Below are 288,358 nucleotides of genomic sequence, written 5' to 3'. Positions count from 1 at the left end.
AAGTGGAGGACTGCCTCCTCCACTTCTGCCATGTATATTGTAATATAACACAAATGTAATATAACTATAATGTAACCTGTATATATACTGCTAATGACCATGTAACTATATTGCAACCTGTATGTATATTGCTAATGACCATGTAACTAAGCTTTGTACTGTAACAAGTGCCACAATGTCCTTGGGCTGTTGTGCGCTATATAAATACGAATAAAACAAAACAAACTCTGGGGAGGACAGGGACAAGGGGCGCCCTACTCCAAATACGCAAGGGGAGTATTCGCATGGGTGAGCCCAGAGACACCATTCCAACTACTAGGGACTGAAGCAGACAAAGAGGGAAGATACTTGGTGATGTGGGGCGTGATTGAACAAACCAAAATATGCATAGTGAACTCCTAATTCCCCAACCATGGCATACCAGCCCACCTCAAAGAAATATCCACCAAAATCACGCACCACAGGGAAGGCTTCTTTATATGGGACGGGGACTTCAACTGTGTAAGAGATGGGGTTATGGATAGGTCAGAACCCCCACAACACATAATGAACACAACCTCTCGGGCCCTGAACACAATGGTTGACCACCTCCTAGACCTGGTCAACGCATGGCGGACCCTACACCCCACGGACAAATGCTACTCGCACTACTCATCCCCCCACAAACTACATTCCAGGATAGACTACCTGTTCATCGACAAAGACCAAATGCCACAAGTGGAACTCGCACAATATCTAGGCAGAACAATATCAGACCACTCCCCTCGATTCATGCAATGGGAAACCAAAGGACCCAGGCCTCCTATTCCGCTGTGGGGACTAGCGGAATTCGTGAAAATCAACACAGGCAGTGTGGACAGATGGGCCACAATGTGGGAAACACTGAACGTAATGACGCGAGGAGAGGTAATTGCCAGAGCCGGGGGGGGGGGTTCGAAAACTAAAAAAAGAACTGGAGGCCAAGGAAGAAGAAATAAAACAGCTAGAAACTAACACTAGGATCACCAGCGAAGAGGAGTCAAAACTAAAAAAACATGAGGGATGGCTGCCAAGAGACATGGGCCAGACTTTCCAAATTTGACTACACAACCCGCACTGTCAGGGCACACAAATAGGCAGATAAACCAAGCAGGCTTCTGGCATGGCTCTGCATGCAAGAACACGCGGAACACCCACCACAGGCAATAAAGGACATCACCGGAACGACACACAGGACACAAATGGCGATCAACAACACCTTTGCTACCTTCTACTCTAAACTCTATGCCCACGACAACAAGGTGCCGGAACAAGACATCAGCGATACGCTAGAGGAAATAGGACTCCCCAAACTAAGTACAGAGCAGAGAGAGACACTGGAAGAAGCAATCACAACTCAAGACGTAACGGAGGCTATCAGATCCCTAGCCACATGCATGACCCCTGGAAGCGACGGCCTACCGCCAGAATTCTACAAGACATACGAGTCAACTCAGGCTCCACTACTACATGAGGTATACAAGGAAGCGTACGAACTGGGAACCATGCCGGGAAACATTGATAGTTCCGATACTAAAGCCAAACAAGCCCGCAGATGACCAACTCGTACTGCCCACTAGCAATGCTGAACTATGACAGCAAAATACTGACAGCTATACTGGCCAAGCGACTGGCAAAAGTGGTCGCACCCTGATACAAGAAGATCAAAATGGCTTTGTGCCGGGCCGCAACACAACGACGAACCTGCGCCGATTACAACACATCATGGCACAAACATCAGACAGCAAGGAGCAAATGGCAATACTATCATTGGACGCAATCAAGGCATTTGATTCCATATACTGGGAGTGGCTGCTGGAGGTATTGAGAGAGTTCGGGTTCAGAGAGGGCTTTGTAAGATGGGTCAAAGTACTATATAAGTCCCAAATGGCAAGAGTGAAGACTGGGAGAATGGTGTCAAGGAAGTGGGAACTACAGAGAGGAACCAGACAGGGCTGCCCGCTATCGCCCATGCTATACATCCTGGGGCTCGAGCCAATCGCCATATACTTCAGAAAGCAACTCTTTGATGCGGGGATAAGGGTTGGAGACAAATACAACATCATATCCCTCTAGGCTGATGACGTCGTCCTGTACTTGAGCGACCCCCGCACGAATGCTCCGATAGTCCTGGAGATAATGGACAACTACTCACGCTACTCCGGTCTACAGTTCAGCAGGCAAACATCGTGCACATTCCCACTAGCAGGGCTGCGAGAGATGGACGCAACAGAATTGCCAGAGGTGGGAATCAAATGGCAGGCGGAGATGTTCAGGTACCTAGGGGTTAACATCAAACATACACCGCAGCTCACACACCAAGCCAACACGGTGGCCGCCAGAAATGGCCTACGAAAATCAATGAGGTTCTGGTCCAAGCTGCCACTATCTGTCATGGACAGAGCAGCGATCACTAAAATGATAATACTCCCAAGATTCCTATACCACTTCCAAAACGTATGCTACTACATCAGACCGCCCTTCCTCAGACAACTAGAGACACTAATTAGAGACTTCCTATGGGGCACGGCTCGACACAAATTGTCATTAGAAACACTAACATTACCCCCCACAAGGAAGGTGGGATACAGCTACCAGATTTCCAGAAATATTACCTGGCAGCACAACTCAGCCACGTAACGAGGTGGCTATCAGACGAAGTCACAGCCGAAACCAACTACCTAAAGCAACTAATAGCCCCGACACACCTCAAAGAAACACTATGGAACCCACCAACCGACTCAAAACGCACACCCATGATAGTATCCTTGGGCAGGCAGATATGGGATAGAACCAAGTCACTGCTTCACGTGCAGCACCCCTACTCACCGGACATTCCAATGCTAGCATACGTATGCAAAGTGACTGCTGATGTACCTGTAATGAGAAAGTGAGAATCGGTTGGCCTATACACCTGGGGAGACATGTTTGAGAATGGGGTTTTTGGAGACTTTGATACACTACACACACGAGGGCCTGGAAAAAGGACAATTCCTGTGGTACCAACTGATCAAACACACTGCCAAAAAGAAATGGGACACATGGCCAGAAGAGCCCACACCATGCCCCATATTAGAAGAGATGTACAACCTAAGTGATGGCTGGAGACCAGTGTCCAGAATATTCGCCCAGTTAGCAGATAAGCCTACCCCCTGCGGTGCCATACTAAAAGAAAAATGGGAGAAAGACCTAGAGACCGCAGTAACTGAGAAAAAATGGGAAAGAGCACTGATCCACCCAAAAGAGGTGTTCAGGAACGCAAGATTCAGACTCATCCAACTAAATGTCCTCTACAGGACCTACATGACACCTCACAGAATTGCTAGCTTCAGCAAACAGACGCCGCCAAAGTGTCCTTGGTGCAACAACGAGGAGGCTGGTATGATGCACATGCTCTGGTGCTGCCCTAAAATACAAAGCTTCTGGGCAAAAATAGAGCAAACCTGCAAGAAAGCGGGAGTGAACAGATACGACTGGTCCCCAAAAGAGTGCCTACTAGGCACGTACCCCAAGTAGAGCAAGCACAAAAACATAGTGAAACTAATGGACCTTGTTGTGTATACTAGCAAAAAGGGCAATAGCGATGGCATGGAAAACACCTGGAGGACCACGATATGAGTTATGGCACAAAGAACTAGAGAGATGGACTGTGACAGAGACCAAGGCCTGGGATGAAGGGATCAGAGGGTCTGAGGAGGACATAAGTGCAACGTTTGAAGCATGGAAAGCCCTAATAAGAGATATATTTGCCTCAGAAGATGACAAGCCCCCTTGAAAAGTCTACAGTAACACAACATAACTAAGCCACAACACGGACAAAAACGGAATAGCCACCAGGAACAAACACCCCCACAATATGTAAACAAATATCAGAGCCCCAACGCCTAACAAACTCTTACCGTCACAAATCCACTGCAGCAGCAAAAAGACAGTACCTGTTATATGTTGTTTATAGTTTAATAGTTGTTAGAAACAATGTCAAATGTTATAAAATAACCACAACATTGAGAAACCTAACGCTGTATGTTTGACAACAAATGCAAATAAAAATAGGTCATTCTGGGGTTCAATGATTGGCGATCCTAACTCAGTCCCCACACTCACCCAGTCTTCATTAGGATCTCTTGGGATCCATTTTTCTTTGGGAGGAGTTCCCACGTCCCTGAAGGAGAAGATCTTTTTCCCCAGAGTCCTCGGAGGACCCCTCTCCTTCAAATTGGAGGACACTAATCTCCTCCACAAAATGGGTCTTTTTACGTCCTTTATTTCTCCTACCTGCACTTTGTTCCTTAGGTTGCAGACGTTCAGGGGCAGGAGATTTTGGTTCCGGTTCCTGGGTTTCCAGGGGCTTTTCACAAGTGGGGAAGGAAACTTCCTCTAAGGCTTTACACCCCTCTTCCCCCCCATGCCTCCTTTGGAACTGGTGAGTTGTCGGGTTCTCTCCCCGTCATTGCTCTGGAGTACCAGACCCTTGGTTTGTGGAGTTCTGAGCCGCCATGTTCATCTGAGGGTTCTGCTGAGCCCTCAACATGCGACCCAGATCCTGGGACAAGTTCTGGACCTGGCACTCCAGTTGGGACACCCGCTCTAGCTTGTACAGGGGTCTCTGGTCCATCCTAGGTGGATCACGGGAAGGGTAGCTATCCCTTCTTCCATAATACCCTGGGTTGGGATAGTTTGGGTAACCCTCCACCCTTGGCCTCCCATCTCCCGGATTGGGCTGTCTGGGCTCAGGAAAGTGGGGAAAGAAAGGAGGGTTGTTTTGTGGGCTGAAGTTTTGAGGGTACCGGGGAAGAAGCTCAACCCGGCATTTGGGGGATTACTGCCCTCCTGGGGAAAGGTAGGAGGGAAGTTTCCTGGGTTGGTACCTACCTGGTTGGATCCTCCCCTTGGGCTGGGGGAGTCCACACATACCCCAGGATGGGCTTGTTGCCCTTGTATCGGGGGCTAATGTAGTCAGGTGATTTAGGGGTCCCATTTGTGGGATTACCTCCCTGACTGCCTGTCTGGGATTGGCCCGAGGGCCTTCTGGTTCTTTGGCCGGATGGATTCCGTGCAGATATATTTTTAGTCGTCCCCCCCATCTCCAGATCTAAAATGGGGGCAACCTTCACCTCCGCCACCTTAGCAGCAGCAGGCCTGTTGGCTGGTTTGGGTTTTTTATTGGTGTTTTTGTTCTCTACAGGTTTCTGCAACTCATAAATATGGGTCACCTGTTCTATGACCCAGTCCAGTGATCTCTTCTCGTGAAAGTCCCTCACCAGCTGAGTCATGATGTATTTGGAGAGTGCATGGAAGAAGGTGTTAATGAACTCCCTACTATCTGTGTGCACCCTCCTTGTGGTCTGCGCAAAGGCATGTTTGAGTTACTGTACACATTCTTGTGGGACCTGATCTTCCCCCCACTGCAAATTGTAGGCCGCCTTGCGGGCCTCTTGGGGATTTCTATGGACAGAGAAGTGTTTTAAGATGGCCACCCTGTAGGTGGACAATCTTGAGTGGTTCTGATCCTCCAGTCCCCCAAGGAAGCGGGAGTATTCAGGGGAAAATGTCCATTTCACATATTGGATGCAACTCTATCTTTCAGATGAAAAGTATCCATCATCTGTGTGCATAATTCAAGGTGTTCCCAGACTGAATACTTGGCACTTTGTGATAGGGAGTTATAACACTCCTAATGGCCTTGATCTGCTTCAGGGGATCTTTTTTCATAGCCCTCCTGATTTTGTTTGCCTTTTTGGTCTTAGTCACCCACGTCCACTCATCCTCTGACTCGGAGGCGCTACTACTGGAGGTGGGCATTTGATCCTCTAGGCACTCCCTGATTCTGCAAGGCTGAGAAGGGCTTGCAGAATGTGGGGGCCTAGTTTCCCTATTCCTGTGGGGCTCAGAAGAGTCTTCTGAATCTCCCGTGCTCCCAGGATTGGCAGAGTACCACCCCAACTGCCCTATCTGGGAAGAGGTCTTGAGGATACTCTTTTTGGGCTTTATGTCCTGGAGTTCCCCACCAAATTTAAGAAACTGATCTCTTGTAAGGCGGTAGTTTTGTGGGTCCAGTTCCCTGACCCTCCTCTCACAGGAGTCTTCCTGATCAGAGAGGTTAACCCTAACATATGGGGATCTGTATAGAGATGCCTGTCCATCAATTTCTGGGAGGCGCTGATCTGTCAGTCCCATCATACCCATTTTGTTGAAGTCTACCATCCCCATGGCCCCTGGTTCATATGAGTCAGTGGACATGAAGGTGGCAGAGTTAATTGCATTGAAGGGGTTAGAGTCCCTGAGTACAGGGGTCCTGATGTGGGGATCAGGGGTTTCTTTATCCCTCTCTACCTTTTCCCTTTCAGGCCCTATTCCATGGTGATATGCCAAAATCGGAATCTTTTGTTCCTCTATCAGGGCCTTACTGGTCTCAATTTGCTCTTGCATCTGTTTGTGGAGCACATCATTCTTTTCACAGAGAGCCTCATTGTCTCTCTGCGCTTCCTGCCTGGTATGGAAATACTGGGCCAATTTCTGCTGCAGGAGACTCACCTCCTGAGTTTTAGCATCATTGTTCTTGGTGTTCTTTTCCAGAGCATCCTCCACCCGCCTGGTGTGCTCTAGTAGCTTCTCATATTCTGTTTTTACTTCATTGAGCTACTGGAGGGCCAGCTTTCTTTCCTCTAGCTTGGTTTGTAATTGGGTTACTTCCTGGCCTAAGGCGTCCCTCTCCTGACTTAGGGTGCCCCTCTGTTCAGCCAGGTCGTCCCTTTGTTTTTTGAATGCACTGGATTTCTGGTGATTCTCATCAAACTCCTCTTGAGAACGGAGATCTTTAATAATTAATTTATTGTTTTTCTCTTTTAATTTGTCTATCTGGTCTTGTAAAATAACCACCTGTTCGGCGCAAACTATTAAAAGTTAATTGTTGTGCCAGATTCTGTTGTAAAGAGTCAACCCTTTCCCGACACTCCTCTTTCAGTGCTTGTAATGGGGTGTCTTTCTCTGCATTCTCTTGCTTTAGGAGAGCCAGATCTTCTTTTAATCTTGTCAGATACTGCCTAGATTCGGTCTCTAATACTTGGCTCTTAAGTAGCCTTTGCTCTGCAGAGTCTAGGTCAGTCTGGATATTCTCTAGTATTTCCACTTGATTCTTTGCCAGAACTATGTTTTCTGCGATGCTTTTCCTGCATTACTCCTATGATGAGGTATAGATAGGCTGCTATTTTGGCAATTTTACTCTGCTCCTCTTTCCCTTTTGGGGCCATGTACAGTTCACTAAGAGCTTGGGTAATGGGCCGTTGTCCTGCCATGTATCCAGGTCCATGGCAGTGACCTGTTCTTTGATTTCCTGCAGCCAGACATGTTCATTCTGTTCTGGCCATTCACCCCTGACAAACAGTTTGTGCATGAGGTTTTCCCTAGCCATATTGATTTCTACCGGGATCGCCATTTTGGAACTATCAATTTCTTTATAAATTTAGGGTTGATTTGTTTTTACTTTTACAAACAGGCCTGATTTTGGAGTATTTATTTTGAGAGGTGCTTGTACAGTGTAGCACAGTACACCAACCAAACCAGGTGTCTCTACCCTGCAGGTTAGTCTGCTGTGTTAGACTGTTACAGGTGGTGGTAACTCAAACTCAAAATCACAGCAATAGCTCCCAAATCTGTTAAGGATTTCAATCAGGCAATATACCCAGGTCTCAGCCTAGCATGCAATGCACAAATGAAATACTTATTGTGTCTATTAGTTCAATATTCTAAGTGATATACCACTCATATCACACCCATTCTCAAAATATCCCCAGGTCACAATGGACCAGGAATCAGGCTGGTGTTACGCTCACCTGGTAGCCACAGGGACGCCACCCAGCCCTGGTTGGATAATTTGCACTCTAACCCTCTCCCGGTCCCTTGGTAAGGCCTCTGGTTAAAGATGGGTCTGCAATATAGGAGAGCTGGATTCAATACCAGATTGTCTTTTATGTTTTCCCACCTCCTTTGGCCTCAACTCCTTCCTCCCCCTTGGTCCCTCTCCTCACCTTAATATTGTAAAAGGTGGATTCTCCATCCTGCTCCTCGTGGCAGGGGCGCGTAGATGTGGGGGGCGAGCAACGACCAAATTACTTCACTGGTACAAGCCCCCCTGTGGGAATCCAGGCCTGCTGCGACTCCATAGGTTTGCTGCTTTACAGCCTTTATATGAAGTTCTTATGTTCCTCTTAGTTTGAATAATAATGTCTTGCTTCTTTCCTTTTAGGTATGGAAAGGTAATTTGGTGTTGTCATGCAGTTTGAAGATGAGCATGGGCCGGTAGGCGAAAGCGCGGTGTGCGCGATGCTGTCCGGTGAGTAATGCACGGCGCGGTTTCGCCTTTTATATTGCTAACCTGTGTCTTTTCTCTCCTTGCAGGTTGAGATGTTCCTCGCCAAGCGCCGTAATGTTCCAGCAATGATACTGACCAGGAGATGACTACCCAGGTAAGAATTGTGTGGCTTTCTTCATTCGGGAGGAAACGTGAGTAAACACTTACTAATGCTGTCTTTCTTTCTCCTCTTTTCAGATTATGGTATTCCAGGATGCATGCGGTGCCGGATGGAGTTCTTACCTTCAGGTGAGTGGAACTGAAGTCGGCGATGGATTGAAGACAGGCTACTTTTCCAGGTAAGTTTCGTAGTGTTCTTTCTCTCTCTGCAGGTCCTTGGTTTCAGGTAAACTGGCATCAAAGAGCTAGGCACGGTAAGCGTTACGCTGCCCACAGCAGAATAACGCAAAGCATGTTCTGCTGTTTGGGTGCGGTTTAAATAGTCTTAGATAAAGTAGTCCAGGTAAAATAGTCCCAGGCCTGCCACACCCAAAGTAGTCCTGGTAAAGTAGTCCCAGGTCTGCCACACCCAAAAAACTAGACCGCATAGCTCAGTTCCTTGTAACTGAGCTATGTGTGTGCCTCCATGTTGGCTGAACCAATCCCCCGCCCCCCAAGTTAAATAGTCCCTCCCAAGTAAATAGTCCCATTCTAATGTTGGTCTTCATGATGGTTATGAGCCTGGCGCCAAAGGCGCCAGGACTGACTCCAAGAGAGTCTTGGATGAGGTTTTAAGGCCTTTGACCTGGCCCTAACTGGAAGGCTGACTTGCCAGTGAGGGCCAGGGGCCAGGGTCATGACAGCACTCCCCCCCCCCCCCCCCCCCCAAGGCCCCTCTCACGGTGGCACTTCTGCCTGGTCTGGCTGGGTAATTCTGATGGAACTTTTTAATTAAGCGAGCTGCATGGATGTATTCACTAGGTTCCCATGATCTGTCTTGAGGGCCGTATCCCTTCCAATCAACTAAGTAGTATAGTTTGGATCTGGTGTATTTTGAGTCTAGCATATCCTTTACTTCAAACTCTGGTTATCCGTCAACTAATACTGGTTTTGGTGGTGTTGTAACCTGAGTACCGGGATGTACCGGTTTCAGGAGTGATACGTGAAACACAGGATGAATCTGCATAGTGGGTGGCAGGGCTAATTTAACTGCCACCGGATTTATTATGGATTCAATAGAATAAGGTCCCAGATATCAGGGACGAAAGGTCCAAGTCCCTTTTATGGGCACATATTTTGATGCTAACCAGACCTTGTCTCCAATTTGATAGTCAGGGGCTTTACTTCGATGTTGGTCAGCAAATTTCTTTGGTCTGTTCTTGGCTTGGAGTAAATGTTCTGCTGCTTCTTTGAAGTCCTGCGAAATAGTCGTATGCAGGGTTTTAACCGCTGGCATTTCAAAAGGGGTTGGGAGATCCAATTCTGAAGTATGTGGATGTCTACCAAATATAGTGTAGAAAGGGGTTTGTCCAGTGCTGGTGTGTTATGAATTATTATAGGCACATTCAGCTATCCATAACAAGTCCTTCCAATTTCTTTCCACTTGATTTAACATGCAACGTAAGTATTGCTCGAGGGTTTGGTTTGTTCTTTCTGTTTGGCCATCTGGTTGAGGATGGTGACTTGTGGATAGTCGAATGTCAATTTGGGCCATTGAACAGCATTTCCTCCAGAAGTTGGATGCAAACTGACTACCTCGATCTGAGATCAAGACCGATGGAAAACCATGTAGCCATACTATTTCCTCCAGGAATACTTTTGCTAAATTGGATGCATTTGGAAGACCCTTAAAAGGAATAAAGTGTGCCATTTTAGAGAACAAATCTAAAACTACTAAGATGGTGTTGAATCCTTGACTGGGAGGTAGATCTGTAATGAAATCATGGGACAGAGTGTGCCATCGTGCGGTCGGAATTTCCAATGGTTGGAGAAGACCAGCTGGTTTCTGCTTTTTGGACTTTTTTTGTGCACACACACCGCAAGATTGGATAAATTGTATGATGTCTTTACGCCATGTGGGCCACCAATAGTTTTGTTTTACTTTAGCTAGAGTTTTGGCAATTCCAGGATGACCTTCAATCAGGGGAGTCATGATAATCCGAAATAACCTGCTCTTATAAATCTTTACTTGGCAAGTATATACGGTTCCTAAAACATGGTATCTGGTCTTTAATGGTGTAATGTTCTCCTTGAGTACACCACTCTTGTGAGAAAGTCGGATACATTAAGAGTTAGATCTTGTTTTGGAGTTCACCCTGTGTCAATGTTGTCGTAAAACCCACCAGGAGTTTGTCTTCTGGAATGATGGCTGCTGGATCTGGAGTTATGTATACCTTTTCATCAACACCCATGCGGGACAAGGCGTCAGCCTTTCTGTTTCGGACTCCTGGCAGGTAGGTGATCACATAGTCATATTCAGTGAAGAAAAGAGCCCACTGCAGTTGACGGGATGATTGAGCCTTTGCTGTTTTTAGGTATTGCAGGTTTCGATGATCAGTTATGACCGTGACAGTATGTCTAGCACCAAGGAGATAGTGTCGCCATGCCTTGAAAGCTGATTTTATAACCAAGAGTTCTTTGTCTGTGATAGCATAGTTGAGTTCGGGAGGGGAGAATTTTCGTGACCTGAAGGCCACAGGGTGTAGTGTAACTGGCCAGTTTCTGGGTCCCTTTGTGAGAGAACAGCTCCCATAGCCATGCTAGAGGCATCTGTTTCAACTATATAAGGGAGGTCTGGGCGAGGATGCCGTAGAACTGGAGCAGAAGTGACTTTTCTTAAGTTCTTGAAAGGCCTTCTCTGCTTCTTCGGTCCAATGGAGCTTTTTATTGTTTTCTTCTCAATAGTGATGTAATTGGATGCACTATTTGGGAAAAATCTGGGATGAATCGGCGGTAAAAGTTTGCAAAGCCCAACATACTCTGGATTCCTTTAAATGAAGTTGGTGACGGCCAGTTGGGAATGGCATCTACCTTGTGCCTATCCATTCTGATACCTTTTGGTGTGAGGATAAAACCGAGGAACCCCACTTCGGTGACATGAAAAGAGCATTTTTCAAGTTGAGCATACAGTTCATGTTGGCAGAGTTTAGTAAGGACGGAGCGGATATGCCTGACATGGTCTTTTGTAGCAGAATACACTAAGATGTCATCAATGTAAACCAGGGCGCAAACGTCGATTAACTCCCGCAAAACATCATTCATAAAGTACTGGAATGCAGCAGGAGCGTTGCAAAGTCCAAAAGGCATTACCTGGTATTCATACAAGCCGTATTTGGTACAAAAGGCGGTTTTCCATTCGTCTCCTTTCTTCACTCGAACAAGATGGTACGCCCCCCTAAGGTCCAGTTTGGTATAGATTTGGGCGTCTTTGACTTGATCCAATCATTCGGGAATAAGGGGCACTGGATAACGGTTTTTTACTGTGATCTGGTTTAATGCGCGATAGTCAATGCAAGTCCTCAAATCTCCTCCTTTCTTTGGTACGAAGAATAAGGGACTAGCTGCCAGTTATTTAGATGGGCGGATAAATCAATTTGCCAGGTACTGATCAAGATAAGATTTCAAATGGAGGTTTTCTGGTTCAGTAAGTGCATAGATTCGACCACAAGGAATTTGCACACCAGATATGAGGTCGATCTGGCAATCGTAGGGCCTGTGCGGTGGTAGAGTATTGGCTTGTTCTTTCTGGAACACGTCTTGAAAATCTTGGTATTCATTTGGTAGAGTACTAGTCACACCTATTACAATCGCCGCTGTACTGGGAGTAGCAGATGTACATAAGTCTGTTTTCCCCTTTTCTTGGTAATAACAGGTGCAGGCACAATCATAGGAAAAGGCCAACTTCTTGGCATGCCAATCTATTAGAGGGTTGTGAGCTACCAACCATGGTATCTCTAAGATTAGTCGAAACTGAGGAGCTTTGATGAGATCGAATGCAATAGATTCTCGGTGTCCATCCTGGCACAGTAGGGCTAGTGCTGCTGTGCATTGGGTTACTCGTCCAGAAGCTATTTCTGTTCCATCAACAGTAGTAACTTTTTCAGTAGTCGACTTAGAGCATAAGGGAACCCGCATCTCTGCTGCCAGATCTTGGTCTACATAATTCCCAACTGCTCCGCTGTCTATGTATGCTTCGACAGCATGCATCCAAGACGGTTGTTGGTGATTCATCAAAATTACTGGTAGTGTAAGATCTGTGGCTCATCCTTCTTGCTCGACAAGCGGACCTCTACGCTTGCCGGGCTTGGTAGTTTTCCGACTCCTTGTTATTATCTTCCTTCTCTGTGGCTCCAACAGTTCTCCTTGGTGGTTTCACTGGACATTCTTTGAGGAAGTGGCCTGATTTTCCGCAATATAAGCATAATTGCTATTGCCTTCTCTTGTCTCTTTCAGTTTTAAGTTAAACCGGGCCCGTACACCTCCGATTTGCATGGGTTCTACCGTGTTTTCCAATGTACGTAGAACATTATCCTTTGACCGGACATACACAGCTCGAGTTTCTAAACCTTTCCGGTCCGCTTTTCAGTCTTGTAATCTGTGATCTAATTGCACCACAAGGTTGATGAATTCTCCACAGTCTTTAGGTGGGTTAACCACTTGAGCAAGGACATCCTATAGTTCCCCTTGTAGACCCCGATGAAATAGTGTGGTCCTTTTTTCCTCAGGCCACCCAGCTTCAACGACTAGTCTGTTAAATGTTGCTATATATGTAAGCAAGTCTGGACTTCCTTGACGGAGTGACAAAAGTTTGTTGTCTAATGCTTGGCCTTGGGTATGACGAGCAAAGAGTTTTTCCATTTCCATCTGGAAACCCCCAAAGTCATGTAAGAACGGGTTATCCTGGCTGACCAATGGTACCGACCAATCCGCAGCACTGCCGCTCAGATATGACAAAACAAAAGCAACCCGCACTTGGTCGTTAGGAAAAGCCCCAGGTATGCAAAGGAACTGAAGACGACACTGGTTCATGAACGTTGCGTACTTCTTGGGGTCCCCTGTAAATCGTTCAGGTGGAGCTAAAGGAACTGCCCCAGGAAGGGTTATTTGTACTGGATTGGTAGAAGTTGGTACAGGTGCTGGCCGAATGTTACCAGGCAATGGGGTCTGTCCTGCCTGTGATTGGAGCAATTGTCTACTTATTTTGTCGGTACGATCCTTAGTAACAATCAAATCCCTCCTAAGAGCATTGGTTTCTTGCCTGGCTGAATGTACTTCAGCGCGTAACTGCCCCAACAACTGAGCTAACTGGTCAATCTCTGAAGTCTCCATGACGCCCAGGTGGATAATATTATTGAGGCTTTGCGTTCTGTTACGGTCACCTGGTATCCATGGGGACGCCACCCAGCCCTGGTTGGATGATTTGCACTCTCGAACCCTCTCCCGGTCCCTTGGTAAGGCCTCTGGTTAAAGATGGGTCTGCAATATAGGAGAGATGGATTCAATACCAGATTGTCTTTGTTTTCCCACCTCCCTTTGCCTCAACTCCTTCCTCCCCCTTGGGCCTTCTCCTCACCTTAATATTGTAAAAGGTGGATTCTCCGTCCTGCTCCTCGTGGCAGGGGCGCGTAGATGTGGGGGGCGAGCAGAGACCAAGTTACTTCACTGGTGCAAGCCCCCCTGTGGGAATCTAGGCCTGCTGTGACTCTGTAGGTTTGCTGCTTTACAGTCTTTATATGCAGTTCTTATGTTCTTCTTAGTTCGAATAATAATGTCTTGCTTCTTTCCTTTTAGGTATGGAAAGGTATTTTGGTGTTGTCATGGAGTTTGAAGATGAGCATGGGCCGCTAGGCGAAAGCGCAGTGTGCGCGATGCTGTCCGGTGAGTAATGCGCGATGCGCTGCGCTGTTTCACCTTTTGTATTGCTAACCTGTGTCTTTTCTCTCCTTGCAGGTCGCGATGTTCCTCGCCGAGTGCCGTAATGTTCCAGCGATGATACTGACCAGGAGATGACTAACCAGGTAAGAATTATGTGGCTTTCTTCGTTCGGGAGGAAATGTGAGTAAACGCTTACTAATGCTCTTTCTTTCTCCTCTTTCCAGGTTATGGTATTCCAGGATGCATGAGGTGCCGGATGGAGTTCTTACCTTCAGGTGAGTGGAACTGAAGTCGGCGATGGATTGAAGACAGGCTACTGTTGCAGGTAAGTTTCGTAGTGTTCTTTCTCTCTCTGCAGGTCCTCGGTTTCAGGTAAGCTGGCATCAAAGAACTGGGCACGGTGAGCGTTATGCTGCCCACAGCAGAATAACGCAAAGCATGTTCTGCTGTTTGGGTGTGGTTTAAATAGTCTCAGATAAAGTAGTCCAGGTAAAATAGTCCCAGGCCTGCCACACCCAAAGTAGTCAAGGTAAAGTAATCCCAGGTCTGCCACACCCAAAAGACTAGACCGCATAGCTCAGTTCCTTGTAACTGAGCTATGTGTGTGCCTCCATGTTGGCTGAACCCCCCCACCCACCCAAGTTAAATAGTCCCATTCTAATGTTGGTCTTCATGATGGTTATGAGCCTGGCGCCAAAGGGAGTCTTCGATGAGGTTTTAAGGCCTTTCACCTGGCCCTAACTGGAAGGCTGACTTGCCAGTGAGGGCCAGGGGTAAGGGTCATGACAGGAGAAAGACAACAAATACTGACTCATCCGTCCAGGAGGGGGCGGCAAGTGCCTTAGGTGTGGTTTGTATCCTGCCAAGCCAATATCACGACTTTCAGGACATGTTCCAAAAAGACCAAGCTAATACCTTGCCACTCCACAGACCCTATGATTGCCAGATCGACCTGGTACACAGATCCCTTGTGGTCGAATCTACGTGCTTACCGAACCGGAGAATCAACACTTGAAGTCATACTTGGAACAATATCTGGCCAACGGTTTCATCCGCCCCTCAAAGTCACCTGCATCGCCCCCCTTATTCTTTGTGCCGAAGAAGGAAGGAGATTTGAGGAGTTGCATCGACTACAGCGCATTGAACCAAGTCACCGTTAAAAATCGTTACCCCTTACCCCTGATCCCAGAATTATTAGACCAAGTCAAAGATGCCCAAATCTACACGAAGCTGGACCTTAGAGGAGCCTACCACCTCCTTCGCATTAAAAAGGGGGACGAATGGAAAACATCGTTTCGCACCAAGTACGGCTTATATGAATACCAGGTGATGCCGTTTGGCCTTTGCAACGCCCCTGCCGCATTTCAGTATTTTATGAATGATGTCTTGAGAGAACTGATCGATGTCTGTGCCCTAGTCTATATAGACGACATCCTTGTATATTCAGCCTCAAAACAGGATCACGTCAGGCATGTGCGTTCCGTCCTTACCAAGCTTCGTCAACATCATCTTTACGCCAAACTTGAAAAATGCTCGTTTCACGTTACTGAAGTGGAGTTCCTGGGGTTTATCATCACTCCAAAGGGAATCCGAATGGATGTGCACAAGGTCGATGCCATTCAAATTGGCCAGCCCCAAGTTCATTCAAAGGAGTCCAGAGCATGTTGGGCTTTGCAAACTATTACCGCCGATTCATCCCCGGATTCTCTCAAATAGTACATCCAATCACGTCGTTACTATGGAAGTGTAACAAGAAATTCCAGTGGACGGAGGAGGCTGAACAGGCCTTTCAAGAACTCAAGGTGAGATTCATTTATGCTCCGATCTTGTGACACCCCGCCCAGATCTTCCATATGTGGTAGAGACGGATGCCTCCAGTATGACCATGGGTGCCGTTCTATCGCAAAGGGACCCGAACACTGGCCAGCTACATCCAGTAGCCTTCTGGTCACATAAGTTCTCACCGCCTGAGCTCAATTATGCTATCACAGATAAGGAGCTCCTGGCCATCAAATCAGCATTCAAGGCCTGGCGACATTATCTGCTAGGGGCCAGGCACACTATCACCGTGATAACCGACCATCAAAATCTACAATACTTGAAGAGTGCGAAGGCTCAATCCTCTCGACAACTACGCTGGGCCCTTTTTTTTTGCAGAGTATGACTACGCAATCACGTTTCGACCTGGAGTCAAAAATGGCAAAGCTGATGCCCTCTTGCGCATAGGTACAGACAAACTGGTGTACACAAACCCTGATATAGTGGCCATTATCCAGAGTGATAAACTCCTAGGCATTACTACCACCATGACCCAAGACGAATTGCTGTAGAGAATCCGACAAACAATGACTCCTGAAGTATTACGAGAATGGATTTTGCGAGAACACTATACAATTAAAGACCAACTTCCATACTATAGGAATCGTTTGTTTTTACCCAAGAAAGAGCTTCAAGAACAGGTAATCTCGGGATATCATGACTCCCTCATGGAAGGCCACCCTGGAATTGCTAAAACTCTGGCCAAGGTGAAGCGGAGCTACTGGTGCCAACGTGGCACAAGGACGTCATTCAGTTCATCATCTCTTGTGGTATTTGTGCACAAAATAAGTCATCAAAACAGAGACCAGCTGGGCTTCTGAGACCATTGGACATTCCACCGGCTCCATGGCATACCTTATCTCTCGACTTTATCACCGACCTTCCCTCTTGTCAAGGATATAATACCATCCTAGTGGTCCTAGACCTGTTCTCTAAAAGGGCCCACTTCTTGCCGTTTAAAGGACTCCTAAATGCATCCAGCCTGGCTAAGACATTCCTAGAACACATTGTACGGCTCCATGGGTTCCCGTCAGTACTGATCTCGGATTGGGGTACCCAATTTGTATCCAACGTCTGGTGGAAATGTTGTTCAATTTTCACAAATCGACATCATGCTATCAACCAGCCACCATCTCCAAATGGATGGCCAAACGGAAAGGACGAACCAGACGCTCGAACAATACTTGCGCTGCATGCTCCACCAAGTGGAAGGGAATTGCAAAGACTTGTTGTGGATCACCGAGTATGCCTATAATAACTGTCTGCACAGCTGCACGGGACAGACTCCATTTCATATTGTGTACGGCAGACACCCACGCACATCCGAACTGGACATTCCTACGACTCTGTAGATGCCAGCCATCAAAACTCTACACGCCGCCATTTCTCAGGCCTTCACAAAAGCCATGGAACACTTGCATCAGGCCAAGGTTCGCCAAAAGAAATTTGCTGATCTGCATCTTGAAAAGGCCCCCAACTACCAAATAGGAGACAGAGTGTGGCTAGCATCTAAGCATGTACCTCTAAAAGGGACCCGGACATTCCGCCCACAATATCTTGGGCCTTTTACCATAGAATCCATCATAAACCCGGCTGCAGTTAAATTTACCCTGCCAACCAACATGCATATCCACCCTGTGTTCCATGTGTCCCTCTTGAAATCAGTTCAGCCGGAAACGCGAGTAACCACACCACCCAAACTTATAATCGTCCATGGAGAACCGGAATTCGAAGTCAAGGACATCTTAGATTCAAAATACGTCAGAGCAAAAATATACTACCTAGTAGACTGGAAGGGATATGGCCCACAGGACAGAACATGGGAGCCTAGCAATTACATCCATGCTCTACGTTTAATACGATGTTTCCATCGTGAGTACCCCACCAAACCAGGGCCAGACAGAAGAACCACTTTGAGAGGGGCCTTGGGGGGGGGGGAGGGGGGAGTGCTGTCATGACTATGGCCCCAGGCCCTAGTACTCGGAGCCAATGGGCCACCATGCAATGTCCTTGCATGGCATCAAGGGCCCAATCATCTCCTGCAAGACTCTCCTGGAGTAAGTCCTGGTGCCTTTGGCGCCATGCTCATAAGGCAGAAGAAGGAACTGAAGCTCCCAATACGAAATGGACAACATGGCTGCCTCCACATGGTTCAGTTCAGAACTGAACCATGCGGTCAAGCATCTAGGGTGTGGTCAGGCCTGAAGGCACCTGGGATACCTGGGGACTATTTAAACCACACCCGAGCTGCAGCACACGCTTCGCGTTGCTCTGCACTCGCAGCGTGACGTTCACCGCAACCTGTCTCTGGTACTCCTGGCCTGCACCTGCAAGGAAGAGAAGAACAACACCATTATTCATCCTTACCTGCTAGTCAATCCAGCTCCTGTCCGCCGCTCCAGTGTCCTCTCGGAAGTTCTTCCTTGTTTCAAAGCAGCACCCTATAGGAGGAAAAACAAAGACAATATTAGTAAGCGTTCGCATTCCTCATTCGAGCATCATTTGGAAGCACGCTTACCTGAACAGAACTCACTGCCGATTTATTCCGCGCCGGCCTTCATCAACCTGCAAGAAAAAGGCAAGGCGCGTGACTCTCATACTTACCCGACGGCTGTCCGGGCAACATCTACTCTTCGCTCGGCATCTGCCTGGCCGCGCATCATCCAAAAACACCTTGGCAGCCTGCAAGAGAAAAATAACAGGTTAGCAAATAGAGAAAATGCATATAGCGCTGTGCTTTGCGCATTCACTTACCATCTTGAGCGCCGCCCTACCATCCAGCTCGACGTCTTCATCATACTTTCTGCACCTAAGAGAGAAGGACGACATTAATAAGGGCAATTACCTATACGGACCAATAATTAAGAACAATAGACTTACCTGAAGAAACGGAGTCGCAGCAGGTCTGGACTCTTGGGCCTGCGCCAGTGAAGCAACTCGGCAGCGAAGTGCCCCATTCACGACGCACCCCTGCACAGAATCGCAGGACAGAGCGCATCTTACCAAAATTCAAGGTGAGGAAACCACAAAGGGGTTGTTGGGGGTCACAAGGGCGGTGGGCCCAAAGAGACAGAGATTGTGCGCTAAACCTGAACTCCTGTATTCCAGACTAGGTCCTTGGCAGAACGGGAACCCGGGGGAGGGGAGTCCAGGTCGGGAGCGGTCCAGCCAAGTCAGGTGGCGTCCCTGTGGATACCAAGTGAGCGTTACAGGGGGTCGTTGATCGTCATTTTCGATCCACAGTCCGTCCATACCAAGAAGAGAGCCCACATCCAAGCCTGAGTCTCTGCGGCATCTAACAACTCGGCCAAACTATTTACAATCTGCAAGGAGCTGGCCAATCCTGCTGCAGTCTCTACCTCTCCTGTCCCCTCCCAGGCCCTCTGCACGGCCCTGGCTTCTCATTTCATCTCTAAAACTCAGGACATCCTGTCCTCTCTCTCTTCCTCTCCCCCTCGTCCCTCTACTCCCTGCTCTTCCACTGGCCCTTCTTCGGCCACCTCTCCGCCCTCCTGCTCTGCCTTTCCCCTGTTCTCCTCAGACGAGGTTTCTAGACGAGTCTGATCTATGAAAGTCTCGTCAAAACAGGTTCACCCCTGTTCCTCCAAATCCATCAAGGACCGCATTGACACCCAGGATCCTGCTCTGTCTGATTTCTGCAACCACTCCTTCACCACTGGAGCGTTCCCTTGCCCCCTGAAGCACTCCCTTGTGCACCTTCCTCTTAAGAAACCCTCTGCAGACCCTTCCTGCCCAGCTAACTATCGTCCAATTTCTGACAAACTCCTGGAAAAGTTGGCCATCTCCCAGCTTAATCTACACTCTGAATCTGTTGGTTGTCTGCACGACCATCAGTCTAGCTCCAGAGCTGTCAGAAGCACAGAAACTGCTCTCCTGAACATCAGTGAAGACCTGCTCTCCAACCTCGATTCCAACACCCCCTGTGTCCTCATCTTACCTGATCTCTCTTCTGCCTTTGACACGGTCAACCATGCCATCCTGCTCAACTGTCTCCGTGATAACCTGGGTATCACTGATCAGGCCCTGGCTTGGCTGAACTCCTTCCTCTCTGATCGACCCTCCCAGGTCCACCTTGGGTCCTTCCCCTCCTCTATCTCTAACTGTGGTGTTCCCCAGGGGTCTAACCTCTCTCCCAGGCTGTGCCACCAATACCTGGAACTTCTTGCCCTACTGCATTGCCGCTCTCTGCCCCAACTTTCAGTGCTATGCGGATGACACTCAACAAATTTTCAGGCTCCCTTTCTGCCACCTCTTCTACTGCTTTCATCTCTGACTGACTGTCCGCCATCCAGGAGTGGTGTGCCACCAATGATTTCTACCTTATTGCCAGTAAGACCAAGATCCTCCTCATTGGCACACCTGCTCCCTCCTTTCCTGTCACTCTCTTGCCAGCCTCTCTTGGCCCTCTTCCTGCTCCCACCTGTGAGGGTAAAAACTTCAGGGTCATCTTCGACTCGACACGTTCCTTCTCTCCTCACATCTCCAACGTCTCTAAGAAGTCACAGTACCAGCTGTACCTCCTCAGAGGTATTCTTCCTTTCCTCTCCTTCCCCCAGAAGCTCACTGTCTCCAGAGCTCTGGTTCTCTCTAGGCTGGACTACTGCAACAGCCTCTTTCTAAATCTGCCTGCTTCTACTCTCCGCCCTCTGCAACTCATCCAAAACAGGACTGCAAGACTTGTCCTTGGCCTCAAGCCCAGGGATCGTATCTCTCCAGGACTGAAATCTCTGCACTGGTTCCCAGTTGCTGCTAGGATCAAGTTCAAGACCCTCTGCATCATCCACAAGGCTATCTGGGGCCTGTGGCCCCGCTATATCCAACTTCTCTCCCTAAATACCTTCCTGCTACAGCCCTTTTTGTTCTTCTAGCACCACCTCTGTAGATCAGATGCTTCTCTAAGCAGAGTGGGGGGAGTGGATCTCTCTTCCGCAGGAGCCCCCTCTAGAATGGTCTCCCCTGCCCCTCTCAGGCTTGAGCCGGATCGCCATAAGTTCCGGAAGCTCAAGACCCTCCTTTTCTCTTCTCTCCTTCGCCCCCTCCCCTGCCTGCCACAGTGACTGGCTGCCTGACTCCCTCCGAGTTCTATAGGGCACTGAGCTTGTGGACCCTCGCCCCCTGCACTCCTTGCAATACCTAGCACTTGCCCTCCTAGTCCCTGTTACCTTTTTACCCCCCTCCTGCACCCCACCCCCTTTGACTTGCACTCTCTCCTTTACCTTGCACTTCCCTTCCCACCCTAGCACTTTGCATTTGTGTAGACCGGCACTGCCCCCCTCCCACTTTTTGTTACTGCACTCGCACAATCCGACTATCACAAGGCCTAGTAGGACCATTATTATCTTTCTCCCTTGTCCCCTCCAACCCTTTTTTGTCTTGTGGTGCCTTGAAACACCTTTTGTTGTATAGGCGCCACAAAAATATCCACTTGTGTTTAAAACTAATCCAGCCACCACAGAGCTCAGTTCTGGAATACTTGGATTGAGGCTTGGAAGTGAAAGCCCTTTGTTCATCTCTGCAGAGTTCAGCTGCAGAAAAGCCTCTAGTAGCCTGAAGGCGCAGTTTTGAATCCCAGTTTTAAACCAGGCAAACTGGAAATTGCCTGGTTACTCTATCCAACCTGGTTTTTCGCTAGAACTCTTACGCGGTTCCGCCTAAATCTTTTGCCAACCAGGGTAAATAGATTCCGCTGGAATGATAAGGAAGTGGGCGACTTACCATGCCAGTATTGTAATGCACATGCAGAATCACTGACACACTTAGTGTGTGAATGTGCAGAACTACTACCATGCAGAAATACCACTGTAATTTTATTGAGGGTATAAAGACCCTTGGATCCCTTGGGATCTCTTGTGGGATCATTTTAACAAGATTACTGTTCGAAATGTTATTTGTGGAAGCTGGCTTTCTTTTAAATAAGGATATGATCCTTGTATTTATGAAATATAAGTACATTGAATGTAAATGTGTGGTGTTAAGGCCTATTCATTTAGACCAGTGACCCCAAAAAAAAAAATTAACAAATGAGTGCAGGTCGCAGAACCCATGGCTCTCAGCCGTGCATGTGATCGGGCCCGAGATAAATAGTTGACGATCTATACAGACTCCAGGTATGCCCAAGGGGTGTTCCACCACTTCGGTGTCATTCGGAAGCAGCTTAGATATTTAACATCCTTGGGTACCCCAATATTAAACGGAAAATATATAGCTGCTTTATAGAATGCATGGTTACTTCCTGCAGCTGTAGCCATCATAAAATGCAAGGGACATGATACCTCACAGTCATTCACAGCCCAAGGAAATATATTATCAGATGGTGCAGCTCGATCAGCAGCCTTAAAAACAGCCCCTGGCTCCCAATTAATTTCTTTTTTTGTGGCACAGTTCCACTGTTACCCACTGTTTCACTTTCCAGTCTGGAAATCCACCAAGATCAAACCCTAGCAGCCAAAAAGGTCCAAATCCGCCGCCTGGTGGCACCCACAGAACTTTTCCCCTAACTGGTCCATGAAGCTCACGGCTTAGCCCATATTCAGGTAAAATGCTACAATCGCTTTATTGCGTCGATATTGGATGGCTCCTGGTTTAGCCTTTATGGCTCAGTTATTGTGAAAATTGTGTCATATGCTTAGCATACAATGTTGGGAGAGCAGTGCGCACATGGATGTCTCCACATCCTGTCCCAGAAGGTTCATTTTTGCACATGCAGATAGATGTTATGGAGCTCCCAGCCTCTATAAACAAAGTTTACCGTTTGGTCCTTGTTGATGTATTTTTTTGGTGGGTGCAGACATATCCATGTAGAAAGGAAGATGCTGTTACAGTGGCTAAAAATAAGTTTATACGTTGTTTTGGATTGCCTATCAGTATAGACAGCGACAGGTTTTAGTGGTCAGGTTATATGGGAAGTGTGCAAATGTTTAGGAATAACTGTCCCATTGCCCTCATCACTTGCGCTCTAGCACAAATGCAGAACCCCGGAATGAGGACCTTACGTTAAGGCTGTCTAAAGTGTGCAAAGAGACTGGGTTGAAATTGTCCCAATCCTTGCCCCTGGTTGTTTGTCATGCAAAATAATCCTCAGCATAAACAAACTGCCCATGAAATCCTCAATGATCGCCCAAGAGAATGGGAACTGCACCCCCTCCAGTTCGCCACATTCAAAGCCTGCCGTTAGAGGACGACACACTGCTCCAATATTTTTTGCATGTTGATGCTATCCGATCGTTCCATGACCATGTCCGTAAAGCCCTGCCTGAACCTGCTACTGAACACTGCCACCCTATGCAGCCAGGGCACTGGGTCTTGGTGAAGGTCCGCCAGCAGAAATCTGCACTTCAGTCAAGGTGATGTGGCCTGTTCCAGATTCTCCTAACCATGAAAACAGCAGGGAAGTGTTGGGGAATCCCAGCATTGATACAGCGACTCATTGCTGCAAAGTCGCCATCCCAGTCAACATCACCTCTGCTACGACTGATATTCCTGGGGTTTGCTCCACCACCAGTGATGCCACAAACATTTTGCCAATAGCACTCTTGCAGTGTTGCTGCAATGGAACAGCCAGTACCAGAAGGCGAGGGCACAGCCCTCGATCAGCCAATATGCTCATGTGCTGACCCACGATCCGCAGCTCCTGAATGTCTTCCACACAGTGAGGTACCTGCGGGAGCTTATTGTGAAGACTCCTTTGTCAGGTGGTCAAAATTCCAGAAAAAACAACCTCCAGAAAAAACAACCCTGATTCAGACCTCACTGCTGGCATACCATCTTCAGCATCCGACGCCTCTGGAACTCACAAGGCAACCTCCAAAAAGTAATATTTGCGATCCTATGCAAGAGCTCTTTAGAGTCAATAGCTCTGAACTAAGTGGCAACTGGCAAAGTCACTGGCCCCTGGATTTATCCCTTCACCGAAAATGAATCCCCCTGAGGTGGTGATGCACTGGCAGACAGTAGAGGGCACTACTGAGTTATGGCACACTGCTGGTATCATCTGTGGGTCATTGTGTGTTATAATTACCCGTATACGAGTGTGGCTCTGGTACCTGGGATATTTGTAGTTTGGACTATTAGCTGGAACTTTCGATCATAAACTGTGGACCATTGCTTTATTTGCTCAGTGCCAGATTCCTGGTGGAACTTGAATGTTATGTACTTTCCTGCTTCTTAACAGAGCGTACAACCTTGAACTGGACGTTTTGGTCTGGCAAACGTATTTTGTTTGGGTCTTGCACCTTACATGCTTTGAACTAAAATCAAATTTTGTCTTCAAGGCACAAACCTCTTTTGGGGACGCCGTGATTCCCGAGGATTGTACCTACTGTACAAGATGGCTGGGCATATTTTCATTACTGTAGTGTTTGTCAGAATATTAATATATTATTGCTTTACCGTGACTGTTGCCTTTCACGCCACATGTCAAGAAAATGACTGTCCTTCTGCACATCCTGGGGTTCCATTGAAAACACTTATTGCATCTCTCCTGGTAGTATGCCTGCATTTTTAATCTCCCCGATTGCTGGGTCTGTGCCCATTTGCCACATTACTTACCTCCAGGTTCCCTATCACAACCGTTCGCCATCACACTCATCTTCTTTCAGTGGGGGGCGGGGCAATGTCCGTTTGGATTTCAAGTTGGTTACCCAGTCCCAAGACCCTATAGGGATGTTCACTCCCACTTGGGCTTCACTGGTCCTCCAAATTTTCCCAGACCAAGTACGCACTAAGCCTGCAGCACTCCACCTTTCCTCCCCAGCAATTGCTCTTATATGATCCATCAACCCATGCCCTCTGTTCATGGGAATTAGCAAATGTCATTATCCGTCCACCAATTCCAGTGCAGTGATCAATCATGTTACGTTTTCTTTTGAATGCAATCTTTCATTTTTTCAGTCTGAGTACGCTACATATTCTGGAACTTATCTGTGGGGATAAAGCTCATCACTAGCTACCCATTAATTGGGGAGGGAGCTGTTAGATTGGGTATATTATACCCGCAGAGCACAATACCGGCTACCTTTCAAGCCCAGTCCCGTCTCAGAAGTACCACTTCAGAAAACTGTTGCAGGGGTGGGATATCTTATATCAGCCCTTGGGATTAAGGTAAAGATCGACTGAACAAATTATCACTGTTAGTGGAAGATATCACAAATGCTACCTAGTCCTCCTTGAAAATTATCGGTAATGGAACACCTGTTATGAATTCTCTCAAACTGCCCAAGTGCTTTACTGTCATGCCACTGAAGAAAATTTGCTAGGCTATGCCGGTTGTGATGTTTGTTCCTCTAGAGATGTATGTAATGAGACTGGAGTGATGGTCTCATAGGAGGGGGCGGGTGGGGGTGGAGTTTGGAATTTAACATTGTATGTACTCCCTTGCACATTGCTGCATTATAATAGTGAGGAGATACTGCAAAATGTCATGTTTGAACAATGGTTTCTTGCTTGTGAGAGGGGAGGCTTTAGGCTTACTGTGCATGTCTTTGCACTGAAGGCTCTTCACATCTTCCGATTCTGGAGAATTTCCCTTTTGGCATATGTAAGCGTGGTTTAGGCTCTCGCTTTCTTAGGAAAAGAAGCATTAGCAGACGACATACTGTAAGCGTTCTCTATATGAGCTTCCCTAAATGTATCATGCTATGCTGGCTTTCCTGATAATACTAACATGTAAGAACCAGCTGGTATCAAAGACTTGTAAAGTGGGGCTTTGTTCCCTGATTGCAACATTGTTTCAATATGGTTCCTTTACCCGTCTGGATCATCCCTTCCATTGAAATGCATTTGTTCCTTTGGTTATAAGAACTGTGCTCAGAGGGAGGGGGGGTTCACACTTGCACCGAAGTCTCGCACAGTCATTGGTTTGTTTTTGTGCTGCTTGTCTTTACTAATAAATTGTTCACCAATCCACGGGAAAGGTCAGGGGTTATTTTTCCACTACACAAGTCTGTACCAGGCAGCATGTTACCCTGTCCAGTAAACGGGGGGCGGGGGGAATACAGTGCTCCACTAACAAATGACATGGACTAAAATATGGCCAGGAGGGTAGGGTGGTGACCAGAAATGTTAAGTCAGCAGCCGAGAAAACCTGATGCAACAGAGGGTGTGAAGTGTAATATATTACTTGACAGTGATTTCTCACATGGCCTGCAGCGTGAAGCATTCTGTTGGGGTAAGGCTACTTGTGTTGTTCATTGTGTGGCTTCCCTGTTATTTTTTTTCTTTCTCCACTGTGGTTTCTGTTCAGAGCAATAGACCCCTCTCCAACCCTACCCGCCGCTGCTGATGGCAATTGTTCCATGTCTGGGACATGTGACCAGAAGGGCAGACCCACTTCCCATTGCTTCCGGACCAGGCATCCATTTCGCACGTGTCCTGCAGCGTGAAGCCTTCTGTTGCGATAAGACTACCCATAGTGTGGCTTCCCTGATTTTTTCCCTTTCTCCACCGTGGTTCCTGTTAGGCGCGCTAGTCCCAGTGGGCGGGAGCAGTGCTCCTCTACTTCTTTTATTTAAGTTTTACCGTTCCCATACTTTTATTTAAAAAAGAAACCGTTCCGGAAAGGTTTCATTTTAAATTAAAAGTGTAGGAAGAAATTGAAACTTGCTCTTTCAGTGCACTGCACTGGGCGTGCCCTTAAACAGCAGAAGCATGTGTTTTGGGGTTTGTATTCTGCATGGGAGGGGGCGTGGTGATGGGGTTTGTGGGGGGTGGTGCAGGGTAGTAGGGAACATAGTTTCACTACTTCTTTTCATACACTTCGACCACTGGCTAGTCCTCTCTCCAACCCTGCCTGCCCATGCTGATGTCGATTGGTCCATGTCTGGGGCATGTGAGCAGAAGGGCTCAGTTTAATAGGCACTCCCAGGGCAGCCTACCCAGGCCTCTGGCTGATGGCTAGAGGCAAAGGGCAGCTTCTATTCCCGGTTTTCCCCTGTACACTCGATGGCTCACCCTACGGCAACAATCAGGTAAGGTGGTATGGCGGGGAGCACAGCCATCACTGTGCTCCGGCAAACCCTGCCACTCTTATATTATTACCTGGTCTTAACATTGTGCCGATTTAGTGACCAAACTGTTGCGCTGGATTAGTTTTAGGTAGTGTATTGCACCTGGCAAATTTATTGATCTGAGGTTCACTTACACTCATGTATTGTATCCCCTTATACAATACATGAGTGTAAGTGAACCTCATAGAATTTAGAAGAAATACAAATGTCCACAAACCCACTAACAACCTACAAAAATTCAGCTTGCTCACCTAAAACACAGAAAATACTACATAATCTCTACCGCAACAAAATTTAAGGGTTCCATGTGATAATGTCGCTGTACAAAAGTTGCCAGGTAGTGAACTTTTTTGTGAGCCAAAGAAATCCTTATCCAAATATTCTAGGAGTATGACATACATTACTTCCCTCAATAGCATTTCTGATGATTGCATCTGCTTAAATTCACATGCTGTGCAAATAGTCCGACATCTAGTGGTAATCGCAGAGTATTGCATCTTTTTTTCGAGGATCGAAAGGGGACATCGACATGGCTGTGACTGTAACACTATCCCTAACGTGATATATAGTGCACCCAAAATCCCTCACGCGTCTAGGTCCCTCCAATTGTGATTTGTCTGCTGTGAGGGAGCCTTCAGGCGAGCGTGAGTGAATACAGAGAGAAGGTGCAAGATGTCTATGTTCCTTCTACTCCATGAGGGGAGGAAGAGTGGGCGCATGTGAATCTAAGCAGATACAATCAGAAATGCTATTACAGTAAGTAATGCAGGCCTTCTGGTGCTTGTTAATCTGCTTAGAATAACATGCTGTGCATAAACTAGCAAGCAGTACCCAGAGATGGTGGTGGGGTGTGTGATGGAACAGTAGCAAAGAGATATCTTAGCACCTCTTGTCCCACCTGAGAATCAGACCTAGAATGTTTATCTAGGCAATAGTGTTGTGTAATGGTGTGTACAGAACTCCATGTTGCTGCTTTACAAATGGACTCAAGAGGAACATTTGCAATGAGCGCTATGGTATCCCTTGTGCCCAGAGTAGAGTGTGCTCTATGCGTGAGGAACAAGTTACTTACCTGTAACTGTTGTTCTCCAGCATGGGTCTGGCATGGATGCACATGTTCATGAATATTCCCCGTCGTCAGGCTGGGAATCCTCGGTAAAGAAAAAATCAGTATCAGTTTCGTTTCTGATCTGTCTTTCTTAGTAGTAACCAATCACTGATCTCTGGGTCATACTGCCCCCAGCCAATGACAGCCCTCTCCCTAAGCCCCGCCTCTGGCAGCCATCCTCAGATTTGGTAGCACGCAAAGTGGCAGTATGACCAACTGAAGAGCCGCAGAGGGGTAGGTTCGCATGTGCATCCATGCCAGACCCATGCTGGAGAACAACAGTTACAGGTAAATAACTTGTTCCTTCTCCAGCATGGGGTCTGGCATGGATTCACATGCTCATGAATAAAAGAATACATAGCAGTACACGCATGCACAACCACGAGAGGTGACAAAGGCTCAACATTAAGCATTACATCCAAAACTCAACATTAAGCAATTCTTACCTCCTCACCAGGCTCACCTTAGGCGAACAGGTTGCGCAGCACTGCTTGGCCGACCTTGGACTCCTCCCTGGAGTTCCGATCAACGCAGTAGAATCTTGTGAAGGTGTGCGTCGACCTCCACATAGCAGCCCTGCAGATGTCCAGCAGGGGCACACCAGACAGGAACGCCGTGGTAGCAGCGATCGCTCTGGTCGAATGGGCTCTCGGACGTCCGGGCAGTGGTCGGTTTGCCAACCGGTGACAGTGCATGATGCAGCCGGAGAGCCATCTGGAAATGGAAGTCTTCGAGAGAGCCTTCCCTTGATTCACAGACCCAAAGTTCACAAACAGCTGTGACGTCTTCCGAAAACTCTTTGTGCGGTCCACGTAGAACTTCAGCGCTCTAGCTACATCCAGCGAGTGCAAAGTCCTCTCGGCCAGCGTCAAATGCGACGGGAAGAAAACTGGTAACACCAAGGGCTCGTTGAGGTGGAAGTCCGATGGCACCTTGGGCATGAAGGAGGGGTGCGTCCTCAGCACCACCCTCGTGTCAAGAAAAGTCAAGTATGGAGGCTTGCAAGATAGGGCCTGGATCTCTCCCATTCATCGTGCTGAGGTGATGGCCACGAGGAACGCTGTCTTCCATGACAGGAACTTCAAAGGCGCCGAATGCATAGGCTCAAATGGGGCCCCCATGAGCCTGGTCAGCACCACATTAAGCTCCCACGCCGGGGCAGGAGCCTTCACAGGTGGGAATGAACGGAATAGTCCCTTCATAAATTCCTTCACCAGGCGATGAGACCACAAGGACGCCCATCCGTAGTCCTCGTATATCGGGAGATGGCAGCCAGATGTATTTTGATGTAGGCGTGAGCCAGTCTAGCTTTGGCCAGCGATAGTAGGTACGGCTGTACTTGAGGGGCCGTAATCCGCAGAGGGTTAATCTTCTATGCACGGCACCAGACAGAGAACCTCTTCCACTTATGACCGTAACACTTGAAAGTTGAGGACGCCCTGGCTTTTGCAAGATCCTCTCTGCAGTCAGCCGGGATATCGTACCCTCCAAACTCTAGTGTTGCAGGAGCCAGGCCTGCAAGTTCAGCGACTCCGGGTCGTGATGAAGAATGGCGCCTCCTTCTCTAGAGAGAAGATCCGCTTCCGCCAGCAGCTTGACTGGTGGGGACGTTGACAAATCCAGAAGGTCCGGTAACCAGATCTGCCTCGGCCACGCCGGTGCAACGAGGATCATTCTGCACCTGGACTTCTTGAGCTGGTTGATGAGACGGAGCAACAATGGCAACGGAGGGAACGCGTATAGAAACAGGCCGTCCCAAGGGAACGAGAAAGCATTGCCCATGCTCCTCGGCTGCGGGAACCTGCTGGCGAACCTCTGGCACTTGGAAAAGGTCGATCCGGGGCTTGCCCGATCGTCGACAGAGCCGATCCACCTGGTCCTGACATAGTTCCCACTCGTGGCACGAGCGCAGCTCCCCGAGTGAGTTGGCGATGGTGTTTTTTAATCCTGCCAAGTGGAAGGGAACCAGAAACATTCCCTGGGCGACGGCCCAGTGCCACAGATCCTGGGCCTCCTTGGATAGGGCTGGGGATCTGGTGCCTCCCTGCTTCCGTATGTAGAACATCGTGGTGGTGTTGTCGGTGAAGATCCTCACCACTTTGTCCTTGAGGGATGGGAGGAACGACTTGAGCGCCCAGAACACTGCTTGGAGCTCCAGAATGTTGATGTGGAGAGACCTCTCCTCCGGGAGCCAAAGGCCTCTTGCGTGGAGATCTCCGGTGTGGGCCCCCCCCCAACCCTCCAGAGAGGCGTCTGTCGTCAGCATCTCCTGAAACGCCGGGGTCTGAAAGCCCGTGCCTGTAGTGAGGTGGGCACGGGTACCCCACCATAGGATCGCCCGACGGAACTCCTCGTCGAGAGGGATCCTGTGTTCGAAGCAGCCCGTCGCCTGAAGCCAGCGGGCGTCGAGGAACTCCTGTAGCGGACGCATCCGAAGTCTGCAAAGGGGTACAAGATAGATGCATGAGGACATCATCCCGAGGAGGGACTTGATGGACCTCACCCTGGCCACGTCCGTGGCTAGCAGGTGCTGCACCTTGCCCAGAATGGCCTTCGTCCTCTCCTCCGACGGGGAGGACAATTGCCCCACTGTATCGAGCTTCACTCCCAGAAACAGTGCTACTTGCGACGGAACCAGGTGGGATTTGGGGTAGTTGATGGTGAATCCCAGTTCCGTGAGCAGCCGGACGGTCCTCGCTGTGTGTTCGACGGCGAGTTCTCTTGTCCTTGCCCGGATTAGCCAGTCGTCCAGGTAGGGGTAGAAGTAGATCCCCTGCAGGCACAGCCGCGCCGCCACTGGTGCCAGGCACTTGGTGAATACCCTGGGTGCCGACTTTAATCCAAACGGCAGGGCTCTGAATTGGAAGTGGCGTCCCTGAACCACGAACCTGAGAAACTTTGTGTCTTTTTAGAATGGGGATGTGGAAGTAAGCATCCTCCAGGTCCAACGACGATAGGAAGTCGCCCTCCTCCAGCTGTCCCAGCACGTGCTGGAGGGTGACCATCCTGAATTTCTGCACCTTGATGTACTTGTTTAACCGACGCAGGTCCAGGATGGGGCGCCAACCGCCTGTCTTCTTTCTGACGAGGAAGTACCTTGAGTACACTCCGGAGCCTCCTGGGGACGAGCTCGATGGCACCTTTCTTGAGCATTGCCCTTACCTCCAACAGCAGTTGAGGGACGTGATTCTCCTTCCTGGCCACGGGAGGAATGCGAGGACACTTTTGGAATTCCAGCAAGTGCCCGTTGGCCAGGGTGTCCAGTACCCAACGGTCGGTGGAGATGGACTCCCACGCGCTGAAGAACTTCGTCAGCTGGCCTCCCACTGGGGTGCTTCGGTGGGGGCCCGAAGCCACGGCCGGTTCAGTCTTGCTTGGAGGAGGCATTGCCCTCCTTGACGACGACGGCGGGATCCCCCTTGCTTGCAGCGACCTCTGTAGGCCTCCTGGGACGAGGAGCGGGCCGCCTGGCGGTATGTAGAAGAGCCGCCGCTGGATCCCTTGGAGGCACCCTGTCTGCCTCCGGAGATCCGAAAGGACCTTCGTTGTTTAAGTACCCCTAGGGCCCGGGCCGTCTCCAAGTTGGTCTTGATGGCCTGGAGCGACTCGTCCACCATCTTCCCAAAAAGGTTGTTGCCATCGAACGGCATATCCAACACTATGGTCTGGACGTCCTGGTGAAAGTCCGTCGCCTTGAGCCATCCTCGTCGTCAGAGGCAAACCCTGTTGCCCAGTTAGCGAAATCCAGTATCGGCAATGTCAGTGGCCACCGTTATGGCGTGATCCGACGCCACCTCTCCTTCCTGCAGAATTTGAAGGGCCTCCGCCCTCTTGTCGTCTGGTAGGAAGTCTAGCAGGGGAGCTATCTTGAACCAAAGCTCCCTGTCGTAGCGGGCCACGATCGCTAAGGCATTGGCCGCCTTAATCGTCGTTGCCGCTGAGATGACTCGTCCCATGGAGTCCAACTTCTTGCCCTCGCTGTCCGGCGGGCAAGTGGAGGTTGAAGCCGCCGCACCCGCTGCTTTCTTCTTGGCCACTGCCGAGACGACAGAGTCCAGCGTGGGCTGGGCCCTGAGGCACAAGGGGGTGGCATCGGGGACTCGGTACTTCTTCTCATACCTGTCCCTCTTGGCGGGTGTCGTGGAAGGGTTCTTGAGGATAGCCAGCCCCTCGTCCCAGATGTCGAGCAACGGCACCGCGAGGACCGTCTTCCTCTTGGCCTCTCGTTGTTGGTAAAGAAACCTTCCTTTTTCTGTTCTTCAGGGCAGAGCTGGAAGAGCTCGGATACCCTGATTATGGCATGAAAGGAGCCAATTTCGTCAGGTGGAGAAGCCCGAGGGGGGGGGTGATGACGGGATGTCCGTTGTGTCATCGCCGCCGTCGTCGTCCGTCCCCGTCGCTGTATCCATCGCCGTATCCTCTCTAGGGTCCGGCGAGGGGGATGAGGGGTCCCACAGGCCTCGCGGGCACGAAGGTAGGAGCGGGTGGACTCTCCTCCGCTTGTTCGGAGGGCTTCCTGACTAGCCTGGTTCTGGATCCTCTGTCGAGGTCCGTGGTAACCTCGTCCTTATCTCAGTACATAAGGATTGGATCGCCAACAAAATGGCAGCCAAGCTATCCTGGGGCTCGGGTAATGGTTGTGACAGACGGGATGGCCGCTCCACTGGGCCCTCTTCGTCGCCATCGTCGCTATCTTCGATCACATCAGTGGGAACCGTCCCCTGGGATCGAGCCTTCTCGAACTTCTCGTTGAGGCCTATGAACCTCTCATTGAGGCCCTTCCCGGTTTCCACCAGATCCTCCTCAGAGGCTGATTCCGAGTCTGTAATGGCCACCGCCCCACCCCCCTCTTTTTCCGCCGGGGACTTCACGGGGGTCTTAACGATGGGCTGGAAAGAGGATTCCCTCCGCGGTGGCAGGGATACTCTGGGCCCAGAGGCCGTTTCCACTGGCGTAGTCTCAACCGGCTTCACCAGGGTTGCAGCGACCACTTCGACAGAGGCCTTTGCCGGCTGGATCAAAGCCCTCACCACCTTAGGTGCGTCCTGGGCCTTCGCCTTGGGGGGAGGGTCAGCACCTCGCTCCCCTTCGGGTCCCTTCGAGATCGACCGGGCCGCTCCAGCAGCTTACCCGGGTTCTCAGACTTCCTCTTCCCCGAACCAGAGCGCTGGCTCGTGGTTGAACGTGCCGGGGAAGTCGCGCCCTGCCTGGCAGCCGAAGAGCCGACCTTTCGGCGCTCACGGTGCCCGCGGACTCGCAGTGCTTGGCCTTCTGTTGGGCCCCTGTCGCCGGGGCGCCCTCACAGGACTTAGAAGCCCGCTCAGACTTTTTCTTCGCCTTCTCACCTGCTGTGCCCTTCTCCAGCCAGGCGGGAACGACTATCTTGTTTGGTCCGTTCGGAAAAGTACTTTCAGAACGCACAGTCCTTCTCCACGTGCGTCTTGTCCTCATGAAGGCAGTAGAGACATCGCGAAAGCTTGTCCTCCTTGAAAACATTTTGTAATCTGCATCCAGGGCAGCACCTGAACAGCTTGGATCCGGGCGTCGAGCTTCCCTTGTCCTGGGCCATGTCCGTTGAGGTAGGCCGCAGATCTTCCGGAATCCTCCAAGAAGCGTAAACTCGACGAAAACTTCACCCTTTAGGGGCGTAGAAGAATTCTGAAACGGGTCCCAGTTATCGGAAGTAGAAACGGTGGAGCTTGAGGCTCGATTAAACCGAAAAAATGATAAAATCTCCTGAAAAAGCGCGAAAACGCAGCAAAAATTTGAGAGCTAAAGCACAAGGACTCACAACACTTGAACGTGCGGTAAAAATCTGAGGATGGCTGCCAGAGGCGGGGCTTAGGGAGAGGGCAGTCATTGGCTGGGGGCAGTATGACCCAGAGATCAGTGATTGGTTACTACTAAGAAAGACAGATCAGAAACGAAAGTGATACTGATTTTTTCTTTACCGAGGATTCCCAGCCTGACGGGGAATATTCATGAGCATGTGAATCCATGCCAGACCCCATGCTGGAGAAAGGGCAAATATCTCTTGGCAAGAGTGTAACAGTGGGATGCAGTTCACTATCCACTTTGAAATAGCTGATTTAGAGAAAGGGTCCCCTTCTCTACCAGATGCCACTGAAAACAAAAAACTGGTTTGAATTTCTTAGTGGTCTTATCTTTTCCAGGTAATAGGACACTGCTCTTCTCACATCTAGTGTGTAGAGGCTTCTTTCTGCCACGTTAGTGGGTTTCTGGAAAAAGGTGTGTAGTTCTATGGGCTTATTTACACGGAACTTTGAAATAAACGTAGGCGCAAATCGTGGGTGAGTGTGTAGAACCACCTTATCCTTGTGAATTGTGACAAATGGTTCTTGAACTCAAAGGGCTTGCAGTTCACTAACTCACCTTATTGATGTGATTGCCACCAAGAAGGTGGTCTTGTATGCGAGTGCTTTAAGGCTAGCCGTATGCATAGGCTCAAATGGAGGCCCCCTTAGTCTAGTAAGTACAACTTTCATGTCCCATCCGAGAGCTGAGTTGGAAATGGGGGCATGAAGTCTTTCTACCCCCATTCTCTCCATCAAAGCCTTTATTACTGGAATTTTTCACCACAAAACTTTCTGGGACGTGGTGTATGCTGAAAGTGATGCTAAGCGGACTTTTAGGGAATTGAAAACTAGACCTGAATCCAGCAGGTGAGGTAGGTACAGGAGAATATGCGTAGGTGTGCATTCAATCAGATTGATGCTCTTGACATTGCACCAGATGACAAAACACATCCATTAGTTGGAGCTGGTGTTGGGTTTTCATGCTTCCCTGAGTATGTCCATACATCTTTGAGGGAGCTGGAGGTGTCCGAACTCTATGACCTCAGGAGCCAGGCTGCTAAATTGAGAGTTTGAGGGCATGGATGAAGTGTTTCCGCCCTGTCCTGTGACAGCATGTTGTAGGGGCATGGAAGCTTCCTGGGATGGGAGAACCAAGGTTGGCTGGCCCACTTTGGGGCCACCAGAATCATCATGACTGGCTCTTGGTGCATCTTGTGCACTATCTTGTTGAGAAGGGGAGATGGGGTGGGTAGAGCATGGTGGAAGCATAGACAAATTTCCCAGACCATGTTATCCAGAGACAGTTCCCCTTGGAGCAGTCCTGTGGGTACCTGGAGGTGTAATCTGGGCATTGTGCATTCTCCAGAGTTGCGAACAGGTCGATCTCTGGGAAGCCCCAGTCAGTGAAGACCTTGAAAATAATGTCTGCATGTAATTGCCACTCGTACTCTACTGGTAATGGGAAGTCTCTGCTGAGAACGTCCGGCAAAAGATTGCATTCCCCTGGAATGTGTTGTGACAGGATTCCTCCTGTTGGAGCCCACATCTATATGTTCTGTGACAGTTTGGATAGCCCTGGAGAGTGAGTGCCCCCTTGTTTAGGTAATACATGGACGTAGTACTGTCCGTGAGGACTAGGAATGTCTTCCCGTGGAGGTCTGTTTGGAATGCCTTTGAGGGCTTTGAACACTACACTAGCAGTTCCAACTGGTGACCACACGCCATGTGCCGTCTAATGAAGTAGTGAGCCCCCCCATGCCCATCAGAGATGAGTCTGTGGTGACAGTGGTGTCTACTGTGGGGGTGGTGAAGTTCTTCCCCTGCACAAGGTTTTCCCTTAAACACCACTGCAGTGACTGAACGAGGGCTGCCGTGATAACCACTGGAACGTCCCCTTGTATGCTGGCCTGAAACCATTGGCTTGAGAACCACTCCTGCATGGGGCGCATATGCAGATGTGCGTGTGGAACTAGGTAGATACAGGAGGCCATCATCCCTAACAGTCCCATGGCATTGCGTATGGTCACCTCGCGATTGGCTACATAGTGAGGGATCTGGAACAGCATGTTTTGAACCCTCTAGTTGGAGGGACAGACGAGACCGTCTTTGGTCCCAATTAGAGCCCCCAGAAATTGTTTGACTTGGCTCGGGTCTAGGCTAGACTTCTTCTCGTTGATTGAAAAACCTAGACTGAAGAGGAGATCTACATCTTTTGGGTATTTCCTAGGCATGTTCCGTACAAATCCCGTTATTAGCCAGTCATTGAGGTAAGGGTAGACTGCCTGCGCAGGTGAGCAGCTACTACCGCCAGTATTGATATTGATATTTTATTTGTATCGCGCTCGTACACAAGTGTTTCAGAGCGCAACAAGGCAAGGGAGGAGAACAAGGGAGAACAAAAACATTGATCTTACTAGGCCCAGTGACATTGATAATGCGCAAGTGCATGGGAGGCTGAACACCCGTGGAGCTGAGGCAATGCAGAAGGGAAGGACCTTGAACTGGTAGTTCTTGTCCTCTATCATGAACCTTGGGTACTTTCTGTGCGCTGGCAAACATTGAAATATGAAAGTATGCATCTTCCATGTCCAATGTTGCCATGTAGTCCCCCTACACCAGCAGTGGGATTACCTCCTGCAATGTTGTTATTCTGAACTTTTGCAATTTTACATATTTGTTCGCTGGGCGCAAATCTAACAGGGCGCATGGTGAGATCCTTTTTGGGTACAAGAAAGTACACTGAATAAATACCCTTGTTTACCTGATGAATGGGGATGACTATGGCACCCTTTGCTTGAAGGATCTGCACCTCTTCCAGCAGGATTTGCAGGTGCGCTGGTGATAGGCGTCTGCTCTTTGGTGGATGGTATCCAGGTGGCTGGTGGAACTCAATGCAATAACCGTGGGCGACGGTCTTGACAGTCTTGAGCATCTGATGTGACCCCCTCCAATGCGTGAAGGAAAAAGGATAACCAGGCCCCGACCGGGGAGGCATGAGAGGGGACCTGCACTGGCGAAGTCATTTTGATGTGGAGGCCGGGGAGCCTCTTAGGGTGGAGTTTCTGACCTATCCTTGCCTCTGCGCAGCCCCCTTTGCTGGTATTGGCTGCTGCCAGCTGAACCTTGCCCGGAGGACAATGGGGTACCTCCTGCGCCATACTGTCCGTGAGAAGAACTGACCCCGAAAAGACCGGCACGTTTTTGCACCTCCCTGCTGTTGAAAAGGTTAGGCTGTGATTTGGTTGAGAGATTTGGGTCTCTAATGCTCTTGTTTCGCTGTTTCCAAGGCATCATCTACATCCTAACCAAACAAGTTTGGACTCTTCCACTGGCCTGTTTATCAAGTAGACCTAAATCTCTGGCTTAAAACCTGAGTTCTTTAGCTAGGCGTGCCTCTTGAGGAGAGTAACTTGTGCCAGAGTGCATCCTGCCATCTCTGCAGCGAGCAAATGCACTCTTAGATGGCGTGTTGCCACTCTGTGCTTTTTAGTGGAGACGCCCTTATGGGTGGAATGCCTGGACGCATGCCGAGAAGACAGATGCGGGGAGGGCGCTGGACCATGCGGTTCGGCAGGTACCGTTGAAGTCTTCGGCGGGCCTGTTGGCATCTGGTGCTTCGTCAACATATCCGTCGAGGAAGCTCAGGGTGTTGTATGGTTATCCTTGGGTGGTGCTTGTGTGCCCCTGTTGCTGGGGTGTGACCTACCCATAACAGTCAGTTTGTCGGGCCGGGGACCTGGGAACCGGACGGTTCAGCGGAAAGGTCTATGGCCTCCAAGTCGGAGACATGGCTGCGGCTACAGTCATCATCCGAGACGGCGCCCACGGTCGAACCACTTTCGGCCTGCATTGCGTGGGCCGCCCACCGCTTAGTCCACCTATCTTTTGATGTCTTTGGATGAAAGAGTTTGCAGGCCTTAGAGGATGGCTCATCATGGTCACGAGGTAAGCACCTATAGCATTTACGATGGGTGTCCTTCCAGGGGTATTTTCCAAGACAGACAAAACTTAAAAATGGAGTCATATCCATAGCATAGGCAAAAAGTGGCAGCCAGACCAGAACAGGAAAGAGCAGGGAAGAGGAAATGCATTCCCAGAAAAGAATCAACCCAAGGCCCCTAATGTAAGGGCCTAGCCAGAGGGCAGAGGCCACGCAGTCGACAGATGTCGATCAATGCACCAGTCACCGTAACAGCAGTTGGATGCCGTCCTCAAAGTAATCTCTAAGCTGACGACATCCAACTGCTGTAATCTTATGAGCCCAGTTGCCCCAGGGCCCGCATAAGGCAACAAACGAGTTGGGTGGAAAAAATTATCTGAGGGGCCTCGACGCTGGAGGGATTTTGGGTACACTACACGTCACGGATAGTGTTACAGCCACGCCCATGTCAGTGTCCCCTTTCGATCCTCGAAAGAAAGATGCTATACTCTGCGAGAACCACAAGATGTCGGACTATATGCACAGCATGTGATTCTAAGCAGATTAATAAGCATCCAAAAATTATATATTACCTCCAATCCTAGAATATCTGGCGGAAAGTGTTTCATTGTCTGGAGGGTGCATTTTTAGGGAAATGTCACCACCTGGCGGCCATTTCCACAGCAACATAATTACAGGATACCAACATAAGAACATCACAAACCGCAATGAACTACACACCACTGAACAAGAAACTATGCCAACCACACAAACTGCTCACACAACACATCCACACTGACCGTTTTTTCCAAATTGAAGCTACCAACAGCACAGAGCTCTTGCACTTTTCCCTCTCAGGTCCACTAACAAAGCGCCCTCATTCCTTTACAGATTTGCCAGAGCACCAAGAGACCACTTAAGTGGCAGCAGTAAACGGTACAAGACCAAATAACATAACATGAGCACAAGGGAGAGAGAAACAGAATGACAGGGGAAGGGATGCTGTTTTTCAAACAAATGAGTCATTATCCAAAAGGCACTGAATAAAGTGTGATTATTAAGAACAGACAACCTCTGCATATATAACTCTCAATGTTCCAGTATTAGGGGAGAAGACCATGTATACAGGGATGAATGGTAAAATGTTCATCAAATGAGGGTGGCGGAAAGCAGAAATAATGCCCTTCCTGCTCGGCTATTGTGGCATGCTTCCAACATTTGGCAGCTGCCTGTATTTGTGTAACAATGCTGAATACTGCAATTACCTCACTATGCCCATTCTGAAAGTATTGTATTTGGTTATTTATATAGCACTCTTTCACCATTTGTATGGCCTCAATGAGCTTTGTAGTTAACGTCCTCAGAGACCGAAGTCAATGTGCTGGAGGTTCTAAGATTTTTAGATTAGGAGATGCATGTGTGCATTTTCGCCGGTCTAGAACTTAGGTGGCTGGCTAGTTTCGACTGAGCAGCCCAGAAAGGTCAGGCACTTGGGTGGGCGCTGTTGGTGGTTTGCGATAGAGTACTATTGTTTAAAAAGAGTCGATGTGTCGCCAGCATCACCAAAAATGTTTTTGTTGCCAGTCTCTGTATGCTATTGGCAGAGGTGTTGAGGTACGTCATGTGTTTCAGTATGGACGGCTACATTCGCTGCTGGACCGAATGGGCATAGACATAGCTGCATTCTATGGTGTATGGATGTTTGGCTGTGCCTGCAGCCTGTGCCCACAGACGTGGTGTAAGGTATACGTACCGTAGGCTTCGATGTTGTTCGGCTGCAGCCATCTTTGTCCAGTGCGGACGGCATGGTCTCATCATTCATGGTCTCTCTGGTGCGAGAGTCTGAGCGGGGAGGGCGAGCAAGTTTATTGCAGTGTGCCACAGCGAAAGATGCTGGCTTCCCGGATGTATTTGTCAGATAGGAATGTTGTTGTTCATGGGGCAAAAAGTTGGTAGAGAGGCCTAGGTTTCAAATACAGCTTTCACAGTTTAATGGGCAGATATTGGGAGGGTGGAGGGGGGGGGGGCAATACCTAGATTTGAGTACTTAGATTTGAGATGGTGGGTACACCTACATTTGAGAGTCCTTTGTAGGGCGAAGAGAGGCCTAGGTTTCACAATACAGTGCGTTTCACCATACAGTATGCAGATATGTTGGGTAAACCTAGATTTGAGAGTCCTGCATAGTGAGAGAGACACCTACGTATCACAATAACAGTAGGTTTCACAATAGAATAGGAAGATATGGGGTGGATACACCTAGATTTGAAAGCCTAGATTTGAGATATGGTGGGTACACCTAGATTATTGATTCCTGTATAGTCAGAGAGAGGCCTAGGTTTCACAATACAGTAGGTTTCACAATATAATAGGCAGATATGGGCTAGGTTTCACAATACAGTAGGTTACACAATATAATAGGGAAATATGGGTGGGGGGTACACCTAGATTTCCTGTATAGTGGGAGAGAGGCCTATGATTAACAATATGGGAGGTTTTTAAAACATTGTGTTGGTCGATGGATTTCCTAGTGAGTGTGATGGATGAGATTGGTTGATGTATTTCTTTACTGGTGGTGCTGCTGTGTGGTGGGTTGAAACATTGGGTGGTTAATATCCATGAGAATTTGTACCTTATCCGTTGATGCTGGTTGACGGCAGTCTGTTCCTCGTTTGATGCGGCTGGGTACTGCAGCCAACTGCTACTGCTGGTTTGAGGGTGGGATTATGCCTTTGCAACCACCTCGCTGTTCGCTACTGAAGGGGGGTGGTTGGAGTAGGACACTGGGCCTGGGGACTCAGGTGGGGGCACTGCTGGTCCTTTCTCTAGAGCTCAGTGCGTTGCACAAAGCTAAGGTGCTGAGGCATAGTGTGAGTGTCTGGTTATATGCGTCACTGAGGGGTTGAGGGTTAGTAGGTAGTTTAGGCTTGGTTTATGTTAGTGGGTGGCCGCTTCCCCTGCTGACACCTGGAGACAGTCTGGAGCCGCTGCAGTTGGGAGTCGCACTTTGCCTTGGCGCTGCAACAGGCAGAGAGCTGCCCTAGCACCATGGTATTTATGTGCCCCGTTGGCCAATAGAGGTACGGGGGAGTGGTGGGAGGTGGGAGGGCAGGCACCCGGCTGCAACCTGGAGAGCCCGTGATTGCCGGGGGAGCAGATATATTTCGTAAAGGGAAAGGGAGTCAGATGGGGCATGGGGGGGTTGAAGTGTGAGGGACACGCACACCAAATTCAAATTTTACATCAAAATGGGGGCTCAGGGGAACACAGGGGCCTGCACGCTTACCTGCTGCCAGCGAAGTTGAAAAGGCAGAGGTAGATTGGGGTGCAGAGGGTTCGGCCCTCGTAATTGCGCTTGCTCTGACAGCCAATCAGCAACAAAATTATTCCCATTTATTTCTAGTGGTTTCGGAGGTTATCTGGGTCTTACCTAGACCCAGGATTGTATGCACTGCATAAAAAAAAATCTGATTGTGTTTATGTTAAAGGTACTTATATAGGGCACCGTCACCAACGGAATTGGTCCCCAGGCGCTCTGGTGGATCTGTAAACAAGGAGGAGGGTGGGTAGGGCAAGTCGGGTGAAGGGGGAGTAGGAGAGTGGGAGAAGTGGTGTGCTGTTGAGGGCTTCAGCTCGGTGTACACCATGTGCTGAGCTTTGGTGCAAGTATCGGATCGGGCTAGACCTGTGTGCTGTAGGTGCTGTTTATGTGTTATTTGTGTGCTGTTGATGCAGTGTGGTAAAGTGCATGCTGATTGCTGGATGAGAGATGGTTGTGTGAGTTTAGGTGGGTTGAGTATGCAGAGATTTGAAAGTTGCGTTAGTGGGGTCTGTATCCTGGTTCTGATGCTACTTGTTCCGTTTGGGCTGTATTGGGTGGGGTTGTTGTTGATTCCTTATGGGCCGTCTCACTGTAGTTTGCGATGGTGCGGCACGGACACAGCTGTATCCTAGTGGACATTGTATGTGTGATAAGGTATGTCCGAGTCTTTCCTTCGGATGTGGGAACTGAGGTTGGTGCTACCCATTCTCTTGCTATCTATTGTGACATTGGTCTGTTAGAGCTTGGAATGGTTCAGGGTCATGGTGCTGTTAATGAGACATCCTAGTACTTCCGTCTTGGTCAGCCTATGTATTCAGTCATTAGTTTCCTCCTATCATGACTATCGTTTTTTTTTGTGTGGAGCATCTTCCTTAAGAGCTGTTCGGTTGTTGCTTGTGCGTGATGGTGCAGCGTGGTTCCTAGTGATAGTTTTGAATGACAGTTTCGAATGTCAAAGTGTCGAATAAAAATGCGTTGAAAAAATGAATTTTTTTAAACGATTTTTATTGGGGGGGTCCCTCCCAACCCCCGTTTTTTTTAATCATTAACACCCAGTGGTTTTGCAATGAACTACCATGATTTACCCTGACCGCAAACTGTTTGCAGCTTCGGTAACATTAAATCACGGGAGCCATGTTTTTCAAAATGGCGCTAAGCCTCCTTTGTTAAAATGGTCCCCCGTCTTTTTTCGCCATTTCTTTGTGGAAAGGTCCTTCTCAAGTTTTTCTCTGCATGCAAAAACCAGGTTTGGTCTCTTTGGTCATTCGTCTTTGGCGGGCTTCAGGAGTGAAACCCGCCTCTGGCTCCAGAGTGTCTGGGGTAGGCAGGAAGTGAGGGAGGTGTCCAAAACCCCCTGTGCTTAGTCTCCTAGGAGACCCAAATGCACTCTGACAATTGGCTGGCTGACTGTCCGGCAAGGACAGCCACCCTGCTGGGTGAGTGGCAGCTATGCTGGAATGAATGGGAGAGAACGGAATAAAAGGCGAGGCTGGACGAAGGAACCGAAGAAGAGCTTGAAGCGGCCGGCTGCTGCAACTCCTGGACCACTTGTTTGCCCGGTGAAGCCCTGGTGCAAGTCCGAATCGCTAAGTTCGTATCGATTAAGCCCTGCAAGGACAACTTCTCCCTTTGAGTTGGTTGGACCAAACCACTCCCAAGTAAGCCACTTGGACACCCATCTCGGAGCTGGTTGCATTTCCTCAGTGCTGCTAGAACTTGCATTTAGAAATGTGCCCAATAGCCTCTCTGTGAAAGTTGCATTAGAAGTGTGCCCTATAGCCTGTCTATAAATTTGGAAGTGTGCCCAACTGCCTTGCTGTGGAAAGTTGAATTTAGAAGTACATTTAGAAGCTGCATTTAGAAGTGTACCCAATAGCCTCGCCAAATCTAGAAGTGTGCAAATAGCCTCTCTGTGAATTTAGAAGTCTGCCCAATTGCCTCTCTGTGGAAAGTTGAATTTAGAAGTGCATTTAGAAGTCTACCCAACAGCCTCTCTGTGATTTTTGAAGCTTGCCCAATTGCCTCTCTGTGAATTTAGAAGTGTGCCCAATTGCCTCGCTGTGAAAGTTGAATTTAGAAGTACATTTAGAAGCTGCAATTAGAAGTGTACCCAATAGCCTCGCTGAATCTATAACTGTGCCCAATAGCCTCTCTGTGGAAAGTTGAATTAAGAACTGCAGTTAGATGCTGCATTTAGAAATTTGCACAATAGCCTCTCTGTGAAAGTTGCATTAGAAGTGTGCCATATAGCCTGTCTATAAATTTATAAGTGTGCCCATAGTCTGTCTATAAATTTATAAGTAGGCCCAACTGCCTATCGGTGTTAGTTGAATTTAGAAGTGTGCTCAACAACCTCTCTGTGAAACTCAGATTTAGAAATAACAGTATAGCTGTGTAATGTAGAATCTAAAACGGTGACTAATAATCTAATTATAAAGTTGATTTAGACCCATGCCTAATACCCTCCCCGTATAAAGGTGAATTGAAAGAAGTCCACCACTACCTTGCCCTATCGAATACCATTGGTATAACTAACAGTATAACTGTGTAATATAGAATCTAAAGTGTGACTAATAAATCTAATCCCCCCTCTAAGCAAATTGAATCTAGAGGCCGACCAAATATCTTTTCTGTGTACAGGTCAGGTGAACTTAGAAGTGTACCCAATAAACTAAAATCATCTCTGTCTACAATTGTATCTAGAAACCACCAAATAGTCTAGTATCGCCTTGAGCAGTTGAACCTTGAAGTGTGCCTAAAAGCGTGTCACCACCGACCCTAGAACTATCAGAAAGCCCTCCTAAAATCAACCTAAAAGCTCGCACCAATCATGAGTGCACCCACTCCGCCAGAGTCTGTCAGAAACAACCCCCGTGGGCCTCCCCCACTCTCCGACCTGCCTTCCCTCCCGTCCCCCCTCTCAAATCTCCCCACCTTCCTCCGCACTCCCTGCCATTCCCCTCTCCAAACACCAAGCCAGGGGAGCGCGATGGCGAGCCACTCACCCTAAGACCACTCATCCACTGAACCCCACCCCGACCCACCAGCATTACCCATACCCACTCCCCTCACTATCACACCTGGCACACCCCACCCTGCAATCACCCACCCCCCGCCCTCCCCTCATACCCCTGCCACCTCCCCCCGACCACACCCTTTCCCCTCCCTAAAAACTGCACGCCTAGCCCTAGCAAGAACCAAAGCTGCCTCCCTCTCCCCCTCCGACCCCCCTACTCTCTCTCACACACCAATAGCAGCAAAGAAACTAAAGAGGAAACGTTCCTGGTCCCCCTCAATCCCTCAGCACTCCTCGCTTCCCCTCTCTCGACTCATCACCTCTATCCCGCAATCCCCTCCTTCCCCTGTGGCTTCTCCCTGCCTGAAACCCCTCTCCCTCGATTTCTCATCAACTGCAACTGAAACCCCTAACCGCCAACACCCCTCCTTCAAATCCCCCAACCCAAACCCTATCATCCTATCACACTCAGCCACCCAACCCCACCCGAAGCCTGCCAATCTCTCGGCTCGCCCACTATTCTCATCTAACATCACCCATCCTAACCCCCTCCCTCCACTCTCTCCGCCACCGCCCCATCCCGCTCCAGCACCGAGACCATCCTTGGCTGCCGATGTGAACTTTATCCTATTTAACGCCCGATCTGTAGCAAAAAACAGACATTGCATCTTTGACCTCCTCGCCTCTGTCAAACCAGACCTAGTTTTCATCACTGAAACCTGGTTCTCCGACGACTTCGGTCCAATCGCTAATGAAGCCTTCCCCCCTGACTACTCCCTCATCCCACTGAACCGTCCATCCAGGGGAAGGGGGGTAGCATTCGTCTTCAAATCCCTCTTCCGCGCCTCAATCATGGACAACCAACCCTCCATTCCATCCTGCGAATCTCTCCTCATTAAACTATCCCTCTCCCCGTCGCTGTCACACAGCTTCCTAATATACAGGCCCCCTGGCTACGATAGACACTTCGCAAACAACCTTTGCGATTCTATTGCCACCCTCCAACTAAACCATTCCAACCTCACCCTTCTTTGAGACTTTATGGCTCGACATCCCCACCAACCCTATGACACTCACTAGTTGACGGTTTTGATGCAATTAATCTCCAACCCCACATAAACGGCCTGACTCACTATAAAGGACACACTCTTGATGCCATCTTTAGCTCCAACACCCTGATTCATCTAAAGCCGCCCACCCCTATCATCCGGTCCGATCATTTCATTCTCTTGTTCACCATCCACACACCCAACCCCCTTCCCGTACTCTTATCTAGTCCTCCGAATATATGCAAATGCTGGAAGAAACTAATAATCACCCTGGACCTAGCCGAGTCACTCGCCAGTCTCCTCCACCTACCTGCCGTCCCAACAACCAACTAACCCCTGAGGCCTTTGATTCATGGCTCCGGGCATCTCTGACGCGGCTCACCCCCTCGTGCAGACCATCAACCCGCCGTGGCCTTTTCCCCAGATGGTTTACTCCCGAGTTGAAGACCACTAAACGAAAATACAAATACCTAGAACGCAAATGGCAGAAAGAGAAAACCCACAAGAGCAGGACCACCTTGGCCCATCACCTGTATCGGTACAAGGCCGAAATCCGGAAAGCAAAAAAAGCCCACTACAACTCCCGAATCCTAAACTGCAAAAACCCAAGCAAAGAACTTCACAAAATTATCTCCAAATTCACCAATCCGGCCTGTAACACAACCGTCCCGACCCCGTCACAATCGCTGTGACTCACTCTCCCTCCACTTTTACTCCACAGCTATCGAAAGGACAAAAACTCTAACCACCAAACTGGCTCTCTTACAGCCACCAGGCAATCCACCACCCGTACAGGCCAGCCAATCAGCGGCGACCTCTATGCATCCGACATTCGAATCCTTTAGCCCAATATCACCAGAACAATTTCTCAAACTTCTATCTGCCCGCAGACCATCTGGATCACCATTGGACCCTTGCCCAGCCACAACCCTTAAAGAAATTTTTGCTTCCACCTGCGCAGGAGAACACGCAAGATCTTTCCAGACGCATTCAAAATGGTGCAGTCAAACCTCTAATTAAAAAACCTTCGCTTGACCCTCTCGAGCCCAAAAACTACCGCCCCATCTCAAACACCAGGTTCCTTGACAAACTCAATGACCGAACCGCCTACTCCCAACTAAATGCCTTTGTTGAAGCCAACAATCTCCTACACCCCGCCCAATCAGGGTTCAGAACTCTTCACGGAACTGAAACCACCCTAACCTCGATCTGGTATGACCTTAAAATGACCGCTGACTCCGCGGGATGCGCCGCACTAATCCTTCTTGATCTATCGGCCGCCTTTGACACGATCAATCACTCAATCCTCCTTGACCGCCTCCACTCCCTAGGAATACGTGGAACCGCCCTTAAATGGATAGCTTCATTCCTCAAAGACAGGCACCAAATAACGACACTCTCCAACTTTACCTCCCAAGCCCGACCAGTCGACACAGGAGTCCCACAAGGAGCATGTCTATCCGCCCTCCTGTTCAATCTCTACCTGATCACCCTCCCACCAATAATTCGCTCACACAACATCCTGTGTTACAACTACGCCGACACTCAACTAATTCTAAAATTCTTGAACGCGAAACCTAACTCCCGACCTGACCTAACATCCTGCCTCGTCAACATAGAACGCTGGATGACCCAAAGCCACCTCTTGTTAAACCCCTCCAGAACAGAAATCATGGTTTGTGGCAACTCCGATCTTCTTCCGCACCCACTACCCTGGCCACCCGCCATGGGCAACTCACCGACACCCTCCAACAGTGAAAAATCTTGGTTGCACCCTGGACTCTGACCTAACACTCTCGCGCCAAGTCAACAATGTCTCAAAGTCCTGCCACTACCACCTCAAAAACCTTAGGCGCATCTTTCCATATCTCTCATTTCCCCACAGACTCTCCGCGGTCCAATCGTTATATCAAGACGGGACTACTCAAACCCTCTATACCTCGGAATACATGCCTACCAACTGAATAAACTCCAAAGGGCACAAAACGTGGCGGCCAAAATGCTACTTGTGCTCGGTCCAAAAGACCACATATCTCCAGCCCTTAAGACACTGCACTGGCTTCCAGTAGCCCGTAGGGTGGCTTTCAAAACCCTATGCCTCTCCCATCGAGCACTGCATAAAACTGGACCTCAATATCTTCAAGACAAACTAATACCTTATCATCCCACTCGCACCCTAAGATCAAGCTCAGCCGGCCTCCTAGTAATTCCTAAGACAAACTCAGTCAGGTTAGGCGGATCTTCTTTCACAGCCTTAGCCCCAACCCTATGGAACTCCGCTCACCCCACATCCGCCTTACTGAGGATTTAACGTCCTTCCGCAAACTACTGAAAACCTGGCTCTTCCCCTAAAACCAACCGGTTTCCAAACTAGCATCATCACAATCACCACCGACCCAACAAACTACCTGAAGCGAGAAATTGACAGCTAATAAACTCGAATGTAAACTAAGAAAGACAAACAGATCTAAAGAGTAATGTAGATCAAAACAATGAAGTGGATTATAGGAATAAATCAGTGGGAAAATAGGAGATCTAAACTGATGAAATGGACACAATAAATGAGGAGGGACATAGTAGGAAGATGAAATAGTTAGAATGGATGAAGTGGATAGAACAGATGAATGCGCGAAGTGTAAGAGCTTATGGATGGAAGAACAGACGACTAGAAAGACCAAATGAGTATGGAGATCGGATGGAATAGATGAACTTACTAAAGCCAATAAGTGTGTAGAGTGGTTGGTGTGTGTAGAGCAGACCAGCGTGTGGAGTTGAGTACGTGCAGAGTTGATGAATACGTAAACACAGAAGAAAATACAACGCAGAAGGGCGTAGAACTGATGACTACACTGAACGCACGAACGTATCAACCGTATGAACGTCTTGACCAGACGAACGTTGTAATAAAGGACGAGCGTGGAGAGTGGACGAGAGCGGACGAGGGTGGAGAGCGGACGAGAGGGTGGAGAGCGGACGAGAGGGTGGAGAGCGGACGAGTGGGGGGGAGCGGACGAGTGGGGGGGAGCGGACGAGTGGGGGGGAGCGGACGAGTGGGGGGGAGCGGACGAGTGGGGGGGAGCGGACGAGTGGGGGGGAGCGGACGAGTGGGGGGGAGCGGACGAGTGGGGGGGAGCGGACGAGTGGGGGGGAGCGGACGAGTGGGGGGGAGCGGACGAGTGGGGGGGAGCGGACGAGAGCGGACAAGGGTGTGGAACGGATGAGCGTATGTAGAGCTAATGAGTGTATGTGATACAGATGGATGTGTGAAGCAGATGAGTGTGTGGAGCGGAGGAGCGTATGGAGCAGATAAGTGTGTGGAGCGGACCTCCGCATGGTACGAACAAGTGTTTGGAGCAGATGGGTATGTAGAGCGGATGAGTACATTGAACGGATGAGTATGTTGAACGGATGAACAGCACATAGAGCGGACGAGTATGTTGGACGGATGAGTGTGTGGATAGGATGAATATGTATACCAGATGTGTGTAGACCGGATGAGGGTACAGAACAGAGGAGTATACAGATTGGACGAGTATACAGTGCGGATGAGTGCGTAAGCAGACGGGAGTACATGCGCGTGGTAGACTGAGTGCACGCGCGGGGAGGACAAGAATGCATAGCGCACGCATGTGGAATCCATGAGAGCACGCGCAGCGGCACATTGGAGAATGAGAGAGACCAGTACACGCAAGGCGCACTTGAGAGTGTAAGTATGTCAAGCAGACAGATGTGTGTAGGACAATCTTGAACGCCTGAAATTAATAAAATCCACAGAGCAAACCTGATCGCATAGAATTGCGTGATGTACATATGTTTTGGAATGCAGGGAACATCTGAACGAGCATATATCATACCACACCCCACGCTTACTCTCTTCTTTACACCACCACTCCAATAGAACACAGGGATACTAGGACACCATTCGGTATAACTGTTCTCATATCAACATCTCCCGCTCTCCCCCCATCACTCTAAGTAAACACTGCTGGCTCCACACCCCCAGCTAGGCGTTTCTCCTCAGGCCTAATGCAACCACTCTCGGTCGGGATAAATCCCGTCAGAGCGAACACATACTCCTGATCTCTCCACCACCACACCTACCGCTAAGAAGCAGCTACCTACCACACGAACTCCGCACCAGCTGCACACATACCTGGTGCGCACATGCACCATTGGACTCTCTCTGCTCTCCCTCTACTGACTCGAACTTCGTTCCCAAGGGCGTTCAACCTACCAGCGCCTTCAGACCATACCAATGGTATATAAGGCGCTATATAAATGCAAAATAATAATAAGAGTGCTGCAGGAAACCTTAGAGCCAGGGAGAGGGACACCAGATTGTGTGCGTTGCTTGTAAGCTGGCCGAAAGCTTTTGGAAGATCCTGCGAATTGACCAAACCTGACCCCCCCCCCCCCCCCCCCTCAGTTGAGTGTGGGACCTCAGATGTGAGGAAAGCCCACCCTGACAGCCAGGAACTGCGCTTATTGCCATTTGCTGTACTGCAAGGAGCTGAAACGCGAAACAGCCACTGAAAGTAAAGTTTGCCGGTTGCCAGCTTTGACAGTGCCAATACAGTGCAGGAGTTCCGACATCCTCCCTCTTGTCCCTACGACTGAGGCCCAGGAAGAGCGAGATCTGCAGAGCTGCACAGAAACCGAAGGATTCAGCTGCATCTTTTTCTTCTTTACTAAAGGTACTGTAAAACTAGCCTAAGAGAACTTACCCCTTACTGTGGAAGTGTGTGAAATTTCTGCAACTCACAAGTCTAATCAGCTTGGTTCTTTTTATCAAAGACTCCCAAGAACTTGTGCAAAGACTTTTCCACTTACTTACCTGAAGTGCTGCATCCTATACTAAGACTTTTGCCCATTGGCTTAGCCTATTGAATTGATTGACTCTTCTCTTGCTATCTGTAAGTATTTTCCCTGCTTAAGGAAATTTGTATTTCTTGTGTTCTAATAACCTTTGCCTTTTACAAACTATCGAGAGTATTCTGTATGCCAGCAGTAAGGTATTAAAGTCCCCAGCACCCTTGTTACTGAAGTCATCTGTGGGTGTAGGTTGTGTCTGTGGGCCATCCCAAAAGGGCCTCGTCTTATCCAGAAACTCAGTGTACAGTATTGAAGTAGATTTGTGTGTTACTATCCTATTGCTCCCTTCTGAAGAAGGCTTTATAACCGACTGATAAATTATTATTTATGCAAGAAACCTTGAGTGTAAGAGTTTATTTGAATACCTGTAACTGAATCTTTGTGTAACTCCACTACAGCTCACATTTCCCATATTGAGATAAGCCTGGCTGCTCAACACGCTACCAAAACTGTGTAGTACAAGCTTTTACCGAAGGTTGGGTTGACTATACCTGTAGTCATAGTTTGTAGTGTTCCCAGAGGGTACTGCATTCTTTCAAACTTTGCCTAACATGGAGTAACGTTGACCATCTCTAAGAACCCAGCTCCTGGTTCCAAGAGACTGCAAAGTGAAGCTGTATCCTCATCCTGAGTCTCGTGTGGAGGACGGCCAAGAGGACTGCTGCCATGAGACCCAGTAGGTGTTGGTACCACCAGGCCAAGGTCACTTCTCTGCTGAGGAAGTGTGTGGAGGCCCTCTTGAGGGTCGGGATCTTGTTCCCATAGAAAAACTGAGCATGTGTTGCAAATGAGACCAAGAAGGTCAGTCTCTGCAAGGGCTGCAGCTGCGACTTCTTGAGGTTGAGTGAAAAATCCAGCTCGTGCAGTGTGTCCAGAGCGTGGGAAGTATGGTGCACTGATTCCGGAGAGGTTGCCCTGACGAGCAAGTCATCGAAGTACGGACAGATGTGGTGGCCCTGCGACTTGAGGAGGGCTGCCACTTTGTTCATCAGCCTAGTAAAGTCCCTGGGAGCAGAGTTGAGGCCGAAAGGAAGCACCTTGTATTGTAAATAGTAGCCCATGATCCGGAATTGCAGAAAAGAATGAAGAGGCTGCCAAATCAGGATGTGTAGGTACGCGTCCTTCAGATCCAGGGAGCACATCCAGTCTCCCTTGCACAATATGTCTATCAAAGCTGGCATAACCATCTTGAATTTTCGCAGAGTTCGGGAGAGGTTGAGGGTGGAAAGGTCCAGCACAACTCTCAGGCCCGCCTGGTTCTTTTTCTGAATGGGGAAAATCCTGGAGTGTAAGCCCAAGCCTCTCTGGGAGGCTGGGACTTCCTCCACTGCCTGGCTCTGAGCGACGGTACCTCCGCCAAAAGAGTTACTGTCCCAACCTGTGTGAGGAGGGGAGGGGAGGCGGTACCCCAGGGATACTACATAGGGGATCAAGGGATCTGTGAAATTCTGGTGCCAAACATGTGCATAGAGAGCAAGTCTGCCCTCCACTGAAGACACGTGGACCCAGAGGGGCGGGTCATGCCTTCTATCCCTCTGAGGCTGTTGCAGAGGAGGAGGACTGGAAAAAGCCCTTACACTTCCCCCCCCCCCCAAACACCCCATTTTTGTTGTTTGCGCCAATGTCGGTGAACGGTCAGGCTGCCTGGACCTCCGCTCTTGGAAGCCACGGAACCTTCCGTATGTATGCCCCTTGTCTGGATAAAGACTTGGCCATTTGTGAGCTTTTTCTTTTTGTCCAGCTCTGCGTCTGTTGTGGAGTAGAAGAGGTCACCACCTTCGAACAGAAGATCTAAGAGGCGTTCCTGGACATCCGGATTGAATTTTGTAGCATGGAGCCAGGCTGTTCTTATGTCCATGGCAATACAGATGGCACAGGCAGAGGTGTCAATGTGGGACACGGTGGACTCCATGATGTCCTGCGCCACCATCTTTGCCTCTGCCAATCCCACCTTGAATCGTGATTGGCTCTGTGCCGGAAGCTCTGGGAGGACATCCGCAATCTCCCGCCAGAGCCTCTGGTTGATGGCATGGAGTCTGCGTTGGCTTGACGAAGGTGCAGGGACGCGTTGGAATACAGCTTCCAGCATATTTTCCTCCTTGCCTAGTAGCGCCGCAGAGGAAGAGGCTGAGGACAACAGAGGCTTGGCGAATAGCGATGCCACAACGATCACCGAAGAGTGCGGCTGAGGGTGGGCCAATAGCAAGAGTGTATCCCCTTCCATCTGCCTGTAATTGGCATCCAGGCATCAATGGACTGGCTGGACTGAGTGGGGCTTGAGCTGGCCCTTTTCTGGCCAAGGCGACTGTGGTCCTGCATTGGGATCCCCGTTCTCACCGTGGGACGTAGCGTGAGGACTTCGATGAGGACCCCCTCCGATGGTTGCTCGACCTCTGGTTGAGGAAGGCCCAAGTACTCTGCCAGCCCCACAAGATGCTCATGGAAGCCTTGGCTGATGACTGTCGGGGTCGTCGTCCTCATCTGTGTCCACCTGAGGGTCTGGTTGGCCAGGCACCGGTGGAGGGGTGCTGGGCACCGAAGGCTGGGGTCTGCAGACCAAAGCCGGAGGCTGGTATAGAACCAGCTGTGCCAACGGTTGGGGGACCAGAGCACGCTGCTTAGGCTGAACAGGGGCCAGGAGCGCCTGTATTGGGGTCTCCGGCACCAGAGCCATTGGCGTGAGCACGTCCCTGATGGCGTCCCTATGCATGACCCCCATCCGAGGAGTTTTCATGAGCCCGTGGAATCGTTTGAAGTACTGGTCCTCGCAGGCCAGCGTGGTGGTAGGCGATATTGACGGGGTAGCGAGAGGCTGCTGGAGCCCTTGCGCGCCTGTATGGAGGAAAGGGGGACAGGAAGTAATTAGTGCCTTATCGCTTTGCGAAGGGAGAGGAGCCTTGCGGGTGCTGAACGGCTGTGTTCCAATGCACCCCTGGAAAGACCAGATACTGGGAGGGGCAAAACAGACTTCCTTTGGTCAAGGGAGAACCCCAGCTGATGAAGAACATCCGCCAATCTTCGGGTGACACCACCCTCACCAGCCAGTCGTCCAGATAGGGGTATAGGTGATGGGCAAGACCCACTACTGCATTCAACTTCGTGAAGACACGAGGGGCAGAGTTCAAGCCGAAAGGCAGCACCTTGTGCTGGAAGTGGTACGACAATCGTGAAGGAACAAGTTACTTACCTGTAACTGTTCTCCAGCATGGGTCTGGCATGGATTCACATGCTCATGAATATTCCCCGTCAGGCTGGGAATCCTCGGTAAAGAAAAAATCAGTATCATTTTCGTTTCTGATCTGTCTTTCTCAGTAGTAACCAATCGCTGGTGTCTGGGTCATACTGCCCCCAGCCAATGACTGCCCTCTCCCTAAGCCCCCGCCTCTGGCAGCCATCTTCAGATTTGGTAGCATGCAAAGTGGCAGTATGACCAAGTGAAGAGCCGCAGCGGGGCAGGAGGGAGGGCTTGCATGCAAATCCATGCCAGACCCATGCTGGAGAACAACAGTTACAGGTAAGTAACGTGTTCCTTCTCCAGCATAGGGTCTGGCATGGATTCACATGCTCATGAATATAAGAATATATAGCAGTATACATGCACAACCACGGGAGGTGGCAAGGCTCAACATGAAGCATTACATAAAACTCAACATCAAGCATATCTTAACCTCCCCACCAGGCTCACCTTAAGCGAAAAGGTTGCTCAGCACTGCCTGGCCGACACTGGACTCCTCCCTGGAATCCCGGTCGACGCAGTAGAATCTCGTGAATGTGTGCGTCGACCTCCACGTAGCAGCCCTGCAGATGTCCAGCAGGGGCACACCAGACAAGAACGCCGTGGTAGCAGCGATCGCTCAGGTCGAATGGGCTCTCGGACGGCCGGGCAACCGTCGGTTTGCCAACCGATGACAATCCATGATGCAGTCGGAGAGCCATCTGGAAAAGGAAGCCTTCAAGACCTTCAAGAGCCTTCCCTTGGTTCACAGGTCCAAAGTTCACAAACAGCTGTGATGTCTTCCGAAAACTCTTTGTTCGGTCCACGTAGAACTTCAGCGCTCTAGCCACATCCAGCGAGTGCAAAGTCCTCTCGGCCGGAGATGAAGGCGACGGGAAGAAAACAGGTAGAACCTAGGGCTCATTGAGGTGGAAGTCCGACGGTGCCTTGGGCATAAACGAGGGGTGCGTCCTCAGCGCCACCCTCGTGTCGTGAAAAGTCAAGTATGGAGGCTTGCAGGATAGGGCCTGGATCTCTCCCACTCACCGTGCGGAGGTGATGGCCACAAGAAACGCAGTCTTCCACGATAGGAATTTCAGCGGTGCCGAATGCAGGGCTCGAATGGCACCCCCATGAGCCTGGTCAGCACCACGTTGAGTTCCCATGCCAGGGCAGGGGCCTTCACCGGCGGGAACGATCGGAACAGTCCCTTCATGAATTCCTTCACCAGGCGATGGGACCACAAGGACGCCCGTCCTGTGGTTCTGGTGTATCGGGAGATCGCAGCCAGATGTATGATGGAGGCGTGAGCCAGACCAGCCTTGGCCAGCGACAGTAGGTACGGCAGCACTTGAGGGGCCATAATCCGTTAATCTTCTGTGCACGGCACCAGACAGAGAACCTGTTCCACTTATGTCCGTAGTACTTGAGAGTTGAGGACGCCCTGGCTTTTGCAAGGACCACTCTGCAGTGAGCCGGGTTATCGTACCCTCCAAACTCTAGCGCTGCAGGAGCCAGGCCTGCAAGTTCAGCGACTCCGGGTCATGATGAAGGATGGTGCCTCCTTCTCTGGAGAGAAGATCCGAGTCTGCCGGCAGCTTGACTGGTGGGGACGCTGACAAGTCCAGAAGGTCCGGGAACCAGATCTGCCTTGGCCACCCTGGTGCGACCAGGATCATCCTGCACCGGGACCTCTTGAGCTGGTTGACGAGTCGGAGCAGCAATGGGAATGAAGGGAACGCATAAAGGAACAGGCCTTCCCAGGGGAACAATAAAGCATCGCCCATGCTCCTCGGCTGGGGGAACCTGCTGGCGAACCTCTGGCACTTGTTCGTCGCTGTCGCGAACAGGTCGATCTGGGGTTTTCCCCCATCGTCAGAAGAGTCGATCCACTTGATCCTGACGTAGTTCCCACTCGTGGCACGAGCACAGCTCCCTGCTGAGTGAGTCGGCGATGGTATTTTTTTATCCCTGCCAGATGAAAGGGCACAAGAAACATCCCTTGGGCGACGGCCCAATGCCGCAGATCCTGGGCTTCCTTGTAGGGCTGAGGATCTGGTTCCTTCCTGCTTCCGGATGTAGAACACTGTGGTGGTGTTGTCGGTGAAGATTCTCACCACCTTGCCCTTGAGGGACGGGAGAAAGGACCCGAGGGCCCAGAACACTGCACGGAGCTCCAGGATGTTGATGTGGCGAGTCTTCTCCTCCGCGAGCTAGAGGCCTTTCGCATAAAGTTCTCCGTTGTGCGCACCCCACCCTTCCAGGGAGGCATCCGTCGTCACCGTTATCTGGTGGGATGGGGTCTGAAAGTCTGTGCCCGCCGTCAGATGAGCACAGGTGCCCCACCACCGGATCGCTCGTCGGAAGGTCTCGTTGAGCGGGATCCTGTCCTCGAAGCTGCCCGTCGCTTGGATCCAGCGCGACTCGAGGAACTCTTGCAGAGGGCGCAGCCGAAGCATGCACAGGCGCATGAGATATATGCAGGAGGACATCATCCCGAGGAGGGACTTGATGGACCTCACCCTGGCCACTTCCGTGGCCAGCAGGCGCTGCACCTTGACCAGGATGGCCTTCGTCCTTTCTTCCGACGGCGAGGCCAGGCGCGCCACTGCATCGAGCTTTGCTCCCAGAAACAGTGCGACTTGCGACGGTACTAGGTGGGATTTGGGAAAGTTGGAGAATCCCAGGTCCTAGAGCAGCTGGACGGTCTTTGCTGTGTGATCCACGGCGAGCTTCCTTGTCCCTGCTCGAATGAGCCAGTCGTCCAGGTAGGGGGTAGACGTGGATCCCCTGCAGGCGCAGCCGCCACCGGTGCGAGGCACTTAGTGAACACCCTGGGTGCCGACTTAAATCCGAACGGGAGGGCCTTGAACTGGTAGTGCCCTCCTTGGACCACGAACCTGAGGAACTTTCGGTGACCTTTCAGAATGGGGATGTGGAAGTACGCATCCTCCAAATCCAACAACAGGAAATCGCCCTCCTCCAGCTGTCTCGGCACGTGCTGGAGGGTGACCATCCAGAATTTCTGTGCCTTGATGTTATTTGTTCAGCCGTCGCAGGTCCAGGATGGGGCGCCATCCTCCTGTCTTCTTTTTTACTAGGAAGTACCTTGAGTATACATACTCCGGAGCCCCGGAGCCTCTTCGGGACGAGCTCGTTGACACCTTTTCTGAGCAACGCCCTCACCTCCAAGAGTAGTTGAGGGACGCGATTTTCCTTCCTGACCACGGGTGTAATGCGGGGGCACTTTTTTAGAAATTCGAGGGCGTCCAGCACCCAACGGTCGGTGGAGATGGACTCCAACATGCTGACGAACTTCGCCAGCCGGCCTCCCACCGGGGTGCTTCGGTGGGGGCCCGACCCCGCTGTCTGTTCAATCTTGCTTGCCGGACGCCTTGCCGCCTTGGCCTCCCTGGCGACGACGGCGGGGTCCCCCCGACTTGCCTCGTCCTCTATAGGCTTCCTGCGACGAGGAGCGGGCCGCTTGGCAGTACGTAGAGGAGCAACCGCCGAATCCTTTGGAGGCACTCTGCTTGCCTCCGGCGCTCCGAAAGGACGGCCTCTGTTGCCAGGGGACACCTAGGGCCCTAGCAGTCTGTGTCCACCTTGATGGCTTGGAGGGACTCATCCACCGTTTTCCCAAACAGGTTGTTCCCGTCGAACGGCATGTCCAGCACCTTGGCTTGCACATCCTGGCGGAAATCTGTCGTCTTGAGCCAACCTCGTCGTCTAAGACAAATGCTGTTGCCTAGCTGGCAGAAACTGGTGTCGGCAATGTCCGTTGCCATCGTAACGGCGTGGTCGGACACCACTTCGCCTTCTTGCAAGATCTCCAGGGCCTCGGCCCTCTAGTCATCCGGTAGGAAGTCCAACAGGGGGACGATCTTGAACCATAAGTCCGTCGTAGCGGGCCACGATCGCGAGGGCTTTGGCCGCCTTAATCGTTGTTGCCGCCGACGAGATAACTCGTCGTCCCATTGCGTCCAGCTTCTTCCCTTCGCCGTCCGGCGGGGAAGTTGATGTTGAGACCGACGCCCCCCCCGCTTTCTTCTTGGCCGCCGCTGAGACGACCGAGTTCGGGGTAGGTTGTGCCCTAAGGCACAGAGGGGCCGCGTCGGGGACCCGGTACTTCTCGTACCGATCCTTCTTGGCAGGCATTCTAGAAGGGTTCTTGAGAAGGGTGAGACCCTCGTCCCAGATGTCATCCAGCAGAAGCACGGCGAGGACTGACTTCCTTCTGGCCTTGCCCCATTGGTAAAGGAAACCTTCCTTCTCCTTGGGGCAGAGCTGAAAAAGCTCGGATGCCCTGGCAATCGTTGCGTGGAAAGATCCGATCTCATCGGACGGGGAGGCCCGAGCTGGTGATGGGAGCTCCGTCCCGTCGTCACCGCCGTCATCCGTCGTGGCCTTGTCTGTTGCCGTGCCATCCCCAGGGACGGGGGTAAAGGCCGAGCAGGCCGCGAGGGCTGAGAAGGCGGGGCTGGGTGGATCCGTCTCCTCTTGTTCGGGGGGCTTCCTGCCGGGACCGGCTCTGGTTCCTCTGCCGGACCTGGTACCAGGTCCTCTGTTGGGGGTAAGGGCAATCTCGTCCTCATCTCTGAACATAAGGATTGTATCACCAACAAAATGACCGCCGAGTTATCCTGAGGCTCCGGAAGAGACGGCTGACTAGGACCCTCACCAGTGCCGCAGTAACTTTCATAGTCACCCTCGTCGGGATCCCTCCCGTGGAGACAGGCCTCCTCGACGCCCTCGTCGAGGCCCTCTAGGACTTCTGCCAACTCCTCCTCGGATGTTGTGTCCACAATGGCCACCCCTCCCCCCCCCCTCTTTCCGCCGGGGTCTTCACAGGGGTCTTTTCGATAGGTCTGAAAGAGGCTTCTCTCTGCGGAGGCAGGGAGACTCTGGGCCCCGAGGTCGCCTCCACTGGTGTAGCCTCCACAGGCTGCGCCCGGGCCGCCGCGACTCCCTTGATAGAGACCTTGGCCGGGTGAATCAATGCCTTCACCGCCTTAGGCGCGTTTGAGGCCTTCACCTTGGAGGGGGGGATGGGGCGGTCACCGCCTCGCTCCCCCTCGGCCGAATCCTTCGAGATCGACCAGGACCTCTCCAGAGGCTTACCTGGGTTCTCAGATTTCCTCTTCCCCGAACCAGAGTGTTGGCTCGCGGTTGATGGTGCAGGGGAAGGTGCGCCCTGCCTGGCAGCCGAAGAGCCCGACCGTTCGGCGCTCCTAGTGCCCGCGGAGCTTTGCCTTCTGTTGGGCCCCCGTCGCCGGGGCACCCTCACAGGACTTACAAGACTGCTCGGACTTCTTCTCCTTCTCACCTGACGGACTCCTTCCTTCCAGCCAGTTGGAGAGACGAAGGTGTCGGTCCCCGATGGTCCGTTCCGACATGTTCCTGCAAAACGCACAGTCCTTCTCCACATGCATTTTGTCCTCATGAAGGCAGTAGAGACATTTCAAATGCTCGTCCTCCTTGAACACATTCTGTAGCTGGCATCCAGGGTAGACCCTGAACAGCTTTCCGGGCGTCGAGCTTCCTTTCTCCTGGGCCATGTTCAGGTAGGCCACAGAAACTTCTGGAATCCTCCAAGAAGCGTAACTCGACAAAATCTTCACCCATGAGGGGCGTAGAAAAATCCGACACGGATCCCCGTTAATCAGATGTAGAGACGGTGAAGCTTGAGGCTCAATTTGACCGAAAAATGAGAAATTCTCTTTGAAAGCGCGAAAACGCAGCAAAAGCTCGAGAGCTAAGCATGAGGACTCCCAACACTTGAGCGTGCAGTAAAAATCTGAAGATGGCTGCCAGAGGCGGGACTTAGGGAGAGGGCAGTCATTGGCTGGGGGCAGTATGACCCAGAGACCAGTGATTGGTTACTACTGAGAAAGATCAGAAACTAAACTGATTTTTTCTTTACCGAGGATTCCCAGCCTGACAACGGGGAATATTCATGAGCATGTGAATCCATGCCAGACCCCATGCTGGAGAACCGCAGAAACTTCTGATGCGGCTGGTAGACGGGCACATGCAGGTACTCATCCTTCAGATCTAGGGAACACATCCAGTCACAGGCACACAGACTATGTGCGCAGGAGTAATCGACTTGAAACACTCTAGCGGTAAAGACCGATTTAGAAATGATGGGTCCAGGACTACCCTCAGGCCAGCCTGGTTGTTCTTGGGTATAGCAAAAATCCTGAAGTGGACATTGGGGCCCCCATCCGATTGAGGAACCAGTTCTACCGCCTGCATCTCCAAGAGCGAAAGGACCTCCTGCAAAAGAGCCAGGGACCCAATCTGACGAAAGAGGAGAGGATGGTAGAGGTAGTGGAAGACTGAAGCCTGTGAAGACTATGTATAAGATCCAAGGGTTCTTGAAAAGAAGCTTCCAGCTGTCCTGGAAAAGAGCCAGTCGGTCCACCCCACCGAAGAGCTGTGTTCCCAGACCTTGACGTCACTGTTGCTTGGCGTCTGAGGGGCAGAGGGGGGAGCGGAAAAACCAGCACAAAGTCCTCTGCTGCTTCCTCCCATCGCTGGGTGACCCGTCAGGCCTTGCCATACAGCGGTCCTGGAACCCCTTGAAGCCGGTGAAAGCACAGGGTTTGAAAGGAGTCCTCCGAGACGTAGGGCACGGTTTCTCAGACCTGGCTTTGTCAGGATGGCCAAGGAATTGGTGGTTTGGGTGGAGGCTTTGTCAACGTATCAGTTGACGAAAGTGGTCCACGCGCTCAGCGGGCAGATCTAGGATCTACTCCTGCACATCAGATGAAAACCTAGTGGCATGCATCCACGACATCCTCATCTATACCCAGACACAGTTGTCTGCTGGCTTTATATGTGGGAGACCGAAGACTGAACAAGCTCCTTCACAATGGCCCAGGCATCCGCCAGATTGGCCTTTAAGGAGGCTTGCCTCTTCAAAGGGAGGTCAGGCAGAAACTGAGCTCCCAGCACAGCTTCTGGTTAGCTGTGGCTAAAAGGGCGTTGGCTTGCTGCAGATGCAGTACTGAAATGGCATAACAGCATTTCCCCAAAGAAGGACCTGGTCCTCCTTGGAAAGGAAACTGGAGGTGACTCCCGTGGAGGAAGATGACAAAGACAATGGTTTAGAATATAGTGAGGCCGCAGCCACCACTGAAGAATGTGGCTGCGGGTGGGAGGTCGGGAGGATTGGCTCACTGTCCGTCAGCCTGAACTAGATGTCAAACTTCTTGTTCATCTTGGTGTTGGCCCTGGGCATATCCCAGACCTTTCTCGCCACCTGCAGGACATTGTTCTAAAGAGGGAGGCCAGACCGGATTGTGGTGGCCAGACCGGATTGTGGGGCTCTTGCCCAAAACCTCTGCTAGCACTCCCAACTCATGGAGTTCTTGCTTGGGCAGGGGGATGCCCAAGAACTCCACCAGGGGCAGAAAGCGGTCATGAGCGGCCACAGATGCTTAAGGTTCATTGTCCTGGGTGTCATCATAGTCATCGCGGTCACCCCCATCCTCCCTTTTTCTTTTTTTTACAGACTGAGGGTAGTCCGGGTCCCAAGACAGGTGCCGGCAGGGTCCCCTTGGGTCCGGAGCTCAAGACTGGTACAATGGCTGGAGGCTTGGTGGTACAGGGAGACAGATGAGGTCTCAGACCCGAGGATACAGCTTGGGTCTTGTACACAAAGCAGAAGCGTCGATCACCGATTACTCCGTTAAGCGCCAAGCCCTCAGCCGGAGTAGTCGTAACACCCTGACTCGCGAGCTCCTTTAGGCAGAGCGCCCTCGACACCTGTGCAGGTAGTCATGCTGGATTGTGTAGAGGACAGACTCTTGGAGGAGGCACCCGACGATCCTTTACCCTTTGGGGTCAAAGAGGACGAACTTGATGTCAATAGAGTAGGCTGAGATCTGGTCCATTGAGCACTCTTACAGATGCAGATCATGCAGCCATGGGACAGCGAATGTGCAAAGGACTGGCTTAAATCAGCCCATGTTTAACAAGTGAGGTCTCGCTAGTATAAATCCTCTTTCATCATTTCTACTACACATTTCCCAAAATATGACATGCATTACTCACCGTAATAGCATTTGACGATTGCATCTGCTTAGATTCACATGCTGTGCATATGGCCCAACATCCAGTGGTAACCGCAGAGTATAGCATCTTGTCTTTCGAGGATCGAAAGGGGGCATAGGCGTGTCTGTAACACCATCCCTAACGTGACGTGTAGTGTACCCAAAATCCCTCACCGCCGAGGTCCCTCCGATTGTATTTTTTCTGCCATGGGGGAGCCAGAGGCCAACTTGAGTACGTAAGAGAGAAAGTAGTAAGAAGTCTATGTTCTTCCACCCGAGTGGGGAGCAAGGGTGGGTGCATGTGAATCTAAGCAGATACAATCTTCAAAATGCCATTACGGTGAGTAATGCAGGTCTTCTGATGCTCGTTAATCTGCTTAGAATAATATGCTGTGCATAGACTAGCGAGCAGTACCCGGAGTTGGAGGTGGGTTGTGAGAAGGAACAGTAGTGAAAAGAGGTCTTAGTACTGCTTGTCCCACCTGAGAATCAGACCTAGAATGAGTGTCTAGGCAATAGTGTTTGGTAACGGTGTGCACAGAACTCCAGGTTGCCGCTTTGCAAATGGACTCTAGGGGAATTGCTATGGAAGCACCAGTGCCTCAAGTAGAATGTGATCACCAGCTCCTTCAGGAGGCGCTGGCCAACATTGTCGGTTGTTCCCCTACGGCTTTGGCTTGGTTATCATCCTTTCTCAAAGATCGGAGAGCTAGAATACATTGGGGTGATAATTTCTCCAAGGCCGCTCCCATCCATTACGGAGTCCGGCAGGGAGCTAGCCTGTCACCTCTCTTGTTTAATCTATATATGAGAAGCCTCTGCGAACTCCTGGAACACATCGCGTTTTCTTTACTAATTACGCTGATGATACGCAGCTCATCTTTGAACTCACTGGTGATTACATCACTGACAGTGCTAAAAGCTCAGAGGTTTATAACATCATAGACCACTGGATGCAACATCATTGGATGTGTTTAAATATTACCAAAACAGAGCTGCTGATTTTCGGCACGCGACAGGCCAGATGCAAACTAGGGAATGAATACAAGTCCTTTACCATCAAGGACGCTAACATCCCGGTGTTGCCACATGTTAAAACTCTCGGGATGATGGTAGAGGCCTCAGTGGGCGCAGAGGTACAGGTAAGATACCTGCAGAAAAACACCACCTACTATCTACGACTTATGAAAGCAATAAGACCATTCATTAATGAAGTCAACGCTGCGACAATCGCTAGGGCCATCATCCTGTCGCGACTTGACTATGGCAACGCTCTCCTGCTAGGAGCCACAAAAAGGGAGATTCAAAAGTGCCAAGTCATACAAAACGACGCAGTTCGCATAGTTAAAAACATAAATAGAGAACATGTGTCAACAGGGAGAAGAGCACTACACTGGCTAAGAGTGGAGGAGAGAGTCAGGTTCAAGGCTATGACTATAATTCACAGATGCCTATATGGAGAGGCCCCTAGCTACTTCAAAAAACATTTCTCTTTCTATGCTCCTGGAAGATGTCCAAGATCAGCCGACAGGGGCATGCTGAACAGACCTGGGCTAAGTCCGCACTTGGGCAAGGCAAATCTTTCCCGGCAAAAGCAGTAGACCTCTGGAACAAATTGCCGACGGCTTTACAGCTTGAAGCTAACTACCAGAGTTTTAGGAAATCGCTAAAAACCTCGTGGTTTCAATGAGCATTAGAGCTTCGTTTCCCTAGGTTTTCTACCTGTCTTAATGAGGTGTTTCGTGTTTCTGATCTTCCTGGTTTCCCGCGCCCCGATGCCCGTGGGCTACTGGCATGTAATAAACACGCACATAGCACGTAGGCTTGAAGGGCAGTTCTCTTAGCAAGAGTAACAAATTGTGATGCATTTGACTATCCGCCTTGAGATAGCTGATTTGGAGACAGGCTCCCCTTCTCGGCCAGCTGCCACTGAAACGAAAAATTGGTTCGTTTTCCTCAATGGTTTTGTTCTTTCCAGGTAAAACATGACTGCCCTGCGCACATCTAACGTGTGTAGGCTTCTTTTGGCCATGTTAGAGGGGTTCTGGAAGAAAGTGGGCAGTTCTATTGACTGGTTCACGTGGAACTTGGAAATAAATGTAGGCGCAAATTGAGGGCGAGTGCGCAGAACCACCTTATCTCTGAACAGTAACAAAAGGGTCTAGTACTGAAAAGGGCCAGTAGATCACTAACCCTTCTAATAGAAGTGATAGCCACTAGGAAGGCTTTCTTATAGGTAAGGTCTTCTAGACTTGCTTTGGAACCCCATGAGTCTAGACAGAACCACATTTAAGTCCGATCCAGGAGCTGGGTTAGACGTGGGGGGATGAATCCTTTAAACCCCCTTCATGAAATCCTTGATAACTGGCATCTTCCACCACAACACCTTTTGCTGTGAGGTAGTGCAGGCTAAGAGCAGCTAAGTGAACCTTTAGGGAATTAAAAAAACAGAATCCAGTAAGTGGGTCAGGTACAATACAATCTGAGTAGGAGAGCAGTCAATGGGATTGGCGCCCTTGGGATTACACCAGATAAAGTTTCAATTTACTGGAATAGCAAAATCTGGTTTTCTCGCTTCCCTGAGTATGTCCATACATCTGAGGGAGTTGAAGGTGTCCAAACTCTGACCGCAGGAGCCAGGCCGCTAGGTTCAGAGTTTGCGGGCATGGGTGCAGTGTTTGTGCCCTGTCCTGAAATAACGTTGTACGGGCAGGGCAGTTTCATAGGAGGGGAGAGAGACATCTCAATCAGATGAGAACCAGGGTTGGCGGGCCCACCAATATCATGGTGACTGGTTCCTGGTGCATCTTGTGCACAATCTTGAGTAAGGGAGTCGTGGGGGATGGGGAGGAGCGTAAACATTTCCCTGATCATGCTATCCAGAGCTAGTTCCCCTTGGAGCGTTTGTGGGTACCTGGAGGCATAATCTTGGCATTGAGCGTTCTCCAGAGTTGCGAACAAGTCGATCTCAGGGAAACCCCATTCTGCGACAACGTTGGACGATGTCTTCGTGTAGTCGCCATTCGTACTCTACGGGCAGTGGGAAATCTCTGCTGAGCAATTCTGCCAGAAAATCTAGTTCCCCTGGAACGTGTTGGGACAACAGGAACATCCTGTGTTTGAGAGCCCATATCCAAATGTTTTGGGACAGCTTGGATAGCCCGGAGTGTGTGTGCCCCCTTGTCTGTTGAGGTAGTACATGGCTGTGGTGCTGTCTGTCAAGATCAGGACTGTCTTCTCCTATAACTGTGCCTGAAAGGCTTTCAGTGCTTTGAATACCGCTAATAGCTCCAACAGATTTGTGGTTGGACGCTATTTGTGGGAACCACACGCTGTGTGCCATCTGCTGAAGCAGGTGAGCCACCCCACCCCGTGAGGTGCAGTCGTGAGAGTGGCTACTACTGCAGGGTGGTGAAGGTTTTCCCCTCGACCACCACTGCAGAGAGAATGAGGGCTGGCGAGACAACTACCAGATCTTCCCATGGTCCGCTGGATTGAAACCACTGGCCGTTGAGCCACTCTTACATGGGACGCATGCGCAAACGCACGTGAAGAGCTAAGTAAATACAGGACGCCATCATTCCTAACAGTCGCATGGCCTTGCATACAGTCACTTCCCGACTGGCTACATACTGAGGGATCTGAAACAGCATGTTTTCAACCCTCTCGCTGGAGAAGACAAAGCTGTCTTGTACGAATAAGAGCCCCTAGAAACTGACTTGACTGGGGTCTAGGCTGGATTTCTTCTCTTTGATGGAGAATCCCAGACTGAATAAGAGGTCTATTGTCTTCATAGTATTCAATAGGCATGTTTTGTAGGACTCCCCTGTTATGACCCAGTCGTCGAGATAAGGGTAAACCGGGACAGATAGTCTGCACAGGTGTGCTGCTGCTACTGCCAGTACCTTTGTAAACACCCTCTGTGCCGAGGCAATGCCAAAGGGGAGTACTTGAACTAATAGTGCTTGTCCTCTATCATGAACCTTCGGAATTTTATGTGTGCTGGCAACATTGAAATATGAAAGTATGCATCTTTCATGTCCGGTGTTGCCATGTATCCCCCGTTTCAACAGCAGGATTACTTCCTGTAAAGTGACCATGCAATGAGGTTTGACAAACTTGTTCCCTGGGTGCAAATCTAGCACAGGGCGCATGGCAAGGTCCTTTTTGGGTACAAGGAAGTGCACTGAATAAATACCCTTGTTTACCTGTAGAATAGGGACTTCTATGGAGTCCTTTCCTAGAAGGGTCTGCACCTCTTGCAGTAGGATTTGTAGGTGGACCGGCGTCATCTTGGTGGTCTGAATTGGGGTGGTCGGGCAAATTCTATACAGTACTCGTGGGCGACCGTCTTGAGTACCCACTGGTCTGTTTTATTCCCTCCCATGCATTAAGGAAAGACGTTATACACCCCTCCCCACCCCCCGACTGGGGTTGCATGTGAGGGGACCTGGATACGCAGGTCATTTTTGACCAGAGGCTGGAGCGCCTCTGGGGTTGGAACCTCGTCCTCCACCTTTCCCATGCCGCTGTCCTCCGAGTGGATAAGTGGTGGAGGTATTAGACCCTTGACCCGAATTCCAGTTTCCTGCATTATACTGGTTCTGGGACAAACGAGACTGCACACGAAAGGACTGGCGGAAGCAGCTTCCTCTCCGAGGAGAGGGTTTCTGGGTAATTCATTGAAGGGACTTGAGTGTTTCATGCTCTTCTGAAGGGAAAAATAGAAAGATAATTAAAATACATTCAAATTTCAAAAGCATCGTCCACTGCCTTGCCAAACAGGTTTGTCTCCTACGTGGGTTTGTAAATCAGTAATGCTTGGGTCTCTGGCTTGAAACCGGAGTTCCTCAGCCATGCAGGTCTATTGAGCAAGGTACCTTGTGCCAGGGTTCTCCCCGCTGTCTTGGCAGTGTGCAGAGTGGTTTTGAGCACACTCTGGTTCACCTGCTTGCCTTCGGAAACTACAGCGAGCAACTTAGTTCTTGTAGGTTCTGGCACTTCCTGAAGGCCTTCTTGCAGAAGGTTCCACTGGACGTATGCATAGCTGGCCAATAGCGAGGTGTTATTGGCTATACGGGTGGTAAATGGAGCAGCTGTTGTTACTTTTTCCCAGTGCATAAAGTCTCTTGGATGCCTCATCGGGTGGTGCCACTTCTGTAGACCAGGGAACACCAGTCCGTTTTCTAGTAGTGGTAACCACCAACGAATCTGGAGTGGCATGACCCTCTATTTAGGCAGGGTCGGTCAGAGAAGGCCGAAACAGCTTCTCCACCCTAGGGTTCACTGCCCTGGTCTGGTGTCAAAGAAGGATCCAATCTCCTCTTGATTGAGTTCAACAAGGGGTTGGCCTGGCTGGAGGTTTTTCTTTGAGTATATCCTCCACGAAATCAGAATCTGGTAAGGCCTCTTGAGTGGCGATCTGAAAATGGTCAGCCGCCTTATTCAAGATGGCGTTGAACGCCATCTGGTCGTCCACTGGGGAGGCTTGTCGAGCCGGAGTGGGGAGAGGGGGGGCTTTAAGCACAGGACATCAGGGTCCTCGCTGGGAGTAGGGGACATCCAGGGTTGAGCATCAACCCGCCGGATGCCCTCCCAATTGTCCCCAAAACCTGTCTGATCATCCACATTGTTGTTTTCCAGAGAGGCACCATCTTCATCCTGATCATAAGTGTCCAGAACATCATCATCTGTGAGGACACAAGTAAACCCTTCATGTGGATCTTCCAAGGTCCTTTGAAACCTGGCTACAGGAGTCGAAGGACATTTTTTGAGGCCTTATGGAGCAAGGGTCTCAGAACGAGACCAATGTTTCTAATCTGTCCATACATCCCTCACATTTCACCCTGGTCCATGAGGATGAACCAGAGGGGTCCAGGGGAGGAAAGTGTTCATCTTCCCTGTGACTGAGATTTTTCCCCTAATGTGCCTGACAAAGGACTCTTCATGTAGTCCTGGCGGGCTTCTGGGCACTATCGTGTCCAGACATGTCTTTCAGCCGTTCTTTGTGCTTCGCCGCCTCCTTCAACCGCTCCTTCAGTCTAACTGGCGAAGTAATCCTAGCGATGCTCTCGTATATTGTGGGAGCATCCGGGCAGTCTACCGGCTGAACCGGAGGCTGCTGAACCGGAGGCTGAGCGGTGGATTTGATACCACTGGAACAACCGGAGGCTCAGCGGTGGATTTCGACACCATCCGGGTCTTAAGCAGCATCTGCACGTCCTACCTGGAGCACCTCGACGTCCACGCGTCTTAGTGTTATCGCCCTTTACTTTGGATTGCCCAGTCGCAGGCCGCGACTGCAGTTGCATGGAAGGCTGCTGATCAGAGTATCCCCGTCGAAGATTGACGGTTCCGTTGGCGCTTTGACAGTGCTACTGAAGCAGAACCTTGGGCTGTGTTGGTGTTATGATCGTGTGCGCCCCCGTCGCTGGATTTTTTTCCCCATAGTGTATCAGGCCTGGTGGGGACAGGCGCCGTGGACCAAGAGCAGTCCGCCGTTAGGTCAATGGCTTCCGACATGGGAGGCCTGGTCATTGGCGGTTGCAATAGCGGGGCAAGAAACATTCGGCCTGCAACATGAGGTAGGCCGCCCAACGCTTCAAGCGGCGCTCCTTAAGCGTCTTAGGGTGCAGGAGTCACTTTGTTGTGGTCGAGGTGCAGACAATTGTTGCACCGAGCATGCTCTTCTTTCCAAGGATATTTGGCCCTGCACGAGGGACAAAATCTAAATGGTGTCTTTTCCATAGCGAAAGACAATTATAGCGATGAAAAAAAAAACAGGGCGCAGAGAGGATGAAAGGCATACTTGTGTAAAGAAAATGTCCACCCTGACCCCACTCTCCCTACTGTGTAGGCAGGCCAGAAGGCCCGGCCACATTGACAGCAGCGCCGCTGAGATCAACAGACGTCGAAGGTCTGCAGCAGTCTGCGGCGTTTCACAGGATTCAACAGTCGAAGTGACTTAACAGGAATAACGACAAAGTCGATCATGACAATAACGCCATCTCTATGCAAGAGCTCCGCATAGGGCGACCAGTAATCTGGGTGCAAAATAACAATCTGAGGGACCTCAGCGCGTGATAGATTTTGGGTTAGTGTTACAGATATACCTATGCCGACTTCCCTTTTCGATCCTACAGATGCAATACTCTGCGGTTACCACTGGATGTCGGGCCATATACACAGCATGTGATTCTAAGCAGATTAACAAGCATCAGAAATACATTTTACAGGCAGAGAGGCAACACTGAATACTTTAATCGCAGCAGCGACATCTAGAGCTCTCACTGGTGGGTACATATATTCTTTAGGTATGAAGAAATGACTGACAAGATCATAAATAGGGCTCCTTTCCATAGTTTACACAAATACAGACCAACCAAAAAAAAAAACCTTATGATTATAATCACTGCCCAACACCTACGATTGCTTTTGGAAATCGCAAGGCAGGACGACTGCAAAAACATCTGTCAAGGACAAGTTAATCATGTTATCCTCCATCTTAATTACTAATGCAGGATTTAAAATCAGGAGAATGAAATCTCAGGTACTTGGGTTTACAATTGAAAGTTTATTTCTTAAAGTACACCAAATAGGATGCAAGCACTTTCATAACAAATATACAGAAAAGAAGTACAACACAGAACAGTACTTTAGCTTAAATGGGGGAATCTTGTTCAGTGTTAGGGCATACAGTCCCAAAGGCTCCTTTACTTCATTTCTCCAGTTAATTTACAAGTAAATCAATTAAATATTGTTTTGTTAAAAAATGTGAAGGGTGGAAATGGAAGTTAGTGCATTTCATTAAAATAACTCCAAAATTGAAATGTCATGCCAGATACAGTAAAACAAAAATGTACAAATTTGCGCAAAAGGAGATAACAGCCACCTTTTCCGCCTGAACAGTCCAGAAGAAATAAAATTACTACAAATACAGCAGGCAACTGACTGTTGGACTGAAGAGTATTGGGGATATATAGCGTTGTACTGAACCTCAGTCTCAAATTGTGCTAAATGCTTATACGTATGGCACATTTTGGTCCATGATGGGGCGGTTTATGCCAACACAGATCCCATTGGTTAGAGAAATCTTAAATTGTCGCTCTTTAAATGCCAAGAGTATGTTGGAAGATTAAGGCAGGAGTTCCAAGTTATTTATAGGAAATAGTCAGGAGTACGGCGAGTAACGTGTGGCTCTCCACGACGAGGTGCCGGGTCAAACTGAAGGCTATGTACACAAAGGGAAAAATAGAAAGATAATTAAAATACATTCAAATTGACAAAAAACACACATTTGGCAAAAAGTTAGGTATAAACAAGGACATCATGTCACCACACTAAAGTATGCTTGTCACCCCCCCTCTCCCCACCATCGGAATGTTCATAAATAACCAGTGATCAAGAGTTGGGATATTAACCATTTTACAAGTCTATAACTATGGTTCTTCAGTTTGTCAAAAAAGCTAAGAATTGTAGGACAAGTCAAAGGATGTGAATATAAAAGAGTGACCAGTTCTACAGATCAGTGGTGCACCAACACCCTAACAGGCCAATATTCAAAACAAAATAATTGGTGTAAAAAAAAAAATTGATCAACAGGCGACACAAAGCTTGACAAATGGGTTTGGAGGACTTCAACCAGTTAGTGTGAAAAGGCTTGTAGCTTCACTTTGATTACACAGGGTTCGAAATGGAGGGGAGCTGTGAGCCAATTAGATCATGTTTCTAGCATAGTAGAGCCTGGTTAGCTTGAAACCAACAGCTACAAGGAGCTACTTTTGGTTCCTAGGTCCAACTAGTGCTTTCCAAACATGTAAATGCAAGATTATCTTTGAGTATTTGAGAATGTTAATAAAGAAGAACACTTATCTAATACACATTAAAACACAATGATTCATACAAAATGGTCTAAACTTGAGTATCTCTGGAAGCTCCTGGTTCCCCTACAAGTAGCTCCTGCCTACAGGGTGATGCCCACCATCCAGGAGCAGGTTTTAGCTTCTGCTCATCAAATCTCAATTTCAAACCCTGACACTGAAGCAATGCCCCTAGAAAGACTGCAACCCCTGAACATGCAAGGTAAAACTTCGGCATGAGCCTGACAGCTTGAACCTAAAGAGCAGAATTCCTGTAATTTAGTCTCTAGTAACAAGTTAAAAAACACTAGCCAACTCTTCTTACTACACCCAGCTCAGTGCTCTGGACTTGATAAGGTTTTAGCCCCAGGATGGGAACAGTGGACCACAATTCAGTGGCAGTCGTCAAAACTAAAGTAAGACATGCATTACTTACCGTAATAGCATTTGCTTGTATCTGCTTGGATTCCATAGTCTGACATCCAGTGGTAAGTAACCGCGGAGTAGTGCATCCTGTCTTTTGGGGACCGAAAGGGGACGTCGGCATAGGCGTGCCTGTAACACTATCCCTATCGTGACATGTAGTGTACCCAAAATCCCTCACGCGCTGAGGTCCCTCTGATTGTATTTTTTCTGCCATGAGGGAGCCCAAGGCTACTGTGAGTACATGAAGAGAGAAGTAGTAAGATGTCTATGTTCCTTCCACCCCGAGCGGGGAAGTAGGGAGGGCGCATGTGAATCTAAGCACATACAATCATCAGAAATGCTATTATGGTAATTAATGCATGTCTTCTGATGCTTTTTAATCTGCTTAGAATCACATGCTGTGCATAGAATAGCTAGCAGTACCCGGAGTTGGAGGTGGGTTGTGAGAAGGAACAGTAGAGAAAATATGTCTTATACTGCTTGTGCCACCTGAGAATCAGACCTAGAATGAGTGTCTAGGCAATAGTGTTTTGTAAAGGTGTGTACAGAACTCCAGGTTTCCGCTTTGCAAATCGACTCAAGGGGAACATTTGCAATGAAAGCTATGGCAGCCCCAGTGCCTCGAGTAGAGTGTGCTCTGGGCTTGAAGGGCAGTTGTCTCTTAGCAAGAGTGATGCATTTGACAATCCACCTTGAGATAAACGATTTAGAGACAGGATCCCCTTCTCTACCAGCTGCCACTGAAACGAAAAATTGGTTTGTTTTCCTCAGTGGTTTAGTTCTTTCCAATTAGAACATGACTGCCCTGCGCACATCCACTGTGTGTAGGCTTTTTTCGGTCATTCTAGTGGGATTCTGGAAGAAGGTAGGTAGTTCAATCGATTGGTTCAATTGGAACTAATTGGAACTTCGAGATGAATTTGGGCGCAAATCGGGTTTGTGCGCAGAACTAACTGATACCTGTGCACTGTAACAAAGGAGTCTAGAACAGAACAAGTTACTCTTACATGGTAACGCTCTTCCGATGGGATGGTCCGACGACGTATTCCATATCTGACAGTAATCACCACAGCTGTGCTGCTTCGGAAAATCTTTCGGCGTCTGCGTCCATGACGTCGATACGCCGCCCTCGAGGACCTCCTCCGATGGCCGACGTCACTGGATGTTGTAAGTAGGACGCACGACTCCCGTAGCCCCTGTTGTAGTTTCCCCAGAACGTGTGGTACCAGTCTTCTGCCAGTCTGACCACACAGCCTTGCGGAAATGTAAGCTGCAATTGCATAAGAAAGGAAGGGAGGGAGCGATATGGAATAAGTCGTCTGACCATCCCATCGAAAGAATGTTACCAGGTAAGAGTAACTTTCTTCGAGGGGATTTGGTCCTCCGACGTATTCCATATTTATGACAGACTCCCAAAGCAATGCAAGGAGGTGGGAAAAGAATTTAGAAACAGAAATTTAGAATACCCAATCAAATTGCGGAGTAAAGGACCACATTGCCAAAGGCCAGATCCTGTCCCCGGATGGAATTGAGGGAGTAGTGAAGTACAAAAGTATGTACCGAAGCCCAGGTGGTTGCATCCCAGATGTTACGAATAGGAACACCCCTCTGTAGGGCAGTAGAGGCAGCCATACCCCTGGTAGAATGGGCCCGTAAGCCGACCAGAGGGTCCTTACCCGCCAAGCGGTAACACTCAGATAGCCAAAATAATCCAGCGAGACAGTCCGTTTCATCACAGCTTGTCCCAAATGCTTTCCAGCGTAATCAATGAAGAGTTGATCGTCCACTCTGACCCGGGACATGCGTGAAATATAAAAGCTTAACGCTCTCCTAGGATCAAGCCTATGGAGCCTCTCCTCTTCCTTACCAGGATGTGGAGGAGGATAAAACACCGAAGATCAACCTTCTGGCCTAAATGAAATTCCGACACCAACTTCGGAAGAAGTTAAGGACAACCATGGCCTTATTAAACACAGTGGAGGGTGGCTTAACTGAAAGTGCCTGTAACTCACTCACTCTGCGAGCAGAAGTGACCGCAACCAAAAATACAGTTTTAAGAGTTAAGTCTCAAAGGCTCAAACAGAGCACCCATCAGAAACTTGATAACAAGGTTCAAATCCCAACCGGACACCTGGAAAGGTGACGGAGGGTACACATTAGTGAGCCCTTTCAGAAACAGAAATTAAAGGAATTTTAAAATAGAAACTCTTCAGACGAGCGCTTAAATATGGACAGCGCCGCCAGGTAACTTTTAATGATACCCACTTAAAGGACCCTGTGGGCCAAAGAAAGAAAAAAAGAGACAGAACCATGAAAATGTCACATGCAAAAGGATCCACATTCTTAACCCTGCACCAGTCGCAGAACTTACGCAAACGGTACAGGGACTTTGTTGCGCGCCGTCTGGCCGAGAGCAACACCTCCATCACGTCTTCAGGGAGGTCCCAATCCTTATACCTCAACCTTTCAGAAACCAAGCGTGACGGTTGAGGGATCTGGTCTCTGGATGGAGAACCTGACACCCCCCCCCCTCCCGTGAGAGCAGATCGTCTCGGTAGGGAAGACAACGTGGCGGACAGATGGACAAGTTGAGAAGGTCCGGGTACCACGTCCTCCGGGCCCACACCAGAGCAATGAGGATCATCCAGGAACCTAACCTCGTAGTACTTGTGGGATGACTGGGACTGGAGGAAACGCGTACAGCAGTGGGAATGACCACTCCACCACGAACGTGTCTCCTAAGGCTCCTTTTGGAGGAAATTCCCACGAGCAGAACCTCTCGCACTTCCGGTTGACACTGGAGGCTAAGAGATCCACTTGAGGGGTCCCCCAAAGGGCGAAGATCTCCAGAAGAATCTCCTGAGCCAACTCCCACTCGTGAGAGATCGCGCTCTGCCTGCTCAGAGCGTCTGCCGTCTCGTTTTCGATCTAAACTTCCTGCTGGATCGCCCAGAGCCAGATCGCCTCCCTGCACAGAGGAAGTGACCCTGCCCCTCCCCTTTTTGTTGAGGTAGTGCATGGCCACCGTGTTGTCCGTCAGGATCAGGACAGTCTTTCCTCGCACAGTTGGCAGAAAAGCCTTCAGGGCTAGCCTGACGGCCCTCCGCTCCAACATATTGATATGAAGTCTGGACTCCAGAGACCAATGACCGCTGACTCAACTCGTTGGCATGAGCTCCCCATCCCGTGAGGGATGCGTCCGTCACAATCGTCACCTCCGGCCAGGGCAGCCAAAATGGAGCCCCCCTCATCAGATTGCCTTCGTCGGCCCACCACAGAAGGTCCTGGGCGACCGGGGACGGCACCTGAACAGGGTCCGACATCCTGCCGGAGGACTGAGACCACTGGAGCTTGAGTGCCCATTGCAAAGATCTCATCCTCAACCTGGCCTCTGGCACCAGAAGAATGCAGGATGCCATGAGGCAGAGTAGTCTCAAGAACTCGAACGCTGGGAGACTCTGGGCAAGTTGAAACTTGTGCACCATCTGCTGAATGTGAGGAGCCCTCACCTGGGGAGGAAAACACTGCCCCAGGGACGTGTCGAGCACTGCTCCAATGTACTGGAGCCTCTGAGTTGGTGTCAAATGGGACTTATTTAAATTGAGGAAGAAGCCCAGCTTGTGGAGGGAGTGGCAAGTGACGGACCAGTGATCCAGGACTTGCTCGGGAGAGCGCGCCCTGATCAACCAATCGTCCAGGTAGGGGTAGACGTGAATCCCCCTTTCCTGAGGTGCGCTGCCACCACTACCATGAGCTTGGTCAAAGCCCTCGGGGCGGAGGTCAATACGAACGGCAGGACTCGAAACTGAAAGTGCGAGTCGCCAACCGCGATCCTCAGGTACTTCTTGTGCTTTGGATGCATCGGCACATGAAAATAAGCGCCCTTGAGGTCGAGAGACACCAACCAGTCCTGAAGTTGAAGGGCCTGGAGGACGAGATTAACCATCTTGAACTTGTCCTTCCTGAGGCATTTGTTCAAACCGCGCAAGTCCATGATGGGTCTCAATCCCCAGTCTTTCTTGGAAATCAAAAAATAAGGGGAATACCATCCCTTGTTCCTCTCCGCTACAGACACCAGTTCTATGGCGCCTTTCTCCAGCAGGGATTGAATTTCCTGTACAAGGAGCGGATCCGGACTCTTCAAAGAGAGGTTCCCCGCTGGATTGTCTTGAGGCCTCTGCCGGAAAGGAAGACAGTAGCCGTGGGTTATGATCTCCAGAACCCACACATCTGAAGTAATGGCGCGCCACTCTGCAAGATGCTGCGCCAGCCTTCCCCCCCAACCGGCGAACCATGGGACATGGCCTCATGACTGAGCTGAAGCGGCTACGGCGTTGTCTGAGGGCAAAGAGGCAACAGCCCGAGCGGCCTTGGCACCTCGAGTAACTTGTTTTCCACCTGTGGCACTCCTACAGTGGCACCTCTGACTGGCAGCTCCTCTCACTTTACCAAAGGATGAGTAATAACGAAAGGAACCTCCCCTCCATTGCTGTCCCCTAGGACAAAAAGGCGGAGGTTGTCGAACTGCAGCACCCAACGACTTTGCTGCAGCTTTTGAGGTCTGCAACCTCTCAAGGCTCTCGTCAGCCTTGCTGCCAAAAAGATGTTCCCCGTCAAAGGGCAGGTTGAGGAGCCAGGCCTGCACATCAGGAGCAAACCCTGACTTCCGCAACCACGCAAACCTGCGTATCACGGTGCTCGCCGCCATGGACCGGCTGACGCAATCTGCCATGTCCAAACCCGACTGAACGGCCTCACACGGCATCCTTGCCATCCTGAACCATGGCAAGGAAACCATTCCGTTCATCCCCTTTGGGAATATGTTCAGCCGCTAAGTAAACAGTTCCACAGAGTGCATGAAACGTGACAAGGCACATACGGAGTTGGCCGCCTGAAGCGCCATACCCCCTGAAGAAAACACTTTCTTGGCCCAACCGTCAAAACGCTGGTCGTCCCTATCAGGAGGGATAGTAGGATACAACGCCTGCTTTGCCGGGGCCGTAGCCCCCTGAACCACCAAACTCTCCGGAGTGGGGTGCTTGGACAAGTAGCAGGGGTCGCTACTGGCTGGGCGGTATTTTCGCAGCAAAGACTTGCCCACTGCCGGGAGACTCTCCGGAGCAGTCCAAGCCGCCGTCACCCTCCTCTGTAGAGCCATATGAAACGGCAGTACCGGGTCAGTTGGTGGACCAAGGTCGAGGATATCCGTAAGGTCATCCTGAAGAAACTCCCCTGGGGGAGCAGACCATCCCAAGTACTCGGTGACCCTAGACATATGGCGCGAGGAGTCGGCATGAGTGCCAGGCTCAGGCCTACAAAACTCCACCTCCGGAAAGGTGTCAAGCCCACTAGCATCGTGCAGGGACTGCCTCAGGTCCTCAAATTGGCTATGGCCTGAGAGAATCTTGTCAGGCACCGTATTAAGAACCATGCCATCATCAGAGCCTTCATCCACCTCTGAAATAAACTCAAGATGGCGGTAAGAAGGCACAGAATGTGAACCAAAGCAATGCTTGACCTTGGCCAGAGCCTTTCTAGGGGGTTCCACCGAGCCTCGGGGTACCCCCGTCGACAGCCTCGAAAGGCGGCGAGTGAATCGAAGGCGGGGCCTCGAAAGAGTCCGTCGACGACCTCGGCACCACCAGCACCGACGTCTTCGAAGACATCACAGGTTCACACGTTCTCGAGCGCGTCGAGGACCGGGAAGACTAGAACGATTTCCCCTTGTCCGAGCAGGACCTCTCCCACAAATCGTGCCGACCACCCAGTCCAAAGGTGTGCGAGCGTTGTCCCTCAACCGATCACGACTGACCCCACTCTGAGGCACGGACGGAGCGGTGCCCTGCGATTCGAGAATCACTAACATTTTCTTCCCAAAGGAAGCCCATTCCTCCGGCGTCGCCTGCTTGGTGGGGTAAGTGATCGGAAGAGGACGGGGAAGGCGACCGATGACGGCGCTTCCAGGAGTGCCTCGAAGAGGTAGAGGAGTGGCGGTACCGACTCTGGGACCGAGACCCACTGGACTTCCGACGACGTAGAGAATCGTCTCTCGAATCGTCTGTCGAAAGCCCCGCAGACCTAGACTTCCGTGGCTTAGACACCTTACTTACCGATAACTTCTTGCGCTCCCGCAAAGCTTTAGACGTGAGCGACTGGCAGTCGACAGTCATCCGTGTCATGGGCCTCCCTGAGGCACCAGAGGCAGGTGTCGTGCGAGTCTGTAACCGACATCTTGGACCCACAGTCCCTGCACTAAGCCCGGACGCGGTGTGGAAGGCGAGGTAGACATCTTCACGAAGAAAGACATTCACGAAGAAAGATGTCACAAAACGAAAACAGGTTCAAAGAACCGACAAAGAACGCTAAAGAGTTGAGGCACGCAGAGATCTCCGAAGCGAACACGTTCGCGGAAAAAAACAGAACTGAGGCTACAGGCGTCATGCGTCCTACTTATAACATCCAGTGACGTCGGCCGGAGGAGGTCCTCGAGGGTGGCATATCGACGCAGGCGCCGAAAGATTTTCCGAAGCAGTACAGCTGTGGCGATTACGGTCATAGATATGGAATACGTCAGAGAACCCAATCCCCTCGAAAGTGCCTGTAGTTCGCTAACCCTTCTGATAGAAGTGATAGCCACTAGGAAGGCCGTTTTACAAGTCAGGTCTTTTAGACTTGCTTTATGCATAGGCTCAAAGGCAGCTCCCATGAGCCTGGTCAAAACCACATTTAGGTCCCACCCATGATCTGGGTGAGAAAAGGGAGGATAAATCCTGTTAACCCCTTCCATAAAGGCCTTAATCACCGGTATCTTTCACCACAACACCTTTTGTTGTGATGTGTAGGATGACAGTGCAGCCAGATTAACCTTTAGGGAATTGAAGACCAACCCAGTGTCCAACAGATGGGTTAAGTACAGCACCATGTGTGTGGTGAACAATCAATGGGATTGACACCCTTGGAATCACACCAGATGACAAAACGTTTCCATTTGCTGGCATAGCAATAACACGTGTTCGGTTTCCTAGCTTCCCAGAGTATGTCCATGCACCTCTGAGGGAGCTGTATGTGTCCAAACTATGACCTCAGGAGCCAAGCTGCTAAATTCAGAGTTTGTGGGCATGGGTGTAGGCTCTCTCCTCTGTCCTGAGACATGTTGTACAGTCAAGCTAGTTTCACTGGTGGGGAGAGGGACATTTCCATCAGATGAGCGAACCAGGTTTGGCAGGCCCACATGGGGGCCACCAGTATCATGGTAACTGGTTCCTGGTGCATCTTGTGCACCATCTTGTTGAGGTGGTGAGCTGGGGGGCGGGGGGTCTGCGTAGACAAATTTCCCTGACCATCTTATCCAGAGACCGTTTCCCTTGGAGCGTTTCTGCGGGTATCTGGAGGCGTAATCTGGGCATTGTGCGTTCTCCAGAGTTGCAAACAGGTCAATCTCTGGGAAGTCCCAGTCTGCGAAGACAAACAATGTCTTTGTGCCGATGCCATTCGTATTCTTTGGGCAGAGGAACATCTCTGCTGAGCACATCTGCCAGAAGATTGTGTTACCCTGGAAGATGTTGGGACAACCGAAACATCTTGTGTCTGAGAGCCATTATGCAAATGTTTTGGGACAAATTGGATAGCCCTGGAGAGTGAGTGCCCCCTCCCTCTTCCCCCAGTTTGTTCAGATAATACATTGCTGTAGTGCTGTCTGTTAGAATCAGCACGGTCTTCCCTTGCAGTTGCATCTGAAAGGCCTTGAACACTGCAATAGCTCCAGTAAATTTATATGGTTGGACGTTACCTGAAGGGACCACACTTCATGTGCTGTCTGCTGAAGCAGGTGGGGGGGGGGGGGGGCTCCCCCACCACCCTGTGAGGAGTGGAGAGAGTGGCTTCCACTGCAGGGGTGGTGAAGTTCTTCTTAAAGAGGTTTTCTCGACCACCACTGTAGAGAATGAGGGCTGGCGAGACAACTACCAAATCTTCCCATTGTCTGCTGAGCCACATGTGCAGCCACGCATGGGGAACCAAGTATATGCACAACGCCATCATTCCTAGCAAGCGCATGGCTTTGCGCACCGTAACCTCGCGACTGGCTACATATTTAGAGATCTGGAGAAGCATGTTCTGAACTCTCTCGTTGGAGGGGAAGACGAGGCAGTCTGCCGCCGAATTAGAGCTCCCAGAAATTGGTTTGACTGGGGACTAGACTGGATTTCTTCTCATTGATCGAGAAACCCAGACTGAAGAGAAGATCTGTTTTTTGGGTGTTCGAAAAACACTTGCTGTACGAATCTCCTGTGATGAGCCAGTCTTCGAGGTAAGAGTAAACTGGGACAGAGTCTGTGCAGGTGCGCTGCAGCCACTGCCAAGACCTTGGTAAACACCCTTGGCGCCAAAGGGGAGTAGCTTGAATTGGTAATGCCTGTCCTCTATCATGAACCTTAGATATTTCCTGTGCGCTGGCAACAATGAAATACGAAATTATGCATCTTTCATGAAACAAGGGGACTACATGGCAACATTGGACAACACTGGGATTACCTCCTGTAGTGTTACCATGCAAAACTTGGTTTTATGAACTTGTTCATTGGGTGCAGGTCTAGAACAGGGCGCATGGTGAGGTCCTTTTTGGGCACAAGGAAGTACACTGAATAAATACCCTCGTTTACCTGCAGAATAGGGAAGGCTTCTATGGCATCCTTTCCCGGCAACGCTTCCACCTCGATTCAAGATTTCCAGAAGGTCCTGTTAAAGGCGCCGTGAGCGTGGTTGTCTGAATTGTGGAGGTCGGGTGAATTCCATTCAGTACCCGTGGGCGACCGTCTATGACCCACTGGTTTGAAGTTAACCCCTCCAATGCCATGAGGAAAGAGGTTAATCGCCCCCCGACTGGGGAAACATGGGAGGGTACCTGGATCGGATGGTCATTTCTGACCGGAGGCTGCGGCTCCTCTCGGACTGGGGTCTCTACCTCTGCCGCGTCGCTGCCCTCTTGAAGGGTAGTATGCGGGGCTTCCTGAAGTTTGTCCTGTATTGAAACTCCCCGTGCCATAGTTACCTTGATTTGCATGGGAATGCCCTGGAAAGGACCGCTGGGAGTCACTACCTCTCTGGGGAGAAGGTCTTTGTGTGATCTGTTGCAGAGACAAGACTCTCATGCTCTTTTTTTGGCTGTTTCCAATGCCTCATCAACCGCTTTCCCAAAGAGGTTACTTTCTTCAATAGGCTCATTGATGAGTGAGGCCTGAGTTTCAGGTTTAAACCCTGCGGTACGCAGTCAAGCGTGTCTTGAGTAGGGTCCCTTGGCTCAGAGACCTCCCTGCTGTTTCAGCCGTGTCCAGAGTGTTCATCATCACATTCTGGTTCACCTGCATTCCCTTGGTTACAATAGCGAGAAATTTGGACCTGGCGTGTTGTGGGACCTCCTGGGGGCCCACTTGGGAGTAGGTTCCATTGAGTATCAGCATAACTTGCCAACAGCGTGGTATTTTCTATACGCGTAGTGTATGCGGCAGCCGAGGGGACTAGTTTGCCTAAGGCATACAGCCTCTTGGATTCCTTGTCCAAGGGTGCCTTCCCAGTGGCAAGGGGTACCCCTGCTCTTTTTCGGGTGGTAGTCACTACCAGAATCGGGGATGGCGTGCCCTTTAATGTATTGTGGGTCGGAAGGAGACTGGCGAATTTTTTCCCACTCTTGGGTTCACTGCCCGGGTCTGAGCCGGTGATACCAGCAAGGGAGCCAACCCTCTCTTGATGGAGTTAAGGGAGTGGATTGGCTAGATGAGGCTTCTAAGAATATCCTTTAAAAAGTCCTGCTCAGGCACAGCCTCTTGAGTAGAGATCTGAAAATGTTCAGCTGCCTTCTTCAACAGTTGAAGGCCATCCGGTCATCTACAGGCGAGGCCCGACGAGCCAGAGTGGATGGAGGGGAATCCAAACAATACATCAGTGTCCTGATCATGATGGGGAAGTGTCCATGGGTGTCTTCCAAATCGTCTGTGGCATCCGCCTGTTCCTCTTCATTGTAAATGTCCCTATGGTTGTCCATGTGGCCAAAGTCTTCCTGCTGGACGGGGACAGAAGGCTGATCTTCCTGATAAGTAGATTGAAGGTTAGGCTCTCCATGAGACCTTTTCGGGTGAGAATGATCAGACAAACTGAATTCTCTCCAGACTGTCCATACACCCCTTAATTTCTCCCTTGTCCATTTGGAGGACCCAGGAGGGCCTATAGGCGGAAAAACGTCTTCCTCCCTACGGCACTGACCAGTGTCTCTTAGGGTGTTGGAAACAGGCTCCCGACTGTCCTCATAAGTATCTTGAGAATCGGGGACCCATGGCGTATCAAAATATTTGTCTGCGGCTTGCCCCATGATTTTGGCAGAACTGGGATAAGTCCCACTGCCGCAGTAATTATCTCGATGCTGTCCTCGATAACCGCCGAATCAGCACGAGATAAAGGTTCCAATGGTCTATCGGTAGGTGTATTGCCTTGCGTGGCGTTAGGGGGCCTAGCGGTCGGTTTTTCGCCTAGTCTTGATTTTTGGGCCTACCGCAGCCTTCGGATTTCCGCGCTTAGACGTGTGAAGCTTTTGGAATAGCGCCCGCCCTTAATTGCCCAGTCACAAGACGCGGATGCGGGGAAAGCTTTGGATCTGCACGATCCAGGGAAAACGCCGAAATTGTCGACGCTCCTGCTGGCGCTTTATTCTTTTTCGACAAGGATGTCGAACTAGGCGTAGGGGTTGTGTGCTTAGTGAGATGCGTTTGTACGCCCCTGTCGCCGGGTGTTCTCCCTGAAGCGTGACCAGAGTCAGGCCTTACAAGTGTCGGGGAAGGGCATGGCGGACCCAGAAGTGTCCACTTCAAGGCCCATTATTATATCCGCAACAGATGTTTGGTCATCTGAAGTGCCCCAGTCACTCTCAGCGGGTGTCGCGGTGGGGGATCCACCCGCGACATACCGTACGCGGCCCACCGCTTTACACAGCGCTCCTTAAGGGTTTAGGCCGAATGAGTTTGCAGGGCGCACACAGCTTTTCGTCATCTAAGGGGAGACTGGCGTTACACGTCCTGTGTTCATCCTTCCAAGGATATCTGACTGTACACTTGGGGCAGAACCTAAAAAGGAGTCCTTTACATAGCAAAAGGGGAAGACAACTAGACCAAAAGAGGAAAGGCATACCGAAAATACAGCCACCCCGACCCCACTCTCCCTACTGTAAAGGTCGGCCGGAAGGCCCGACCAGGTGGAAAATCCAGCCGCCGGATCTTAGGTGCCAAAATCCACTGCCGTAGACAAATCCCCCGCAGTCTTTGTCGAAGATGTTCTTGTGACTTAACGGGCACTAACCGACAGGTCAGCAGAAGATAAACAGCCTCTTGTGTAGAGCTCCGCTATAGGGCGACCAGTTATCTGGGTGGAAACCAATCTGAGGGACCTCGGCAGGTGAGGGATTTTGGGTACACGTCACGATAGGGATAGTGTTAGACGCCTATGCCGACATCCCCTTTTGGTTCCCGAAAGACCAGATGCAATACTCAGCGGTTACCACTGGATGTCAGACTATATGCACAGCATGCGATTCCAAGCAGGTTAACAAGCATCAGAAACCTCTAATTCCATCGAAGAGGTGGCAAAATATGGGAATGTACCCCTAGGCTAGACATGACATTTTTCTTCATGGAAGCTTCAAAAGTGACACATGGGGTTTGAAAATATTTTCTACCAGCAATGTAGATTGCAAAGGACGTGACATGAAAGCATGGGGTCAAGATGACGAACAGAATTAATATCGCCTGCAACTGGAAAACCTAACGAGGCAAAGACAAGAGGAAAAGAGTCTCCACCTTACACAGGTGGAGAGGAGAAAAAAATAATGCACATCAAATGGATTTAGTGGGAAAGAATTGGCTCCTGCGCTGTGACAGTCTCCAGACCCAGAGCACACGGAGAAAGAACTTCCGGGAAGATGTGGAGATCATGGCAAGAATGGGGTGGAAAACACATTTGCTGTTCCAAGCTTTAAAATCTGGGCTTTGCTGTGCAAGAAACTCCTTGGACCCATAAGCATGTAGAAAAGGGGAGGGCTTAAGGGTATGGGTGACCACTTTTTTCTTGCCCTCAATGGTCAACTTAATGGCACTCATCTAGGACTTGCACCTAGTATAATGCAGAGATGTTGGTACCTAACCGCAGTATAAATATGGTTAATTGCACACTTCATAATGTCGACCTGATTTGCTTCTGAGGGACTGAATATCTACCAATTGCCCCCTGGTAAGTGTGCTTCTAATTTCGTCACCTACTTCAAGTTTGATTTGCCAATGCCAGAAAGGTATGCGAGGTGCATAGCTAACTTTAGATTAATCTTCTTGCAAACAGAATCTGGCAACTGCCCACGTTGCTCCAAGAGGATAGGTTGAAGCTACAGAAGCAGTTGGATCAGATGAGACTGCTCAACAGCAAGGGTGGACAACCACACTATGCCTGAGGGAGAGGAAAGGTATTGGATGGCCTCTTTTTGCTGGGTTGGTAAAGTGGTGCTGTCCAAAGTAAACATGAATTCAGGTCTGATCCAATGACCACTGAGGCAAACGCACCCTCTTCAAAGACCGGATTCTTCGGACTAGGAAGGCCAAGAAATTCCATGAGCTCGATCATTAGAATGTGAAAAGCCATCTGAGGGAGAGTACGCATCAGTATCAGCCAGAATATCCAGACCATTTGAGATTGGTAGGGTCTGACGATGGAGCCATCTTTGTCCTAATTAGGGATGTGGGTTAAGGTTGCACTTCCAAACTTTGAATTGACATCAGGGCAGGTGCAGTCTGCTGCTACTGGGGCTTTACATGGTGCCAAAGGTGTTAGTAGAGTTTAATTAAGCCCAATCATGCCTAGGGAGGTCACGAGAGCAAGGAATCTGTTGAAAAACCGGTCCTCCAGAAAGGGCGAAACAGTGTTGCTAGCCCCTTGGTGAGCATGAATCAATTAAGCTGCCCAAGGCTTAGAGTGGCGCAAGCACAATGTGTAAGAGGTAGACAATGGAGTCTATTTCTGTCTGGGCAGAAAGGTGGTCTGGTTAGAAGGCACAAAAGTATGAGAGAAGAAATCCTGAATCTGACCATAAAGACACGTTCTTAGCTGTTGAGTAAAGCCAGCTGTGGAACATCTGAAGCCCCTTGTTGAATAGCCATAGAATTAAACACTGGGTTTGAGAGACTAGTGTGTTCTAAAAGCATCACAAGAGGCTTCCTAGGGAACCTCAGGTGTGAGCCCAGTATAAAGGGTGAAGGCCTTCGGTAGCAGAAGTCGTTTTAGTCCTTTCATTAGAGGTCGAACGCCACTGTTTGGGAGCTGGAATGTTGTCACTACTTCTGTAGGAGAGCCCCTTCCCATGAAGCCAGGGATGTGAGGCCGTTACCCGATAGTCCCCCTCGCTGTGGCAATCAACGGTATCTCATGGGAGGGGGAACCCTCTGTGGAACCAGCGACAGCCTTTCTAGTGCTGAGACCAGGAAGCCATCTAGTGAGTCGCATCATAACCCAATCAGTACTCCGACAAGGAGGAGGCACAGAGCTGTACAGAGCACCTACCAACCACGGCTGATCCAACTTAAAAGCAAAGGACTTGATAAAACGCCAAGCCCTCCATGGAGGAATCACAAGACTGAGTATGCTCAGGGAAGGAGAAAAGCAGACCAATGGTCACCGTCAGGCTGGTCGGGCTTGCAGGGACAGCGCAGCAAGGCAGATCTCCTGTTATCCCCAAAGGTCGGTACCAGTGGAGGAACGGTCCCACACCGACAAGGAAGAAGCAGGCACGGCAGAGTTGCTGGCGCACAGAAAACTAAGCAGGGAGTCCCACTGCAGCCAGCAGGCGCACGGGACGACCCAAGAACACCCCGGACCACGAAATAAGCTACACCGATGGACAGGAGGCTAAGACAACTCGAGGGAACAAGTAAGCCTAAGAAGTCACACAAATAGGTCTGGGACCCTGATTGACGTCAATAGACCTTCAGAAAGCATAAACAAGAGAATATAGCATAACACTGAACTAAGTTTAGCACAGTACTGGCGGAAACACGCAGTGTAACTCTGGGACATGAACCCTTATACATTCAAGCCTGTGTGTAACAAGAACCACAAAGAACAGAGATAAAATAAATGCAGCACTTGGCAGGCGAGTACAGCAAGTCTGTATATGACACCACAGCTTGGGAATGCATCCAAGCCATTAGTCGTCGCAGTACCTGGTAGGAGGAAACCCGCTATGCCAACCAGTGTCAGGGACATAGAAGAAACTTGAGAAGGGCCAACTAGGGAACCGTTCCTCCCAACCCCCTCCGCCAAACAACGGTTGAACTGTATTTCAAGCCAGAAGGAGGCTGGGGTATGGAGACATCCCCCAGCAGTTTATGAACTTTACAAGCTTGAATAAAGCTAGGGAAGGGATATATTTCGCCAACACTGTTTTGTCCAGGGGAAGGGAGTTTTTGTGATCTAGAAAGGCTTTTCATTGACTTTAAACTAAGAGTGTGAGGGACAGAATCAGGATTCTGAAATTTGAACTTCTATTTTGGACATTCTGACAAGTTATTTTGGTTGAGGCAGGGAAACTCAGTTAGGGCAGGTTAGCATTTTCTCCTAATTTCCACCAAGTTATAATAAGTTACTCACCATAGTGACTAAAGTACTCTTAATCCATAATCCCCTTTCCTCCATACTGCATGGGCGTCCCTTCCAAGGGATGGGAGACAACCTTTTTCACCAGAAAAAACCTTCCCCTTTGAATTTAGAGGTGCGGCCCAGGGAGCACACGCTGCCCTGACTCCGCCGCCACACTTCAGTCCCCATTGACGCGTCAATACATTTAACATGGCCTAATGACACTAGTATTATTAGGGGGAAGGTTGGTTGGACGTATGGAGGAAAGGTGACAGAGCACGTTAGTCATTACTCTTACGTCCCATCCCCTTTCCACCATACTGCATGGGCGATTACAACTGAATGTAGTCTCAGGGTGGAGAGGAGACACTTCTTAAGCAAATAGGTTCCTGAGAACCGACTGTCCGAAAGCCGCGTCCGATCTAGAGCTGGCATGCAAACAGTAATGCTTCCAGAAAGCCGAGGGAGTGGCCCAAGTGGCCGCCCGGTTTATGACTTGCCAAGGGACATGGCGCTGGAATGCGATGGCTGTTGCCTTGGCCCTGACAGCGTGAGTGCGCATGTTGGCCGGAAGCGGCTTGTGCTGGCAGTATGCCTTTTTGATGGCAGACACCATCCAGTTTTGATCCGTGACGAACAGGGCGTCTGATTTGCGGAAGCCCTTGGTCCGGTCCAAGTAAAATTTCAGGGCATGTCTGACATCCAGGCAGTGCAGCACTCTGCTTCATCACCATTTCCTCGTTCAAATGGAAAGCGGATGGCACCTTTGGCAGGAATGCTGGGTGTGTCCGCAGGACTACCCAGTCCTTGTGAAAGGTAGTATATGGTTCTGAGGCGACCAGTGGCTGGATTTCACTGACTCTACGAGCAGAGGTGTGTCCTACTAGCAAGGGCGTCTTGATGGTGACCAGCCTGATGTCCGCGGACGCCATTGGCTCGAACAGTTTGTGCACCCAAGACTATGTTGAGGTCCCACACTGGGTGCAGCCTCTTGACTGGTGGGTAGAGCCTTGAGAGCCCTGTCAAATGTTTGACGATGGGATTGAGGAGAAGATACCCTCCTGTAAGCTCCGATGGCTGCGAGATGTACGGCAAGTGTCCACCTGCACGCCAGAGAGGTCGAGGTGTGCTGAGAAGGAGAGCATGTCGTCCAAAGTAAATGCAGTGGATCCAGGTCTTTGGAGTCTGCCCAGGGGCGGAATCTGATCCATTTGCTTTTATACTGGGCCCTGGTAGCCTTGCTCCTTGCGCCCTGAATGATTTCCAGATTAGCCTGCGAGAGGCTGAGGTGCTGCAGTGTTACCTGCTCAGGAACCATGATGTGGAGGCTAGTTTGTGGCGTTGGGTGGATGACCTCGCCATCAGATGACGTTGAGTTGGCGAGACTCCTTGATCTTGCAAATTACTCTGAATTAGCTGCAAAATGCGTCGCCCAGGGAGCCAGGACCCTGTCCCTGCCAGAAGGTGACCAGAGGGCACTTCTTGTTGTGCCAGGTGGCAAAGAGATCCACCTGGGGTTGACCCCACCTGTTGAAGATCTCCTGAATAACGAGGTTGTTTGTCGTAATGGTCTGCTCCCAGCTGAGCCTGTCCTCCAGGTTGGATTCCCCGGGAGATAGACTGCTGTGAGGTAGATGACATTTTCCAGGGCCCACTCCCACATGCTGATGTCAGTCTGCACAGCCGAGGGGATCTGGTGCCTCCTTGCTTGTTGAAATAGTACATGCTGGTCAAGTTGTCTGTCTGGATGAGGACAACCTTGCTCCTGAGAAGTGGTAGGAATGCCCCGAGAGCTAGCCAGATGGCGTTCAGCTCTAGACAATTGTGGTATTCCTGTCGAGTCCAAGTGCCGTGGACCGAGAGATCGTCCAAGGTGGCTCCCCAGCCCTCGAGCAAGGAATTCGTGGCGGGTGGCCAGTGGGGTGGGAGGCCGGAAGGGCTTGCCCGTCTGTAGGTTGCAGTCTCTGGACTACCATGTTGGGTCCGGGTGACTAGATGGACGAACATTGATCATCTCGGATTGAGAGCTCCGCTCCTGGTTCCATGAGGTCGCGAAGTGCAGCTGAATCCTCAGTCTGGTGTGCGTAACGGCTAATGGGACCGCCGCCAACAGACCCAGGAGATGTTGGTACCACTTGATGGCCAAGATCTTGTCCTCTGACAGAAATACTTTCTCGGAGCAGGTGTCCGAGATGAGGCCCCAAGAAGGTCAGTCGGCGTGGGCTGCAGCTGTGACTTCTTGAGATTGAACTAGAAGCCCAGATCGTGCAGTGTGCTCATAAGGGCATGATAAGAGTGGTGAACCGCTTCCGGAGATTTAGCCCTGACGAGGTATGGGTAGATGTGGATGCCTTGCGCTCTGAGGAGGGCTTCCACTGTATTCATAAGCCTGGTAAAGACCCTGGGGCCTGAGTTGAGGCCAAAAGGAAGGACCTTGTATTGAAAATGGTAGCCCATGATCCTGAACCGTAGGAAAGAACGATGGGGCTGCCAAATCGGGACGTGTAGGTACAAGTCCTTCAGATCCAGGGGGCACATCCAGTCTCCCTTGCACAATAGCCCTGTAATAAAAGCTGGTATAACCATCTTGAATTTTTGCAGGGTTAAGGAGAGATTGAGGGTGGAAAGGTCCAGCACAACTCTCGTGCTCACCTGGTTCTTCTACTGAATGGCAAATAGACCGAAGTGTGCGTGGCGAGCTAGCCTGCCTCCAACTGGAGACACGTGGACCCGAAGGGGCGTGTCATGCCTTCTTTCCCTCGGAGGCTGTTGCGGAGGAGGACTGGAAAAAGCCTGTACTCTCACCCCCTCTCCCCCTTTTGTTGCTTGCACCGGTTCTGAGCTTGGCCTCGGTTAGCCCCACCTTAAGTGTAATGGCTGTGGGTAGGGCGTTCCGGGAGGAAGTCCGCCATAATATTTGGTTGACGAAGATGCAAGGACGCGTTGGAATAGTTTCTTCCCGTATGCCCCAAAGATCATCTCCTTGCCTAGTAGCGCAGCAGAGGAGGCGGCCGAGGACGACTGAGGTTTGGAGTATAGTGATGCCGCTGCGATCACAGAGAACTGTGGCTGAGGATGGGGCGAGAGCAAGAGTGTATCCACCTCCATCTACCTGTACTTGGAGTAAAGGCGTTGATTGACCGGCTGGGCCGAGTGGGGTTTGAGCCAGCCCTTCTTGGCCAGGGAGACTACATCGGTTTGCAGTGGAAGCCCCATTTTGGCAGAGGGGCATCGCGTCAAGACTTCCGCCAGAACCCCCTCTGCCAGCTGCTCGACCTCAGGCTGGGGTAGGCCCAGATACTCTGCCAGCCCAGCAAGATGTTCATGGAAGGCCCTGGCTGAGGATGGCGTGTCCAGATCCATATCCTGTGGATCAGGAGGATCTTGTGGCAGAGTAGTAGTTGGCGCCGGAGGCTGGGGTACAGGGATCATGGCTGGAGGCTGGTACACAGTCGCCTGAGGAGTCGGCTGGGGAGCTGGAGATGGCAGCTGCGCCGGGGCCTGGGGAGCCGGCGCTTGTGGTGCTGCTAGCATTGTGGGAAATACTTCCCTGATGGTGTCTGAGGATAACCCCCATCCGAGGTGACTTCATGAGGCCGAGGAACCTGTCGAAGAACCCTCTTCACTGGCCGAGAAGGCGGCAGGGAGTGCCGACAGGGTAGCTGGGAGCTGCTGCATACCCTGAACACAGTGGGAACCTGCCCTGTGCAAAAGTGGGATAAACTGTAGGCCACGTGCCTGGTTGAGGCCAGTACCTTGACACTCGTTCTTGGCCGAATTCCTGGAATGGCGGATGGGTGCCTCTGTCTGCCGTGGCAGCCATCTTGCTTAGTTGCCTGCCACGTGCCTGCGACGTATTGCTCGGCCCGCTGGGCCCAGCCTCCTCCAAGATTCTTGCGTGTGGATCACAAGGCCTACCCTGCTCCTCGGGCCTAGACCCGGTAGGTGGGACACATTCGACCAGAGGTCGGTTCAAGGGCAGAGCCCCTCGGCCACAGCGCCCGGTTCAAGGGCAGAGCCCCTCGGCCACAGCGCCCGGTTCAAGGGCAGAGCCCCTCGGCCACAGCGCCCGGTTCAAGGGCAGAGCCCCTCGGCCACAGCGCCCGGTTCAAGGGCAGAGCCCCTCGGCCACAGCGCCCGGTTCAAGGGCAGAGCCCCTCGGGTGAAGACCCGGTAAAAACCTTCCGGTCCCTCAACATCAACAGGAGGATCCGAGGATCTCTCGGCCCGGAGGCCGGTGGCTGCAGCAGCCCCAGTGCACGTGCTGGTAGAAGGACCAGACGGTCCCACACAGGAGAGTCCCTGGGAAGGAGTTTCCTTTGCGGGGTGCGATGGAAAATATCAGCCCTACCTTGGGCTTGGTTCAATGTTTCACAAAGTTCTTGAGGTCCTCTGGAGGCAACTTCTGGAGAGCTCCCTCCACCTGGCTAGTCTGTTCTTCAGCGCTTTCGAGGACAGTGAGCCACACGCTGTACAAGCTTGTCAATCGTTGTCTGGGCCAAGGCAACATAGGCAGAGGGGGTCTGAAGTTGGGAAGAGCCCGTTGCAGGATGGACAACTGCTGAACCCTGTGGAAGTCGACATGCGCCAGGGAGGGGCATGACGCCCGAGGACCAAGTACCTGAATGATAAAAAGGACAAAGAAGTATCCGCGCATGGAAATACATGGCCAATGCCAAACCCAGGAGCGTTTGTGAATTTGGCCCGTTCCTGTCGATGCGGAAAAGGGGACTGGGGTGTGGTGCCGGAGAGCAGAGTCAGGGCAGCGCAAGCTCCCTGGGACGCACCCCTGCGCGCCTCTAAATTTAAAGGGAAGAAGGTTTTTTTCTAGTGAAAAATGTTCGTCTCCAGTCCCTTGGAAGGGACGCCCATGCAGTATGGATGAAAGGGGATGCAAGAGTAATCACCATGAATCCTCCTTGTCAAGCATCTTACTTCAGGAACCTTATGGAACCTTGAGCAAACCTCTAGCACAATTACCAACTAGATCCTCCACATGAGTCAGTACTATCCTCTGTCAGGAATCTCGAATGCAAAAGCCTGGTCAGACAGCAGAGGATCCAGTCCTTTGTGTAGCAGCAGGTGCAGGAATCCCAAAGAAGTGTGCGGCTCACTTAAACAAAGTATTTAGTTACATCTGAACATTCCCTTTGATCGACAGAAGCACATTAAATGCTCTTGCACTGTGCTCTGGGAACAGTTGACTACATGGATCCTGTGGGATACTCCAAGCAAGGCCCAGAATGTCCCGCTATCCTCAAAGAAATCAATCCTCAGCTGTTTGGACAGTTTCAGAACATAAGACAGTGGCACAGGCTGTCAACTCCTATTAGGCCCCCCAAGGGCACCTCGGAGTATGTGCGATGTAAGACTTCAGACCAGTGTGCAGTCATGTCGAAAACAAAAAAAAGTCGAACTTTTTATTTATATGTTATTTTGGGTTCTCTTGGGGGTAAAACAAATTACAAAAAAGGGGGCTTGGGGAACCCCCCCCCCCATTTCGAACAAAAAGCAACTAAAAAACAATTACTAATTTTTTTAGACTTTCGACATTAGGACATTCGACTTTATGACTACAAACCCTTCAGACCTGCCCACAGTTCGCTGTGCCAGCACACAAGGACTTGGAGAGCACCTACATGTTGCACGATCTGTGGGAAGAGTGACAGATTACGGAGCCTATAAAAACTAGTTTCTTACCTAGATCTTGTTCAAACTTAGCAAACAGGCCAAAGCATACATAGTGCATCAGTGGATCCGACTAATCCAGTCTTGCAAAAAAGCTACCCCAACTACCATCTTTTGCAGGCTGGTGAGCTGCACTGGAAAAACTAACAAGAATAGAAGCAGTCTGCAGAGAGTTTAACCACTGTCAAGACAAAGAAAAGGACAAGGGGTCGGTGCAGGGAACGCATGGGAGAGGTGCTTACACGCGTCTCACATGCACTCTTGTTATACTGAGCAATAGTGTACCAAGTCCTCAGCTCTTCGCAGGGAAGACATTGCTTTGTAGGGAAGCAGGGGGTGGGTGGTAGGAGTAAGCAGCTGCTGCATCCAATTTAATGCAATCAGAAACCCATCTGAGAGCAATTGCTTTCAAATTACAGACTAAATGGATCTATGCATTTTAATTAGAAATGGTGATTATGTAGTTCAAGGTTTTCCAACATGACCCGCGGGCCACAATGTGGCCCTCAAAGCCATTTTATATGTGGCCTGTGAGGCTCAAGAGACGAAAGGAATCATTAGGCCGGGTTACATTTCTCGTTTTGATGCGATTTCCATTGGCTGAGAAACAGCCAATGGAAATACTGTTGCCATGCAAGGCACGTCATAGTAGAGGAAAAAGAACAAGTTACTGACCTGTAACTGTTCTCCAGCATGGGTCTGGCAAGGATTCACATGCTCATGAATATTCCGTCAGGCTGGAAATCCTTGGTAAAGAAAAAAAAAGGTTTTGTTTCTGAACTTTCTACTAGTAACCAATCACTGGTCTCTGGGTCATACTCTCCCCCTCACCCCCCACCGCCAATGACTGCCCTCTACTTAAGCCATCTTCATGCTTGGTAGCACGTGAAGTGGCAGTAGGACCAAGAGAAGAGCCACAGAGGGGTAGGAGGGAGGGTTTGCATGTGAATCTATGCCAGACCCATGCTGGAGAACAACAGTTACAGGTAACATATTCCTTCTCCAGCACGGGGTCTGCCCTGGATTCACATGCTCATGAATACAAGAATAAATAGCAGTACACATGCAAAACCACGGGAGGTGGCAAGGCTCAACATCAAGCATCTCTTACCTCCACACCAGGCCCACCTTCAGGCGAACAGGTTGCTCAGCACTGCCTGGCTGACACGGGACTCGTTTCTGGAATCCTGGTCGACGCAGTAGAATCTCGTGAAGGTGTGCGTCGACCTCCATGTAGCAGCCCTGCAGATGTCCAGCAGGGGCACGCCAGACAAGAACGCCGTGGTAGCAGCGATCGCTCTGGTCGAATGGGCTCTCAGACAGCCAGGCAAGGGTCGGTTTGACAACCGGTGACAGTGCATGATGCAGCCGGAGAGCCATCTGGAAATGGAAGCCTTCTTGAGGGCCTTCCCTTGGTTCACAGGTCCAAAGTTTACAAACAGCTGTGATGTCTTCCGAAGACTCTTCGTGCAGTCCACGTAGGACTTCAGCGCTCTAGCCACATCCAGCGAGTGCAAAGTCCTCTCGGCCGGAGATGAAGCGACGGGAAGAAAACAGGTAGCACAGAGAACCTCTTCCATTTGTGTCCATAGCACTTGAGAGTCGAGGACCCCTGGCCTTTGCAAGCACTTTGTTGCAGTCCGCCGGGATATCGTATCCTCCGAACTCTAGTGCTGCAGGAGCCAGGCCTGCAGGTTCAGCGTCCCCGGGTCGTGGTGGAGGATGGCGCCTCCTTCTCTGGCTAGAATATCCGCATCAGTCGGCAGTTTGACTGGTGGTGGGGGACACCGACATGTCCAGAAGGCCCGGGAACCAAATCTGCCTCGGCCATGCCGGTGCGACGAGGATCATCCTGCACCGGGACAGTCTTGAGTTGACTGGTGAGTCGCAAAGGAGGGAGCGCATACAGGAACAGGCCGTCCCAGGGAAATGAGAAGGCATCGCCCATGCTCCCCAGCTGGGGAAACCTGCTGGCGAACCCCAGGCACTTGGCGTTTGTCGCCGTCGCGAATACGTCAATTTGAGGAGTGCCCCATCACTGGAATATGAGATCCGCTTTATCCTGCCGCAGCTCCCACTCGTGGCACAAGCGCAGCTCCCTGCCGAGTGAGTCGGCGATGGTGTTATGTTATTATGCATTTATATAGCGCTCTATGTACCATTGGTATGGTCTCAAGGCGCTGGTAGGTTGAACGCCCTCGGGAACCCAAGTTCAAGTCAGTTGATAGAGGGAGTCAAAAGGCACGTGTGAGCATCAGATATGTGCACAGCTGGTATGGTATTCGTGTTCTCGATTCCTGCCAGATAGAAGGGTACCAGAAACATCCCTTGGGCTACGGCCCAGTGCCACAGGCCCTGTGCTTCCTTGGATAGGGCTGGGGGATCTGGTGCTCCCCCCCTGCTTCCGGATGTAGAACATTGTGGTGGTGTCGGTGAAGATCCTTATCACCATGTCCTTGAGTGAAGGAACAAACGACCTGAGGGCCCAGAACACGGCTTGGAGCTCCAGGACATTGATGTGTAGTGACCTCTCCTCCGGGAGCCAAAGGCCACTTGCGTGGAGATCTCCGGTGTGCACTCCCATCCCTCCAGGGAGGCGTCTGTTGTCAGTTTCCTGATGTGACGGGGTCTGGAAGTCCATGCCCGCCGCCAGGTGCACGCGGGTGCCCCACCACCAGATTGCTTGGTGGAAAGTCTCGTCGAGTGAGATCCTGTCATCGAAGCTGCCCGTCGCTTGCATCCAACGGGAGTCGAACTCCTGCAGAGGTCGCATCCGCAGCCTGCATAGGCGCCCAAGGACATGCAGAGTAGGGACTGGACCTCACCCTGGCCACCCATGGACAACAGCCGTTGCACCTTGCCCAGGATGGCCTTCATCCGTTGCTCTGACGGCGAAGCCAATCGTGCCACTGTGTCGAGTCTGGCTCCCAGGAACAGGGCGACGGTACCAAGTGGGATTTCATTAAGTTGATTGAGAATCCCAGATCCGTGAGCAGATGGACGGGGAGAGTTCTTGACTATGCTCGGGTGAGCCACGTAGGGGTAGACGTGGATACCCTGCAGGCGCAGCCGCCCTGCCACTGGTTCTAGGCACTTTGTGAACACCCTGGGTGCCGACTTCAATCCAAAGGGAAGGGCCTTGAACTGATAGTGTCGCCCTTGGACCACAAATCGCAGGAATGTTCGATGTCCTTTTAGAATGGGTATGTGGAAGTAGGCATCCGCCAAGTCCAGCGACGATGGGAAGTCGCCTTCCTCCAGCTGTCCCAGCATGTGCTGGAGGGTCACCCTCCAGAACTTCTGGGACTTGATATACTTGTTTAGACGACAAAGGTCCAGGATGGGTCGCCAACCACCGGTCTTCTGGACGAGGAAGTATCACGAGTACACTCCAGAGCACCAGAGCCTCTTTGGGCAGAGTTTGATACCTCCCTTTCTTAGCATCAACCATACCTCCAGCAGCAGTTGAGGGACGTGGTTGTCTTTCCTGGCCATGGGTGGAATACGGGGACACCTTTTTTGAAATTCTAGGGTGTGCCCCCAGGCCAGGGCATCCGGCACCCTAACGGTCTGTGAGATGGACTCCCACACACTGATAAATTTCGCCAGCCGGTCTCCCACGGGGTGCTCAGGTGGGGGCTCGACGCCACGGCCGGTTCAATCCAGTTTCATCACAGCCTTGCCGACAACGGGATCCTCCTGTCTTGCCGCGTCCTCTGTAGGCCTCCTGCGATGAGGAACTGCCGCCGAATCCTTTGGAGGCACCTTGCTTGCCTCTGGAGTTCCAAAAGGACGGCCATCGTCAAACACCACCCAGTGCTCGAGCCGTCAGTGTCCGCCTTTATGGCCTGTAGTGACCCGTCCACTGTCTTGCCAAACAGGTTGTTCCCGTCGAAGGGCATGTCCAGAACCCTGGTCTGCACGTCTTGACGGAAGTCGGTGGCCTTGATCCAACTGCGCCGGCGAAGGTAAATGCTGTTGCCCATCTGATGGAAACTGGTGTCCGTGGCCACCGCAATGGCATGGTCCGACGCCACTTCACCTTCCTGTAGGATTTCCAGGGCCTCAGCCCTCTTGTTGTCCGGGAGGAAGTCCAGCAAGGGAGCGATCTTGAACCACAGCTCCCTGTCGTACCTTGCCACAATCGTGAGGGCTGCTATAATTGTCGCCGGCGAAGAGATGACCCGTCGTCCCATGACGTCTAGCTTCTTCCCCTCGCCGTCCAGTGGGGATGTTGAAGTTGATGCCGTTGCCCACGCCGCTTTCTTCTTGGCCACTGCGGAGACCACCGAATCCAGGGACGGCTGTGCCCGAGGCACATAGGGGCAGAGTCCGGGACCCAGTACTTCTCGTACCGGTCTCTTAGCGGGAGCCGTGGCCGGGTTCTTCTGGAGTGCCAACCCCTCGTCCCAGATGTTGTCCAGTAACAGGACTGAGTGGACAGTCTTCATCTTGGCCTCCCGTCTTTGGTAGAGGAAGCCCTCCTTCTGTTCTTCGGGGCAGAACTGGAAGAGCTTAGCTGCCCTGGCGATCATGGCGTGGAAAGAGCCAATCGTCAAGGGGTGGAGGGGGGGGGTGTTGGGTTGGGAGCCCGGGGAAGTGGTGATGGGAGGTCCATCCCGTAGTCACCACCACCGTTGTCCGTACCAGTCGTCACCATCTCCGCTTAACGGTCCAGTTTCCGCTGGGTCATTTGTGGTAAGGGCATCCTTGTCCTCATCTCTGTATGAAGGGTCTGTATGGCCAAGATAGCTCCTGAATTGTCCTGTGGTACTGTCTTCCTCATCAGCCCCTCCGTTGCTCTCCTCGTTGGCCTCGTCATTATCCTTCCTGTCAGCCCTTGATTCCTTGAACTTCTTGTCCAGGATCCTGTGGACGCTCACCAACTCCTCCTCAGAGGTGGTATCCGTGTCCGTTATGGCTAACCCCCCCCCCCCTCTTTCTCCTGCTGGGGTTTCACAGGGGTCTTCGATCGACAGAAGAGATTCCCTCCTGGGCAGCAGGGAAACTCTAGCGCCTGAAGTCGCCTCCACTGGGGAAGCCTCCGTAGGTTTCGCCAGGGCCGCCACGACTCCAGGCCTTCACCTTGGGGGGGGTCACCGCCTCGCTCCCCCTCGGCTGTCTCAGTCGAGATCGACCTTGGCTTCTCCCGAAGCTTACCCGGGTTCTCCACTTCCTCTTCACCGAGCCAGAGCGTGGGCATGTGGTTGATGGTGTCGGTGACAGTGTGCCCTGCCTGGCAGAGGAGCCCGACCGATCGGGACTCCCGGTGGCCGCAGACACTGCTTTGCCTGCTGGCCCCCACGTCGCCGGAGCGCCCTCAAAGGTCTTAGAAGGCCGCTCTGATTTCTTCCTCTTCTCACGCGCTGCTGGGCTCTTCCCTTCCAGCCAGTTGACGAGTCGAATACGACGATCCTTCATCGTTCTGAAATGTTCTTACAAAAAAACACAGTCCTTCTCCACGTGCGATTTGTCGTGAAGGCAGTAGAGGCACCGAGAGTGCTCATCCTCCTTAAAAACGTTCTGAAGCCCACATGAAGGGCAGCTCCCGAAAAGCTTGGATCCAACAGGCATCATGCTTCCCTTGTCCTGGGCCATGTCCACGCCGGGTAGGCCTCAAAAGATCTTCCGGAATCCTCAAAGGCGGAAAACACGACAAAAAGGTGCCCTTGAGGGGTGTAGAAAGTTTCAAAAACTGGTCCCAATCTGAAGTAAAGTCGGTGGAGCTTGAGGCTCGATTGACCGAAAATATAAGCGTAAACTCTTCGAAAAAAAACGCAAACCGCAGTAAAAGCTTGAGAGCTACAGCACGAGGACTCAACACTTGAATGTGCGGTAAAAATCTGAAGATGGCTGCTCGAGGGGCTTAGGTAGAGGGCAGTCATTGGCTGGCAGCAGTATGACCCAAAGACCAGTAATTGGTTACTAGAAAGACATTTCAGAAACGAAACACTGATTTCTTTACTGAGGATTCCCAGCCTGACTGGGAATATTCATGAGCATGTGAATCCATGCCAGAGCCCATGCTGGAGAAAGAATGCATGTCACAGTATTTCCATTGGCTGTTTCTCAGCCAACGGAAATCACAACATTTAATGTTTGTCGGTGGCATGAAGGGCACAGTGCCACCTTCACACTTTTGCAGCAGCCTGCGTGCCCAGCATCACGGTGACCGAGGCCTAGTAGCAGCCTGCGTGTGAGCCAGCAGCCCAGCATCAGTGACCGGGGCCTGGTTCTGTGATGGCTGTTTGTTGGTTCCATGAACCCGGTTTATGTATTTCTGCAATGTTTGTCGGGTACCCGTTACCGACAAACATTGCAGAAATAAATTAACCGGGTCGTGGCAGAGGATCGGGACCATCTGCAAACCACTTAGTATGAAGATCAGGTATGATTTATTATACATAGTTGGTCAGTTGGTCATAATTACATAAGAACCCACACACCGGCCATCCGCTAGCACTCCAGTTCAGGCCCACAACTGACGCCTTCAGAACAATCACAGGCAAACTCAACTTTCTCCCAAGGTCAATCACTACATGCACCAACATTAAATCAGCATTCATATGTTGCCAGCAGGACAGGACATCTAAACTCGACAACAATTTGTAACCCCATTCTTTTCTGTGGTGCAGAAGCATTTTTCCAACTAATACAAACGGCAACTCACCACAAGCCACCTACACATTATGTGAAACTGCAGCAGTGGCTACATTTAGGCTTTATAATTCACTAAAGATCAAGCAGCAAAAAAATTAAAATACCAAATTAACTTACAAGGAATATTTTAAAGTGTCATCAAGTTCCATTATAGCAGCTTGGTTCCCACAGCGATAACAGTAATTGGGCGCACTAAAAATGGTAACCACATTTCGGTCATGGCACCAATTATAACCCTGAAAGGAAAAAACACATTAAAAGAAAAACTCACCTCAATGTTATTCATCAGTTTCAAAGCGGTAACATATATATAAGTGAAGGCATGCATTGCATACAGCAAGCCTAAAAAAGCATTCCCTAAAAACATTGACCACAAGCACATTTAGATTACACAATTCGTTTGCTCCTAAAGTCAACTGCCTAGATTTGAAAAACACGCAACAGTGTAGGCTTTTGTGTAGGTATGGGAAAGGCACTTGCCAGGCACTGCCAAAGTGATATTAAAGGACTACTAATGGTAGCAGGTGTTAAAGGGTGAGAGTAGCTGGGCATCAAATAGCAACTGGCAAATGCCCAATACTTAAACTTTTAACAGGACTTTGATGATGGACACACAGTGCCTATAAACAGAGTGGCTGATGGCAGACTTGGTTAAGACATTTTTATTACACCAATTTAAGCTCCAATTAAGCAATTAACTTTCAGAAGACTACTTTGAGAAAAAACTAGCAGGCTGTTGGGGAGTGTTTCTAACATCCTACTGGTAGTAAGACTTTAGTAAGATATCCCAGTGGTTTGTAGATCTCCAGCTCGTATCAGTCTGTACTAACTCAGGAGCTTGGTAGAGTGGCAGAGCAGTCAGGCTTATCTTTAAGATGTGAGCTGTAGGCAAGTACACTGAACCTTAGACACACATCATGCATTACTTACCGTAATAGCATTGTGTTGATTTTATCTGTTAGGGAGAATTCTCAAAGGTGCCAATTCCTCCCACCTTAGAGCCCTCCAGCTCTTTTGCTAGACTTTGAACTTTTTAATTATGTTTGTTTTCTGTGTTTATTTCTTTGATTGTGGAGTTTTAGACCACTCCATAGGCTTCATCTTTTCGTGTGTGTCACGTGACAAATTGAAGCCTTTCAGGCTATCCCAAGGTTTAAATACCTTCTCTGGGATAAACTACTGTTTCCCAGAGAAAGTAGAGTGAAATTGTCTTTACTAGTCTTTTCAAATTCCTAAGCCCAGCACACCCTATATTACTATAGTGCGCTAGGGGGTTACCTAGTATCCCCTGTCTAGATACTCAGGTAGCAGTCAAATGCTACCTTTTTCTATCGAAATGGCTGATGGCAGTCGTTTTACAATTAACTACCATCATTTTTCCTGACCGCGAACATTGGTAGAGTTAAATCGCAGGAGCCATGTTTTTCAAGATGGCGTCCGAGTCTCCTTTGTTTAAACGGGTCCTGTTTTTTTCCGCAAATTCTTCTTGGAAATATTGTCTCTGCGCACCAAATCAGATTTGATCCCTTTGTTCCTACGCCTTTGGCGGGCTTCAGGACTGAAGACCGCCTCTGGCACCCGAGTGTCTGGGGTGGGCAGGAAGGTGCCCGAAACTCTGCTTAGTCTCCTAGGAGACCCAAATGCACTCTGGCGTGATTGGCTGACTGTCCGGTAAGGACAGCCACCCTGCTTGGTGAGTGGCAGCTATGCTGGAATGAATGGGAGAAAACTGTTTAAAAAAGCAAGTCTCTTGGCTTGGAAGGCAGAGTCAACCACTGGAACAATAGAACCGAAGACGACCTGGAAGAGGACAGTTGCTGCAACTCCTGGACCGTTGGTTTGCCCAGTGAAGCCCTGCTGCAGGTCCGAATCACCAAGTTTATCTCAACAGAAGCCCTTCAAGAACAACTTCTCCCTTTGAGTTGGAGGGACCAACTCATAAGCCAACTGGATACCATTCTCTGAGCTGGTTGTATTTTCCTCAGAGTGCTGCAGGAAACTGAATAGCCAGGGAGAAGGACACCAGCTTGTGTGCTTGATTACAGCCATCAGAATTGAAGATTTGCCTTTGCCAGCTTTTTTGACCAGTCCCCGTGCAGTGCAGGAGTCCCCCGACGTCTCCCTATTGGTCCCCACGACTGAGGCTCAGGAACAGCGAAATCTGCAGGAACTGCCAGGAACAGACCAATTCAGCTGCATCTTTCTTCATTGTAAGGTACTGTGAAAACCAGACCAAGAGAACTTACCTCTCAGTGTGAAAGTGCTTGAAACTTTGGCAACTTGCAGTGCTAGTCAGCTTCTGACCCAACATGAATCTTTTACAAACTACTTCTGAGAACTTTGGCAAAGACTTTGCCGTTCAACTCCCAGAACCGCTTTCTCATATAAGACTTTAGCCCATTGACTTTGGCCTAACCTATTGCATTGAATCAACTCGTCTGGGGAACTCAAACTATTCGCACACTGTTTAAGAGTAACTGATATTTATTAACTTATGCCTTTTTGCTCCGACTTAAAATGCTCTGAATGCCATTTTGATCCTCCTTCAAAGTAGTTGAAATGCCTCAGAATGTGATATTGTGAAGGTTTAGTAACTGACTGAAATAAATTAAGTATTTTACCAAGAAAGAATATTTGAATACTTGTAATTATAGACCTGTGTGCAACATCCTTACAGCTCACATTCCCTCGAGATAAGTGTGGCTGCTCAGCAACGCCACCACAAAACTGTAGTACAGACTTATACCAAAGGTTGGTTTTGCTTACACCTTTAGTCTTAGTTGTGTGTAGTGGTCCTAAAGGGTACTGCATACAAACTTTGCCTAACCGTATCTGCTTAGATTCACATGCTGTGCATATAGTCCAACATTAGTGTTAATTGCAGAGTATTGCATCTTTCTTTCGAGGATCGAAAGGGGAAGTGGACACGGGCGTGCCCAACGTGACGTGTAGTGTACCCAAAATCCATCATGCGTCAGGGTCCCTCTTTTCTGCCGTGAGGGAGCCTTATGACCACTTTGAGCGAGTAAAGAGAGATGTAAGAAGTCTATGTTCCTTCTACTCCAAGAAGGGAGGCAGGGTGGGCGCATGTGATCTAAGCACATACAAATATCAGAAATTCTATTACGTTAATTCTTATGCTTGTTAATCTGCTTCGAATCACATGCTGTGCATAGACTAGCGAGCAGTACCCAGAGATGGTGGTGGGATGTGTGAAGGAACAGTAGCAAAGAGGACGTGGCACCGCTTGTCCCAGCTGACCTAGAGCGAGTAGCCAGGCAGTGTTGTGTAAAGGCGTGCACAGAACTCTAGGTTGCTGCTTTACAAATGGATTTAAGAGGAACATTTGCAATGAAGGCAATGGAAGCCCAGAGTAGAGTACACTCTAGGCTTGAAGGGCAGATCTCTTGGCAAGAGTGTAGCACAGTGTGATGCGGTTTATGATCCACTGACATAGATTTAGAGACAGGGTCGCCTTCTCTGCCAGCGAAACGAAAACCGGGTTTGTTTTCCTTAGTGGTCTTGTCTTTTTCCAGATAATAGATTACTGCTCTCCTCATAAGTGTGTGGAGGCTTCTTTCTGCCACGTTAAATGGGGTCTGAAAAAGGTGGGTAGTTCTATTGATTGGCTCGCATGGAACTTTGAAATAAATGTAGGCGCAAATCGTAGGCGAGTGTGCATGACCACTTATCTTTGTGAAGCGTGACAAATGGGTCTTGAACTGAAAGGGCCTGCAGTTCACCAACTCCCCTTACTGATGTGACTGCCACCAGGAAGGCGGTCTTGTAACGGAGTGCTTAAAGGCTAGCCTTATGCAGAGGTTCAAAGGGAGGCCCCATTAGTCTAGTCAGTACAAAGTTAATGTTCCGTCAGGGAGCTGGGTTGGAGATGGGGGCGGGGGGAGTATGTCTTAAGCCCCAAATGCCTGGATTACTGGAACTTTCCACCACTAAACCTCCTTTTGGGATGTGGTGCAAGCTGAAACTACAGCCAAGTGGACTTTTAAAGGAATTGAAAACCAGGCCTGAATCTAGTATGCGAGTTAGGTACAGCCCAATAGGTGTTGGCGAGCATTGAATAGGATTGATGCTCTTGGCATTGCACCAGCTGACAAAGCGTTTCCATTTGCTGGAGTAGCAATGTCTGGTGTTAGGTTTTCGTGCTTCCTGAGTATGTCCAAGCATCTTTGAGGTAGTTGGAGGTGTCCGAATGACCTTAGGAGCCAGGCTGCTAAATTGAGTGTTTGTGGGCATGAATGAAGCGTTAACACCCCCCCCCCCCCCCCCCCCGTCTTGTGCCAGCATGTTGTACGGGCATGGCAGCTTCCTGGCAGGGGGAGACTGACATTGCCAAGAGATGAGAGAACCAGGGTTGGCGGGCCCACATCAGGGCCACCAGAATCATCATGACTTGTTCCTGGTGCACCATTTTGTTTAGTATGGGAGTAAGGGGGGGGGGGGGGGGGGGGGAGGGGAGGGGCCAGCGAAGACAAATTTCCCCAAACCATGTTATCCAGAGTCCGTTCCCCTTGGAGCGCTTCTGCAGGCGTAATCTGGGCATTGTGTGTTATCCAGAGTTGCGAACAAGTCGATCTCTGGGAAGCCCCAGTCTGCAAAGACGTGGAGAACAATGTCTTTGTGTAATCACCATTCGTACACTACGGGTAGTGGGAAGTCTCTGCTGAGCATGTCCGCCAGAAGATGGAGTTCCCCTGGAACGTGTTGCGACAGGAACACGTTGTGTTTGAGAACCCATTTCCATATGTTCTGTGACCCTTTGGATAGCCCTGGAGAGGGCGTGCCTCCTTGCTTGTACAGGTAATACATGGCTGTGGAACTGTGTGAGGACTAGGACGGTCTTTCCCTGGAGGTGTTTGAAAGGCCTTCAGTGCCTTGAACACTGCTAGCAGTTCCAATAGGTTTATGTGGTTGGATGCCACTGCTATGGACCAACGGTGTGCGCTGTCTGATGGAGGTGAGCCCTCCCCTCCCACCCTGTCAGAGATGCGTCCATGGTGAGTGGCTTCTACTGAGGGGCTGCTGAAGGTCTTCCCCTGCAAGAGGTTTTCCCTTGACCACCACTGGAGAGTGAGAACGAGTGCTGCCGAGATCACCACTAGATTGTCACATTGTCCGCTGGCCTTAAACCACTGGCTCGAGAGCCACTCTTGCATAGGGATGGGGGCGTTTGCAAAAGTGCATGTAGGACTAGATAAATACAGGAGGCCATCATGCCCAACCGTCGCATGGCTTTGCGTATGGTCACCTCGCGTTTGACTACATAGTGAGGGATCTGGAACAGCATGTTTTGAACCCTCTCATTGGAGGGGGCAGACGATCCAGTCTTTGGTCTGAACTAGAGCCCCCAGAAATTGCTCGACTTGGCGGGGGTCTCGGCTGGACTTCCTCGTTGATTGAGAATCCCAGACTGAAGAGATCTAATGTCTTCTGGGTATCCGTTAGGCATGTTCTGTATGAATCCCCCGTTATTAGCCAGTCGTCGAGGTAGACTGGAATGGACTGCCTGTGCAGGTGAGCCGATACTACCTTCGTAAAGACCCTTGGGGTGAGGCAATGCCAAAGGGGAGAACCTTTAACTGATGGTGCTTGTTCTCAATCATGAACCTAGGTACTCTGTGCGCTGGCAACAGTGAAATATGAAAGTATGCACCTTTCATATCAAGTGTTTCCATGGAATCCCTCTGCGTCAACAGTGGATTACTTCCAGCAATGTTGGCATTCAGAATTTGTGGCTTGACAAATTTTTCGCTGGACGCAAATCTAAACACAGCAAATGGTGAGATCCTTTTTGGGTACAAGGCAGTACACTGAATAAATACCCTCGTTTACCTGATGAATGGGGACAACTTCTATGGCGCCTTTTTCCTGAAGGATCTGCACCTCTTCCAGCAGAATCTGCAGGTGTGCTGGCGATAGGCGTCGGCTGATTGGTGGATGGTATTTAGGTGGCCTGTGGAACTTGACAATATCCGTGGGCGACTGTCTTGAGCACCCACTGGTCTGAAGTGATCCCTCCCATGCGCGAAGATGAGATGTTAACCGTCCCGACAGGGAAGCACGGGAGGGGACCCAAACTGTCAAGTCATTTCGAAGTGGAGGCTGGGGAGCCTCTTGGGGTGGAGTTTCTGCCCCTACCCATACCTCTTCATTGTCCCCTCTGCTGGTATTTGCCGTTGCCAGCTCCTCCTTATCTGGAGGACCACTCGGTACCGCCTGTGCAATACTGGTTGTGTGGGGATCGGGAAAAAGACTTGCCCCATAGGTACTTCGAGAGCTATGCCCTCCCAGTTGATAAGGTCTAGCAGTGATCCGATTGAGACTTGAAAGTCTCATGCTCTTTTTTCGCCATCACCAAGGTATCATCCACAGCCTTGCCAAATAAATGTGCGTCTTCCACCGGTTTATTAAGGAGGCCAAACCCTGATTTATATAGTCAGGTGTGCCTTTTGAGAAGAGTACCCTGGGCTAGAGTGTGCCCCGCAGTCTCTGCTGCATCCAATGTATTCCCGTTTTCCTTCCGAGACAATCGCCAGTAGGTGTGATCGCACCGGTTCAGGGACTTCTTGCTGAAGCAGGTTCACTGCACATCACTATAACTCGCAAGGAGGCTAGTATTAGCAATTCTCGTCAACTACGCCGCTGCAGTGGTGATGTGTTTGCCAAGGAGTACAATTCTTTGCAGTCTTTGTCGGGGAGGCTTCTGCAGTAGACACTGGCAACCCAGCCCTCTTCCTCATGGTAGTGAAAACCAGGGAGTCTGGAGTGGCATGCCCTCAGATGTACAACAAGTCAGAAGAAGAGGGGCAAACCAGTTTCTCAACCTGACGGTTGACAGCCCTTGTAAGGGAAGAGGACAGCAAAGAAGGTGAGGCGCTTGACGGAATTTAGCAGGACTTGTTTTTTTTCCTTCAGAATGTCCTCAACAGCTTCCTGCACGGCAGTTTGGAAATGGTCTGCAGCCCGTTTCAGGATTGCATTAAAAGCCATCTGATCGTGAATAGGCGATGCCTGCCTCTGGAGGCTAGGAGGGAGGATCCAGATAAATGGTGTCTGGTCAGGAGTTGGAGTGGGGGAAACCCAAGGTGCTTCCTCTAGAGGCTGATCTCGACCCCATCTGGGCACTGATCAGGAATGTCCTGCCCAAACGGATTGTCTTCATGACCATAGGGATTCTCGTAGACCTCTTCTGATTGAGAACTCAAGCATCTTGTGGTTTGGCTTGAAAGCTTCTGCACCTTGGTAAACTAGGGCAGGAATCTTCCTCCCTAGGACTCGGGGGTAAAAAAAAAAAAAAAACGTGTCTGAAAAGTCTACCAACTGTGATAGTTTGTCCATGTAGTTCTCAAAACTCACTCTGGTCCACAGCAATGAACCGGAGGGGTCGTGAGGAGGGCATAGGAGGGAAGGCTCCAGGAGGAGAAGGGTCTTTAGGAGGAAGGTACTTCTCAGACAAAGCCTTAGAGAGGGGCTGGGACCCTTCAGAATACTCCGACGAGACAGCACGCTTCTTGGTCCATTCGCTGCCGAAACAATAGCTGCAAGACTTTGTATAGCTCCGGTGGATGAGGGAGATTGACGCACCTGTAGGCGTAGTCCGGGTTTTCGAAACCTTTGGGGCAGATGTTAAGGATTCCACTTGGGCATCACAAACACACAACGGACCAGAACACTTTGTCTTATCCTGTGATGTGGCGCTCAATAGGAATGCTTTTTTTTATTTCAATTAATTCAGATAGAGCCGATACCCGACCCGTCTCGCACCCCCTTTTTACAAATACCCCGGGTCACAATGGACCATGAACCAGGCCAGTTGGTGAAAATACAATATTTTTAGAATTCACAAAAATAACACATTTTAATATTGGGCAGCAATCACCAATGGGGTGAAAATTACAATAAAAACTACTGAACTACACTTGGTTAGCCTTCTACATGAGCATATCCCAAAGCACAATTGAATAGGAGCACTTTTTGAATTAGGATAGATCGCACCCAAGTTAAGGGTTTCCCCTGCAATGTTCCCTCAACCCACAAATAATCTAATTCTGAGTGGACAGAAAGGAGCAGCAGGTAGTCGGTGATAAGAGGCAGCAAACCCAACCTTCCCTCACAAAATAAGAGGGATTTTAAACCCTTTGCAAAAGCCTAAAATGTCACTTGGATGTTGACAATTATATTTGTGTTTAAATACGGCTATGCATATGTTTTATCACAGTATCAGTTAATCACCAGCAACCATCAGGCAAAGTAACACAAACACATACAGTTCACAAAGCAGATTGAAATGGAAGTGCAGACGAATTCACACATGGAAAAGTTGTTTTCTCTAGTTTGCAGTTTTAAATGTAAAAATGTTTTTTTGCAAAAAAAACGGGTGAAAAACTGAATTGGAATGCAGTTTTTGGGCAGGGTGAAGGATGCACAGCACCGGGACAATATGGAGGTGAAAGTAGGGCTATAGGTGAAGAATTTAGAGAGATTTGGAAGGTAGAATGAGTTTCAAATCGGTTTAAAATAGAAGGCAAATTTTACTTAAACTAGAACCCTTCACACAGTGTACCTCTTTTCTTTAGGGAAAATTAATTTAATCAAAATATTGCTAATGACTTATGATCTATGCAAGACAGAAATTAAGAGACAAGTGGCGCCAACGCTTGGCGATCAAGGACAAGATGCAGAGAATGTTGACAGTTGGGGACAAGTTATCAGGATATGGATAGGGTTAATTACAGAGGAATAAAGACGAAATCAAGAGGGGGTAGACTATGTGACGGGATGTGGATACTCACAGTCTGCTCTTAAATTTGGGATTAGGCACAGTCAACCGGGTCCTGGAGTCCAGGGTTCGGGCTACCAGACGGTGGACTCTCTTGGCAAAATACAGCTGGGCAAAGGTCTGGTCACAGCACAGCGACGCCTCAGCGGGATGGAGCGGGCATGCAGTTAGTGGGCAAAAAGCCAGTCTGGTTTCAGGATGCTTCCAAAAAGAACACTGCTTTCCCTTTGGTTAATGGGATTTTACTGGGATTCTCTTGATTGAGGCCTTTCTGTGGATAGGATCAGCAAGGCTTTAGCTTTGCAGTGGGATTCGAGTCTGGCAATATGAACGTAGCAGTTCAGAAACACAGGAGCAGGAAATTCAGGAAAGAGTGTCCAGAGTCCTGTCAGCCACCTTTTTTATAGAGGATGGTGAAATCAGAGGTATATGGTAGGGCAGGCTTGGCTAAGCACGCCTCTAAACCACTGGATTTGTCAGGGGTAATGGTTGACGCCTTGCTCTCAGCTGGTTGGGTTTCAAGGGCCTGATGTCAGAATTATAATGCGAGTTTTACAATGTTCAAAACCTCCCACAATTAATTTTGCCACAACCCAATTTTGACATAAATGGCACATTTGTACAGTGGTTACATTTTAACAAATTACATGAGCAGATTACAGATTTTGTGCGGATCATGCCAGTCCAACTCTGCAGTCTGTAAGACATTGTTTCGCCCTTCTACTAATCTTTGGCCATTTTAGTATGAAATAGTCAGCCTAAAATTCTATAACTTTATACACGGGTGTGGATCATTAGGTATGTAAGTATTAACATTTGCCATGGCAGCATGGATACTTTCCTTATGATCGCCAATGCAATTCTCTGCCATCTCCGTTCCCAACATGGCAGTGAAGTCCCCGACATCTTAAATTAAAGCCTATGAACTCACATTTAAACTTAACCTTTTACATTTTGTGAAGTCATGTTGCAAAGATTAAAGTCTTACAAGTTAACAGTCTTTGGAAACAACTGTTCAGTATTGTTCTCCATCTGGGCATAGCTTCCAAGGTTAACCCCCCCCCCACCCGCCTCAGTCCAGGGTTGTCATGGAGTTTTCTTGGAAGCTTCTTGTAGAAGTCACGGGGAGGTGCGATTTTTCACTTCGAAATCCGTGTCCCAGAAATCCTATTGTAAGAGACTGGAGCACAGACCAAAGTCTGATGAATATGTGAACTTTGTCTTGGTCAAAGTTTTCCAACCCAGTAATTATCAGCCACGTGTCCTGAAGTTTATGGTGGTTCCTTTTGGGGGGAAGCCTTAGCTTAGCCAGCGGAGAAAGACCTGTTCTGGAGCTGGCATAATTTCAGTCAAGGCAGTGGAATTCCTTTGTCCTGGATCAAAAACAAACCTGTTGGGTAAAACATCCCCGATATGTTTCCCAGCAACAAACCCCTTTACATTGCTAGGCACAGACAAGTTTTTGTTCAACATGGTACTTTCAAACGCAGGCATTTTTTTCTGGTTTGTAAATCCCATTTTGACACATGATAAATGTTGCTGGGATCTTTCAAATTCGGTTTTTCTATCCGACTTCCCCATATTGTTCTATAGCTGTAGACATCTTTTTACACAGTCTGTACAAGACAAAGGTCTCCTGAAATTGACATGTGCACAGAAAGCTAGAATTTCTTGTCAAGCAGTGATTGACATTTTGTAGCCAAAGTTTAAGCGTTGTTCCGTGCAGCTGAAGTAAAGCTTTTGTTGATTCTAAGATTTGGCTGGCACAGCCCGTCATTAAGGAATAATGCTCTTTTCTGATGGAGCACATTGTGAATATGGCTGGGCATGACAGGGCCTTTTAGATAAAGGTAGTGTGATACAGAACAAGGAACATAGCATCAGAGCAGCGACATTTTTAAAGGTGAAATATTCCCTTTTTCAATGGGAACTTTAGGCTTGCAGCAAAGCAGTGCTGCTTTTTCATTCCATTTCTGTAAGAAAAACGAACACACCCTAGTAGCCGTTCTCAGGGTGCTCCGTGTCCCATCTTGCCCAATGGTGCTCGACAAAACAGTGCAGCCATCCCTTTTTCGCTGCAAGTGATGGCAGTGATGCTCACAGGAGCCAGCGCAGCAATTTTGCTGGTTCTGCTAAAGTGCAGCTTTGTGATGTGGGGAAGTACTGCTGAGTGGGTAAATAAATCCCACAAAGACACGCTCTTAACAGCGCTTTTGTTTTTTTTATGCCGAGACGATGGATGCAGGGAGGGCGGATCGATCGCGAGGATCAGGCGCTGTCAAAACTCAGCGGGCCTGATGCTTTCTCAACATCTCTGTCAAGGGAGCTTGTGGGGTTGTATGTTTAGCCTTAGCTGGTGCGGGTGTGCCCCTGTCACCAGGGTATGATCTCCCCACAGCAGTGCCGGCAGCCTGCCCGTTGGGGACGGGCAACTGGGAAATGGATGTTTCCGCGGAAAGGTCTATGGCCTCCACATCGGAGCCATGGCTGGCGCTCGCTAGTCTCTGCGTCACTGATTGCGCCTACGGGGGAACCACTTCAGCCTGCATTGCATAGGCCATCCACCGTTTCATCTATTTTTCAGCATCTTCAGACAAAAGAAGTTTGCAAGACTTGCAGGATCCTCGTCGTGGTCGCCATGTAAGCACCTATTGCACTTGTGATGGGTGTCCTTCCAAGGGTATTTTCTCTACAAGACGGACAAAATATAAAACAAATTGTCTCCATAGCAGAGAAGGGCGGCAGTCAGACCAGAAAGGGAAAGCCAGGGGAAAAGGAAATGCATTCTCAGAATCAAACCCTAGGGCCCCACTCTCCCTACTGTATAGGCCTGGCTGGAGGGTCGAAGCACCATTCACCAAAATCAGTTGACTTCTTCGGTGTAGGGGTCCACGAAGTAGCCAAAGATGAAAGTAAAAAAAAAATCGGTCGTGGGACAAAAATGAATGAATTTGCAATACATCTCAAGTTCTGCATAGGGCGACCAACTAGTTGGGCGGAAAAAAACAATCTGAATCCGACGCGTGAAGGATTTTGGGTACACTACACGTTACGTTAGTGATAGTGTTACAGGCACACCCATGTTGACGTGCCCTTTAGATCCTCGAAAGACTACTTGTGATTTCCAATATACATATAAAATCATATGTCTCACAATCACAAAATACTTCAGACATTTACACTAGAACACTTCGGAATACTTGAGAATACACTTCAAAGGACACTTCACTTTTGTGTTTGTTCGAGGTTACATTTGTAGCAATATTGGAAAAGTAAAAAGGATGCATTATCAGTTATTGCATGTACCTGTGGTCAGTTCATACAGTAATACATTTAATCTGCAAACATATACAGCAGAGTCACTTTAAAGGGAGTAAAGTGGTTGGTCCAACTATCCTGGTTGAAGGTTCTAGAGAGGGTTCCTTTGCACAGCAAGTCTTAATTCCAAAAATGCAACCCTAGCTAAAAGGCAGTTCAGAGTGGGCTCAAAGTTTTGAAATGCATCAGAATATAAAGAGTTCAATGATTTCTTCCAGTGTCTAGTGTTATAGTAGCAGCAAGTTAACAAGTGAGACCTATAAACTGACTAACAAGGCACACTATGCCCTATGCCACCATGCCCATCCAGACACTGTGCCCCATAGCAACCACCCCCACACAATGCCCCATGGTAACCACCCCACAGCCAAATATTGTACCACATAGCCTACACTATGCCCCATGGGCACCACCCGCATCCAGACACTGAGCCCCATGGCCATTGCCCCCAACCAAACAATATGCCCTGCACACCCCTAAATAGAGTGACCAATGGACTGCATCAGCAAAAGAGCCTTTTCACAAAAATAGTGAGCTAAATGGCATCGGCATCAACAAATTAAATTGTCTGCATCCCAGTTTCACTACTAACTGAAGTGTGCGATGCTGGGTAAATCATTTAATTGCACTGTGCCATATCTGCAACTCTGCAAGTGATGTCACTTCATAGCTTATGTAAACATATCACGCTTTCATAAAAACAAATCCTAATGACTATATAGAGTTGCTACATATGTTCCAATACTGAAAGTCATTTGCCACTTGGCTTTCTTATGGTGACCTATTCTAAAGTTACTTCCATTGTACCTCCAAGTACCAAAAATGATGATCCTTCTTGCAATGTCCTTTTCTCTTCTGTTAGTGCAATCCATTGGCATGTGTATGAGTTAAAATGCCACCTCTCACTAATGTTACCAAAAGATGATGACAGTGGGGGAAAGGGGATATAGGGGGGGGGGGGGGAGAAATGGGTTGCAGTCACAGGTACTGAAGACGTGCTGGTGTATGCTCAACATGCTGCAGCTAGCGTTGAAATGCCTTTCTGGCAACAAGCCACGCCAGCCACAGTGCTGGCCCGGCACATAGTAAATGTAGTCACCAATAGAGGGTCAGTATTTTCCTGGCCAGGAAGACTTTCCTAATGGATAGTGGCCCAGGATGAGGAACATATATCCATCAAGTTATCCTGTTGGAAGAGGATATATGATATGATATATGGCATTTGTAAGACGCCTATACACAAGTGTATCAAGGCGCGACGAGGCAGGGAGGGGGGGGAACAAGGGGAAGACAGACAACGATCCTACTAGGCCAGGTGTCATTCAGACCGCGCAAGTGCAGGGGTAGGGGGAAGGGAAAAGGAGCAAGGGGGAGGGTGGGTGGGGAGTGCAGTACAAATAAGTAGAATAGAAATAAAATAATAAATAGGGCCAGCTGGTGGCAAGTGCAAGGTAAGTGCAGACAAGTGCTGGGGGGGGGGGCTGTAGTGATACAGAGACAGTCCCGCAGTGCAGGGTTTGCCAGGGAGGCAGTGCAAGTGAAGAGTGACTGGGCCCAGGACCGAGGTCGGTGAGAGTGGCCCAGTTGCAGAATCAGTGCAGTTTTGGTGAAGAATTCAGCAGGGGGAGAGAGAAAGCAGAAGTGAAGAGGAAGGTTTTGAGGTGCTTCCGGAACCGGAGATGGTTCTCCTCAAGTTTCAGGGAGGCAGGAAGGCTGTTCGAGGGAGGCCCCTGCCGCGGAGAGAGATCTACCCCCAGCTCGTTGCTTTGAGAAGGGCTGACCCTGAGGGAGTTGGAGACGGATGAGCATAGGGCTCGGGAAGGAAGATATTTAGGAAGAGAGAGTTGAAGGTATTTAGGCCCCAGAAGGCCTTGTGGACAATGCAGAGGAGGTCTACTTCATCCCAAATATTCTACTACCTTGCTCATCAATTGTCTATATGAGCTGTGAGCATGATCTGCAGGATCTGGCTTTCAAATTCCAGCTCAGGAGATTTATCTACTACACTGTTATGTTACTTGGCATTTATATAGCGCCTCGTTTATCATTTGTATGACCTCAAAGCACTGGTAAATTGAACGCCCTCAGGAACCATGGTTCAAGTCAGTAGAGAGAGTGTTGTGGGGGTGCACTGGATATGTGCGCAGCTGGTGTGGTTGTTGGATGATAGCTGCTTAATAGCGATAGGTGTGGTGCTGAGGAAATCAGTTGATTTGTTCAGTCTGGTGGGTGGACACCCAGACTGGGTTCTGGCTGCATTAGGCCTGAGGAATGCCTAAGCTAGCCGGAATGTGCTTCAGCTAGCTGTGTTTTATTAGGGCGATGAGGTGTTCGTGGGGTTGTGTTCGCGTGTGAACAGCTAGGCCCAATAATCAGGGGTATAGCAGTGTTCTAGTTGAATGGGTGTATAGAAGAGTAAGCGTAGTGGTGTGATATGGTGGTAAAAGCGCCTGAGACCAGGCACGTGATCAGGACAGTGGATACCTCCATGGCGACATACATATACATATACATAGCAACAGGATGGATAGAGGCACACCATTTTATCTAGATGTGATGCAGGCTAAAGTTCACAATTTCATCTAAGTGTGGTACATGCTATCTTTCATAATTCTGTCTAGATGCGACACTGGCTGTTTGTAGTTGGTCATAGAGCCCTTTAAGTCTAGATTCCTCAGAAATAAACATCTGGCACATTTAGAGTGCCATAATGAAGACCAAACTGATCAGATGGTTCATGTACTTCATTAAGAAAGATTTAAAGAAATTTGTGGTAGAGTCGTGTACCATTTCTCTTGTGTTGCTCTGAGAAAAAAATAAAAAAGTCTTCACAGTAGGCCTCAAGGCCAATGGTGTCAGTCTCCAATTTATGCGTCAATGGCTTTGATATAGGTGAAGGTTCCGGTGTCGATGGAACAGACCGTTTTCTTCAAAGAGGTCTTCCACAAAGCCCGTGAAGGAATCAGCGAGGTCGTCGACACTTCACTATTTCGAGGCTTCAAAGGCTCTTGATGTTAGTCAGGCTTTTGTCCCGGACTCGTGAGTGCACATCAGTGTTTAGCCTTAAAAACGTTGCCTTGTCGTCTCTATGCAGTGCGTCCGGAACATGGTCTTTCTTCTGATCTTTCGAGGGCGTGGGGGCCCTCGAAGATTTTCATTATCTCCCACCGAAACTTATCCCATTTTGCTGGGGAGTCTGATTTGGACATGTTATTCGCTTGGGCGAGGAGTCACTCGAGGAAGCAAGAGACCTATGACATTTTTCTTTGACTTACTGCAAGATGAATGATGCAAACAAATTCTCGATTGAGATTTCTTCGATCTTTTTCGACACGGAGAATCTAGACTCATCTGAAGTAGGTTTTTTCGTGACAGAAGGGGATTTTGGAATTCTACCCACCATCAATTTACCTTTGCACCCTCAGAGCTTTTTCAGTCATCGCCTGACAGGATTTGCACTCCTTTGTACGATGCTACGTACTGAGGCACCACAGGCAAACGTGATGGGGGTCAGTGATTGATATCTTCGACCCGCAATATTTTTCAAGACCCGCCTTGGGCTTGGATGGTGAAGACATTAAGTTCTATTTATTGAACCAGAGTGCGCCGTAATTTCGAAGCGAAAGCTGCATCGGAAAAACAAGCTCACAGGCGCTGTGCATGCTATATATACTGTAGAGGACGTCGACAATCGGACGGAGGTCTTCGAGGGACATTGAGTCAGATGCTACCACACAGCGCCCTGACTAGAATTTTTTTTTTTCCAAAGCAGCAAGACAATTATCAAAGATTGATTACGTGAGCAAACACAATCCATTCAAACATATTGCAACAATAGCAGCCACAACGATGGTATAGGGGTTGCAGTATAGATGTAAAACACAGATCTGTAGCCAGATAGAGGAAAACAAAAAAGTACATCCAATTCAGTTTAGATACTAAATAGTGGGGGATGGGTGGGAGAGAAGTAGATTAAGTTGCAAGCCACTAGCCAGGCATAAAAAGTCACTCATGCCCCCCAGATCTTTAGCTAGACACAGCATAAAATTACGTGCCAATGGCTAGTGGCATGTGCAAAGTTTGAGGACTGGACTTCCACAATCATCTTTTCAAAGCAGAATAGCACCATGCTATATGACTGCATTGTTTTTGGGGGAATGATTAGTTTAAAGCTCACCTCAGATGAAGCACAACTTACCTCCATGACAAGCTGATGAGCCCGAGAAACCAAGGTCAAACCATTAGCATGGTTAAAGGTCTCCGAAATATCTTGTCCAAAGGTGTAGCCTGCACCACGTGGAGAAATACCCCAACCACCACGGTCATCTGGATCAGACCATAAGAGGTCGCACATTGGACCCTAAAATAAACAAGACATGTTCAGACATACAATTGGCACCTAAACATATCAATCTGCATTAGATACAGGCCAGCTGTGCAGAATACAATTGGATGAGTCTAGGGCCAATATACCAGTGCTATTAGTACATTCTGGAGCAGTGTTTAAAATTGAACATCTCGGTTAACCGAACACTTATGGAAAATGTATTGCAGCTTCAAATTTTACCGAAGAGACATGCTAAAGACACTTTTTTGTTATCAGAATATAGTCAGCTTTGTCATTAAGTAGCTTTTAAAAATAGCCTAACTCAGGAAGCTCTTGGTATCTCAAATACACCATCTTACTCTGAAACTCCAATGGTGACACAATTAATTTGCATTTTAACGGCCTGGTGCAGACATTCCCAAATGAGGGTCCTGTTATTTTAGGTTTGCTACAAATGCAGGGAAAAAGCCACCGAGATGAATGTACACTTAGTCCTACCTCTCGTCTTGGGTTAGACTCCTGCCCCAATAGGCTGGGCTAGACTGCACACAAAATCAAGCTTCCACTTCTGCACCCATTTGTCCCTTACCACCCTCCATTTTATGAGCCTTCCATGTCGAGGTGTGAAATGAAGAGGGTTTTTCAGAACGTACAGAAAAGGCGTGTGGGGGAAGTCACCTTAAATGGGCAACCACCATTGACCACCAGGGGACACAGATGCACTAAACTCTGCTGTTCCTCACCCACAGGGCCTGTTTGGGGCTAGAGCCCGCCCCCACCACACCCAGAGAGCCCCCGTTCAGTCGAACTTGCACCCACCCTCCCCCAGGTGCGCTACACCATGGTGCCACAGAAAAGACTTCTCCCGCACTCGAGCCAAAGTTGAGCCGAAATACAGCCCACGACTATCAGCCCGGGGAGAGCCCTGCTCCCGGGCTGGCTGAGGGATCCACTTTAAAGAGACCTGAGCCCGGGGTCCGAAGAATACCCTAAGAAGAGAAGCCCTGCAGTGGGAGCTTGCTGGCAATGGAACCCCCCCCCCCCCTCCCCCCGAAATCCCCCCAGGGTGTGGCCCGAGGGGGCTTGCACCCCTCTCCCACTCATCCAACAGTGGATTCAAGTAACCCCAGAATCCATGTGTGGGGCAGGCGGGGAGCGATAAACCCCCCCCCCCCCCCCCAGCCATCCGCCGGCCATAGCACAACCGCAGTTGCCGCCACACTCTCCTTCCCCGGGGAAGGAGGAGACCCGGAGCAGATGTCCCCACTTGAACAGCGTGCCTCTTGGGAGAGGCAGCTGCAGCAGTCGTAGGAGTTCATTCAGTGTGGCCCCCAGGCTGTCCTTACCGGAAGAGGACCTGCACACCACCTGGCCCTGATGAGGGCCCACAGCTGAGGGGAAACATCAGGCCACCTGACTAAACAGAAGCAAAAATGGGTAGGAGGGACGTGCCCCCATCCCCCTGCTGGGGAGGTGTGCAGCGATCCCCTGCGGTGCCCACCTGCCCTCATCGGCTAAGCAGGAACTGCTACATCAGGGGTTCCCCTTGGAGGGACTCTACGGCTGTGGCCCTTTGTTGCCACTCCCCACTGTGGCATTTCCCTTCTTTGCATTCAAGGGAGGCTTGTACAACTCAGGATCCAGTGCAGTCCAGGCCCCAGCCTCCTCGCTTATATCTCCCATCCTTAACTGCAGCCACTGGATCAATTTACATCAATCTTTGTTAGACATCTGGTCTGATGAGACCAGATGCGCCTTTTGACGAGCCCCTCACGAGCATCTCAGCACCTCTCCCCATACACAAGGAAAATAGGCTTGAACTAGTCGCCTGGAAGGCCTGGCGCCCGTTGCCCCAAAGAAAGTGCAACATCTCTCCACAGTGACAGTGACCACGAACCAAAGGGGCTGACTTACCCTTCCAGAAGAGGAGCGCTCAGTAGGCGCAGGAGACTAGCCAAGTCACGCAGGAGACGCCGCCCTGAATAAGCCCTCTTCCCCAGGCAACCTATTGAAGACTCAAAGGGATATGAAAATCTAGGAATTGAAAAGGAGGGAAGAGCAGTGTGCCTTGAAAATGGATGACTGAAAACAGAGAATGTCGGAACAACCCACCCAAGGTTTTGTTTTACAGAGAGACGGAGAAACGCAGGGCAATACAATTGAATCCATTAACAATGTCATTAGAAAGGTCTTCAATGACAATACCACCACCAAGCCTACCATCGATGGAGCACACAGAGGGAGGGGGAGAAAGCGAAGATACTGACATGTTGAGAAAGAAGGGTCCTGTCAACGGGGAAGCGTTGCAACACCATATTCCAAGACCTATCAGAGTTTACTATATCCCGGAGAAGACTCTGCACCCCCTAACTAAATGGCACAGCTGAAAGGGAGTGTGATACAGATGGGGGTTCCCCTTAGAGTTTGAGGGATACAAATGCAACCAGTAACGCAGGAAATTCATTGAGCAGTTGCTCTGGTGGCCACCCCCACAGGTTCGGAGGGGACATAGTAATGACCCAAAAAGCAAAGGTGCCGTGGATAGACAAGTCAAGGGGCTTCACAAATTTAAGAAACTGAACCCGGCAACCCCCCCCCACCCCCAATCTTGAGGGGACGAGGCAATCGTCGGCTGCTCTATGATGGGAGCCGATGAACATTCCAAACATTAGATGAGCAAGTAAACCGCTTGTTAAGTGCTGTGAGGCCTCAAATACTGTTTCTCCTATGTGCATAGGGTTTGGATGTTGTGTTAATTCTAAAGGAATAGGGGTTTGCTGAAGGGGGCTCAGAGAGGTGACAGGTTGAGATCAGAAAGGCCATGGGTGCGGATGTCGTTAAGAATCCAGTCCGGGGGGTTAGTGGCGGATATTAACCAGGTTACTCACCGTAGTGACCACCTTACTCCTAGTCCATAGTCCCCTTTCCTCCACTTATGGGACATTCCTCCGTCCTGTGGGACGCGACCGGAGCATTTTGTAAAAGCATCAAAAATGTTGCTAAAATGTTTAGTCCTTCCCCTTTCTACACGGGGTTCTACACGCGGCCGTAACCCCGCCCATCAGTCCATTTCTATCACCAGGTCAGAGACCTTTAAGCAATAACAGAGGAACCTTATTAGAGGGGACGGTGGGCGTATGGAGAAAGAACTAGGGACTATGAGTAAGGCGGTCACTACGGTGACTAACCTAGTCCCGTCCCCTTTCCTCCATACTTGTGGGAGATTCCCAAGCACTCCTTACAGGAACTACGGGTGGATGGAAAACCCCTTCCTGAAACAGGTTCTTCAGCACAGCCTGGCCAAACTGAGCATCAGATCTGGAGCTCAGGTCAAGGCAATGTTTACAAAAAGCTGATGGGGAGGCCCATGTAGCCGCTTTCGCGATTGTCTCCCAGGGGACATACTTCTGAAAGGCAACTGCAGCTGCCTTACCCCGCACCAGGTGTGCATGAATACCTTTAGGAGGCTGCAACCCTTGGACAGTGTAAGACTCCGTAATGCAAGCAGTGATCCATCTGGAGATAGTCGCCTTAGAGGCCTGTCTACCTTGTGGATTACCAAAGGTCACCAATAGTTGAGAAGAGCTGCTAATTCCCGATGTTCTGTCTAGACAGAACTTAAGAGCCCTCCTAATGTCCAACCAATGCAGAACCCTTTCCACTTCTAAAGCAGGGTTCTGAAAGAAGATTTGGCAGGGAGATTGACCGATTTAGATGGAAGTCAGACCACCTTTGGCAGGAAAGAATAATTTGTCCGTAGGACCACCTTATCCTTGTGGAAAACCAAGAAGAAATGCATCACCGACAAAGCTTGAAGCTCACTCGCACGCCTTGCTGAAGTAACGGCAACCAAAAAGACACCTTCCACGAAAGGTGCTTAAGGTCCACCGTGGCCATTGGTTCGAACGGTTTATGGCACAATGCCGTAAGGACCATATTCAGATCCCACGTTGGGTGCGGTTTGCGAACCCGTGGAATAAAGGCGCGTCAAACCCGCGAAATGTCTCCTAAAACAGAAAAAGAGCATTGGTCCGTGGATAGGTAGGCGGCTACCACCAAAAGATAAGTTCTGCACGACAGAACTTGAATGCCCGACTCTGCTAGGTGGGATATGAAGGACAGCACAGTGTCAATCGTAGCCTCCCTTGGATCCAGCTGCTTGCCTAAGCACCAATGACAGAACCTAAGCCATTTGCTTCTATACTTAGACCTCGTCGAGGGCTTCCTGGCTGCCTGGATAATGCGCATGTTATCAGCAGACAGCTTGAGATGTTCTAAAGACCTGAACTCGGGAACCATGCCGCCAAGCTGAACGATTGTGGGGAGGCGTGCCACAGCTGTTGATCCCCTCTGGTGAAGCAGATCGGGACTCACAGGTAGCCTGATCGGTGCATACACCAACAGGTGTTGAAGTTCTGAGAACCAGAACCTGGCCGGCCACCACGGGGCTATGAGCAGAAGCGAACAGTTCACCGTTTTCTTCAGTTTGCAAATCGTCCGATGAATCAGAAGCGGAAAAGCATAGGCCCTCATGTTGTGCCAAGGAATCTTGCGAGCATCCCCCACAGACGAGGCTCCCAGACCATTTCTGGAGGCATACAGAGGAAGTTTGTTTGCAGACGTTGCGAAGAGGTCAACCTCCGCAGTGCCCCAACAGAGGAAATTCCACGAGTGCATCTCCGCCTTCAGTTACCATTCGTAGCTGACCATGGTCTGCCGATTGAGGGCATCTGTCGTAACGTTCAGCTGGCCCGGGATGTGTACTGCTACCAGCCAGACACCATGACGAACCGCCCACTGCCAAATCTGGATGGACAGGTCCACAAGAGGGGGAGACTTGGTGCCCCCTTGCTTGTTGATGTAATACATAGACACCACATTGTCCGTGCGGATACGGACCACTTTGTTGGCAATGACCTTTCTGAATGCAATGAGCGCTGGGACAATTGCCAGAAGCTCCAGATTTATGTGAAGGAACTTGTCCTGAGACCACCAAAGGTCCGAGACCTGAAGATCAAACGTTGCACCCCACCCCAGAAGGGAGGAGTCTGTCGTGACCGTTACCATTGGGGTTGGGTCCTGAAAACCCACACCCACCGACAGGTTGCTGAGAGACGACCACCACTCCAGGTCCACTCCCAGATCAATATCAACTTGAGAGTCCAGATCCACAGCCTGACGCCAAGAACTCCGAAGAGCCATCTGAGTCCGCCTCATCTTGAGACGAGCGAGAGGTAGAGCCAAAACACACGAGGCCATGAGGCCTAGAAGCCTCTGGAACCACCAGGCCGACATGCTCTCCGACTGCATAAACATCAGACACGTGGCCAACAGATCCCCCATTCTGTCCCCCGCCAGCTAAACTCTGCAGTCGATCGTGTTCCAGCGAAACCCAGGAAAATCAAGTCCTGAGAAACCGTCATGGAAGAATTCCGCCAGTTCACCGACAGCCCGAGATGGAACAGGAGCTGGAGTAGAGACTGAAGATTGCACGCGGCTTTCAGCGGGCAAGGGCTGCGTAAGAGCCAATTGTCTAAATATAGATACACCTGGATACCCTGCAGACGAAGATAAGCTGCAATCACCGACATCTTCGTAAAGACCCGTGGTGCCAAGCTGAGGCCAAAAGGAAGCACTATGAACGGGAAATACTCCTTTCCCACAGAGAAACGGAGGAATCTCCTGTGTGGATTCCAAATCAGTATATGCATGTACGTATCCTGAAGGTCCGCCACGCTGAGCCAATCGCCCATCTGCAAAGAGGACTTTATCTGGCCAGGCTTGATCATCTTGAATTTCTCGTGGGGTAGGAAAAGATTTAACTGGGAAAGGTCTAGGATGGTGCGCAGGCCAGTCTGGTTGGGGCACCGTAAACAGCCAGGAATAGAAGCCCTCCCCTCGCTCCCCTAGGGGGAACTGGTTCCACTGCTCTGAGGTCCAGCAATTTCTGAATCTCAGCTCTGAGGGAGGACAATCCTGACTGCTGGAAAGGAGGGTAGATGGGTGGGGTAGGGGGTAAGGGTAATCTGAAGCCCACCCGAGCAACTGACGAGACCCACCGGTTGTCGGTGATGGTCTGCCACGCCTCCCAATGAGACGCAATGCGTCCTCCCAGCGGGGTCTCGTGCGAGCGCAGAGAACCCTCATTTGGCAGGTTTTTCGGTGGCGTTACCGCCTGAACCCGAGGAGCGGGAGAAAAACCGAGTCTATTGCTGCCTCCGGTGGGAATTTCCCCAAAGGGGTGTCCACTCTGCGAGATTTTTGATCTAGAAACCCCTGAGGAGGGCCGGACTTGTGACAATGGTCTCTGCGTCCTGAAAGGCGGTTTCATCAGGACGGACAAGACTTGGCGTTCTGGGTGCTAGCCTTAGTTTTGGTCAGCTCCACATCTGTTGAAGAATGAAAAAGCTTCTTGCCATCAAACGGCAGGTCCAAAAGCTTGTCCTGCACCTCCTTGGAGAACTTGATGGCATGTAGCCAAGCCTGCCGAGGTATCAACTATAAGCATAAGGCCCCAGGCCGAAGTGTCGACGTGTCAACGTGATGAGCTGCGGCCTCCAGCAGATCCTGGGCCAGGACCCTGGCATCCAACAGTCCCGCCTTAAAATCCTTCAGTTTCTCGACAGCAACGAACTCCTCCAACTCAGACAGACCTTTCCACATCTTCATATTCGCCCCCGCTATCACCAGTTCTGCGTTAGCCTGCCGTAGCTGCAGGGCCGAGTTAGCAAAAATCTTTCTCCCAAGGGAGTTGAGGAGCTTGTCCTCTTGAGTAGCCGTCGTATAAGAGAATGCTGCAGGCCTGGACTGCGAAGTGGCTGCAGCCACCACCATGGAAAAGGGGGGCAGACAAGATGCTAAGACCACCTTTTCCGAAGAAAGCAGCCTATAACGCGTGTCTATTTTCTTATTGACAAACAGTCCAGAGTACGGCTTCTCCCAGACTATGGACCTCGGCCAAAACGTCCTTCTGCAAGAACAGACCGGTATGCTCCGAAGGAGACAAGGTGAACGCCCCCGAAAGCACACACACCTGCGGAACGGGTGCCTCGGGTACTGGGACATCCAACGGACACATGTCCAATACCGGGTTATGAAAAGCTCGAATAGAGCGGGGCTGGTCTTTGCTGTCCCGATTGCCCTGCACGTCATCCGACAGGTCAGTGTCTTGCTGAATCACATCGGGCCCAACAACCTTGTCCACTGGGGACAACGGCGGAAGGGTAGGGGGAGACCCCACAGGCAAAGGAGGCGCCGGTGGAACCACTGGAGGCGCAGCCGGCGCAGGCGGGCATATCTCCCTAAACAGACCCTTGAAATACTCTCTCATGGGGTCGGAACGCATAAGTACTTGAAACTTACCGAAGAAGGCATCCTCCGGCGACAGCTTTGGAGCAGCCGGAGGAGGCCTCTCATGAGGATAATTCCAGGGACGCAGGGGAGAGGGTTGCCAAGGAGGCCCATCCCCAGAAGTGTCCACAAAAATGAAGGGTGCCGAACCCACAGGCAGCGAGACATTGTGCAGAAGGGCATCCGGGCGTTCCAGTCAAACTGGACTAAACGGATGTGCACAAGGAAACCGATGTTCACCTATGGAACCAATCCCTACACCCGAGGCCAATGGCGTAGTTGTAAGGGATGCATCCAAAATGGCCGCCATTTTGTCAGCACCTGACGAGAACTGCAACACGTGTGGAAGTGAGGCAGGGGTCCCCACAGGTGGGTCAGGGGTCTTCATTTTAGCCTTAACACAAGGAACCTCGGCCGAGTCGGTACGGTGCGGCCTGGGATGTTTGTGACATGCCAATAGCCAAACTAGCAGGGACCGGTGAGGAACACCTTTCACCAACAAGGCTGTTGGTCGCCTTAGTCTCTAAACGAGGGACCTCGGACCCAAGCCCGGTAGAAGCCTCTTCACAGTGGGCCTCGAACTTCCGTCGGTATCAACTATCCCAGCCGAGGCCTCGGGGCACAGCCCAGTAGTTGAGGGGAGCTCTAATTAAGAAGGCCTCCGAGCGAGCACCGGTACCCCATGACTCGGTAGAACTCGGTCTACAAATAGCCCCCACAGGAGGGGCCTCGGATTGTGATCTGGTGTCCACAGGCTCCTTACGGAGACCCTTGGAGAAAACTCTGGTACACTTTTTAGGCCCAGAAGGCAGGTAACGGAGCTGTCGACGCTCCTCCCAGACCGGGACGACCCTGGAAGGAGTCCCCCGGCTGGAGTACCCTAAAAAGTAAGGGACTTACCGGGCGTTTCTTCTCTTCCTCGATGAAAGATTGAAAATGCGTAGGAGCGCACTGAAACACCTCCTCCCACCGCTCTAACTGATGTTGAAGTGCCCGGACCGAAAGGGAATCGCAATAAAAACACGAGTCCCAGCGGTGATCAGGACCCAGTCACTCTAAACAGAGGATGGGGATCCGCCTTAGCGAAGCGTCGCTGACAGGAAGAATCATTCGGGAAGTCTAGCTGAAAAGGCATAGACGGACTATCACATGAACGCTAGCGAGAGCCAGAGAGGAGGAAAAAAGGAACTTTGGCAGATGCAAAGAGCATCCAGTCTTGAACGAGTGGAGAAAAGGACTGATGGGCGATGCAGAGCTAAGATGGGTGGGGTTACGGCCGCGTGCAGTACCACGCGTAGAAATAGGAAGGACTAAAAAAAATTGCAACATTTTTGATGCTTTTACAAAGTGCTCCGGTCCCGTCCCACAGGACGGAGGAATGTCCCATAAGTATGGAGGAAAGGGGGGAGATATGGAATGGTTACAAGGGGTTCTAAATGTTATACATTTCAGTTAAGGCCATTCTACAGAGGGTTGGGATACTAAATGGCACCAGTTCACACACTGGGCGGCACTAATGCTACAATGGCACTGGGTTCACAATGTTAGAAGCTTAAACTCCCTGAATAAGAGATCCTTAACAATACGTGAATTTAACCAATTGATGAAGTTAATCATTTTTCTACGAGACACTGGCAGAGGGGGAAGGAACCAGCCCTGAGAGCTAGGTCGATCGATAAGTGTTTTTATGCTTCCAAAATTCAAAAAGAAACGGGTGGCAGTATTGGTGGGTAGCAAACTAAACTTTGTCCTGAAGGCAGAATCGAAAGATCCTTGTGGTCGATTTGTGACGGTTAAGGGGGACGTTAAAGGCAATGTGGTTACCTTGGTCTCAAGTGTACTGGCCGAATGACAGGCAAAACCAATTTTGGGACGCAATGAAGGGTAAGATTCAATCGTTTGTCAAAGGTGCTTTGATTATAGGAAGGGATGTTCAATACGGTCCTGGACCTTGACTAGACAGAAAAAGAGCAGATCTGCATGTAGTTCACCATACGCAGTACAAGGCACTCAGTTTACAGACGGATGCAGAGTTGGGGTGCACGACATTCCCAAGAATACACTACCTCCCGATTGAAAGTACATTTATCAACCGAGTGCTGGAATGAACCACGTTGCCCATACCATGGTCAGACCACGACATGGTGAAAAGTATAGGGGATTGGTCATCAGATAAACACAAAACTAGATATGGTCCTGTAACAACCCGTTAAGATAAGGAGCTTGCACAATCTATGTTGAAGTCAATTAGAGAATTCTTGAATTTCAATTACAATGGTGAAATGGGAATTCTGGTAATATGGGAGGCATTTAAGGCCACGCTCTAAAGTGTCTTGATAGGAATGGGAGCCAAATAAAAAGAAAGAGCAGCCCAAGAGTTGGCTCTTATGGGAAAAATTGAAAAACTGCAACCGGGCGGGGGAGGATGGAGGGGAAGGGGGAACTTGCAGTCCCAAATGTTGCCAGGTGATGGGAAAAACTCCAGCAACAGAGACGAATTGAAAGCCCTTTCCATTTACCAAACGGAACGTAAGTTGGCATTTCTCAAGCAGAAATACATGGAGGAGGAATAAGCTGATCTAATCCTAGCCTGGAGGTTAAGGGAGCCAAGAAATGCAAGAAGGGGAGCCTCAATCCAACAAGCAGGCGGATAAAGACTCCTTGATGATGCTCAGATAGCAGAACTTTCCAAATTTTACGAAACCTTTTATTGGACAGAATACAATGAGGAGGGATCCCTCATTGTATTGAACACTCTCCTATCATCCTGTGTCTGCTAACGGCTAAAGTTAGACACCCCCCATTAAGTACTTGATACCATTAGTAGTATGAAGGGGGCACGGTGCCAGGGGAAGATGCCTTCATGGTTCGATTTTTTTTTTAAGATGTTCTGCTCCACGTTATCCCCATTCACGACTAACCTGTCTAATAATGCACTGGAACCTGGCATTCTCCCGAGATCCATGCTCTCAGCACTAATAGTGATCCCAAAGGAAGGAAAAGACCCATCCCAATGGCAATCTTATCGCCCCATCTCCCTACTGAACACAGACAAAGATTATGGCAAAAGTGTTAGCCAATAGACTCATTACTCAATTACCTCTTTGATCCACGGGGACCAGGTAGAGTTCATTCCAGGCTGTCAAGTAACGGACAATATAAGAACAAACTTAATACATGAGGTGCAAAATAAAGGAATGAGGGCTTACTTAGCCTCAATAGACTGAGAAAGCCTTCGACTGGTTGGAGTGGTGAACATGGGAAAGGTCTTGCAAAAAAAATGGGGTTTGGTAACTTTAGGCAATTCATCTTAGCCCTCTACAATGACCAGGTGGCTAGGGTGGCAGTGAACAGCACTGTATCAGCCCCATTCCACTTGTCCAGAAGAACCAAGCAAGGCTGTCCCATTTGCCCCCTTGATAAATGCCCTTACGATGGAGCCCCTGGCAATTGCAATTAGAGAAAACTGAAGGATGGCAGGAATTCAGTGTGGGGTACTTGACTTTAAAGTTTCCCTATTCGCAGACGACCTCTTATGTGACTTAACAGAAGTAAAGAAATCCCTGCCGAACTTCACTCACAAATGTGTGGTCGTTTGTCAGGCCTGAAAATAAACAGCTCCAAGTCAAAAGTAATGTCCGTGGGAGCCGGTGAGCCCGCAATTGGAGACAAGAGAACTATCTGTGGGGTGAGAATCGAGAACACAGCTACTCTGTACTTGTGAATTAAAATTCCCCAGGAACCTCTCGTAGCTATTATTACTCCCATGTTGGAGAGAGTTAGAACAGACTGTAATAAGGTAAGTCCAAACGTGCAGGTAAGTTACAGATATGTCTTTAATGTCTCCAAGTACAGGTTTACTCGTAGGAGAACAGACACCGGCTTCCCACCCAGCTGGCTACACCAACTGACTTTCCTAGAACTCACACACGTCACCCAAGTAGCTCTGTAGGCGCGCTCATTCACACCGTACACATTCCATTTCAATGACTCACCACCAAGATAACACTTCTCCCCTCTTTGATTAATCAAGAATGAAGGAAGACAGTCAACGAACCAAATATACCCCGTGGCCACCACGATACACACTGTATTAACCGGAGAAATACCAAAACCCGCAAAACCGAACGCAGCCAAACACCGATGAGGAAGGTGGAAAGGAAAACCTTGTCAGAACACGAGAAGCTTAAGACAGATGAATTTTTCCCTCCATGTAATATGTAATACGCAACATTAAATGTGCAACGCATACCTTGCGCATCCGCAAGACAACCACCATCCAAAACACCAACACCCTCGAACCCAGCACCAACTCACTCAGATACTACACCTACACTCAAGGACACCCACAAGAAAACCAACCTCTACACAAACCCCACTCCGAGCTGCCCCTCGGAGGACAGGCCTGCCAGGCCTGCCACGCCTGACAACCTGGACACAAACTAACTCTCCAAACCACCAGTGCACCAATCACCTTCTGCCCTAGGCTGCCACCCCAGAGCCTCTAGCCTGCCACACCAGAGACAACCCCAGGCGCATGGACCCTCCCGGCCATCCATGATCCCACACAACAAGCACCGCAGACACGTCCCAATTTCACCAGAAAACAATCTAACCCAATAGATGAGACCACACATCACCAACCTTCTAGCTAAGAGGAGAAGAGAAAACAAAATGTTATGCAAGGAGCACTACAAAAGTGAGACATGCCCCCAGCCAAGTTGACGCCCACACGCTACTGCTGCAGACCACCCAGGCGAAATATCAATCCCAAATTAGAGACAGGATAGTCTCAGAGACATGAGGCCTCAGAGACATACAACCAAAACAATCGGAATTTCCTGCGGTCACACTAGCCGGGAGTGCGCATCCCCGAGGATGTTTGGCAATAGTTCCAGGAAGTTTTTCCAGTCAAGATATAGCTCCGAAGGGTGATCTTCAAGGGGAATGTTCAGGTGGCACTTATGATCAGAACATGTGTCCCTCAGGTGTCGCCGGCGAGCAGCCTCCGGATTTCGTGGCATTTCCCGGAAGAGGTGCGCACGTGAAGGTGACAGTTCATCCATACATCGTAAAAGATATTGTGAACATGGGTGCGTCTTATGCGGCTCTGAGGAGTGTGAAGATGGAGAATTCTGTGAGCGCTGTATTTTATTTGACATCCTGGAGGGTTTCAATCCGGAATTATGTGACTTTTACGTCAAGTTGAAGGATCTCTCTTTGGATGAAGATTGATTTGTTACTGTGTAGAGGCCAGTGTGATAGTGTGTGCATGTGATCGTGTTGTGGCCTCTGTCCTGTCGGTGTATGGGCCTTTCGGTGTGCATGTTGTATTAGGTGTATGTGTTATGTGCAGTGGCCCTGTGTTGTGTAATTGCTATTCCTTAAGTGAATTACGTATGCCAACTTGTAACGTTATTGTTCCCTTTGCTTTGAGGAGTGTTCAACATATAACTTTCTTATTCTTTTACAGGTGCAACGTTATTGCATTTTGTCCATATTGCGGGCTAGGGTCGGACTCTAGGGTTACTTGGGGTCCTTGTCATGGGTCGGACTAGGGTTGGTGTTTTTTTTTCTTTTATGATGCTACGTTAACAGGAACTATGCTTATGTTTTTCCAGGTCTGAGGGTCAGACGGTTATGAGAGCCAATTTTGTTTAGAAATGCTCCAACATTTTAACTGTTTTTCTCATGTATTTGGTGCGTGAGGATTGTCAGTATGGCATGCTGAGTGTATGCGTTTTTAGGATGCGGTACACTGATTTCATTTAGCACTGTGCGGGATGACTGTCCCTGGGTGAGGTCTTTCTTCCTCATCAGTGTTGTGCAGCTCCAGGGTCCTAGTGTGGAGTTGCATTATCATTTTATGTTAAGTATAGATGCCCGGTGGGTCTAGCGCGGGGCCAGAGTATTCCGGCCCGCCTCAGCTCACAAAGTTCCGCATCCACCAGTGCACTGGACTCCGGCTGCACTCGCCTCTCACCTTCCGGCTCCGGACCCAGGGGCACAAAGCACCCCTGCTTCGAATCACCGGGCTCACCAGTTGGACCGGACCATCCACACCGGACCCGGGGGCACTGGACCATGGACTCCGGCTGCACTCGCCTCTATCCTTCCGGCTCCGGACCCGGGGGCACCAAGCACCCCTGCTGCGAATCACCGGGCTCACCAGCAGGACCAGACCACCCACACCGGACCCGGGGCACTGGACAACGTCCCCCGCTGCGGATGACAGGAGTCCACCAACCAGCACCAAAACCAACGCTGATACTTCAGCAAACAAAGAGAGGGACCAAGACCCGAACAGTCCAGGAAGCGTCCGGACCAGCAACAGTCCTCTCTGGTCAGAGCCCCGCCGGGTGGGATCTTGAACTGGAGGGCAGTGTCTTCTCCAGCTGTGCTGCCCCCCTCCGCAGCAGCCCCGAACCTCGTCGCCAGTGTAATAAGGTAAGTCCAAACGTGCAGGTAAGTTACAGATATGTCTTTAATGTCTCCAAGTACAGGTTTACTCGTAGGAGAACAGACACCGGCATCCCACCCGGCGGGCTACACCAACTGACTTTCCTAGAACTCACACACGTCACCCAAGTAGCTCTGTAGGCGCGCGCATTCACACCGTACACATTCCATTTCAATGACTCACCACCAAGATAGATTATAACAGACCTAATACACTGGGCCCGCCCCCAACACTCATGGTTTGGCGAATGGCGACAGTAAGATTAATCTTCTCCCCTGGTTGCTGTACTTGTTTACAACTCCAGACTTCTCTCCTGGAATCCTTCTTTGCCAAACTAAAGCGGATGGTAAATGTATATGAAAGGGAAGAGGCCTAGAATCAAAATTGCTTCTTTAACCCTCCCTAGAGATGCTGGTGGCTTTGGTCTCCCAGACTTATAGTTGTATTATAAAGCGGCCCAACTACCAGTCATGTTACAGCACCTTAGGGATGAGCAAGGCACATACTGGATCAACTAGGACCTATATACCTACCCAAAGAAAGTCAGAGATTGTGTGGTTCCCAACAAAAGCTATCCCCAATATTAGGAAACACCTGCAGTCATGTGGAGCCTACAGAAAGGGAAATTTAATAACCGCCTCTCATCCTGACTAACGACACTAAGTTCGGTGTGGGGGCCCCGCTGGAGGCTGTTAGAATGGGCTTTCACCACTCTAGAAAATGGTCTGACAAGGGGCTAGAAAGAACCGGGCAACTGTTCAATGATGACCATTTCATTGCATATGCTTCACTGACAGATTCTGGGAGCTGAATCGTTGTGTATTCAAATACCTGCGTTTCAAAAAAGGTAGGTCTGATCAAAGATGGTACCCCCAAGACTTCATGACCCCTCACACCTATTGAGAAAGTCATCAACGAAGCCACCTCACGAAAGGGAATACTCTCTAAACTATACACGGCGGTGGTCACGACGGAGCTATAAGGGAGACAGAACTGCATTTTTGGGCTGAACAAATAGGGCTGGAAATTCTGGAAGCTACCTGGGGTAAGATATATAAACTAAAAGTTATCTGCTAATCTTCACACCTCCGCCATTTAATTTATTTCCATTTTTAAAAGTGCAAAATTGGCCCTTAGACATCGTGGCGCTGTTGCAGAAAACTTTAGTTACAGGGAGATGACAGTGCACGCATTTGAGTAGGGTACAAAACATAGGTACTTTTTTTAAGCCAACAGGGTATACAGTGTGTTCCTTGGTTACATTGGAACAGACTAGTGCAGGTTAAAAAGTTAAGATTTAAGAGCTTTCCGGAACATTGTGTAGGCCGCTACGTTTCTAAGCTCTGTGGGCAAGGCGTTCCAGTGTTTGGGCACTAGATGTTGGAAGCTGACCAACCCCCTCAGCTTTAGATCTTTTGAATGCGGGGAGAACCAGGTTTGTGTGGTGTAAGCAGATGGGTCTGGAGGAGAGCGGAGTGATCTTTTCCGTTAGGTAGGGCGGTGTAGTGCACAAGATGTATTTATGTGCGATAGCCATAGTGTTGAATGACATGCATTACTTACCGTAATAGCATTTCTGATGATTGTATCTGCTTAGATTCATATGCTGTGCATATGGTCCGACATCCAGTGGTAACTGCCGAGTATTGCATCTTGTCTTTCGGCGACCGAAAGGGGACGTCGGCATAGGCGTGTCTGTAACACTATCCCCATTGTGACGTGTGTAGTACCCAAAATCCCTCACATGATGAGGTATCTCCGATTGTATTTTATCTGCCATGAGGGAGCCCAAGGCTATAGTGAGTGAGCACAAAAAGAAAGTAGTAAGAAGTCCATGTTCCTTTCACCTCGAGCGGGGCTGCAGGGAGGACGCATGTGAATCTAAGCAGATACAATCATCAGAAATGCTATTATGGTAAGTAATGCATGTCTTCTGATGCTTGTTATCTGCTTAGAATCACATGCTGTGCATAGACTAGCGAGCAGTACCCAGAGTTGGAGGTGGGTTGTGAGAAGGAACAGTAGAGAAAAGATGTCTTCGTACTGCTTGTCCCACCTGAGAATCAAACCTAGAATGAGTGTCTAGGCAATAGTGTTTTGTAAATGTGTGTACAGAACTCCAGGTTGCCGCTTTGCAAATGGACTCTAGGGGAACATTTGCAATGAATGCCCTAGTGCCTCGAGTAGAATGTGCTCTAGGCTTGAAGGGCAGTTTTCTCTTGAGAAACAGTGATGCATTTGACAATCCACCTTGAGATAGTTGATTTAGAGACAGGATCCCCTTCTCTACCAGCTGCCACTGAAACAAAGAATTGCTTAGTCTTTCTTGGTGGTTTGGTTTTCTCCAGGTAAAAAATGACTGCCCTGCGCATGTCTAGAGTGTGAAGGCTTCTTTCGGTCATGTTAGCAGGGTTCTGGAAGAAAGTGAGTAGTTCGACTGACTGGTTCACATGGAACTTCCAAATAAATTTAGGCGCACACCTGGGTTGTGTGCGCAGAACCACCTTATCTTTGTGGATTGTAACAAAGGGGTCTAAAACAGAAAAAGCCTGTAATTCACTAACCCTTCTGATAAAAGTGATAGCCACTAGGAAGGCTGTTTTATAAGTCAGGTCCTTCAGACTTGCTTTATGCATGGGCACGAAGGGTGTCTCCCATGCGCCTGGTTAAAACCACATTCAGATCCCATCCAGGAGCTGGGTGAGATGGGAGGATAAATCCTTTTAACTCCTTCATTAAAGGCTTTAATCACCGGTATTTACACCACAATACTTTTTGCTGTGAAGTGGTATAGGCTGACAGAGCAGCCAAATGAACTTTTAGGGAATTGAAGACTAACCCAGAGTCCAACAGGTGGGTTAGATACAAAACAATGTGTGAGGGTGAGCAATCGATAAGATCGACGCCCTTGGAATTGCACCAGATGACGAACCGTTTCAATTTGCTGGCATAGCAATAACGTGTATTAGGCTTTCTCGCTTCCCTGAGTATGTCCATGCAGCTGAGGGAGTTGCAGGTGTCCAAACTCTATGATCTCAGGAGCCAGGCTGCTAAGTTCAGAGTTTGTGGGTATGGGTGGAGGGTTCCCCCCTGTCCTGAGACAACATGTTGTACGGGCAGGGCAATTTGACTGGTGGGGAGAGGGACATCTCCATCAGGTGAGTGAACCAGGGTTGGCGGGCCCACATGGGGGCTACCAGTATCATGGTAACTGGTTCCTGGTGCACTATTTTGTTGAGAAGGGGAGTCGGGTGCAAGCATAGACAAATTTCCCCGACCAAGTTATCCAGAGACTGTTCCCTTGGATCGGTTCTGGGGGTACCTGGAGGCGTAGTCTTGGCATTGGGCGTTCTCCCGAGTAGTGAAAAGGTCGATCTCTGGGAACCGCCATTCTGCTAAGACGCTGGATACAATGTCTTTGTGCAGTCGCCATTCGTATTCTTCTGGCAGAGGAAAATCTCTGCCGAGTACATCTGCTACAAGATTGAGTTCCCCTGGAACGTGTTGGGACAACAAAAACATCTTGTGTTTGAGAACCCATATCCAAATGTTTTGGGACAGCTTGGACCTGAAAGGCTTTCAATGCTTTGAATACTGCTAATAGCTCTAGTAAGTTTATATGATTGGATGCTACTTGAGGGGACCACACTCCGTGTGCTGTCTGCTGAAGCAGGTGAGCCCCCCCCAGCCCGTGAGAGATGCGCATGCCGTGAGAGTGGCTTCCACTGCAGGGGTGGCAAAGGTTTTCCCTTTCAGGAGGTTTTTCCTGGGCCACCACTGCAGAGAGAGAACGAGGGCTGGCGAGACAACTACCAGATCTTCCCATTGTCCGCTGGCCTGACACCACTGGCTGTTGAGCCACTCTTGCATGGGACGCAAGCGCAGCCGTGCGTGGGGGACCAAGTAAATACATGACGCCATCATCCCTAGCAACCGCATGGCTTTGCGTACCGTCACCTCTCGACTGGCTACATATTGAGGAATCTGAGAGCATGTTCTGAACCCTCTCGCTGGAGGGGAAGACGAGACCGTCTTCTGTCTGAATTAGTGCCCCCAGGAATGGTTTTACTTGGCTGGGGACTAGGCAGACTTCTTTTTGTGGATTGAAAAGCCCAGGCTGGAGGAGATCTACAGTTTCTTGGGTGTTCGAAAAACAACCGTTGAACGAGTCCCCCGTAATGAGCCAGTCGTCGAGGTAAGGGTAAACTGGGACGAAGAGTCTTGTGCTGCTGCCACTGCCAGGACTTTGGTAAACACCCTTGGCGCCGAGGCGATGCCGAAGGGGAGTACTTTGAAGTGGTAGCGTTTGTCCTGGATCATGAACCTTAGGTATTTTGTGCGCTGGCAACATTGAAATATGAAAGTATGCATCTTTCATATCCAATGTTGCCATGAAGTCCCCCCGCCCCCAGTTTCACTGCTTGTCGTGTTACCATGCAAAACTTCTGGGGTTTTATGAACTTGTTCGTTGGGCGCAGATCTAGAACAGGACACATGCGGAGATCCTTTTTGGGTACAAGGAAGTACACTGAATAATTACTCTTGTTTACCTGAATAATCGGGACAGCTTCTATGGTGTCCTTTCCCAGCAGGGCTTCCACCTCTTGAATCGGGACGTTTAGATGGTCCTGTGAAAGGTGCCATGAACGCGGCGGTCTGAACTGTGGAGGTCGGGAGAATTCCATGCAGTAACCGTGGGCGACCGTCTTTAAGACCCACTGGTCGGAAGTTATCCCCTCCCATGCATTGAGGATAAGATGTTAATCGCCCCCCGACCGGGGAGGCATGGGAGGGGACCTGGACTTTGTGGTCATTTCTGACCCAAGGCTGTGGCTCCTCTGGGATTGGGGCCTCTACCTTTGCAGCGTTTGACCCCTAGACGGATAGTAAGGGGGGCTTCCAGATGTTTGGTTATTGTTGAAGTTGCCCAAGGCGTAGTTTTGACCGGCACGAGCTTGTCCTCGAAAGGACCGCCGAGAGTTATTATCCCTCTGGGAAGAGGGATAGTGTGTAATTTGTTGCAGAGATTTCAAGGTCTCATGCTGCTTCTTGGCCTTCTCCAAAGCTTCATCAACTGCTTTCCCAAAGAGGTTTGACTCTTCGATGAGCATATTAAGAGGGAGGCCTGAGTTTCAGGTCTAAATCCCGATGTACGCAGCCAAGCGTGTCTCTTCAGAAGAGTCCCTTGTGCAAGGGATCTGCCCGATGTTTTTGCAGTATCTATAATGTTTTTAACCACATTCTGGTTAACCAGTTTTCCTTCCGCAACAATGGCGAGAAGCTTGGCCCTGGCCGGTTCTGGGACCTCTTGAATGCCTTCTTGGAGCAGGTTCCATTGGGCATCGGCATAGCTTGCTAATAACGTAGTGTTATTAGCAACCCGAACGGTATACGCCGCTGCTGACGTGACGTTTGCCTAGGGCATACAATCTTTTAGACTCCTTGTCCGGAGGTGATTCTCCAGTGGCAAGGTGTATCCCTGGCCTCTTACGAGTAGTGGTCACCACTAGTGAGTCCGGGATGACATGCCCCATGATATATAGATGGTAGGAAGGAGGCCGCAATAATTTTTCGACTTCGGGTTCACAGCCCTTGTCTGGGCAGGTGTGACTAAAAATGGAGCAATCCGCCTCTTAACAGAGTTAAAGGAGGGGAATGGATTGACTTGCCGGAGGTTTTTCCTTAATAAGGTCTTCCACAAAATCCTGCTCAGGCAAAGCCTCTTGAGTGGCAATTTTGAAGAATTCTGCATGGTGTTGAAAGCCATTTGGTCATCCACAGGGGAGGCCTGGAGAGCCGGGGTGGAATGGGGAGAATCTATGCACAAAATATCAGAGTCCTGATCTTGATGTGACCAAGGATCCGGTCCTTCCTGCTGGGTTTCCTCCCAGTTCTGTCGTCTGCTGATCTTCATAATTCCAGAAAAGGGAATTCCTCTTCTTCAGTATAGATGTCCCTGTATGCATCCATGTGGGCCACGTCTTCCTGTTGGAAAACCTGAGGCTGAACATCTTGCATTTGTAAGGTTAGTGTCTACCCGAGCCTTTTTCGGCAAAGGCTGGTCAGCAGAGCCGATCCATACATCCCTCGAACTTTTCGGTAGTCCATTTCGAGGACCTGAAAGGGCCTAGGTGGGGAGAAGCAACATTCTCCGACCATTGGCGTCAAGAGGAACTTCTCAGGGAGTCTGAGAGAGGCTCTTGACTATCCACGTAAGTCATCGGAATCGCGGCCCAAGTCAGTCGAAAAAGTTTCCGCGGCCTGTCCCATAACTTTGTGGGACCGGGATAAGGCCCACCACCGCTGCTATCCTAACGATGCTCTTCCAGATAGTAACCGAATCGTCATGAGACAAAGCCTCCGATGATGTAATGGTAGCCGAAACGCCATCCGTGGCACCAGAAGGCCCAGCGGTCGGAGTGCCGGGTAGAGGCCTAGTCATAACTTCGGGCCTATTGAGGCCTTGGAAATTGTCGAAGTTTCGGACTCCAAAACTTCGGCGCATGTAGATTGGAGTAGCCCCCTTAATTTTCGTTTGCCCAGTCGTCATGCGCTGATGCGAGGAAGGCCTTGGATCCACACGATCCGAGGGAACAGTCGACATTTTCGATGGACCCATTGGCACTTTCGACTTTTTCGACGAAGGCGTCAAAGATGGCGTAGGGGTTGTGTGTTTAGTGCAATGTTTATGTACGCCCTTGTCGCCGGGTGTAGTCCCTGTAGCAAGACCACAGTTGAGCCTGGAAGGGTTGGGGACGGGCGTGGTAGACCTAGAAGTGTCCACCTCAAGGTCTACAACATCTGCATTGGACGTTTGGTCATCCGAAGTACCCCCGTCACTTTCGGCTGGTGTTGCGGTAGGGGGAAGAAGGCTCCACGCGTGACATGCCGTACGCAGCCCACTGCTTTACACAGCGATCCTTAAGGGTTTTTGGCTTAAGGAGCTTGCACGGCGAACACCGCTTTACGTCGTGCTCTAGGGGGAGACATGCGTTGCACGTCCTGTGCTCGTGCTTCCAAGGATATCTGACCCTACACTTAGTGCAGAATCTAAAAAGGAGTCTTTTCCATAGCAAAAGGGTAGGGTGACCAGACCGAAAGGGAAACAAGTTGAAAGGATGAAAGACATAATATGGCCACCCCGAACCCACTCTCCCTACTGTATAGGTTGGCCAGAGGGCCCAACCACGTGGATATCCGGCCGCCGGATCTTAGGCGCCGAGACCACAGCTGTAGACGATTCCCCCGTAGTCTTCGAAGATGTTCTTATTAGGCGAAGTGACTTAACGGGGCATGAACTGAAAATTCGGTAAGATAAACAATGTCTCTAGTAAGAGCTCTTCTGTAGGGCGACCAGTTATCTGGGCGGAAAACAACAATCTGAGGGACCTCGGCGCGTGAGGGATTTTGGGTACTACACACGTCACGATAGGGATAGTGTTACAGACACACCTATGCCGACGTCCCCTTTCGGTCCCCGAAAGACAAGATGCAATACTCTGCGGTTACCACTGGATATCGGCCCATATGCACAGCATGTGATTCTAAGCAGATTAACAAGCATCAGAAAGAATATGTTCCTTAACTGGTAAACAATGTGCTTCCCTCCTTGCTTGAGAGGTTCCCTTTTTGGAATGCTGAGGGCAGCTCTAAGAGCGTTTTGCGTAGTCTGTGGAGGTGCCAAGGAGTAGGGCATTAATTCGCTCCAACTGAAGCTCTGGCTATTGCTTAACGGTTGGTGTTGGATAAGTAGGGTTTCACAGCATTAATGATTTTGGTGGAGGAAGATGCAATGGCACTCACATGGCTTGTCATGGATAAGGTTGAGTCAATGAAGACCCAAGGGTTTTGACTGCTGGGGACACCTTAATAGGTGTCCTGTCAATAATGAATGTCTGGTATTGCGGGTCCAGTTTAAGCAATTTGTTAGTCCCTACAATGAGGATCTCGGTTTTGTCCCCGTTGACAGACCATTTGCTGACATCCATGTCTGGATGGCTACGTAGATGTTGTCAAGGGCCGCAGTCTCTTGTTCATAGGAGGCGGTGAGGGGTAGTAGGACTTGGTGTCGTAAGCATAGTTGGTGTAAGCTATGGAGAACAAGCACAATTTCAAAGGATTGTACTGCTGGCAGCTACCTCCTGAAACTTTCCAAGATGTTCTCAGGATCCTCCCCTCTGTGGCCAGACTGGTTCATGGTACCACATGTGGCGGTCCTGCCCAAAGGTAAAGGTTTACTGGTCCGAAGTCCTCAGCTGGATCAAAGAGTCAGTGGGAATTTCCCCCCCCCCCCCGACCTGGAACCTTTACAAGTTCTCTTGGGCGCCCCAGATGATCCAAGTTTCCCAATAATTAGTGAAGTAATGCTGAGAGTGGGGAGGGTGGAATTCGTCCAGAAACGGAAGGGCAACTCCATACCATCAAAACATTACTGGCTGAATGAACTCTGGGACATATTCATGTATGAAAAATTGTCCGCTGTGGTTAATGATTGTGTGCAATCCTTGATTGAGGAATTTTTATTTTAAAATGGGGAGTGGGGCGCGGGGGTGACAAAACACGGACTTTTTTTGTTGCAGGGGGAGTAATGGGGTATGCAAATAACCGGTGTCGCCATTCTGTCTTAAGTAACTGATCCACTGTCCTTAATGGTAGAAAGGTCAGTGTGTGTAACTCACTGTGGGGGGCGTGTGATTTGCACAAGGAAGGTTGGACATTTGTATGCTTCAATTCATTATGAAGTTCCTAAAGAAAATGTCAATAAACACCCAAGTAAAAAAATGTGCAGCCACATTACACAAGTCTTTGATCAACCTCGGATTAGTCTTTGTTCAGGAAATAGGCTTGATGTAAAGTAGTGTTACAATTACAAAGGCTGTTAAGGAACAGAGGTCCACATAGGCAAGTACAAAACTACAATACTTATTAACATAATATTGCATCAAGCTGGGCACATTACTAGACAAATATCACAAATCAATTACCCATCACATCAGCATTTAACCCAGTTAGACAACTAGATACACAGCAGGATATCTAAAGTGGGGGAAAAGGTTAGAAGTAAGGTCTCGCACCTTAAAATGGCAAGTATACAGCAATAATGGCTTATATAGCACCCTTTCCTCATTTTGTGGTAGGAATGCCCTTGGTGACTGTAGTCCCTGCGTGGGAAGTTCCAGGAGTTAAATTAAAGATGCATGTGTGCATTTTGCCAGGTTAGGGCAACAGTTACAGGTAAGTGACTTGTTCCTTCTCCAGCATGGGATCTGGCATGGATTCACATGCTCATGAATAAGGAATGCATAGCAGTACACACATGCACAACCACGGGAGGTGGCAAGGCTCAACATTAAGCATCTCAACATTAAGCATCTCTTACCTCCTCACCAGCAAGCAAACAGGTTCAGCAGCACTGCTTGGCCAACTATGGACTCCTCTCTGGAATCCCAGTTGACGCAGTAGAATTTCGTGAAGGTGTGTGTCGACCTCCACGTAGCAGCCCTGCAGATGTCCAGCAGGGGCCCACCGGAACGCTGTAGTTGCAGCAATCACTCTGGTATAATGGGCTCTCGAACAGCCAGCCAATGGTCGGTTTGCAAATCGGTGGCAATGGGTGATGCAGCCAAGAGCCACCTGGAAATGGAAGCCCTGGAGAGGGCCTTCCCTTGGTTCACAGGGCCAAAGTTCACAAACAGCTGTGATGTCTTCCGAAAACACTTTGTGCAGTCACCGTAGAACTTCAGCACTCTAGCCACATCCAGTGAGTGCAAAGTCCTCTTAGCCGGCGACGGAAAGACAACAGGTAAAACCAAGGGCTCATTGAGATGGAAGTCAGACGACACCTTGGGCATGGAGGGGTGCGTCCGCAGCACCACCCTAGTCTTGTGGAATGTCAAATATGGTGGTTTATAAGAGGGTCTGAATCTCACTCGCCGTCCGAAGGTGATTGCCACAAGAAACAATTGTCTTCCACAATAAAAACTTCAGCGGCGCTGAATGCATAGGCTCGAACGGGGGACCCATGAGCCTAGTCAGCATCACATTGAGCTCCCATGCCGGGCCAGAAAGGAAAAGTCGATCCTTGACCAAGCGGTGTTACTTTAACGATGACCACCCCAGAGTTGTGGTGTAGCGGGAGATAGCTGCCAGCTGAACCTTGATGAAGCATGGGCCAAACCTGCCTTGGCCAGCGACAGTAAATCCGGCAGCACCTGCAGGACTTAATCCGCAGAGGGTTGAGTTTCTGTGCATGGCACCAGACGGCGAACCTCTTCCACTTATGTCTGTAGCATTTCAGTGTAGACTAAACCCTGGCCTTGGCAAGAACTTCCTTGCAGTCAGCCAGGAGATCGTATCCACCAAACTCTAGTGCTGCAGGAGCCAGGCCTGCAAGTTCAGCGACTGGGTCGTGGTGCAGAATTGCGCCTCCTTCTTTGGTGAGAAGATCTGCGCCCGCCGGAAGTTTGACTGGAGGGGGACGCCGACATGTCCAGAAGGTGCGGATACCATATCTGCCTCGGCCACGCTGGTGCGACAAGGATCATCCGGGACCGTCTGAGTTCACTGATCGAGTCGCAGAACGGCAACGGGTGAAAACGCATAGAGCCGTCCCAGGGGAAGGAGAATGCATCCCCATGCACCCCGGCTGGGCAAACCTGCTAGCGAACCCCCCGCACTTTGTGTTCGTCGCCGTCACAAACAGATCGATCTGGGGATTGCCCCATTGTCGGAATAGAGGATCCACTTGGTCCCGCCAAAGCTCCCACTCGTGGCACGAGTGCAGCTCCCTGCTGAGAGAACTGCCACAGTGTTCTTTACTGCCAGACTAAATGGGACGGGGAACATCTCCCGAGCAACGGCCCATCGCCATAAATCCTGCGCCCCTTTGGAGAGCGCTGGGATCTGGTGCCCTGCTGCTATCGGATGTAAAACACTGGTGGGGTCAGTAAAAATCCGCACCACCTTGCCCTTGAGGGACAGAAGGAAAGACTTGAGGGCCCAAAACACGGCCCATAGCTCCAGAACATTGATGTGCAACGACTTCTCCTCCGGTAAGCCACAGGCCTCTTCCGTGGAGAACCCCATCCCTCCAGGGATGCGTCTGTCGTGACCGTCTCCTGGTGCAGGGGTTGTCTGGAAATCCGCACCCGCCGACAGATGTGTGCAGACATCTCCCCCACCCCTCCAAACCACTGAATCGCTTGATGGAAACTCATCGAGGGTGATCTTGTCCTCGAAGCTTCCCGATACCTGGAGCCAACAGGTGTTGAGGAACTCCTGCAGCGGTCGCATCCGCAGCCTGCACAGGCACACAAGTTAAATGCACAGTGACATCATGCCAAGGAGGGACTTGATGGCCCTCACCCTTGTGATCTTCAGGGTCAAAAGCCGTACCTTGCCAAGGATGGCCACTATTCTCTCCTCCGATGGGGATCGGAGACACAACAGTGTTGAGCCGGGACTGCTGAACAACGCATCCTGCAATGACACCAAGAAGGACTTTGCCAAGTTTATCGAGAACCCCAGTACTGCGAGTAGCCGGACAGGCCCTGCCGTGTGTTCGACAGCGGTCTCCCTCTACCGCTACGATTGGCTCATCCGAACGAAGTAGACATTCATCCCCTGCAGGCGCAACCACGCTGCCACTGGAGCCAGACACTTGGTGAAAACCGTTGGTGCCGACTGCTAATTCGAAGGCAAGGGCCTTGAATTGGTAATACTGCCCTTGGAGCACGAAACGCAGAAACCTGCCATGTCCCTTGTGAATGGGGATGTGGAAATCGGCATCTTCCAGATCCAGCGACAATAGGAAATCCCCTTCTTCCAGTTGTCCCAGCACATGCTGAAGGGTGACAATCCGAAACTTCTGGGACCGGATGCTCTTGTTACGGCGGCGGCGGTCTAGTATGGGTCTCCAACCGCCAGTCTTCTTTCTGACGAGGAAGTACCTGGAGTACACTCCAGAGCCTTTTTGGGACGAGTTCCATCACGCCCCCCTTCAGCATGGCCCGTACCGCCAGCAGAAGTTGAGGGACGTGGATTTCCTTCCTGGCTACTGGTGGAATGTGCAGGCACTTACGTTGAAATTCAAGGGTGTACCCGTGGACAGGGCGTCCAGCACCCAACGGTCGGTGGAGATGGACTTCCACACGCTGATGAATTTCAGCAGCCGGCCGCCCACCGGGGTGGGCACCCAATGTCGCAGCCGGTTCAATCCTGCTTCGCTGTGGAGGTGCCACCTTGGGTGCCTTGGCGACAATAGGATGATGAGCCACCACCAAAACCTTTGGAATATCCCTGGGACTTTCCTCTGGAGGCCCGAAAGGACGGCCGTTGCTGCTGGAGCGTGCCCAACGCCCGGGCCGTCTCGGTATCTGCCTTGATGGCCTGAAGAGACTAGTCCACGGTCTTGCCAAATAGATTGTCCCCGAAGGGCCTGTCCAACACTGTCGACTGTACATCCTGGTGGAAGCTAGTGGGCTTCAACGCCGAAGGCAAACTGTTGCCCATCTGATGGCAGCCTGTTTGTGATAACCGTGGCCACCAGGATGGCAAGGTCCGATGCCACCTCGCCTTCTTGCAGAATCTCCAGCGCTTCTGCTCTCGTGTTGTCAGGAAGTCCAGGAGGGGAGCGATCTTGAACCACAGCTCCCTGCCGTACCGGGCCACGATGGCTAAGGCATTGGCCGCCTTGATCACTGTTGCAGCTGACGAGATGACCCAGTCGCCCTGTGGCGTCCAGTTTCTTCCCCTCGCCTGGTGGGGGGGGGGGGAGAGGAGGGGGCGGAGGGGGAAGAAGAAGATCCGGAGGACTTCTTCACCGCTGCCGAGACCGAGTCTGAAGACGGTTGGGATCTGAGACCTCCTCGCCAGGGCCAGAGGACGGGTTCTTCATGAGGGCCAGCCCATCGTCCCAAATGTCCAACCGAGGGATAGAAAGTAGGTCTTCCTCTGGTACAGGAAGCCTTCCTTCTCCTCGGGTGCTAGCTGAAACATCTCCGAGGCCCTAGAGATCATGGCGTGCAAAGAGCCAATCTCATCGGGTGGTGAGGCCCTGGGCACCGGGAAGGCCCCCTCCGTCTGTACCTGTCTTATCCGGTTCTGTATCATCCCTCGGAGGAGGTGATGGTGGCGAAGGATGGCAAGGAGGTGGAGGATTGACTCCTCTTGACGGGGGGGGGGGGGGTTCCTGCAGACGACAGGCATCCTTGTCCGGATCTCTGAACACAGGGTGTGCAGTGCCTGTAGGATGTTCGACACCCCGCTGGCAGTGGAGGTTGCCCTGCTGCTTCTCGTCTGTATCCTCGCCACTCTCCACATCCGTTTCGCCGGGGTCCTTCCCATAGGACCTGGCCTCGACAAACTTCTTGTCCAGTACAGCCTTCAGACCAGAAAGCTCCTCCTCTGAGATGTCCGAGCCCTGCAGGACTACAGCTACCCCCCCCACCCCCTTCTGCTCAACCATCAGGGACGTCCTAGGGGAGATGACCGGCATAGTCTTCACCGGTGTCTTCGATGGGTAGGAAAGTCAAGTCCCTCCATGCAGGCAGGGAATCCCTTGTTTTAGGGGCCGCCACCACGCCTTCAAGGGAAGATTGTACCTGGGACTTCATGATCTTGGACGTGCTTGAGGCATTCGCGGGTGAGGGGGGGCGGAGAATGGGGTTTGGGAGGGGGGGGGCTCAGAACCATGCTCTCCCTTGGCTCGGTCAGAGTTGACTTTGACTACTCCAGAAATTTACCCGGATGGTCCAACTTCGTCGCCGACCCAGAGCGTTGGCTCGTGGTCGAAGGTGCCGGGGATGCAGTTCCCAACTCGGCCACGAGGAGCACATCCCAACAGCGCTCCCGGTGTCTGCAGGCTCGCAGTGCTTTGCCTTATGTTGTGCCCCTGTCGCCAGAGAGCCCTCAAAGGCCTTAGAAGACCGCTCAGATTTCCTCTTGCTGGATGAGGCTCACCCGCAGCCAGGATCTTCGTCTGGAGCAACCTCGGAGAGCCACTTGCGACGGTCCTTCATGGTGCGGGGCACCATATCCTTGCAGAACGCACAGGTCTCCTCCGCGTGCGTTTGGTCAGAATGTATTGAGTAAAGGCACAGAGTGCCCATCGCCCGGGAAAAGGTTCCTTAGTCCACATCCAGGGCAGATCCTGAAAAGAGGAGAGTCTCCTTTATCTACAGCCATGTCCACGCGGGGTAGGCCTCAAAGACTCTTCTGGAATCCTCCAAGAAGGGAGAAAAAAAAAAAATTTCAAAAAAAAAAAAAAAAAAAAAAAAAATTGCAAAACGCAGTAAAAGCTCGAGAGCTATAGCATGAGGACTCCGAACACTTGAACATGCGGTAACATTCAGAAGATGGCTGCCAGGGGAGGGGTTAGGTAGAGGGCAGTCATTGGCTGGGGGCAGTATGACCCAGTGACCAGTGATTGGTTGTTAGAAGAAAGGCAGTTCAGAAGTGAAACTGATTTTTTTCCTTTACCGAGGATTTCCAGCCTGCTCTTTTAAAAAAAAAAATAAACAAGCACATTCCTTGGGGAAAAGGGAAGCCCCCAGCTAAAGTTCCTAGTGTACAACACACTGACCCCCCCATGAGGAGTGAGATGTGGATGAGGAGGCCATTCAAGACGACCCTGGTACAGACCAGATTAACCGAATGACTACTATATCATCCATCAACGTCACACAAGAACCTGTATAAATATCACCCATTGATTACCAGTTGCTCTATAACGACCGGGCAGCAGAAAAGATACACAGGAGTCCGAGGAAGACCGGGACTTCGTTGATCTCATCCTCAATAAGAAGAAACCGATCAGGCAATACATCCCTTTGCTACAGTCAGAAATGGTCACCTACCTTCACTTCCTTCCCCCGCTTTTACTAGAGCAGTCAACCTGCGCATAGAAAGCATTTTAAACCTGCACCCACAGAACCCCTCCATTACAGGTCACACTCCCTGGTACTTATCAACCGCAAAAGAGTGGGTACTCCCCCCCCCCCCCCCCCCCGCCACTCCCGAAGCACCACCCGATTAAGAGCAAATAAAATATGCTCTCAGAAAGAAGTCATAACTTCTGAGGCATACCAGGTGCATATGCCAGCAATCCAACCCTTACGGCCAGCTTCAATGGGTTACGGAGGAAAATCAGGTTAGTGGGCCAGAGTCCTTGCGCTCCCAGATCCTTAAACTTTAGCTGAGGGCAAGCAAACTAATAATGCCATTATTAAAAACTCACTTGATGCTGCATACTCAGCAGAAAGGGTGGTGGCTGAGGGAACCCTCAAACACCATGCTTGGCTCAAGCTCTGGGTTCAAACCCGAAACACAAATCACATTTATCAATATGCCTATAGAAAACTTTGGGAAAACAGTGGACGCTCTAAAAACCGCTAAAGAAAATGAGACCCTAAACTTTAGGTCAGATCGCTAATGAGCCCTTCATGCAAAGAAGGTTGTAAGGCAATCGCCGCACTTGTCATATTCGGGGATATACAAGGTCAGCCCAGCTATTCCTCAGCAGTGGGCACAAGCACATGGTATGTCAATGGTATGTCAATCAAGAAAAGCTGCTGATCTCCCAATCCTCCTTGCAGAGGCAATTCAGGCGAGGACATTAGGGGTAGAAGCCAAACCGCTAGGGGGTTTGGCTGCCCCTTCAAGCAATGACTAAGAGCTGCATGTCCCTTCCCATGGTACCAGTAGTGGGTCACTTAATCCAGGCATGAGAGGGGAATCACAAAGGACAAGTGGGTGCCGTCAAGGACGGATATTGCATAGCTCAATGAAATACCACGTTATCCTCCGAGACACAAGAGCATCTCTGAAACTTCAGCAGATCCTTTAAACTGAGATGGAGGCTCTTCTAGAGAAAGCCATAGAACTTGTCCTTCCGTCAGAGGTAAACAAGGGTATTTATTACGGTGTACTTCCTTGTTCCAAAGAATACCAAATTACCAGTGTTCGATCTAAGGCCTGTAAACACACAAGTCAACCTTGGAAAAGAGGCAATTCCTTTACTAAATAGCGGAGACTACATGGCAAAACTAGATATGAAAGATGCATACTTTCATATTTCAATGTTGCCATCTCACATAAAGTACCCAAGGTTCCAAGTGCGGTCCACACACTACCAGTACAAATTACTACTCTTTGGGATAGCATCAGCCCTCAGGTTTTCAACGGTACTAGCTATCGTAGCTGTGCACCTATGGGCAATCTCAGTGTACCCTTATATGGACGATTGGCCAGGAGACACCACAGATGTGTCAGCAGCACACCCATGAGACAAACTAGGATTTTCCATCAACGAGAACAAATTAATTCTAGTTCCCAGCTAAGTGAAACAATTCCTAGGGGTAATTATTCAAACTAAGACTCCTTAGTCTTCCCACCCACAGGGGTCTTCTTGGTATAATGGAATCATGCATGTTGCACAATGAAGAGGCAAGACTGCTCATACATTAAATACAAGAATGGCAAGCAAAAAAAATGGTCTCAAGCACAAGGAGAATGGGACCATCTAGTGGTAGTTTCAGAGAATGTGGTGTCAGCAGTGGTGGACAACCTAGAGAAGGGGAAACCTTTTGGAAACACAAGCCACAATAAACAGACAGCTCTTGGGCTGGGGAGCTCATTACATCCAAACAAAACACAGCATGTGGAAACCAACACTAACAGAAGTATATAAATGTTACGAGTTACTAGCCATGCACAAAGCACTACAATCTTACCAGCATCACTTGACAGGGAAGACTTGACTAATTCTCACATCCAAGCCCGCGTCTCTGTGGCATCTAACAACTTGGCCAAATGCTTTAAAAATCAGCAAAGAGCTGGCCAATCCTGCTGCAGTCTACATCTCCTGTACCCTCCCAGGCCCTCTGCACGGCCTTGGCTTCTCATTTCAATCTAAACCTCTCTAAAACTCAGGCTATCATGTCCTCTCTTTTCCCCTTCCTCCCTCTATTCCCTGCTCTCCCCCCTGGCCCTACTTCGGCCACCTCTCCTCCCTCCTCTCCCTTTCAGACAAAGTTTCTAGACCAGTCCCATCTATGAAAGTTTCTTCAAAACAAGTTCAACCCTGTTCCCCTAAAACCATCAAGGACCACATTGATACCCTGGCTCCTGCTGACGTACCACTCCTTGGCGACTGGAGTCTTCCCCTTCCCCCCTGAAGCACTCCCCTGAGCACCCTCTTAAGAAACCCTCTGCCAACCCTTCCTGCCCAGCTAACTACCGCCCAATCTCCATCGCTCGTTTCCTGGGCAAACTCCTGGACAAGCCGGCCATCTCCCAGCTTAATCTTCAACTGAATCCGTTAGCGGTCTCCATGACCATCAGTCTGGCTTCAGAGCTGTCGGAAGCATGGAAAGTGCACTCCTGAACATAAGTGAAGAAAAGCTCTCAAACCTTGCCACTAACCATCCTTCTGTCCTTATCCTCCTCCATCTATTCTGCCTTGACACCGTCAACCAATGCCCTCCTGTTTAACAGTCTTTGTGATAACCCTGAGCATCACCGATCAGGCCCTGGCTTGGCAGACTTCTTTCCTCTCCGATCGATCCTCCCAGGTCCAACTTGGGTCCTTCCTCTCCCATCTCTTCCTGTGGTGTTCCCCAGGGGTCTAACCTTTCTCCCTGGCTGTTCAACCAATACCTGGCACTTTTTGCCAATCGCATTGCCACTCTCTGCCCCAACTTACAGTGCAATGCGGATGACAACTAATTTTCATGCTCCCTTCTGCCACCTCTTCTCCCTCTGACCATGTCTGCTATCCAGGAGTGGTGTGCCGTCAATTCTCTCTGCCTTAATGCCAGCAAGGCCAAGATTCTCCTCATCAGCAAACCTGTTCCATCCTTCTCTGGCTGGCCTCTTTGCCCTCTTCCTGCTCCCACCTGCGAAGCTAAAAACCTTTGGGTAATCTGAAACTTCACACTTTCCTTCTCTCACATCTGACATCTCTAAGAAGTCACACTACCAGCTGCACCTCCTCAGAGGTATTCTTCCTTTCCTTCCCCCAGAATCTCAGTCTCCAGAGCACTGGTTCTCTCTAGGCTGGACTACTGCAACAGCCTCTTTCTAAATCTGCCTGCCTCCACTCTCAGCCCTCTGCAAAACAAATAGGACGTCAAGACTTGTTCTTGGCCTCAAGCCCAGGGAATCGCATCTCTCCAGGACTGCAATCTCTGCACTGGCTCCCAGTGGCGGCGAGGATCAAGTTAAAAACCCTCTGCATTGTCCACAAGGCCTCCTGGGGCCTCAATACCTTCAACTCTCTCTTCACTCATCCGCCTCCAACTCCATCAGGGTCAGTTGCTTCTCCAAGCAATGAGTTGGCGGTTCTGCTGGGGCCCTCCCTCTGGAATAGCCTCCGTGCCCCTCTGAAACTTGAGAACCATCTTCGGTTCCGGAAGCATTTCAAGACCTTCCCCTTTGCTTCGGCTTTCTATCCTCTCCCTGCTGATCTCCTGGCTGAAACTGAAACTGCACTGGATACCCTCTGATCTCGGGCCCAGGTCCCCTTCCTGCTAGTTGCACACCAGCACTACCCCCACCAGCAACCCTTGCACTCTGGGACTGTTCTGTATCGCTACAGCCCCCTACCAGCACTTGACACCCGAAGTCTGCACTTATCCTTGTACTTGCCACCAGCTGGCTGTACTTTATTGTCTTTATTTATTTTACTGTTATCCTTTGTACTGCACTGCCGCCCCACCCCCTTCCTCCTCCCCTGCACGATCTCAATGTAACATGGCCTAGTAAGATCGTTGTCTGTCTTCCCTTGCTTCCCCCTGCCTTGTTGCGCCTTGAAACATTGGTTTATAGGCGCGTTATAAATGCCATATCATACAACACAACCGCCAAGACTTCACATTTTGAATTCATACAGCACAGGCAGTTGCGATTAGTACACACAATGTTACATTGCTATAGAGGTCCTGAATAGGGACTTCCTTGGAAGAAGAAAATATAGAATTTGGCAATGGACTATGAGCCACAGAGAGATTCATAAAATGAAGGAATGCAGGATAGTGGGAATTACCTACAATCTAACACTAACCACCAAGAGTCCATACTTGGTCCAGTACATTTCTGGCAAGCAAACAAATTTCTCCAACTACATGCCAGTATTTGACAGAAATATTATTAGGTGCATAGGAAGGGAATGGTACAGGACAAAGGGGACACGAGTATGTGTACATAACACTGAGCTTTAAAGATCAGTCTATCAAGGTGATAGCCCTTTTTAGGTTGAGGATTGGCGCTAAGAGCCTGGCTTTTCCCGTTGCATGTTTCTCTGATCTCCAACACAGATTTGCAAAACAAGGATGGCACTGCCAGACTATGAAACTCCGGCTGTTTATGGAGCACTCTTATCTTCCCACCTTAGAGACCCCCAGCTCTTTTGCTGGATTTAGAACTCCGAGTGAGTGGGATCTTTCTCAATTTTGTGTGTTTTTATTTGATTTGGATTTGTGTTTTTCGCTATTTTGAGTCCGACAAACTCCATAGGCGTCTGCTTTTTGTATGGTGACAGCACCTTCAGTGTCAGACATCCTTTTAGATTTCTCATAACTACCCTTTCTTGTGTGAACTACAGTTCAAGAGTAAAGTGAAACTGACTTTACTCACCTTTTCTCTTTGTAGGTCCAGCACACACCATCTTGTGGGGTGCTGGGAGGGTAACCTAGTACCTCATCCTACTCTCTAACATTTCTATGTTACCCTCACTAATTTAAGTGGTTGGTGGCAGTAGTTTACTTTTTCCTTCCATTGTGCTTTTCTACCACAGGCTGAACCCTCAACTGCAGTACAGCACGCATGGATGATCATTTTTGTCAAAATGGCTCCAGTGTTTTTTTTGCCATTTTCCGTTTGTGCGGTCTTTCTTGGGTATTACTTTGTGCGAAGTTTGAGCCATTTGTCAGTCTTGCCTTTGGCAGGGTTCAGCCATGAAGCCTGCCACTGGCTCCAGTGTGTCTGGAAGGCCAGGATGCGAGGGAGGGTCCCGAAACTCCTGTCCTTTGTCTCTAGGAATGCCTGAAGAGAACAAGTCCGGATTGGCTGACTGGCCTTCTTGTCAGGGCAACCACCCTGCTGTGTGATTGACAGCCTAGGCTGTGCATGAATAGAAGAAACCTGCTTAAAAATGATAAAAGGAAAGGGTTTTGGGACTAGAGGCACAGTCAACCACTGGGAGAAATACCAGAGGAAACAGTGAACGAAGCGTGCAGCATCCTCTCGGACCTTTGAATTGCCTGGTGAAGCCCCGCTGCTGTGCTGAACTTTTTCACCTCAACAGAAGCTCTGGACAGAACGACTTCTCCCTTGGGCTAGTGGGACCAACTAACTCAGAGACAAACTCCACTGGAACATCACCCCAGACTTGCTGTGCCTCAGTTGCTTCGGAAGCCCAATGCCAGGGGTAGAGAGTGAAACGTCTGAAGCAATAACTAATTCGGCTAGAAGCTCCAAGAGTCTCCCAAGGATCCTCCAGAAGCAGGACGGCCAGATCCCAAGTTCCCTCACCAGAGTGCAGGACCCAAGGAGTGAAGGAAGCCCAACCGGCATCTGTGACGGTGCGGGTTGCTAAGCGCAGAAACCACAAAGTGCCGCTAAACCAAAACGAGCCTGTACATGTCGACCTGCCAAGTAGCACCAAAGGAGCCGTCCAGGCAGTCACCCTCTTGCCCCCACGACCGTGGTTCAGGAACCAGGGTCTGCACCGATGTAGCAAGACAGAATCCAGCTGGACCACTGTTCTTCAAACAAGAGGTACTGTTTAGGCTTGGGGTACTTACTGCATTGCCTTTTAGTTGTGATTTTCTCAGTTGGGAATTGCAGTGGCTTACCTTTTAGAGTTGAATCCAACTCTTTCACAGGCTTAACAGCTACAAGTGGTTTTTTTTCTACAAACTAACTTTGTGCAAGACTTTCATTTAAGAAGTGCATCAGATACATAGACTGTGCTCCAATTGACTTTGGCTATCCTGGCTCCCTCAAGACTCTAGTCCATTGACTGACACGGATTGTCCCTCATAGGTGGTAGCTTGTTGTAAACCTTCTGCTGGGAAAGGCTTATCTAGATTTCATGGGAAGATTTAGTTGTCCTCACATAGTCTGAGAAACTGTCTAACCTTTTTTCGTTCCCTAACCTTTCTGCAACTACAGAATCTGCGAAGTACAACCAGTGCGATAAATAAATGCCATTATTGTATTTGTGATTGAAGTCAACAGGGTTCAGGAATTGCGTAAGAAGCATATCCAAAGATTATCCATTATCTTGTTCTGAAAAGAAATTTTAAAGTATATTTATATTGTTAGATAAATTGCCTTTTTAAAGTACGCTTATTTAAAATGGATGTTAAGTAACTATCACAGAAGGGTTACGTAGCTACTTGTATTTATGAATTTCATTTGTACAGCTCACATTTACCCCTAGAGTTAGGCCTGGCTGCTCAGTCACTCTACCAACTTGTGTAGTACAGACCTATACCAAAAGCTGGGTTACCCAATACCAAACCCACAAGTGTTGTGTAGTCACAAACAATGTGACTGCATCAATTCTTACCAAACAAGCACAACCGGCAGACAAAAAAGACAAAGCCCAAAGCTTCAGTTTACAGGTGGAAAGAAATGAGGCACTGAAAGATGTTCAGAGCATGGAGAGGTGGGATTGTTACTAGGAGGTGTGGCGGGTGGATGGATTATTCAGTTTGTTCAAAATTAGACTGTAAAAAGAAACAAAGGAGAGCTACCAACACAAATTCATGCAAGATCTGAAATATAGTGTTAATATTTACCTCATGAGGGACTTCTTGCAGACGATCTAATGCTCGGATGTGATCTAGTGTGTCTATTGAAGGCGAGAGGCCACCATGGAGGCAGAAAATCTGGGCAAAAAAAAAAGTAACAAATATTATATCATTGTTCCCAAGCATGATGGTTTTCAAATCCTACAACTATGAAACACTCACACCTAGAGGAGGCTTGTCCAACCTTTGTGGTTGTGTGGCAGGATCATGAACTGTCACCCAGTGGTCTGGCAAGCCAAAAATCAAAATGCTTGAAGCAATTTCACATCAGTAAGTGGAGTCATACGACTTGCGACCAGTGACAAAGGAACCCACAAACAAAGGAAGCTCAAAACAGTCTAAAATCCAATACAAAAACATAAAAGCAATACAGAGCATGCACAGGTGCTGCTGTAATATTTGAAGTGCAGCTTCAAATGGGTCAGAAATGCCATCCAATGCTTTCTGCAATGTTTGAGTAGATTGTCTCATCCCCGTTACTGTACAATTTAATTTTTGGTGTTTGTTCCAACCTGGCGGGTCCGGTCCTCATTTTGCCGTTTGGCTCCTTCCTCCCAGCAAGGCTTGACCTTAAGCCAGAGAATGTGGGGATGTGTAGCCCAAAGATGTCCCACAGAAAGTACCGCTACTGATAGTCATGTGGCTAGGCTGGTAACTTCAACCATGTAATATGGTTCCAGTGGGTAGAATCCATCTTAATTGGCTAGGTCCATCGCTCCCGTCGCCCCCCCCGCCCGACCCCCTTCTTTATTTCACAAAATAGAGGTGGTCTTTGCAACACTAGAGGGATCACAGGACTAGCCCTCATCTCAGTGTACGTGAGATGAGGCGGTGCTCGTTGGGCAATTGGGTGCCTGTAACCAGAGGCTGCGGCTGCAATTAGCCTAAAAACAGCTCTGATCAGCAGATGCAGAAAATGATTTCTTCCTTTGAGTGGGAGACCCTTCTAAAATGCATGGGTGCGTTCGGAGGAATGGTCTGCCATTGACTAACCACCCCTCAATGATTTTTCATATGCGACTTGATGCCGGGTTCACTACCTGTCTCCCCAAGGATAGCAGACCCACCTTACAATGCTTGTCTACAGCAGAAACTCCATTCCTGGATGTCAAACTATGCTGGTGCAGGGCTTCAGTCATTGGAAGGACTGAAGCCCTGCACCAGAATCCTTTGCCGTACTACCAAATCCAACAGCAAAGCTTGGCCTCTACAGAAAATGTGAAACAAGCACTGCAGCACTCCTTTCCCCTGATCCACTGGGGGCAACTGGCTCACAGCTCCTTCGCAGCTTTCTCCCTGAAGCCATGGTCCACGCCTGCATCACTGGATCCAGAAACGGGAGCCTCTTTGCTGCCAGCACTATGAAGACTCTGGTGCTGAACTGACCAGAGACTTCATCCCAGCACATCAGGCAAGCACCCTGGTTTCATCTCCCCAGATTGAAGCTGCTGGGCCTGCGCTGACTCAGACCCTGCAACCGCACTGCTGAACACAGCTTCCAGACCTAGAAGTGCCCAGATTCAGAGTAAAGCAGAGTATTAGGGCCCTCCCACCTCTCCCCCTCTGCCCCCCCCACAGCACTTTGCCATGGTTGGAACCTACAGTTGTCACCAAACAAGGTGCACAGTGACTACCCCTTCAAACAGTTAACCACCTGTTGCAGAATTGCTTTTTCAGTTCCAGGATATTGATCTGCCAACTCTGCTGCATTGCTAGCAAGCCTCTTATTCCTGGACCCCACTTCATCAGGGGTCTTCTGAAACTCATTGTTCATAACTCTAGAAATTGCTTCAAAGGATACCATGCCCCCTGCCAAAGACTGCCCCAAAGCCACACAACTGGTCTCTCTTGGTCCCATTTTAAATCTTCGGCCTTGGTAGGTAGAGTGCTTGCTGCTTAGCTAATTCTGCTGGTAATTATCTTTATGGAACTCTTCTTGAAACTATTTTACCTGTTTGTGGCATCTCATCTTTTACTTCAAAACACTAATTTATTACATTTATGCAGCGCCCAGGCCCGTAGGCAACGGCGCATGTTCGAGACAGGAAGGCGAGAAAAACAAGAAGAAATTGAGTAAATTAGTCATGTGACAGCCAAGTTTAAGAGTTTCCTGAAGATCAGTAATTTTGATAATGCAGCGCAACAGGTTCGAATCCCAATCCCGCTGACTGGTATTAAGCGCTTTTTAAATTAATAGAATAAAAATGTTACTAGGGAGGGAGTTCCCACTCGCTTGTTTTTAACTCTGGGTGTCGGAATAAAGATTTTTGAAGAGAAGTGTAGAGGGCACACAATGGATTTCATGGAGGTACACTGGTTAAGGAAGGAGGGGGCGTCGTTATAGAAGCAGCGGTGAGTGATTGACAATATTTTGAACTCTATGCATGCTTTGATGGGAAGCCAGTGGGTGTCATGGCTGGCCAATGAGAAGGTCAGATTCAACCAATTGCTGGCCCAAGGGCCTTATTTTGTAGTAGTTGGGAGTGGAGAGGTTCTTAAATGATGTGCCTGTGAATAAGGCATTAAGGTAAATCAAGTTTGCTGCCTATGATGGCTCTAGTGAGGAGCAGCTCTGTTGTCATTGTTGAGGCAAAAATTGTGGTTAGACATTCAGTTCTGGATAATGCTGAAGATCTAATTTATCTGTCCGAATCATGGGAGCAGTTGCCTGGAAGGTTACGTTTCTTGGCATTTATATACGCCCTATAGATCAATGGTATGACCTCAAAGCGCTGGTAGGTTGACCGCCCTTGGGAACTGCAATTCTGGTCAGTAGAGAGAGATAGTGTCGTAGGGTGCATGGGTGCACCAGATATGTGCACAGCTGATGTAGTTGCCGGGTGGTAGCTGCATTTTAGCTTTAGGTGTGGTGCTGGAGATATCAGTGGATGTGTGTGGGTGGACACCCAGACTGGGTTCTGGCAGCGTTGGGCCCGAAGGACGCTTATGTGAGCGATTAGGCCAGAATGTGCTCGGCTAGCTGTGTTTTTATTAGGGTGATGAGGTGTTCATCGGGTAGAATTTGTATGTGAACAGCTAGACTGAATTAATCAGGGGTATAGCTGCGTTCTAGTTGAATAATTGTGTATAGTAGAGAGTAAGCATAGTGATGTGATATGATGGTTATCTTTGCAGCGCCCGAGACCAGGCACATGAACAGGATGGCAGGGAACATAGCGAGGTTTATAGACATAATTTCGAAATCAAAAATTTCGAAAGTCAAAAAGTCGAAAAAAAAATGTCGAAAAAAATAATGTCGAATTTATTTTTTATGACGTTTTTTTTTCGAAATGGGGGGGTTCCCCCCCAACCCCCGTTTTTTTTTTTTGTTTTTACCTTTTTTTTAAATATAAACTAGAGCCCAAACAAAAATATCGAAAAAAAAAATAATTCGACATTTTTTTTTCCGACATTTTTGATTCGACTTTTTTGACATTCGAAATTTTTTTTTCGATATTATGACTGGACACCACATAGCGACACACGGAAAGACACATGGTGCTGGGATTACAGCGACAGGGGTGAGGCGATAGATATATAGAACAGCATGGGGACAGGAAGGCAGGGTACAGTGATACGCATGCTAACATTTACATTCACACTTCTATCCAGATGCGACTCAGGCCAATCACTACAGCTCCACCGAAGTGAGGGACATGCCAGCATTTGCACTTATACCTAGAAGGGACTCAGGCCAACGTTCACAATCCTGCCAGGGTCCGGCACAGGTCAATGTCGACAGTTCCAACTGAGTACGCCATTAATTCCAACCAATTCCATCCCGACCAAATCCATCCCGCCAGCCATGCCGACCAAATCCAGCCCGCCCGCCAAGCTGACCAATTCCAGCCAGCCGGCTTGCCAGCCAAGCCGCCCAATTCCAGCCAGCCGGCCATGCAGACCAATTCCAGCCAGCCATGCGGACCATCAGTCCTTTTATCAGTTGCGTCAATCTATTCCATCCAGCATCCATTCATCAATCCCCTCCATCCTTCCACTCCATCAGTTTCATGGATTTCGTCTATTCCCTCTAGTTCATCCATTTTATCCACTCTATATACATACCCTCCTTCCATTTCACACGCATCCATGTGTTCCATTCATTCCGTCGTCTCCATCCACCAAATCCGTCTGTTACTCCATACATGCATCCATTCCATCAATCCATTTTTCCTCATCCACTCCATCCTATCCTGTGGGTAGGTTCAGAGGTCATTGACCACCTGGTAGGGAGTCTCATTCTGTATTTAGTGATTGGGTTGTTCGAGTACAGCCATATTTTTAGGTTAGTCGTTGGTGTTATGGAAAGAGCCATGTTTTGAGTAGTTTGCGGAATGTCAGACTTGGGTGTGTCAGATGTGAGGTGGAAGCGAGTTCCACAGGGTCGGGGCAAATGCGGAGAAAGAAGATCCCCCGATCCAGACGGCGGTGGTTGGGATTTCTAAAATGAGGGCAGAGCTTGATCTTAGGGTTCGTGGTGGAGGTAAGGTTTTAGCTTATCTTGCAGTTAGAGAGGGCCAGTTTTGTGCACGGTGATTGATGCAGGGTCTTGAAGGTGGCCCTTCGTCCAACTGGGAACCAGTGGAGGGTTCTGAGAGCTGGAGCAGTGTGGTCTCTTGGACCTAGGGCTTTTGGCATTTTTGCAGACATTTTGCTCTCTTTGGAGTTTATTAAAAAGGTGGTATGCTAGGACTCCTAGGTAAAGTGAGTTGGCATAGTCCATTCTCGACATTACAATGGACATAACAGCGGAAAGTCTGTTCTGGAAGGAGAGGTAGGGAAAAATGCATCTGAATTTTGAGATGGTAGTGACAAGATTTGGATACGTTGATGTCGGGAGATGTTTAAGCCAGAGTCTATAGTGCATCCAAGGTTTTTTTACTGTGACGTAGGGGGTGGTGCTTGGCCCATGGAAGGGGCCAGGGGAGTGGATGAGGAAGAAGCTCAGTGTTGCCGCATACCATGATTTCAGTTTTTGTGGGCTTTAGGAGGCGGTTTGTAGTCATCCAACGGTTGATATCTAGGAGGCAGGCTGAGAGGGGTCTGAGTTGTGGAGTTTGAGGATGATCGGGCATCGTCCGCGTAGTTGTAGCACAGGATATTGCGCAGGCGGACGATTCCAGGGAGGGTGAACATATAGAGGTTGAATAGGAGAGCTGAGAGACATGCGCCTTGCAGTACTCCAGTATTGACTGGGCAAGCATCTGAGATAAAAGGGGAGAGGAGGGTTCTTTGTGCCTGTTGAGGAAGGAGGCAATCCATTTGAGAGCAGTTCCACAGATTCCTAGGGAGTGGAGACAGTCAAGGAGGATGGAACAAGTTACTTACCTGTAACTGTTCTCCAGCAGGGGTCTGGCATGGATTCACATGCTCATGAATATTCCCCGTCGTCAGGCTGGGAATCCTCGGTAAAGAAAAAAACAGTTTCAGTTTCGTTTCTGATCTGTCTTTCGTAGTAATAACCAATCACTGGTCTCTGCGTCATACTGACCACAGCCAATGACTGCCCTCTACCTAAGCACCGCCTCTGGCAGCCATCTTCAGATTTGGAAGCACGTGAAGTGGCAGTATGACCAAGTGAAGAGCCGCAGAGGGGTAGGCGGGAGGGTTCGCATGCGAATCCATGCCAGACCCATGCTGGAGAACAACAGTTACAGGTAAGTAACTTGTTCCTTCTCCAGCATGGGGTCTGGCATGGATTCACATGCTCATGAATAAAGAATACATAGCAGTACACACATGCACAACCACGGGAGGTGGCAAAGGCTCAACATTAAGCATTACATCAAACCCAACATTAAGCATCTTACCTCCTCACCAGGCTCACCTCAGGCGAATAGGTTGCGCAGCACTGCTTGGCCGACCCTGGACTCCTCCCTGGAATCCCGATCGACGCAGTAGAATTTCGTGAAGGTGTGAGTCGACCTCCACGTAGCAGCCCTGCATATGTCCAGCAGGGGCACACCAGAAAGGAACGCCGTGGTGGCTGCGATCGCTCTGGTGGAATGGGCTCTCGGACGGCCAGGCAGCGGTCGGTTTGCCAACCGATGACAGTACATGATACAGCCGGAGAGCCATCTGGAAATGGAAGCCTTCGAGAGAGCCTTCCCCTGATTGACAGGTCCAAAATTCACAAAGAGTTGTGACGTCTTCCGAAAACACTTCGTGCGGTCCACGTAGAACTTCAGCGCTCTAGCCACATCCAGCGAGTGCAAAGTCCTCTCAGCCGGCGACGAAGGCGACGGGAAAAACACAGGCAACACCAATGGTTTGTTGAGATGGAAGTCCGACGGTACCTTGGGCATGAAGGAGGGGTGCGTCCTGAGCACTACCCTTGTGTCGTGAAAAGTCAAGTACGGGGCCTTGCAGGAAAGGGCCTGGATCTCCCCCACCCGTCGTGCGGAGGTGATGGCCACAAGAAACGCTGTTTTCTACGACAGAAACTTCAACGGGGCCGAGTGCAGAGGCTCGAACGGAGGTCCCATGAGCTTGGTCAGCACCACGTTGAGCTCCCACGCCAGGGCCGGAGCCTTCACCGGCGGGAACGATCTGAACAGTCCCTTCATGAACTCTTTCACCAGACGATGAGACCACAGGGACGTCCGCCCCGTGGTTCTGGTGTATCGGGAGATCGCAGCAAGATGAATCTTGATGGACGCGTGTGCCAGTCCAGCTTTGGCCAGCGTCAGCAGGTACGGCAGTACCTGGGGAGCCGTAATCCGTAGAGGGTTAATCTTCTGTGCGTGGCACCAGACAGAGAACCTCTTCCATTTGTGTCCGTAGCATTTAAGAGTCGAGGACGCCCTGGCCTTTGCAAGAACCTCTCTGCAGTCGGCCGGTATGTCGTACCTTCCAAACTCTAGCGCTGCAGGAGCCAGGCCTGCAAGTTCAGCGATTTCGGGTCGTGGTGGAGGATGGCGCCTCCTTCCCTGGAGAGTAGATCCGCGTCCACCGGCAGCCTGATTGGCGGGGACGCTGATAAGTCCAGAAGGTCCGGGAACCATATCTGCCTCGGCCACGCAGGTGCGACGAGGATCATCCTGCAACGTGACCTCTTGAGCTGGTTGACGAGCCGGATTAGCAGTGGCAAAGGAGGGAACGCGTAGAGGAACAGGCCCTCCCAGGGGAACGAGAAAGCATCGCCCATGCTCCTTGCCTGAGGAAACCTGCTGGCGAACCTCCGGCACTTGGAGTTCGTCGCCGTCGTGAACAGGTCGATCTGGGGTGTGCCCCACCGTCGGAAGAGGCGATCCACTAGATCCTGCCGTAGTTCCCACTCGTGGCACGAGCGCAGCTCCCTGCTTGAGTGAGTCGGCGATGGTGTTTTTTTATCCCTGCCAGATGAAACTGCACCAGAAACATCCTTTGGGCGACGGCCCAATGCCACAGGTCCTGCGCCTCCTTGGACAGTGCTGGGGACCTGGTTCCGCCCTGTTTCCTGATGTAAAACATGATGGTGGTGTTGTCGGTGAAGATCCTCACCTCCTTGCCCTTGAGGGACGAAGGAAGGACCTGAGGGCCCAGAACACTGCACGGAGCTCCAGGACGTTGATATGGAGGGACTTCTCCGTCGGGAGCCAGAGGCCTCTCGCGTGCAGATTTCCGGTGTGCGCTCCCCACCCTTCCAGGGAGGCATCCGTGGTCACTGTCTCCTGGTGGTCTGGGGTCTGGAAGTCCATGCCCGCCGTCAGGTGCGCCACCACCGGACCGCTCGGCGGAAACTCTCGTCGAGTGTGATCCTCTCCTCGAAGCCGCCCGTCGTTTGGATCCAGCGCGCGTCCAGGAACTCCTGCAACGGGCGCATCCGGAGCGTGCACATGGGAACGAGGTAGATGCAAGAGGACATCATTCCGAGGAGGGACTTGATGGACCTCACCTTGGCCGCGTCGGAAACCAACATCCGCTGCACCTTGCCCAGGATGGACCTGGTCCTTTCCTCCGACGGGGAGGCCAGAAGGGACACTGTCGAGCTTCGCTCCCAGAAACAGTGCGTTTTGCGCGGGTACCAGGTGGGACTTGGCATAGTTCACGGAGAATCCCAGGTCCGTGAGAAGTTGGACGGTCCTTGCCGTGTGCTCCACGGCGAGCTCCCTCGTCTTGGCTCGGATGAGCCAGTCGTTCAGGTAGGATCCCCTCGCGGCGTGCAAGGCAATTGGTAAATACCCTGGGTGCCGACCGTAGTCCGAAGGGGAGGGCTTTGAACTGATAGTGACGCCCTTGGACCACAAACCTGAGGAATTTTCGGTGCCCCTTTAGGATGGGAATATGGAAGTAGGCATCCTCCAAATCCAACGACGACAGGAAGTCTCCTTTCTCTAGCTGACCCAGGACATGCTGGAGGGTGACCATCCGGAACTTCTGCGCCTTGATGAACTTGTTCAGACGTCGCAGGTCTAGGATGGGGCGCCATCCTCCCGTCTTCTTCTTCACGAGGAAGTATCTCGAGTAAATTCCGGAGCCCCGAAGCCTCTTTGGGACGAGTTCGATGGCGCCCTTCCTGAGCAACGCCTTTGCCTCCAGGAGAAGCTGAGGGATGTGAAGCTCTTTCCTGGCCCCGGGGGGGGACGCGCGGGCACCTTCTTTGAAACTCGAGCGCGTGGCCGCGGGCTAAGGCGTCCAGCACCCAACGGTCGGTGGAGATGGACTCCCACACGCTGACGAAGCTCGCCAGCCGGCCTCCCACCGGGGTGCTTCGGTGGGGGCCCGACCCCACGGCCGGTTCAATCCTGTTTCGACGAGGCTTTGCCGCCTTGACCTCCTTGGCGACGACGGCGGGGTCCTCCAGACTTGCCTCGTCCTCTGTAGGCCTCCTGAGACAAGCGGGCCGCTTGACGGTAGGTGGAGAAACCGCCGCCGGAACCTTTGGAGGCACCCTTTCCTCCGCTGCTCCGAAAGGGCGTCAGTCGTTGCTGTAGAACCCCAAGGGCCCGGGCCGTCTCAGTGTCCGCTTTAATGGCCTGAAGGGAATCGTCCACTGTTTTCCCAAACAGGTTGTTCCCATCGAACGGCACGTCCAGGACTCTGGTCTGTACGTCTTGACGTAAGTCCGTAGCCTTGAGCCATCCACGCCGCCTAAGGCACACGCCGTTGCCCAACTGGCGAAACCCAGTGTCGGCGATGTCCGTCGCAATAGTGATGGCGTGGTCCGACGCCACCTACCTTCCTGTAGGATCTCCAGGGCATCCGCCCTCTTGTCGTCCGGTAGGAAGTCCAGCAGGGGAGCCAGTTTGTACCATAGCTCCCTGTCGTAGCGGGCCACGATAGCCAAGGCGTTGGCCGCTTTAATCGTCGTCGCTGCAGACGAGACGACCCTGCGTCCAATTTCTTTCCCTCGCCGTCCGGTGGGGAAGTCGATGTGGAGGCCGCACCCCCCCCGCTTTTTTCCTGGCCGCCGCGGAGACGACGGAGTCCGGGGTAGGCTACGCCCGGAGGCACAGGGGGGCCGCGTCCGGGACCCGGTACTTCTTCTCGTACCGGTCTCCTCTAGCTGGCGTCGTGGAAGGGTTCTTGAGGAGGGCGAGGCCCTCATCCCAAATGTCGTCCAGTAGAGGCACCGCGAGGACAGTCTTCCTCTTGGCCTCGCGCCGTTGATAAAGGAATCCTTCCTTTTTCTTCTCCTCGGGGCAGAGTTGGAAAAGCTCGGATGCCCTGGCGATCATGGAGTGGAACGATCCAATCTCGTCGGGCGGAGAAGCCCTGGTGGGAGGTGACGACGGGAGATCCTCGTCATATACCTCGTCGTCCGTACCCGTCGCTGCCGTGTCAGTCCCCGTATCATCCCCTCGGGTGGACGGGGAGGAGGGCTGGACAGGTCGCGACGGCTGAAAAGGAGGTGGAGGGTGAATCCTTTTCTTGGGAGGGGGAACACCAGAAGGCGGTTCAGGATCCCCCGACGGGAGAGGTTCCTCCGTCGGCAACGGTAGTCTCGTCCTCATCTCTGAGCATAAGGACTGTATAGCCAACAAAATGGCCGCCGAGTTGTCTTGCGGCGCTGGCAGAGGGGAATCCGACGGGCGATCAGGGGCCCCGTCGGCACCCTCGACGCTGTCGTCGTCACCTGCGTCGGGATCCATCCCGATGGGCCGGTCTTCATCCACGCCAAGGCCGTGGCTTAAGACCTCGATCAGCTCTTCCTCTGAAGCCGAATCTACGACGACGCCCTGCCCCCCCCCTTTTTCTTCCCCGCCGGGGATTTCACGGGGGTCCTATCGATGGGCACAAAAGAGGACTCCCTCTGAGGTGGCAGGGAGACTGAGCCCCCGAGGTCGCCACCACTGGTGTAGCCTCCACAGGCTGAGCCAGGGCCGCCGCGACAGTATCGATAGAGGGCTTGGCCGGTTGTATTAAGGCCTTCACCACCTTAGGTGCGCTCACCGCCTTATCCTTGAGGGGGGGGGGGGGGACACTGCCTCGCTCCCCCTCCGATGGGGCCTTTGAGCTCGACCGGGGCCTCTCCAGGAGCTTCGCCGGGTGCTCGCCCTTCCTCTTACCCGACCCAGAGCGTTGGCTCGTGGCTGAAGGTGCCGGGGAGGGTGCGCCCTGCCTGGCGCCTGTAGAGCCCGACCGTTCGGCGCTCCCGGTGCAAGCGGACTCGCGGTGCATGGCCTTGTGTTGGACCCCCGTCGCCGGGGCGTCCTCAAAGGTCTTAGAAGACCGCTCGGATTTCTTCCTCTTCTTCTCGCCTGACGGGCTCTTCCCTTCCAGCCAGTTGGCGAGGCGTTGGTGGCGGTCCTTCATGGTCCGCTCCGACATATTGCCGCAAAACGCACAGTCCTTCACGTGCGTCTTGTCCTCATGTAAGCAGTAGAGACAAAATGAGTGTTCGTCCTCCTTAAAGACGTTCTGCAGCTGGCATCCAGGGCAGACCCTGAACAGCTTTCCGGGCGTCGAGCTTCCCTTCTCCTGGGCCATGTCCGGGCCTGAGAAGCTTCTGGAGTCCTCCAAAACGTAGCTCGACGAAATCTTCACCCTTGAGGGGCGCAGACGAATCCGACACGGGTCCCCGTTGATCGGAGAGTCGGTGGAGCTTGAGGCTCTTTTGACCGGAAAAAATGAAGTTTTGAGAAAAAACGTGAAAAAAATAGCACTAACGCTCGAGAGCAATAGCACGAGGATCCCAACACATGAACGTGCAGTAAAAATCTGAAGATGGCTGCCAGAGGCGGTGCTTAGGTAGAGGGCAGTCATTGGCTGTGGTCAGTATGACGCAGAGACCAGTGATTGGTTATTACTACGAAAGACAGATCAGAAACGAAACTGATACTGGTTTTTTCTTTACTTGAGGATTCCCAGCCTGACGACGGGGAATATTCATGAGCATGTGAATCCATGCCAGACCCCATGCTGGAGAATGACTGGTTAATTGTGTCGAAGGCTGCAGACCGGTCGAGGAGAATTAGTGCAGCTCATCCTGCAGTCTCTGCAGTTATCTTAAGATCATCCCAGATTGAGGCCATGGTGGTTTCGGTTCCATGTCGCAGTCTGAAGCCTGATTGGGCGGTGTCAAGTAGGTTGTTGGATTCGACAAAAGGTGTCGAGTTGGGAGTACGCAGTTTGGTCGATGAGTTTTGCAAGGAATCTGGTGTTCGAAATGGGACGGTAGCTTTTGGGGTCAAGGGATGTTGTAATTTTTTTTTTAAGTAGAGGATTGACATGCGCAATTTTGAAGGCATCAGATAAGATTTCAGAGTTGAGAGTCATTTAGGATGTTTCTTGCACGCTCTCCTACGCAGGTGGATGAAAATATTTCTTTGAGGACTGAGGCGGGGCATAGGTCTAGGGGGGGATGGGGCAGAGGGTTTGCGAGCGGATAGAAGGTCAAGAAATTCTTCTCTGGAGAATGGTTTGAAGGAGTCAAAAGTGGGTAGGGTGCAGCGGCGGGAGAGCGGTTGTTGGTTGGACGGTAGTTGGGCAGGGGAGAGGGGCAGTTTGTTATTAAGGGAAGTCATTCCTGTAGAGAGCGGTGGAGAAGTCGAGGGAGAGAGTCAGAGCGATTGCGATGGGGTAGAGAGGTGCAAGTGGGTTTAACGAATTCAGATAAGAATCTGGAGTTCCTTGCTTCGGTTTCCACAGTTGAGAATCGATTGTGGGCTTTTTTGGCTTTTCGGATTTCTGCTTTGTAGTTGCAGTTGTGCAGGACAAAGGTGGATCTACTGAGAATGATTTTGTCTGCTCGCCATTTGCGTTCCAAGGATTTTAGTTTATTGGCACTCCTCAGTTCGGGAGTAACTGATTTGGGAAATGGTCCAAGGCATGAAGAGGGGCATGAGTGGGTGAGGGGAATTATTGAGCCACGAGTCGAAGGAGTCCATGGTTAAAGATCTATCGGGGGTGGTGGTGGGGAGGGGGGTCTGAGAGGCAGGGCTTCGGCTAGGTCAGGGATGAGCTTTAGTTTGTTCCAGGATTTGCAGTGAAGGGGGCGGCGTGTTGGGATCAGGGGAGAGGATGGAAAAGGGGACAACAAAGTGGTCGGACCAGATGAGTGGTAAGGGCAGTGCTAGATGCATCAGGACATGGGAGCTGAAAATAGCATCTAGGGTGTGCCCTTTAGGAGTTGGGACGTTCATGTGAAGGGAGAGGTTGAGCGCATCAAGACTGCCGACCAGTGAATGGGTCATGGGGTTGGTGGGTATGTCTAAGTTGGTAGTGAAAGGTCGGTCAAAACCAGGCGAGAGGGGTGGAAGAGGTACTGTAAATGATTAGGAATCAGTGGGAGAAAGCTAGTGAAGTAGTGAAATTTTAACAAAGAGGGATTTGCATGATGGAATGCATGTCTGAGAATCAATAGAAGTGAGATTTGAAAAGGATTTCCACTTAGGAATAGGAATCTTGTGGGACACCAAAAAGGACTGAAATGGTGGGATAACAGCTGCATCACCTCTGAAGACCATGTATGTTCGCTAAGGAATTACTATCCACTTGCCTGCCTCCTTCGAGAAGTGACCTTTGTGGTGAGGTGTTGACATAGGATATCATGGTCAATGAGACTGAAGGCTGCAGAGGTCTTCTGCGATGACGCAGCCATTATCCCATTCCAGTTCTTTTGGGTGTCCCATAAGATTCCTGCATCTCCCCGCCGCCTACACCAAGCCCCTCGTAGACCACTTGGACACCCTCGGCATCCCCTATACCAGTTTTGCCGACTACACACAGATCTCTCCTATTCCAGGCAACCGCTCCCACGATTCAAACACTTCAATTAGACCTTCAGCATTATCCAGAATTGAATGTCGGACCACAATCTTTGCCTCAACAATCCCCACCCCCACCGGCTTGAGCACCTCTACTCTGCATTCTCTAGTCTCACTAGAGATGGCACTTCAAGAGGTCGAGGAGGAGTCGGATTGCAGGGTTGCCGGAATCGCGAATACGAACTAGTTGAATTTTGAGGTGAATGAGATTGTGACCCGAGCAGGTGGTGCTGTTGGACCTGGGAATATGCCATGCAATAAATATTTTGAGGAGGAAGGGGACAGTGGTGATGGGACAGTAATTAATACGAAGGGAAGGGTCAAGAAAAGGGTTCTTGAGAAGTGGTGTGACCCAAACCTTTGAGGCAAGAGGGCACAGTGTTAGGTGAATGAGGCATTGATAAATTTCAGGGATTGTAGGATCAAGGGTTTCTGCGCACCATTTGATAATATGGGGTGGGCAGGTACCAACTTTGCAATTTGAAGGTGTAAGACGTGGAATGGTATTTAGTACTTCCGCAGGGGAGACAAGTGAGCATTCTAAGGAGGGGTGGGGGTGAAGGGGCACTCGTGGTGAATGGTTTCATTGAAAGCTGGATTTTCTGGGCTGTGATTTTCTCAGTTTGCAGATTGTCAGAAAGGGAGAGGGTCGTGCACCAGGATTGTTCTTTAGTATCTGAGGGGTGCGTGAGTCTCTAGCAAGGATGGTGAAAAGCACTTGTGTTGGAGCTAGCCTGAGCAATCCTTGTGCTATAGAAGTTGGCTTTTAAGGATAGGATTATGTTTTTGTAGGTTTGGGCTGCAGTAGTGAAGGCTTCATGCTTAACTGGAGTAGGGCGTTTCCATAAGTGTTCTAGGTCTCGTTTGTGCCTGCAGAGGGCAAAGGATTCTTTGGCGAACCATATGTTGGTGTGCCTTCCTAGTTCAGGGATTTTAGGTTTGATGGGAACATGGTGGTCCCGCGCAAGTAGGAGGGTGTGGTTTGTAATGGGAGACCCGCGACTGAGGAGTGTTGCCGGTGGGTTGAAGGGTGGTAAGTAGAAGCTGAAGAGTGGGAGCTAGAGTTTCTTCAGTGAGCCTGCGGGTGTTGGGGCCTTGGATGGGGTAAGTGGTCCTTGCTTTGGCTTAGGGGGCCTCCGTTTCCTATAGCCATCTGAAAGTTTGGGATATGATGTGTCATTTATAATGCATCTGTACACAAATGTTTATAGGTGCAACAGGACAAGGGAGGGAAGACATGGGGGGCGGGAACAAGACTATCATACTAGGTCTTTTGTCATTCAGATCGTGCAGGTGTGACAACGCAAAGTGCAGGGGGAAGGTAGAGAGGAGTGACAGTGAGAGGGAAGTGCAATCAGGGCAGCAATGCTCTGAGTAATTGCAGCCAGGGCAGAGCGGCTCTTGTAAGTGCAAGGCGGCAGGGGACTGTAGAGGTTACAGTTACAGCCTCCAAGCACACGGTAGGGCAGGAGGCAGTGCAGGGGAGACTGATCATGGAGGAGCCTGGTACCCAGTGAGAGACTGGGGCTAGCCAAGCAACCAGTCGGTGCAGCAGACAGGTAGGTCAGCAGGGGAGGGAGAGAAAGCAAAGGATAAAAGAAAGGTCTTGAGCCACTTCCGGAACTTCAGGTGGTCCTGTTCAAGTTTGCGAGAGGCAGGGAGGCCATTCCAGAGAGGCACATGCAGAGGAGAGAAAACTACCCCTCACTCTCTGCCTGGAAAAGCACCTGACCCCCTTTGTTGGAGGCAGCTGAGCTAAGGTCTCAAGAAGGAAGGTATTTTGGAAGAGAGTTGGATGTAGTGCAGCTAACGGCCCTAGAAAGCCATGTGGACGATGCAGAGGGTCTTGAACTTGATCCTTGCAGCCACCGAGAGACATTGGAGAGATTACAGGGCTGGAGAGATGGTCCCTGGGCTTGAGGCCAAGGATACATCTCACAGTCCTGTTCTGGATTATTTGGAGGGCAGAGAGTACAGGAAGGCAGCTTGAGAAAGAGGCTGTTGCAGTAGTCTAGCCTAGAGAGAAACAGGGCTCTGGAGACAGTGAGCTTCTGGGGGAAAGTGAGAAAAGGAAGACTACCTGAGGAGGTGCAGATGGTAGTGGGCCTTCTTGGCAAGGTCTGTGATGTGAGGAGAGAGGAGTGGAAGAACACCAAGGTTTTTTGTCTCACAGGAAGGCAAAGGAAGGGGGCCCAAGGAGAGCGATCAGAATAATAGTGAAAGCGAGAGCAGGGGGTCCCCAATGAGAAGGCTCTCCGTCTTACTAGGATTAAGTCCGAGATCGTTGGTAGCGCACCAATTTAGAGGCGCCTGGGGTGCAGCACAGGGAGCATGCGCTGCCCCGACTCCACCCACCGGCACCACACCTCAGTCCCCATTGAAGCGCTGACAATAGATTTAACATTGCCCAATGACACCAGTATTAGGGGGGTGGGACGTATGGAGGAAAGGGGACTAGTACGTTAGTCACTACAGTGAGTAACCATTTACTTTTACGCCCCGTCCCCTTTCCTCCATACTGCATGGACGATTACAACTGAATGTAGCCCCAGGGTGGAGAGGAGACCATCCTTAAGCAAATAGGTTCCAGAGAACCAACTGTCCGAAAGCCGCATCAGACAGGAAGCCGGCATCCAAACAGTAATGCTTGCAGAAAGCCGAGGGAATGGCCTATGTGGCCGCCCCCTGCTTATGACTTGCCAAGGGACATGGCGCTGGAATGCGATGGCTGTTTCCTTGGCCCTGACTGTGTGGGTGTGCATGCTGGCCGGAGGAGTCTTGTGCTGGCCCTCGCACACTTCCTTGAAGGCCAAGACCAAGCGGGATATGAGGGCTTATAGCCTTGTCTTGAGCCTCCGAAAGTGACAAACAGGGTGTCCGATTTGCGGAAGCCCTTGGTCCTGTCCAAGTAAAACTTCAAGGCACACCAGACATCCAGGCAGTGCAGTACTCTGTGCTTCGTCCTTGGGATCGGCAAAGAACATAGGAAGGAATATTTCCTCGGTCAAGTGGAAAGCAGACAGCACATTGGGTAGAAATGCTGTGTGTGTCCGCAGGACTACTTTGTCCCTGTGAAAGATAGTATATGGTTCCGAGCGGGCAGAGCCTTACGAGCCCCGTCAAATGTTTGACGATAGGATTGGAGAAGATCTCCTCTTCTGAGTTACTGTTAGCCCCGATGGCTGCGAGGTATGTACAGCAGGTGTCCACCTGCACCCCAGAGTGGGCGAGGTGCGCCGAGAAGGAGAGCACGCCAAAGTACATTTCCTTGGAGTCTGCCCAGTGGCAGACTCTGGTCCATTTACTTTTGTACTGGGCCCTGGTAGCCTTGCTCCTTAAGCCCTGTATGATTTCCAGATTAGCCTGTGAGAGGCTGAGGTGCAGCAGCGTTACCTCCTCAGGTACCATGCTGTGTGGGCTAGTTTGTGGCACGGGGTGGATGACCCTGCACCCCCCTGCTGCACCAGAAGATGTGCTGGGCGAGTCGGGAGGTGAATCGGAGGCACCTCTAAGAGGCTGAGCAGCTCCGAAAACCATGGCCTGGCCGGCCACCATGGAGCTATTAAAATGTTGAGTTGGCGAGACTCCTTGATCTTGCAGATCACTCTGAATCAGCGGAGCGGGTGGGCAGGTGTACGCCTTCATGTCGTTTCACTGAAGCCGAAATGAGTCGCCCAGGGAGCCTGGTGCCTGTCCCTGCCAGGAGGCAAACTGAGGGCACTTCTTGTTGTGCCAGGTGGCAAAAAGATCCACCTGGGATGACCCCCACCTGATGAAAATCTGAATGACAAGGTTGTTTAGCTGCCACTCTTAAATGTCTGCTCCCAATCTCCTGAGCCTGTCCTCCTCCAGGTTGGCTTCCCCTGGGAGATGGATTGCCGTGAGGAAGATGTAGTTTTCCAGGGCCCACTCCCATATGCGGATCGCTAATCTGCACAGAGGAGGCGACCTGGTGCCTCCCTGCTTGTTGACGTACATGCTGGTCGAGTTGTCTGTCTGGGTGAGGACAACCTTGCCCCTGAGAAGTGGTAGGAATGCTCCGAGCACTAGCCAGCTGGCATTCAGCTCTAACCAATTGATGTGGTATTCATGCTCCTGTCGAGTCCAGGTGCTTTGGACCGAGAGAAGTCTGTGGTGATGGTGGCCTGTGTGGTGGGTGGCCAAAAGGTCTTGCCCGTCGTAGGTTGCGGTCCCTGGACCACCATGTCAGTTCTGGGTGAAGAGATGGAGGAACGTTGTGCATCTCGGATTGAGATCACCGCTCCTAGTTCCATGAGGCCGCGAAGTGCAGCTGAATCCTCAGTCTTGTGTGTGGGACGGCTAACAGGACCGCCGCCAAGAGCCCAGGAGATACTGGTACCACCAAGCCAACGCCACTTCTGCTGAGGAAGTGGGCAGTGGCGCCCTTGATGGCCGAGATCTTGTCCTCCGACGGAGCTACCTTCTCGGGGAACGTGTCCCAGATGAGGCCCAAGAATGTCAAGAGTCTGCGTGGGCTGCAGCTTGAGATTGCGCGAGAAGCCCAGATCGTGCAGTGTGTTCATAAGGGCATGGGAAGATTGGTGAACCGCTTCCGGAGATGTAGCCCTGACGAGCCAGTCGTCGAGGTATGGGTAGATGTGGAGGCTTTGCACTCTCTGGAGGGCAGTCAGCCACTGTATTTATTGGCCTGGCAGAGAGGAGGCCACAAGGAAAGACCTTGTATTGAAAATGGTAGCCCATGATCCTGAACTGTAGGAAAGAACGATGGGGCTGACAAATCGGGATGTAGATACGCGTCCTTCAGATCCAGGGAGCACATCCAGTCTCCCTTGCACAATATCTCAGCTATGAAAGCTGGCGTAACAGGTCCAGCACAACTCAGGCCCGCCTGGTTCTTCTGAATGGCAAAAATCCTGAAATAAAAGCCCAAGCCTCACTGGGAGGCTGGGCCTTCCTCCACTGCCTGGCTCTCTATGAGCGATCGGATCTCCGCCAAAAGAGTTGCTGTCCCAACCTGTGGGAGGAGAGGCTGGCATAGGAAGGCGGTACCCAGTGGATACTACGGAGAGGATCCAGGGGTCCGCGAAATTCTGGTGCCAGAAGTGTGCATGGAGAGCAAGCCTGCCCCCCCCACCCCCACTGGAGACACGCCATCTTTCACTCAGAGGCTGTCGCAGAGGAGAGGGACTGGAAAAAGCCCCCACCCCTCCCTTTTTGTTGCGTGTGCCGGTTCTGAGATGGCGAGCGGTCTGGCTGCCAGGATCTCGGTTCCTGGAAGCTGCAGAACCCTCCATACGTATGTCACCTGTCAGAGCGCTGCTGTGACTGGGTGTACGTCTTGGGCGTGGCCTTTAAGGTGGATAAAGACTTGGCCATTTGTGAGCTGTCGTCTAGCCCTTCGTCCGTGGAGGAGAGGAAGAGGCCCTCTCCCCCTTCAAACAGTAGATCTAATATGCGTTCCTGGACATCCGGGTTGAATTTTGTTGCCCTGAGCCAGGCTGTCCTCATGTCCGTGGTGATACAGATGGCAAAGCCAGAGGTGTCAATATGGGCCAACGGTGGATTCCTTGAGGTCTTGCGCCACCAGCTTGGCCTCAGCAAGCCCCGCTTTAAAACGCGTTTGGCTCAACGTAGGGAGTTCCGGGAGAATCCCGCGATTTCACCACCATAACCTTTGGTTAGCGGCCACCAGCATGGCGTCAGCCCGACGAAGATGCAAGGACGTGTTGGAATAGAGTTTCTTGCCGTATGCCTCAAGATCTTCTCCTTGCCTAGCAGCGCTGCAGAGGACGATTGAGGCTTGGATTATAGTGATGCCGCAGCTATCACTGAGGCGTGTGGCTTAAGATGGGCAGAGAGCAAGAGTATCCCCCTCCATCTGCCTGTACTTGGCGTCCAGGTGTCATTGACCGGATGGATTGAGTGGAGTTTGAACCAACCCTTCTTGGCCAGGGAGAATCAATTGGCTTGCAGAGGGGCGTTGCACGAGGACTGCAGCCAGCACCCCCTCTGCCGGATGCTCAACCTCGGATTGGGGTAGGCCCAAGTACTGCGCCAGCCCAGCAAGACGTCCGTGGAAGGCCCTGGCTGAGGATGGCGTGCCCGGATCATCCTCCTCATCCGTGTCCTGCGGAGGTGGAGGAGTAGCCAGAGTCGGAGGCTGGTGACTGCGGCCAGAGGCTGAGGCTGGTACGGAAACGCCTGAGGAATCAGCTGGTGAGCAAGAGGCAGCACCGGGGGAGCCAGCGGAGGCGCTTATGGTGCGCTGCTAGCATAGTCGGGGGGACTCTCCTGATGGCGTCCTTGAGGATAACACCCATCAAGGTTGACTTCATGAGCCCGAGGAACCTCTCTAAGAAACCCCTCTTCACTGGCTGGAGAGGCGGTACAGACGGGGTAGCCGGGAGCTGCTGCATACCCTGCCCGTATGGACGCAGTGGGAAGCTGCCCTGCGCATAAGGATAGGCTGTAGGCCACATACCCGGTTGAGGCCTGTCCCACCTGGACACTCGTTCTTCACCGAATTCCTGGAATGGTGTTGGATGGGTGCCTCTGTCTGGCACAGCAGCCATCTTGTCGAGCTGCCTGCCACGTGCCCATGACGTGTTGCTCGGCTCGCTGGGCCCAGCCTCCTCCAAGACTCTTGCATGTTGATCACGATGCCTACCTGCTCCTCAGGCCTAGGCCCGGTAGGTGGGACACCCTCGATCCGGGATCGGTAAAGCTGTACAACCCCCTCAGCCGTATTGCCAGTACAAGGGGGGAGCCCTTCGGATGACAATCCGATACAAGAACCATCCGGTCCCTCAACACTGCCACCGGGAGGATCCAGGGATCCCTCGGCCCGAAGGCTGGTAGCTTAGCAGCCTCAGCGCACGGTCTCTCCCACGCGGGAGAGTCTCCTTTGCGGGGTGCAATGGAGAATAGCGGCCCTACCTTGGGCCTGGCTTGGTGTTCACAAAGTTCTTCAGGTCCTCTGGAAGAGACTTCTGGAAGAGCTCCCTCCACCTGGCTAGTAGGTTCTTCAGCGCTTTCGATGACAGCCTGTCGCACGCGGTACAAGCTTGCCAACTGTAGTCTGGGCCAAGGCAGAGGGGGCATGTGGGTCTGAAGTTGGAAGAGCCCGTTGCAGGATGGACACCTGCTGAACCTTGTGGAAGTCGACATGCGCCAGGGAGGAGCGCGACGCCCGAGGACCGAGTACCTGAAGGATAAAAAGACAAAGTATCAGCGTGTGGAATTACATGGCCGAAGCCAAACCCAGGAGCACTGGTGAATTTGGCCCCTTCCCGGCGATGCGGAAAATGGGACTGAGGGAGGGAAGAGTCAGGGCAGCTCATGCTCCCTGGGCCACACCCAGACGCGCCTCTAAATTTAAAGGGGAAGGTTTTTTTCTTGGTGAAAAAGGGCCCATCTCCCATCCCTTGTAAGGGACGCCCATGCAGTATGGAGGAAAGGGGACATAAGAGTATGAGCAAGAGTGGAGGTTGCTGAGTGTCATCCGCATAACACAAAGATAAGGTAGAGATCAGGTGGGCCAAAAGGACCAAGTAGACATTGAAGAGACAGTGTGAGAGGATAGTGCCCTGGGGACCACCACATGGGGAGAGAAAGGACACAAGTTAGACCTGGGAGGGTAGGTCCATTAGGACAACCACTCCAGGGCCTGATCTGTGATGCCCAGGTAAGGAATAGCTTTTTCTACACAGCAAATCCTCCTCCGACTCAGATCTGAATGTCCACACTCCAGTATCCTCTTCTAACTGTTCCCCCCTCCCTTGAAGATTGTACTTAATCACTGAGCGCTTTTACGCACGAACAGGACATTGAGCACAAGGGCTCCAATCTTCATAGGGCTGGAATTCCAAGATAGGGATATCCATTTCTGGAGTTGGCCATTGTGAAAAAGTTGGTTTGCTTTCCCTACTCACAGATTTTTGCAGGAATCCGCACTTTACTGCATTGACGAAGAAGTGACTATATATTTTACATAATGTGTGTTCAAGTAGTAACTTGTGTTTGTTCTGGGCCTAATGAATTGTGTATTTTTGATATACTACCGTCTTCGTGTAATCCTACACGTCCTATTGTGTGTGTGCTCATCCAAGAGCTCAAATCACCCCCACTACTCCCGAGACGTTGCCTTGGCTGCTCTTAGCTACCTTAAATTGTCCTGGCTAAGTGTTCCATGTTTCACCAACAAGGGTGGCTTCCATGACATGTGTTCACCACAGCAGAGATCCATTCCAACACTGCCTACCTGCACTTAATACCCGATGTTGGTTGTCCTTACTCTATCGCAGGTCCACCCATGGATAGTCCCTGCCGACCCCTCCACAATCAGATAATGGTCACTCGAACTCGCCCCATTGTAAGAATCTCACTGCTTCCCATCAAACCAGATTTGTCTTTTCTGATCAAAGGAGCATTGTTCCTCAATTTATGAGCCATACAAATCGAATCCTCAAAAAGGACAGTGCCCATTTTCGGACATTCATGGTTAACCCTGCCCATCAAGCCACTACTCTTTGGTTAGAAGTCGGAGGTATTTGGATTACACAACATTTTACATGATTCTCAGAAATATACAGCAGGTATTGGCAATTTTTGCATGATACTCAAATCAAACGGAATGCATTTATTGTGCACTTGTAAGGTGCTTATGCAGCAAGACATTGTGTAAAGCGCCCACACACAGCAGGGGAGGGAACCTGGGACAAAGGTAATATAATACAATAATGAACAGAATAGCAGTGGCCCTACTAGGCCTTGTGAGCATTCGGATCATACAAGTCCAGAGAGAAGAGACAGGGAGGGGGGGGGTGTCAAGTGCCAGGGAGTAAATTGCCAGGAATCGGTAAGTGCTAGGCAAAGGTCACAGTTAAGAGTGGTCATCTGCCGATACATTAAGTGCAGTCCTGCGAGTGAGCCACAGGCCAGTGGGTGCCCATGGGTAAGTTCTGGGAGCAGGAGGGGCTGAAGGTGATGGTCCAAGGCCACCAATTTCAGCGGCTGAGGGCTTTAGTACCTAAGGTGGAGGAGTAAGGAAGAGGCGACAAGGAAAGTCTTGAGGCGCTTCTGGAATTTGAGGAGATCTGGCTTAAAAAGGAGGGAGGGGGAGGCTGTTCCAGAGGAGGGAGCCAACCCAGGAAAGATCGGCCTCCGGCTTGCAGCTTAGAGAAGCGCTTGACAAACAGAGTTGGAGCCGCAGGAAAGTAAAGTCCTGGAGGGAGAGTATTTGTGAGAGCAAGTTGTAGATGTCGTGGTCCCTGGCCCCAGACCGCCCCATGAATGGTGCTGGGGTATTTGAAATTGATCCTTGCAGCAACCGGGAGCCAGTGGAGAGATTAGGGCTGGAGCAATACAGTACTTGGGCTTGAGACCAAGGATTAGTCTTGCAACCCTATTCTAGATAAGCTGAAGGAGGCGGGAAGAGGGTAGAGAAGAGGCTGTTGCAGTAGTCCAGCCTAGTAGGTACCAGGGCTCTAGAGACATTGAGCTTCTGGGGAAATGTGAGGAAAGGAAGGATGCCCCCGAGGAGTTGGAAGTGGGCCTTCTTGATGAGGTCCAGGATGTGAGAGAGGAAAGAGGAGGAATCTAAGATGACAGGTTTCTGGGTTCGGATGAAGGGGCGGCTGGGGAGAGCCCTGCTTCTGGGGAAAGGTGAGAAAACGAAGGATGCCTCTTAAGAGTTGGAAGTGAAGTTCACCCGAAATACCCGGCCAGGTACACTATGAGAGCGCAGCCCTCCGGTTGAGTAGAAAAGTAAATTAACAAATATGCTGACCTTGGAAGTGGGGTAGATTGAGATGCGGACTAGATATTGGAGGGACAAAAGACGACCAGGAACCTTTTGTGTTGCTGCCCCATGATTACGTCACTCCTGTGTGTGTGCCCCTATCGCCCCCCCCTTTGCTTAAATTGCACCCGACTTTGATTAGGGAGGCCCCCTACCCCCCCCCCATCCCCTGTCCTTTATGGCTCCAGGTATTGCTGGGTTTTAGTATTTTGTCTGCACATGCGTGTCTAAATCGACGACGGAACATTTGGCCTGCCTCAGTGACTGGGGCAGGGCCACCGGTTTTGGTCATGATGTTCTGAAACATTTCAACTATAAACTGTTAATCTGCACCATAAATTATTAGGGTGGAGGCCCTACACCCCTTGCCTGAGGGTGTGACCGAAAGTATGTAAGGGTCGTCAGGATTCACCCAGAAGAGATACATCAGGTCACCCAAGTACTCCCATTGTTCTAGAGAAGGTGCAGATAGTGTGCCGGAAGGCCTGGTTAGTGCCTTTTGGTGTTGTGGGGGGACAAGCGTGTGGACAGGATTTAAGGAGTAGACCTGGAACACGAGTTGGAAATGGGTTAATGCTAGGACACTGTCTTGCAAGACCAACTGTAATAAGCAAGCCTTTTTGCCCAATCCATTGTATGAATATTAAGAACTGACGTTCATACTCCACAATGCCAGGTAGTCCTTGGTTTGATTCTTCCAATTATGTGTCGATTCTAGAACTCAATTAAAGTGCGGTTGGCTGAAAAGTCACACCTGGAAGAAGGCAACCAATGATTGGGGGGGGAGCCTGGCAGTAACACAGTTTGCCCGCAGTTTGTATAAAATTAGAAAAACCACCCTACCATGATGTGGTTCCATCTATTTTTTTTTACATCCGTCATGACATTTTCCACCAACCTCGGATTCACCAAAACCAATTTTCACTGAACAATGCATTTCAGAGGAACTAGAGCTCAACATGCCTGTGTACAACATTTTAATGTCGTCACACCTTAAACTTTACATTGAAAGATTTTAGATTGGATGAATACAACATTTAAGCCTGGTTGGTCTTTGCATCTTTCTCTGGGTCCTATAAGTGTTTCCACCATTTCCGTATGAGGAGATCAAAAGCTTGCCAAATTTAGATGTGAAATAAAAATCCATAGATCACTACATACATTTTTAGTAGGCTCTCGCATTCGGAAATCTGAGCAATTAAAATTATTCTATGGCTCATTTTACCCGACCAAGCTAGAAAGGAATTCAGCTAAAACATACATACCTGCCCATCTACTAAAGCTGTAAGTGGGAGATAGTCAAATAGATCTGTGAAGTATTTCCAAACATTTGCATTTCCATATTTTCGTAGACATTCATCATAAAAGCCATAAACTTGTGTGATTTGCCGACTTTCGTGGTTTCCCCTCAATATTGTAATGCGCTCAGGATAGCGCACCTGTAAATAGACAAAAAGTAGTTAATAAAAAGCTCAGTGCTTTGATAAGAGTTAATTCGATATATTTATTTTCCCAAGTGCCAAATTAGAAGGTAGCAAGGTCACAGTCAAAGGTGTAGTGGAAATTGTTTTTAAAGGGCGTCCTTCTGCTTGCAATCCATCAGTTTTCAGGCTGTATTTGCGACCAGAAACCCTTTCTTGTAAAAATGGTATCCAGCGATAGTCACCAGGGAAAGGGTCACCAGGGGGGCAACATTTCCCCAAATTTGTATTCCCATGAAAATAAATCCCTTTCCCAAATATTCTAGGAGTTGGAATAGTAATTAATACTAGTCACAGAACATGTGTTGGGGGAATTTTAGGGGTGCAGGTAAGGGGGCGGGTCCTGCCTACCTGGGGAGATTTACCCAAGTGACATTTTCATATGGAACCATACAAAATCAGAGCCAGAGAACACCGCTTGGCATCAAACTCAATAACTTTGCAGCCTCTTGCATGCACATTCACAAGTAACCGTCTAAACCAAAATGAGGAAGGGCCGTATACAATCCTTACTACAGGGAAAGCCAAGCAATAAACAAATGCATTGCCAGGAAACCGGTTATAACTTGCAGGATATGTCGAAGTTAACAGCTGAATAGAGCCATTCATACCTTCAATGCTACAAGAAGTGTCACAGTTTCAACTGAGTAATAGCCTCTGTCCACGTAGTCTCCCATGAATAGATAGTTTGTATCCGGGGACTTTCCTCCAATTCGGAAAAGCTCCATCAAGTCATGGAATTGACCATGAACATCTCCACATACAGTGACAGGGCATCGTACCTCCTGAACATTTGACTCTTTGGTAAGAATTTCTTTTGCCTGAAAAAGAAAGTTTTAAGTATACTGAACATATTTAATCAACCAAACCATTAGCCATTCAAAATCCTCACCATAGCAAAAACTCTGCTGCCAATATGTTGAGCCACAACAAATTCCCCACACAATTGTATTTATTTGTACACATACAGGGAAAAGAAGCTGTTTTGGTCACAAAGGAACATGCCAACTATAACAGATAAACGGGAGGCAGAGATTCTCTTATAATGGGGACGTTCGAGTGGCATGGTGACTGGGTATATTGGACAGAAACCGGGAATAATCTGAAGGAAAACATTAAGATTGAAGATAAATGACGACATTGTAAAAGGTGCATTTTAGTTTTGCAATCTCATTAGATGAGCCCAAGCATTAATAGAACGGCTATTGAAATCAAGTGATAGGCCTTGAAATGTGCACTGTCCTCCATCACTGGGAAGGTAGAATACACTTTTAGCAAGTATGAAAGGTGTGCATATGGCGAAGCAGCATTCTCTGCATGGGGCAAGCAACGTCATGCCCAATAGCCTGCAACTTGAAATGGATCTGAATAAAAACTTCACCAACACGAAGTGCAACAAATATAACAGCTATTGTACACACCACACGCAGGGAATCGAAATTAACAATGGATGAACAGGAGTAAAAAGCAGCTCCTTGTTATCCAGCATTAAATTGCGACCAGGAGCTACCAATGGGGAACGAGGAGCTAGTACAAAGCGCTCTGCAAATAATTGATCTCTTAAGCTTTAAATGTTATATAGATGGGTCCTAATGTTTATAGATTATCCCAAATATACAGAGTGGAATTCACACAGGTATGCTTGTTCAGCATCAGTTGTCCTGGGACGCCGAATGTAGCTGCTGGCGTCAAGCTAACCAGGCTCTTCTTGGCTATAAGCAGGAGCTAAATAGCTCAGCTCCCCTCAATTTCGAACCCTACGTACATAGGATTTCACAGAGGCACATCAAAACAGTTTGCAAGGCTGTATTTACCAATGACCAGGGACCTCGAACCGGGTGTGAGGGGGGGGGAGGAGGGGCGAGTGGTCGTGTAATAATGAGCAACTGTCCCCATGTTGCCAGACAGCAGTCTGGCAACACAGCAACATAATTCCCTCCATTTACGTTCTGGGGCTTAAAATGTGCGCTTTACAGCGCTAACATTAGCGGCTAAATTCCCTGGAGTCTTTCCACTGGCCACAGGATATACCGAAGTGCTGTCACCCCATTGCCTTCTAACACTGGTTCCTCCACATCAGCCACTTGTTGGCAAAGAAGGGTTTACAGCTCTTCAGTGGGCATTTAGTGTTTACGACCACTCCCTGCTGGCTGGCAGTATTGTAAATCGGCGGCGATTTACGTTATCTTTGTCATTGTAATGTGTGCAAGGAAGGGGGGTTGGGGGGGGGGGGGTTGTGGACGCAAATTGTTTTCGCTCTAAGCAGGCCCCCTCCCTAACTACCATGTTGAAATGGATTGGGCCTCCAAACCTCTTCAGCCAGGCCTGCCAAGGATAATTGGTAAAGGGAGCTGGCAGTCAGCCGTACAGGTGCATCGGCCACTTTCAATCCTTAAATATTGGCAAATAATCCCAAAAAATTACAAATAGGGAGTAGAAATACTCCCAACAAAACAAAAAAAGGAAAACATAGAAAAATCTTGCACCCCCTGCTTTCACCCTCACAGCTCTGGATAGGTTTGGAGCAGTAGTGCATGTAGAACCACAGGAAACTATTTTAACTGATGGGAAGAAGTAAACCTCATCTTTTAATATGCCTACAAAATTGGTGCAAAGAAATAAAATTTACATTTCGGTTTTTCAGTTAGAAAATGTTTACTCGCTTCTAAAATCCTCTTGGAGTTGGACTTACTTTTTCACCCCCAAGTCATTTTACTCCCAACTTTAAAAAAATTGGTAGTAAAATACTCCTACCAAATCCTATCTGGAGCACTGGGGGCAGTGATGTAGTGGGGCGGGTGCGAGCAGGGTGGTGGAGGAGAGGTTTGGGAGTAGCTGAGATTAAGCATGGCAGCAGTTAACTGTTGTGGTTTCAGACCACTTAACGAGCCCCTCCTTTATGCAGGGCTCAAAACGTGCACTTGCCACAAGCCAATGGTGAGTGCTACTAAGAAATGGTGTGCTATGCGCAGGTGGAGAATTGGGGCAAGTGACAATGCAGGGCTAGTAGCTTGCAACTAGCAATACGTACCACGGGTGATGGCATCAGTTGCCAATGGCAGGGCAGCCGGGATGGAAATTATTTGACCAGGAGCTGGAGCCAGCTCATGACAGTAAGAAGGTGCTACACCTCTGGGAAATGAGCAAGCATATATCCTGCCACTAACCGAACTTGCACATGAGAAGCAAACTTTATTTTAAAGGTTCTTATACTATGCATTGTTGCCATCTGTGTGGTTTCTTGGCACTCGTGTCCATTATATGTGACCCATTATACTTTAAACATCTTAATGGGTCCTTAAAATCATTTATGCACATTGCCAAAACACACTTCTCGTGTATATGGCACAGTTGGTGTCGCAATACGTCAGGATCTACTAGGCTACAACCAGGAGTTCAATAACGTGCAGCAATTTCGAACCCCCTAGAAAATCAATTTTCCTGGAGGTTTCTTGCATCGCTTTGCGAAGAATTTACACATCGTCTCCCCGCCAACCCCCCACTTCCCCTTCAATCCCTTGGCTACCTCCGGCAGTGATCTAGCTTCTGGCTTCAAACGCCTCGCCAATGTTTCTGGACAGTAGATCACTGCCATTTGGTGGAGTCAAGGATCAGACAGCATAGCACCATCTAGTGGTAAATGCCAAAAGGTAGTTCTATTTGGGTCGCTAGGACAAGGAAAAAGTGCAAATTATTGGCAAAGAGGTACTATCGGGAACCATAGTGAGAAGTTTGCCAAGGTACGAGATTGAGTGTGAAGAGGTGGCAACGAGGACAAACCGCAGGAGGACCAGTCCTAGAATGCATTTCATAAGATTGAAAGGTTTGATGAAAGGCTATCCAGATTCATGCTAAGGCTGTGCCCTGGAAGCAGAGGTGAGTTGTGCGGGATAACAAGGTCAAAAGCTGGCCTCAATTGCACACAACACTAGCATATGGCTAGTGATAATTGCCCCTTGGTGAGTAATTAATGGTATCCCTTTGTGTGTACTCAAACTGAAGGTGGGAGTGACACTACGAGTACTTGAGAGGCAAAGAAAATCAGTTATTTGTGAACTGAAAACCTAGCTACATTTCCCTGCAAAAGACTGTCCCTTGCAATGGGTGCCTAAACCCTGTCCAGCGGTGGTGGGCTGCCTATCTAGGTGAGGGATAGAAGGACACTTTCCCTCTCTAAACTTCTAAACAGGATTTTCTGGGGGGAAACGAATACACTGTATCTGGACTAGTATAGAGTTACACATTTATTACTGTCCACACACCATTCATAAATAAACTGTCAGGTAAAATTATATAGCTTGCTAGAGTCTAGAATAGACTACTTTCTGATTTTTTTCATGAAAGTGTCTATTATAACGGAGTCCTAATATTGCGTGTCTTGGGAAACATTTCCACAATCTAGCAAAAAATATAGATCAAGTTTTAAAGACTTTTCACTTCCAATGACTATATATGGGGAGGGAGGAGTGCGATTATATTTGGCACATCCTCACTAGGTGAATGGTTCCAGTGGAAAAATCTATGCTTTTACAACCTCCAGGACTGACGGTTCAGGAACACTTCCAAACCTTGTTGATCATTCTGTTGCCAGAACAATCTACAGCATTGGTGGCTTCATCAGCACACCATCAGCAAAAGACGCTAATATGGTACAAGCCGTAGTTGTGCATTAGGGTGCTGATGCAGAATCCATGGAGCGTGGTCATTTGTTTATTTTTCCGCTGCTTGTCTGGTTTCCCCATTATTTGCTTGTGCAGCTGCTCTTAAGTGTCAGGATTTTGTGCCAGTCTAGTAGCTTGGAACTGAACATGTTTGCCAGTTAAAAGCATTAAATATCCAAGTAGGATACAGAAAGAATAGATGAGTTATATGCGCCGTTGTAACGAAGTTGGAAACCTTGGTAAATATTTCAACTTGCAAGCTAGCCAGCCATAAAAGGTCACTTGACACCTCAATTGTATTCATACACATAGCATACCATATCTTACTCATCTCAGTAGCCAATGGTGCAAATTGTAAGCCCCATATACCTGGGCACACAGTTTCAGTTGTGTGGTGGCTGCGGAACATACTGGAAGGGAGGCAGAGGAGAACTTAGTGTTTCCAGGTAGGTGGAGATGCAGATTAACAGCATCCTCCCACCCCCGCAGGTCATAGCGTATCACAATAGATGGCAGACTGGCCTAAGTTATGAGCAAATGGTTGAAGAAATGACAATGGCCACCTTATAGTGGGCTTTGAGGATCCCAGATGACAGTGAAAAGAAAACGAGATAACTGGTGCAGGGTTGAAGAACGGGTTGGCAGACCAGAGGATAGGATCCAGTTCAACCAGAGTGGTAGATGGAAGGTCAGAATGGAGGGGTGGTGGTTAAAAGTAGGAAATTAGTGCAAATCTGGTTGCTCCAGACATTTCAGATTTTAGTGTAGAATTAACAAATACATAAGTGAACAGAATGCAATGTAAAAGATTTCAGAGTTGGGACACAATGCAAGGATGAAAGCACAAAAGATTAGACGGGTAAAATAGGGTAACTTTGTAGAGTCAAGGGAAGGTGTCTTGCTTGCCTATGATTAGGCGAGACCATGAGCCTCTTATTTCCATCTCGTTTGAGGCTGTGAAACCAGACCCCCTGGTCATCAGTCATTCATGTAAAAACTCACCCTAGGGTGTGTCTCAGCGCTAAAAAACAGACATGCCTAGGTTCATGTGCTTATCAACATGATTAAACATACAGTCAGGAACTGTAAATTTCTTAGACAAAAGAGATACCACTTTGAATCATACACTTGACACAGGAATTATGTTAATGCATGTAATGACCCATGTTCTGAGGGTTCTTTTCATTAAACAAGCTAAAGCAAAAGCAGATCCAACATAACTATGAACAAGATTGCCATGTGGGCAAAGAGCATGTTCGAATATGTAAATTGTGGTTTGAGTTTAAACGCATGGGTAACCTGCATCTCTCATTAAGCTATTGCACACTATACACCGACAGTCTCCATGCGCACAGCGGGCCCCCACCTGTCACTCACGTGAAGAGCGGGGTGTGCTTCAAATAAACAGCTCCTTCTTGGGTGGTCTAGTAGCTGGGCCTGGCTGCCTTGCTCCCCATGCTGCTGCTCTGCACTCCTCACCAGCCCCTCTGACTTGAATGGACTGGCAAGTCTCCTGGGCTTCCCCTTTTCCTCTTTGTGCTGGACTATATAGGTTTGGAAAAGTGGGGGCTAGAGCTAGCGTGTCAATGTTCAAGGTAGGCCTCCTATGTAATACATCAGGTAGGTTTTTGCACCACAGCGCGCTCTCTGCCCCAGTTTAGTAAAAGCATTCACTGTACTCTAATGGCATTTGTGAAGATCTGTAACATTACGCATGGTCTGCTTCTGCAGGCTATATTAGCCGGCATCAATTGACATCTCCCCCACTTGTTACCCAGTACTTTGTATGGTATACTATGGGCCTTAACTTGGCGAATGTGCAATATGTTTCTGTTCGAATCCTTGACAGATATAACACTCCGTGTGAGGTCAAACGGCTGCTCTCAGATAAGACCTAATGGAGAAGTTAGAGGCTGTTCGTTGTAATTTGTGGTCACCCCCTCTGCCAGAACAGGACAGCACCATTTACTGGATGTCATCTGATCTTGCAGAGCCTACGAATATTTGCTCAGCAAGTGTTGCACACTAACTTCCTATGTTAAAGTGTGCTGTGTGTTTAAAGAACATCTTTCATTGCTACCATGACGGCAGGTCGTGTAAGATATGCACAGCCGTCTTAAACTTAATTGGTCTCAGAGGGGGGGCGATTCCTTGGAGGTAAGAGGGAGCAAGATAATTTATTCAAGGATTGCGTGTGCCTGGTGGGAGAACCAGAATGGATTCAGCCAACCATGTAGTACGGGTAATTTACATTTAGTTCTAGGAAAAGTGGTTTGGGAGCAAAGCGATGGGGCAGATAAAATGAAGTACAACCCCTGTTCTCGCACTTGGCTTGCGGACCGTCGCTCCCTGCATTCCTTTGAACTTGCCCACCTGGCATCCCCTTAGCACTCTCCTAGCCCTTGGGCCACCCCACACCCTTCACTTGCACTCTCCTCTGCCCTTCACTTCCCTTCCCCACCCTAGCGCATCTTGCACTGCCCCCCCCAATCCCAACCTTGCATTTCTCGTTACTGCACCTACATGATCCAAATGACAAGGCAGGACCGTTGCTGTATAGGCCCTTTATAAATACACAATCAGGTTTACGTTAACTATTGTTCTGCGGCATTGATTCACATGCTCCTTAATATTCCCAGCCTCAGCAAAAGAAAATATACAGGCACCTTAAAACTATTTCTCCTCTAAACTAATCACCGTTCACTGGGTCATACTGCCCCCATCCAATGACCGTCATCTTCCTAAACCCCTCTGGCAGCCATCTTCAGATTTGGTAAGCATGTTCAGTGGCAGAATGACCAAGATCATCCGCAGAGTGGTCGGAGGGAGGGTTCGCATTGAAGCCATGCCAGTCCCATGCAGGACAATAGTTACAGGTAAGTAACAAACCTTCTCCAGCATGAGTCTGGCATGGATTCACATGCTACTGAATAACGAATACAAGCAGTACAACATTGCACAACCCAGAATAGGCTAGGCTCACCTGCAAGCAAACAGGTTGCGTAGCACTGCTTGGTCAACTTTGGACTCCTCCCTGGAATCCGTCGATGCAGAATTTCGTGAATGTGTGCGTGGACCTCCATGTAGCCACCCTGCAGCTGTCCAGCAGGGGCACACCAGACTGGAACATAGCCATCGCAGTGATTGCTCTGGTGATTTGCGGTCTAAGACTACCGGACCAACCGATGACATTTCGTGATGACATCGAAAAGCCCCCCCCCCATGAGTCTTGCCATCCGAACCATGTTTTCCTGGGGCAGGAGCCTTTACTGGCGGGAAAGATCTGAAAAGTCCTTTGAAACACTCATTGAGTCGGTGGGACCAAAGCGAGGATCTTCCTGGTGTAGCATGATATAAGCCACCAGATGTATGATGGAGGCGTGTGCCAGTCTGGCCTTGGCCAAGGATCGCAAGTACGGAAGGATCTTTGGGCCCGTGACCCTCAGAGGGGTAGTGATCAGCATCATGTATCGAAACACACCGACGGTAGCACTTCAAGGTCAAGGACGCCTTGGTGAGAACCTCCCTGCAGCCGCTGGCAACTCATACCCTCAAAACTCTAGGGCTGCAGGAGCCAAGCACTCCGGTTCAGCGATCCTGGATCGTGATGAAGGATAGCGCCCGAACCACTCGCAGCTTGACTGGAGGAGACGCAGACAGGCTAAGAAGGCCACGATTGGGCTAGGAGTATCGTCTTGCATTGACACAGTTTGTGTTGATGACGTCTAGCAGGAGAGGGAAAGGAAAAACTCATACAGAAACTGCCCTTCCCACAGGAAGAAGAACACCCACCCCCCACTACCCTCGAGCACCTCAGCTGGTACAATTTGCTGGCAAACTTCTGGCATTTGGAGTTTGCCGCCACAGCCAACAGGTTGATCTGGGGACTGCCCCATTTGATCGATTGTGCACCCGAGCCTGACGAAGCTCCCACTCATGGCAGGATCCCAGTTCCCTGCTGAGGTAGTCTGCAATGGTGTTCTTGTCTCCCGTCAGGAGAGGGACAAGGAACACCCCTTGTCTGACGGCCCAGTGCCACAAGTCCTGTGCTTCCTGAAAGCGCTAGAGTGCTTCCAGACACCCGAATCCAGCGGGCATCCAGGAAATCTTGTAGGGGTCCCCATCTGCAACCTGAGATGGACGAGGTAGATGCAGGACATCATGCCCAGTAACTACTTGATGGCCTGAACGGTGACCGTGTTCGCCGACAGTTGCGTCTTTCATCCAACCTTGTCGACGAAGGCAGACACCGTTCCCCATTTCAACATTAGGCTTTTTTTCATTTAAAGGAGGTATAATACAAAGAATGAAGCCTACATCTTGTAAGGGGGATGTGTTTTTGGCAACGCTTTTGTATGAAGAGCCGGAGGCAGGATGGATCGAGGAACAGGTACTTTTATTCTCAAAAGGGGCCCGCCGTGCCCATCTACACCTCAACTCCTCCAACGGTTCACTGGGTCACGCGAACCAAGCTCCAAGGAGATTCGTTTGCGTGCCCCAGCGTTCCATACATAACATTCTCTACACCTCCCTCCTTAACAAAAACGAGAAACATATCCAATTAACATAACCAAGCTAAAATTTACAATTCTACTTAAATTTTATAATGGAGAAAAGTTGCATTAAAACATTTGAACTCATTCTGACTCCTAAGACTTTTAAGTAACCTTTGTCAGCACTACCAAATTTCCAAATTAAGCACAGATGAACCACACTCTCAATACGATGCGTAGTCTTTCATCCACACTGGTTTTGACCTGGATCTCTGATATCTACCGGAACTGTCATTAACATCTCTACCAACAACATTCTCGCTCTCCTCATGAACACTTCCATCAGAACTGTCGTGAGCACCTTTGCCTTGGGCACTCTCACTCCCACCTTGAACACTTCCACTCTCTTCATCTCTTCTTTTTGCTGTCATTATTTGACTCATTTTTTTCTACTCGCCATATGCTTTCGCAATCCTCCCTTTGGACATACCTCTCCTCCTAATATAACCACACTCTTCCTTACTGTAGAAATCCTTTTTGGACCCACGAACTTGCTGTCCAAACATTTCTTTACCAGTCTGGGATTCTTTACGTATATCATATTCTCCTACTTTCCACTTACGCCCTTTCACTTTCTCACGGGCATCAAAACACAATTTGTTCCTCTCCTGGATCTCCCTGATACATTTCAATATCTGTTTTCTATCCACTTGAACTACTCCTGCTACTCCCAACCACCCTGGACACAATTTAGTCCCTGGTTCTCTTCCTTTAAGAGAAACAAATGGTGATACCTTTGTCACTGATTGCGGGGTAGTGAGATAATTCCATGTCATTATCTCTAACATCTGCTTCCATGGCTGCCTTATCCTCATGGCCAATTGCAAGCCTTCTTTCAAAAAACGGTTTACTCTCTCCACTAGGCCATTGGCCCTTGTGTGATCTAATGCAGTAACATGTCTAATGCTATAACTGCTGAGAAACATTTTCATTGCCGCCGAGACAAACTGAACTCCATTATCCGACACAAGTTCAGTGGGCACCCCCTCGCTTAGGAACATTTTCTCTAAAAATACAATGAGCTCTCTAGCCGTGACCTCTTACTGCTTCCCATTCTACCCATTTCGTGTGAAAATCCACCAACAAACAGAAATTTCAATCCATCTCCTAATCCCATAATGTCCACAGCAACCTTAGACCACGGCTGCTCTGGCATCGTGTTAAAACTCAACAGTGTTTCCCTCGTCACTTGTTTTGTCACTCAATTGACACTCCATGCAATCCTTCACCCACCTTTTTGCCATTTTGTCAATACGCGGCCACCAGAAATTCTGTCTGAGTTTTCTCTTCATCGCACTTTCCCCTGGGTGACCCTCATGAGCCAACTCCAAAAGAGTCTGCTGGATAACCACTGGAGGTACCACACATCGTCCTCTCCTCAATTTGCCATCACTTATGTTCAACTCCTCCTTAACTTCCCACCAAATGTTAAAACTCTTATCCAAATTATTCATGTGGGGCCATTCCTTCACAGTCCATTCTTTGATCAACTTGAGTTCTTCATCAGAATCCTCTCCCTGTAACCACTTTTCTTGAGCCACTGCCTCATTCACCTCAGCTACCACCGATTCTTCCACCGTCTCATCCTCCACTATCTCAGTTTCTCTTAAAGGCATCCTCGATAGACAATCTGCTACCACATTCTTCTTCCCAGGCAGAACACTCAGGTCAAAATTATACCCTTGAAGACCCAAGCCCCACCTGCTTATCCTTGGCGAACCCAAAGCCCACCTTCCACTCTCAAACAACTGTACCAATGACTTGTGATCAGAGCGAACTACAAATCGCCTGCCTCAAGAAAAATTTAAAATGCACCACAGACCAAAACATGGCCGAAGTCTCTCACTCTCGAGATCAATGAATACTTGGACTCCGCCCCCTCAAAGCTCTTGAGGCAAAGGCAATAACTCTCTCCTTATTCTCTTTATCCAATTGTACCAATGTGGCTCCCAACCCCCTCAAGCTAGCATCTACAATCAGAACTGTTTTATCCATGGGATTAAATCTCCCAATAGACAGTGCTTTACGGATTGCTTCTTCGATACCTTCAAATGCCTTCCCACATTCTGGAGACCACTCAAATCTCGACCCCTTTTTAAGTATTCTTATTGGGCCGACACCATTGCAAAATCTTTCACAAAACAATGGTAATATTCTGCAAGGCCTAAAAAAAGACCTCACTTGGTCCTCATCTGTAGGTACAGGGGCTTTTTCTACAGCTTCCACTAAACATTTTTTTGGTCTCACATCCAATTCCTCAATCTCATGTCCGAGATACTCCACCTTCCTCACTGCAATCTTACACTTGTCTCTTCTCAGTCATTCCGGCTTCCGACAACCTTCCCAACACTTGCCTCAAAACTTCATGTTCAGCCTTAGAGTTTGCAAACACAAGCAGGTCATCTTGGAACACTACAACATTCCTCACACCCTCCATCACTTTGTCCATAACTCTCTGAAATACCGCCGCTGCAAGTCCGAATGGCATCCTTCGATACTTGAAAGTTCCAAAAACCGTAATGAACGCCGTCAAATGCTGGCACTCTTCCTTCAAGGGTATCTGGTGATAAGCCAGAGACAGGTCAATCACAGAAAATACTCTGGCCTTATCGAGAGTTGACAACTTGTCACTTATTGGCAAAGGATGCCTGTCCACAAGAATGTTCCTGTTGATGTCCCTCATATCAACACAAAGCCTTATATCACCATTTGCCTTGGCTGCCACGACGACTGGTGATAACCATTCTGAACTTTCACTTTCTTCAATAATTCCTTTCTGTAATAAGGACTCAATTTCAGTCTTAGTCTCTTAGGTTATGAGGTATTGGCCTCACCTTATGCACCTTGGGAACTGCTCCCGCTTTTAAGCGAATCTCCTGTTCAAAGTCTCTCACCATTCCAAATTCTTTAAAAACTGCCGGGAACAACTCCTCCCATTTGTCATGAACCTCAGCTACAGAAACTGGATCTTCGGCACTTGCTTGTATCCTGATTCCAAGCTTGCGCTGTTCCTCCGAGCCTAACCAAGACGAGCCTTCCTGTGTGACAAATACATCTGAATCACAACTTCTGCCCTTATACTTAATCATTGCTTGGAACTTGCCTAACACGTCTATCTTCACATTTCCATAGGCATATGGTTCTATGCCGTGCTCCTTAAAATCCTCTACCTTCCTTTGCAAACAGACTTCATATGTTTTCCTCAAGATCAGCGTCCATGGAGAGCAACTATCCACTTTTAATGCCACCACTCTTCCGTTCTTCATAAACACATTGGTCGGAGCACTCCGCTTGCCGGATACTTCTGATACTTCCAGCACGTGTTTGGTCTGAGTCAGCTGAGCAACATCCGCGTTTTCTTCTTGCTCCGAGATTCTTGCACTAGACCCTATGCACTGCACTTGCCCTGATTCCCTACACACTCTGGCGAAATGTCCTTTTTTCTTGCACTTAAAGCAGAAAATGTTCTTTGCAGGACAAAACGTGCTCGTAGAGATATTGCGATTGCTGCCACATTTGTAGCATTTGACTTCCCTGCTCAAATTCATTTTCTTGAATACTTTCACAGCTGCAACTTCACCGTTTTTTCACTTTTCATCGTGGACATGTATTTAACAACCTCTCTCGTATTTTCATGCTGCTCGTGCAACGCACTACTTGATCCCGTATCAATGAGTCGGTCAGCACTCCGAATTCACATGTGTGACTTAAGGATCTTAGCGCTGCCACAACATTTTCTACCGGCTCCTGTGGCTCCTGAATTCTTTGAAAGAATTTGTGCCTTTCAAATGTAGTGTTTTTCTTTGCCTCAAAGTGGATTTCCAGTTTTCTTTCAGCTATAACGTATTGATCCATATCACCTTGCCCCTCTATTGGGGGCCGAGGCAACCCATCATAGACACTACAACCCCCAGTGCCCAGGTTGTGTAGAAGAATAGCTTCTTTCCTTCCTGCGGCAAATTTGTCGCCCCCAATTGCTACCAGGTAGGTATCAAAAATCTTCTTCCACCTGTCCCACCTTATTGGTGATGCTCCCGGCTCAGATAGGAAAGGTGGGGGGCGGGGCCATGCTAGCTGCAGCCATGATGAATATGGGTTGTCACTTCCTCAACCTAGCCGGACAACCTTGCTTGTCTGTCCCACAAAAGTATTTTGTAATTGTCTCTAAATGCCTTCACCACGGCTTTCTGATACTTAATTGCAACACTGTCTGTGTGCACTTCCCAGCTGTGAGCAGCTTGTGCTGTGAAAGTTTCACATAAAGCTCCCTGGCTTCAAATCCTTTTTTTTTCTCTGGGGCCGGTTGGGCTAGTTTTTCCCTTCGTGCTGAGGGCGTATCCCTCTTGGGCTCCAGAGCCATCACCTAGCCTGCATCCGCCCTTGCCTCCCCTCCTCCTCACCTCTGTGTGTACTGCCAGGGGGGGGGGGCGCAGCTGATTAAACGGCCCTGCGTGGTCCCGGATGCGGGTCCTGCAGCTTCACCAGCGCTGCCGCTCCACCCAGCCCTGGGCCTCCAGCCTTCCGCGCTGGCGAGGCCCTGTGGGCAGGGAGGGGCTGGGGTGGCGCTGCGGGCTGCCTCTTGCTGCGACAGCGATTTTACTTCTCGCTCGCCGTGGGCCGCGGACCGTCTGTGTGCCGTGGCGGGCCCCGTTGTCCTTGACGCCAATGTAAGAAGAGCCGGAGCCAGGATGGATCGAGGAACAGGTAAGTTGGGGCCCGCCGTGCCCATCTACACCTCAACTCCAACGGTTCACTGGGTCACGCGAACCAAGCTCCGTAAGAAAACAAGGAGATTCGTCTGTGTGCCCCAGCGTTTTCCATACATAACATTCTCTACAGCTTTCCAAGGATTGCGTCAAAACACTTGCTTCATTGGTTACACCGTTTGTTAGAAAATATCAAGGAGCCATGGCTAACTCCATTGATGAAGAAAGAGAACCTTGAGCCAACAGTCCCAGGGAACTACAGACCTATCACGAACGTTCCATTTATATTAAAGATAAATGACAAAATAGCCTGTACCCAATATGAAAATGTTGTGCAACAAAGATATCCTGGCTACTGAAAAATCCGGCTTTCGTATAAATTACAGGACAGAGACTGCCATCCTGGATTTAAAATCCAATATTACAGGTATTATTGAGGAAGGTAGTGCAGCGTTACTTCTATTAGACCTTTCATCGGCTTTTGATTAAGTCGACCATGCAGATTGGTTAAGGTAGGGAAATGCACCCCCTGGCGGCAAGCTGGTCCAAATCATTCTTGGGACCAAGGACGGCTGAAGTGGCCAGGGATATTGCCCACTCACAAAGATGACTTTAAACCTGTGGTGTTCCGACAGGGATCATGCTGGTCGCCACTACTGTTTAATGTGTACTCTAAACCCCTACGTGACCATCTTGCCTCTCTGGGTGTCCCGTTTACAAATTACGCACACCCAGATGGTATTTAAACTATCTGGGTTCTATAGCGAAGATGTGGAAAGTGTCAATAAAGTAAAGCCATAAGGATATGAATGGCTGTAAATTCAATGGCTATGAATGACTCAAAACAGAGTTGTTCATTATCGGTACCCAGCAAAAGTTGAAAAACCTAGACACTCGTTACAAATGCTTCATAGTTAATGGCAATGCCATTACAGTTTCGGACTGGTTCTCACCTTTCCTTCAAGAAACATGTTGCATCTCTCAAGTCATCCTGCTCTTGTTACATAACTTAAGCCATATTTGTCTATCTATCAGAGGCAAATAGAGCTCCGATTGCTACAGCCATTGTAAATAACAAGCTGGACTATTGCAATAGTCTTTTGGGAGGCCACTTCGTCCGTCCCCCCCCCCAGGCAAGGCGAGTGCCCCCAGGACCCAGCCCAGAGTCTGGCCTTTTGGTATTTGTAATTGTGTCTACAAAGCGCATGTGCACGCGGCTTCCCCTCCCCCTGGGCAGTTTCCTGGTGCCTCGATCCCACCTTCCACCTGTCCCGATTGGCCCATTACACCCTCATAAAAACAGCCCAGGGCAACCCCCTACTTGCAGCCCCTGTGGCTAAGGGCCCCAAGGCAAAGGGCGGCTTCAACACTTGCGGCTCCAAGATGGGTCTGCTGGTGTCAGCTGGGGAAGCAAATGAAGCCAACAGACACAAACAAAACTGCAACTGTGGCGGGGGCGAGGGGGGTAGAGCAATTGCTGTACTCCAGAAAGCCCCCGGCACTCTACCTTGCCTTTACATAACGAGACTGCCAATAGATTTACACCACGCATACTTAGAGACCAGCCTAAATCTATTCATGCCTGGACTGTAAATGTTGCCTTGCATTACATACTAACATACTTGCCAATGTTAACAAGCACCACACCTAGAGAGAACTGTGAAGATAAGCAGGCGTCACATTTAGACAGGTGTAACAATGTTAGCATGTGACACACCTAGATGGCACGCTGAACTTTAGCATGCGTCGCATCGAGATGGAAATGTAAATGTCAGCATGTGCCACACGTGACAAACTGTGAATGTTATCAAATGCCACACTTGGATGGAACCATTGATAGGATATTGAAGGTTGGCAAGTGCCACACTCAGATGGAATCGTGAATTATAGCAAGCATCACACCGGGACATAACCTCAAGGACAGCAATGCCAATTAACCAATCCACTAGCAACTTCACCCCTCTACATACACCTCTCAAACTCCAACCAAACACAACCACAAGCCCTCTGCATTACAAGGCTTTCTGGGGCCAAAATAGCTTCAGCTATCCTTCCGTAAATACCTCCCCTCTCGAGCTCTTCGCTCCTCCTCCAACTCCCTCAGAGTCAGTAGTGTTTCAAAGAAATGAGCTGGGGTTAGATCTCCGTCTTCGGCTAGGACCTCCCTTGGGAACAGCCTTCCTGCCACTCTAAAACTTGAGGAAAACCATCTCGGGTCCCGGAAGCATATCAAGACCTTCCTCTTGGCTTCTGTCTTCGCCCCCCCTCCTCCCCTGCTCTCTTGGCACCTTGCATCGGGACACCCTCCATCTCTGGTCCCAGGTTCCTGCTCACCATGCCACCCTACCGCACTGACTCCAGGCCACCCCTTGCAATGGGTTTGTATCTTTACCCATACACCCCCCCCCCTTTTCCCTCCTGCACTTATCAGACCCACCTGGTCTGCTGCCTCAAACCTAGCACTTGGCTGCACTACCACTTTGTGCCGATTTTATTATTAATCATGTTTCTCCTTTGCTCAGAACTTTCCACCTTCTCCCTCCCACTCTCCCATGCACTTGCACATTCAAGGTCACTGGGCCTAGTAAGATCGCGGTTTCGTTCTCCCCTCTTCCCCCTCCCTTGCCTTGTCGCTCTCTGAAACACCAGAGTATGAGTGTGATATAAATAAAATATCTCATACAACACAGCAATCCACACAAACTTCACTACACTGCAACAAAACAAACCACAAAGACTCGCACAACAGCACATGACAACTACCGACTGTAAAACACCCCAAGCACAGCCAACTGACCCACCGGGCTGAGGCTGCCAACAGCACATCACTGCTCTTACACTTTTCCAGCTTACTACCACTTACTCCCCCTCCCTTCCCTTTTCCAGAGCTGCCAGAGGACCACTCGGTGATAGTGCGCGGTACAAATATCCCTTAACATCTGTAAGGCCAACATAAAAAGCTACAGGTATCACAGAATGGAGCTGTCCACGCTGTATGTGGGCTGGGTCGATCTCAGATCGCCACATCGTAGGAAGTTGCATTGGCTTCCAGTTGAGCAGCGAATATAATTCAAGGGCTCCGTCCTGGTGTTCAAATGTGTCTCGGGTGAAGCCCCTCCCCATCTCTCCTCAGAATAAAAAGAGCTCCCTTCAGGCTGACTCTTCGTTCAAACAATAACATGAGGCTATACCAACCACGTGTTCTTCGAAAAAAAAGGATTGTGGTGCTGCCTTTAATGCCTGGACACAACCATATGGAATACACTTCCTGTGGCCCTCAGGACCTGTGCATTTACAACCCAGTTTAAAAAAACAATTGAAAAACGCTTTTTTGAGAGAGAGATAGATTAAATGAGTACAAGATCCCTTCTAGAACCGATCACACCATCTTCTTGCAGTCAATTATTTGTTATCCGTTGTCTGTGTGCCCTGAGGCCTTTGGGCGAGTGGCTCAATATATAAAAATGTGTTGCGACGTCCAAACCCACTGATGGCGTGATGCAAGCCCACTTCCCCATCCTAGAAGAGAGTGATGGCCTCCATCTTATCGTCAGGGAGGAACTCTAGGATCAGTCCCAGCTTGTACCACAAATTGTCGTACCTGGCCAGGATCGCCAGTGCATTGGCTGCCTTGGTAGTGGACGCTGCGGTGTAAATCACCTTCTTTCTCATGGCGTCCATCTCCCCACCCCCCCGCCCTCCCCCCTCACTGTCCAGAGGGATCGAAGACTACGACAGGTTAGCTAACTGTTTCCTCGTGGCTGCCGACAGTCAGGCGATGGCTGCAACCTCAGGCACGTAGTCCTGCACCCTATATTTCTTCTCCAGCCTATCCAGTTTGGCTGGAGCCGTGCAAGGGTTCTTCATGAGAGCGCCCGGTTCCAGGTTGGGTTGGTGTACTTTGTGAATGAAATTAATTTATAGATATAAATATGTTGTTTAAATGTGTCTTTGGGTTGTTGATCTTAACTTCTGTTCATCAGAGTGCCAACTCCCCAAACCAACATGGTGGCATTAGTGCCGATTCCCGATTGGAGGTTTTGACCTCCAATTGGGACCTCATGAACTTTAGACCTTTCATACAATTCTAAACTGCCTTTCATTGTTCACCTTCAAGAAGGTCGGTCCCGTTTTGATTTTCCTGTTGCAAGGCCTTTTATGAAATTCTAGTGGGAACAACAGTGATTAATATTATTCCTGAGATCCTGGTCTGCGTGGGACATGCTCAGCTGATAATTTGGTGGGAGCGCTGCGTTCTCAAGCTGGAGAAAAGCTATTTAATTAATTTAATTCCTGTTAGGTATTTATATAATTTAGGTAATTAGATTTGTTCTTTAAAAGACATTGAAGTATTCTGCTCCTGATCTTCAGTTGTCATTTCATTTTTAAACTGATCTTTAAGAAACCAATCTTAGTTTAAATAGCTATGAACGCTGATGCTATCAAAAGACTGCTTGTTTTTGTTGGCGCTTAATAGATTCACAGTTTAGTGACAATTATTGAAGTTCCGATGCAGTGTTATGAAGGATGAAGCGTCCTTTATTTACACTGCGCAGTTTTGTTAGATCAGTGTTTCAAAGTCATTTATTTCATTCCGCACATGCGCGAAGGAGCAGCGTTCGGTGTTGGTCTTTCCGCGTCTCGTATCTGATCCGATTTCAGGGCTATTCAGAACAAGCGCACGAGGGAAGATTTTTTGAAAACCTTCTCGCTTGAGGTCAGACACAATTTGGCTTGAATTCAAATGAATTCTTTTTAACAATTGTAGCATCGATTTCTGCGCACATCAAGTAAGCAGCATCTGAACTCATTTAGTGTGCATGTGTACATAAAGTAAAGCAGTATTTGCATTCAATAATCGTGCGCAATTGTACAGAATGTAAGCAGTATCTGAACAGTGTGCATGTGCTCAGAAGGTACAAGCAGCATTAGAACTTAATAACAGTGCACCTTTACACAGAAAGTACATTAAGCATCAGAACTCAATAGCATGGTGCTTGCACAAAAAGTCATACATTTCTATGCGTCTGGACAAATGAACTCTTGTAATTTATGAAATCTGAATTCCAATTAACTCCTGATTTATCTAAAGAAGTTAAACTTTATTGAACTCGTAATTTTGAGCAATACAGTAAAGGAGCTACGGTCATTCTTAAATTAATGTTGGCATTTAGGAAAAAAAACTTTGACAGCGCAAAATGTTTGTTGTTTAACTCTGGCCTAAATATAAGTATCTCAATGTTGAATGTGGAACAAGAACTTCAATCTCCAAGTTATAACCGGAGATTAGACAGGTATGGGTTTAGGTATTGAAGTTGATATTTTAGCACAGAGAATTAAATGAATGTTTCCCTCTATAGATGGCAGTCCACCAGAAGAAGGCGTCCATCCTTTATTTTCTCCACTTCCTCTTGGGAGTGTTAGTTCTTCAACTGGGTTAAAGGCAGTTGAACAAACGTTCTTGAGGGATCTGTGGGGCTCAGCATCTCCTGCAGAATCGGAAAACCGGACAGAGGGCCAGGCAGGCCCCTCCTCCCAAACGTCGTCCAGAAAAGGAACTGCCATGATGGTCTTACTCTTGGCCTCGTGCCTTTGATACAAGAAGTCCTCCTCCTTGGTTTCCTCTGGCACCAGCTGGAATAGCTCAGAGGCCCTTTCCTCCTCCTCCGTCATGGTTGGAGGGTGCGAAGTAGGCCAAAGAGGCCTTGCAGAATCTCCGATGGATCTTCACCCTTGAGGAGCGCGGAACCTCACTGACAGCGGATCCCCGCTGTTGGCAGATTAAAGAGCACACACTCAGTCAAAAAAAACACGAAAAAAATGTGCAAATAGCTTGGCGAGCAAACTCTAGGACTCAACACTGATGCATGCAGTAAACATCTGAAGATGGCTGCTAGAGGTGGGGTTTAGGGAGAGGATCATCATTGGATGGGGCAGTACGACCCCAGAGGACAGCAGTTGGTTTAGAGGAGAAATGGTATTTAAGTGAAACTTTTCTTTTACCGAGGATTCCCAGCCTGACTGGGAATATTCACGAGCATGTGAATGCATGCCAGACCCCATGCTGGAGAAATAAAATAAACCCTTCAATGTAACACAAAGATAAACCACCATGAAGAGACAAATCGCCCCGCTAAAGTTAATATGTAGAAAACCTAAAAGTATAACAAATGGTTGTAAAATGAATTGAGACCATTCTGAAAAGGTCCTTTGTACAAGAACAGATTTGGTCCAAGCCTCAAAATGTGCTTTCGCCACTGGCTAGTAATTTATTTTTGCAATTAAAAAGTGTTTTGTCATTGTGGCGTACTGAGGGCGTGTGGAGAACTGAGGGGGGGTGAGTGATTATGCCCTGCTAGTATCTTTCAACTTGGAAAGCTTTACCCATGGTGTTGACAAGATTGCATTTATGAGAACATTAAATGGACCAATCTTTTGAAAAGAAAGCAATTCATGGAGCAAAACTACATTTCCACTGTAGCTAAAAATACACTGAACCCCTCCAAAATCATTTTCAATACCCAAATTTAAAACTGTTGTATTAGGAGACCGCTCGGCCTTCCAAAAGATATTCACCCAGAAAAATAACCTTTGCATGGATTGAACGTTATATGAAAAATCGTTCCCTCAGTGCCCAGAAAGTGGTTTGAGAGGCAACTGCAATAGTTATAGAATCATTTAACTGACAGGCAAATCTAGCTAATCAAAAGCAAGGTCTCGGGATTCTCACATGATCCACGCCCTGTTAGGATTCTGAAATCCCTATACCCTATTCATAACAGCCATTATACACGTTCTTTATGACTCCCAGTCCTCAAGCATTTTTCCTAAAGATTTGAAATGAGCTGTGGTAAGGCCATTACTGAAGCCAAATCTGGATCCGAGAGTCCCAACCAACTCTTTTTCCAACCGCTCTGAGGAAATTACTCAAAACACACTGCATCATCACTTTCATGTAAAGCTGTTAATTCTTGATCAAGAAGCAGTATTTTTATCCAATAATTGGTACAGACACTGTGCTTGTTAGTGTACTGGCCAATCTCTGTAGCATTGCAGACAGACTGTACAGGGGCACTTGGCAGTGTGGACCACCAGAGTCTCCTTTAAAGAGGTTACCATCTTGGTCTAGGGACAGAGCACATCAGGGAGTTAAATTCCCTCGAAGAATGCCATTGTCAGGTACTGTCAGGCTGGAGTGACATTCTTTACATATGTCATCATATACTCATTTACATTGGGTCAGGGGAGACACCTATTTAGTATAGAAAGGTTTTAGGAAGTTCTTATGGGTTATATTTTTAAACAGCCAATTCTGCCCTTAACCTTCATTGCAGTCTATGGAGATTGCCCCAAGCCAAGATGGAGGTTCTCAGTCTAAATTCTGATTGGCTGGAGATTGTTTATAGGGAGGACAATGAACATTCTAAACTGCCTTTCATCGTCCTTGCCCAGCTGAGAGGTCGTGTGCATTGTTGCTCCTGCTTGACAAGTTTCTAGCAGTGGAGCTTAAGATCTGAAAGTATAACAGGAGTCGTGTTTGGAGTTTGGTGGAGACACAGGACAGGAGTCAGAAACTTCAGTTTTTTTCTGAGAAAAGAAGTTTAATTCAATTTCACAAGATAAGTGACTTTCCAGTTTTGTTGAACTTTGTAAAAAGGTTATATTTATCTAAGGGATTGAAATCAAATCTGTATCTAAAAAGATTGAAGCGCGTACGTTTGTGAGTTTTTTGTCCGTTACTTTTCGCCCACGCTTGCGTCTCTGCGCGTGAGTGTGAAGCGCGAGCGTGTACTTTGGACTCGTGTTTACTGTTCGTTTACGCAAGTGTTTTTTCTGCGTGATAAAATAAGCGCGTGTGTATTTTGCGCGTGTACGTATTTAATTGTGAGTTGGACATTAGCGCGTGTGCGTATTTCCCGCGATTTGGAGAAAAAAGCGCATGATTTTTTTCTTCCCGCGGTTTCTGGCTTTCCACCTGAAGATTCCATCGCAAGTTAAATTCGTTCCTGAGAAAAAGACTACAAAGAAAATATTAAAAACAAATACAAGAACTTAAAAGAACTTCATAAATCTTACTTGAAGACCTTGTTCAAGAAGCTTAGATTTGAGCAGACTAACTACAAAGTTAAATTACATTCATGGACCTACTGAGAAGGCTGAATTATCTATAAGATTCTGGTCCACAAGTAAGGAAGTCTTGCCTGCTTTTCACTTCTCTGGGCATTCTGAAGAGAAGAACCAGGTGAAGAACCAGCGAGTTGATAGCTTCCAGTCTGGTGTTTGTTTCTTTGTCCCTTCCCCCTGAAAGTGAGGTAAACTGAGCAGTTATATTTATGTCAGCTCAGAGTGCCACATTTTGGGTGGATTGTCGGGGGTTCAGCAGCTTCTGCAGACACCAGGTTCTCAGCATGACAGCCATCAGCCCAAGCCACCGCCGACCCCAGTTCTAACACGAATCTCCTCTTTGAGTGCAACAACAGTTCCCTCAGACTTAGAAATCTCTTAATTATTAACTGATGTGGCCACTACTAAATCGTTGAGCCATGACTTTTACACGTATGCAGACAACACACAAGCTATAGTAGCTCTGCCAGCAATTTGTAAGCCTGACTAGAATTTGACAGACGGATTAATTTCCTGAAGTTAAGGCACAAGCATGGCCCCCGGTATTTCTCCAAATTACATGAGCATTTGCACTACACCATTCGCATCATATAGGTAGATCCATCATTTACGAATGCTTCATAGGATTTAGAAATATTTTTGTTCAACTACACACATGGTCATGAATGGCATAATATCAAATGAGATTACTGCAACACCATTAATTCAGACACTTGTGGAAATGGCCATTTAGACTGCATGACTTCAAAGGTCCACACCAACAGTGCAGCGTTTTAAAAAACACGCTCAATGCACAAACCACTGTGTTAGTCATTACACAAGCTTCACCAGGTATGAAAATGGTACAGAATAAGGTGCGTTCTGTAAATTAAGCTTTTGTGGCACAAATATCACTGGTTTAAACCACCCAGAGAATCCCTTAACTACATATCGTTACTTGCCCCCCTACATCACATAAGAGACACTAACCAGAGGTAAAGCTCCTATCTAGTCACTAGATAGGAGCTTTACCTCTGGTTAGTGTCTGTCCTAGTGGCAAAGGTCTGGAATATCCAACCATCTGAGATCGTGTCCAATAAACAAACCATCCTTAAATTCTGAAAATCTGGCTACAATAAAAACGTAGCACATTCAGTCCTTTGTTGGTCACAAACACCAAAATGCAGTTCTTGTACATGTTATTAAACACCGCTCTACAAATTCAACAAAAAAATAGAAAAAAGTAGTTGCAGGAGACAAATTTATTAATGGGTAAAGAAGAGCTGCCATTGTCAAGGAAGGCGTAGTCTAAATGAATAACTTACCTGTTAAACCCTTTCATAATATTTCAGGTGTAAAGTATAAACCAACAGCCAGGCAAAAAATAATTCCCTTGCCCCCACAACTCTTCACATGAGACAGTACACCATTTACTTTGCATCGAGTCAATCATCAATCGCCATTGGCTGGTGCATATATCGGGGATGTCCACACTGAGCATTAGGTGTGGTTTTAAAAAGATAAAGTGACCATCTCCCACAGATAGTCTCATAATCCTTTGATAAACTAGTCGGTACATTTGTAATAGGATCATTGAAGACACTGAATATGGTAAACACCATTATGTCCCATTCAAGCTGGGTTCAATGGAGATGGGTGGGCTGGAAAAACGTTTTTCATGGGCTTATTGATTTCTCGCTACATCTGCTGTGAGTCGAGACAAACCTTGACAATAAAGCATACTTTTAATGAATCCCCATTATAAAAACCAAAATAAACCTTTATATTTTTTATTAGGAGAAATACAAGTTAAACAAATTAGTCTGAGGACTGTACAGAGGCGTTTAGAAAGAAATAGGTTGGCTAATGACTATGCACTAGGAGTACAGTATTTGCTACAGCCAGTAACTTTTATGGTCTGTCCATTTCCTCCTGCTGTTGGGAGACGAGAGTCACAACTCAAAGGGGAAATTGACCTACACCTAACGTAGCCAAAGATTTCAGACTGCTTGACCAAATTTGGTATCAACCTTGAAGCAGATATTCTTGGTTCTATGTAATAATGCAGCATGTTGAAGGACCAAAAAAATAGATTTATTTCAGTCAATTGTGTGGTCGTATCACATTCTATCCAAACCTCTCAAGCTCAAAACAAGATCCCAACCCCCACTTCCACAAATCCGATCAATCACCCACCCACGGCTGTGTGTGCGCGCAAGTCGGGTGGTTTTACCACTCCCCTTGCCCCCAACCTCCGAGCACCCGTTTCGTCCCACTCCACCCTCCTTCCCTGCAAAAAAACCTCCCGCCATCCTCCCACTACAACACACCAACAGGCAGAACACCCACACTTCCATTTACCCACTCCCGCACCCCGTCCCCAAACATTACACACAAAACATTCAGCAACACTTACCTGGTCCGCCAGCAACTTGCTTCTTTCGGCTCCGTCAGCCGCTGCGTGCACTCTTGTGCCTCGCAGGGGCTGACAGTTCGATTAAGAAAGACCGCTCTTAATCAGTGATAGAATTAAACGATTTTTACAAAGTTTTATTCACTTGGTACCACATTCTTGCAGTAATTCTTGAAGAAAGCTGAAGGAAGAGCCCATATAATGTCTATCATATGAAACGTGATGGAAACCCATATTGAAGCCCCTTGAAAGGGATTTTTTATTTGCATATTTGAAGAACAGGTACGCCAATTTCAATCAGATATTATTTACAAAAGGTACAGATGGCAGAGGCAACCTTCAAAAAGTACTATACAAAACACACAATTATATTATTGCAGAGCACTGGTGGGGTTAGGAAGAGGTTATAGGGGATCTCACTCTGACCATTAGGTGACGTTTAAGCTTAACTTTGAAGAGATCCAGCGCAGAGGAGCAGAGGACTGTGAGGTGGAGTGCAGAAAAGGCGCGGACAAGATGGCAAGTAGACCAAGATAGTCAACCGGGTACAGAGGAGCAAGACCACTGAAAACTTTGTAAACTGCAAGGAACATGAAAAAGGAGCGGTTGTCCCTGGCGAGACAAACATGGCGCCAGCAGCTAAACTATTTGTTGGCATTGGGGGGGGGGCCGAGGGGGGAGATCAGGACAGGTTGTAGAATTCAGTTAGAGAAGTTAAGGACCATGGTAGAAGGCCAAGGTGTAAGCACAAGCAGTAATTACTTTGCTGAGCAGGAGGGTGGAAAGTTTTTGTGGTCAAGTGTGGAGGAAAAACGCCAATATATTCAAATGACTGCTTAAATGTAGATGGGAAATGTGTACGTACATTTAAATGTAAGTGCAAACAGCAGGTTGATACAAGAACTAGGCCTCCATTGGCATTATTAGGACTAGTGTTGTGGAAAGGAATTAATTTTGAAGTGCGTCCAAGTATTTACTTGTATGTTTGTATCCTTCTGAGTTAGCATTTCGAAATACACTAACACTGCCAAAAATTATATTCAGTTACACTGATAGTTACTTTTAACAAATGTTGTTCAAATTATTAAATGTTTATGCGTATTAGCATCTGCGTGGTCATCTCCTCAAGACGGGAGAATTAATTTAGGGTGTAGTTTGCCTTGCATTACAGAGCCAGCTAAGTGAATGGGGAGTCTGAAATCCTTCGAGACGTCACGAAATCTTCCACTCTCACCATTTAAGTCAACGTACTGAAAAGCTATAAAACTGGTTGAGAAGGGAGACTAACACTGAATGATATTTGAATACATTTAAAAGTCTTTTCACTCTGCAATACTAAGTTTAACCAACATCACCCAAGGTAAGGCCTGCGTCTGTTTTCAGTAACAAGTAAATGTACGAATTTTGAGAGCTGCAGAAGTATTGGTGAATTATTGCAGTCGGAGGTCGCCCTCAAAAAGTAACCCAAAATGGCAAGCCTTGTGTGAGGGAGCAAGAAGTTCAAGCAGGAAGGAGAGGGGAAGGTAGGGATGGTGTTTAAAAATGTATGTCCTCTTTCTTGCGGTTTTCAAGACTTCAGCTTGAGGTAGTAGAGCTATTCAGTGACTGATAGAAGCAGTTGGTAATCCATTCCAAGATAGCTGGGGTGAAGGAGAGAGATTTGAGTGTCATCAGGAAATAGTTGGCAGGCAAAGGACTGTTTATTCATTCATCGTTGGTTTTTCAAGTGTGCTGGATGGGTAAATTCCTATAAATAAAATAAAGTCAAAAAGGAGGAGAGAAGTCAAACTAGGGGAGACAGGATGAGGAGCAGAGTCAGACATTTGAATGTTCCAGGAGATTTAAAATGAACACCCTTGTCGGTAGGGGGCAATCTAGGCAGATGCAGATTTGCAAAACCCATGGTTGTGGAAGGTCAGGAGGAAAGGAGATTAGTCAACATGGGCAGATATATGCCTTCTCTGTTTTAGAACCAATAGGTGGGGTATCCTCTTCCCAGGCATCCAAGGAACAATATTAATGAGCTACAGAGATTATACCTAGCGGCACAAACATACTATAATAATTCAATAGAGGCCCAAAGAGTGATAGGCGATTTGTGGCAGGCAAATTCTCAATAACAATTAATTCAATTATGTTTTTATTAAAGGTTTTTTCCAATTTAAACAAATCTCAATTCATATAAAATCAACAAGGTATTCAAATTCACAATGTGCGCAGACCTGTATATATTAGCATATTGTGCAAAGCCGCAAATGTAAATTGTGCAAAGTTGCTAAATATATGCCACCAGGCCTCAACATATAAAGCATAAACACTGTACCAACAAACATACACTATTATAAACCGCACACTTTAGAAGTAATGCCAAAGTACAAACAAAACCCGCTCTTATTAGCCAAGTAAAGGTTGCCACGAGGAGACAAAACTCCAATTGGACCTACTCCAACATTCAAGGTGTACATTTCCCCTTCTTAGTTCGATGGCAAAAAGAATAGAGCTGATGCTAGTCTTGAGGACGCAAATATAACCTGGGATGATTCCGTGTGCGTTTCTAATCCTCACACCATCCTATATAGTCACTATGAATTCTAAAATGACAAAAAAAACATCAGCCATGACTGTTCACAAACCGCCTCACTAGCTCCCATTATTCCAATTTTAATCAGCATTTACCATAGCTCATTCGTGAACGTGTAGCAGGGAACACCCCAGTCTTCTATCAAACCAGCAGGAAAACAAACCTGCAACAACAGAAAGCACTAATTGGGTATCAACCTCCAATTTGCATTTGTGGCATCATAAACTTATTTGCATTGCTTACCTCCCCCTCAAACATTCTTCTGGCGTTGAGGCATGATCATTGTACTGTATATTCCTTTCCTCTTGGCAGCTCATATCAAAGCTTCAATGCCAACAAGCATAGATTCTCTATACAGCCATATTCGAATCTGCAATGACGAATTACAGATACCTTATAGCTCATCCCATACGGCAACAGCTCATATCTCATTCGTATATTCAGATAAAGTAGAATAGAAATGACCCTACTAAATGGCCAGTGCGGCACATACCTTATTCTCTATTTTTTGCATCTAATTTGGCGTTTCTCATAGTAAACAAGAACGACTTCGGTCACCTCTTCGTTTGAGGTAAAAATCCGGGGTGTCCAATTGCCTTCTAACTTTAGAATCATATGTACACATTGAATGTTGAGGAGCAGGTCCAATTGGAGTTTGGCTCCTCCAGACAACCTTTAGTTGACGAATACCAAGAGTGGGTTTTGTTTGTAATTTGGGTGAACAGTTTTCTAAAGAGTGCCGTTTATAATAGTGTATGTATGTTGGTACAGTGTTTATGCTTCACATGTTGAGCACTGGTGGCATATTTGCAGATATACGCCATCTGTATTGCATTTTTTGCACAATGTTAACATATTCGTGTCTGCACACATTGAATCCGAATACATTGCGGATCTTATATCAATTGTGATTTGTTTAAATTGAAAAAACAATTAAAAAAATATGTATTGTTATTCAGCATTTGCCTGCCACCCCAGCCCCCTTTCACTCCTTTACCCTCTATTGAATTATTATATTTGTTAATTGATTTGTCAGGTCAGTGTCCCTCTTTTTTTGTTCTTTTCTTTAACACCCCCAAACTGGCTCAACACTTGTTCTGATCCTTGCGCAATTGTTTAGGCACTCAGGGAATGCCTCTGCAATCTGTAAGTGAAAGTAATTTCCAATCAGAGGACATACCCGTTCTTCAAATACAAAAGTGGCAAAGGTCCAATAGGAAGACTAAAGAAAAGTTAGAATGAGGAGCATCAGAAAAAATTAATTGGAGAAATGCAAGAGTAGTCTTAGCTGAGTGTTCCTTTGTTTCAAGATTTATGGTCCAATGTTAATTGTCAAGGCGATAGGCACCGAGAAAAGTACCCCTGCGTGGATTGAGTGTCCTTGAGCAGGCCAAGTGTCACACTACTTTTTAGGTTGTTTTATTGATTGGTGCCATGCAAGTATTGTCAATATATATGATCCAAGACCAGGGCTCCACATTTATTTGAAGGGAGCTAAAATCAGCTTCTAGCTTCACATTAGAGAACTCCTTGCCCATCAATTCTATATTTTTCTTTTCGAAGTGTCCATATTTTTCGTTTTCCTTGATTTACATTCTCAAACACTTATAGTTCTGGTCACCTATGCCTGTTTCTAACCACGAGGTGGACTAGGAAGCTACCTTTTGCTTCTGGTAACTTGGTTTGAAGCCAGCCAAGCTCTCATAGGGTAGAAGTAGAGTCTAAATGCCACAGCAATTTCGAGCCTTGTTAGACATATGGCAACCTGGTGTTTACGGTTGAGTGTCTTGATTTGTTGCAATTTCTGATTGGTTAATGAAAGAGCCAAGTTGTTTTCTGAAACACCAGGCTTCCAGGTGCAGATTTTAAGTAGGGTGTTTCAAAGTTTGCTTGCCAGCATGAAGGGGCACCTAGTCTTTTCTGGTTGAGGCCCATCGTCAAGACCATTATGTTAGGTTATGTTAAAGGTTCTTATACTACGCACTGTTAGCACCTGCGTGGTTTCTTGGTGCTCTGTTGGATCTGTAAAGCAAGGCGGTGGGAGGACTTCCTCCATCGTGAGCACCAGGTGAGTTGGCGACCCCCCCTGGGCCTGCTGGCCCTGCACCCTGCTTTCTTCACAGCCTCAATTTGCCTCTCTCTCCCTCCTCCCGCCCGATGAGCCAGATTGGCTGTCCTGTAACACCGTGCTCAGTGTAATCACTTGCTCCCGCTTCCTGAATCTCCCACAGCCCGCCTCCCAGAACCTTCATCATGCCCAGAGTGGCTCTCCAAACCAGCATTAAGGACACTCCAGGGCAGCCTTCTGCCCGTGCACCACCTGCAGCTAAAACAAATTTAAAAAAAAACTGCCACTCTACATTACCCTACATCTGAACTGTGAATGTTAGCATATGCCACACTTCGATATAACCTTGAACATTAGCCTGCACCGCATCTAGATGGGATCATGAACATTAGCCTGCGTGTCACAGACAGTATCGTGAATGTCGACATGTGCCAGACTTAGATGTGTACCAAACACCTATGCATACATCTCTCAAACTCTAAACCACCACAACCCTATACCACAACAAACCGCACTGTACCGCAACAAAAACCGCAGACTCGCACAACAGCACACAGCGTCTACCAACCGGAAAACACCCCAAGCCCAGCAAACAGTGTTAACAGTGTTGAGGCTGCCAACAGCACATCACTGCTCTCTTGCACTTTTCCCGCTTACTCCCACCCCCTTCCCTTTTCAGAGCCCCCAGGGGACCACTACGGTGGTGATAATGTTAAAGGATATTTGTACCGCGCACTAACAGGAGAAAGCAAGAGCTTTGACGTGCCGTTTGTAGCTTCACTTCGGTTTACACTGTTCGCTGATGAGAGATCATTGGAGGCACACCAATCCTGAATCGCGGATATAGTCAGGAATGAGCAAGAGAGGAGAGGAGGCTTAGGGGAGCCTGAAAGAGCCTATCGTCATCCACATAACACTGAAAGTAAAGTTAGTGGAGAAAGTAGAGATCAGGTTGGGCAAGTAGTCATTGAAGAGCCAGGGTGAGAGGGTAAATCACTGATAACCACCACATGTGTAGAGACAGGTAGTGGAAAGGACCCAAGTTGGGCCTGGGAGGGTCAGTCCCAGAGGAAAGGTCAAACACTCCAGGGCCTGATCGTGATTCACCGGCTCACCAAGCAGATTGATCAGGATGTCTTCATTGACTGTCAAAGGATCAGAAAAGGTCAAGGAGGATGCGGACAGAAGGAAGGCTAGAGTCAAGCCTAGAGAGCAGATCTTCACGCAAGTTCAGGAGAGCTGTTTCCGAGCTCCTGGCTTCTAAGAAGCCAGACTAATGGTCATGGAGACAACCAACAGAGGCAGTGGAGCGTAAGCTGGGAGATTCTCCAAGAAAGGAGTGGAAGAGATCAGGCAATAGTTTGCCAGCCACGTAGGATCGGCAGAAGGCTTTTTGAGGAGGGGATACACAAAGGAGTGCTGGAGGAGAGGGGAATGACCCAGTGGTGAATGTGATCGATTTCTGCAATCAGTCAATGCAATCCTTGATGGTTCTGGAGGAACAGAGGAGCACCATCAGACTTGAGGAAGAGAGCGAGGACAGGATGTCCTGCGTTTTTGAAGTGAGAGTCCAGAGCCATACAGAGGGCCAGGGAGGGAACTGCTGCCATAGATTGAGCGTGAAAATCAGTTTGGTGTTTCGATGTGGTCATATGTTCAAAAGGCGTAAAAAGGTAAACACTATTCTTGGATCCTACAAATGATTTACTGCCTTAAGTGGGTGAGGGGTGGTTTAACCACAGGATGTCAATGAAACAAAAAGGGGCATCATTTCTAAAAACTCCAGCATTGCCATCTAGGGCGAGGAGTCTATTTGAATGCCAGATTTGGTCCAGTCGATGGAAAACACATTGTTCAGCGTCCAAGATAACGGGTTAGCCCAAGATAAAGGGTTAATCTGTCCGAATACTTCAGTGACAGATTTTAGTCAACATTGTATCGTGAGCAGGTTGAATCTTTTCAAGCAGCCCAGTTCTGTCATGCTGAGAACCTGGTGTCTGCAGAAGCTGCTGAACCCCCGACAATCCACCCAAAATGTGGCACTCTGAGCTGACATAAATATAACTGCTCAGTTTACCTCACTTTCAGGGGAAAGGGGGAAGGGACAAAGAAACAAACACCAGGCTGGAAGCTATCAACTCGCTGGTTCTTCACCTGTAGTTAAAACATAAACATGCAATATACCTCATTAGTCATGGGTTACTATACTAACCTTAAACTCTAAATCCTTAACCAAAATAGTTTAAAAACCATACCTGGTTCTTCTCTTCAGAATGCCCAGAGAAGTGAAAAGCAGACAAGACTTCCTTACATGTGGACCAGAATCGTATAGATAATTCAGCCTTCTCAGTAGGTCCATGAATGTAATTTAACTTTGTAGTTAGTCTGCTCAAATCTAAGATTCTTGAACAAGGTCTTCAAGTAAGATTTATGAAGTTTTTAAGTTCTTGTATTTGTTTTTATTATTTTCTTTGTAGAGAGTCTTTTTCTCAGGAACGAATTTAACTTGCTTTCCACGTGAAGATTCCATCGCAAGAAATCGCGGGAAGAAACGCACTCGCGCTAAAGTCCAAGACGCAATAAAAATTACACGCGCTTTCCTCCAAGTCGCGGGAAATACGCACACGCGCTGACGATTCAATTTGCGGGTAAAACGCACTCGCGCTAATGTCCAACTCACAATTAAATACATACACGCGCAAAATACACACGCGCTTATTTTATCACGCAGAAAATAAACCTTGCGTAAACGAACAGTAAACGCGAGTCCAAAGTACACGCTCGCGCTTCACTCTCACGCGCAGAGACGCACACGCGGGCGAAAAGTAACGGACAAAAAACTCATGCGCTAGTTTGATTTGACACGTAGCGATAAAAACAAACGTACGCGCTTCAAGCTTTTTAGATACAGATTTGATTTCAATCCCTTAGATAAATATAACCTTTTTACAAAGTTCAACAAAACTGGAAAGTCACTTATCTTGTGAAATTGACTTGAAAACTTCTTTTCTCAGAAAAAAATGGAAGTTTCTTACTCCCGTCGTGTCTCCACCAAACTCCAAACACGACTCCTGTTATACTTTCAGATCTTCCGCTCAACTGCTAGAAACTTGTCACCCTTGACAAAGTTAAGCAGGAGCAACAAGGCACACGACCTCTCAGCTGGGCAAGGACGATGAAAGGCAGTTTAGAATGTTCATTGTCCTCCCTATAAACAATCTCCAGCCAATCAGAATTTAGACTGAGAACCTCCATCTTGGCTTGGGGCAATCTCCATAGACTACAATGAAGGTTAAGGGCAAACTTTTAAAAATATAACACGTAATAACTTCCTAAAACCTTTCTATACTAAATATGTGTCTCCCCTGACCCAATGTAAATGAGTATATGATACCGTATGCAAAGAATATGTCACTCCAACCTGACAGCACCAGTTCTCAGATATGCCAAAATGAGCAGGTACCAAGCAGAATTATGAAGGACACCATCCCTCGAGTACAGAATGGCCAGTTTATATGAAAATATGACTTTGGGAATTATTACCCGGGAAGGGGAACCCTGGGTGACTTCGGACCACCCCGTTTCTTCTATTAGAATATTGCACTAGCGTTATGAAGACCACCAAGTAGGCTGGCAATTTTAGAAGTAATGCCTTCCAAGCTAGGAAGATAGCCCTGATCATGTATGCAAGCAAGCCTTCCTGTCTCGGGTGAGATGTGAACCAGAAGGTTGCCTGAGAAACTACCCAAACAGAGTAAAGAATCTGGAATGATCACAGAATGAGGCTTTTAGGAGAAGGGAGCCACCTCTTGACGCAAACAGCATATATGACCCAAGGTCCAGGGGGAATTGCAAGAAATGCTGATTGGAGGTGCATGGCACAAGGCCACGAGAGACCCAGGTGAATTTGCAGTTTACACATCCGAGACATGCTAGAGTGACTTTCTTATAAATAGTGTTGTGAAAAGGTCCACACTATCAAACTGGGAGGAAAAACAATTAAAGTTAAAAAGCCGCATACATGTCCTCTATACATCCAGATTACATTTAGTGGTAAACAACCATGCCTGTTCAATGTCTGCACCAAGCAATATGCTTCTGGCTATCTGACCAACCATGTGCTGCAGACTGTATAACGTGAACTGTGTTTGACAAATGGTGGAGATAATGCTCAAATTCTGATAAGTCGCACAACAATTATTTCTAGTTGGCCGCAGCAGTGACATCAGAATTGATCAAATCAATTCAAACAATGACTTTTTATATTTTCTCGCCAAATGCTCCAAAACTCCGATCCTCCTTGCTGCTGTGCAGAGGAAGACTGCAAGTACATAGCAGCTGCTGTCACCAATGAAGAGACAGGTTGAGGATTTAAACATATTACTGATAAAATTGTAGTTACCAGATATACTGCTTTTTTGCTTACTATTCACAGGAGTGGAATGAGGCTTCAGATCTGTCTGCCCTTCACCGGGGCATGGTAAAGTTATGTTGGAATACTCAACACCTTACTTGAATGGAACCCCACTAATATCCCAAGCCTTTACTCGGGAACAAACATGGGGCTGTCCAGAAACTCTAGCCGTTTACTCATCCTTTCATGAAAGGATTTGGCCGACAAAGGGACCCTCCTTCACTAGATAATCATTAAAAGCACTGCCTATCAAAGTATCAAGACTACTGACCTGCAAGGCTGCAAAGGGGTGGCAAGAGGAGCAAGTGGGGCTGCAGGATCGCAGACAACGGAGCCACAAGAGCTGGGGGTGCCAATTTAGGAGGCTGGCTCAAAACAGGAGCAACCAGAGGAGTGGATGGACCTGAAAAGGAAACCCTAAAGAAGAAAGATGCTGAGCATAACATGCATTACGATGTCTAGAAAGTTGTTAATAGTGCTCTAGGCTTGAAACATAGTGGGGATGTGCAGAGCGGGGGGCAGGCGTTTCAAACGACTGCTGCAATGGAAACACATCTGGCACAGGGGTAAACAACCTGCAAACAACTGGCTAGGCAAGCATCTGGGCATTTATTTATCCAAGTAAAATCTTCCCACTTCTGGCCTTCCCGACAACAAACCGATCCAGTGTGGAGAATGAGCTGCGAGATGGCCAGTTTTCCCAAAAGTTTGCCCAAGAAAAGATCGATCGAGATCAGGCGGTAGTTTGACAGACAGGATCAATAGATGGTTTCTTCAAGAGAGGATGCAGAAGCTTAAGGTCGGAGGGGGAATGTTCCAGTAGCAAAGAGGGATTACAGAAATCGGCAAGGGCTGGAGCGTGGGCGTCAATGTACTCTTGATGGTTCAGGAGCAGGGGAGCACCTGCTTGGATGCCACTTTCACAGATCGGACTTGTGGGATTGGGAGAGGCAGCCAGGGTGGCAGAGGAAAAGGAAAGGGAAAAGGGCAGGATGTCCTGAGTCTTAGTGGAGAAGTGAAGAGGGCCTGAGAGGAAACAGGAGAGGTGGAGACTGCAGCAGAATTGGGTATCCAGTTTAGAGCCAGATTGGGGTACCTCAGGGTGGACCCCGGTGACGCTAGAGTAGGATGACTCTTCCCAGAACCAGATGACACCGGGAAGAAGTCACCCAGCTGGGGTGCCCTGAAAAGAAGAGTTTTCCGGGCAACTTTTCAATGAACCATCGTAGGTGTACAGAGGAAAGCTGTGGAAGATCTTCTCACAGGACAAAAGCCTTCTTTCGAGTGCGCGGACTGAGGGGAAATCTCAGAAGCACGCATCCCATCCACTGTCCAGGCCAAGGCACTCAAGGCAAAGGATGTGAGGCTCTGCTACCATGTACCAACGCATGCAAGTACACAAGTCGAACCCCCTATGCTCTGGCATAGGAGTAAAATGAATACGAACATTGTAGACGGGTAGGAAGACCAATTTGAAGGACAAAAGCGGGTAAATCAAAAAAGAAAATCCCTGCAATGCAAGTGCTCCTGTCCCCGCGCAAAAAAGGACCAGGGGTACTTTTATCGAGAGTCCTTCTTGAACTAACAATAGGAAAATCGATAGGATAGTTTCTGGGCTTGTTGAAAGCAGTATGAGGTTTTCCTGCCCTGCGCACCAGGCACAGAGTTTCTTCCCTTTGCTTTGATGGGAAAGATTTGTAGCCGAGGCCCGTGCTGAGGTTAGGATGCCTGCACATTCCTGTGCCAAATTTAGGTGCCGCAAAGTCAGGAGCCACGCAGTCAATTTTAGCGGCTGCATGTTGTGATGCAGTACTTTCATGTGGCTTTGTGATATTCTGTCAGCTTGATTGCGGCGAGAATTTGCTGGCCCTTGGACACGACTCAAATTTGACCCATAATCCTAATTAAAAACAGCTCGCTGAGCACACGCCGCTAGCCTAAGCGTCTCCTCAGGCCTAACGCAGCCAGAAACCAGTCTGGATATCAACCCACCAGAATTAACACATTCCCAACCTCCCAACCACCACACCTACCGCTAAGAAGCAGCTATCATGCAAGTTGCCACACCAGCTGCACACACATCCAGTGGACCCATGCACCTTATGACTCTCTCTCTCTACTGACTTGAACTACAGTTCCAGAGGGCGTTCAACCTACCAGTGCCTGAGATCATACCAATGATACATAAGGCGCTACATAAATGCAAAGCAACATAACATAAGAACCAGGTCGGAGTACCATGTTTACCCCGGCCAGTTCGGGCCTACGAGCACTATCGTGCACGGATGTTTGAAACACTTTGCGGATAATCGGAAAAGGCATAAGCTAAGTGGTCTGTCCACGGGAACGAAAAGGTGCCCCCGCGCCCTACTCTGCCAGACAGTCCTGGTTACGTGAGCCTTACACAGATTCTTTAGCTCACCATCTTTCAGATAAGCGAAATATCCAAAATATCAGTCTTTGTCCTGCCCGAGAGCAGTCCAGCACCAAAATGCAATGCAATTCTCCTCCGAACAAGAGTACCAACAGCAACCTCAGACACGTGTTTCGGTCTGGTTGGACCTCATTAGTAGGGTGGAGCTGTGCCTCTAAGAAAAGTGAGCAAGGGGTCCACGTCTGGATTCCCCTAGGAACTTTGGGGTAGGACTAATCTTGTTGCATATTGTCCCCCCCCCCCAAATTTCCCCCCCTCCTGTAATGGCTTGGCAAGCTGAAAAACTATGGTCTGGAGGGTTACACAGCTGTGCCCGTTGTTATGATTAACTTAAAACCTTCCAGCCATCACCTTTTTGTTTTGCTGCGGACAGCGAGGCATCCGTCACCACAGTGTTGTGCAGAATAGGGTCTTACGGCATCCAAATGCTGATGTGGTCTGATTTTATCCACCACTGTAATTGATGGTTTAGTTGTGGTGCAATCTGCAGCTTCCCGTCCCATGGCCACATGACCATCTGCTGGTGAAGAATTCTTGCAGCGGACACATGTTCAGTCTGCAGTGCGGTATGATGGGAATGCAGGAGGCTTTAGTCCCAAGGAGACCCATGCAATTTCTGACTGATGACCACTTTCCTGGTTTGAACAGAGGAACCATTGCCTTCAGTGTCTCTATTCTGTCTCGCAAGGGGCAAACTAGGGCTTTGTATGTTGCAAAGTGAGCCCCCAGAAAACAGGCTCTTGGATGGCAATAGATTTCTCGAATACCAATTGCTGCAGTAAGAGCTTTGTTTCTGCAATGGATAGGGAGCATCTCCTGCAGTTTTTGCTCTATCTAGAGATGATAGACGCGATAGGCCCTTTTCTCTGAGGGCTGCTGCGACTGGTGCTAGGCATTTAGTAAATGTGTGTGGCGCCTACTTTAGCCCAAACAGGAGCACTTTTGATAGGGTTGACCTACTAGCGCGAAGCGTAGATACAGTTGATGTTTCCGGTGCACTGGGATGTGGAAGTGAGTCTTTACGTCTAAAGAGACCAGGAAATTGTGTGGCTGCACAGTCCGTATGAGTTGTATGGTCACGCCACAGCGTGACCATTTTGAAGTGCTGCTTTTTGATTAATTTGTTTAGCTTGTGCAGACCTAGTATTGGATGCCACTTTGTGTCCGGTTTCTACACTACAAAGTAGAGAGTAAACACCCTTTCCTGTTTTGGTACTTTTATGGCGTGTGTTCTTAACATGTTTTATTTCTTGTTTGAGCACCTTTAGATATGCAGTGGAGGTTTTTAACGGCAAGATGTTTGGTGAACTCTAGTAGGTGGACCGATTCGACCACTTGCAATGCCCACTTGTCCGTTATTAGTCACCACTGATGTAAATGGTGTGCCACTTTTACCAATATGCTGTTCGGGCTTGGCAGTCAGGCCTGAGGTTTTGCTCTACCCCTCTGGGAGCTTGAAGAGCATCGCCTTTGCTGTGCCTGTATTCTCTTGCTCACTGATCGCCTCAGGATGATTTTTGTATCCCTGTGAATAATGTGAGGCTTTCCAATACTGTCTGGAGCCGTTTCCTGATGAGGTTGATCTTCCTGTTGCTCCTTGAAAAGTAGGTTTGGTTTGCAGGCTAGTGAGAGCAGACTTGTCAGTGTTCGTTTTAATTGGCTTCAGTGTCTCATCAATTTTGGGCCCAGATTATCACATTCGAAAAGGCATGTCCAGCACCTTCTGCTGTACAGTCTGTCAAAAATATATACAGTGGAGCCATCCTTGCCTTCTGAGAACTACCGTGTTATTAATTTGCTTAAAAACAGCCTTGGCCAGGTCAACTGCGATGTCGCTACTATGCTTCGCAGCCTCTTCTTCCTTCAAGATGGGGATTGCTTCAGCAGGTTTCTGTTCTGGTAAGTGTTCCAGAATGGGTCCCAATCTGCCACATTTCTGTCATACCTGGACATGGTCAGCACGTTGGCCGCTTTTACCGTGGTGGCTCCCACCGTAACTACCTTCTTTCCCAGAGCGTCCATATTCTGGCGGCACAGTGCATTCAGGTGACTGAGTGGGACTTCCTACTGGCTGCCGATGAGACAACCAACTCCGGGGGCTGTTGTGACGTGAGACACTGGGAGTGGCGCCTTGAACCCCCCCCTAGCCTACCTTTAAAAGCAGGTTCTGTAAAAGGGTGTCATGGTACAGAGCCCCTCCTCCCATAATTTGTCGAGGATAGGAATTGCCACCACTGATTCTTTTATTCATACGATTCTTTAGGAGGATGAGGCTTTGTGAGTGGAATGCCCCAATCAAGCCTGGTACCAGTGATGGTTTTGGGGCTTCCTCAGGCTCGTCTTCCCCGATTGTCGTCTGTGCCCCACTGGTCATCCTGTAGTGGTGGATGTTTGGCCTTGATCTGTGCCTGGGTCCGTAAGCTCCTTCTGCTTTATTAGAGCCTGAACCCCTGATGTCGTTTGCCCTTTTAGGGCTGCGATGATATGGATAGAGCGCTCTCTTTGTGTTTTCGTCTCTTGTCTGCTTTTGCGGGGGAGAGATGGTTATTTGTGGTTGGTGCCTTTGTGATGCTACCGGTGGTTGTGTAGCCACTGGTGCCTGTAGTGTGGACAGAACCTGTAGTGAGGAGAGACTGCGGATTTAGCAGGGGTTCTTGTAGTTGTGCCACAGGAATAGCTCTTGGTTCCCACAGGCTACATTGTGGACGTGGCAATCTTAATGGTGGAGGCGGTTGCAAGAGCCTTCCCATGGTTGTGGATTCAGAACACTGGCGATGCTGCGTGTTGAGCTTCAAACTTTGAATCCACTTCGTACTGCAAGATGTCTTCAGGCATGACCTGCAAGTATGCAATAGAGACTGGAGCCGTGATTGGATGGCACAGGACTGTTTCTGGCACCCTCGATTGGTTCCATTCTGCCTCTGGAAAGTGTGTGGGAACATTAGACTGAGCCTGTCTGCACTTTTCTTATTCCCCAGTCGATTTGCCGTTTCTAGTGCCACTTTCCCCATAGATAGCTGTTTCTTGCCCTCCACTGGCAGATGGGATTTTCCCCATCGCCGAGCGGCTCTTGTCCGCCGACGAGTGTTTGCTGCTTGTTGAGTGTTTGCCGACGAGTGCTTTTACGTCATCGAGTTATTCAGCCCGTTCGGTCTTAATCAGTCCTTCTGAGTCTACAAGGACATTGGCTGTACCGTGGCCTCCTCTATTGATAAGGCCTGGCCTTTAACAGCGACTGTATTATCACCAATATAGGCTCTTTCGCTGGCCTTTCCTCTGATTTTGCCCATTTTGACCCAGATTTCCTTTTTTTTCTGGGCGTCTTGAGGACTGCCTCTGAAGGGGGACAAGAATTCATTCAACCAGCATACCAGGCATCTCCCATCTTTTAGCGTTTTAGACCTGAAGGTCTTACACATTTTCACTCTTCAACAGTGGTGTGGGTGAAGGCAGTAAATACATTCCTCATGCCTGTACCACTCAAAAACATTGGAGCAAGCTCTGAAGAGGTACATCCTTCCCTCCATATTCAGTGCCTCCACGCCGCCTTTGACTTATCCGACAGAAAAAAGGTGAAGTTCCTGAAGATCGAGTTTGATGGTTTTGAAAGATGTGTACATTTCTCTGGAGAAGCACACGGTGACTCCTTCCAGCATTACATGCAGTTAATGCAACAGTTACTTGTACCAAGTAGTGGTCTCCTGGCAGATCTGAAAAAGGATGGCGTGAAACAGGGAGGCTGTGGGAGCAGTTAGTATGGTGCAGTGGGAATAAAAAAGTGAGATATTCTGTGGTCGGTATCTATGACCATCCTGTGTGCTTCGATATCGTTTGGCATCGTAGTCGGTAGGTACATTGCAGTGTGGTAATTAAGTATAGCGGTATGGGGACATGGCTTGTGGAGGTGTGTGCCCCCCCCAGCCCTATGGTTAGGTAGGTTATGGGTTCAAGTGGGGAGAGGGAGGTCCCTGCCTACTGTTGAACTCCTGTTAGCTTGGTGGTGTATGTGCATCAGAGGTCCAAAATGTCCTCCCTACGCCCACCAGTTGGGGATGGTTAGACAATGGATTGTAGGTCTCTCCCTGGGATTCCTACTCGTTCACTTCTGATTGTGGGGTGAAGAGGGTGAGAATCCTCGACAGTGAGGGAAAAGGCAGATATAAACACAGCTGAATTTGAGACTACATAGTGGGATAACGGCCTAGTTTTCACAGAGTGCAGATGTAAAACACAGCCATGTTTGAGATTCCTAGACAGCAGGGGAAAGGTCTAGGCTTCAAAATATGAAGGGCATTTAAGTTTGCTTGGATTTCCACTGGTCTTCCAAGAAGATGTCACAGGTGTGTACGATGTGCAATTATTTTGGTATATATGTAATGAGTGACAAGGGGCAGGGGAGAGGTCACAGGTGCAGCAGAGAAATGGAAAGAAGTCCAGAAGGCAAGTGGAAATGGCTGCCAGGAGCAAGGCAGAGACATGCCAGACTATGCTAACCAATTGCAAGAGGGGTGGGGTGGGGGGAGAAAGCCAGAGACAAACAAAGGACTACATCTCAGGGACTGCACACTCTAGATGCAGGACAGCTCAGAAAAGCAGGGTGAGAAGCCACAGAAACACTAGAGAAACCCACCAGACTAGCACAAACTGGGCATAAAAGGATGGGTTTACCCCTCCACAGGAGCATGTGAAAAAAAAAAACTGATTACAATCAATATACATCTAATCACTGAACATCAACCAGCCCCTGAGGATGCTTCACAAGTGGTTTCCCTAGGAGATCCTTCGAGCTCTGCAGTCCAGAAAGCAAGCAGCTCTGAAATGCATCGGAAAGGAGGCTGCAGGGGAGGAGCTACATACTCCACGTCCTATTGGTGGGGACCAAAAGAGCCCAAAAGGAGGGTAATGGGATACAAAATAAACACCTAAAGTGTTCCTTTATTTTCTATTGTAAAAGTTAACCCAAGGATTCCCAACCTGACTGGAAATTATTAATAGATTCACATGCTATGAAAGATCCGATGCTGGAGCAATAACATTCCACAATGCGTACAAACATTTTGTCATAGCACAAGACGCACGAGTGGCTTTTAATGCAATGCGTACAGTAGTGAAACTGTTAGCTAGTGCTTTGTATCTCTTATCCCAAAATCTATATTTCTTCACCAACTCCTTGTTGACAGCAGGAGCGGCATAAGGTTTTTTCCAGTTTTCCAAAATGGGGTTTCTTAGTGCTGTATGAAGGGGAAGCACAGGCTTCTGAGGGGGGCATCTATCCAAGATGACTGAGGTCCTCCTGGGTAATGTCAGGAGAATGGATATCAGGCATGTCAAATTTTACCTCAGAAGAGGCAGCCAGATCACTGGCTTCTTTCAAACAAGTGGCTAGGTCTTCTAACCGGGATTGAGCCAAGACCAAGTCTTCAAAACATTGAGAGTTCCAAAATGGTCAGACCTAAAGGGTATGACGTAGTCTTCCTCCTAAATGGACCAAAAATGATCTTAAATCTATATTCGGTTTGTGCTTAAAGCTCGAAGTTGTGTCTGAGGTAGACGGGCCAAGGAAGTCGCAGAAGATTTTGGCTTCAATTTGGTTTTCATGGTCGACTCTACGTGCAACATCCCAGAGGTCTTCAGACTTAGGCTTTTGGGCAAGCGGGTCAACGTCTTAGTAATTTCCCTGCTGGTCTTGGAAGACCGTGGGATCAAAAGCCTTTTTACAGCTCTTTCGAGGGACGGTCTTCGAAACTACATTCATCATTGTATCCTCAAGTTTCCCCCATTCGGCCGCTAAAACAGTCTTATTGGAAAAACTGACGAAGCGCCGGGCGACGATTTGGAAGATGAGGAACAAAGGTGTTTCTTCGAGTTTGTCCACGACTATGAAAAGTCACCAGTCGCTCCTGGGCCCTGATTATTTTCTGGAGGCTTCTTCGGAAGATGTTCTCTTCAAAAGGTGTGGAAGGCAGAGCTTAGATCTTCTATCTTTGAAGGCCTTGCTGGTCATCGATGGCTGTTCTTCACCTAGGCACCAGAGAAATCCTGTGCGGATCATGCAATAAGACGATCGAATCACTGTCCGCACATCTCTTAAAGCCTGTTTTCAGTATAGATATAGAACCAGTTCACCATTTCCCACATATCACATATTTTGAGGCATGTAGTGGGACACTGTTTTGTTGTCTCCAATGGGAGGGGAATCAAGGTTCTCAGCAGGCAGTTGAGGGGTTGTAGGATGTATTTTGAACAAACATTTCTTGTAGCTTTCATTGAAATATTAATGTGTCGAAGAGTAAAAATCGAGCAAAGCCAGATAGCTTTCCTATTTCAAACTGCAATGCTCGATTGCTGGGATCAATCGTCACATTAGTTCAAACACTTTTTCCCCTATCACAACAAAGAAACCACATTTTATCATTAAAGTATCATCAGTATCATTTTTCTAAGCGTTTAAAAAAAGGGCTTTTCTCCAAGAGTCAAATTATGTTGAATAATGTTTCCAGGTATTGCTTCCAATTATGAATGACAGGTTTGAACAAATCAGTTCAAATAGAAGTTAATTCTCATTTAGACAGGTTTGCATTACTTCAAATGTATCATAAATGTAGTTTCATTTTTCAAGTATGAAAAAAAGTACGCATTTCAGAGACATTCAAAACCGTTATAGGTAAAACACCATTCAATTAGTACTTTCAACTAGAGTGGTTAAAACCGCTAGAAGAAATATTAATGCAACACTGACACACAAACGTTCCTGGCCCCATAGGATGACTCCATACAACAGTGGAACATGGAGCCGTGTCCCCCTACTCCATCTGTGCATGGAGGGTGCAGAGCGGAAGCATACATACCTCTGCACTGCTGTCCGGGTCCTGCTCCAGACCACTGCTTTACAGGCAGTCAGGCCAAGCAGGAGCACACGGCAACACTGCTGTCCAGACAGGATGCCCAAAACAAAGGCATGCCACAGTAAGAAAGAGCTAAACTCGCTGCCCCCAATTGCCAGTCTAGCCAAGTAATAACACATACCATACATGCAAGCCTCGTAATTTGCATATGATTGCAACAGAAAAGGACATTGCAAGGAGCATCATAAGTCTTCAATAGAAGGCACCATGGAGGTGGCGGGGGCTTTAGAATAAGTTGCCATAAGTAAGACAAGTGGCAAATAACTGGTGCAATATACCTAAATTGCACAATTATATAATGTAGCAACTATATATTTTTTTAAAGCATTATGAAATTAATTTGTATCCTGTCATTGTGCCGACAGTATTTTACTTCACCAGAATGCTGCCGACAAAACTTAAAGGGGTTTGGAGTAAGGGGCTAAAAAGGGATGAGTGGGGCACCCACCACATTAAGAAAAAAAAATACGTTTCTGGGCAGAATTCCAGCGAATCATAGAACCAAGTGAATTACTTACAGTGCTGCAGTTGAGACAGTACGATTAAAGCATTTGCCAAGGATCTCACGGGATGCGACAAATTAAGCAACTGAACACATCTTCACAAGTTTAGTGGATATTAATGTTTTGCAGTGCCTTGGAAGCAAAATATTAGATAATAAACTAACTTCACACTATAAACAATCATAGAAACACGATTGTCAAGAGTATGGCTTTAGTATTGTTCTCCCATCCTGCATATTAATGCGAGCCAAACAAACCCCCCCTTGGGTTTTAAAGCCATAGTCATTATTTCACAAAGCATGCATTATTATTATGCATCCCTGCCACTTCTGATCATCCCCATTCACGTTTCTTAGGTACAAAGGTCCCCGCTTATTGTCCACCCTGCCTCCCATTAGTGCCGAATGGCACACTAACGCTCTGTTGACAAAGAGCAACAGTGGCCATATAAGATTGTGAAGTGAGTGTTTCATTCACTTTTTTTTGTTTTTTGTTTTTTTTTTTAAGTTGGGAGTACATTTTAGGGAGTACAAATTTAGACAGTAAAAGGAAAATGAACACCCAATGGGAGTATTTCATAAGCAAGTAAAAATATATGTTTTAGCTGGGAAATGTTTCTAACAATTATTTCTTTGGACTTAGTTAATCATACACATTAAAAGGCACTTCTTCGGATCAGGCTGTAACAATAGAAATGTCTTGCTGCAGTACCGCGTGCACTGCTTGTCCAAACAGGTCCATGGAGCTGTGCAAGTGGAAGCAGGGGCAAAAGGTCAAAAGAAAGTTTCCAATTTTTTGTTGCGAGTACTGTTACTCCTCATTTCCGTTTTTAGGGAATAAAAGTGGCAGATACATCCCTTATCTGTAGGGCTGGAGAAACAAGTCAATTCCCTGGGAGAGCCATTGTGCTGTCCTCAACTCGAACTGTTAGACAAACGGGAAAGGTGTTCTGTTGCCAGGACAATGAGGGTGCCGAGTAGGAACACCATGGTCCTGCTCAGCATTCTTTGCCAGAGTCTGCGTCTTAAGCGCCACTGGGGGAGGGCATGCTTCCCACCGTACCCCCCATGCTTCGTACACCATTGAAAACAAAGTAGTAAGACTTGGAGCAGAAGTGCAAATACATGCAGGTCAATGGCTGCACGAAATGTGTTGTGGGGGACAGATCAAACAAACAGAATGAACGCGGCTTAATGGGGCTTCACTGTGCTCACACGTGTTAGAACACTCATGCAAGAAAACATCAGTAATGATACATGTGCTGGGAAAATGCAATGCAAGCCCTTTGGTTACTCTGTAGAAAACATTTAAAAAGTCAGATGGGTTACTTCCTATAGTGTAAACGTTTTGTCTCTAATTCTCATCTGCAAGAAGCTGCCATTTTCCACAACATCAAACCTACTACTGATGAAGAACCGAAAAGCACTGCAATTTGTTTCGGGATCATACATGCGCCTCAACTATTTTTACTCAAAATAATCAAATTCTCACATCAAACCCTACAGATGAAGGGTCTATCAGCCATTTTTACTTGCCAAAAATAGGCAAATACATTCACAAACAAAAATAAAAAACAAAAATCGGGAGTACAAATATCCCCCTTGCCCCAAGGCTAGACAATATGGACCAAAAGTCATATCTCGATATTTTTGGGCTGAATGGCAATATACTATATATCCCTATACTTGTTTATGTTGGTTAAATGCTCAGTTGTAAGCCAACTACATGTGAGATGCCAACAGTACCAACTCTATTATAGGCCTTGCAAATTCTCCAAAAAATTAGGGAAAGAAAATCCACGTTTATTTGTTAAACGGTGCATACCACCATAAATACATAGCATATTAGGGGCAATGCTGGCCCCTCCAACAACCTCCCCCCTGCAGTGGCCTGCCAAGCACAGTGAAACGCTCATTTACCATGTACTGCAAAGAACTTATTTGCAGTAAATGTTAAAGATCATTTACACTGTGCACCATCACCACCGGAGTGGCCTGGCAGATCTGAAAATGGTGTGGGGGTGTGTTAGTAGGGCATAGCTTGAAGAGGTACAACGAGAGTTGCGATGTACTGTTGACCGCTTCAGTTGGTTTGCACCGTTCAGAGCTTAGGTTGCGATTTACGGCTTAGGAGATTCCAATGTGTGGGACTATGTGTGGTGTGTAGTGCAGTGCATGCAAAGGGTTGTGTTTGTTTAGTGTTTAAGAGATGTATGTGGAACTTTAGGTTAGTGGGGCTTTTCTTACTTAGTTTGTTCGGACTTCTGTGCTCAGCATCTCTGCCTGGGCTGCGCGTTTGTAGCGGTTCATTAGCCGGGTTCTGCACATTGTGTTGGCTTTCCTCTCAAACCATCTATGCGTCTATGGTCATGAGGCGATGAAGGCTCTCCCATCCCTGGATGGAGATGGTTATGGTTGAACTTGCTTTTAGGTTGCCTACCCTTGCCTCCGCCCCCTGCAGGTGCTTACGGGCCTCTAGGGGTGCCAGTTAATTGGGTAATGCTCCCATCTATGCAGCTATGGTGCGTGTCCTTGGGGTGAGGTCTAGAGTGGGGTTATTGTTTGGGGGTGGGTCTTAAAGTGTTCCTCCCCGGCTTCTTCCTTTCATGCATGCTTTGCTGCGGTGTGTTCCGTTTCCAGTGGTGTCTTTGCCATTCCTAGTCGTCCCCATCTGATCGGTGAAATTTTGGTGATCCTTTGTATTATGCATTTCTTTCAGGAATGGTCCAAGTTTTTGCTGCCAGTTGGGAGAAAGACACCCCCCGCCCCCCTTGTGTAATTTTTTGGTTCCAGGCGAATGCTGTTGCTTGATTAGCGTGGTCTTGTTGGTCGGTAAAAATCGTATTTTCTTTTGCAGGAGTTCTGCTCCTTGGCCATGGATTGCGCTGTGCGTTATTGACTTTGTTTTAACGCGATTCGTTGTTTGATGGCAGCCAATGTAGCATTTTTATTGCTGGTGTTCCCTTCGCGGTAGTCTGAGGAAATGTCTGGCTGCTGCATTTTGGATACATTGCAGTTTCTTTAGCAGGCGTTCCAGCATTCCGAGGTATAGGCTAATGGCAAAGCCTATTCTGGACAGGAGGGAGATGTTGAGCGTTTTATGGGTGAAGGAGATTAATGGTAGGATCCTTTTCATCGTTTGCAGGATGAAGAAGCATTTCTTAATTATTGCGTTTACTTGTGGTTCTAGTGTTAGCTTGTTGTCCATTAGACTCGTTTTTGACTGTCGATGGGGTCTGTGCTGTTCCTAGTTCTGTAGTTTTGTTTTTGGGTAGAACCATTATTTCTGCCAGGGTTGAGTTTGAGGCGGTTTGTGTTCATCCATTCATAGAACTGATGTAGACAGTCTTCTAGGGTTTAGTGGTCTTCTTGTTAGTCTTCAACTTTGTAGATTTGCGTGTCTGCGTCTTTATGAGCTTGATTAATGGGGTCAGGTAGATATTGAAGAGCAATGGGAATAGGGACGATCCCTGTGGTACTCCATTTGGTTTTCCTTGGAGTAGATTTTAAAGGTTTAATTGAGGTGGTTTCGGTTAGGAATGATTTAATCCGTAGGAGGAGTAAATCAGTGATTCCCATTTGTAGTCTTTTGATGAGGATGTTGTGGCTGACTGTCGAATGCTGTGGAGAGGCCCAGCGATATCAGAGACAAGCTTTTGTCAGCATCTACGTTTGTCTTTAGATCGTTCCAGATTGAGAGGAGTGCTGTATGTCCCTCTTAGGCCTAAAGCCGGTCTAGCAGCTGATGTTTTTCTATGTGTCCCTGTGTAGTCCCTAGACATAGGTTTCGAGTAGAGATCTTCGACGTTGCCGGCTGTGTCCTTGATTGATTTGATGTATACCGATTTGAACGATCATTGTACTTTCCCCTGGTGCAAGTGATAGGTTAAAGAGGTTTGTGTAGCATTCCAGGTGTGCCCTGTGCGTGGATGGTCTAATAGATATATGGAGGGCAGGGGTCCACGGGGTAGAGGGCTGCCTAGTTGCCATTTCTTACCAGCTTGACTAATGTCTACTAGTATTTGGGGGAAGCTTTGGAGTTCGTACTGGCATTCCACGATTGGGGGCATGGGTTAGTGTGTAGTGTTGTAACCAAGTGGGTTCTTAATTTCCTTTATAATGCTGAATAGTTTTTTGGGTGTTGCTGGCTTGTGTGATTGTCATATTTTGTCCTTTTGAATTTCCTTTTTGTGTGCTTGGATTTTTTTTGATTATGATTTTTGCCTAGTTGTTTTTTTTCCTCCAATCTAGTTTCAGCTTTTTCTTATTTTTCATGGTGCAGAGGAAGGGAGTGAACCATTTTGCCATTGTTCGTGATAGGGGGTGAAAAGGTTTTTCCTGGGAGATTGCCGATTATTTTGGTGATCTATTTATGAAGCAGGTCTGTTTTTCGATTGAGGTAAGCTTCATCCAGGTTAGTGGTTGATGGTTCCGTGAATTCAAATTATTTTATCAGGTTGCTACCTTTGATGGGCTTCCAGTTTATGATGTTTGGATTTTTTTTTAAACTCACAGAAATCTTGTCAATACGCCCCTTTTAATTCTTAATTGCTCACCACTTGGGACTATTTATGGCAGCAACCCCATAAATCATGGAGCTCACTGGTGACAGCCTGGCAAGCAGCCGCTAGCAAATCCAATCTTTGCCTTAGTATTCAACGCAGTTCCTTGAAAGTAGCAACTGTGACGAGTCCTAGTCTTTCATTTTTTTTTAAACACTCTCCTCGGTTAATGATTCTATCAAGATAATACTTTGAGAAATGTAAAAGAATTTATTGTTTTGTGCACTTCAATTGCCTGCATTTTGTAGGTTACTGTGTTATTAAAGTATCATGAACATGCGTTTCACTCAAGGACACATGAAGTACTGTGTAAAATGAAAATGTCTTAAGGGCTGCATTTCTGCTTAATTGGCTTTAATAGAGCCAGTGCAGTAGCAGCAGCATGGGCATTTCATACTTTGTTTTCTTTTCATCACAGAAGCGCACCTATTTCATAGCTAGGCATGTGGTCCGAACTTTAACTCCCTTTCCGACACCCACCGCAAGCAGGTATACTGGATGCAGGTAGAAGCAGTGCTGTATGTATTTTCAGTGGCATAAATTGCACCTGTACCCCTCAACGGGACTGCTATATATTCAGGCAAAGTAGCCTAATTTATCAAAATAGCTGCTATACCGTATGCATGCCATGGCACAATGCCAAATATTCAAAGCAGAGCCGATTACATCATGTCCACATTTCTTAGCAGGAATGCTAATTTATGAACAGAGCTGCTGTTAAGAAAGCACAAACATGTGGTGGCATTTTCTGCAGCGAGCTAAAGTACAGAGTCTGAGCTCTTCCCACCAACCTATGGCATCACTGTCATACTTCCAACCCCTTCTACTAGGTGTTGCACTTTTCAAAACTTCTGCTTCTTACTGAGTCCCACTGCCAAAAATCTTGCACATTTTAAAGTCTTATTATGAATCACAGGCTTAGAGCTTTTGACAAGCCATTTATGTGAGGCAAGCCTCACATGGAGCTGCCAGTGCCCTAATCCTATCTGCCTTTCAGTGTCCACAGCTTATCGGGAAACACACAGCTCAGTGGGTCAATAGCCCTGCTGCAAAGATTGTGTAACCTGTTAGTTCAAACCTTTTAGTTCAAATCCTGTTAATAGGCGAGTTAATGAGTACCTCAAAGATATGCATTCAAGGCATAAAATTAGTAGCGTGCCAGGCAGTTTGCTATGCAACTCTGTAGGTTTGCTAATCAAATTGACACGTGTAGCAAAGCTAGCTATTTAGCTTACCCTGTTCAATGAAATAACAGCAAAACTTAAATCAATCCTCTTGCCCCTGGGGCTCTTCATCCTCTTTTCACTGCAAATTCAAAAGGACTAATGGAGGGAGCGCGAGTGAAGGATAATCATTTCACCCACTCTTAAGTACCAAAGGCCCATGTGGAAGTGCTAGGCAAGAATTTATTTTTCCCTCCAATAATTGCAAACCAGAAGTAATTGGGACGATACTTTTATTAAGGCAACTAGATCATGTCCGGCAAGACCAGTATGTGTTATCTTTATTCACTTTTAAAAGACAGTCGTGCAATTCCATTCCTAAAAATGGAAGTGTTTAAATAATGCATAATTACAATATTGATACTGTAAAACACTGCATCATCTCTGTATTACACTAAAGTTTAGGTTAGTGTATCTAAATCACAGTGTCGAACTACATTTCATTTTGTTGTGGAAGAAAGTGAACACCTCTGAAAATGTACATGATCGCATATGCTTTTGATGGTAAACCTAGTTCTGTAACTTGCTGGTTGCACACATCTTTGCAACTGGTGCTCAACCCATGAGCTGATCCATACACCTTGACATTCTAACTTATCACCCTGTTGCTTTTATACCAGCTACCCAGAAAGTGAGATGGCCGCAAACTACAGTATTCCCCCTAATTTGCCCATGTTTCTGCCTGCTATGCCAGCCACTCTGCTTAGTCTCTTACTCTCCTTCATCTTACATAATGAATACACAAAGCCAACTAGATCAATGTAGAGCAAAATATAGCGATCAATGGTCCATACATTTAAAAACAACAAAAAAAAACCGAAGATATACTGCAATACCATGCACTGTAGTAAGCCTCTAAATGTATTAGCACCTGCAGGAGAGAGCTGGCCAAACTGTTTAAGGCATTTTTGTTTGCGTCCATTCATGCAGCTAACCTTTTTACGTTTTACAGACGCTCGTTCAGGGCTCCCAAAGTCTTTTCACCCACTCGAATAGTCGAGTATATTTTTATGAAGGGCGAGTACCATTTGCAGGGGAGGATTTAAACTTGTTTAACATTTACTTTGCAGTAAATGTCACATAAAAGTCGTTGTGCATGGGTGGTAGCAGTGTACCAAACAAAAGTGGATTTGTGGTGACATGGAACATTTCACAGAAAGCCCATTTTAGTTGTCATCTGTTGCCATGGGTCAAGTCAACTTGCAGTTCTAGCAAACATTTTAATCTGCAAGGCCCGACTCATCTCACTAATGTCTTTCTTCAGTAGATTGAAGCATTGCTGCTCATTTAGGTACAAATAAACTCGGGCGACAAAATATTAGTAAAAAAAATAATGAATGCCTTGTCCATTTAAGATGCAGCTAACATTCAATTGTAACATTTTGTTCAGTGATTCAGAACACACCTCATAAGGGCTCAGAACACAGCTCTTCATGGCTGCTATACCTGTAATGGCTCAAAACACACAGCTGGTCAGGGCTGCTATACCTGCGATTGCTCAGAACGCACAGCTCTTCAGGGCTGCTGTGTTTGTAATGATCCAGAACACACCTCATTGGGGCTGCTATACCCATAACGGCTCAGAAGTAGAACACACATGCCATGAGGACCCCTATACTGGTAACGGCTCAGAATAGAGAAGGGAAACGGGTAATACTAGGACAAACACAATAGGAGTGAGGGATAGAAGCAGAGTAAAAGACATTAGGTCAACAGTAGGGGTGTCACGGTATTAGTTTTATGGCGGTACGATAACCATGATATACCGTCATTTGGCAAGAAGGTTATCGCAGTATAGCAGGTGCAGTTAACTAATCACAAATATTTTCTAAAAGGTCATACACATGACAGATTTATCATCACAAACAAAACCAGGCACCCAGGGCCAGAATTGGCCTTTTCAACATACTTTCCACTGAAATGCCACCCCTTGCTTCCACCAAACACCACAAATACACATGTGGGGAGGAGGAGGAAGAGGAGGGCGGGTCCTGCTGCGACTGCCAAAGCAAACTTAATAGCTTTTCTTAAGTGGCCATTTAGGCTTTTAGCTCCCCCACTGGCTACTGGTGAAGATGAACATGTTGCCATCTTGATAATCTGCATGCCACAGATGGAGGCTGATGGTAGTTTGCGCTTGTGCTCATATTCTGTCTCTCTTTTACAGCCTTTAGTATACTTGCGGGCCAATAGGTGTTCAGTAATCACGGACATGTTACCCTTTGGTATGGCAGCAGGAAATCCCTGCAGAGATGACTGAATTTTGCAATGTGACTTATATGTGAATTCAATGGTGGAACCAGGAAAATAGACCATTGTCATATGTTTAGAAAACATTATCCATTATAAATAAATAAACCCCAAAGCCGCCAACCCAAAGTAAATCCTTTTTCTTCCTGGCACTGTATTTATTCTTCCTATTGCTAACATTGACTTTGTGTCAGGCACTTGTGGTTTAAGGAATGGCATTAAAAACTGCTCCAACTGAAACTACTTATACCGAAAAAATGGACTTTTTGCATTTGAAGTTCTTTAACTTACCAAGTCAATGCTTTTTAGTTAACTTACGAATATGCAGGCAGGATTTTAAAGCTGTAGCAAGGTAGCATTTTAAAACTTGTCTCTGCACATTTTAGCTGATCCTCCAGGAATCTAAGGCGGCTGCAGAACTTGTCTTTCATGGCGCTCACTCGTTGATCGCCTTGAATGAAAGAGTGACTAGTGGAAGTGTTATAATGCACATTTTGAGCAATGAGCGTGCTGCTCAGTCACAGGTCATAGCTCTGAAAATTGGCCTCGACTTGCATTTTTTTGGAACTACATGGCATGGGCATCATGACCCCTTGCTGCGACAAAGTTTGTTTTGACAACTCTTTATCCCATTAAAAGGGAGAAAAGCCACTCATGTGCAGTCTGAAAGCCCATGTCATTGTGTTTCTTTTGTCAAAATGTCATAGCCAACGCAGACACACCGTAAGGTTGCATAGTGATCTAATCGGAGTCACCACTGACCATGTAATCCTAAAGGGACACCGTTCAGTGGGCGCTGTTGATTTCTTTCTTGATTCTTGCAAGGCATGTTTATTTACCTTCTTAAAGATAGTGGCAAAAAAGAAGAACTTTGAAAATGACAAAGTTAAAATACATATCGGCAGAAATATGGCCTAGACCATCACCTCACCAGAGCCCCATCATTACAGTTTTCCCCAGGTCTGAGTGCATTAGGACCCTTGTGACACAAGTTCAGAGGGAGGAATGCTTTCATGGGTGGTGTCACAAATTGAGAATAGACCTAAGAAATATTTCACCGCCATTGCTCTGGATACTTCAAATTGAATGTAGAATGTGTCCTGCCTGCTTGAGTCCAGTGCCATATGCAGAAGGCAGGTGAAGGATCAAGCAAAGCAACACCTCTAGTGCCAATGTGCAAATCTACACAGAGGACCGTGGGGGGATGAGGGCAGAGTTTATTTACTAGCAGAAAGCACTGATAGGCCCAGTGTTCACATAGTCTACAGCAGGGTTGGACTGGGGCAAAAAATTCGCTCGGGCACCAACATAAAAGTTGCCCACAGTTGCAAATGGGAATTCATTCCTTTTGGAACACTGTTTGAATAGTACCCAAGGGGGAGATTTTTGATGAAATGTGATGCAAATTGTACATTTAAAAGAATATTTATTCAGCAACAGTGGTCAAAACTATTAGCCGCATAGTGAAGTCACTCATCAAACTGGCCCACTTTGGCCAAAAAAGTGCCCTACTTTGACACAAAAAACTAGCCCACACAAGCATTTCGCATTTTTGGTTCGGCCATGGGCCTATTGCCTGGTCTACAGAGCTAAAGTTGTTTGTGGACATGCATCAGAAGGGCATCCAGTTCATTCATCCCTTTGAATTCTGGAATATGTAGTTCCCATCTTTCAAATTGTTGGGAAAATTACAGATCACAGAATTCTAAGCTAAAACATAACTGGGTGGCTATCCAATCCATGACCATGAGAAACTTAAGTTCCTTGACTCTAAACCTTGGGCAGAGTAATTTGATATGCATGACTTCACTGGCCGTCCTTTTCTTTACAATTTGCACAGCCAGAGCAAGATCTGTTCCAGTGTATGTTTTCTCAGTGCAGTAGGACCTTAACTTACTGAACTAATGGCACATGATGCCGGGCCAGGCTGAATCGATACATTTCTGCCTCTAGCTGGCTGAGTAGTTGCTAAGCAAAGTGCTCCTGGCACCATTGTTTTGCAAGTCACTGAACGTTTTATTACATTTGTTTACATATGAACAAAAAGGATAAATAAAATGCTCACTTTCAGTTAAGGCCCTCAGCTCACCCTTGTGATGTCCCTGTGGTTTTGCTAATTGCAAATCGGGACAATCACCAAAGAAAATCTGGCCTGTAGCATGGAGCAGCATGACTCTGAAAACATTTCAAATCTGTATGCTGCCTTTCAAATAAATAATGCCTGAAACAAAATAACTTTGTTCTAGTTTGCCCATGAAATGCAGGTCTGGCGGACTCTATGAAATGGAGTCTCTGGTATGCTTATAGAGCCAGTCAGTCAGCTCACCGTTACCAGCTTTGCATGGGGAACAGAAAGGTTCAGGCACTGGGCAGCTTTCAACACAATTTGCGCAAAGACGGCTGATCTTTGGCCTGACTCTACTGAACACAGAGAAAGAGTGGTCACAGCAGCAAAGCTGCATTTACTAATGTGGCCTCACTTTCCCTATGCTCTTGTCTGCCAAACAAGAACCCCTTGGCAGACAGCACTTCCAACAGTGCAAGACCAAGTGTGCCAGCACTTGCTTACTGCAGCCTTTCCAAATCAGATTGAAAAGCACACTTAACGGTATAAACAAAGTGACGGTTATTATTGTTCACGGTATCTTTAATGGTATACCATTATACCGTTACATCCCTAGTCAACAGCTGGTGCGGAGATGGAAATAGAAAAGCAAGACTAGAGAAGTCAGGCCAATAACATAAGAGTGCAAGAAAGAATCAAAAGGAGTAGCAACCACAACCATGAAAATGAAAAACAGATAGTAATGAAATGAGAGAGGAAGAGAAGTTATAACATATATATATATATATACACATACACACATACTCTCCAATTCTAAAAACTGGGAGTAAAAAACTCTTGACTCCAAATATCTGGTGCACTGGTTTTGACACAAAAGGATACATCATATACAACACAGAATGAGCAACACATGTTAATGTTGCGGTTGCATAGGTTATATAGGGCAGTGGGTTATAGGCCCTGTTTTTTGAAGTACACGTTTTCGGTAAGGTGCGAGCAGAGAGTCGAAGTAGGTGGAAGATGTGAGAAAGGTACTGTGGTAAGAATCAGCATGTCGACATGGCAGGAGTGCCGCCATTTTAGCTGCAGTTCCGGTTAGCTCAGCCCCAAGACAAAACCCCTTTTCCATTCCCAAGGGAGAAGCCAAGCACCCTCGTTGCGCAGATAGACACTACTTGTATCCAGCTGCAGAGGCAGAAGGAAATAAAACAGTTGTGGGGAGGGAAGGTAGGGGATACTCCCTTGAAGGACAAATTCATGAGAATGGGGCACAAGGTTCTGTGATGCCAATATGCCAGGTGAAGATTTAGAGCAATTAGTCAAGCCATTTGAATTACAAGTAGATGCATAACCAAAGCAAACAAATCCCAGAAATTCAGGAAACCAGGGGCCCTGGCCATGTCATTACTGGGGTTGAAAGGAAATAAGGGGGAGGTGTGTCTGGAATGTTCTGCGATTTGGGATATGAGGAGCAGAGGTGATGCCAGTAAATTCTACACATGGTTGGGTGTGCAGTGCGTGCACGCTGCAGCGTCTGGTATAATGAGAAGGCCCATTAACTTATCAAAGCAGTTGCGTTGCCAGTCTTACTTTGATTGTGTCTGGGTCTGAGGGGCGCACAGAACGGTCACCATTTCTGAATCAATATACCTGATTTCAATAGAGACGATGTAGGGCAAGTGGATAGGCCAGTGTGGTAAAGTGTGTCCACATTGCGTTTTGTCTGTAACCAACAAAGTTCCTAAACCCTCTGTGCCACCATCAATTTGCCCACCCTGCCAGTCTGCAGCCCATGGAAACTATGAGGAACTAGCCCAACTGAAGTACGTCAGATAATTTCAACGTCCCTCACTAGTGTAATTTGCTGTCCAATTTATCATTCACTAAACCATTTATGTTCCTTCCGGCTTTTCTGAAATCTCCTGTAGCTCCGTCGGTTGCAACGACAACCATATGAATACGACATCCGGAATACTGAAAAGGTAACGGCGTTCATAAATACATTAAATGCGGACACTGGCGCATGGCCAGTTTGAGCTGCCATTTCGTACATCCTGCACATTAAATAAATCTCTAGGTAAAAATATGCTCTCTGGTTGTTAAATGCTACATTCACAATATATTTCCAAACCTAAAATAGCCATGTCCAATTATGAAAGACCACACTTTCAATAGGTTCCTTGCGGTGGGGAGAAAGGGGCGGGGTCTCCAAGTACTCCTTATTGAAGAGTGATAAGCAGGCCCCATGTGTGTAGATATGGGTGGGCTTTCTGCTACAGACTTGTAGAGTGCACACTGGTACCAGCAGACCTCATGAAGCCCCCGCCGCAGTGAGCACTAAAGGCCCGACTAAAGGAGGAAGGGTGGGCTGTTGCTGCCCAGTGATTGAGGTCTGCCCACCCATGTCCCGCCCGCCGCAGGAAGCCTTCTGCGCACGCGCACCCGGGCCACCTTCCCACGGTCATCAGAGGCCACAAATACCATTACCCCCCCCCCCTGCATAACCCCCACTTCCCATCCTCCTCCCAAACACACCTTTTCGCACAGGGTCCGCACTTGGTTCTCGTTCAGCTGTTTGCACTCGTTCAGCTGTTCGATCCATTGGTCCAGCTCCTTCGTAAACACCTTCTCGTCCATGTTGTCCTCTGCTCGGGCTGCTCCCTCCGCGGGGCCCCCCGGCGCAGTTGCTCCTCCCGCCGCCTGTGCACGCGCCCCGCTCAGCCCTGGAACTCCGCGGCGCGTTTAAACAGCACCCTCGGTTCCAAACAGCACCTGCTGCCCTGCCTTCCCCCTCCGAGGCGGCTCTTTTTCGGCCAGTGCGTTCCGTGTAACATTCGTGAAGGGAAAGGAACGAACCACTACGCCTCGGAAGGGGCTGCCGAATTATTGCCCCTTATAGGTTACCAATGATGGGGGCCCTCATCCACTAGGTAACTCTCCTCCTGTAATGGCCGCCCCGGCTATGCGCACTTCCCCGTCGACCGCCCCTATCTCGCTGACGTCACCTTGAGGCATTTCCGTGTTTGGGGCTGTCCACAGGCCATAAACACTAAAAGGAGACTTTCTAACTGACTTCTGCGTTCCTTCCAACCAAAGTAGACTTTCATTATGATGTGGAGCACCCGGTGCTCTTTGTATGCGTCTTCTGCTACTACTCCTTCTGGACGAGCTACATTTTTTGCTTATTTTCTACTATGTTTATTTTCCATTAGGTTAACTGGTTCAAAACATGTATAGAGCACAGTGTGAATCACAATACAAATCATTAAGCAGAAGTCAGAAATACAGCAAACACTTGACAAAATAATATGTGTTATTATGTTCAGTGGATGTCTGTCGCTTCGGATGTTAAATTATTTCAGTTATATTTGTTCCCTCATGTTTTGTGATTTCGTCACTTTTACAAGATGGCCGCCAGCTTTGCCACATTCAAATGGACCCCATCACTTTCAGTCATTACCTCCACGTCCCTCTTCTTCTTCCCAGTACTTATTTTTCAGGCTCAGCTTCCATTGACTGCAATCATCTCTATCCACCACTCTCCTGGATGTGCAATACCCAGGGCTTTATGTGTTCCGGGGAAGAGCATGGGCAGTCTCCGAAATATGGGTCTGAGGCGGGGCAATGCCAGGGGTCGCTAATGTCCCCTGGCAGCCGTGGCACATGAGTGAGAGCTACAGGCTTCAGAAAAAAAAGCCTTTTCTCTATAAAGGTGGCACTGGCACCTGCAAGGCATCCCTTTAACCAAGAGTTGCCTGTGGGCCAGTGCCACCATTAGAGAAGAAAAGGTGAGGGCCTGCTGAAAGCTGAATGCTTTAGGAAGAAAGGCCTCAGCTTCCAACTGCCTCACCTTTTCAGCCTTAATGGTGCTGATGCAGACATGGCAACATTGTGGAGCCCCTAAGAGGGAGATTTCACAACAGAAATCAGGAGAATGCTGTTTTCCCATAAGACTGCATTGGGGTTATAATGATTTTACCCGCCTTAATTAGGAGGGGTTGTTGGAATGTGTGGTGGATACCCCTCGTCAAATGCCTGGTGAGGGCAGATCCACCATTACGGCTGAAAACGTGGCTGTCCCTTGCCAGGCATCCTTTTAGGTAATAGAGGCAGAGATAAGCACACTCTTCCTGGGGGGGTAGAGGGTGCTGATCTCTACAAAGGGCCGCCTGGTGGGGTGCCTGTAGCTCATTATGTCAGAGCACATCAAGAGTGTGTGGCCTAAATAGCTGTTAAGCCACACCCCCTTGATGAGCCCCGGCTCATTTTTCCGTGCCACTTAAGGCACTAATAAGCCTAAATTACCTATTTCCTGTCCTCCAGGCAGAGGCTGTCATCCCCTTCCTGCTTGGCATTGTAACTTGGTGGTGCCTGTGTTCCCTACCCTCCATGTGGGTGAGGGGAAGGCACTGGCCTCAAGTATTCCTTCACTCCCTGCGTGGTGAGGGAGCACAGTTGAGGAAATGGATGCAACGCGCAGCTTTTCTGTTCACAGGCACTGCGCGTGGTAGCCCTGGATGTTTGGGAAAGGTGTGTGATTGCCGGGCCATATGCCAACGTTTTGAATTGCCTGGTGGGGAGGTTTTGTCACAGGAAGCATGAGAATTACATTTTCCCATTGAACTGCATTGGGGTTAGAGATATTTTAGGGAGGAGACAGTCAACAATTGCAACATTTTTGACAGAAAAATTGGGAGTCATCCGCCTAAATCTGGAAGGTTGGCATGTATATTAACAAGGGGGGGCTTGGGAGTCTCTCTGCCAACAGCAACCCCAGACGCATGTTTCGGTCTGGTTGGACCTCATCAGTAGGGTGGAGATGTGCCTTTCTAAGAATAGTGAGCAAGGGGTCCACGTCTGGATTTCGCTAGTAACTTAGGGTGAGACCCAAAGCTACTTAAAATATGCAAATTAACAGGGGGGGGGGAGGCTGGGAATCTCTCTCCCAGACATTAGTCCTGGTTACAAGAGCCTTACCCAGATTCTTTAGCTCACTATCTTTCACAGAGGAGAAATATCCAAACCATATCAGTCTTTGTCCTGCCCTGGGGCAGTCCACCACCAAAATGCTAGGCAATTCTCCTCTGAACAAGAGTACCAACAGCAACCCCAGACGCGTGTTTCGGTCTGGTTGGACCTCATTAGAAGGGTGGAGCTGTGCCTCTCTAACAATAGTGAGCAAGGGGTCCCCATCTGGATTCCCCTAGTAATTTAGGGTGAGACCCAAAACGACCTAAATTATGCAAATTAACAAGGGGGTCCTAGGAGTCTCTCTGCCAGACATTAATCCTGGTTACGTTACTCAGATTCTTTAGCTCACTATCTTTCACAGAGGAGAAATTTCCAAAGCATATCAGGATTTGTACTGCCCTGGGGCAGTCCACCACCAAAATGCTAGGCAATTCTCCTCTGAACAAGAGTACCAACAGCAACCCCAGACACGTTTTTCGGTCTGGTTGGACCTCTGTAGGGTGGAGTGGTGCCTCTCTAAGAATAGTGAGCAAGGGGTCCACGTCTGGATTCCACTAGTAACTTAGAGTGAGACCCAAAGCTACTTAAATTATGCAAATTAACAAGGGAGGTCCTGGGAGTCTCTCTGCCAGACATCAGTCCTAGTTGGCATGTATGCCTGGTTGATGACTTGGCCTGCCCGATTTGTCTTTGCCACTGTGTGTGGTGGTGCAGTTATGGAACAAGTGGGCAAGGCTGGAGTCCTGTTTGGTCAGGCTTTTTTCTGCACCACAAAGCCCTTTTGCAGGTATTGCACAATGGATACAGTGGACACCTGGACCAGGATGGGGATTCCCCTTCGACCTAGCACAAGTAAGGGTGATGGATAACAGGTGGGCTGGCTGCTGGGCCAGCCCAGACCTGCAGGTTTCACTGTGGTATGCTGTTGCGATGCTGGCTGAGTAAGCATGGAAGAAAGTCACGCTCGGGCCGGAATGGAGAGATATGACCCACCCTGAGCCTGTGTGTGCAATGTGCATACCAATTACAGCGCTCGTCCACCACGTGAATAGTTTCTTCACTGCCCTCGTACCAAGAGGTGCTCGTGTGGAGAGGCATTTGTGAAAGACAGCAGCCTTACTTTCCCTGCCAACCATATCCGTGAGCAAAGGGGATTGGGTGGTAGTCCACCACAAACAATATCCATGTCGCCGGGGGATGCACTCTCCACATCAAGTGGTTTAAAGGGATAGCATGCCTACCACCTTACCTGCCTCTAACTGAGCTTAATGTTCCGTAACACGAGAGAAGGTGCAACCATGGACAAAGATGATGATGGTGTGTCATCATCAACACCAGTGGGTAGACGGGCTGAAAGTGCACATTCTAGAGACGCGATAGGCCAACCACACTCCACAAACCAGTTTCACAGCTATCTGGTACCTGAATTTGATACCACAGACAGCCCAGCATCCCTTGGGCCAAGATGGTTGCTGTGGAAGGAAAGCCTTGAAATGTTTTTTTGCAGTTGCCGAAATTGATGATGATGACAAAATACAGTTGATGTTACTTTTCTTCGCAGGCAGTGAGGTACATACAATATTCAAATCTCTCCCTCATGGTACAGGTTCCTGCACTGTTATTGGCAATGTGCTCACAAACTACTTCACTGTGATGGTGAATGTACATTACAAGAGGTTAAACTAAGGCAAGCAACTCAAGGTCGCAGAGAGTCGCTGGGCACCTTTTACACAATACCAAAGCACCTGGTAGTGAAATGTGCTTTACAGGACAAAGAGGAGAGCTCAGAGAACAGATTATGCAGAAATGCTTCTCGACCCAACTTTGGAAGCAAATCTTGAATGAAACCAGGGCTGCCGCTCCTCGTATACTTGAGCTGGGACCTGCCCAAGAAATAGCTACACCTAGGGTCACACACATGGAAGAAGCCACGAACGGCCTGCAAGTAGAAGACACCCAAGCTCGTTTTACTACTCCACAAAGAAATGCCAGATCCAGGGAGCATTCCTTGCAGCAAGCTAACTACAGGGATGAGGTGAAGGACTCCTTTGAGGTTTGTAGTGGTGGGCAGCCACACACCCAACGATGCCTGGCTTCGGGCCGCCAATGTGGCCGCTAAGGTAAAACAGGACATTTCATGAAAGTCTGTAGGGCACCGTGGCCTCTGTCACCAACAATGCGTACTGGACAGCAGCCCGAAAGGTCGAACAGGGAGAGTTACAATCCTTTCCGAAGATGCTCCGTAAGGCGGTAGTAAGCAAAACAAAACTATGGACTCTGAAGATTTTTTTAAAAATCTCATCCTTTCTATTAGGGGTGCAACAGAAGAAACAACACGGACAAGGACACTTGAGAGTGATCACAAGCATATCTTCCGGTTATTTTGGATACCCACGTGCCAGTTTTATTTGACACTGGCACACCAGTAAACGTGATGTCTTTGGCACAGTTCAGGAAACTTCGACTGATTCCAAGATTGGTCACACCCAAGATACACATCTTTGCCTAAAGAGGCAAGTCCTCAATTTCTTTGGAAGGAGTATTCCATACACTGGTGGAGCATGACAGAAGTTCCACTTCAACAACGTTCTACACTACATCGAATGCAAAAGACACCTTGATGAGCTGCAATATGGCCAAAACACTAGGATTGGTGCTCTTCACATTTAATATATATCAAATGGACATTGAGAAACTGTGTGCGTAATACAGAGATATGTTTGAAGGGGTTGGCTGCCTGTAGGAGCAAAGTGTATGGTTACATATTGACCACATGATTCAGCCGGTGGTGTTACATCATTGCAGGACACCTTTTTATCTGCAGCGCATAGAAGGGGCGGACATAATTGAGAAGGTGAGCGGACGTACCCCTTGTGTGTTCCCTATAGTTGTTGCCCAAAGACAAAACAACCAGACGAGGTGCGTATTTGTGTAAATATGAGACTACCAAATATGGCCATCAAAAAGGAAAAGCTCTCAACACAGATGCTGGAGGACATCTTGGTGGATCTCCAGGCTGCAGAGGTATTCTATGCTATAAATCTCCGCTCTGGATACCACCAAATTTTTCTTCACAAGGATTTACAGCCAATTACAATGTTCTCATCCCATATTGGACTATTTTGCTACAAGCTTTTCAGTGTTGGGGTGTTGTCAGCAGCAGAAGTATTCCAGTAAACAGTATGGGGGTGTTCGCAGGCATTAAGTGTGTCATCAATGTAAGTGATAATGTGCTTATCTATTCTATGTCTGAAAAAGAACACCTGCTGCTGGTAGAAGCAGTGTTGTGTCCACCACGACAGAAGAGATTAACCCTGCATGAACAAAATATCACTTCCTTCAAGCCAGAGTTCAGTTCTTTAGTTTTGTATTCCAGGTGCTGGCATATCAACCGACCCTCAGAAAATCACAGCGATTCAGAACTTTGCACTTCCTACAAATCTGACGGAAATCAGAAGCTTCGCAGGACTGATTAATTTTTGTGGCACATTCATTTTAAATCTTGTCACCATTATGGAAACTCTACATGCACTGATAAACAAAGATTCAGAATAGGTGGGGACAGCTTCTGTTCAGAAAGCATTTGAAGAGGCGCAAAGCAGCATTGGCTGTGGAAAAAAACATGGCTTTCTTCGACCTGAGGAAAACATCTGAAATGCTGATGGATGCTAGCCCAGTGGGTCTGGGTGCAGTATTGGCCCAAACAGATGATTACGAGGTGCGTACACTCATAGCATTTGTGAGCAAAGATTTAAACCCAACTGAAAATGGATACTCTCAAATTGAAAGAGAAGCTCTGGTGGTATTGTGGGGTGGCAACTATTTGCATTCATATGTGTTTGGTTACATAATCATTGTCATTACTAACCACAAACCCTCCTGCCCATACTGCAAGGGTCAGCGTGACATCCCCCGTTCTGACTAGAAAGGTGGATATTGCAGCTGCAGGATTATGGGGTAACACTATAGTTCAGGGATGGAGCAGGCAATCCTCAATGCTACCTATCACCACACCCTGCAGATCAAGGTAATGACCCAGAAGTAGTGGATGAAGAAACAGAGGCATTGGTGCATATGTTAAGTTATGTTATGTTACTTTTTCATTTATATAGCACCTTATGTACCATTGGTATGGTGTCAAGGTGCTGGTAGGTTGAACACCCTCGGGAACCGAAGTTCAAGTCAGTAGAGCAAAATAGAGAGAGTCAAAAGGTGCGTGTGAGCACCGGATATGTGTGCAGCCGGTGTGGTATTCGTGTGATGGCTGCTTCCTAGCGGTAGATGTGGTGGTTGAGAGCTCAAGAGTATGTGTTCATTCTGGCAGGTTGTTATCCAGACCGATTCTGGCTGCGTTAGGCCTGAGGAGAACGCATAGGCTGGAGGGTGTGTAACCAGCAGCGTTTAGTTAGGGTGATGGGGAGTATGAGGCAGATGATGGTATGAGAACAGCTATAGCGAATGGTGTCATAGTATCGCTGTGTTCTAGTTGAGTGGTGGTGTACAGAAGAGAGTAAGCGTGGAGATGTGATATGGTGGGTTTACCTTAGGTGCTAGAGATCGAGCTCACTCCAATAGTACCATGTGGTCCATCCGTTCCATGTACTTCAACTGTTCTATTCATACAAACGTTTCAAGCACTCAAAACCGTTCTTTTCAATGCTCTCTCAAACGTTTCATGCACTCCAAACCAATTCCATGTAAGTCACGCCGTTCCATGCACTCCAATCTGTTCGATGCACCCCAATCTGTTCCATGCACTCCACTCCGTTCCATGCACTCCGATCCGTTCCATGCACTCCAATCCGTTCCATGCACTCCAACCCGTTCCATGCACTCCAGTCTGTTTCATGCACTCCAGTCCGTTCCATGTACTCCAAGCCAATTTTATACACTCCAACCATTTTATGCACTGCTCCTTTCATTCGTCCTATCCACGTTATCCTTTCTCCATCCACATACGTTATCTTCAAACATTCCATCCACTTCACTGGTTCCATCCATTTCACACGTTTCCTCCACTTCATCCGTACTACCCACTTCATCGTTTCCACCCACTTCACCGTTTCGAAACACATCACCAGTTTATCCACCTACTTCATCCGTTCTACCATTTCACCCGTTCCACTCACTTCACCCGTTCAACCCACTTCACCCATTCTACACCAGTTCATCCTTTCCATCTACATACTTCACTCGTTCCATCCACATCCTTCATCCATTCCTTTCACATATTTCACCCGTTCCATCCACATATTTCACCCGTTCCATCGACATACTGTACCCTTTCTAACCACATACTTTACCCTTTCAGTCCACATGTTTCACCCGTTCCACCCAGTTCATCCGTTCCACCCAGTTCATCCGTTCCACCCAGTTCGTCCGTTCTAGCCAGTTCATCCGTTCCACCCAGTTCATCCGTTCCACCCAGTTCATTTGTTCCACCCAGTTCATCCGTTACACCCAGTTCATCCGTTCCACTCACATACTTTGTCCGTTTCAACCCCATACTTCCTCTGTTCCAACCACATTTTTCACTTGATCCATCGCCATCACCCGTTCCATCCACATACTTCAATCGTGCTATTCAATATATTTGGCCCATTTTGTCCAAATGCTTCACCCGTTCCTTCCTCATCCTTTACCCGTCTCGTCTATATACATCACCCGTTCCAGATCCATCCTAGTTTACATTAGAGGTTATTAGTTTTCGATTTCTCGCTTGGATCTTGATGTTGTATTGTTATTTGTTTTATTGTTTTATTGTTGTTTAAGATCTAGTGGTTTGGGTTAGTTGAATTGTTGTTATCCATTTTATTCCTCACGTCCACATTGATCCTCTTGTCCATTACATTTATTTAGTCCATTTCATTAATTTCAGTCACTTTACTGCTCTCGTACAACTTATTCTTTTATCTACTTCGCAGGTTTGATCCTTTGTACTCATTCTATTTTGTTTGTCCTTTCTAGCTATCCAATAGAGGTTATTAGTTTTTGATTTCTCGCTCGGATCATGATGCTGTGTTGCTATTTATGATCTAGCATTTGGCAAAGTCATTGGCATGCTGTTATCCAGTTTGAGTTAGTTTGAGTTCGGGGTCGGTTTTAGGGGAAGAGCCAAGTTTTCAATAATTTACGGAAAGACATGAGTTCTTCAGTAAGTCGGATGTGGGGTGGGAGTGCGTTCCACAGCGTGGGGGCCAAGGCTGAGAATGATGATCCGCCTAATCTGACTGAGTTTGTTTTTGGTAAGACTAGGAGGCTGGCTGAGCTTGATCTTAGAGTACGTGCAGGGTGATAGGATTTTAGTTTGTCTTGAAGATATTGAGGTCCGGTTTTATGCAGTGCTCGGTGAGAGATGCATAAGGTTTTGAAGGTCACCCTTCGGGCAACCGGAAGCCAGTGCAGAGTTTTGAGGGCTGAGGAGATGTGGTCTCTCGGGCCAAGCGCTAGTAGTAGTTTGGCTGCAGCGTTTTGTGCTCTTTGTAGTTTAGTCAGTTGGTATGCGTGGACTCTGAGGTAGAGGGGGTTAGCGTAGTCCAGTCTTGATATAACAATGTATTGGAGCGCGGAGAGTCTATTGCGAAAGGAGAGGTATGGAAAAATGTTCCTAAGAGTTTTAAGGTGGTAGTGGCAGGACTTTGAGACGTTGTTGACTTGGCGCGAGAGTGTTAGGTCTAGGGTGCATCCAAGGTTTTTTACTGAAGTAGAGGGAGTCGGTGAGTTGCCCATGACAGATGGCCAGGGTAGTGGGTGTGGAAGAAGTTCGGTGTTGCCACATACCATGATTTCGGTTTTGGAGGGGTTTAGCAAGAGGTGGTTTGTGGTCATCCAGCGCTCTATGTCGAGGAGGCAGGAAGCAAGGTCAGGTCGGCAGTTGGGTTTAGAGTTCAGGAGTTTTAGAATTAGTTGAGTGTCATCAGCGTAGTTGTAGCACAGGATGTTGTGTAAGCAAATTATTTGTGGGAGGGTGGCCATGGAGGATTGAGTGGTTGATTGTGTCGAAGGCGGCAGATAGGTCAAGAAGGATTAATGCGGCGCATCACGCAGAGTCTGACGTGTTTTTAAGGTCATCCCAGATTGAGGTTAGGGTGGTTTTGGTTCTGTGTCGGGCTCTGAACCCTGATTGAGCGGGGTCTAGGAGATTGTTGGCTTCGACAAAGGCATTTAGTTGGGAGTAGGCGGTTTGGTCAATGAGTTTGGCAAGGAACCTTGTGTTTGAGATGGGGCGGTAGTTTTTGGGCTCGAGAGGGTCGAGGGAAGGTTTTTTTATTAGAGGCTTGACATGAACCATTTTGAATGCGTCGGGAAAAATTCCTGAGGAAAGGGAGTCATTTAAGATGGTTCTTGCGTGTTCTGCGGAGGTAGATGCAAACATTTCTTTGAGGGTTGTGGCCGGGCAAGGGTCCAGCGTAGAGCCAGATGGTTTGCGGGCAGAGGGAAGTTGGAGAAATTGGTCAGCTGATATTGGACTAAAAGAGTCGAACTTTGGTTGGGTAGTGGTCGCAGGCAGTGGGTTGGCCGGTATGGCGGGTGGGTTGCCTGGTGGGTGTAAGAGAGATAGTTTGTTGGTTAGAGCTTTTGTTCTTTCGAGAGCTGTGGTGTAAAAGTGGAGAGAGAGCGAGTCGCACAGCGATTGTGAGGGGGTCGGGACGGTGGTGGTGCCTGATGGTTTGGTGGATTCGGTGATGATTTTGTGAAGTTCTTTGCTGGGGTTTTTACAGTTTAGGATTCGGGAGTTGTAATGGGCTTTTTTTGCTTTCTGGATTTCGGCCTTGTATTGAGGAAGGAGCCGGGCCAAGGTGGATCTGCTCAGGGGATTTTTGTCTTTCCGCCATTTGCGTTCAAGGTATTTATAAAGTCGTTTACTGGTCTTCAATTCAGGTGTGAACCATCTAGGGAAAAGGCCACAGCGGGCTGATGGTTTGCAAGAGGGTGTGAGCCGCACTAGTGAGGTGTTGAGCCATGAGTCAAAGGCATCAGGGGTTAGTTGATTATTGAGTAGGCGGAGGAGACTGGAGGAGTGCGTCGGCTAGGTCAGGAAGGATTATTAGTTTCTTCCAGCATTTGCGTAGATTTGGGGGTTCAGGTTCGGGGACGGGAAACGGGTTGGGTGAGTGAATTGTGAAAGAAATAATGAAGTGATCGGACCAGGTGATAGAGGTGGGGGGGTTTAGATGTATCCGGTTGTGGGAGCTGAAGATGGCATCCAGAGTGTGTCCTTTATAGTGAGTCGGGCCGTTTATGTGGGGTTGGAGATTAATCGCGCCTAGGCCATCAACCAGAGAGTGTGTCATAGGATTGGTGGGAATGTTGAGCCATATGTTGAAATCTCCTAGAAGGGTGAGGTTGGGATGGTTTAGTTGGAGGGTGACAATAGAGTCGCAGAGGTTGTTTGAGAATTGTCTATCGTAGCCAGGGGGTCTGTAGATTATTAGGAAGCTGTGGGAGAACAAAGGGGGAAGGGATAGTTTAACAAGGAGTGATTTGTATGAAGGAATGGAAGGTTGGTTGTCGATGATTGAGGCGTGGAAGTGAGACTTGAAGGCGAATGCTAGTCCTCCTCCTCTAGAGGGACGGTTGAGAGGGATGAGGGAGTAGTCGGGGGGTGGAAAGCTTCATTGGTGATAGGGGCGAAGGCGTCAGAGAACCAGGTTTCTGTGATGAAGACCAGGTCTGGTTTGTCAGAGGCGAGGAGGTCAAAGATGCTGTGTCTGTTTTTTGCTACGGATCGGGCATTAAATAGGATGCAATTCATTTCGGTAGATGAGGTTGATGTCAGAGCTGCAGAGATGAGGGGTGGGGGGGAGAAGGTGGAAAATGTTTAGCGAGAGGGGTGGGGAGGTTGATGGTCAATGGGAAGAGTGGGCAAGCAGAAAAATTGGTGGGTTTCGGGTGGGAATGGTTTGACGCATGTGTTGGGGTGATTGGGTTTGGCACAGGGGATTTGAAGGTGGGGTGTGGGGGGTTAGGCGTTTCAGTTGTGGTCGGTGAGAAATCGAGGGAGAGGGGTTTCAGGCAGGGTGAGGCAGGGTGAGGCATGGGGGAGAGTGGTGATTGGGGGGATGAGGTGGTGGGTCGAGACAGGGGAGGCGATGAGTGCTGAGAGATTGAGGGGGACCAGGTACGCTTCCTCTTTAGTGTCTTGCAATTGGAGTGTCAGAGGGGGAGAGGGATGAGGCTTCTGTTTTTGCTAGGGCTATGCATGCAGTTTTTAGGGAGGGGAAGGGGTGTGGTCGAGGGGAATGATGGTGGGGGTCGATGGGAAAAGCAGGGGGTGTATGTTTGCTGGGCGGGGTGTGCCTGGGAGGCTAGTGAGGGGAGCAGGTATGATCATAGTAGGCTGATCGGTGGAGGGGTTCAGAGGAGCAGTGGTCTTAGGGTGGTTGGCTCGCCATTGTGCCCCTCTGGCTTGGTGTTTGGAAAGGGGATGGGTAGGGGATGTGGTGGAGCGTTGGATGATTTGGGGAGGGACAGACGGGAGGTAGGGCTGGCAGGAGGGGGCAGTGCACGGGGGTCGTTTCCGGCAGACATTGGTGGATTGGGTGCACTCATGGTTAGTAACTGTGATGTAGCTGGGTTGGAAGATTTCGTTCACACCATCCCACTTTAGCTAAAACACTGGATGTTAATTGTTCACTCTTTCTATGGTTAACAGTACCACTGCAGTAACTGCTACTAGGAACAGTTTCAGATGCAAATTACACTTTATATTTGGGCTTTATAAATTAAGGTATACCACTGGGTGAGATTATTCACGGTTTCTGGGTTCAACTAAACAGGGCGATATTATTCACGTATTCTAAGTTTTAATGTTCTAATTGGAAGCTAGGCTGCAAATATGGCTTTAGGCTGTTAGATGGACTTTCTTCTAGCAAGTTGGGATACAGGTATGCTATTGGGCAGAATTTTGAATGTAACAACACCACAGATATGCTTTTAGGTGGAGTTTTAAGTACAATTTAGGAGGATTTTCTAAATGCAGTTTATGAAACAGATATGCTATAGGGTAAACATTTTAAATGCAACTTTCAGATGCAATTGTGACACAGATATGCTATAGGGCAGAGTTTCTGATTCTAATTCTGACATAGATAAGCTATGGGGCATATTAGGCAACTAAATTCAACTTTGCACAGAGGGGATATTAGGCAGCCAAATTCAATTTTGCACAGAGAGCATATTAGGCACACATGTAAAGTCAACGAGGGCACGCTATTAGGCACACTTCTAAATTCAACTTTGCACATAGAGGATATTAGGCACACTTCCAACTTCAATTTTGCACAGAGAGGATATTAGGCACACTTCTAAATTCAACCAAGGCACGCTAATTGGCACACTTCTAAATTCAACTTTGCACAGAGAGGATATTAGGCACTCTTCTAAATTCAGCTTTGCTCAGAGAGGATATCAGGCACACTTCTAACTTAAATTTTGCACAGAGAGGATATTAGGCACACTTCTAAGTTCAACCAAGGCACGCTAATAGGCACACTTCTAAATTCAACTTTGCACAGAGAGGGTATCAGGCACACTTCTAAAATCAACCAAGGCACGCTAATAGGCACACTTCTAAATTCAACTTTGCACAGAGAGGATATTAGGCAGCCAAATTTAATTTTGGACAGAGAGGATATTAGGCACACATCTAAAGTCAACGAGGGCACGCTATTAGGCACACTTCTAAATTCAACTTTGCACAGAGAGGATATTAGGCACACTTCTAAATTCTACTTTGCACAGAGAGAATATTAGGTGCACTCCTAACTTCAATTTTGCATATCGAGGATATTAGGCATACTTCTAAAGTCAACCAGGGCACGCTATTAGGCACACTTCTAAATTCAACTTTGCAAAGAGAGGATATTAGGCATACTTCTAAATTGAACCACAGTACGCTATTGGGAACACTTCTAAATTCAAGCAAGGCACGCTATTAGGCGCAATTCCAAATTCAACCTAGGCAGGCTATTAGGCAGACCTCTAAATTCAACTTTGCACAGAGAGGGTATTAGGGACGCTTCTGATTCAACGGTGAATTCCCCTTTTCTAAATGCAACAATATCACAGCTATGCTGTTAGGCGGGCTTTCTAAATGCAATGCTACCACGGTATAACATTTTTTACAATAGTTTTGCTTCTAGCGTTGAGTGGTAGGGTAGTATGGCATGAAGTAATTGCTTCTGTCCATGCCCTTGCCACACTTATTGTTGGCTTCTTGCTTCTCCTGCGGATACCTACAGATACGCTCTGGAGCCGTCTTTGTAGGAGCCGTCCTTTGCCTCAGGGTCCTTAGCCGATGGAGGCTGCCAGGCAGAGGCTGCCCTGGAAGGTAGGTTAAAGCACCTTATGCATCCAATCAGGGCCTGGCGGGTGGGTCAGGAGGCGGGAGGAAGGACCCAGGAAGCGGGGAGTGAACGGGGGCTGCTGGCAGGGAATGCATGGCATCAACAGTAAGACAGACACAAGTGACCACAGTTCAGAGGTGTTTATTGAACTTCAAAAAGGGTATGATAAATGCCTGTCTAAACCTAAATCTACAGTTGGGAGCAAGTTACGATCATCAAATAATAACACAGTTCTAGTGGTGTCTTGTCAAATGAAAGGGCCTATATTAAATACCCTATTGCCAATCCTTACTTCTATAACAAATAATGTGTGGGACAGTGTTATGCAAAAGAAAGAAATGTTCAAAATGATATGTCAGGTTTTCAGGCCGTCGGCCTCCCTTCCCCATGTTTTCAGCACAGGACAACGCAGTTCACTCGAGCGTAGCACAGTTTCTGGCTTCTTTAGTATGAGGTTACAGATCACTCATCAGCATCAGGGCCTTTGGAGCGTAAGTCTCTTCGCTTCTCAAAGTCTCTTCACTCAAAGGGCCCGATGCAACCAAATAAACAAACACATTATTTTTCCCTCCAGATTTTCATAAGTATTCACATCGGGTGAGTCACTATACACCCCGGATCCCCCTCAGCCAGAATCAGATCCTTTTAGCATAATGCTCTACACAGTCTTCTCTCGGCTGGGCTCAGGCCTGTCTTTCACCTTTCACTTTATCACACAATGGTCAAAGGTTTTTCCTTTTCGGGTGACTCACAGTTCACCCTGGTTCCCCCTCTCAGAACGCTTCAACACAATTAGTCTCCCTCAGCCAGGCTCGGACCAATGTCAATTTTAAACACAAAGTATCCAAGACTTTCGAATGTGCACAGGGTTTAGCTCGACCCATTGCAGGACCACTTCGGTGTCATAATTTCTCTTACTTTTAATGTTTGCACGCTTTTGGTTGGATACCTAACAGAGACTTTCGAATGAGCACCCACGTGATGCCGGACCACTCTGTCTGTCAGGAATTGGGGCTGGGGCAGGAAAAAGCGTGCTGTATTTGTAAGGTGACTGAATGGGTGTAAGAACTACATTTCCCAGCAGCCTGGGGAAAAGTGTGTAGTTCTTTCTTCGAGCCTTACACCAGCTGACTGTGATTGAGAGCTTACTAAATATGCTGGGCGCCCGTGATCAGGTACGGATTATTAATGTGTTTCCAACATGGGCGGTCACCGCGGTTTCTACGAGGAAGTTTGAACGCGTGGATGCCGGAGGAATGTTGCAATCTCCCCAGCCCGGGCTGCAGCGGTGATCCAGAACGGCCCAGCGAGTGCTCTGCTTTTACCTTTCAGGTCTGGGATGCCCCGCGTGGACCCGGACATGCAGATAAGTGTGGGGCCATGATTTCATGTTGGCGTAGGTGGGGGATTACGGAATGTGCACGGCTCATACGTTTACTTGAACAATAAGGGGGACGGCCTGCTCCCTCCATGTTCTGCCTTTAAGGAAAGGTTTCTTTGAACTGACACGCTGCAAACATTGTGAAGCCCATTTAGTGGGTGATTACACGTCGCAGCAGCACGCTGCAGGCACTTCAGTAGGGAGGGGGCCAGGTTTAAGTCATTACATGAAGAGAAGGTGCTAATTGCTTCACAGGTTGCATAAGGAGGAACCTGAATGCAATGTCATGCTTGCTTTTTGCTTGCCGAATGGGCCATGTGTTTGTTTTTTCATGAAAGGGGAATCCCACTAGGACATGCCATGCCGCTTGCTACCAGGTCCATGTCTGCTTTCCATGGTACAATCAGATCTATGTTCTATGTACTCATGTTTCATTAAGTCACATGTGCTTCCATGTTATGTCCTTCCATGCTGCATTTTTATCTCATTGTGTGTGCTTCATATGCATTGTAGCTGGGTACTGGTTCAGGTAGGAGGATTTAGGTTTTGGTTCTAGGAATGGATGGTATGCAGGATAGGGTAAGAGTAGGACAGGATTGTTGTTATTTGCATGTTGCTTTTCCTAATTTCCCCCACATCTATCCAACTATGCTACCCTATTTCCTCTTTCCGGTTTTCCTTACTCCCCCTTACTTATCCACAACCTCTCCCTAATCCCTCTTCCCCCATTGGATGCCACATAGTTACCTGTTATTCAAAAGCAGGCGCCCGTGCTAACCACAGTGGGAGGGTCGATCCATCCGGCTTCTGTGTTTCGGGGGAGAGTGTCAATACCCTCTTCTTGACACTGTCTACAGTATCGTATCTTAGCTTCAAAGTTCATTCACTCATCTTCTGTCTCAATAATCTTCTTTATACAATGTTGCCACTTGCAACCTTGGTTTCAATACAGACCGGTTTGATATCAGTCTCCCCAACTCATCGGCTTTGCTGACTTCACTGGTGCTGCTTTGTTGTAGGAGCCAATGACAGTACTACAGCAGCAACCGCTTCTCCCTCGCCTTGACTGTAGATGCGGGTGTGCCCCTGAGTACCTCAGACAAACAATGCAGGATTCTTTAGCTGTAACTCCAGGTCTTACATTTCCTATTCTCGAAGGCTCATGAAAGATACTGGCTGTCAGTGAAAAGGTCAAGGGCACTTCCCTCCTTGCAATTCTCTTCAGTCTTGCCGTCTTCCGCCGTGTATTAAACTGCCATCTTGGAATTGCTATTTCCCCGTGTGCTTTTCCTTGATCAGAGTGTGCTTTTGTGCTCCGCCTTTTATCTGTATGGGGAGGTGTGATGGAAGTCAGGTGTGTGTAATGATCAGTAATTGCCTGACTCTGCCTGCCCCTTGTGTTGGGACATGTCAGCTATACGGCTCGTGTGTTAGTCCATTTTCTCTCACAGTGAGCTGTTTGTGAGAAAGTTTTCATGTCGGAAAGGGGGGCAGGGGTTCAGTCCCTAAGTATCTTACCTGGTAGGGTGGGGAAAAGGTGTTACAGGGAAGGGGATGCAGCATCTTGCCATCTGGTGTCCCACTTCCGCTCCCTGAAGACGCCTCATCCAGGTGATCCTCCTGCACTGGTCCACCTCCAGGAACTGGATCCAAAAGCGATGGGTGTGCCCTGGCACCTTGATGACAGATTGCCGGAGGACTAGCAGGTGAGACACCTTTAGACTTCTCACAATATGATGACACATCTTGCGCTTCCTAAAACAACGCCCATCAAAGACATTGCTGTAGCCACAAAACAGCACATCGGCCTTCAAAAAGTATTAGACTAGTTGAGAGGTGATCAGCAGAAATCGCTCCTGGCAGATCAGGCCAGATATACGCCCAGCACAAAACTGTTTCTGTAGTGAAAAGTACAGGATGAACTAACAGTGTGCACAGATGGAATCTTGCTTTGAGTCATGAGGATTGTGATTCCTCCAGCTCTGATCAGGAAGGTAATTGAAATCCCACACACTGGTCACCAAGACCACAATAACCAAGGCTCTGTTGAAGGGAAAAGTACAGTTCCCGGAACTGGAAAGGCACATGGAAGAGCCAGTTGTTGATGGTGGCAAGCTTCATGTTAGCTGAACAAACAAATCCCTGGCGGGGGCAACCTTCCCATTTGCAGGGTGTGAGTATTGACTTTGGGGCAATCCAGCAGAATTGTCCCTTCCTCGTAATTCTGGATGAATTCAGAAGGTATCCAGAGGTGTGATTCACTCATTCTACAACCACTGAATGTCACATACCAATTGTGGCTGAAATATCTGTGGCGCATGGGCTGCCACTAACCTTGAAGTCGGAAAACGCTCCCCCATTCCAAGGCATAAATGGCAGCACATGGGATCAAGCACATATGCATCACGCCATGCTGGCCCCATGCCAACAGCGAAGTGGAACAATGTATGCATACTTTAAATAAGGTGTTCCATATATCTCTTGAAAATGGGAGTCCTGTGGACGCAGCATTGGTGATTTTCCTACTGGCATGACCCCCACATTCAACAACAGGTGTAGCACCAGCAGAAGCATTTCTGAATCGAAAAGTGCAGCCCCTGATTCCACATCATCGATCAAGGGCAATTCCAAGCATTGATTCTGTAAAAATGAGGGATCTACAATTGTCCAGAAATTATAAAGAATCTGCTCAAAGAAAGCTAGTGTCATTGCAGGTCCAAGTGGGTGATATGGCCCTCATCCGAAGCAGGAGGCCAACACACAATCTATGTCTCCCCTCTGAATCTACTTCATGATTCATCACTAACCAGAAACGATCCGATAGTGATAGTGAACTGGGGAAGAGAAAGTGTTATGAGGAACTGCAGCTGGTTTAGGCAGCTGACGTCATCCACTGGTGAATCTGACCTGCAAGAAGAAGAGGAGAATGACATTCTTTTTTTATGTATTTAATGTGATTTATGGTTACATTAAATAATCTATTTCAGGATGTAACTGACCGGGGCATACCTCCCATGACTGATGCAGAGATGGAGTCGGAAGACAATAAGATGCAGATTTCTCGACATGATGAATTGGATTCATCGCCTGATCCAAGGTATCCGAGCGAGAAGAGAGCACTGACGCATACCTGGCAGACTGGAAGACTACACAATTGACCAGAAAGAGCTCTATAGCCATTAGCGTAGTTTCGGGGTCGCAGGTTCATATCGGGGGTGATGTTTGTGTTGGGAATGTTACAGTAACACGCATGTGTTTTATTTATTGTTAATGAGGGATGTAGTGACGTATCTGAGATGCACACCGCGTCCCAAACATGGGGCGCGGGCGGAAGTGGCGTCTCAGGAGGTCTAATAAAGAAAGACACCCTTCCAGATGGTAGGCAAACTCTATGTAACACCAACCTGTGTCAGTGCCTTCATTCTCCCTCACATATACACGCTGATGGACAGCCTCTGTGCCAATTTAACATAGTTGCAGTGTGATTCCCTGTGGGACTTCAGGTATGTGGGGCCATTAATATTTGCAAGGGTTCTGTATTGCTTGTAGTTTGTGGCTGGACTGGTTGAAGAAAAGTTGGTTATGTCCTGCTGTGGCCAATCGTTACTGTAGGTAGGATTGTATGTGTTTAGTTCTTAGCTGTGGACCTGGTTTCTGAGGTGGAGGCTTGGGGATGGAAGCAGACACATGGGAAAAGGCTGTCTGTTTCTGAAAAGAGGACCATTTAAATAGGGCTCCAGACTTAAAGGTAGCTCAGGGGCAGCAGAAGAGATTCAAGAGGGTGGTTTGTCCTCTCCCTTTTACAGCCATCCTCTTCTTCCAGGTTTATCATCCAGTGGTTCTGATTTGTCAGAGGAGGACTGTCCCAGAGCCAATTAGCTGGGCATGGAGCCACTGGGGAGGGTACTGTAGCAGGTGATGATGTCATGGGGTTCCACTCGCAGGAGGTGCCTGGGACATCGGGTAACCTAGACTTCAGCAGTTTTGAAAGTCCAAACTCAGGTTGCCTCTAATATCAGATATAAAAGACAAGGTGCTCTCTGAATGGAAGCACTCTAAGTGGATCTGTCTGTCCCATTTTATGGCAAGACGTTATTCTTTTAGGCAGAGGAAGCATCATTGCCGGCCCTTCTGGAGATTGACCCCATTTTTGACAGCTTGGTTGGTAAATCTTACACGGTGGGAATCAGTCACTTCTTCAGAGGAAGATCCTTTCCCTGTGAGGCTAGGGAGGTGAGCCCGCTATGCAATACCCTCTCCAGTAGAGGCAAGCGGGACCTCACCTGGGGACACTCCCCTCTTGGGGACAAGCACTTCATTTCCAAAAAGAAACTCCCTAAGTCACTTATCTACAATTCACTGGCAACGCCTTGAAGAGGGGAGCCCAATTGTGGCCCTCATGACCCCCACCCAACTTTCAGCCCGACGACAAAGAAACAAGATGCACATCACTCCTGGGCCCTTCCGCATCATAGTTGATGTACCACAGATATGAGAAACGCTATTCACTCAAACAGCCATTTCAGCCATACCAGATTGACAACATGGAGGAAATGAAGTTGCCCTTGATCGAGCAAGTTGTCTGACTGTAACCTTGAAAAAGCTAATGACGCCATTACTGACAGCACTGATATCGCCGTCATTAATGACACCATGTCATAGATGAATTAGACATGAAGCATATAGGCATCCATGCACAAAGCTACACGAACACGATAGCTCTTTGCAGATATACACAAAACAAATGCTTATGACTCACATAGTGGACTTACACTCACATACATACATCATTTGCTAAGCAGAAACAGCAAAACGCCTAAGACTATGTATGCCAAGCTTGATCATGCTTCATTGCAACTAATATGGACGGCCATTAGAAGAAAGATGGAAGCCATCAGTGCATTGAAGTGAATGGGGAAAGACTGACAGACTGATCCAGTCAAGCATGCAGACAGGGTTCGCAGTGCAGACCCTGTAATCAGCCCTGCCAAGGACAAGCAGAGATGGAAAGTTTCCAGTCAGTTTAGTTTAGTTTATTTATTCAGTTGTAAAGCACACCGAACCTTGGGGTAACTGGGCGCTGGAACTTAAGAATGAGTTACAGGCATACACAGTATTACAACAAACAAAAAGTGCTGATTGACCGGCGGTTACAAGATGGTCGGGAATGTAGATGGATACAAGAGAGACTAGCAGAGTCGGCAGAAGTTACAGTTTGGTCGACAGTGCCAAGCAAACAGTGTTACATACATTGATACAGAAGAATTGAACATGCACATACGTTATTTGCAGAGCAAAATTGGCTAACAGTTAGTATTTCTTATCAAAAAGACAACTCTTTACTTTGGGTCTGAAGGTCCAGAAGGAGTGTTCCATTCTGATGGTGAGAGGAAGGGAGTTCCAAGATTTGGCGGCCAGTAACGGGAAACTAGCTCCACCAGCTTTTTTTAGTTTGAATCTTGGGATAGTGAGGCAGTGTGAGTACAGAGCTCTGGTAGGCCTAGCTGATTGGTGTTTGGAGAATTTGTCCGACAGGTACTTAGGGACAGAGTTTGACAGGCATTTGTGGGTGATAAAACTAAAGTGTGGAGTGAAATTATATTGTGCACCGGAAGCCAGTGGGCGTCCTGTCTAAAGCTGGTGATGTGGTTGGATCTGGGGATGTTCAACGCTGATCTCAAGGTGTTATTTTGTAAGACCTGAAGTTTGTTGAAGTTCCGTTCAGAGGAGCCTAGAAAAAGGGTGTTACAATAGTCAATTTTGGAGAGTACCAAGGCCCTGACTAACGTGATGCAGCCATTAGGTGACCAAAATGATTTGCAAGCGTTAATCAGCTTGTTGGTGTAAGCAGTAGTGGAGGCGGTGGCACTCACTTGCTTCAGTTAGCTAAGGTGATAAAGCATCTGCGAGGGATGCAGCATAAAATCCTCATAAGTACAAGCAGAAGAGCTCAATTTCGTGGTCCCTATACATGTGACCTGAAAGCACAGGACAGAGCCTATTCGTTCAAGCTGGATGGGGGGAAAGGTGTTCTCATGGAACCAGAGGTGGAAAGATACAACTATTGTACAGGTTGAAAGCTGAATGTTCGGTCTCAGGGATTAGGCGATCAGAGATGGCAACTTGCTTGGAACACGCAGCATCTTCCAGATCGTTCCCAACCCTGCAGAGTTATACTTGGCCTGGTAGTGGTCCAAGGTCCCAAGGCTGAGAAGACCTTTTCACCCCAATCCCTGACTGCCTTTCATGTTAAGCACAGGTGGCCAATTATCTTTAGGGCAACCTGCAACTTTGAACCACCAGATATGGTCGATCCAATAATCAGACTAAGACATATAGATTGTATATATAATTTTCCACAATTCACCAATTCCCTTCCCAGATAGCTTTTTTGAGATGTAACTTAGGTTTTGACGTCCGCAGCAGTTAAAACCAAGTGACACACATTTGGAGGATGAGAGCTTGTGGAATCATTGTGTTTTTCAGTTGCATTCCCTGTCATTTTGATTGATAATAAAGACAGTGAACTTTGCCCTTTTGTTGAGTCTTCTGTTCTTGCGGCGGGGATTTTGTTCGAACCCAAGTACCCTCTTGCTGGTAATCGGGGTGGCTGCTAAGAGTGCCCCTGCCGCTCCTTTGCAAGTGGTATCAGAGGAATGCTCCCTAATTTATTTTATTTTTAAATTTGTTTATTGGCATTTGTTATTAATTACAGTTACATGACACAAAATATGTCTGTGATTAGAGGATGATAATCGCTTCATAATAAAACAGTAACAGTTTAACAATACAACATTAACTGTCTCCAAGTGTTCTTACCATTATGACAGAGCAGTTTGTCAGAACAGGGGGGGTTAGGTTGGCCGGGGGAATGGGGGAAAGGGGAAAGGACCCAGTAAAGTTGCGGCTGGTTGGTCTCGGGGTCCTCTGATTTGGTTCATAAATCTGCTTTCAGTGAATTTTTCCCTGTTCATGGGGGCTTGTCTTCCGAGGGATGAAACAAGGAACCTGTGAGTTCTTTCCAGGCCGCTAGGGACATACTCGTGGCGTCCGTAGATCTGGCAACACTGTCTTCCCACGCCTTTGTTTCCGCTCGCACCCAGCGTTCCAGTTCACTATACCATACTTTCTGTTGAGGTACAGCTGATTTCCTTCAAGACATTGCTATTGTCCTTTTTGCCAGTATGTACATAATATCCATTAGTCTGGCCAGGTGCTTAAGTTTGGCCGGCATGGGATACGTGCCCAGTAGGCATTCATCTGAGGTCCATTTGTATCTGTTCGACCCTAATTTTTTGCTTGTCTGCTGTATGGTGGTCCACAGGGACTGTGTTTTGGTGCACGACCACAACATGTGGATCAGGTCCGCGTTATCCACTCCACACCATGTACAGTTGGAGTGTGATGCTTTATTGAATTTTGCCAGCCTGGATGGGGTTAAGTATGTCCGATGTAGCAGGTTCAGCTGTATTTGTCTAAATCTGTGGTTTCTGGAGACTGTTTTGGGATACGCAAGAGCCCTTTCCCATTCACCGTCCGTTATGTCCCGGCCCGTGTCTATTTCCCACCTTCTTTTCAAATCTGCACTTCGTGGGTTAGGAGTTTCACTCAGGTGGCCATAGATCTGGGACACCGGCTTCCATCCTTCTCCCAAGCTATACAGTAATGTAATCAGGGGGTTTGATTCTGGTTCCTCCGGCCATGTTGTCCAATTGATTCTTGCTGTAGTTTGTATCCTTTGATACCACAGGAACTGGCCTGTGTGGACTCCAGCTTCCTCCTGAAGTGTTTCGAATTCCTTAAAAGTACCATCAGCGTATAGATCCCCCCATGAGTATATCCCTTTCTTTTCCCAGGGTCTGAGGTGTTGTAGATCCATGTCGGATTTGCATAGGTCCGAGATCAATGGTATGTCCGGGGAGTACTGATGCTTTGCCTTGGCAAGTGCTTCTGTTCTGTGCCAAATCTTTTGTCCTAGGGCGGCCATGAAGGGGGCATCGTGCATCAGGTGGGTGGGGGCCCAGATAATTTCCCGCAAATGCAACGGGGAGATCAGGGACTGCAGCAGGGGCGTCTCAGATGTGGTGTCGTCTGCTAACCACTTGGCGACAAAGGTGAGCTGTGCTGCCAAATAATATTTCTCAAGATTTGGAAGTTGGATTCCCCCTGGCTGTACGGTAGTACCAAGGTGGTGAGTGCTATTTTCCGTCTTCCTTTCCCCCATAGGAAATCTCGGAGTATCCTTTCTAACAGGCGGAAAAAGGGGGCATTGATGTAGTAATGTACGTTTTGGAACCCGTATAGGAATCTGGGAAGGACAATCATTTTAATTATTGAGGCTCTGCCCATCATGGATAGGGGAAGTTTTGCCCAGAAGTTCATGGATTTTCTCAAGACGGGGATTGCTGCCTGCGTGTTCTGTTCATGCATTAGTGTGGGGGTGTGCATTATGTGTATCCCTAAGTATTTGAACGAGGTGCGCTCCCACTGTATTCCCACTGAAGGAAGTTCTGTTACTTCTTTGTCCTTGAGGCCTGCCAGAGGGAATAGGCAGGACTTTGCCCTGCTAAATTGTATGCCTGAAACCTTCGCAAAGTTATTTAAGACGTCAAGTATCGTGGGCACGTTGTTATGTGGGTCCCTGACATATAGTAATACGTCGTCTGCGTAAAGTGAGATAATATGGTCTATTCCCCCCAGCCGTATCCCAGCGTCGAAGAATTGTTTTCGAAAATAAATAGCAATAGGTTCCAGTCCCAGTACATAAAGCATGGGGGAAAGTGGGCATCCCTGTCTGGTGCCCCTGCATATGTCCCAGAACTCAGATATGTATTTTCCAGTTTTAACTCTGGCCTTGGGTTTGGTATAAAGTATCTTGATCCACCTAGTGAATCCCGGGCCGAAGCCGAAACCGAAACCCTCCAGAACCGCAACGAGCCATTCCCAAAATATAGAATCAAACGCCTTAATGGCATCGAGAGACAGCAGTGCACATGTCTCAGCGCTAGCCTCAGTCTGAATAATAACTTGTTGTACTCTGCGTAGGTTCATGGCCGTGTTCCGGCCCGGAATGAAGCCGCACTGATCCTCGTGTACTACTTCCCCTATGATTCTGGCCAGTCTATTTGCTAACACCGTTGTCAATATTTTCACATCGTAATTAAGCATGGCTATTGGGCGATAAGAGTCACATTTGTCAACAGGTTTATTAGGCTTGATGATCGGGATCAATAGGGTCTCCCTCATACTGTCAGGCAATATCCCTCTCTCATGTGCTTCTTGAAAAACCTCATGTAATAGGGGTGTCAGGGAGGTCTTGTATGCTTTATAGAACTCAGTGGGTAGTCCATCGTTCCCAGGGGTCCTACAGTTGGCCAGTGATTTAATTGCCTCCGTTATATCTTGTGAGAGTAGAGGTGTTCATAAAATCCCCTAAAGGTTTCGTTTATGTCTTGCTGTGTTTGCAATACATTGCCTTCTTCGTCCTGTATCATGGTGATTGTGTGCCTGGGGTGTTCTTTCTTGCACAGCCAGGCCAGCATTCTACTTGGTCTATCAGCTTCTGTGTGCGTTCTATTAATCTTGGTGGCATAGTCGAATTTAGCTAGCCTATCCCATGCCGAAGCACACTTAACTCGAAGTTCTTTGAGGTTGTCCTCTCTTTGGTGAGTGTTCACCGGGGTGACCTCAAGGTGCTCAATCTCTCGTTCCCACTAGTCTAATTCACCCCGCAGTTGTTTCCTAATGCCCCCTGCTTTCGTTATGATTTCCCCCCTAGTCACTACTTTTAGGACGTCCCACATCGTGCTCAGGTGGTCAACACTTCCGGTGTTCCTCTCAATGAAGCTATCTATGAATTCATGTAGCTCCTCTCTGAACGCCAGATCTCCCAGGGCGTCTATCATCATTCTCCACATAGGAATGGGGGGCCTAGGGCCGGCGTGGTTCCATTCTACTAGGAGTGGCGAATGGTCAGAGATGGTTCTCCCTAGGTGTTGTGCTCCTTCTATTTGTGACAGGTGTTCTGTGCCTATGAAAACATAGTCTAGCCTCGTATGAAGATCATGTGGGGAGGAGAAGTATGAGTAACCCCGGGCATCGGGATGATGCTCTCTCCATGTGTCGGCAAGGTCTAATCTGTCTATTAATAGGGACAGGGCTATCGTTGCTGCTGAGGGACCTTTGGGGTGGGGCAGGGACCTATCAAGTTCCGGGTCGCAGACACAGTTGAAGTCTCCCCCCCAGAAAAAAATGCTGTGTCTGTATGGTGAGATTTTGGCATACATAGAGTTTAAGTATGCTGGAATGTTAGTGTTGGGGAGGCAGGAATTCACTATACATACCTCTTCCTGTTCCAATCGGCCCCACATTATTGCAAACCTGCCCCCAGAGTCTATCTCGGACCTGATTAGGTGGAATGGGAGTTGGGGGTGGATCCAAATGTAAACTCCTCTAGCATATCTGGAGTGAGTGGTACCAATTCCTTGCCCTCCCCAATGTTCCCCCAATTTAGCCAGGGAGTCCGCCGTGCAGTGTGTCTCTTGTAACAGTGCTATTTGCAATCCCTTTCTGTTCAAATAAGACTTAATTCTGTTCCGACGTAAGTAAGTTCCCAAGCCCCTCACATTCCAGGTCATTATCTTTATTTTAACGTTAGATGCCATATCATGTTAATAGGGTTTCCTCTGCTTCAGTCCGGCACCTAATAGCCTCTTCTGCTCGCTCACCCGGTCCTGGCCCTCTCCCCCCTGCTCCTCTCTCCCGGCATCTTCTGCTTCCCTTGTTGGAGATTTTTTAACTTGAATAACTCCCATTGCATTGAATGGGGATAACAAACAAAACAACTCAAACTGCCCCTAACAGTTGCTTTTAACTTGCAGCACTCAGGGGGTCCTGAGCCTTCCAGGCCACTCCTGGCCTTCCAGATCAGGTTGTGAGTAAGCAAACTGCCTACTCAGTTTCTAGTGGGTTGGGTTGCCTTTCTTTCGCACACCTGTTCCTCCGAGCTCTCGTCCGATTTAGCTTACATCTCATTAGGACTCCGTTGTAGTGTATTTGTCTGCTGTCTGTCTTCGTGTGGGGAGAACCATTTTCTTTCCGCTCCGCGGCTGGTGTGTAGTCAACTCAGGTCTGATCTTAGTGGATCTTCCTTGTTATCAGCCAGGTTATTATGTTCGAGCCACATGTTTGCTGCGGCTGGGGTCTCCAAAAATAACGCTTTTCCTTTACAGAGAATCTTAAGGCATGACGGGTAAAGTAGCATGTATTTTAAGTTGAGTTTCCAGAGTCAAGCTTTTATTGGGATGAAGGAGTTTCTCGCTTGTTTCACTGTAGGGGTATAATCAGGGTATATAACTATTGTCGAATCTTTTCTCTTGATCTCTCCTCCTTCTCTGGAGTACTGCAATATAGTTTCCCGGTCCCAGAAATTTAGAATTTTGGCTATGATTGGGCGTGGGTGTGATCCGGGCGGGGGTGCTTCTGGAGGGATTTGTGGGCCCTTTCTACGGAGAACCCCTGGGAGAGATTTCCCGGCCCTATTTCCTGTAGTAACAATGTTTCGATAAAGTCTGTCGGGTCTGGGCCTTCCATGTCCTCAGGGACCCCTAGTATGCAAATGTTATTTCGGTGGGCACGCCCTTCGGCGTCTTCGGAGCGCGCCTTCAGCCTTGCCACTTTCTGTTCCAAATCCTGGACCGTTATCTTTAGATCTCGGGTACTCTCTACGTTGTCCTGCAGGGTAGTTTCCGTCGCCGTGACCCTTTCAGCTAGGTTGCGGGCGTCTTGGCGCATGAGCTGTATGTCCGATTTCACCTCTTCCATCCTCCCTTCAAGTGATGTGCGGAGGGCCGCTATTGCTTGTAGGACTTGCGCATGTCTAAGGTCCTCCCCCTTTTGGGACGGTTCTTCAGAGGCTTCCCGGTCCTGTTGTGACTGTCTTTTGGGTCTGACTGTTGTGAAGGAATCCATTGTGACCAATTTCGGTTTGCTTTTGGGGGGAGACATCCCCTGCTTCTGGATCTGCAGGTTCAGACCTGTGCGGTATGCAGATCTATCCTGCGGCCCCTATTTCGTGTTTCAGTACTTCTAGCACCAGATATGTCCCATTAGACAGGATCCCCTAACAGATCAGTGTCAGGTGGCTCAGGTGTGACATTAATCGCCCAACCCAGCTTCCCTTGTTTTCAGGACAATTAGTTGGGGTATAACCCACGCTGCTCTGGCTGTCTGATCTGGCCAGGTGTAGCCCTCAGCGGTTCGCTGGGAGTCCTGCCCCACCACTGCGGCAACTGAAGTTGGTGCGACCAGTCTGAACTTGCTATCTTGGTGCCCAGATCAAATGGTTGGGGCGGCGCCCAGGTAGTCTCTTCTCCCGGTTTTAGCTGGCACTGCATCTTGCATATTTCCTACCTTGTGGATCTTGCCCCTCTGTGGGCTTACAGCTGGGAGTGTGTGCCTGGAAGATCAGGCACCAGTTAGCCTGATGCTGCCACGCATACCCAGTGGGAGCTACGACTGCTTGCTGCTGAATTGCGGGGAGAGTGACTTTCTTCAATGGCGCTCGGGCCCTTTCAAGAGTGGATCCGGTCCCGGGAGCTCTGCGGTTGCAGCAGGGCAGGATGGTATACAAAATGACTGTTCTCCGTTGCCTTTGGTGTGGGCAAACCGGGGCTCATTGCCCGCTGCAGAGCCCTCCCAGCAGCCCAGCTTTCGCCGCTGGATCCACTTCCCCGGCTCCAATCTCCCCAGTTCCTGGGGGTCTTCTTGCTCCGTGCAAGCTCAACCACCCTTCTAGGGCTGCCCCTAGCCTGTTTCGTTCCGTGGTCCGTTCGGAGTTCGTGGGTCGAGTTGGTTACCCCCACTGCTCTGATAGTCTTACGGGGTGACTCACTTCTTAGTTATATGAAGTGTGGGGGGGCCCGTCCCCTTCCTCTCTCCGCTCCCGTGGCTCCCCGGGACCTGAATGCGCACTCTTCGTTCCGGTGTACCCCGCTTCCTAACCTTCTGCCTACGTGTCCGTCGCTGGTGCCTTCTCACCGCACTCCATTTCAGTTTGGCTGGCTGGCGATCCTGTTTCCTTGACGTCCGGCGCCTCCTGTTGCTTTTCTCCCCAGAGCTCCACTTCCGACGTCAGCGTTGTTGGCCTCGGTGCCCTGGTCCTCAAGTCCTGCAGCCTTTCGGCGCATCAGCATGAGCTGGGATGCGGTCGGGGGGTAAGCGACTCGCCTTGTCCGTTCCTCGATGCTGAGTTTTCCAGAGGTGCGCGGTCACCTCGTACCAATCACACAACAGGGGCCGCCATCTTGCGGGTCGCAGGGGCTTGAATTTGCGTCTCCCGTTTATATTCTTTCCTGCTCCGATTCACCACGGGAGCAGGGTTGAGTACTGGAAACTGGTCCCTCTTCGTGAACGTGTGGTTTATGCCGTCGAGCAGACAGTTTTAAAGCGATATTTCAAACTCTATCAGGGTCACGGACCGGAGCTCCACGGAGGCCTGACTTCACTGCATGCGTGCTGGCCACGCCCCCAGAGGAATGGTCCCTAAAACCTTTCGGCACAGAGGCCGCCTTGTCCAGCCAAATTTCTCAAGGGCTGCGCCACGACCCGCGAGGTCTCAGACCCCAAGACCACGCATGGGAAAGGAAAGAGGTTGTCAGGAGCTGCCTTGGAAGAATTCCTGCCCGCTCCCCGTGGGACGCTAAGCGGACCGGATGGCAGAGTGGCAGATTGTGGGAAAGTCGGCATCCGAGGGGACTTCAGCAAATCACAGAGTTTAAGTACAGACTCAGCTATATGGCAAAAATCGGGGAGGGGAAACGTTTTGCTTGGTGTTATTTCTTTGTGTTTTGTGAAGAGTTCCTGTTTCTAGGCGGTCAGCTTAGCTTACGGATGAAAACTAGAAAAATCTATAGAAAGTGTACCCATACTCTAGGCGCCAGCTTGGTTTATGGATGTAAAATATAAAAACCCATAAAAAGGATATCTGTGAGTTAGGCAGCTTAGCTTGGTTTATGGATGATTAATTATGCACGAATCCCTGTTTCTAGGTATCAGCAGGACACTAACGTAGGTTCCAGAAGGTGGTATCTCATTGAGATGTATTCCTATATGCGGCGGCAGAGAAGAAGGACCACATACTTTCTTGCTGTTACCTGTGCCTTGGTGAGGCAGGAAGACGACTGTGCATTGTTGTGTTATGTTTACTGTTGTGTTTATGTTGCAAAAAGGGGGTATGTTTTGAAGTACTATGGATTGTTCTTGAGGGTTTCGTGACGTCATGTATGAGGTTGGTGGGATAGGACGGACATGTGTAAAGTTAGTTGAATAGGACTTGTAATGTCCATGAGGCAAGAGGTTTCATCTTGTTGAAATATTGGTCGAATTGGTGAATAGTGCTATGCCATTTGGGCTGAGTTCGAGGAGCACATGATGGAAGCTTTGGTCTGCCTTAAGGGCAAAGAACATAGTGTAGGCAGTGCGGCGTGGGACACACTTGTGTTGACGGTGGTGAGCAAGAGAGGCTGGTGGAATGATTTGAAGATTAGATCATGTGAATTGCGAATTAACAAAAGTATTTGAACGTGTCGAAATCACGATTTGAGGTAAAGTAAGCATTGGTAATTAAAAAGTAACATGTTCCATGAGGGATACATCTCTACAACATTTATGGAAGTCCCTCACACAGCATCAAGACAAGATACGCAAATATAGCACGGAATGGACTTGCGATACAGAGGGCAAAATGGCAAAGCCATGGCCTCGGGATGGCAGCTTTTCCAAATTTGTGCAGCAACACATGACCATAAGGGAAAGAAATTAAGTAATCAATTAGCTTTATTAGAGTTATGGAAGATGTTTCAGGGCGGGGAAGGGGACCCATCCCAGAAACAGTGGATGTTGAGCCAACGTGATGCGGGGGCGAATCACCCACGGCTCCCCCCTCCACCTACTCAAACTGTAGATGCAGACTCGCCAGTAGAAAGCCAGGGATTTTACCCCCTGAAAGAATTAAAAGCAGCCCCATTTTTTCACCACTTTCATATAGTGGTGAGGACGCACTTAGTGGTGCGCAGCAGGCAAACAAGAAGGGCACAGGTTACCAGTAGCGAACATAACGAGTGCAGCCACTTGCAAGCAAGAATGAGGGAAGACGATTAAAGGAAGACATGATATAGTGGGAATACTGAAGCAGTAGTCCTGACAAATGAGTGGGTAGATGGAAAGATCCTACTTAAATTGGCTGGGAGCATTACAAGCGAGCTAGCACAGACAGGAGACGAAGCTCCAAAGCGTAGGAAGAAACTAAAGAGTGGGCAGAGATAAGGGAGGAAGTAGAGAGAAGAGAAAAAGAAGAGAAGGAAGAACAAGACAAGATGTGAAGGAAACGACAACAAACAGAAGAGAGAGACAGGGAAGAGAGAGAAAAGAACAAGCAGCAGAGCTAGAGGAAACAGCGCTGAGAAAGGCTGAAGAAGAAAAAGGGACACTGTTGCAAATAAAGAGAGAAAGGAGAAGGTTAGACATTGAGATCCAAGTTAAGGAGCGCTGACACAGAGAAGAAGAGGAGGATAGGAGACGAGAGCAGGAGAAAGACTGAAGGAGAGAAAGGCATTCTAAGAGGTCCACAGAAACTAAAACCGAATTGACACGATTAAATGGCTGTCATGACCACTGTGAGGGGGCACAAGTTGTGCCACAAGCAGGCTCCCACCAGAACCCTGAGGGCCTTAAAGCCACTGCAGGAGGGCTCCTGGAGCCAGTCCTGGCGCCTTTGGCAGCAGGCTCATATGTAGGAAGGAAGGGCTGTTTAAACTAGGTCCCACTTATATACATGGACCTTTAAATCCAACATGGAAGCACCCACACAGTCTAGTTCTAAGAACCAAGCCATGCAGTATAGTGTTTTGGGTGTGGCAGGCCTGGAACTACATTCCCTGGTACTACTTTACCTGGGCTATATAAACCACACCCTGACTGCAGAACACGCTTCGTGTTATTCTGCAACCAGCAGCGTGACTCCCACTGTGTCCAACTCCTGGTCTTCAGCATCTTCCTGTAATCCTGCAAGAACAAGAACAAGATTATTCTATTTTACCTGAGAAAACACCATCCAGCACTCAGCATCTCAACTGGGCTGCAATCTGTGGAAACCGAGAGAAGAAGAAACATCACTGACCTGTGAGTACTAGCCTAAGGACTTTCGGCGAACCGCTACCACAGCTGCTGTTCGAACATTGCGACCTGCAATAACGAGAAAGGGAAAAACAATATTAGAACGCACACTTCCAAAATATCGAATTCCATCAGCCTTACCTGAATTCCATCGCGCTACACCACGCTTGCATCCGGAGCACCACAGCAACATCTGCAAAGGAAAAGAGACATATTCAGGTTTGCTTTCAATATTAAACAACCGCATATCGCTGTACTTACCTTAACGGATTCTGGGGGCCTGTTTTTCATCGCGCTCTCATCCACTCGCAGCACCACAGAGGCCTGTGAGGAGAAGAAGAAGAAAACACAGGTTAGCTTTAAAAGACAATAAAGGCGCTGCGCTTTGCACTTTTTCTTACCTAGAAAACGTGCCTCTCCATCCGGCATGCCAGCATCAAGACCTTCGCACCTGAAAAGAAGGAGATAAAGACATTAACGAATTCCCACCATAAACAGAACAAAGACTTACAATTAACAAACCTACCTGCCTCACAGCAGATTAGAGGTCACAGCAGGCCTGGGCCCAAGGAAGGCGTACTGCACCAGTGAAGCAACTCGGGCAGCTCGCCAACAAACGTCAAGCGCCCCTGCACAAGAAACGCAGGACGGATAGCTCATCATACAAATAACTAAGGTGAGAATAGAACCCAGTGGGAGATTCACCCATTAGAGACAGTTATAACGAACCCTCCCTTCTGTAATTGCAGATTCATTATTCAGCACTGGGCAACCACACATCCAGGGTTCCATATCTCAGAGCCTTCCAGACGCCCCCGGGGATATCAGGTGAGTGTAACAATGGTGATGAGGAGAGGGGATACAAAGGAGAATAGGGGAGTTTTATAGGAGCAGGAGAGCTAGTGTAGCTGCCCAAATGATGAGCAGGAGTGCAGCAGGGCCTCCGGCAATGGGGGAGCACGATTCTGTGGATAGGGTGAAGGAGAAACAATGGGGGAAAATAATGTCAAGGAAGCATAGCTTTCAGGAAGAAAGGGAATAGGACAGTGACGATAGTATGGGGACCATGGAGTCAGACAAGGACTGTCAGGAAAGTGACGATGACGAAGGGAGGACGCGTTGCTGCCCTTCCAGAGAAGTAGGCCCCAATAGAGACATATCATGGGGAGAAAGGGAAGACATGGGAAGAGACGAGGGAGAACCTGAAGGTTGACTGAAGCGTCCAAGGGATAGATTGGACAGTACAGAGGCTTAGAGCCTTGCCAGGATGGAGGCGGATAGACAAGAGTGTTCACAGCCACTTAAGACATGGGGATTGATTGATTGATATTTTATTTCTATCGCGCTCGTACACAAGTGTTTCAGAGCACGACAAGGCAAGGGAGGGGAACAGGGGAGAACAAAACAGCGATCTTACTAGGCCCAGTGACATTGAGAATGCGCAAGTGCATGGGAGAGGGGGGAGGGGAAAAGTCCATGGAAGGGGAGAGGTGGAAAGTACGAAGCAGAGGAGAAACAGATAAATAACAATAAATAAATAATAAAGGCAACAAAGAGTGGTAATGCAGCCAGCAATTTTCAAGTGCTAGGTTTAAGGCAGCAGACAGGGTTGGTCTGATAAGTGCAGGAAGAAAAAGGGGGGGCTGTATGAGTACAGATACAGACCCCAGTGCAAGGGGTGGCCCAGAGGCAGTGCGGGAGGGTGGCAGGATGAGCAGGTACCTGGGCCCAAAAGACAGAGGGTGGCCAGGTGCACGGTGCCAGGAGAGAACAGATCAGCAGGGGAGAGCGGGAGCTAAGGCAGAGGAAAAGAGGAAGGTCTTGAGGTGCTTCTGGAACCAGAGATGGTTCTCCTCAAGTTTTAGAGTGGGAGGCTGTTCCAGAGGGAGGCCCCAGCTGAAGACAGAGATCTACCCCCAGCTCGTTTCTTAGAAAAACGACTGACCCTGAGTGAGTTGGAGGTAGAGGAGCGAAGAGCTCGAGAGGGGAGGTATTTGCGGAGGGATAGCTGAAGGTATTTTGGACCCAGGTCCCAGAAAGCCTTGTGGACAATGCAGAGGGTTTTGAATTTAATCCTTGCATCCACTGGGAGCCAGGGGAGAGATTTCAGAGCTGGAGAGATACGATCCCAGGGCTTGAGGCCAAGGACAAGTCTTGCAGTCCTGTTCTGGATTAGTTGCAGTGGGCGGAGAGTAGAGGCAGGTAGATTCAGAAAGAGGCTTACAATAGTCCAAGCTAGAGAGAACCAGGGCTTGAGATACCATGAGCTTCTGGGGGAAGGAGAGGAAAGGCAGAGTACCTCTGAGGAGGTGCAATCGGAAATTTGACTTTTTAGAGACCTCAGAGATGTGGGCAGAGAAGGAAAGGGTGGAGTCAAAGATGACCCCGAGGTTCTTAGCCTCGCAGGTGGGGGTAGGAGGAGGGCCAAGGGAGGCCGTCCAAGAGAGTGAGACATGACGGGTGAAGCCGACTGTTACAGTTTCTGTTACTAGAGAAGGGTGGCAGACGACAACAATATATATAGTAGCAACAGATGGATAAGGATAATTTGAGGTGTAAGTTACCCTCGCTGACTGGAAGGGCTGAGAAATGGATTCATGTATTAGAACGATTGATTGCAGGGATGACAGTGGCAGTGGGCAACCTGACAAGCTTGCTGTCACCTATTCCTAGGGAGGTAGCAGACAACGTTTGGAAAAGGGCGCGCTATCCCGGAGTGACAGCACAGAATACGGCACACCGTTCAATAATTGCCAGGCAGCCATATGGCAAGCTCTAAGGGTACAGTACCCAGACACAGACACATACACATCCGACATAAGCATGATCATGGCATGTAAAATGCGTGAAGAAGAAGACCCACTTCAATACATACAGGTGATACAAGAGCGAACTGTGGGATAAATCTGTTGGGTTATTTTATCACATATTATGCCATGGGCGACCAGAACAAGTACAGAAGCAGTTGAAGAAATTGCTGGGGTTGGGGGCTAAACCGTGGTCAGAAATTCAGCTAACTAGAGTGCATTATTGTCGGTTAATGCAGGAGAATGCGCGAAAGAATTATGAGGAGAGAAAGGAGGAAGAGCAGAAGTTAATGCAGAAGAAGCTGTCCAAATATAGAATGGAAGGGGTGATTCTGATGAGTGGAGAGGGAGTAGTTGTGTTAATATTGGATCCCATATGACAATTCATAATTCCAAAATAACAGAGAGTATTCACGCTGTGACTACCCTGGATCACTCTTGTTCTCTTGGTGTGTAGTAAGAGCCCCCCCTATCAGCATTGGGCCCTCCCTGCAATGGACGGCGGAGGAGTGCCCAGTCCTCACAGGGTCCTCACAGGGAAACCCTCTGGGGAATAAAACCCTGCTCCTTCGTGTTCACCAGAAAGAGTTGAAAGACTCTTCGCCTGCTTGCAGTTCAAGTGTTCACTGGGTATTCGAGTTTCTTACTGTTATCCCTGGAGAGGGGAGAAAGAGCTTTAAGAAAGTACAACTCAATATAAAGAGAAAGATCACCAGGACATGTAATGAAGGATTATACCCTTTGAGGTCTTGGAGGTTTTTATACAATGAAGTCCTTGACGAATGAAAGAAGGAAATGCAGTTCTGTATGAAAGAAAGAAGATGTTGTATTTATACAATGAAGTCCTTGACGAATGAAAGAAGGAAATGCAGTTCTGTATGAAAGAAAGAAGATGTTGTAAGCTCTGTGTTTCTTTTTCTTTTTTTAAACATCTTTATTTATTGTTTTCAACCAGATTCATACATGGAAGGATAATAATACAAGAATTTTAAACAACACCATAAAACCTCACCATATATTATAATACATCAAGCATATACCAAAAAGGTATATATAAAATAAAAAAAGGAAATAGAATAACAATTAAATAAATAAATGAAAACCAAAATTAAAATTTATACACTGAGTTAATAAAGCTCTTTGGCAAAAAACTACTTTCCATAACACATGGGGCCTCATTACGAGTTAGGAGGTAAGGGAAAAACGATGCCGGTAAAGGATTACCGGCATTGTTTACCGCTCTGGTCCATTACGACCCACCGACCCGCTATTAGCGGTACCGTAAATAACGATGCCTCTAATAGCAGCATGGGTGCGGGCATGTGACCTCACATGCCGGCAATAGCGGCATGGCGTAAACAGGATCTGAACACAAGTAATGTGGACATGCTAATAACGGCCTAGAGAAGACCAAAAAGTACCTTACCGGCATGGAGCTAATACTGGCATCGCGGACCACCCGTAAACGGCCATGTGCAGTGTTCCCAAATGCCACAGGTGCACACAATCACCACAGGTGGAGGCAATATAGACTGGGCCAGCACAAAAGGAGCACACCCCACCCCTTCCCACACCCAATCACACACAAAAATGATTCCAATACTAGTAGCAATGCTGGGGCTGGAGGACATGATTGCAGTGGAACTCCAGCAACAACAACAACAACAACAACAACAACAACAACAACAACAACAAGCAGCACACAGGAGACGCAGGTGGAGAAGGAGGGTGAGGCAGGCACAGCCTGCACCACCATTGCAGGCAGTTGTACCACACAGGCAGCCCCCAATCCCTTGAATCAGGACCAATCCATTCAGCCTAACCCCTGAGCAGATCCACACCCTGTACCGTCTGGACCGGGACACCATCACCCCCATTGTGGGCATGATACATAACGACATTGCCAGCCTCATATACATCCGTACCGCCACCCCCCTCTACTGAAGGTGGTGTCTGTGCTCCACTTCCTGGCCACAGGCACCTACCAGCACACAGTTGGACAGATGCATGGCATATCACAACCATTATTCTCACACACGCTGAACCAAGTGCTCAATGCCCTCCTGAAGCACACAGGCGACCACATTTTCCTACCACGGACAGCCCAGGAGATCTCCAACACCAAAGTTGGTTTCCATTCACTGGCCGGCATCCCTGGTTGCATTGGCGCCATCGACTGCACCCATGTTGAATTGGTGGTCCCACATGCCATGGAGGCAGTGTACCGCAACCGTAAGTTATATCACTCAATCAACGTGCAAATGGTATGTGACTCAAACAAGATCATCACACATTGTTGTGCCCGATTTCCCGGATCAACCCATGATTCAATGTTCATGCGGAACTCCACGATACCACGCTACATGGAGCGACACGCTGGGCACAGATCCTGGCTACTCGGTGAGTTGCATGTCAGGCTCATGGCATCGCGATGTGGGTAGGTGATTGGGGGGTGAGATGCGTACTTCACCTGGCTGAGATGGGTGGGGGAGAGATGCATACTTCACCTGGCTGAGATGGGGGGGAGATGCATACTTCATTGGCTGAGATGGGTGGGGGGAGAGATGTATACTTCACCTGGCTGAGATGGGGGTGGGGGAGATGCATATTTCACCTGGCTGAGATGGGGGGGGAGATGCATACGTCACCTGGCTGAGAGTGCCTGAGAGGATGGACCATGCTCATACCCCAAAGCAGGCCAGACTGGACCTGACACCTGACCCCAAAATGCAAAACCTAAGCTGCCCTACCATGAAAATGATGCAGTGCTACAACCATTCCATAGCCATCAACATGTACACTGCACATAATCAGACCGTAGCCCCACAACAAAATGCAGCGACAAGCAATTAGTATGGCCAATGCACAGCACCAAATACCATCATCAAAAAGGACAGTTGTCCATTACTGCGTACAAAGGAGTCACATGAGGGCAAAATACATGAACACACCCCTACACCAACACAGAGGTCCACCAAAACAGCATGTCAACATTTGTCGTGCAGAGTGAGATCATCATGAGTCTGCTACCAATGGTGACAGGATGAAAGCATACAATTGTCTACACATCACCCAGATCATGGAAACAACCGGCGTGGATTACCACAGTGAATGAGCACTCACAAGGAACAGGACACCCCTGCGCCCACTAGACGATGCCACGCACACTTGTTGATCAGATGAATTCACACTTTGCAGTTACATCATGAGGCTCTATTCATGCATGGATATGTGGGTGCAAACAGGAAATAAATGCATGCTATGGTGTCATTGATACAGGTCCCATATGATGTGATCACGTACACATAACCATTGTTGCACACATGCAGGTGATGCAGGCTATCCCTTGAAGAGGTGGCTCCTTACCCCAGTCCAGAACCCGCAGAACAGGCACGAAGAGGACTACAATCATGTGCATACAAGTACCCGTGTGGTGATTGAGCAGACATTTGGCCTTTTGAAGGCACGGTTTCGCTGCCTCAGCAGGTCTGGTGGGGCACTCCTGTATGGGCATGAGAAGGTGGCAAGATCATCATGGCGTGTGTCATGCTACACAATATGTGCATCAGACGGAATGTGCCTCTGCCCCCTGACGCTGAACTGCAACCACCTGACGATGAGGATGAGGAGGGTGGAGATGGGGCTGCACTTCAGGGAGGCAGCGATGCACAGGAGGGACGTGCTGTGCATCAGACTTTGATTAACCAATGTTTCTAGCACACATGGATGTGGAGTGTGACATGGAGGTGGGACTCAGGGCACTGGGTGCGTCAGGGACATGGACACTGTAGACTGTTCACCAATAAAGCACACATACACAATAAGCAATGTCCACTCATGGGAATTCTGATTTCACAGGTGTATTGAAGAAATATAACATATTAAGTGCGCAAGCCCTCCACCCCACACACCCTCTCCCCTCTACCCCTCCCCCCTCAACTTCCCCACACATGGTGTGCACTTGCATGCACCATTAGTCTTCAGGAGTCCAGAATGGCAGGCTGCACCTACACCCCTTTTCCACTGGCATCGGGTGGACCCCTGTCTGACCTGCGCAAATTCCGGCTAGACCTACGCAGGGGGCTGGTCTGTCTGGAGCTGGCACAGGAGGAGGTTCCTGGTTGTTCAACCACCTGTGTGGAACGCAGGGCCTCCAAGGCTTCAACCATGCGGGTGAGGACGTGCCTCACAACCGCCAATTCATTGCAAATGTTAGCCGAAGTTGACTCATTGGCAGCTTTGAGGGATGCTGCGCAATCCCTAAAATCCTCCCTTGCCTGGCCACTTTCATGGATTTGCTGGGTCACCAGTCCTTTCAGCTCCTCCTGGCGCTGTTGTATTACCCTGATCCCCTCCTGCCTGTCCCAGACACTGGCGGATGTTGATGGTGCATGCGGAATGGTTGGGTCCTCATGCATGCTCCCTGTGGGGCTGAGGCACCCTGGCCATGACTCCACCACAGACAGCTCATGGCTGCTTGCATACTGATTGCTGGGTGGGGAGAGTTGGGGTGACTGCAGGGGGCATGTAGCAGTAGGTGTTCCGGGTGTCGGAGTGTTTGTTCATCATCAGACACAGCTGCCGTGGCAGCTGTCTTCCCAACAGTGCTGCTTGCAGTGGATAGCGTGCCTTCAGCCACTGGCTCCTGTGTGGATGTGGCTTGTGTGGGTGCTGTGGTGGTATCCCTAATGCAGATTTGTGCTGTAGGTTCCTGGGTTATGTTGGGCTTGCGCAGTAGTCCAGGTTGCCCTCTTTCCCTGGATGTTGAGGGTTGGTTTGCTCTCTCCATGCCCCTGGACTTCTTGGCTGGTGTCGCAGCCTCCTCCCTGGGGTCATGATGTTCACTCTCAGATTGTGTGCCGCTGGGTGACCAAGAGAGGGAGAGCATTAGTGATGGGTCTACGTGCATCAGGCATGCATTGGGGTAGCTCCATTTCTATGGAATGGCAGGTATTTGGCGTTGGAGTAGTGCCATACGGGTTGCTTGCCTTTTGGGTGGGTCATGCAGGGATGCGTCTGGGATGATACATATATAGGGTGCATCATGCATGTGGACAAGATGGTGCTGTGAACTGCCTGTAGGCAGTCTTGCGAACATGTGTCTGGTGGACCCTGCTTTGCATCATTGCACTGTCAGTTCCTGAGGGACATCATTGTGTTATTCTTTGCAGTGGGTAATTTGGGACACCTACCTGCATCAGCCGATGACGGGGCTCCACGCTCCATATCCCCAACTCCCTCGATTGCCTCCATCCCGATGTTGCCCGCACAAGTCTCCTCCCAGCGTGTCATCTTTATGGGGGGAGGCAGCACCACCACCTGTTTTCATCCCCTGGCTACGGTTAGCAGAGATGATGTTACGGACGCGTAAGCGCAGGTCGTCCCAGCGCTTCCGGACATCTTTCACTGTGCGCGGGGTGGTGCCAACGGCACTCACTTTCCGTGCCACCTCCGTCCATATCTCTTTTTTCCGCATCAATGCAGGTCGCCGCATGTCATTGGAGAAGACAACATCCCCATTTTCTGCCAAGGTATCTGCCAGCATGTTGAGCTCTTCTTCTGAGAAGCGCTCCTTGCGCAAGCGCACAGCACCTTTTTTTAGTGCCTTGGGCATTGTAACATGCTGCAGGTATATGTTAGAACAGGTGTGGTGGTGATATGGGTCCTGGTTACAGAGGTTGGCAATGGATTGTGTTTTTAAAGATGGCCGCAGTGCTCTTTCCCGTTCCTGTGCGGTGACGCTACTTCCGGTTCCGCTTATTTGCGGTGGCCGCTATTAGCAGTGACCGCTAATAGCGGTCACCGCTGATAGCGGTAACCGCTAATGCTGGAGGCATAGATGGCGGTGGAGCTATCTGCGCTTCGCACAATGCCGGTAAGGGCGATTATTCGGCCTTTAGCGTTACCGACAAGGCGCAAGGCTCATGCCTGCGTACTCGTAATAGCCCTCTAATAGCGGGCTTGGATCAACACGGACACAGGGCCTCATTACACGGACGGCGGTAAGGGTTAACGGTCACCGTTAATGGCAACAGTGACCGTTAACCCTTACCGCCGTACTACGAGGTCCCTTTGCGGGTTGGAGGATTTAACACCTGCTTCTTGCAGGCGTTCAAATCCAACCCGCTAAGGGACCTCGGAGCTAATTACGGCACCGCAAAATTGCGGTGGCGTAAGTAGCGCCTTCCCCATTTCCATAGAGCCCTATGGGGCAGAAATGGGAATGGGGAAGGGCAATGGCGGAAAGGGGATTTACCGCCCCTCCAACCTTGGAATGGGGCGGTAAATCCCCTTTCCGCCAAGGCGGTGCCGGTATTTTACCGGCATGAGCCATGGCGCTAATAGCGCCATGGCTCACCGCCTTCCGTGTAATGAGGCCCACAGTATTTGCTCCATGCCGGTAAGGGCAGTTACTTACCTCCTAACTCGTAATGAGGCCCATAGACTAGTACAGAGGTCAACAAACACAAACACACAATTAAAAAAAAAAATACAAATAACACTATTCATCCAACTAAAATGTCTTATTAATCATCTTCACTATCTTGCGCCCCACTACCATACAAATCAATGAAAGATTTCCATAAGGACCAATAGTTCTAAGTGAGGTGTTGCTCCTATGCAAGAAACTTCTCACCTTCGTGAATGAAGGCTCCTGTCGCGGAAGAAGTTCTTCAGAATCTGGTGACAGGGCAACGTTAGATTTACCTGCAATGAAGGAAACCGGAGTGCTTTAGTGTCGACAAAATAGGGTTTAGAATATTGGTGATCGAAAATGCTAACAGAGATTCCAACTGCTGTATTTGGGGTTTTCTCAATGTGTTCTGTCAAGACACTCATCTGTTTGCATGATGGGTTGAATTACAGAAACAGACTGGATCTGGAAAGAAAGGATACTTTAGCAATATCTCTGTGTATGTCAAACATGGGAAAGATGTACTTGATAACAGCTATGCGTACTGTTGCCGGGCAACAGGATAGCGTTCCCAGAAGACGGCAGCCGCAGACTTGTCTCACCTTGTAGGTGTGGTGGATGGGAATCAGAGCTGAAAGATCGGGAAAGAGGAGAAGTGACATGAGGCTCCTAGGGCTTCCATGTCAGATATCAAAACATAAAATGAAAAGAAATTGTTAAATGCCTAACTGAGTAAAGAGATGAAAAAGAATGAACAATTGCAAATATGTTTCTTTTCATGATGACTTAACGAATTTGTCTCGCCCACATAGGTTCAACATGAGCCAATGCGACGAAACGGCTGGGCAGGCTGAAATGTTAGATAGAAATAGGGATGCCACTAGGGTCAGTAGATTAAGTAATTTGGAATGCATGAGGATTTACAGGAACACTTTTGTAGCACATATGAGGGAGAGGGCGATGACATTCCCAAAGCAAGAGAAAATGCCTTTACAGAAGGAGAAATTTATTTCATAGACGGGGCAGCATCCATAAACTCAGAGACAGGAGAGAAACATGTGGATGGCAGTAGTGCGCATGGAAGAAGACACATACGAAGTGATTGTTCAAAAGCGCCTCCCCTCACACTACTCTGCACAAGCAGCCGAACTGACTGCACTAATCAGCACGTTGCACACAGCCAAAGATTGTGCCGTGACAATATATTCAGACTCAGCTTACGTCACCACCACAGTTCACTCAGGGCTATCACGTTGGCGAAGGAGAGAGTTCAGAAGAGCAGACGGGTCCCCCGTACAACATGCCATGTTGCTAAATGAACTAATAGAAGCTTTAGCAGAGCCATCGGTAGTAGCGGTGGCTAAATGTGAAAAGTAGCATAAAATGTTTTAGATAATTTGTTATTTAATGTGTAACATATTAGCTTAGGTAGTGACCACAGTGACCGGACCCTGACCTGCGTGGAGCACAAGATGTTTGACGTCCGTCATCTCGTCAGCCACTCAGCCAACCAGGAGGAAGAGATGCCACCCACACCAGCAGCACCATATCGCCTAGCCAATCGGGTCCATTTAGCATTGTTTGTTAGAGTTACTTTAATTGATATAAATATAAGTGTGATGTAAATGAGGAGGTAGGGTTTTTTTGGGTTATTTCCTAGCTGGAGAAATAAACCATCCTTTGAACTCTTGCAGCCGGGTCTCAGTGCCTCCTTCCCCGACAAGGGGTTGTGTCGGTATTTTATTTTCTCTCACACGTAGTAAGGCGGGGAAAGGCACCTTGTTTTAGACCCAGCAATTCCTTATCCTGGGCTAAAGACACTTCTCGCCGTTCAAATAGCCTCCCAAACTCTGCTAAAAACCCATCCCAGTTATATAACAGAGGATCATCTTTCTGCATCAATGGCATTGCCCATGCCGCTGCGTCTCCTGTCAAATATGAAATTACAAAAGCTGTCCTAGCTTGAATTGTCTCAAATGCAGCAGGTTTGCATAAAAAATGTAACCTGCATTGTGTAATGAACATGATGTATTTTTGAGGATCCCCTGAAAACCTTTCTGGCGCAGCCAGTGGTACATTGCTAGGGGGTTGTACTATGACTGTAGGGTTTTGACTAGAAGAGGCACCCATACTGCTAGGGCTAGCCCTTCTAACGGCATCCTCTGCGCTACCAAACTTTGTACTTGTTGTTTTAGATTATCAGATTCTTGTCTGGCCTGAACTAATTCCATCTGAATATCCTGCAATGCCTTTAGCACATCGGCCAAAGGCGGAGGAGTCGCTTCCATTTGGCTTGGGTGGTTGTATGTATCCCAATTTGGGGGTGGCTTATTATGTCAAGATACACAACCAAATAGGGAAGAGCGGTCGACACTCTCCCCCGAACCACAGAAGCCGAATGAAGTCAACCCTCCCACCGTGGTTGGCACAGGTGCCTGGTATAGTGAACAGGACACCACGTGGCAGCCAGTGGGGGGAAGAGGGTTAGGAAGAGGTTGTGGACAGGGTGGGGGATATAGGGAAACCGGGAAAAGGTTGAAGGAAACCCTAGTGTGGATAGGTCGAGGGAAGCAACAGGAAAAAACCCTACACTACTAACCCTGCTTAGTTCCTGAACATGACATACTTGTAACTTCCTTGAGAACACCACAGCACATCTTAATACATGTACCACAATGCACATTGACATAAAACACTACATAAAGCAAGCAGGATGAAACATACAATGGAGAAACTTACTCTCCTCATGAAGGATATAACACATGGCCCATTTTGGGCTAGCACATAGCAGTAGTGATCACCAAGACATGAAAACACATGTACACAGAAAAGTAACCCTATATGCCTGTTGACTGAGGATTGGTGTCTGAAAGTCCTGGAGAAGGACTTGCATACCAGGGCGTAGTCCCTAACAATGTTCGTATACAATGCAACCGTAATTCAGACTCAGTACTGGACCAGTGGAGTACATGGCCACCCCCTCTGCACCCCAACCTTTCAATAACCAAATGTTTGTGGTACAAAGAACTCAAAAACATGGAAAAATACTCATGAGGCAGTTATCTGAAGTCCGGGAGGCTCAGAAGCCGTCCCAGGCGCTGGATGAAACAGCACTTCACAGCGGCAGCCTTGCTTGCAACTCGAACCGCCTGGTCACCGCCCGCCGCCGTCTCTGTGGAAATTCACTCCGACATGGAGCTCCGCACACACCCACAATAAGCCACACCTGCCGTACGCCGTGTGGACTTAATAAACCGTTCCTAATCAAACTCTGCTGGCCACACGCACGCACGGCGGGGAACTAGCAGTCTCCACAAGTTCTCATGGGATTTGTAGTATTTGCCCTATTTGTTCAGTTTCTGGCGTCCCTTGAGTCCCGAACAGCCCCTAATCCTGACAAGTTCCCTACCTGCTACCCAGATAATGGAGTTTCAGGGAAGAGCACCATTAGCGGAAACTGAGCTATGGATAAGGAGGGGATGTTTAATATTCCCTACGGAATCATTACGGTGGTAGGATAGCACAGGCAAGTCAGTGATTCCGGTGCCATTACTGCAAATTGCACTCACGCAATTGTACCATCCCACTCACTTAAGCAGGGATGTACTTCCTGCACATATTGGGGAAGAGTGGTTTTGACCAAATACATAGCTGCATTTATTGCATAATTGTACTGTGTGTAAAAAATTCAATGCAGGCCATACAATGCGAGTAGTGTGAAGATCAACCGCCCAATTGGGCCTTTCCAACACCTCTATCTAGACTATGTCGACATGATTCAGGTCTGCCAAGGGTACCGCTATATGATAGTGGTTGTATGCCATTTTTGCTGGTGAATCGAAGCTGGTTCCTGTTCACACCCCGAAGCCCTCAGAGCAGCAATATTCCTTGTTATAGAGGTGTTCCTGCAATGGGGTGTGTGCAAGGTCCTGCGTTCAGACAATGGGCCTCATTACACGGACGGCGGTAAGGGTTAACGGTCACCGTTAATGGCAACGGTGACCGTTAACCCTTACCGCCGTACTACGAGGTCCCTTAGCGGGTTGGTGCTTTAACGACTGCTTTTTGCAGGCATTAAAAACCAACCCGCTAAGGGACCTCGGAGCTAATTACGGCACCGCAAAATTGCGGTGCCGTAATTAGCGCCTTCCCCATTCCCATAGAGCCCTATGGGGCAGAAATGGGAATGGGGAAGGGCAATGGCAGAAGGGGGATTTACCGCCCCACCGACCTTGGAATGGGGCGGTAAATCCCCTTTCCGCCAAGGCGGTGCCGGTAATTTACCGGCATGGTCCAGGGTGCTAATAGCACCCTGGATCACCGCCTTCCGTGTAATGAGGCCCAATGAGACTTTTGAACACATAACAGCCCTTCTAGGAATTACACATAAGTGAATGGAGTTTGCGAATGCCTCACTGTCACATGTCTCTCCCCTTCTCACCTGTTTTTCCTGTTTACTTGCAACCTTCTTTTGTGACTTCTTTCGCACGGTCCGGGATTTGTAGAAGCCCATGCGCGGGTCTTCGGATTCCAGCGTGCTTCGTTCAGATTGTCCGGGACGGAACCAGGAAGGAACAAGGTCCGCGTGCGGAGGCACGGAAGCCGTGACTCGAGCGCGGCGAAAATCCAGGAAAGTTCGGTAAAGTTTGAAGGGTGAAAGGAAAGGAGGAGGAATCAAGGAACCGGGAAATAGAATTCAGGAGATTAGCCCCGAGCGAACTCCGGCAGCACACGTCCAGCTACGGCGAGCAGTAGCGTTGAGATGCACAGAGCCGCGGGGGCATGTCTGTTTTGTAGAACGTAGAGCATGTAGCGCAGGGACTGGAAAGCGGCGTTCCGCATCAAGGGGCCATGTTGGAAGGATTACTGAGTTCAATCCCCTATGTGTCAGGGACCACGAAGTCCAGAAGGGACGCAGATGGCGGTTCATGATAGTATGCCTCCTCTGAAGCCCTGCTCCTCTGGGTTTGCCCGGATGTATAAGATGGTATCTTCGAATCAGCCTGGGAGCATTCATCTCTGACACGGGTTCCCAGGTGCACTCACTGGGAGGGTATCCTTTCCATTCGACCAAATATTGTAGTTGACCACGTCGTATCTAGCATCACAGATTCTGGAAACCTCATATTCGAGTTGGTCATTGATAATCACTGGGGTAGATCTTGGAGCAGTTCGAGAGAGCTGAACATAAGGTTTCAACAGAGAATTGTGGAAGACTGGATGGATCCTTTTCCATGATTCTGGTAGCCGAAGTTGAAAGGCCACTGGATTGACGATTTCTTTTATAGAAAAGGGCCCATAATACCTGGGAGCCAGTTTATTTGGTCGCAGATGTCGAGGAAGGAGTTTCGAGGATAACCAGACTTTATCGCCTACTGAGTAAGAAGGCCCAGGTCTTCTTTTAGAGTCGCCATGATGTTTAACGTCTTTTCGGGCCTTTTCTAAGTGTTCCTTTGCTTCTTTGTGAACATTAATAAGGGTTTAAATCCAGGAATCAACAGTAGAAACTGGGGTAGGGTGCGGGAGAATGGAAGGTAGAACTGAAGGATGAAATCCTTGACTACAGAAGAAAGGACTGTTGTTGATAGCTGAATAATCCGAATTGTTGTAAGCGAATTCGGCCACAGGTATTAAGAGTGACCAATCATCCTGGACCTTGGTGGCAAAGCAACAAAGATACTGTTCCAGAGTTTGGTTTACACGTTCAGTGGCTCCATTGGTCTGTGGGTGATAACCTGAGGACAAGGCACGTTGGATTCCCAGTATACGACATAATTGTTTCCAGAACTGGGATATGTATTGGGGTCCTCGGTCAGAAATGATCTTGGAGTGTAGCCCATGAAGCCGGAATATGTGTTCCAGGAAGATTCCGGCGAGTTCAGATGAGGATGGCAGTTTGTATAAAGGTATACAATGAGCCATATGGGTGAACAAATCAATGGTAACCATCATAGTTGTGCATCCCCTGGAAGATGGTAGTTCCACGATAAAATCTGTGGCGATGAATTCCCAGGGTCTTGTTGGTGTTGCTGGTTGAAGCAGTAGACCTGCCGGTTTATTATTATCATGTTTGTTCTGATTGCAGACTGCACATGCCTGGATATGGATCCGGATATCCTCTTTCATCCTCGGCCACCAAAATTGTCTATGTATTAAACTGAGGGTGTTGGTGATGCCACGGTGTCCTGAATGTAAAGTATCATGACATAGGCTTGTGATCTTTTGCCGCAGTCCAGGAGTGGGGATGACCAAGCGATTGTCCTTGAACAGATTTCAGTCCCTTGTCTTGAGTTTCCATTGATTGTTTCTCTTAAAATCCTTCCAGGTTTCAGAGGACTGAGTTTGAATTCGAATATCCTCTAGTAGGGTGATTGCTTGGGCAACAAATATTGTGTGGGGAAGCATCTTAGGAAAAGTCCGATCTTCAAGGGTTTCGTAATCAGGACGTCTGGATAAGGCATCGGCTATTATGTTGTGTGTTCCAGGGACATGATGGATTTGAAACTGATATTGAACAAAAAAGAAGGCCCAACGGGCTTGACGTCTGTTTCTACATTCTAGGGATTGCAGGACTTGAAGATTTCGATGGTCCGTGCAGACCTGTTCCGGGTGTTTGGCTCCCAAGAGAAGATGACGCCAATCAGTGAAGGCTTGGTGGATGGCAAGCAGTTCTTTTTCCAGGACGGAATAATGAGTTTCACTGGGAGTCAAGGTGCGAGAAAGATAGGCGATGGGGTGTTCTAACTTATCATCAAGTTCCTGTTTTAGGACTGCCCCGATGGTGTAGTTGGAGGCATCAGTTTCTACAAGAAAAGGGCGATCAATGTCGGGTTGAGCTAGGATGGGAGCTTGTGTAAACTCCGACTTCAACCGTTGGAAAGCCGTATCTTGGGCTGAGGTCCACTGAAAGGCGGTATCCTTCTTTAGCAATGTAACAATAGGATGTACAATCTCCGAATAGACTGGTATAAATTTCCGATAGAAGTTAGCAAGCCCCAGGAAGGATTGAATTTCTTTTACAGTAGTTGGAACGGGCCAGGATAGAATGGAATCTACCTTTGAGGGTTCCATTCCAATCCTCTTAGGGCTAAGAACGAATCTGAGATAGTGAACAGTTGATACATGGAAAAGACAGTTCTCGGGTTTGGCCAGGAGCTTATGTTCACGTAGACGTTGTAAAACTGCCTTTACGTGTTCTTCATGTTTCAGATGGTCCTTGGAGTATATCAGTATGTCGTCCAGATATACAATGTTGAAGAAGAACAGCAGGTCAGAAAATACCCGTCCATAAAACGTTGGAAGACCGCTGGGGCATAAGCAAGTCCGAAGGGCATAACCAGGTATTCAAAATGGTCAAAAGGCATTCTAACAGCTGTCTTCCATTCGTCACCTTCCTTTATACGAGTTAGATGGTAGGCACCCCTGATATCCAATTTTGTGAATACTACTGCACCTCTTACTGCTTCCAGGATATCCGAGATGTGAGGCAATGGGTAGCAGTCCTTGAGAGTACACTGGTCAAGGCCACGGTAATCTAGACATGGTCTTAACTCCTTAGTATCTTTCTTGGAAATGAAAAATAACGAAGCGCCCGCCGGGGACTTGGATGGTCGTATGGTGCCATTTTCCAAGACGTATCCAGGTATTCCCGGAGGGCCCTCTTTTCAGGTTCTGATAAAATAAACATTCTCCCGAAAGGGATCACTGCTGAAGGTTCAATATCGATGGCACAATCCTCAGGTCTGTGAGGTGGAAGAGCTTGAACTGTGGCAGATGAAAATACATCTGTGTAATCCTGATAGGCCCTGGGAATTTGGATGATGTTAGAGACATGACTGGACTTTGCTGGATTTCTTGCGCGTTTTCAGAGGACTTTGGTAAGGAATCTAGGAATAAGCAGTGGGACATACAGTGTTCAGAACCAAGAAACAAGGAGCCTGCTGCCCAATTGATGTAGGGGTTATGCTTCTGTATCCAGGGCATACCTAGAACTATTGGATAATGGGCAGATCTTATGATGTCAAATTTGATCCTCTCTTGATGGTGATTTATAGAGAGTAGGATCTCTTTAGTTTGAAGGGTTATGGGTCCTGAAGATAGGGGTCTTCCATCAATTGCCTCTACAGATTGCATTGTCTCTCGAGTTTCATGTGGAATGTTGTGAGTAGTGACCCAATCATGATCTATGAATATACCCATGGCTCCGCAATCCACTACTGCCAGAATGGGGTAAGATTCTTTCTTGGAAGGCGATAGAAAGGCCTGAAGAATCACAAGCTTATTTGGTCCAGGAGAGTTCAAGGAAGGAATTGATGTGGAGCAGACATCATTCTCCCGAAACTGTGCCCCATCTAGGATCGGGAGCTGGCGTTTCCCGAACACCGTGGAGGAGCAATCGGGCACTCTCTAACAAGATGTTTATCGGAGGCGCAATACATGCAGAGACCAGTGTGAATACGGCGCATCCTTTCTTGTGGGGTAATGGTTCCACGGAATGCCCCCAGTTGAATGGGTTCTGGATCTGAGGTCGGAGAAACTGCGGGTTCTGGGCTAGAAGGGTGGTCTATGACAGCTTTTGGAATGATGATTTCGACTTCTTTTTCTCCGCCTTTCTTTCCTGGATTCCAAAATCAATTTGCAAGGAAAGGTCCAAGAGGGCCTGGAAGAAATTAGGGCGAGCTACCCTGGCTAGCTCTTCCTTTATTTCTTCATTGAAGCGTCTGTGAAAGAGAGTGAAGCAAGCCTCTTGGGACCAATCAGCTTCCTTCATAAGTTGTTTGAAACGGGTGACATAGGTAAGCATATCCTGGGATCCTTGTCGAAAATCAAGTAGAAGTTCTTGAGTGCTGTAAACCTGCTCAGGACGATCAAACATGGCCTTTAGGGCTTCCTCGAATCCATTATAATCATCCAGGAGGGCGTCGCCCGAATTGACTAGGGAGTTGCCCAGGTTAATGCGTTGCCAGTGAGGTGTGATATCATAAACCCCACCTTTGCTCTAGGGGTGGAAAAGTAGTAGGGCTTGAAGGTGAAATGCACCAAGCATGAATCAAGGAAGGCACGAAGGGTCTTTGGAGAGCCATCATATTTGTCCACCACTCCTCCCAATAACACACTTTCCTTGGTAGCAGAATCACGAGACAATACCAGCTGCTTTAAGGCAGTGTTCTCAGCTTTAAGGTTTTGAACTTTTGTGGTGAGTTCCTGCATGCCTTGCATGAGGTCTTGAACCGCGGCTTCCATCGCTGTATCCGTATCGATTTTTGGGCGTCTCAATCTGTCACAAGTCTCTCCCCTTCTCACCTGTTTTCCTGTTTACTTGCGACCTTCTTTTGTGACTTCTTTCGCACGGTCCGGGATTTGTATAAGCCCATGCGCGGGTCTTCGGATTCCAGCGTGCTTCGTCCGGGACGGAACCAGGAAGGAACAATGTCCGCGTGCGGAGGCACGGAAGCCGTGACTCGAGCGCAGCGAAAATCCAGGAAAGTTCGGTAAAGTTTGAAGGGTGAAAGGAAAGGAGGAGGAATCAAGGAACCGGGATATAGAATTCAGGAGATTAGCCCCGAGCGAACTCCGGCAGCACATGTCCAGCTATGGCGAGCAGTAGCGTTGAGACGTGCAGAGCCGTGGGGGCGTGTCTGTTTTGTAGAACGTAGAGCGTGTAGCGCAGAGACTAGCAAGCAGCATTCCGCATCAAGCGGCCATGTTGGAAGGATTACTGAGTTCAATCCCCTATGTGTCAGGGACCACGAAGTCCAGAAGGGACGCAGACGACGGTTCATGACACTCAATGGCTTGCTCAGAAAGAAAACTGCCAAAATTAAAGCACCGTTAAACAAGGGATGGCTTCAGCAACCTGAATCCGACCACCATTTAATACCTCATGAGGAGGTGACAGGACGACGCTTGCAGCTCCTACTTGCTCCTTCCACTAGATTGCTGACAGACACCCATGGTTCTGCTGTGCTGTCTTAGGTGGCAAGATGCATGATTACATTGCTTCAAGGATGGCTAGTTGCTCTTTTATCTCTCAACAGCTGCAGTCCTTATGGGAGAGATCAAAGAAAGTTGAGGAATATGACCCACCAGTTTCGAATTCCGAACTGCTGAAGCAACCACTTCTATATCCACAGTATTTGAGAAACTTTGCAAGACCCTGGTTCAAACCTAGATTCGAGAGACCTTTCAATGTAGAGCAGGCCACTGATCGCGCGGTCAAACTAAGTGGCAAGAAGGCCTGGAAATATATTGTTGACATCAAGCTCTGTCGAGGTGAGACCTCCTCCTGCCAAAATTAAGACGGTTTGACACAGGAAGAAGAACAAGAAGAAGGAGAAGCACCACAGCAAAGATTAACCCAGTCTATGACCAGAGCTAGAGAAGAACAAAACATAGAGCTGGATTAGGCACACTATTTGTCTCTCACACTAGATATTTATTGTGATAGTAAAGACATTGGCCTGGATACATGGTTTTGTACCTGCACACATCTTTTGAGAAGCACTTCCTTAGATTTGTGAACGGATGATACCACCTAGATTGTTCTTTTATGTGTTTCTTCTTTATGTGGCACAAAACCTACCCATGGAAGTCCATCCATTCTTACCCTGTTGAACAGTGCCAAGATCTGTTTGGTGTGGGAACAATTGTTTTTTGCTACACTTGCCCAATATTACAAAAGGAGAGCTTAACTAACACACTAAACCTGTAATAACATGTTTCTGAGGCTTTCCAGGTGACTTTACAGACTTTCTGGACAATACAGAGGACAACCAGTGTTGCAAAATGGGATTTGTAATTTGTACTGGTGTGTTGATGTTTTGTGTATTTTGTTCTTGCATGCACATGCTTTGGTTCCCACTAACATAACCCCTATCCCTGCTCTCATGGAAACCATATCTTTGCAGATGAATACTGCTGACAAAGAAGTAAAAAGGCTCAAATATAGTGCAGATGTAGATTTTAAACAGGTAAATTCCTATGTAACAGATACGGGCCATATATCTAACAACATGTATATAAGCACATGACTAAGGTGGGGAAAGAAACCACGCTATGTGTGCTTTCTCATTCCCTATGTCATGAGTAGATCCAGAACATTTGTAGAAATACCAACAGCTAGAGGACAATGCCTCATGCACTTGTCACTCTGTACAACCAGAGGCCAATTTCAAGGAAGATGGGCAACATTAAGATGGATGTCACAGAAGACGCTCTCGTATGAAGATAACTGTAGCAAGACCCAAAATATGATCAATGATTACTGGAACACTGACAAGACAATAGAGTACATTTATGATTGCCCACAAAAGGGAGGAGCATAAATAGTGACCCAAAAGGAAATACAATGCCACAAAACAGGACAATAGGAGATAGAAGGAATACCAGGATGCTGGGAAAGACCACAGCTATTAGTATATGGACAAGGATACACAACCGAAGGATGGAAAGAGGGAATGCTTGGGAGCAAAGCAGATGCACTCCTCACAGTTCTAGTAGAAGTGGTACAAAAGGAAAATTAATGAGGCTTGTCTCAATGAATGGGAAGCAAGTGCAAAACTGCTCAAATGGGTAGAGAACAAAGTGGGTTCCATGTCAATTCTACCGCTCGCGAGTGCTTCATTGTGTTTGAAGAATGATGGTCCAATGAATGTTCAAGAGAATAAAGGATGCAAGCAGATATCGAAGGTTGGCACTGCAGTACTAATGGACCACGTCTGGGCCTGCGGGTCCAAAGCATACATGCAATTGCCACAGAACTGGAGAGGAATATGCTCTCTAGTGCAGCTGAACACACCAGCTAGTACCCCGGAAAGACAGACAGGTGTCCTGCAACTTTGTATTCCTGACATTTGGCTGTGGTCGTAGGAGGAAACACCAGATATGGTGATCCAGTAACCAGACTAACCCATATAGATAGTATATATAGTTTTCCTTGTTTGACCAATTCCCTTCCCTAATAGGTTTTTTGGGATGTAATTTAGGTTGTGATGTCACAAGCAGTTACACCCATGTAACACATGTTTAGAGGATGAGAGCTCATGGAATCGTTGTGTTTTCTGGTATGGTACGAAATTTCTGACTATAAAAGTCTGACCCCACCAAAAGACCTAAAACACACACCACGAAAATGTCTAACTACCAAAAGTTTGAACTTTTCGTGGTATGTTTTTAGGTGTTTCGGTGAGGTCGGACTTGGGGCTGGGGAGGTGTCCCCCGCAACACCCCGCTCACTATAGTGAGCGGGGGTTGCGAAGGATACCCCTCCAGCCCCCCGCCAAATGAAAAAATAAACATTATAATAAAAAAAAAAGAAAAAGTCACAGGTTGGTCCCCCGCAACACCCCACTCACTATTCTTTACACTATAGTGACCAGGGGTTGCGGGGGAAACCCCTGCAGCTGCCTGGGAAAAAAAAGAAAAGGACCCTACTGCGCCGGTTCCTGATCACGAAAGTGAAAGGGGACTCAGTGCATCTTCAAAGGTAAGTAGGGTGGGGGTATGTTGAGGAGGTATGTTTGAGGTGTGTGTTGGGGGTGTGGGTGTGGGTGGGGGAGTGAGTGGGGGTGGGGGTGTGAGTGTGCAGGGTTTTTTAAAGTATGTTCGCATGGGAAATGTACAAACCTTTTGTGGTTCGTACATTTCTCATGCAAACTTTTCTATCGCAGAGTTTTCCGCGACGGAAAATTCATGCAGATCCGTGTTTTCCTGTTGCAATCCCTATCATTTTGATTGATTATAAAGACAGCGAACTTTGCCCTATGGTTGAGTGTTCGGTTGTTGTGGTGGGGATTTTGTTAGCACCCAAGTACCCTCTTGCTGGTAATTTGGGTGGCTGCTAAGAATGCCCCTGCCTATCCTTTACAGCCTACCCGAGGAAAACGGGAAGAGCAAGCTGATGTTTGTTATTGTCATGTAGAAACCTTAAGTACATATGAAAAGAAAATGACGAAGAAGATCATATGAGTAATATAGAGTACTCATCCAACAGAGGTGAAGGACTTTGGCGCATCATAAATCAGATGGGAGGAGAACTAAGAGAGAGCAAAGGCTGGGAGCTTCATGTCAGCTGTGCAAGGAAGGCTGAAAGAGACAGGGATGTGCAGTTTCCAAACCTGGAGGAAAGCTGGCATGTGAACCCTTCCAGGGTGAAACCCAAAGCAAGAGAAATTGAAGGACGGAAGTCGCATATGAGCAACTGAGTCCACAGTGGTGGCGTGACCGAGAGTCAGTGGACTGGCAAGACCAATAACGATGATGAGACCATTTACCCGATTAGAGCATGAAGCGTGCACAGTGAAGAGAAGGAAGCCGAGAGTCAAGAAATCAAGCTTACAAATGAAGGAGAGAATCCTGCCCTTAATGTAGGACCGGCAACGTTAACCTTGAAAGCTAAAGCTAACAGGGAATGTGGGAGACTTGGGAGGGATACAGAGAGTAATAAAGGGAAGAATGATACTCGTCCCAGTGGGGACCCTATGTTAAAGTTACCAGAGAAGAGTGGAAATCTTTATGAGAACAATCATACTCATCCCAATAAGGAGGGAATAACAGAGAAAGTGTATTATTACTAGAACAATGATACTCAGCCCAGTAAGCTTTAAGTGGTGGGGAAGAGTGACAATCATTACTGGAACACTCATCCTCATCCCAGAAAGGCATACTTTAAACAGCATTGCATAGCAATTTTCTGTTTAATTATGTAGGTTTGCTAATTAAATTGACACTTGTGTAGCAAAGCTATATTTAAGTTACCCTGCTCATTTAAAGCACAGTTCACCCTGCAGTCACTGCAAGTTCAAATGGGCTAATGGAGTGAGAGTGCAGCAGCAACCCTCTCCTCCATTCTTAAGTGCCAAAGGCCTGTGTTGGAGTGCAAGGCAAGATTTTGTTTTCTTTTTAAATAATTGTTAACTAGATGTAATTGGGATGATACCTCTATTAAGCTAACTATATCCTGTCTGGCAAAGACCAGAATGTGTTAACTTTTTTTTTTTTAAAAGACAAAAAGACAGTCATGTAATTCCATTCCCAAAAATGTAAGTTGTTACATAATGCATTATAACAGTATTGCTATTGTAAAACACCGCTGTGTCTCCATGCTTTACAGTAAAATGTAGGTTAGCGCATCTAAAGCTCATAGTTTCAATTATATTTCATTTAATTGAGGAAGATGCATCACATTGAGGAATGAACACTTTTGAAAATGTGCATGATCACACGGGCAAAGTTTTCTGTGGAAAACCTACGTCTTCGACATGCTTATTGCATATATCTGTGCAACTGGTGCTCAACCCATGAGCTGATCCCACACTTGTTGGCATTCTATCTTATCACCTTGTTGCTTTATACCAGCTACCCTGAAAGTGAGATGGCTGAAAACTGCAATGTTACACCTAGTTTTCTCAGTACTCTGCCTGCTAAGCTATATTCTCTGCTTAGTCTCTTACTTTGTTTCCTCTTACATAGTGAATACACAAAGCTAACTAGATGTTTACGCAAAGTGGTCATCAATAGTTCAGTCCAGTCTGTACATCTACAGATCTTCTGCAATACCATACACTTTAGTTAGCATCCAGAGCTCGCTTTGCTCTCTGATTATGATTGCATTATATATTTGCACCTGCGTTAGAGTGCTGGCCAAACTGTTTTCAGAGCCTTTTTTATCTGATCTATTTATTCATGTGTCCATTCATGCAGCTAACCTTTTGCATTTTACAGACACTCATTCAGGGCTTGCAAAGTCTACTTGCCCACTTGAGTAGATTTTATGAAAGGCGAGTACCATTTGCTGGGGATGTTTGAAACGTTTATTTAGCATTTACTTTGCAGTAAATGTCAAATGAACATTTCACTGTGAATGACTGGCCTCTGGGTGGCAGCAGTGTGCTAAACATAAAGTGGGTTTGTGTGGCTTACACCATTTTACAGAAAGCTGATTTGCATTTTTTGTCATCTGTTACGATGGGTCGGTGCATTTCTCTTAGGTCAAGTAGGTAAACTAAGTTACTCAACCTGCGGGTCTAGCAGAATTTTAAAGAATTTGCCAGGCCTGACTCGTTTCACTAATGTCTTACTTCAGCAGTAGACAAAATGCTATATTGATGCTCATTTTATGATTTGGGTACAAACGACGTCTGTTGACATTAAAAATATTGGTACAACATTGCTAATCAATGGGTTGTTCTACTAATCAAGAACATTTTAATTAGCAAACTCTGCTAAACAATTGTTGAAAGCGACATTTAAAAAAAAACCTTTTTTAAAACAACAATATAACTTACAGACTTTACATACATTGCATAGCATTGACCATTCAATTTCGTCTGTATCTACCACACCCCCTAACTCCCCCCACCCTCATCCCAGCCTATTCCACTGCTATCATGCTAACCTCCTACATCGACTTGGGTATATGCTTTCGCTATTGCTCTTAGTCCGTGGGTCAGCTATCACTCTTTAGGCAGTACCATGCGATAAGTCCCCCAACTCAAGCACCATACATTTCCAGGAGGCGAGGTCAACACTGGGTTCATCCTGGCCTCGGCGAGCCGCTTCCTGCCACACTGAGGTTTCCGCAAGCATCAATTTCTGGAGATTGCCGCACCATAGGCGTAGCTCTGGTCTCTTACGCGCTTTCTACCCCATTTCTATTCTTCGTTTTGCCAGGATATATGCTAAATGCTTCAGCATACTAACGTGTTTCGGTCACACAAAAATACCTAGGATACAAGCTACTGGGCTGCCCGTGTCCAGTGTAATACCTGTCCAGAACATGTGCACCATGTCTGCATTAATCAATCCACATTTTGGGCAAGTTTGTTCTGTTGCCTCACTAAAGCTAGCTATCTTTTTTGGGTTTAGATATGCCCTATGAGTTATATACAATTGAATTAATTGGAGCTTCGCATTTCTGTACTCCTTTTTATGGTAGGCCAGTGCCCTGTGCCAGACTGCATCTGTCAGTTGCTCTTGCAAATCTGCCTCCCAGCTGCACCTAGTTTGCCTCTGCATATTCCCACTGCATGACATTAATAACTCATACAACCTAGGCACGGCATGTCCGACCTCTGAAACATCATAAAGTATTTCAATAATGTTACCTTCTTGCCACACCCCTAATGTACCCGGCCACTTCTGCTTTAACCTAGTGAGGAGTGAAGCGTGGGTCATATATTGTCCAGCATGTACGTCCACTTCTGAGGTTAGTACACTGAAGTCCATTAGTTTGCCTTCCTGTAATAAGTCTCCCATCTTCGCCACCTCAATGGGTTCCCAGTACTTCCTCCCATATAGTCTGAGTTGTGAATCTTCTGCCTTTAGTGTCACCAGCGGGACCTGGGTGGAATAATGTGTCTGTTTATCTAAAAAGCGACAGGCCCTGAGCCAAATCATCCCACCCAGCTTCAACAGCAGCGGGGCCTTCAGAGTCCACGGCGTGACCAACCATACTGCCTCTTTCAAACAAATTGGGGCACATGAGGGGTGCAGCATTGCTGTGCTTTGGGACTGCTCATCTGATCACCATCTCGTGGCAAACTGCAACTGACTCACCAAATAGTATGCCTCTAAATTGGGCACCTTTATTCCCCCTTGCTTGTACGGTCTTTGCAATATAGTTAATGCTACTCTACACCTCGGTCCGTGCCATAGTAAGCTACGACAAATACATTGAGCTTTTTAAAAAAGCCCCTTGGGATATTGTGTGGGACATTGGTGAAGAAGTGAAACAGCCTCCGGAGTACTACTATCTTTAGTAACGCTGCCCTCCCATCAGTGAGAGCGGCATCAGACCCAGAAAGCCAAGAACATTTCTACCCTGTTTACCGCTTTTAGTGTGTTCTGTGAGAACTCCGTCCTGGGGTTGTGAAATATATCCACTCCCAAATAACTGAATGAGTCGATCTCCCATTTCACCGGTAGCATAGGCAGTATGCTAGGAGGAGTCCCCCTGTATGCTGCCCAGGGGAACAAACATGATTTCTGTGCATTTATCCTAATACCCGATAGCTCTGCTTACCACTCTAACACATCCAGAATATACTGCAAGTTGGTTTACGGTGTTGCAAATACAACAGCATGTCATCTGCATAAAGCGAGATTAAATGAACTTTGCCCTTTATGACTATGCTTGCTTCCTGATATTCCTTCCCAAGGTACGCTGCCAGCGGCTCCAAGACCAGTATGAACAGCATAGGAGACCATGCACAACCCTGTCTGGTGCCTTTCTCCAACCGCCATTGATCTGAAATGTGGGCCCCTGTCTTGACTCTCGCTAGCGGGCTGCTATACAGCAGCCGTACCCATCTTATATTAGTTGGCCCCATGCCGAAGCGGCGCAGCACTGCCATTAGCCATGTCCATCTGACCGAGTCGAATGCCTTTTCTGCGTCAAGCGAGGCTACTGCATACCGATGCATGCTTCTGTGGGAACTATCTATGTCATGGTGCAGTCTCCTCAGGTTACACTTGATATTCCTGCCCGGTACATAGCCTGTCTGCTCAGGGTGTATAAGTTTAGATATTACCGGCTTAATCCTGTTGGCCAACACGGCAGTGAGGATTTTCCCATCTTGATTGAGCAACGACTGGGGTCTGTATGACCCACAGT

At 48.6% G+C, this 288,358-nt stretch overlaps 1 protein-coding gene across 1 annotated transcript; it reads right to left on the bottom strand.

Annotated features, from left to right (window-relative positions):
• Nucleotides 1–68,953: 68,953 nt before the first annotated feature.
• LOC138510432 (serine/threonine-protein phosphatase 2A catalytic subunit beta isoform) lies at nt 68,954–230,756 on the bottom strand. Its single transcript, XM_069626086.1, has 7 exons — nt 230,188–230,756; nt 174,824–175,033; nt 173,997–174,170; nt 149,749–149,838; nt 114,007–114,168; nt 97,811–97,929; nt 68,954–69,630 (listed from the first exon to the last, which is right to left on the bottom strand). Exons 1-7 carry the CDS (start codon nt 230,287–230,289, stop codon nt 69,558–69,560), a joined length of 930 nt encoding a protein of 309 aa, XP_069482187.1. The 5' UTR covers nt 230,290–230,756; the 3' UTR covers nt 68,954–69,557.
• Nucleotides 230,757–288,358: the final 57,602 nt, after the last annotated feature.

Source organism: Ambystoma mexicanum, chromosome 6p (genome assembly GCF_040938575.1).
Source record: "Ambystoma mexicanum isolate Mex_15411 chromosome 6p, UKY_AmexF1_1, whole genome shotgun sequence".
Taxonomy (NCBI): domain Eukaryota; kingdom Metazoa; phylum Chordata; class Amphibia; order Caudata; family Ambystomatidae; genus Ambystoma; species Ambystoma mexicanum.
Note: the sequence above shows the minus strand (reverse complement) of the source record. Positions and strands in the feature narration are given on the sequence as shown.

Bases quoted from the DNA above. Each gene is read 5' to 3' on its own strand.
- LOC138510432 (XM_069626086.1), bottom strand. From the start codon at position 230,289: ATGGACGAGAAGGTGTTTACGAAGGAGCTGGACCAATGGATCGAACAG. The intron at 149,839-173,996 runs GTATGTATGTTT...TTTTTTGCCCAG, and splicing joins CAGCTTTAGTAGATGGGCAG to ATTTTCTGCCTCCATGGTGG. The intron at 69,631-97,810 runs GTAAGTTAATTT...TTGTGTACATAG, and splicing joins GACACTTTAAAATATTCCTT to CCTTCAGTTTGACCCGGCAC.